Source organism: Pararge aegeria, chromosome 23 (assembly GCF_905163445.1).
Source record: "Pararge aegeria chromosome 23, ilParAegt1.1, whole genome shotgun sequence".
NCBI lineage: Eukaryota > Metazoa > Arthropoda > Insecta > Lepidoptera > Nymphalidae > Pararge > Pararge aegeria.
This window is the reverse complement of record NC_053202.1, coordinates 5,198,888-5,457,559: the sequence shown is the minus strand read 5'-3', so window position 1 is coordinate 5,457,559 and position 258,672 is coordinate 5,198,888. Positions and strand designations below refer to the sequence as shown.

General features: G+C 36.6%; 8 protein-coding genes and 4 non-coding genes across 15 annotated transcripts; 6 read left to right on the top strand and 6 right to left on the bottom strand.

The window, feature by feature from the left end:
* The first annotated feature begins 15,111 nt into the window (after positions 1 to 15,111).
* LOC120634398 (soluble guanylate cyclase 88E) lies at positions 15,112 to 96,023 on the top strand. The gene is made up of 17 exons (XM_039904930.1): positions 15,112 to 15,189; positions 74,806 to 74,981; positions 77,794 to 78,075; positions 80,799 to 81,004; positions 81,750 to 81,873; positions 82,466 to 82,607; positions 83,467 to 83,538; positions 86,067 to 86,193; positions 87,242 to 87,446; positions 88,694 to 88,840; positions 89,199 to 89,331; positions 89,894 to 90,121; positions 90,952 to 91,335; positions 91,840 to 91,954; positions 92,955 to 93,036; positions 94,070 to 94,217; positions 95,664 to 96,023. Exons 2-17 carry the CDS (start codon positions 74,814 to 74,816, stop codon positions 95,972 to 95,974), a joined length of 2,874 nt encoding a protein of 957 aa, XP_039760864.1. The 5' UTR covers positions 15,112 to 15,189; positions 74,806 to 74,813; the 3' UTR covers positions 95,975 to 96,023.
* Trnai-aau lies at positions 45,003 to 45,076 on the top strand. The gene has a single exon. It is a non-coding gene; the product is annotated as a tRNA-Ile (tRNA).
* Positions 77,181 to 77,254, top strand: Trnai-aau. The gene has a single exon. It is a non-coding gene; the product is annotated as a tRNA-Ile (tRNA).
* Positions 77,562 to 77,633, bottom strand: Trnaa-cgc. The gene has a single exon. It is a non-coding gene; the product is annotated as a tRNA-Ala (tRNA).
* On the bottom strand, positions 79,144 to 79,216 carry Trnaa-agc. The gene has a single exon. It is a non-coding gene; the product is annotated as a tRNA-Ala (tRNA).
* A 3,651-nt stretch (positions 96,024 to 99,674) lies between the features above and the next one.
* Positions 99,675 to 104,631, bottom strand: LOC120634403 (luciferin sulfotransferase). The gene is made up of 5 exons (XM_039904935.1): positions 104,424 to 104,631; positions 103,579 to 103,655; positions 102,626 to 102,820; positions 101,276 to 101,429; positions 99,675 to 100,335 (listed from the first exon to the last, which is right to left on the bottom strand). Exons 1-5 carry the CDS (start codon positions 104,629 to 104,631, stop codon positions 99,974 to 99,976), a joined length of 996 nt encoding a protein of 331 aa, XP_039760869.1. The 3' UTR covers positions 99,675 to 99,973.
* Positions 104,632 to 108,717: 4,086 nt separating this feature from the next.
* LOC120634245 (transmembrane protein 216-like) lies at positions 108,718 to 110,603 on the top strand. The gene is made up of 2 exons (XM_039904721.1): positions 108,718 to 109,056; positions 109,701 to 110,603. Exons 1-2 carry the CDS (start codon positions 108,822 to 108,824, stop codon positions 109,892 to 109,894), a joined length of 429 nt encoding a protein of 142 aa, XP_039760655.1. The 5' UTR covers positions 108,718 to 108,821; the 3' UTR covers positions 109,895 to 110,603.
* An 83-nt stretch (positions 110,604 to 110,686) lies between these two features.
* Positions 110,687 to 112,404, bottom strand: LOC120634243 (28S ribosomal protein S10, mitochondrial). Of its 2 annotated transcripts, XM_039904719.1 has the most exons (4): positions 112,323 to 112,404; positions 111,966 to 112,255; positions 111,645 to 111,886; positions 110,687 to 111,008 (listed from the first exon to the last, which is right to left on the bottom strand). In XM_039904719.1, exons 2-4 carry the CDS (start codon positions 111,978 to 111,980, stop codon positions 110,753 to 110,755), a joined length of 513 nt encoding a protein of 170 aa, XP_039760653.1. In that variant the 5' UTR covers positions 111,981 to 112,255; positions 112,323 to 112,404; the 3' UTR covers positions 110,687 to 110,752. The 2 variants fall into 2 exon arrangements, with proteins under 2 accessions (XP_039760653.1, XP_039760652.1); XM_039904718.1 differs by having other exon boundaries at positions 111,966 to 112,404.
* Positions 112,405 to 113,689: 1,285 nt separating this feature from the next.
* Positions 113,690 to 115,390, top strand: LOC120634241 (zinc finger protein 337-like). Its single transcript, XM_039904717.1, has one exon. It carries the CDS (start codon positions 113,815 to 113,817, stop codon positions 114,937 to 114,939), a length of 1,125 nt encoding a protein of 374 aa, XP_039760651.1. The 5' UTR covers positions 113,690 to 113,814; the 3' UTR covers positions 114,940 to 115,390.
* A 1,888-nt stretch (positions 115,391 to 117,278) lies between these two features.
* On the top strand, positions 117,279 to 118,009 carry LOC120634244 (dynein light chain roadblock-type 2). The gene has a single exon (XM_039904720.1). The coding sequence runs from the start codon at positions 117,303 to 117,305 to the stop codon at positions 117,594 to 117,596; it is 294 nt and encodes a 97-aa protein (XP_039760654.1). The 5' UTR covers positions 117,279 to 117,302; the 3' UTR covers positions 117,597 to 118,009.
* Positions 118,010 to 119,368: 1,359 nt separating this feature from the next.
* On the bottom strand, positions 119,369 to 150,214 carry LOC120634211 (dosage compensation regulator). The gene is made up of 24 exons (XM_039904679.1): positions 149,997 to 150,214; positions 148,609 to 148,868; positions 147,869 to 148,116; positions 141,896 to 142,069; positions 140,889 to 140,968; positions 139,783 to 139,965; positions 137,843 to 137,937; positions 136,883 to 137,005; positions 135,894 to 136,042; positions 135,603 to 135,729; positions 133,670 to 133,819; positions 132,699 to 132,846; positions 131,541 to 131,644; positions 130,049 to 130,282; positions 128,671 to 128,826; positions 127,311 to 127,441; positions 126,433 to 126,602; positions 125,264 to 125,457; positions 124,414 to 124,528; positions 123,290 to 123,441; positions 122,949 to 123,140; positions 121,336 to 121,494; positions 120,125 to 120,215; positions 119,369 to 119,853 (listed from the first exon to the last, which is right to left on the bottom strand). The coding sequence occupies exons 1-24, from the start codon at positions 150,070 to 150,072 to the stop codon at positions 119,477 to 119,479; spliced, it is 3,888 nt and encodes a 1,295-aa protein (XP_039760613.1). The 5' UTR covers positions 150,073 to 150,214; the 3' UTR covers positions 119,369 to 119,476.
* A 373-nt stretch (positions 150,215 to 150,587) lies between these two features.
* On the bottom strand, positions 150,588 to 170,803 carry LOC120634186 (vesicular integral-membrane protein VIP36). Of its 3 annotated transcripts, none has more exons than XM_039904634.1 (7): positions 170,602 to 170,803; positions 170,401 to 170,516; positions 166,364 to 166,561; positions 165,640 to 165,802; positions 154,471 to 154,637; positions 153,671 to 153,883; positions 150,588 to 151,666 (listed from the first exon to the last, which is right to left on the bottom strand). In XM_039904634.1, the coding sequence occupies exons 1-6, from the start codon at positions 170,726 to 170,728 to the stop codon at positions 153,671 to 153,673; spliced, it is 984 nt and encodes a 327-aa protein (XP_039760568.1). In that variant the 5' UTR covers positions 170,729 to 170,803; the 3' UTR covers positions 150,588 to 151,666. The 3 variants fall into 3 exon arrangements, with proteins under 3 accessions (XP_039760568.1, XP_039760569.1, XP_039760567.1); XM_039904635.1 differs by having other exon boundaries at positions 150,588 to 151,431; XM_039904633.1 differs by having other exon boundaries at positions 150,588 to 153,883.
* Positions 170,804 to 258,672: the final 87,869 nt, after the last annotated feature.

Here is a 258,672-nt window from a genome sequence, read left to right as displayed (position 1 = left end):
TTAAATAAACTAGGACAATACACACATCGCTATATAGCCCCAAAGTAAATGTAGCGAATGGGTACTATGATGACTTATGAAAATTTTAATGAATAATATGCATGAATATATATTCATATAAACACCCAGACACTGAAAAAATTCATGTTCATCACAAAAACACGACCTTGGACTCAGAAAGCAGGGTCGCTTCCCACTGCTCCAATCGGCCGACATTTGATTAGTATTCTTAAAAATGTGTCTTGTTGATTTCTTCCAGGCATGGTGCCTTTGCCGTTTCCCCATGAGGAAAAGTAAAGAAAAAATCATTAAAATTTGGCGCTGTTACACGAATGTCCAAGGAATTACAGTAAAATTTACTAATGCATATGCGTTTTATTGAAAATTTAAGCATTATGGAAATTTTATTACCTCTACAAGCCTTTCACTACAATCTTGGTAATAATGATTGCAGCGGGCTAACCTGTGATGATAAATCCTCTCTTATGCAAAGTCGCTTGGCGGGAGTCTTTGTTAGTACGTTAACGAGCCATGCCTCCCACTGGACCAGGCCAGGAAAAATTCAGAAATTATAAATTCCCAAATTACCGTCGCTGGGGATCGAACTACTCCACTTATAAACATTAGCGCTCATTACTGTTCCATGAAGCTCAAATGTTGAAAATAGTAGCGTTTATATTCTCTCAGTAAAATTGGGAGTTCGCCCACCATTTATACTCATAAAAAATATAGGAGCGTTAAATGGTTTTTAGCTAAAAGCGCGAATCTGTTGTTACTATGGGGTTAATTTTTTAAAGTATATTGAATACGTTTTGTTATTGCAGTTGCCATGAATATCCTGTTTCTTTTTTCAAAAATTAAGTTGTCGTTGATGGAGAGAAAACCAGTCAAGTCTGTATATCCCTTATAGAGTTCAGTGCTTGTCTATGAAAAAACGCAAACTATGGGCCTCATAATATGAAGGCTCAGATTCATTCAGGGAGCGATGGAGAGAGCAATTCTCGTATCTCTAAGTGATCAAATAAGAAATGAGTACATCTGTAGAAGATCTAGAGCTACTGACGTAGCTGAAACAGCATTGGTGGGACAAAACGGATAACCGATTGACGTTGAAGCCTCAAGATGCTGGAATGGCAACTTTGCACCGGTAAATGCAGGGTTTATCGACCGCCAACATGGTATACAGAGACAAAAGACCTATCAGACCGGAAAGACTATCATACGATCGTTTTCTTTATTTAAAAAGTTGTTTAGTTGTACAATAAGGCTTAATTTATATTAATTGTGAAACGGAGGCGCAGCTGTGAAAGTGTCTTGTGGTTATTTTATTGATGTCAGTATTAAAAAAAGAGAAAACAGATGTTCGTGTTGTTTAAGTATCAAAGAACAATTTCCCTCCAAAAGACTATCGATACTTTAACCTCCAAAACCTTATTTATTATTATGTTACGGTTGATGATTGTCAATAATTTTAAAGTTATTGTTAAAAATAGTTCGTATTGGTTTTTTTTTATAATTTATTTTCATTCATCAACGTAATAGACTTCTTTTAGTTCAAGGAATACTTTTGTGTGCGTGGCCTTAGTTAAGTTTTTACTGAGATAGTTTCATAGCAAAGGTTTATTTATATTTTCTAAACATATCTTAGCTTAATAGTCGTTAAAGCCCACCAACACGCATTACTGTTATATGGGTATAAATTTAAACCCGGTTTGAAGTTTGAATCTCAGAGGTATGTAGAGTCCACCAATCCACACTGGGTCAGCAGTGTGGACTACGGCCTTAACCCTTCCTCATTGTGGGAGGAGACCCGTGCTCTGTAGTGAATATTTTTATGAATTGTATACATAAAATATATATATTTATATATAAACACCCAGACACTAAAAAAAATTCATGTTCATCACACAAACATTTTCCAGTTGTGGGAATCGAACCCACGGGCTTGGACTCAGACAGCAGGGTTGCTGCCCACTGCGCCAATCGGCCGTCAAATATTATAGGTATTTGGTCGAATTTGCAAGCAACCGCTAGTCTAAAATAAAACGTTAAAGCCTCTTTTATTTACGAAAGTAATGAGTAATTATGGTAAATACGTCCTCGTTTTTGAGGACAGACAATTAAGCCGAGATCTATTAAAGTAAAGAGTCCCTACAGAGTTACTGCGTTTTAATAGCAGAGTTGTCACCGAAACGGGTTAGTCGGCACTTTCCCAAACCATCCGTATAATTCGGATAGATAGATACATAGCAACGTAGTGTATGTGACCTAGTTGGAGTAAATTATTAACACAGAGTAAAAATAGTCTTACTTAGATCCGACAAAGTTCAATTCAAATACAAAATTCATTTCTCTTCCCACTACATGGACCCTTAACTGAAATCACTTGCCTAGAGATTCGGTATCTCAGTTGTCACCAAATGTAGCTAGCCACTCTGAAAAGCTGCCACCAAATAACCCGATAAATCCATAAATTGCATTCTGAAACCTAAGTTTCCAACTGAATTCATAACAACTCGCTATTGATTTGGGCCTTATTTTATGTGTGGCCACAACGGCTAGCTAAGTTTGATGTCAACTGAGAAAAAGAATAGTCCCGCTGGTATGTGATCATGCAGTCTAAGATGGTAAAGGGCTAACCTGTTAGTGGGTGTGGTAGTAAATTTAAACACACACCTCTAATCAGTTCCTACGCGACATCTTGCCGTAACGCTAAATCGCTAGGTCTTTGTCGGTAGGGTAACAAGCCACGGCCGAAGCCTAGAGGGGAATTTTGTATGAAAATATGTCACAAAGTTTCCCGAACGATAAAGAATATTTAAAATGTAACATTCCGGTTCACGTAAATATTTCGTTTAGAAAGATTATTGCGCACGGTTTACGTTCGCTGCATTTCAGAACGGAATTCGTAAAATTTTTAATTTCCTTCATAAGTTCAGTTTAATACCACTCAGTTTTCCTTTTACAAATTTTTGGTGAAATTTAAAAAGTTTTAAGGAACGTGGTGATGTTTTTTTTTTAGTGGGTGATAATAAGGTAGAACTAAGAAGAACTATTTAGTTTGTTGGAATCAGAATATAATGTACATAAAGGAACATATACATAAATACTTTTGAGAGAATGAGATACATTACACATTTTGTTAAGAGTAAGCAGAGCAGTAATATTAAGAGTTTTTTTTTTTAATAAACCTTTCATTTATTCTACAGCCCACTACTCCTGATACCTACTCTATATCCATCGCAATTTTTCGTCGGCTACTTTTCAGAAGTCGCACTTCTGCCGTGGATTCACTTCTTCTGTTTAGATTGCAGATTTTTTTTTCTTTCACCACAACTGCGCGTTAGCGTAACGGCGCTGTGAATTTAGGTTGGTGGGTTCGATTCCCGACAGGGGAAATTTGGGAATTAAAATTTTCTGAATTTTCTCTGGTCTGGTCTGGTGAGAGGCTTTGGCTGTGGCTAGTTACCCTACCGACAAAGACGTGCCGCTAAGCGATTTAGTGTTCAGGTACGATGTCGCGTAGAAACCAATTAGTGGTATGAATTCCATACTCCCTCACAACTTAGCCTGCTACCATCTTAGACTGCATAATCACTTATTAACAAGGGAGATTGCAGTCACCTATTTTTAAGTCGAATAAAAAAACCATGTTTAAACCATGACAACATATCAAACAGTGCGTGTTGTTTTAAGAGTCTAAAAGGCAAGGCTAATATCACGTGATCAAATCAGGAATGAGAAGATCCGTAGAAGAACTAGACATACCGACGTAGTTCAAAAGTCTCGTACCTAAAGTGGCAGCAGTGGAATAAAAAAACTAAAAAAAAATCATATTCATACTGCTAAGGAAAGTGCCGATAAAAATCCTTATAACAATTATCGTTTAGAAAAACTAGGGTTGTTTTTTATTTAAACGATTCATAATGTTGGTCACGTTAGCAGTCACTTTCTCGCGATGGACTTTTCTTGTAGCGGCCACCATTTGCATCTTATTTTTTATACTTAGATACCTACTTGGTTTAATCACGTAATGCATTGACTTGAGACATTAATAGTACGGTAGCTGGAGCTTTTATAAAACAGCAGGTGTTGAAATACGAAAATACGATTCGAAAGCATTTTAAATGTATATATTCTATAGCAATATTATAAAGAGGATAGATTATTTTTGTTTATTTTTATACTTTAAAACTACTCGAACGATTTTAACTATTTTATACCAATAGAAGCTTAAATATCACGATGATAGAAAATAATATTTTTTTTTTTTTAAGAAAATTACAATGATGTAACTTCAAGCAAATTTTCAATAATTTTTGGCGTGCACTGTGAAAACTTTTGACGCAAAAACTATGATACATTAAAGTATTACATTGTCAAAGTACTACAATAAAATAATACAAAAAATCTCAGGTAAAATAATAGATTCTAAATAACTGGCGGGATTTTTAAAGAACAGCTCTTCCTTCAATCCTCAAATAGTGTAACAAATACGAAAGTGTCCTTTTTTTACGCCCAAACTCAGCAACCAATCAACTTGACTTTTGGCATAGAGTTAGTTGAAACGACGGAGAGAGTACCTCCAGAGTATGCTAATTTGTATCCAGAAAAATAAACGGTTCCCACAGGATTTGTAATAAAACGTAATAAACGCGAACGAAGAACAGAACCGGCTGCCATGTCAACATGCAACATGCTTTGTATGGCCTGATGAAAAGAGATTGATTAGGGGACGTCCATAAATTACGTGAGGTGTTTTTTTGAATTTTCTGTCTCTCCCTCCCCCCCTGGAGATGGCGTGAGATTTTATTCAATCCCCTCCCCATCCCCCAATCTCACGTGAGATTTTTCTAAATATGAATTTCTTACGTAAACGCGTTGGATTGTTATTGTAAAAAGAAAAATATAAATGCTTCGTGCTTTCACTTACAACTAGTTAAGACTAGTGATCAATACTGCTAAGAGTTGAATTATAAGTGTAATAAAAATTTAACAAAAAAATTGAATGATATTTACCTCGACCCCCTCCCCCCTTAAACATCTCACATATTTTACGAACGCCCCCTTACCTTTTGTGTCACGCTACAGGTTAGCCCTTGACTGCAATCTTACCTGGTAGTCGCGCATTTCATACATGCCCAAAAGCACTGCCTACCATAAATTTTTCATATAACTCATAAAGAAGGAGGCTTTCTCTATTTAACATAGAGATTTAAGATAGAGATAGTATGGCAGTTATATTAAACCTATATCCTAAGCCTTCTACGCGACATCGTACCGGAACGCTAAATCGGTTAGCGGCACGTCTTCTCGTTAGTTAGGTAACTAGCAACGGCCGAAGCCTCCCAACAGACAAAGACATTAAACGTATATATACGTATAAGACGTACTTTTATATAACATGAACATTAATTATTTATGTTATTTTCATACTCCGCGCGACTCGCTATAATTTTATATTATTGAGATGAAGATCTCAGTGAAATATAATTACGAAAAGCTTTTACTGCATGAATATATTTTCTTGGAAATTAAGGGTTATCAGCGTTTTTGATAGTTTGTATTTTAAATGTAATTTTTTTCATCTAAGATAAACCATTTTAAGATATAAAAACCTTATAAATTTTTGAACGTCAATATATTGAAGTTTAGAGTAGTAGTAGATATTCGATAGAATAAGCTTAACAATTATTCATTGTAAAGTCAACATCTCCTGAGGATGCTCCGGTTTGGAAGCGAAACGTGCGTAGAGTGTGGAGTACATTGCCGAAGATCTGTTTGGTGTGGAATATAAGGATTGAAGAAATTATAAATTACACCATACACCATACATACAGCAAATTAAGCTTAATTTTTAGAGTAGTAGTAGAGTAGTACTTTCTTAAGTAGAGCTTAGTAGCAATAGAGTTTTTTGTGGCAGAATTCATCCGGGGAAATACTACTGACTGCCACCAGGCACCAAGCAACCATTGTTGTGTTAGCTACGGTCTCTTTATAATTTCTTCAAACCTTATACTCCACACCAAACAGATCTTCGGCAATGTACCCTGCTCTACGTAATATTTAATAATGAATAAAAATATAAAAAAGTCAACATCTCCTGAGGATGCTCCAGTTTCGGAGCGAAACGTACGTAGAGGGTACATTGCCGAAGATCTGTTTTGTGTGGAGTATAATGATTGAAGAAATTATAAATTACACCATACAGATTCTCCTGCTTTTCGCGGAGTATAGCAAATTAGGCTTAATTTTCATGATTCATGGATTTCCGCAAAGTAACGCCTGCTTCTCTCCAATATTTAGTTTTAGTAGTTTAATCGTCAGCCGTGTATTAAGGTCTGGAAAGGCCTCCTTTGTGTTGTTAAGGGATTATTAGAAGTAAATAATTAAGAATGTCTCATAAAGCATTAAAGCTAATCTTTTAATATCTAAAGTTGGAACAACATCGCAGTCTCTGATGATTTAACTATCTTAACTGCGTAGTTTGTTGGAAGTAAGTAGTAAATCTCTAGCTGGTATAATCGCCTTATAAATACTTAACTGGAATTAAGGTAATAGCCCGTCAATCCGCAGTAGCTGCTTTGTGAATTAAAGCTCACGACACATCACATCCTCAGCCACATCCTCTTTAATAGGATAGAAGGTTTTTTTTTACGCCAATACACACATCGCCATCTAGCCCCAAAGTAAGCGTAGCTTGTGTTATGGCTGTAGTAGATGACTGATGAATATTTTTATAAATAAAATACATAAATACTTAGAATATATATATAAAGACCCAGACACTGAAAAACATTCATGCTCATCACACGAACATTTTCCAGTTGTGGGCATCGAACCCACGGCCTTGGACTCAGAAAGCAGGGTCGCTGCAAACTGCGCCAATCGGCCGTCAAAATCGGTTTAAAAGCATAGACCCACCACGCTCCCCAAACGCGGTTTGATGGGATTTAACGACTATTATAACCAGTTAGTGATAATAATCGATGGCTAAACGTGCTCCCTGAGGCACGGGGGTTGACATATACTAACTTTAAACTTAATCATCATCATCGTCATTAACGTCCCACTGCTGGGCACAGGCTCCTCTTTCCTATATATGTATAAGTGAATAGACCCACCATGCTGCTACAATGGGGGTTGGTGGGCTTTTAAGTCTATTATCTCAAGTTAGTGATAATAACCATAGGTGACCGCTAAACGTGCTCTCAGAGGCGCAACAACTCCAGACTGGTACTTTCAAGAGAAAATACACAAAACCTTTTTTTTTTGTTCCACTACAAGTTAATTCTTGGCTGCAATGTCACTGGTGGTAAGTGATGATGCAGTCTAAGATGGTAGCGGGCTTACCTGTTTACCCTCCTCATCGGTTTCTACGCGACATCGTACCAGAACGCTAAATCGCTTAGTGGCCCGTCTTTGTTGGTAGGTTGGGAACTAACCACGGCCGAAGCCTCCCACCAGATCAGAGAAAACTCAGAAATTGAAATTTCCCAAATTCCACCTGCCGGGAATACAACCCGGGACCTCAAACTTAAAACAGCGCTCACAACTGTGCCTGGGAGGTCGTCAGAACCGACCTGTAATAACTGAAACGACCCGGGATTCGAACCCAAGACCTCGTGAGCCGTAGTTGAACATGCTAACCACTACACTGAGAGGCAGTAGGTACTTAGCTATTAACTTGCCGTTACTTAATTATTAAAAATGGCGTAGCATCCCAGTTTTCGTAGCTATCGAAAGCTAAGAATCCCGGTCAGGCGTGACACTTGAATTATTAATGATATTTCATGCCATTTGGCTGAGAAAAAATATTAAAAGAAGTCTACCGGACTCGGAGTTAAGTCTGTAGGGTGCTTTAGGATTATGCAACTCCTGTATTATATTTTAATGCATTGTGCTCTCAATTAGCCCAGTGGTTAGGACTTCGGCTTCATTTTCGGGGGACCGGGATCGAATCCCGGCACGCACCTCTAACTTAAAATATCACTTGTTTAAGCGGTGAAGGGAAACAACGTGGGGAAATCTTTTTTTATATTTATAGACGAGCGCTTGACTGCAATCACACCTGATGGTAAGCGATGATGCCGCCTAAGTTGGAGCGCGCTTGCCTAGAAGATGCCGATTCACTCTTGATTTGAAGGTACTCATGTTGTAGGCACTGGGGAAAATGGAAGCTGAAAGTGCATTCCAGATCCTAGCGGTGCGAATCAGAAACGAAGATGCGAAGCGCTTCGTACGCGTCCGCGGTATATCGACCACGTAGGGATGCAGATCCTTACGGTGCCTCGCGGTTCGATGGTAAAAAGGCGAGGGGGGAACTAGATCAAATAGTTCTTGAGCACACCCTCCGAAATATATCCTATTGAATAACGAAAGGCAGGCAACCTTGCCACGATGTACCAAACTCTGAAGTTTTTTATTAACTAATAATAATCTTAAAATATTATTTCGATTCCCTTACAGCATCGAACGATTACCACTGACAGGTATATTACAACTTATTGACCTTATGTAGTGCTAATCGGTGGATCAGTGCGCCATGCAATAATTGTTTTGTTGATATTACTATTCCACATGACGATAATCTGGTGAAAGCTGAAAAGGAAAAAGTATCTAAATATTTGGACATTGCTCACGAGATTACCGACATGTGGAGTGTAGAGTCGAACTTTGTTGTTCCGATCATCGTTTCAGTGAATGGTCTTCTCGCGAAAAGCTTCCACCAACATCTTGGTTCTCTCGCTTGGTTGTTGGATTAAGGGTCGGATATAGAAGGCAGTAGTCCTTGAAACGGCGCGTATTGTGAGGAGATTCCTCAATCTAGAGCCCGGACCGCAGATGTTTGGCATTTAAAAGCCCCGCAAGCGAAGGGTGGATGTTTTTTTTTATAAATTTTTATTAGTTTTTTTTTAATCAAGCATTGTTTAGAATTAAAAAAACTTAAAATCAATCCCTATACCTATTATAAATGTGAATGTAAGTTTGTTTGTTACGCTTTCACGCAAAAACTACTGAACCGATCTTCATGAAACTTTTTATGCTTATTTTTGGAGGTATTAGAAGTAATATAGAATACTTTTTATCCCGACATTAAGCTCGGTTCCTTTGGGAGAGAGGATGAAAGTGTTTGACGATTTTACACCATAACTCCTACAAATTATATCCGATTTAAATAATTATTTTTGTACTATAGAGGTTATATGTGTTTAATTTTGCCCAAACTGTGGTTGGAGATAGAGGACAGAACTCCTCAGCGGACAGCAGCAAACTCCTGATTTAAGGCTAAGCGATACTGAATACTTTATTTTTTTTTAGAACTACAACTAAAGTTAATGCCACATCAAAAAACATAATCAAACCTAGTCGTGGGCAACAGCTAGTAAGTGATAAAAGTCGTTACAGCCCACGAAACCGCATTGGAGTAGCATGGTGGCTCTAAAACCCTTCTATGACTGAGAAGGCTCTGCCAGTAGTGAGACATAAATTAACTTGTAATGATAATGACGAGGTAAACAAGAGGCACGACAAATATTTCTAGTTATAATTCACTTTGCTTAGCTACTAAGCTAATATTTCGCCCATTGTCTCGACAGTATTCAGTATTCACCCAATTATAATAAACGACTTCCTTAATCGATCTAGGTGTCTTTATCTGTAAGTAACTCATACACACTTACTACATACTTATTTATTTAACTCTTTATTTGTACACCACAATGAAGTTAGGAAAATAAAAAAACAATCGCTTAGTAGCGATCTCTGCCAGGCAACCTTTGGATTAGGACAAGATGAGAGAGAGCGGACTGGTGGAGTAAAAATATTTTTAAACGTACACTACTACACTACTTATACTTATATATATATAACTATTATATATATATAACTATTATATTATATATATATATATATAGTTATAAGTTTTATATTATACCCCGAACCAAGGCGGCCCGTAGCCCACTTGGGTTACTAATATAATATTTGCTGGGCTGACGACTAGTCGAGTGGTATTACTTTATTTGCTAGGCTTTGATATAACCTTGCTAAAGAATTGGGCTAGCAAATACAAAAAAGAGTTCAATGCGTTCAAATTAAAAATATTTCATTTATTTACATTTTATTTTGACGAATTCTTAAGTGGCTAATCTTTCCGAACCTCGGAGATATTATAGAAAATAGGCAATATAAGATGTATAACTGCTAACTCAGAGAATTATTTTGTATATAGACTGTTATAGATTTTTGTTGCAAATTCTAAATTTATATAGAGTTAGGATTACTTAATTAATGTGGAACAGCTAAAATAAATTTGACTCTTTGGTCTTGCGACAGACCTTGTTAATCATGAGCAGGAAAAATTGGAGCACAGCTAGGGACTTATCTCTACAAGAAGTGATTTCTTGTAGAGCCAAGTCGGTTCAAATCATGACGGTTTGATAATAAACGATTTTTAATCACTATAAAACTAAAAAACTTCTAATATTACAGTTTAATAAAGCAAAAGTGAATTTTCTGTTGTCCTTCTTTAACACATCAACGTTTTTTTTTTGCGGAGGTTTTGTCGCGAGCCGCAAACGAAAACCTCAAAACTTTAGCCAAATCAGAAAAGTTCAGAATACCTTAATTGACTCAACCGTTGAAAGCTTTCCTTTTGTTTATAAGATGTACAGTAAAACAAGTTTTAATTACAATCAAACCTTATAAAGCCCCTTTTTAAAGTTTGTTTAGGTCAAATGATATTAGTAGGATTTCCTTAATGTTGTGACATCGGAACAGGTATCATTAGTAGTACGGTTTGATAAGCCTCGTCTCTAGTACAGATATCCGATTTATATTTTCATTTTCAAAGGAGAACGGGCAAGAGCGTCCTCTGTGCTACTACTACCATTTCTTCGATCCCCAACCCGTCTGCCCCGCGTGGTGATTATAGCCGAGCCCTCCCTTTGTAATGCATTAACATTTAATTACTACTTTTGTTTGGCCCTCTATTTGTTCACTGACATATGAAATGATAAATTTATTAAACTATAAGGTTTATTACTTAAGTAATAATCAGCCTCACGCATTCACACGCACGCACGCAAGCACAATCACACACATAGACGCACACACACACACACACACACACACACACACACATACACACACACACACACACACACACACACAAATAGACACCCACACTTTCACATACATGCGCGTACATATAACATAATCGCACTCACACTACATGTTTTACTCGCATGTCAGAAATAAATAAATGTATTATATAAATAATAAATTGAAATAATAATGTGTTTTGTAATGCAAGAGCGAGATCTACCGGCACAGGTTTTTAACTTAACAGAAGTTCTCCGCCTTATCTTATTTATTAGAACATACTTGTTATATCAACAATAGTCTATAAAAGTGCACTGTTGCTCAAAAGACCTCTACCAAAACCGGTTAACGGGATGGTAGTAGAATCGCACAAAACACCGCTGCCAGTTCTGTGTTACATTCCCTGAATCACATTGTACGACACTCGCGAAAAGAGGAGAGAAGGTGATAGCTGTATTGATCTGCTGTCACCACATAACACGATTAGAGGTATGATATATCATGAAAATTAAGCTTAATTTGCTATATTCCGCGAAAAGAAGAGAACCTGTATGGTGTAATTTATAATTTCTTCAATCTTTATACTATACACCAAACAGATTTTTGACAATGTACCCTCTAAGCACATTTTAACTTTACAATGAATAATTGTTAAGTTCTTAATATATCATGGAATCTGCAAAAATCTTCTATCCGATTGGAGGTAAGCTGAAGGATATATTATTATCTTTTAGAATTCCTATTGTATTGTGAACTCAAACTTATAGAAGCAGGCGGGTTGTTAAGCTAAATTGAATCGTCTCAATCTACTTGGATCGATGCAATAAATAAGCGCTCTGTACAGCTTTTATATCTTATAATTGTCCCTTTTTACTCGGTTTTTAATCAACTTAAAATATGAGAAGGTTCTCAATTCCAGATTGCATTCCTTTATACTTTTTACTGCATCATTTATAAACAATTTTTTTATGACGAGCGCGATTCTTTTATTACGAAAAATCTGAAAGTAGGTATAAGTACTTTCAGATTGGTCCCAATATAAATTGTATCGAATTCGTTTCAGTTGTTTGGTTACTTAATTAAAAAAACTGGTACTTCATTTTATAGATACATAATATACTCTAGGAAACGATGCTCGGAGAACCCATGTTGCTGGAATTATCCCCATATCAGATGGACGGACAACACACAAATAAAAGGGCTTGACTATTTCAAAAATGAACATTAAATTGAAAGTCATTTTTAATTTAAATTTAAATATTATACTATTAGCAATCTATAAACCTTTCGGGAGGCCGCGTTCGAATCCCAGCAAGCACCTCTAACTTTATAAGTTCTTTTCTAAGTTATGTGCGTTCTAAGTAATTGAAATATCACTTGCTTCAACGGTGAATGAAAATATCGTATGTAAACCTGCATGCTTGAAAGTTCTCCATCATCATCATCATCATCATCACCTCAACCAATTGACGTCCACTGCTGGACATAGGTCTTTTGTCGGGAGTTCCACAATACACGGTCCTGGGCCGCTTGCCTCCAGCGGCTCCCAGCGATTCGTCTGATATTTTCTCCATCCATACAAAGATTTGCCCGGTAATGACCACGCTGGGCAGGCGGGTTGGTCATCGCAGGACTAGACTGATCGTACCGGCGTCGCTGCTGCCCTACACCGATCTGTGCCATTTATTCAGTCTAGCCAATTTAAAGTGGTTACACCGCCACTTGTCGGTCGCCAGAGCCTCTTCGGTTAGACGGCAGGGTGCACCACGTGCAGGTGAGGTTGGCATTTTGGGAGGCTGACTGGTACTAGCCTCCGATGAGAGTTCATAATGTTCACAAATCCGAACTTAGCCAGCGTGGAAGTGGGCCAACTTCTCATTGTGGGAGGAGACCCGTGCCCTGTAGTGGACCGGTAACGGGTTGATATAATGATAATAATGATAACTCCTTATAGCCTAGCCCACTGTTATTTCAAATAGCCGCCCCTTATCACCGCTTAACACCAGATGAGATTGCAGTCGAGCGCTTTAAAAAAAAATGTAGAAGAGTTTGCACGCCAGTCTGCGCATTCTCTAAAGTTTGCGTGCGTACCTACGGTCAATTAATACGGGCCAAAAGTAAAACAATTGTATTGCATCCTTGTACGACAATAACGACCACCACAGAAGTACACCGACGAAGTTGTATAATGTCAGCATTAATGTACCTTTATTGTGCCTTGATGGTGTGATAAAAAACAATTATTGTCGTCGGAATTAACAGGTCACGTAGACACGAAAAATTGTTTTGCACACACACATATTCTTGCTACTAACTACCCGAGTATTTACAACGTGTAAATGAAAACTGATATATTCCTACACAGGCTTTAGAGATGCATTATGTACTGTCTCTGAGACTTATCTGAACCGGAAAATCTAATAGTTTTTGAGTAAACCTCTGCCATAGTTTCGACTGAAAGAAATCAGATGAAGCCCTAACATCACATGCTGAATTAAGATCATATGACTCCTGTCACTTTATCAGGTACACGACGCGTAGCGTAGGTACTATGTGCGTGTTGGTCTTTTATCTTCAATAGGGCTGTCATAACTTAGAATGTTTTGAATACGTTTGTATGAAAAAATAAAAATGCTTCGTTTGATTTCATATTTTTACAGGGTGATTCCTTATGGATTCCTTATGAAATATACTTATGCATCCTTCAATATTATTTCGTAATTCTGTTACACGTTGTATATTATTTCTTGGTTACTTCCTTTACAAGTTATCCTGTAACCAAAATCTAACATGCTGGTAAATGTTGCTACAGTATCAGTTGATAGCGGACTCATCTGTTAGGGGAGTGGCAGTTATATTAAATACCTATATCCCAGCCCTAACAACTGCGACACCGAGGTCTATATAAACCAATACAGCGAAATGAAATTAAAGTTTCCGTTTGTTATGTCAAATAACACCTTTTTACTTAATCCATAAGACAGTTAAGTCAAGAGCATTTATGATTAAAATCAAACAAATAAATTTGTCTGTCATGTCTGTTGTTTAAACTAATCTTAGAAATGGAAGACCAATTCTTACTGGGAAAGAGTTGATGCTATATGGAGTAAATAAGGCTAATTTTATTTAAGAAAAATAGTTATAATAACCCCTAAAATTGTAAACCAAATAAAATTTTGGTGAAATGATTCTTTACTGATAGTGATGATGACGGAAAAAAATGTTTAAAATTGCAACGGTTCAATTAATTATTTTAATTATACTGCTGCTGTATTAGATATTTCGTAGCAAAGAGGCAATTCCAATAATTAAAATAGGATTTAAAAAAATATATAATTAATATTTGTAACACGTAATTCAATTATGACCATCTCATGAAAAGTTTTTAAGTGCCACACCCTCAAAGTTCACAGTTATTTTTAACAAATACAACTATAGGTAAACAACTACCAAAAGAACTACATTTATGTATATTGCGAGTGTTACAAACAGTTGAAGTGAGAAACAAGAATTTATTTCAGGAATGGAAAATTTCAGATTTGTGTTGCTCGTAATTTAATTTAGACCGTCTCCAAAAAGGAATGAAAAGACAATCAGAGAACGTTTGTTCTTATGAGCCGCAACACTTTAAAGTTGCCAGTAACTATCCAACTTTAAATCCTACTCCATTTTGAAATTTCATCCCCTTTGAAGGCGCGCCTGCGGGTCCCTGGAGTGAGTAGACTGAGCTCTACATATTTGTGTTCGGGCTATGATGCCGACTTCAGTCGCGCGTTTGACTCGACCCGCGTCGCTTGGCGTGTGCAATGACGCGTTACAGATTATAAATACCTACTAGATTTTCCCGCGCGTAATTTGTGACGTTTGCGTTCGGAAACCATTTATTTTGGTTTATCATTGTGATGAAATATTTAAAAATTAAAATTTATATTATTTCTTAGCTAAATTATTAGCAGTCTAAAAAGATTTCTGTGCTATTTGTGAATACAGTCTAGGTTTTTTTTTTGTGTCAATGTGATTTGTTTAGTTTTGGTGTGGAAGTTTTCATCAATTTTAAGTTATTGATCACGGAAGTTTAAAATAAAGGTAAGTTATAGAACTTAATTTTGAATTGTAAAATTCACATTTACTTATTTTGAATACAAATTTTGTTTACCCCAGTATCTATTATATATATAAATAGGTACTGAAATAAAATTTTACAATGCGGTATATTTCGATTTAGGGATAAGTAGGTACCTATATTTCAGCAAAAAATATAGTTTAGTAATTATTGTTCAGTAAGATGTCGCATCTTATACTATACTACAAATGAAATAATGCTATAATGCTACAAATGAAATGTCTCGAAGGAGTTTTATGAGACGTAGCTAGCCGTCTGAATGTAAGTCTATCTTGAACAAACAAACAAAACTATAAACTTTCAGAATTCAGTTTCATTAGAAACTGTAGCTGATGCGGATTTGTTTGTTGTTTTCGCTCTAAATCTGTAAATATTTTGGTGAAATTATTAAAATAAAAAAAAACAAAAAACATCCGATAAACAAGAAAATTACGACACATGTACGGCCTTCTGGTGTATTACGGTACAATCATAATATTAGTTTTCGGTAGATAATACAGTACATAATATTGGGTTTCAGCTTGTCTAAACTTACTAGTACTTCTACTACTACTAATTGCCTAACTGATGAATCGGGTTTGTTGCGTCCATATCAATATGGTGTTGATTTCATACAAAAATCCTATTTCAAAAAGCTCTTTTATCTTCTGTTGTATTTTTAAATTATAGGACCACCACCATCTTAGGCTTGTAACGTCGCCACACAGCACACTCAGTGGTGATAACAGTTAAAGACCACCATCCCACATTACAATAGCTTGCTGGGTCTATGCTACTAAATTTTACGAGAAGACCCTTTCTAATAAAGTTAAGGTTGGTGTGCCTCATCTATTATCCTCACATGGTACGGCAAGAAGGACACCGACCTTTTCTTTCTTTAAGTTGATGCTGTTCGCTCCGCGTATATGTTCAACTTTTAAAAATCATTCAAATTAAGTTCACTCTATTTGTATAGTATCGTTTTTATTCGCAATCTGGTCTAGCCAATGGCAGAGCTCGCTTCCCGAGCCTACGGTTGTACACGAATGCTCATTGGCCCCAGCCGAAGGGAGTTGCAAAGTTACTATCGACGCAAACGTAGAAAAACCACGCTGCTGATTCGAAAATGACTAGAATTTGATCGCCTGTTATTCCCGCTATCGTGGTACAACATAATTCAAGTTAATTCGCCCCTGTGAAGTTGTTGTGCAGTGTGTGAGTGGAGTGTGGATCCAAATCATCAGATTCTCCAGGCAGCATTGCCACGTGCTGTCTTGTCTCCCATACAATCGAAATACGACCAAACAGATCTCGGTCTGGATCGCCACGGTACGACCGGTAAGTATCTGCTTGTTGCTTAGACCAGTGCCTAACATTTGAAGAGTAGAACCTGCCCGTTTTACATCGGTGGAACATCCAATCGAAATTCGCGTTCTAAACCCAGAGTGACGTCACCGGATCTCCACGGCAAGATTCGTGTCGTCACAGATGCTAAGAAATTTAGACAGAAAAATCCAATATCTAAAATCCTTGGCCCGACCCGGGAATCGAACCTAGGACCTCGCGATCCGTAGTTGAAAAAGCTAACCGCTAAAGTACAGAGGGACGTTTGAGTCCTAAGGTGCTAGAATGGCGACCCCGCATCGGAACACGCAGCGTTAGCCGGCCCCAACGAGGTGGACAGACGATATCAAAAGAGTCGCTAGGACCGTGGATTTTGGAACAACCTACAAAAGACCTATATCCAGCAGTGGACTTCAATCCAATCCAACAAAATGGGTATAATATAACTGCCATATCCCTAACAGATTAGTCCGCTCACCTTAGACTGCATTATCATTAACCCCCAGGTGAGATTGCAGTCACCTATCTTTTAGTCAAATAAAAAAAAAGAAAGTCGGTTATTTTCTTCAAACCTTGACTAAACATCGCATTACTTTTACGGAATCATGTCATAAAATCATATTCACGAAATACTTGCGCTTAAAATATTATACGTTCCTTCTTAGCCCGTCTTATTAGTTTGAATATTCTACAAAAATTCTTATACCAATTTCACAGGTTCTGAGCACATGAAGTAAACTTTTTTTGGTAAAATGTATTATAACGAAAATGTCTTACATTATTTTCGCCTGAGAAAGTCTTTCCAGAAAGGTTTATAATGAGGTTAGAAAGAAATTGAACGAAACATGAATCAAATTATGTACGTATCTATATAACTTTGCTTAGATACTTAGGTACAATGTTATCATACACGTTTGAATTCGTAAGCTTTTTTTTATAAAGAAGATATTATATTTCTTTAAAAGTTTCGTAGCTAAAATCTATACTCTATACTATTTTTTTAAGCGATTATAATAACGTTTGCTTCAACTGTCAAGGAAAACATCGTGAGGAAACCTGTATGCCTGAGAGTTCTCCATAATGTTCTCAAAGGCGTGTGGAGTCCACCCATACGCACTGGTCCAGCGTGGTCAGTGGCGTGCACAGGGTTTGTGACCAGGGTATGCATAAAGCAGGTGCATGGCAAATGTAAAAATTCGCCTCCAATACGAGTTATATAAGATAATTTGGGTATGCAGTGCTTTTGTGCATGTATGAAGTGCACGCCACTGAGCGTGGTCTACTACGGCCTAAGCCATTCTTATTGCGGGATCCGTGCCCTGTAGTGAGCCGGTAACAGGTCGATATGATGATCTACCTATCTATCTATCATTTGGTGGGGCCCGATTTAAGATGCAGGATCTTTTGTACAATGTTGATATGAAGATACTTAATAATATAAAGTGGAAAGATTTTTTTCTTTGCTTTCCAATAAACTCCGAAACTACCGGACTGATTTTAACCTTATTTTTACCAATACAAAGCTATCGCGAAATAACAAGGCAAAATTTTTTTTTTAATATCAGTTACTTAAGAAAATTGCAATAATGTAGCAAAATTTAGCCTATAAAATTGATTATTGGGCGTGAGCTAAGAAAACTATTAATCGTTCATAAAAGTTATGTACTACACGGTTAAAGTACTCATAACCTACAAACAATTCTGAGAAAAATTACATTATAAAGCTGTTATAAAGCTAAAATTAAAGAAGACGAAGTCGCGGGCAAAATCTAGTTAATAATAAATTGGCGAAAGTAATCATGGCTGCCTCATTGGTCTAATGGTTAGCAAGTTTGGCTACGAATCGCGAGTTACTGGGTTTTATATCCGTGTCGAGCCGAAAGACAAATTAAGTATCAATTGCGGATTTCTCTTAAAATATTTGACCCCTGAAAACCCTATAATTATGATTATAATTGAAGTTTCTGTAGGTAATCATATATGCTGTCATATAAGAGTTACTGTGATATAAAAAGGCCTACTTAACTTTACTGGGTTCATTATTGTATAAGTTATGAGCCCAGTAATATTAACACGCTCAACGAAACTAAATTTCCAACCAAGTGGCTCCGCCTAAGGAAAGTTAGTGGGTAATTTATGGGCAATGGTGTCCGATTTTACGGCAAAATTCCTTTAGAAGTTGTGAAATTATGAGAACGAGAGGTTCAATTCTTATGAAATAAACCTACATTCGTTAAATTTGAACAAAAGCTACGAGGGTTGCAAACGCGCCCTGTTCTGAGGAGAAGCTCACATCACTTTTCGTTATCTAGTGATTACTCACTTCGAGCAATTCACATCCGAGCTTTTTTGTTAGTTAAAATCCTGGATGTTATAATAATTACGCGTACTTTCATAAAAATAAACCTTTTTACATTTTGTCTGTAGAACAATCGTTTTTTTATAGTAAAATTAAAGTCTTGTGTTTATGTCGCATGTTGCTAACTTTTTCTGCCAAAAAAATCTTAAAAAAGAGCAGGTTCTGAATTCGACTAAATGTTTTTTTTATATATATATTCGTTACGCGATTACTACGGCATTACATCTAAATTGACACCGACTTAAAAATGTCATAGAAAATATTTATTTCTTGCTTTTTAGTTGTTTCTTGACGAAAAATTTTTTCACCGTTATGTTTCGAGGACTAATTTAAAGTCAAATTTGTAAAAAAAAAACGAAAGAAAAAAGAGAAACCAAGACGTAATCATCTTTCTTTAAATTTTCATGCCAAAAATAATAGAATCGGATCAGTTTCGAGTGAGAAAACAGAGGAATACGAAACGTCAATCTCGTAAAATTTTAATAGGTAAAATCGGTCTGAGCTAAAGCTGTCGCACTCTACGGGGGTAGAAAGACTCGACGACGACGACGACGAGCGCGACGGCAATAGTTTTTTTGCAATATTATTACTATTCATCAAATTTGTCCCAGCTTTTGTTAACAACTCATTGGTTCGCGTCACCAATGACGCCAGACTACCGACAAGTAATATACCCGCCTGTGTACATGTATAAGCATGTACACAGGCGGGTATGTAGTATATATATATATATATATATATATATACATACTAATCCATTGCATAAACTCGAGTGTATCTTATATGCGTGTTAGACTTTTTTTTAAGTGTTCGGGCGGTAAAATCCCGTGATTTCGCGATAAAGACATTTTTGGAAAGCAGTAAGAAAAGTTATGTTGACCACTTTGTGTGTACTGTGCATTGCTTTAGATATTTTCGATATGTTTTCGATAATTATTATAATATTTAATTGATTTGTTTTAATATCAGTGTGAAGTAAAATAGTGAGAACATACTAGGTACTTCTATATTTACTTAGAAATGACAAAAAGCAAGTTGTTATTGTCGAAATATCAACTTACACAGTCATTCCATTGTTTTCAATGTTCCCAATTTTGCGGCAGTCCTCATGACTGGCACTGTTTTTTGTTTTTTTTTTTAATATTCTTTATTTTTTATGAATGATGTTAAATTAAAACGCGGTCCATGAAGTTGTTTATCTACCCCTTGAATAACCACTTGAGAAAACACATTAGGTGGGAGATTGTTCCACAATTAAATACATAGAACCTCACGGGCGCTGCTGTGAAGAGATAAAAGGATTAGGTACTTTGTATGGCTCTTTGGGCTATCGTTGTATTTGACTACGGTTCACCGAGATCCTAACTACGATTCCCAAGTTGAGTGAAAGGTTTTTTTTGAGCTTTCCGGGCCTTTTTTTGGCTTGGTGGAAAAGCTCTATGGCTACACCCCACCTTTGGGCAGGAGGGAGGTGATGCGGGACTTCCTCTCTAAGGGAGGTGTAGCCAAAGAAAAACCACCACTGCATATATTGCTGTCTTTGTTGGTACTTTCCGGACGGCTGATTCCGTGCCTCAGGGAGCACGTAAAGCATGCTCCCAATTGAAGCGATAGATGGATAGCTTCGCTGATTATAATACCTAATGGTTGCTTAACTTAACCGGATGGGATAGCGGATTTCAGAAAGCCCTGCCAGGAGTAAGGGCTCCAAGAAGCTAAGGTATTGTCTGCCTAAGGACACTTCGTATAAGGCTGAACCTCTGATGGTTCTTGATCTACAGATCCTTTGTTATTTTTCTATTGAATTTGTTAATTAAAAATTCTGAATTTTCTCTGGTCTGGTGGAAGATTTTGCAAGTGGCTAGTACCATCGTACCGATAAAATGAAATAATATAAGTGTAATAATAAACGGGGGTAAACTTCTCAAATACAAGTACGTTACGAGTATGTGAGAGTATATTGCCGAAGATCTATTTGGGGTATAAAGATTGAATTGAACCGGTGATAGTCCAGGGGGTTCGAACTCAGCCCCCCGAAAGTGAGGCCGAGTTCGAATCCAAGCACGCACCTCTAACTTTTCTGAGTTATGTGCATTTTAAGTAATTAAATTTACTTGTTTCAACGGTGAAGGAAAACGTTGTGATGAAACCTGCACTCTGAGAGTTTTCGATAAAGTTCTCAAAGGTGTGTGGAGTCGCAGCACTGGGCCAGCGTGGTGGACTCCTTTCTCATTGCGGGAGGACACCCGTGCCCTGTAGTGGATTGGTAATGGGTTGATTTGATAATGATAATGATGCTAAGGATTGAAGAAATTATTAATTACACCATACAGATTCTCCTGCTTTTCGCGGAGTTTAGCAAATCAAGCTTAATTTTCATAATAGCAAAAATGGAGGCCGTAGCCCTAACCACGAGTCTATTACCAGTTTATAATCTGTTTGATTAAATAAAACTAAATAAAACTGTGAGTAGTTGATACGTAGACAGAGTTAATAACCGCGGGTAAGGGATTTTGGCCCTAAGCCTTTTATCCCAGCGCCACATTTGTAGGCTTTTCGCATTTACACGCCCGTCTGAGCCTTTACGACTCCACGGACTGTGGTAATACAGTTTATGCTCGCTGAACAAATATAATTATGACGGAGTGTTATTGTCAGTGTATCGTTTATCTTATTAAAATATTTTAAAAGTGAAATTTTGTGGTTTTGGTACATTAATAATTGACGGGCCAAGCAGATGGAAACATCCATTCAGAAACCGTATACACGAATAATATTTAAGCATTAAAAACCATTCCACTTTAGTAGTGTTTCTCGAACAGGCGGTTAGTCATTTCATTTCATTCAGCAGTTGACAGTAACTGTTTCACCACTAATTTACTAAACGTTTACCATAAAATTGGGAAAAGAAGAAAATTTTGTGAGCTAGTAACATGTCGCGGGTGTGAAGTTAGAAGTGCTCGGTGCGTTTTCAATGTTTTTGGACACAATGCACTGCACGCAATAATGGCTACATGTGTTTTTATTCTATTACAAGTTAGAACTTAACTGCAATCTCACCTGATGGTAAGTGATAATGCAGTCTAAGATGGTAGCGGGCTAACCTGTTAGCAGTGGTGTGCATAGAGGGTATGCACAGGGTATGCAGATGATATAAAATGAAGAAAATCTCCTGTACGAGTTATAAATACTTAAGGGTGGGCTTTTTATAATGACTACTTTGAAGTCTTAAATTGATCTTATTGTTCTTATCAGTGTTCCTACTCAGAGATACTGATGATGTTCACAGAAACTATGCCTTGTTAGCTGCTAAGTTCAGTTCAGAGCATTCCTTTGAATAAGCAAACTAAAGGAAAATTTCTAAAGGCGTTCAAGACGGAATGCAAAATATTTCTCTCTTTTAATTTTTTTGCTTCATCTCATAATGTAAGCGTTGAAAACTTTGGCCCATGAAGCAAACTGAAAAAGGCGAGTAGCTAAAGCATTATAAGCATATATTATAAACGAAAAGTGGATATAAACAATCGACTTATTAGAAACGGACATCAATTATGTTTTACGAAGTGATATATTTTTATTTTTATATTTGTAGGCATTCAATATTTGTGTATTTTTTATTTAAATTTAGTATGAATATTTAATTATGAAAGTTTATTTTATATCTATACTTTGTGTACCATCCATTGTCTGGCTGACTAGTAGCTTCTTACGCTTAGGTTGCCTGTAAAAGATCACTTTAAGATAAGGCCACCTTTGCACCACGTACCACTATGTACTCTTGTCTTTGTTTTTCTTTGTTTTTGGCTGCAATGAAGTTATTCCATCTATTTATCTATGTCTGTGAATACATACTTAGTTTGAGAAAAGTAAATAAATCGCTCGTAGCTATGATTTTAAAACATGATATCGAAGATAGATAGAATAATAGATTTATTTTTCTAATAAGTTTAAAGAATGTATTAATAACAAGGTAGCTTGGAAGCACGCAGACGCCAAAAATAATTGTTAAACTGTGATTTGAAGGAATCATCACTTACTACCAAGTGATATTGCAGTCAAAGGCTAAACTTTCACCTGTGACAAAATAAGCATTAAAGTTTTGTCAGTAAAAAAACTAATCTTATATATCAAACTAGCTTCAGAGGCTCTGAAATACGAAATAATATGAAACGCAAATACAATTAAGCACCAAAATAGATCTTAGCAATATATTTAGTTTGAACCTATAAGCACGTATATTAATGTCTAGAGACTAGATATACGGATTAAGTTCCAACGTGAAATTGGATAGTGATTTAAGCCACTTGCTCCTATTATATGAGACCCTGGTAGGTCTTCCCAACGAGAATTTCAGTGGTTGACACTTCTGAGATTCTAGAATTATCCATTTGAACCATTAAATTAAATCGTAAGGATCGTTAAATCATTAATTTTATCTAAATAATAAAATAAATTTAATTAAATTTTCTTCACTATACTATAATAATAGAAACTTTGTGGTATTTCATCCTCTGTGATTTTAGGTCCGCATTGATTATACGGACAATCTAGCTGCTTTTATACTAAAAAATTAAGTCGCACTGAACACTAGCAGCAAGGAAAGAAGACGTTGTTTATTTAAATTACGACAATGACAATGTAAACATCGTCGACAACTGACGATAATTTATCATATTGAATGAATAAACTATAGAGGAACGTTCATATATATGCATGAGAAAAATATTTGTCACGACCCACAGTTCAGTAAAAGCTCGATGCCTGTGCAAATATTAAGTTGAACACGTTATGTTACGTACCCAAGTTGAATATCTTTTGGGAAAGAACGAAAGGAAAATATGTTTATTAGACGATAAAATATATGTCACAAGTATTTGATAGTCTCTGAAGGGATGTACTGACGGCAACTACAGTTGTCACCTCTTGCCGCGGGTGTCGTACGATACGACTAAGGAAATTTGAAAGAGAACGGGCAGAAGCGTCATCTACTGCGATCACCAATCCGTCTGCCCAGCGTGGTGATTATGGGAAAACCCTCCCGTTGAGAGAGCCATTCCAGCACCTAAAGATCCCAATGTCAATCGGTTCTCCGAGCTATGTTTCCCGCCCATTGTCACTACAGCTACGCGACTCGCTGAGCTATACGCATATTGAAGTTTCATATAAAGACCTATGTCTAGCAGAGGCCGGCGGTCGGTTCTAATAAATAGCAGTACGTTGATATTGATCGATACATCCATCTGTTTGATCAAAACTTCATATTTTAGGCATCCGTACAGACTCTACGGCCCGTTACCCATCAATCATCTGAAAACCATATCTTACAGTATACCTCACGTCTGACCCAATAAAACTACATGAACAAATATAGAGTTACTTTGTGATGAAATGTTATTTACTTGCTGTCACTTTGTTTTTGTGTACAATTGATTGTCACCATTTTGGCGCTTTAAGTGTGACGCTGTAATACAAGTATCCAAAGAACTAAAATAAGTATGATTAAAATCCACTATAAAATTAGTTTTAGAGACACTTGTATGTCACAAGTAGCGCTTTACAAGGAGACAAATATTAAGTTGTTGTTTAATATTCTGACTCCAAGTGATTGACGCCATTTTAGCATATGTAATATTCTGGTTCCAATTGATTGATGCCATTATGGCGCTGTGAATGTCACACTGTAATTCACATTAATATTTATTCTAGATACACTTGTACGTCACATGTGGTACTTTAAACGGAAGACAAATATTATGCTGTTATTTGCATTCTCTCTCCAAGTGTTTGATGCCATTTTAGCACTGTAAGTCTGACACTGTAACACAAGTTTCCAAACAAATAAAATTAGAATTATTAAGAACCACTATTGTTAAAAGCCCTTCCAACTATAATATTACTTCTAGATACTCTTGCATGTCGCAATATGTGGTATGTGTATATATATAGGCAAAGATTAAGCTGATATTTGTGTTTTGTCACGATTGACGCCATTGGGGAGCTGTAAGTGTGACGCTTTAATACTTGTGTCCAAGGAACTAAAATTGGAATGATTAAAAACCAATATATTATTTTAGAACTGGTACTTTTTATGACGAGCTCGCTGAATCGGATATCTTGATGTTCTACGATAAAAAAAATCACTGTGGATATATTTTCAGGTTCCAACGTTATTTTTTTAATGGATTATTTTTTTATGTCTTGTATCTATACAGTTCAAGCAATATCCACCCTATTACAAGGTTGATAACAAAGTCATAAAATTGTGCAGTGAACGGTCGTTAGCAAACCTCTCTCCACACTGCAAGCACCTCCCTCTAATCTCAATTTAATATCGATGCAAAAGCCCCTAACGTTCCAACCCCCCTATTCTTCCTATTTTTATTTCTCCCATTCTCCTTTAGGTAAAATTTGAACTGAAATAAAAAATAAGTAAAATGGAGGCAAAAAGGAAGCGTTTATCTCACTTATGCAGAAACTATACTTGAAATACTTACTTTATCGTTAATTCGTTACAATATAAGATAAAGATATATGATGTACGAATGCTTCGGTGATAGGTTTGTACTTCGGCTTCATTTTCGGGAAGGTCGAGGTCGAACCCCAGCACGCACCTCTTCTCCTCCTCCTCTCTTATAATTACGTCCGTTTCAAGCAATCAAATAATAAAGGTTACCTGTAAGGGATTGCTTGAAGCAATAAGGCCGCCTTTGCATGGCTACAACTTTTCATTTTTTATATTACGTGTATTTTATAATTCTTCTTCTTGTAATTTATCAATTGCTTTGACGATAAAGGAAAACATAGTGAGGGTCAGCATGTCTCAGAGTTTACCAATAAGCACTTGGTGCGTGGTGCACCAGCGAGGTGCTACGCTATTAGCCCTTCCATTATAGGAGGAGACCGGAGACCTGCAGTAGTTTAGTAACGGATTGGTAATGATGTCAACCGACAGAGCAGTACAAAGTTTCAGTATATTCTTTTGATTAGCAATCGAAATCACTTCTACGTATTGTTATTTGTAGATCGATTGGCGTAGTGGGCAGCGAACTTTCTTTCTGAGTCCAAGGATGCGGGTTCGATTCCCACAACTGGAAAATGTTTGTGTGAGCATGAATGTTTTTCAGTATTTATTTATGTATAATATTCATAAAAATATTCATCAGTCATCTCAGTAACCCTAACTCAAGCTACGCTTGTATTGTCGTAGTATATTTATTATATATTTATTTATTCAAAAAGGGGACTGATCTAATGAAGATTGAATCCTGGCAACATATTATTAACGTAATCAAATAAGCATTGGTTACGCATTATATATTTTATCACAATAATAATGGTGAGTAGTTTTTTTATTCGAACGCGCCAATCGCTGAAACTATGAGATTTAGACACAGACATATTTTTATGAAATCGTCTATTCAGAGAAAACTTCTTCTAACAAATAGTTAAATTCAAACCAACTCTTTTATGAGAGAAGAATCCTGTGTCCAGTAGTGGCTGGCTGAGGCTGAGGAGGATGATGAGGATGAAGACATGAAGAATTAACCTCTAACGGCACGGAAAAACAACACCCTGTGTTAAAAGAACTCCGTAGTTTCTAACTGCTTTTCCGTTTAGCGCATGACCTTGTTCCCCCTTCACCTTTTTACTTGAATAGTAGGCGAAGCGTTCGCGAGGGTTCCACCCCCCCCCTTTTGTAACGTTCTAAAAGGAATGCGGACTCAGCGTTTCGCAAAGCAATGAAATTCCTCGCCGACTTCCCTTTGCTTTCTGACGTTTATACTAAGTTTAAGAACCAACTTTCAAGGCGAGAATGAAAATAAGTGTACCAACATGAAATTTATTCTTTTTTTATTTTTACTACTGTAAAACGTACTATGTGCTGTGATTTTATGGTCTACACATTCTTCAGTTCTACCAAAGTGTAAAGATAGTCGTATTTATTGTATTCTGAAGTCCATCAATCCACACTTAGCCAGCGTAGTAGACTGTGGCCCTTCTCTTTCTATACCCTTCTCATTCTGAGAGGAGACACGTGCCCGTGGGCAGCTAATGGTGTGATTCTAATGATGATGATGAATTAATTCATTTGTTCAGCCTTTCTATCAAAGCCGACTAAACACCATGATCAGGGGGGCCATGCATCCGGGAGCCCCAGCAATCGGTTGGTAGGTTGGTAGACGTCTGGGCACTAAGCAACCGGTTTCCCGGGCGTCTAAAAAAGTCAACAAAATGAGCATGCCGTGGTTGTTCTTAGTTTGGGTAAACCACTCTTTCGGTGATTGTGTATTGGGTAGGAGCTCGACTTCACTTTCGGGGGGCCGAGTTCGAAACCCAGCTCTAACTTTTCTAAGTTATGCGCGTTTTAAGTAACTAAAATATCACTTGATTCGACGGTGAAGGAAAACATCGTGAGGAGACCTGCATGCCTGAGAGTTCTACATAATGTTCTCAAAGGAGTGTGGAGTCCACGAATCCGCACTGGGCCAGCGTGGTGGATTTCGGCCTTAACCCCTTCTCATTGTGGGAGGAGACTCGTGCTCTTTAGTGGGTCGGTAATGGGTTGATGTGATGATGATGATAAGCTATTTGCATGTAACACCGATGCACAAAGGACGTGGCTCGCATGTTTATGGCAACTCCATCTTGGTCGAGATTAAATCGGAAGAAATTATTTGCAGTATCCCCGATGCTGTGAATATTGGCCGGTATACGTTGGAATACAAAGGTTGGATTCAACATATTTCATTTTTTGTCATAAAATAGCTGCTGCCCGCATTAATCATTATTCTTCATTAAAATATTACGTTTTGAATCCGTTGTTTTCAGGTTCGGTTCCAGTCTGAAAGGCGTGGTTGCTGGAGTAATTACTGACATCTGCGCCTCAGATAAATGGACACATGGAAAATATTTGTAGGACGTGTTCCTTTCTATATGTACACTTAGATCACGCGAATCCCTTTGTGCCAAATTTAAAGAAATAGGTATACTTACAATAGCCTCGCAATATAATTATAATATTATAATCTTTATTAAACAAAACATAAGTAATAATAAACAAAAAGTCGATATAAACAGTCGACTTACTAAAAACGGACATAAATTAGTGATATCTGCATATCGTCTGAGGAAAGTATAGAAATCCTTTGTGGGGATGGGTATATGCTTTTATAACATGATACCGAAGGTAATATTCGATCTACCTTAACCTAAGTTTAAACAATATATTAAAACTCATTTAACCAATCGTTACATGATTGGTGAATTCCTTAACGACAAGACTTGGACGCAGGCCATTCCGCTATCATCTTTCACATAACGGAAAAATTCTAAAGATTGTTAAACTATAAAATGATGTTGGAAAAGATCAATCTGCTGAGTTTTCACTCTTCTCAGTGGAATCTGCCTTCCGAACCGGTGGTATAAACAGACTGACTTGACGTTACAAAAGTGCTTATAAACTAGGCCTACTTGAAATAAATGAATTTTGAATTTGAATTTCAGGCCTTGGATTGAGTTTTCTCTGTTTATAGGTGATTTTTTTCCACTAACCATCAGGTGGTCCGACAATTATTGCTGTAAAAAAATACGGTTTCGCACTTCTAAATTAATGTGTCTTTAAGTATGGAAAAATAATGTCGATACGTAAAAAAAGACGCACCAACTGAACTAACAGTCTCAATTTTGTATTATAGTATAAGCAAACCATAAAAGTTTGATTAAGTTTTTATTGTTTACGTTTATTGCATCAAAGTTTTCACATTTCCCCGCTATCAAAAACATATTAATCATACGACGCGAAATAAACGAGAAAGATAAATTGCAAAGCAATGTAATTTGTGAAAGTTCTATTTACTTTACCTTATTTCATGTTTGCAGAAAGGGGAATTTGGAAAGATAGAATCAAACTTTAAATAACATTAAAATAATTCGTCTGCTACGATGTGCTACGAGTCAAGAACATAATATTTTATTAATTCTATGGCAACAGACTAAATAGTAGCGACGTAGCTCTACGGACACGCTACGACATGATACATGTTGGCCACGGGATAAGCTACAACGTTGCGTGAATTTTCGCGTGATGTAAAGCGCCGCACCGCTACTCGCTCCTACCTCATGTGAAGCTTAAAATTTTTAGGTATCTAAATTCATTAATTGTGTAGTAATCACAATTTAGTAAATAAAGTCCATTGTAATGTTTATGATTATGAGTGTTAGTTTCTTAGGAAAATTGAATTTAATAAATGCCTCAAACGAATTCTTTGGAGCGTCAAAGATAGTTGAAAGGTCATAAAAGGTTCACAAAATTCATAAGTTGTCTAGTAATCACAATTAAGTTAATAGACACCATATTAATGTTTGTGAATAAGTGTGTTTGTTTTTCAGGAAAATTGAATTGAAGTGAGCTCAAACCAATTCTTATTCTTGGAGTGAAAAGGTAGTTTAATGGTAATAAAAGGCTCTCGAAATTCATCAATTATGTAGTAATCATAATTAAGTAAATAAACTCCCTAGTAAGGTATATTAATACGTGTGTTAGTTTCTTGGGAAAATTGAATTGAAGTGAGCTCAAAGCAATTCTTATTCATGGAGCGTAAAAGGTAGTTTAATGGATATAAAAGGTACTCCCATGTACAATGTAAGTTTGTATCCCTTCGTTCCGACTCATTGCATATTATGTTAACAGCAATTGGCGTGACTTTGTATGAAAAGATGTATTCTTTTTAATCCCCAACGCAAAAACGACAGGATTTCAGAAGTTCAAAGTGTCTGTATGTATCTGTCGCATCGTAGCTCCCAAACGGAGGATCGTTATTGATCTTGACTATTTCAATCTTGCCAACTCTTAGTAAGGTCTTTGAAAAAATTATACTTTATCAACTTTTAAATCATTTTAATGTAAATAACTTACTTAATCCGGAGCAGTACGGCTTCACTAAAGGTCGTAGTACAACGGATGCAGGCGCAAGACTCATAAAGCATATTTACGATGCCTGGGAACGTTCGCAGAATGCCATTGGTGTTTTCTGTGATCTGTCCAAAGCATTCGATTGCGTTGAACACAAAACGTTGTTATTAAAACTAAGCCACTATGGCATCAAAAACGTTGCACTCAATTTAATTGCCTCTTATCTAAGTGATAGAGTTCAAAGGGTATGCGTAAAAGACATAAAGTCTAAGGGATCATCTGCCTTAATGGGTGTCCCACAAGGCTCAATTTTGGGTCCCTTATTGTTTCTGGTGTATATAAATGATCTGCCACACCATGTCAGGGGCACTTGTGAGATTGTACTGTTCGCAGATGATACATCTCTCATTTTTAAGACTGATAGAAACAAAGATAATTTTGACGACGTAAACCGTGCTTTGTCACATGTTTCAGACTGGTTTACTGTTAATAACTTACTTTTAAATGCAAAAAAAACCAAGTGTTTGGAATTTGTTTTGCCTAACGTAAAAAAAATTGATAAAAACATCATAATAAATGGAGAAACACTTGAAATAGAAAACTCCACTGTTTTTCTAGGAGTGACCTTAGATTGTAAGCTACAGTGGGGTACCCATATAGAAAGCCTAGCGAGTAAACTCAGCTCAGCTGCATATGCAATCAGGAAAATTAGACAGCTTACCGATGTTGAAACAGCTAGGCTTGTTTATTTCGCATACTTTCACAGTATTATGTCCTATGGGATCTTGCTGTGGGGAAAAGCTGCAGATATTAAAGTATATTTATACTACAGAAAAGAGCCGTACGATCAATATATAAACTTGGATCACGCGAATCGCTTCGTGAAAAATTTAAACAAATAGGTATTCTTACAGTAGCTTCGCAATACATTTATAATAATATAGTCTTTGTGAGGCAAAATATTACTCTTTATAAATCAAAAGCTGAAATTAACAATCGACTTACCAGAAACGGTCATAAGTTAGTGATATCTGCATATCGTCTGCGAAAGGTGCAGAACTCCTTTGTGGGGTTGAGTATACGCTTTTACAACATGATTCCTAAGGAAATTCTTGACCTACCAATGCATACATTTAAAAAATGTGTAAAAACGCATCTAGTACAGCGAGGTTACTATACATTTGATGAATTCCTCAATGACAAGGTAGAATGGAAGCAGCCAGCCTCGCTCTCATCTCCCGCAAGATAGCAAAATGATTGTAAATGTTGATGTTGGAAAAGAGCAACTACTGAGTTTCTTGCCGGCTCTTCTCGGTAGAATCTGCTTTCCGAACCGGTGGTAGAGTCACACAAACATGCATACTTGACGTTTCAAAAGTGCTTATAAAGTAGGCCTACTTGAAATAAATGAATTTGAATTTGAATTTGAATTTGTTTTTTTTTTTATTTGAAATGTGAATTAGACGCCAGTGCTCTTAGCTATATTTGATACATTCATTTTTCACAATAAGAATAAGGGTGTCAAATGAAAGGACTAGTAGAATAATGAACACTATATTGAAAGGGATTTTTCAATTTTTGACGGCCGACTGGCGCAATGGGCAGCGACCCTGCATTCTGAGTCTAAGGCTCGATTCCCACAGTTGGAAAATGTTTGTGTGATGAACATAAGTGTTTTTCAGTGTCTGGGTGTTTATCTGTATATTATAAGTATTTATGTATATTATTCATAAAAATATTCATCAGTCATCTTAGTACCCATAACACAAGCTACGCTTATTTCATTTCATTTCATTTCATTCATTTCAATTTCATTTCATTTCATTTCATTCATCAGTGGCGTGCACTTCATACATGCACAAAAGCTCTGCATACCCTAAAATTTCTGTATAAGTCATTAATGCGAAGGATTGTTCCATTTATGGCATCTGCCTTCTTTATACCTGCTCAAAAACCCTGTGCACGCCACTGATGGCGATGTGTGTATTGTTGTAGTATATTTATTTTTTTATTTATTTATTATTTAATTTATTTATTATGTAATTTTATAATTTAATAATCGGCAGCATATCGACCAATGGTCGTCCATTGCTGTACATAGATCTTTACGATAAATAAATAGAAATTATACGACACAAGGGTCTCAATTTATTTAATTATATCACTGTACTAATAGTACAGTGATATAATTAAATAAATATACTATGAATACACACACCGCAATCCAGCCCCAAAGTAAGCTTAGCTTGTGTTATGGGCACTAAGATAACTGATGAATATTTTTATGAATAACTAGCTGTCCCGGCGAACTTCGTACCGCAGATATTTTTTTTTTGATGAATGTTAAAATTTTTTTTTGTATAACATCTAGTTATCCGACTAAACAAAATAGTATTAAACATGTGAAGGACCAAAAAACATATTTTTCTTAACAAACATTTTTTATATAAAAAAAATGTTTTATATAACATATATATATATGTTATATAAAACATTTTTTTTAGTTAGATTTAAACCACTGAGTAATGTGAGAGTGTGCCAATTTTTTTTATTGATTTAATTATTTAGTACCACAAATTAAAAAAAATAACATCAAAAGAACAGGACGTGTATAAGGAAGGAATATGTGTCACAAAAAGACATTTTTGACGACCCTTTGGCAAATTGAGACTTGGTAAAATTAGCCCTAAGGCTGTCCTTTATCGTAAACATAATGAACTAATTTCAAAAGCACGACTTTTTACTGTTAGTCAATTACATCAAAATTCGTTCAAGTGAAAAGCTTTATCCTCCTAACTTTGAACTAAGAATAAAGAAGCATAAAAAAGCTTCTATAAGTAACTTTTTTAATCTGTTGGCACATTTTTCACATCACTGGAACGAACGAAGGCATTTATTTCTTGAGTAAAGTTGTGTTTTATATTTGGTTTAGCTATGTCGAGTTATTAGTTCTCAACAACTTGTTTGTTTTTAAAGTTTAATCAAATAATAGAACCTCGATGGTTTAATCATCATGATCATAAAATTCTTACATGTTAAAGTAAAAAGTTTTTTTGCACAACATGATCTGTTCTGTGCAATGTTTTCATAAAATATTACTGACAACCATACCATCCACTGTGCTCGCATTAATGAATCTAGATCATGGATTATCATCATCATCATCATCATATCGACCCATTACCGGCCCACTACAGGGCTCGGGTCTTCTCCCACAATGAGAAGGGGTTAAGGTCGTAGTCCACCACGCGAGAACATTATGTACAACTCTCAGGCATGCAGGTTTCCTCACGATGTTTTCCTCCACCGCCGAAACAAGTGTTATTTTTAAATACTTAAAGCGCACATAACTTAGAAAAGTGAGCGGTGCGTGCTGGGATTCGAACTTGACCCCCCGAAATTGAAGTCGAGCTCTTACCCAGCTTGCATTTCTTATAGTACAACACAAAGAAGATTAAAGTTTTAAATAATTTTACAACAATGATTAAAGCTGTATGAATCATTGCGATTTTATTTTTAACATGTAACTACGAGCTAGGGCTCGAGGATATGGAATAAGAACTCATGACTCTTGAACGACTTTAATCAGTTCCTCAGTCCAAGGTTCCACAACAGACTTCCAAACGCTGGTCAATCGTAGTGCAGAATGGTAGCCGATGTCATAAGAAATCTCTCCTACTAATTTAAAACATGTGATGTCCTACGCCTAAAGTTAATTATCAGTCTAATCTTCAGATGCCATATTTTATTTAATAACAGTGCCATCTCTATCTTCAGGGGGAAGAGTAGAAAAAGGATACTACTTAAATAAATTAGAGTGTAAACGTTAATCTATCATTTGCGACATTTTGTAGCATGGTTCAAGAGTAGTTTTAAATATAATTAAGATTAAATATTTTTTACGAGTATATGTATATATACACCCACCAACCTATTTTCTGTAATTGTTTTCTTCACCATAGGTTGCAAGGAATAGAACTGGAAGAAATCGCTATGAAGCGATAACGTCAATTTGTATACGTTGTTTTAAACTTTTCTTTTTTGTACTTTTGTGGTGTGCAATGAACGTATATTCATTCATTCATTCATTTATTAGGAATCCTGTTACAAGCCTCCCTTATTATATATTTTAGTTTTGATTCTTACGCAATATAGGTTATTGAATGTAAAAAATCAATAAAGGTTTTTTTTGCGGATTCTCCATTCAGTCTGCGAAAAGTAAAACCACTGTATCTCTCGACCTTCAAGGTACGAAATAGTGATTTTAATAAAAAGAAATGTCTGGACCTGAGTGGATTGAAAGAAATGCTTAAATGTATATAGAACAATCTCACAAATGCTTTACAATTTACATACCTGATAAGGATTCAATTATAAGAATAATACTTTTACTTCGACCGTGATTTTCGCCGTGCAAAAGTAAATTAATGTTGTGGTAATATTTCCTTAATAAAAATATTTCACGTGTCCATGAATGTCATTGTTTTCCAGTGCAGCTTCACAAAAATAACAAACATCTCCAAGCAATTATAAATCCATTATTCTCAGTAATGATCCACTGCTGAGCAAAGACCGTCTCTGGAGAGGTCTAAGAGCTTACCCTCCTTGCTAAAACAAAGCTGGTTGGTTTGCTTTAACAATTGTAGCGGTCTCCACTTTGCAGAACTAGATGGCGCTACAAAAATCCTGCATCGCGCTAGCGAAGTGTTCACGAAGAATGCCTATATATACAACTTCCAAAAACGACTGTTCGGACCTCGATCCCAAAGCACGATCAGCAGCTCGGAGGAAGATCTTCCTATTGTTACGGTCGAGCGTATCACCATAGCTCCCGTACACAATCATTATGGCATGTATGTGATAATACCCAGAACTGAAGGCTTAACAGATTTCCTTTATCATCATCATCATCATATCAACCCATTGCCGGCCCACTACAGGGCACGGGTCTCCTCCCACAGTGAGAAGGGACTAAGAACGGGTTCCACCACGCTGGCCACGTGCGGATTGGTGGACTTCACACACCTTTATGCAGGTTTCCTCACGATGTGTTCCTTCACCGTTGAACCGTGATATTTTAATTGCTTAAAACGGTCATAACTTAGAAAAGTTATAGGTGCGTGCCGGAATTCAAACTCGCTCCCCCGAAAGTGAAGTCGAAGTCCTACCCACTGGGTCGAAGTCCTACCACATCACCGCATCCTGATTTCCTTACTCCAAACAAAAAAATACTTTACATTATTTTACCATTGCCTAACAACTTTTGGCTTTTTGGTTTTGGGATTGAATCCGCTTAGGTTTCCAGACCATTATTCAGTTATGCTAGTCAGGTTTATTTTTATTGTTTGCATGGTTATTTAGTTTACTAAAATATATCAAATTTCATCAAACATTGGTATTTGAGTATGAAAACACAGTAATAGAATTCCGTATTAGATCTTCCCATACCGACTGTCAATGAATTCTCTTTTATTGTACACCACACAGAAAATGACACAAATGTAAACGCAATAAGGCCATTTACATACAGGGTGCAATTTCGAGGCCTTATCTCTACAGCTATCTCTTCCAACAAATGGCGTTTAAGGAAAACAGCTATATGCAAGGTGGTGCCCTAAAGCTAATAGAAAAATCATATTATGATATAAAGGTGCACGACTAATGCGGGAATAAATAAGGAAAATAAATAAAATGTACACAGAGAGGGTCACGTAAGCGAACTATTTCGAAAATTTAAAGAAGCGATATAATAGGAAAAGTTTCTTCGCATTTTTTAAGAAAATTCAAATTTTTTTTAATATAGTTTATTTACATTTAACTAATGTATGTGGATGCCATTTTGTTTGACAATTTTTTGCCATCTTGTAGGTAGGGACATAATCCCATTGCTATAGAAATTTTGGGCCTTCTGAACAGCGACAAGTCGTTTTTGAAGTCCTCATCTCTTAAGTCTTAATCTCTTAAGCTACCTTCAACAATTAGGGCTTAGTAAGCGATGAAAAAGCGTGCTCTAACTTCATATAACTAAGTTTCATGTGAGCTTCTTTGGCCATTGTGCGTTTGGAACCCTCCAACCTTTATATTTAAGTTAACGAATGTAATAATCACTATCGCCTCATAATAATGGAAAAAAATGAAGCAATGCTTCACAAGTGCCTGTTATTATATGTAGAATATATAAAGAATATAATAGTTCGGAGGACCGATGGACGTTGGGTCCTTAGGTGCTGGAATGGCGACTCCGGACCGGTAAACGTAGCGTAGGTCAACCCCCAACGAGGCGTACAGATGACATCAAGCGAGTCGGTGGGAGCCGCTGGAACAAGCGGCCAAGGACCGTGGATTGTAGAACTCTTTATAAAATAGTGGACTTCAATAGTTTGAATTGGCCGTATATAATAAATGCAATAACAATAGTAGTACCAACGACTTTGCTCGCGTGGTAATTTTTATGTGTATACCTATATTATTCTGAACTGCCACTATCCAAAAAAACATGTCGATCATTTTTCCGGAGTTAAAATTTATGTGCTATTCCAGACTGTAAATAAATAATCTATCCCTGTGGAAAATATCATCCAGATCCATCCAGCCGTTCTGGCGAGTAAGATTTTTTTTAAGTGAAAACTTCTTTTTGCGCTTCTCCCACGGTTTTTTCTCTTTTCTCCGAGGTGAAAAGGTCGATCGGGTAAACGCGGGACCACCGAGTGTTACCGAGCGAGAAAGATACAGTTAGCTGCTCTTCGCCGCGCCGTTGTGTCGTGTTTAGAATATTATTCAATTCATACCTAATAATTGTCTAATAATTTACAATTATTTGGCTAGTGTGTGTAGGTGCGATGCGGTTTTTCGTGCTAATATATATCTAAAAAACATTTGAACATTAAAGGTTATAAAAAACACACTTATTGTTTTCACTTCTGCCGTGCACAGCGCACACTACTTTTTTATATTATTACTAGATGTGCCCTGCGGCTTCGCTCGCGTAATTTTGGGAGGCAGCGTACTGCTACATAGTCTACATAGTCATATATGAGATGTTGAGAATTTTTCACAAACAGTTTTTTATCTTAAGTATTTTTTTTTTCAATGAAAAGTATACTATATTGTTTCTAATACCTCTAAGAATATGTATAAAAAGTTTCACGAAGATCGGTTAGTTTTCGCGTGAAAGCGTAACAAACAAACTTACATTCACATTTATAATATTAAGTAGGAATGATAGTTGACGGACCATCGCCGATAAAGAAGGCAACAATAAGCAGGGCATGCAAGGAACTCGTCCTGCAGCATGCCACCTTGTATGCAAAAACCGCCATAGGTGTTAAGCGTCATGTGCCTATAATTACAGCGGCAACCACGCCCTTCAGACCGGAACACAGCATTGCAACAATGAATGAATGAATGAATCAATACACTTTTATTGTACACCAAAGAAACAAAAAGTAGTTACAAAGATATAAATACAAATGCTGCTTAGCGGCAGAAATAAACATGGCGGCAGTTCATCTGCAGACGGGCTCAGTCACAAACTACTACTAAACTTTCGCACAAACATTTATCCAAACTTTCGCATTCATAACATTTGTATAGACATAAGACAGTCGAAGTCACTGGGCATATTTAAAAATGCTGTTAAGGCTCATTATCTCGCTCAGTAAAGACGACTATTATTATTTATTTATCTACTCAAACTCACATTGAAGTATTTATGGTATATTAAAATATGTTAGTATATTTATTTTTTAAATTGATCAATAGTATTATTGTATTTGTGTAGTCTGGTTTATGTATTAGTATGTAGATATCTATATGTATGTACTAAATAGAGTACCCCACCTGTCCTATTCATTTTGCTTTTTAGTTTTCCTAATACTAAGATTGCCTGGCAGAGATCGCTACTTAGCGATAAGGCCGCTTTTTGTATCCTGCTTCATTCTTCATGTGTTTTTTCTTTTTTTGTCATGTTTTTCTGAGTGGTGTACAAATAAAGAATAAAAAACAAAAATAGATTAGTACGGATATATGCTAAATTTTTGCTAGAAAAACATTTCGCACGCATTAAACAAGTATCATTATTACTTATAGAAACGGGGTCGAGGGCGTTCTATCACATAAACACTTCATGAATCTTGACTCCTGGCACTTGAGTTGATCTGAATGAGTGAGAGATCAATGCCTGTTAGATTTTGATAGCTATTTTTGATTTCATTAAAATAGATTCTTTGGTTTATATCATTTTAACATCAGTAGGTCTCGGTTATCGAATGATCTTGATATGAAATTTAACTCAAGACTCATTGAGCTATACGTACATGCACACATAGCATGTTTAAATACTGACCTTCTAATACCACACTGACATTGTTGTCACTTTTTTTGACATTATTTTGGTTCTGTACATGTCACGCTTTAAATAAATAAATATACTACGACAATACACACATCGCCATCTAGCCCCAAAGTAAGCGTAGCTTGTGTTAAGAGTACTAAGATGACTGATGAATATTTTGATAAATAATATACGTATATACTTATAATATACATATAAACACCCAGACACTGAAAAACATTTATGTTCATCACACAAACATTTTCCGGTCGTGGGAATCGAACCCACGGCCTCACAACGCTTCCTGCCAGCTGGCCACTCGGCGCCTTTCGTCGTGAAAGAAAAAGAAGTGGAGTTGACTCCACTTCTTCTTCTTTCACGACCAGGTTTCCTGTTAACACAAAAAGTATTTAACAATTAAAAAATTTAAACAAACCGACTCAGTTTTGCATTTGTTATATTGTATATGGGTAGACGTTAGACACGCGTATCTGACGCGTGTCAGATGCGAATTCAGTGGAAGCCTGTTTACCATAGCTTAAACCCCGTTTGCTGTGTATTTGATATACTCGTGAGAAGCACGTCCACTATAAATTATGCCCAAGATCTGTTTGGTTTGGAGTATAAAGATTGTAGACATTTTAAATTACACCATACAGATCCTCCTGCTTTTCGCGGAGTATAGCAAATTAAGCTTAATTTTCAATAAAACTTTATTATATACTTGAATAAGTCATGTATGAGATTTTTTGATTTTTTCACAAAAAAAAATTATCTCACATTTTTTTTTTTTTTCAATGAATAGTATGCTTTATTATTTCTAATACCTCCAGGAATAAAATAAAAGTTTCATGAAGATCGGTTCAGTAGTTTTCGCGTGAAAGCGTAACAAACAAACTTACATTCACATTTATAATATTAGTAGGAAAGTAGGGATAGGGATAGGGATAAAAGGCAAAGGTGACTGACTGACTGACTGATCTATCAACGTACAGCTCTAACCACTTGACGGATCAGGCTGAAATTTTGCACCCAGATAGTTATTACAATGTAGGCATCCGATAAGAAAGGATTTGTGAAAATTCTAACCCTGAGAGGGTTAAATGGGGGATGAAAGTTTGTATAAAATCCTTCATTTATGAATTTATTTTTAAGTTTATTCCATGAATCTTTGATTTTTGGTTTATGATTAAAAATAAAGAAGAGTAGTAAGTGTTTCAATATTTTAAAAATTTCAACTCAAGGGCATCAAATAGGGGATGAAAATTTGTATGAACTTTTCAGATTTTTTAAGTAGTTTACGTTAAAATGTTTCTATTAGCAGCAATACATTTTTTGTAACCTTTTTAGTAAAAATTTACCAGAACAAAAATTGAACTTAACCTGAGCAAAGCCGCGGGCAAAAGCTATTCTTAAATAAATACGATACAATACAATTATTGGTTGATAATTCAGCTGGGGTAATGGTAACGACCCGTATATATGAAGCTTTATATAACACCTTTCATTCGGCTTTCAGTCATGCATTAAAATTTTATTTGCAAATTTAAATGAGTAATTTAAATAACAAGTAAACACAAAAGCGTTCTCTCGTCTCTGAAAAGCCCACCGCGCGGCTGCGGGCAAATTTAAACTTTAGCCGCGCGGTTAATTATTGTCATAAATAGGGTGGAGAAAGCGGTGACAGCGCAATGGGTAAAGGCTCGACTTTACTTTCGGGGGACCGAGTTCGTATCCCAGTAGGTACGCACCTTCAACTTTTTTAAGTTACGTGCGTTTTAAATAATTAAAAACATCACTTGCTTCGACGGTGAAGTAAAACATCGGGAGGAAACCTGCATGCCTGAGAGTTCTAAATGTTCTCAAAGGTATGAATAAGACATATGTGACTTCGTCTTTGTTCGGATATTACTTGACGATAAATGAAATGAAATGAATAATTAATGACGATTAAGAAAGAGTAGGCCTATATCACATAAAACATGCGCATCTTTTAATTTGAACAAGGAACACTTAAGTAACAGCTTTTACGTTTGTAGTCAGTCACCTTTGCCTATATATAAGGCAAAGGTGACTGACTGACTGACTGTCTGACAGACTGATCTATCAACGTACAGCTCTAACCACTGGACGTATCGGGCTGAAATTTTGCACACAGATAGTTATTACAATTTAGGCATCCGCTTGTTGAGTCCCCCAATCCGCACGGGGCCAGAGTGGTGGACTACGGCCTTAACCCCTTCTTATTGTCTGAGGGGACCCGTGCCCTGTAGTGAGCAGATAATGGGTCGATATGATGAGGGTTGAAATGGTGGGATGAGACCAGTTGGAGTCATCGCACAGAAGTTTAGAAGAGCTTTTTGTCACAGACCTCCTTCGGGCAAGTGCTACCGCGATGCTTATTTCTGCCGCTCAGCAGCACTGTTGCAATGCTGTGTGATATGAAGGGCGTTGTTGCCGGTGTAATTACAGGCACAGGAGTTAACACCTAAGCCTTAAGATGATGGACACAGGGCGGCAAGTTGCAGGACATGTCCCTTGCATGCTCTGCGAAATTTTGCTTTGTTTATAAGAGATGTTTGCCTCCATACCATCTATAGGCCATCAGCATGGTCAATTAATTACGATAAAGAAAAAAAAACACTGGGACGATACTTCTGCCGTACTTCTGCCAATTGTGTTTTAAAGAAATTGCCTCCTCACCATCTATAGGCCACCAGCGTGGTCCATCAATTACGATAAAGAAAAAAAACACTGGAACGATACTTCTGCCGTACTTCTGCCAATTGTGTTTTAAAGACATTGCCTCCTCACCATCTATAGGCCATCAGCATGGTCTATCAATTACGATAAAGAAAAAAAATCACTGAGACGATACTTCTGCCGTGCCAATTGTGTTTTAAAGACATCACTTAATTTAAGAACTGACTTTCACTATTAAGTTTAGTTAAGATATTTGTGAACAAATTCCATGGTGCGTTATCGTTCTAAAATAATATTTTTGTTAATAATAATTATCTTTATTGAAAGGTATAAACCCAGTTATTAAAATATAAAGAGATAAATTTAAATAACAAGATAACAATGAAAATATTGTAAACGCACGTCCTTCATAATGATTACTCTTACACCTTCTAATAGCAAGTCATAGTTTATGGGTTATGTTATATCTAACATTTACAAAATCACTACAGATCATTTTCTATTCGCCTCATGGTGCACCGAAAGCCAGTGCTTGAAAATCGAGCAGTCCAGACCCTCTGCCAACGTGCTTAGGATTTCATAAACTGTCTATATTTCAAGAAAATGTTAACATTGAATGTTCATTGAATAAAGTCCATTTGACGGCCGACTGGCGCAGTGGGCAGCGACCCTGCTTTCTGAGTCCATGGCCGTTGGTTCAATTCCCACAACTGGAAAATGTTTGTGTGATGAGCATAAGTGTTTTTCAGTGTCTGGGTGTTTATATGTATTTTCTAAGTATTTATGTGTATATAATTCATAAAAATATTCATCAGTCATCTTAGTACCCATAACACAAGCTACGCTTACTTTGGGGCTAGGTGGCGATGTGTGTATTGTCGTAGTATATTTATTATTATTATTTTTTATTTCCTTCATTAATATTCGGAATTTACAACAACTCAACAAGCTGTAAAATAAATTACATGAGAAAAATATCTTAATATTGTTATTCTTACGAACAAGCTTCGCTCATTACTTATACGAAGTATATAACTAAGATGGAGGTTAAAAGCTTGTTCGTTTAAATCAGACTTTATTATCTATAAATTATTATATAAAGTAAATGTAACTTTGGCGCAACGGTGCGTGCCGTGAATTTAAGTAGGAGGTCCCGGGTTTGATTCCCGGCAGAGGCAATTTAGGAATTAAAAATTTTTGAATTTTCTCTGGTCTGGTCTCGTGGGTAGCTTTGGCCGTGGCTAGTTACCACCGTACCGGCAAAGATGAGCTGCTAAGCGATTTATGTGCCTATTAGTTCGACTGCTACTATCTTACACTGCATCATCACTTACGCCCAGGTGAGATTGCAGTCGACTTGTATAATAAAAAATTATCCCGCTCTTGAGAGAACGGGAACTGTGCCGAATTTCAAAATAAGAAGTATCTTATATCCTTTCTCTTTGTATGAACTTACATCGTGTCAAGTTTCATTACAACTCATACATTACTTTTGGCGTGATGCGCGGCCCAGACACCGAGTGACAGACAGACACGAATAAAAAAAATACAGTTCTGGGTTCAGTATCCCTACTTCCCTATCCCTACTAATATTATAAATGTCAATGTTAGTTTGTTTGTTCCGCTTCCACGCAAAAACTACTTAACCGATTCTCATGAAACTTTGTACACATATTCTTGGAAGTGTTAAAAGTAATATAGGATACTTTTTATCCCGACATTAAGCTCGGTTTCTTTGGGAGAGGGGATGAAAGTGTTTGATTATTTTACACCATAACTTTGACAAATTTAAATCTATTTAAATAATTATTTTTGTACTATAGAGATTATAATATGTGTTTAATTGGCCCAAACTGTGGTTGGAGATAGAGGACAGAAATCCTCAGCGGACAGTAGCAAACCCCTCATTTAAGGCTTAGCGATACTGAATACTTTAATTTTTTTTAGAACAAAAACTAAATTTAATTTCACATAAAAAACCAAATCAAACAAAATCAAACGCAGACAAAGTCGTGGGCAACAGCTAGTCAGTTATAAAGTGCCCTCAAAAAAAAAATTAAAAATAATAATAAAAAATATATTACGTCACCTAGCCCCAATGTAAGCTTAGCTTGTTTTATGGATACTAAGATGACTGATGAATATTTTTATATAGATATACAGATAAAGAGCCAGAACACTGAAAAACTATTTATTTTCATCACACAAACATTTTCCAGTTGCGGGAATCGAACCCACGGCCTTAGCCTAAGGAAGCAGGGTCGCTGTCCATGCGCTAATCTATCTCCAATGTACAGAATTCGACCCGTTACAGTTTTATTACAAGTTAAGATAACGATCTAGATCTTATCTCATATCTATATACTTATACATATAAGTACATAGATAAGTGATAATTAATTAGAAATATATAGATAAATAGGAATATTTCATTCGCGGCGTTTTTTTCACCGTGATATTTAATTCTAAGAACGCAACGTGCCGGGTTTCGAACTCTTCTCCCCTCGAAAGTGAAGCCCAAGTACTTCCCACTAGGCTAATGGCGCTAGGCACATACGAGAACATGTGTTAAGTAGTAGTGAGTATGCATAAAGCAGGGACATGGTATAAAATGGAAAAATCCTAATGCGAGCTATATCAAAAAAATTGGGTAGACAATGCTTTTGCCCACATATGAAGTATGCCACTGATAAATATATAACTAAATTAATGGCTAGAACTTTTGTATGTTAACTACATATTTCGCACGTGTCAAGAAGTCATGAGTTTCGACAACAAGAAAACAATAGGTATAAAGGGGTAATAAAAGAGGCAATAACGTCGAGACAACTCAATTAATCCGTAGTAATGGGAACAGTTAGTTAATTGACCGACGTTTCTCTATGATATGAAGATATCGATTTGTAGTTGTATAGTGTAAAGAGAGGATATATTTAGCTCTGAAGAAGCCTAAGAGTCACAAATAATGCGATGGAGATAATAGATAATATGCTCTGAGTATCTTATGATCAAATCATAAATGAAATCTGTCGAAGATCAGAATTACCGAGATAGCTCAACGAGTCGCGAAGCTTACGTGGCGAGGGGCGGGCACATAGCTCGGAGCACCGATGGATTTTGGGATCCCAAGGTATCGGAATGGCGACCCTGCACTGCCTTGGTAGAACTAGATGCAACGCAACTAGACATCGTCATGATTCCATTATGATGTCTAGTTGCGTACAGCATAAGCGCGTAGCAGTGTGCCGATACACGCAATAGTCACAAACCGTGTAATTTAAAACTCCCTACAAGTGACCTATGTCCAGTATAGCCGTCCATCAATTCAGTGCAATTATAAATAAATAAATAAACTACGACGATACACACATCGCCATCTAGTCCCAAAGTAAGCGTAGCTTGTGTTATGGGTACTAAAATAACCGATGAGTAATTTTATGAATAATATACCTACATAAATACTTATAACAAATAGATAAACACCCAGACACTGAGAAACATTAATGTTTATCATACAAACATTGTCCAGTTGTGGAAATCGAACCCACGGCCTTGGACTCAGGAAGCAGGGTCGATGCCCTGCTGCGCCAATCGGCCGTGAAATTATAGACAGATAGAAGAAAAGCCTAAATACAACAAAACGCAAAAAAAAAACAAAAGAAGGAGAACAGGAACACTACTTAGTTCTAGATTACAAAGGCGGCCTTATCAAATAAAGTGAACGTAGTAATCCAGCGAATTCAGAGCAAAAGAAGACAAAAAGAAATAATAATAGGCCAATCATAGAACAGCCTCAGATCAACATTGCGGAGAAAAGAAGATCGGAAAGCAACACACAAAACATATATACTTAGTCCATTGCCCAAAACTGGTGACACTAGAAAATTATTCATCGACGAAAAAGGTAAAAAAAAAAAATTTTAAAATATCAATAATTTCTATCGAGTTTTTAAACTTTTTATTGCCTGTTAAAGAAAAATAAGATTAATTTTATTGATTAATTTAATGGTCAGATTAATTTGTTTTTCTTTTAAGGAATACTTCGTCTGAACATGGATGTCGCTTGGCAAATGAAAAGAAACCCTTTAAAAACAGTCATCACGATATATAATAGTATCTAGTGCAGTGTTTTAATCTGATTCTCGTCGGCCCATTAGCTCAGTTGGTTAGAGCGTCGTGCTAATAACGCGAAGGTCGCGGGTTCGATCCCCTCATGGGCCATATACATCTTTTGGATTTTTGTAATGAAAATATTTTCATTATGTATTTATGTATTCTATAATTTTATGTATTCTATCTATATATGTATATATATATTATATTTTGTATCTAAGAGCGTCAAGAATTCAATTTAATAAGTCTATAGGTTAGGCATAAGTTTAAAGAATCTGTTAAAACACATTTATTACTTACTATAAAATTGATGAATTTCTTAAAGACAAGGTTGGAAGCATCCGGCTCCGCTTTCAGCTCTCACAAGATAGAAAAATTAATGTTAAAATGTAAAATTTAAATTGTTGGTGTTGGAAAAGAGCAACTGCTGAGTTTCTTGCCGGCTTCTTCTCGGTAGTATCTGCCTTCCGAACCGGTGGTAGAGTCACTAAAAACGGACAGACTTGACGTTTCAAAAGTGCTTATATTGGGCATACTTGAAATAAATGAATTTTGAATTTTTAAATTTTATAGATTAAAGATTTGAAACTAAGATTTTCGTGGTTAATCAACATTTCATAAATATAGTTCAACGGGTACATACCACGATAATAATATTGGATTTGTCTACGGGCCTTACACGGGACGGGACGGGGGTCGCAGTCGATATTTCAACCCAGTTGCATGGATCGTGGTCACGACGGGCCTTACACGGGACGGGACGGGGGTCGCAGTCGATATTTCAACCCAGTTGCATGGATCGTGGTCACGACGGGCCTTACACGGGACGGGACGGGGGTCGCAGTCGATATTTCAACCCAGTTGCATGGATCGTGGTCACGACGGGACGGGACCACGATCCATGCAACTGGCTCAGAATATCGACAAATCCAAAATCATTATCGTGGTATGTACCCGTTGAACTATATTTAAGAAGGTCTACAGATGTACAATTTTTAAGCTTAATATGCCATAATCCACGATTATATCCACGATATTATTCTTTACAGGCTTTTAATGTCTTTTCTTTTAAAAATCGGTGCTCTACTTCTCAAACGAGATCAGCCTCGTTTCGCAAATATGTGATTGAGATTTGAGACTAATTATTGTCATTTGTCGTCATCATCAATGGCCGGTCAATATTTACGATGGCAACGGTTGGAAGCGGCACCCGTGTGCCAATAAAAACAGATGTGACGGATGTTGGGAAATTATTTCCATCTCGTTCGTATTATACGGTTCGGTTCGTATTTTATTTGGTGGTTAAAGTAATTGTACTATTTTTTTATGGTAATTTTGAATTATTTAATTAATTTTTATTATTGATATACCGAGCAGATTGCGATTGCTATATCTCGGTCAGTAATAAAACCCATTTCTTAATGGGAAAAAAGTAATGATTAAACATTTATTATTATTAAAATATTATGTTTTGTAGTGATAATAATTGACAGACCGAGCAGACGACCTACCTCATGGTAAGTGGTAAACCATTGCCTATAGACAGATCAATAACTCACAGGGCATGCAAAGAGCACGTCCTGCAACATCAATTTGAGCTTTAACAGAGCAACTTCTTAATTTACAAGATAGCACTATCTTATTGTAGAGAAATGAGTCTATGTACGGACTGAAGCGATTGGCGAAACAACTATTAACTTTAGGACAGGGGATGTTAAGATCACGGAGTTTAAGCAAGCTCTTGTAATATCTTGATTTTATAACCAACTAGCTGTTGCCCGCGATTTCGTCTGTGTTTGATTTTGTTTTTTGATGTGGCATTAAAATTAATTGTAGTTCTAAAAAAAATTAAAGTATTCAGTATCGCTAAGCCTTAACTGAGTGGTTTGCTGCTGTCCGCTGAGGAGTTCTGTCCTCTATCTCTAACCACAGTTTGGGCAAAATTAAACACATTATATCCTATATAGTACAAAAATAATTATTTAAATCGGTTATAATTTGTCGGAGTTTTGGTGTAAAATCGTCAAACACTTTCATCCCCTCTCCCAAAGGAACCGAGCTTAATGTCAGGATAAAAAGTATCTTATATTACTTCTAACACTTACAAGAATATGTGTACAAAGTTTCATGAGGATCGGTTAAGTAGTGTTTGCGTGAAAGCGTAACAAACAAACTTACATTGACATTTATAATATTAAGTAGGGAAGTAGGGATTGGGATAGGGATATCCACTTTGTGCATCGATTAATTGCTATAAAAAAAAGAAGCACGAGGGTGGAAACCAGGCTAGTTTAATTAAAACCAGAACGTGTACACTTTGTCTACATTGTACACATATAAATAAACTCGTACCATTTATGGTTGCTTTTATGTGAAGTAGCAATTTTATTGACTCGTTTATTGTCTTCTAGAATTTAGTGAGCACATTACTCTCAAGCTATGTGACACTAACAAGGTGTGCGGATTTAACGAGACACAGATAATAAGAATAGGTGTGTGTCTAGGGCTCTTTCCCAATTTACTTGTTGAACCGGTGAGTAAATAGAATTATCTTCAACACCTAAAAGAAAGTATCTTTATATATATATATCTCTTGTGTGCGTGTGAATGTCACTGAACTCCTCCTAAACGGCTGGACCGATTTGAATGATTTTTTTGGTACGCGTTTGGGTGGCACCCTGGATGGTTTAGATTCACAAACCAGCCCGACAGATGGCGCTGGGGCTCCGCTTGTCTTATATATATATTTCTTGTGTGCGTGTGTCACTGAACTCCTCCTAAAGGGCTGGAACGATTTGAATTATTTTTTTGGTGTGCATTTGGGTGGCACCCTGGATGGTTTACATTCACAAACCAGCCCGACAGATGGCGCTGGGGCTCCGCTTGTCTTATATATATATTTCTTGTGTGCGTGTGTCACTGAACTCCTTCCTAAAGGGCTGGAACGATTTGAATTATTTTTTTGGTGTGCATTTGGGTGGCACCCTGGATGGTTTACATTCACAAATCAGCCCGACAGATGGCTGGGGTCAGCTATGTTAAGTTTACTGATCAGGAACTGATAAGATTCTTTTTTTATTAGGGTTTAATACATTGGTGGGAGGGTAAAATGGTTAATGTTTAGTATGTAGATTAATAAAATATAGTTTACTAGCTGTTGCCCGCGATTTCGTCTGCGTTTGATTTTGTTTTTTGATGTGGCATAAAATAAGTTGTAGTTCTAAAAAAAAAATAAAGTATTCAGTATCGCTTAGCCTTAAATGAGGGGTTTTCTGCTGTCCGCTGAAGAGATCTGTCCTCTATCTCCAACCACAGTTTGGGCAAAATTAAACACATTATAACCTATATAGTACAAAAATAATTATTTAAATCGGGTATAATTTGTCGGAGTTATGTTGTAAAATCGTCAAGCACTTTCATCCCCTCTCCCAAGGAACCGAGCTTATTGTCGTGATAAAAAGTATATTATATTACTTCTAACACTTTCAAGAATATTGGTACAAAGTTTCATGAGAATCGGTTAAGTAGTTTTTGCGTGAAAGCGTAACAAACAAACTTACATTGACATTTATAATATTAGTAGGGATAGGGATAGGGATAAAGATAGGGATTATGTCTGTAGATAGGTGCATCAGAATCCACGCTAGTGTATTAGGAAAATTCCTGTAATACTAATCGTAAGTTGAAAAAATTAATAAATAATAAATAACTGCCGTAACTCTTACAGGTTGGCATCTTAGATTGCATAATAACTTAAGTGGTAATTACCACCGGATATGAGGATGAATATTTGACTGTAGTTAAATAAAGAAGGTCCCGGGAATCGAATCCTGGATCTCTATCTTAAGACTGTAGGTGTATGTAAGGACCACGTTACCTTTGTCTTCAAAACACACTTCAGTAGCTTCAAAAGCCCAACAATGATCAGCATTCGTACCGACTTCAATAATCTTCTTCTTCTTTGTCGTTACACTCTTGGCAGAGTGGTCGTGGTCATCATAAAGCGTCTTTGAGGGCAGATGTCACACGCCCCACGAGCATCCGCCACTTCTCTCGGCTGGCCGAAAGCATGGTGCACTCGTGCAAAGGGCCACCCACAGCAGACTTAATCTGATCGGTCCATCGTATAGGTGACCTTCCTCGACCTCTAGTGCCCTCCACCTTGCCCTGCACGACAAGACGCTCTATGGAGTCACTCTCACGCCGGGAGACGTGCCCGACGTGACTTCAATAATATCCAAATATTTTTCGTATAAAACCCATACAAAATATGTCATTATATTCCCATTAGCGTCTCAAATGTTTTGTTTTACTTTCTCCTTTCATAATACTTATGTGAATTATACAAATGAGATAGATATACGTAACTGTAAGCTCAGTAAACAGATTTTTATTGATGGTTTGTTTATCGATGTATGTATGTCGCTGCTATTAATCGTTGATACTCGTGAATACGTGATATACGTTTATGACAAATTTACGCAAATTTGATTTTCTATGACATTTAAGTTGTGGTGTTAAATGTTGTAGCATAGAAATTGGGGAGTAGATTTCTGATGTAACTGTAGAGCTTTTTATTTTGTAGTAAGTACTAAATAAATAATAAATAAATATACTACGACAATACACACATCGCCACCTAGCCCCAAAGTAAGCGTAGCTTGTGTTATGGCTACTAAGATGACTGATGAATATTTTTATGAATTATATATACATAAATACTTAGAAAATACATATAAACACCCAGACACTGAAAAACACTTAATGCTCATCACACAAACATTTTCCAGTTGTGGGAATCGAACCCACGGCCTTGGACTCAGAAAGCAGGGTCGCTGCCAACTGCGCCAGTCGGCCGTCTAAATTAGAGAATTTTGTGACAGCGCTCGTTTCCGAGAATACTATCGCATGCTTATTTCTGCCGCTAAAATTGCGTCCTGCTAGTCATGACTTACGGTGCCGAAATGTGGACACTGACAGCGAGGCTGATTCACAAACTTCAAGTCGCTCAACGTGCTATAGAAAGAGCTATGCTGGGTATTTCTTTGAGGGATAAGATCAAGAGGTGATTCGCCAAATAACTAAAGTAACTGACATAGCCCTTCAGGCTAGCATACTAAAGTGGCAGTGGGCTGGTCACGTTTGTCGGAGGACCTATGGACAATGGAGTCTAAAGGTCCTCGAGTGGAGACCGCGTGTCGGTAAACGGAGTGTCGGGCGCCCGCATCGACTGGATGACGAAAGCCGAAATACCTATTTTCGGGTTTCGTCGTAAGTTGCCGTTGCTTGAAAGAGGCCTATGCCCATCAGTGGACGCAATTTGGGTGATGATGATGATGATGATGATGATAATGAGTAAAATTGAAATAGACTATTTTTTGCTTCATCTATCGTCTCACTTCTCTCACATAAACAAACACAAACGCACGCAAAGTAGCGGGCTACAGCTTGTATTATATATAGGTACACAGATTGCTAGGCTATTACAGAATTAATAATAATTATATTAATTTCAAAATATATGATAGTATTAAAAAGTACTAGCAAAGCGCTGGTCATAAATATGTCACAAAATTCATCAAGCTATTTTAATTATAATCGCGCATCTCACTTGCACTAGTGATGCGCAACTTTATTTTTCGTGACATCGTGCTTATAAAAGTTTTAAAGCCCAAAACACAGGTTATGTAAGTAAAACTATGCTACAAAAAGAAGTTCGAAGTTCGTGCTTCTTTACTTAGATTTTACTTTACTCGTGATCTTCGTGAGCCTCGTAGAGCTCACTAAGCCGTTTCGGTAAATATCACTTACTTGTAAAATAGTCGTATAAGCCCACCAACCTGCATTGGAGCAGCATGACACAACCGCCTCTTCTATAATAGAGATGGCCTGTGCCCAGAAGTGGGACTTTAATAGGCTTCGGATGTAATGACCGCCTAAGATTACTAAAAAAACCAAACTAACGTAAGGTTGTAACAGTGACAGTCAGAATAAAATGCGGTTTAAAAAAATCTCCAGGAGAGAGTCTGGTCTGGTGAGAGGCTTCGGCCGTGGCTAGTTGCCAATGACAAAGATTTGCCGCCAAGCGATTTATCATTCCGATGAAGCCGATTAGGGCTACGGTTTTGTATAAATCAAGTTAGCTCGCTACTACTGTGGATCGCTTACAACCAGTACATGCTCGCCACGGGAGGAATATTTCTACCCACTATCGTGTATAAGATAAAATACTATCTCTATAGAAAAAATAGCACGCTAGCACTACTGGGAAGATTGCAGTCGAAAACTAAGTTGTAGTGACATATTTTTCATCGATATTACAATAAAACCACACAATTTACATCACTAATCTCAAATCTGCAAAACGAGGACCCGGATAAACGAGACTGATAATTAAAACAAGGCTTAAAAGCGGTAATGCGAAATTAACGACCTCTTTTATATGAAGTTTTTTTAGACGTACGTATGCATATGAGATTGAACAAAAAGTTAGCCTGGTACGAACGTTACTAAGTATAATATAATTCAAATATATAATATACAGCTTTTTGTTTGAAGTTTTCTTATACGCGCTTGAAATGTTGTAGCTATGTTTTTCAAAGGGGCTTACTTTGCGGAATTCCATGATATATTATGAAAATTAAGTTTAATTTGCTATACTGCGCGAAAAGCAGGAGAATCTGTATGGTGTAATTTGAAATGTCTTCGATCCTTACACTCCACACCAACCAGAGCTTCGGCAATGTACCCTCTACGCACCTTTCGCTCCGAAAGCGGACCATCCTCAGGAGATGTTTACTTTACAATGAATAATTGACTTAACAATTAATAATAAATCTTTATTTGGAACAGTTACAATGGCACTTAAAATACTAGCAAGGGTGGCACTGCAATAGTAAAAACTGTGCTTATGTGTGTGTGTGGGTGTGTGTGTGTGTGTGTGTGTGTGTGTGTGTGGGTGTGTGTGTGTGTGTGTGTGTGTGTGTGTGTGTGTGTGTGCGTTATATTATAGATACTCGTACGTACTACAGGATGGCTAGGGATGTCATATATTTGATTTATTATTTCCAAATTAAGCTTAATTTTCATAATTCTATGTTTTTGGTCAACCTGCCGATGCCCGCAATTTTATCCGCTTTAAACTCATAATTACCCGTTTAACTGAATTCTTGCCATTCTTCTAGCACTCATTTCCATTAATTAAATGCTCTGTCACTTCATTTTCATCCCTGAGAGTGTTAAAGGTACCACAGGAGATGTGGCCTTTAAAACGAAAAACCGCTAAGTAATATTCAGAGATTAACAATTGTATATTGTAAAGTCAATATAGATTCTCCCGCTTTTCGTGGAGTATGGCTTAATGGTCAATGTAATTGTAAATCACGAAATTCCGCAAAGAAACGCCTTCTGCTATTCAATATTTAATGCTGAAAAGTTGGTTCTTTTATTTGCTTGGACGCACAAATCGATGGGCACTTCAATCGGATTTGAAAAATATTTTTTTGCATTTGATAGTCCAGTTCTTGAGGATGTTAGAGGGTATTATCGCTACGACCTTTACGATCTAAGCAGACTTCTTAATAGTAGCTCTATTACGGGTAGCCAACGGGTAAAAAAACGAAAGAATGTTTTTTTATCGGAAACTTATCAGAAGTTAAAGTCGCCGACAATCGCATGTTTAATAAATAAAATTCATGCATTACCAATCAACCAACCATCTCGATGTGAAATTCAATTTAGTGCGTTAATTAAAATGGAAAGGCCAAAATATCGGGGGATTTTATTTGGCATACATTATTTTATTGCTTAATATACAGATTGTTTTCAAATTGATTCATTCATTTCAAGTATGCCCTTTTGAAACAACAAGCCTGTCTTTTTGTTGTGGCTTTACCTGCTACCATCTGTTCCAAAAGCAGAGTCTACATAAACACTAATCTGTAGCTCTCCTTGTTTCGGATAAAAGCAGAGCAGCCTACTTCCTGCAAATATTTGTATACTATGCAACTAGTATGGTATCTTGTATTTTACAGCCGAGGCGTATTGAAGTGGAGATTTAAATATTAAAAACAGAAAATGGCTCAACGGTTTTTTTTCGCGTGCTAAGGAAAACCGACATGTATGTATGGCTGTAGCCAGCAAAGTTCGTTACATACAGCCTATCCTACTTTTATAAATGTTAAAGTGTTGTTTGATGAAATTTGGCATGCATGTAACCAAATATAGCCAGCAAAGTTCGTTACATACAGCCTATCCTACTATTATAAATGTTAAAGTGAAGTGTGGATGTTTGATGAAATTTGGCATGCGTGTAACCAAATAAAGGAAAGTAGTAAGTGACATAGAAAATAACAATTATGTTAAAGAATCATTTATTTCTCTTAAAGAATAATTTTACATATTCACTTGCAGAGAAATCAAATTGACTATTATTTGATTAGTAATCATATTAAACTTATTATTAGGTGTTCATATAAATTATTTAAAATCTACCCTCAGAATCTTCGATATCTGTAATCCGTAATTTGTTGTACTCTTACAAATTAAATGTAGGCTACCTTTTATACCGACTTCTTAAGTAGTTCCCGAGGGAAAACTGAATGTTGTTTTCGAGCAAAGCCGCGGGCAGACATTGAAATTTGATATGCATATCGCCCATGTTATGGAAAAGGACATGTACTTTCTATACTGATCTCTCAAATGGTTCCCGTGGTATGAATAAAAATTGTTAACGAGCAAAGCTTTAGACCCAATTGTGAGGTCGGGCAGAAGCTAGTATTAGAATATCTCGTTAAAAAGGCCGTGTGGTGACGGCATGCCAGAATACAGTTTTCAAAACCAATGATGGTGTGCATTAGAAAGAAACATCTACCCCCAAAAAGCGACGGGTTGTTATAATTGTGTGTGTGTGTGTGTCTGTGGCATCTTATTTCTCCAACGGGCGAATCAGTTTTAATTTCGTTTTCTTTGTTTTAATCCACCTTGTATTAGTCTGTAGTGTTTTTAGCTATGTTTCATGAAAATCAGCTCTCTCAATATAGGAATATAGGAATCAAACTAGTAGATTAATGTACACTATATTGCTTTAAAGGGCTTTTTAACAATTAAATTTATATATTATTTTCAGCGTTTATTTTCCTACTCTTAGTACTTACTCGCAATTTACAGCGTTCGACTCCTTTTACATATAAATGGAGAGAAAGTAGGGCGAGAACAAAATTTATTGTGTGCAGACCTCATTGAATGAAGCAAAAATCAATATCGGGTTCCGATAAGAGAAAAATCGCGGGAAATGGATGGATGACATATTTTATTGTGAAATACGTATTGACTATTGACAATAGTGACGGTTCTGTTGTAAGCAAATCTATATAAATTGATTGATCTGTAAACCGTCTGTGAAAAACACAGAGACCCTTTTTGAGGATGGATGTTATAATATGATACCGTAGATATATTTATTTTTAAAGCTTTTTTTTTAATTTGGTGTATAATAAAGTGTATTATTCATTTCACAAAAAGTACTTAAAAAAAGTAAAGTACAACAAAACAACGTACAATTTGGCGCGGCCTTAGCGATTTCTTCCAGTTTCGTCTATTGTTACTATAAAAAAAACCATTTCATAAGATTAAATCATATATTAAAACACATAGATTCATCAACGTCAAAAGTACATTACATGTAAAATATGACATAGAAGTTCGTTCATTATGGAGGTTACTATACAATTGATATATTCCTTGGGAGCTTAAATTTCACACAATATAGAAAAATGATCATTCACATAAATACATCGGTATGTGCACAATTTTATTAAAATTGATACAGTGGATTACGGCACTCGTGATACAGTCCGCCCTAGTACTAATGGCCAAGCACTCTTGTTGGTTTCATTTTTTTTGTGCACCTTGTAACCTATTTTTAAGGAGTTTGTAAATGGTGCACTTACTTTTTGTTGAATAAATAATTATTCTTATTATTATAAGTAACAAAAAAATAAACAGACAGACACGCATCATTTAGAATAATAAAATGGGAAGTCTGTGTGAGGAATAGAGAACCGCACTCTCAGGTTATTCGTAAAAGAATTAGGAGCTGAAATAAAAAAATTAACTTCTTATTACAGAATGAAAGGACGACATTAAAGATACACGGCCTCGGAATCCCTAAACATATTAGTCTAAGAGTCCGTTATAAGATTTTATACAAATACACTATACTAGTTTTTGCCTACGACTTCGTTTAGCGTGGACATTTTGTGTTGTATGTGTATGTTATTCTCGGACCCCTGAACAAAAAACACGTCGATCTCTTGCTCTGCGAAAAACCAACACAAATCTATCTCACATAAATTGTACCGGGAAAAAAATAATCTCTAGCATAAAGGTTACTTTTTATCCAGACTATTAGACTAGAGTTTCTCGTCGGCTCGTCTCGGTGGAATCTGCCTTTCGAACCGGTGGTAGAGTCACTAAAAACTGACTGACTGAAACTGGTCGTACCTACTAGAAATTAATGAATTTTGTGAATTCTTGCAATTTATCTCTGTGATTAATTTCATTTAGATCAGTTCAGCCAATGCGTCGCGTATTCTATATATTATAAGTATTTATGTATATTATTCATAAAAAATATTCATCAGTTATCTTAGTAGTAGTACCTACCCATAACACAAGCTACACTTACTTTATGACTAGATAGATATAGGCGATGCGTGTATTGTCGTAGTATATTTATTGTTTATTTATATTTTATTGGTATAGATAGAAGAACTTGTTTTATGGCTGTCGTCATCTTTTACAGGCTCTTGTGAACCAACTTCTTTCTTAACAGCATAAGAAACCTTTAAGACTCTCATCGTCTTGAGACTCGTCTCATTATTAGATCCTTATTATTAATAAGGTAACAAACTTTGGCTCTACCAGGACTTTGTGATCCGATATAGTTACTATATATAGATGCAGAAATAGCTACTTTTGCTAGTGTATATCCCAATATCCATCTAAAAATACATAGACGTAAATTTAAATGCATAAATGTATAGTTATTATAAATAATCATAGACTAAGTTGTATTTTAGTGTCCCTGTAGGAAAAATTATGATGTCTCTTGAACTATCAAAACATATGCTACAGGAGAATAGAGCTAATTCCCAAAACGAATAAGCGATGAGTCGCATAGTGACAAAATATAAGCAAACAGACATATTTAGGGATTTGAATTTGTAATTCTACTTACAAACGATGCCAATTAATACATAAAAAACTATATAAATATATTTGTGGCCTTCCAAGTCAGGTTATATAATAAATTCCAAAGAAATCCACTTACTAAAAACGTGGTTTCCTATACACTGAAGACTATTTATTTGATTGTGATTCCTGTTTCCCCCAGTAAAAGTCACCTTCTAAACCTCTTAATTAATTTATATCCCCCAATTAACTACATTTTAAAAGAAAAACTGTACTGCGGCTGGCAGATTTAATTTTGATTAACGAATTTTATAATTTTTACCTGAACTTGGAGGTAATATCAATTTTATACACATAAAATTAATATATATGTGTATTATTTGTATATATGAATTTTATACAGTCACTATAAGACTGATATTAATGCATACGTATACTAATTTCGGCATCGGCAGAAGTAGAGCCGTAGCTAAGTGGTCAAAGCGCTCAGGACGCAAATGCCAGAGTCACAGGTTCAAATCCTGTCGGTTCTGAAAAATCTGACTTTTTATAGGTATACTTTAATTATGTAAATATAATGTAATAATGATTACAATTAATTACTTAGAAAATATTTTTTATGTATCATGCATGCAAAAGTTTTCTCAGCGCAGGCTAGAGATCGCTACTTAGCGATAAGGCCGCCTTTTGTATCCTACTTTTTAAGTTTCCTCTTGTTGTGTCCATTGTTTTTTTTTTTTTTTTTTGCGGTGTACGAATAATGTGTATAAATAAAAATAAAATAAGTAATGAATAAAAAGGTTGCAACTTTGGCTTACATTATTGCAATTTTTATAATTTTTATTAGTGTTTTTTCCTACACTTGGAGGAATTATCAATTATATAAATTTAAAATGCATATAATTTTTTTTTCGGAACCGACAGGATTTGAACCTGCGACTCTCGGGCAATCGCAGCCTGAGCGCTTTTACCAATTAAGCTACGGTTCTCCTACCGTCGATGCCGAAATTAATATATGCCTTTCACATCAGTCGCTATAAGACTTGCCCGAGAGTCGCAGGTTCAAATCCTGTCGGTTCCGAAATTTTTAATATGCATTTTAAATTTATATAATAATTGCAATTTTTACGAGGTCCTCAAATTATTTGGAAAATAAATTATACCATTCATTCTTGTAGCGGAAAAATGGATAAAATCGGTCCAGTACTTTCGGAGCCTATTGGTTATAAAAAAAACAAATAAAGAAACGGACAAAAAAATCTTTCCTATTAATATATTCTATCTCTATAAATACATAACTATAACCTAAAATAAACTATTTAAAAACTAAATAAAATCTAAAACGTCCTCGAAACCACCGCAGCGAGGCACAGTTCCTAAGATGCTGGCAGCATTTCCCCTCTGGATGGCCAAACTAATTCGTTAACTATACATATGCAACGTGTAAAAGTAAACCGAAATATTACTTTACAGGCTTTAGAGGTACATTAAGTACTGTATCTGTGAAACCGAAAACCTAACATTTTTTGAGTAAATAGTCTGCCATAGTTTTAACTGAAAGAAATCAGATAAATCATCACATGCTAAATTAAAATCAAGTGACTCCTCCTATGCGCGTGTCAGTCTTTTATATTCAATAGGGTTGCCATAAGTAAACACTTAGAACGTTTTGAATTCGTTTGTATGGAATAATAAATATACTTCTTTTGATTTAATATTTTTACAGAGTCATTCCTTATGAAATAAACTTATGCATCATTCAATATTATTTCGTAATTCTGTTACACGTTGTATAAAACCAATTTGAAAAATTTATTTCGTTTATTAAATATCGGTAAACACATCATTAGGATCAGCCCTTGTTTTTCCGGCCCTTCATAATATATTCCAATAGCCACGCCACGTAAACAAAAAGGTTTATTTGCAATTCTAATAGATAGGCCATCCGTATCTTCTCGGCGTTTCTTTTGATCAGTCTAGTCTAGTGACGGCAAAGGTGCTGTTTTCTCTTTTTCATGATATTTATTGAGCTTAAATGTTTTAAGCTTTAAAGACATATATTAAGGCTATCGCCTTAAAAACATATCCTAAGGTTGCCTAGAAGAGATAGCTACAAAGCGATAAGGCCGCCTTTTGTATACTTCTTCTGTCTGTGTTTTTTTTTATTCTTCTTCTGTATTTTTATTTGTGCGCAAATAAATAAAACAATTCAGTATATTTTTAAATTAATCTGAATTTTTTTCAGATGTGTACAAAAACCCTTATTTTACAACACATCATTTGGAACGGCCATTTTTACAATTGGTAATATTTTAAAATGTATATAGATAGAATAGAATGATTCCACTTTTCAGTCATTTGCTCTCTTTGTGACGCCTTCTGAAAAGAGAGTTCGAAATAATATATATTTCGAACTCTCTTTTCAGAAGACGTCATTAGGAACATCGCCTGCTTTTTTGCGCAGTTTGTATCCTTCGCAATAAATTCCGATAGCCAGATATATAGGAAGTTTCCTTTACTTTTCTAATAACAATCGCTATTCTTGTCTCTCCGGGGTTTATTGTTCAGTTCTAAGTATTAGTGGTGGTGGTTTATTTTTTTCGTTCTATCATTATAAAAATGCTTATATTCTCTTACACCATATTTTATATCAATGTTATCTTTATAAAACACTTCATTAGGACCATCTCTTGATTTGTAACTTGCAATTTATTATCCTTCGTAATATTTTCAGATGTGTACAAAAATGTATTAAAAGGATCGTTCTATGTATACCTATCGCTCTAGTTACATATTTCGATGTATACTTACTCTCTTTCCGAAAACACATCTGTAGCACTTTTCTTTTATCTTGAGAGCTCTTTTTAAATTCATCAATAGGATTGTTCCTTGAAACAAGACTCTTAGTTACTTTTCATTATTCATTTTGAACTCTCTTTTTAGAACACGTCATAAGGATCATCCCTTGTTTTTAGAGTTTGTACCTTTTGTAATATATTCTGATAGCTACGTAAACAAAAAGGCTTCTTTGCATTCCTAATAACAAAAGCCATCCGTATCTTGTCGGAGTTTCGGTTTCGCGGTTCACTCTTCTTAATTTATTTTATTCACGACTAAGTTACCAATTACTTAAATACCAAGGAGGTTATCAATTTGACACATCCCTATCCCTACTAATATTATAAATGTGAATGTAAGTTTGTTTGTTACGCTTTCAAGTGAAAACTACTGAACCGATCTTCATGAAACTTTTTATACATATTCTTGAAGGTATAAGAAATAATATAGGATAAATTTTATCTCAACATTAAGCTTAGTTCCTTTGGGAGAAGGGATGAAAGTGTTTAACGATTTTACGCCATAACTCCGACAAATTATAACCGATTTAAATAATTATTTTTGTACTTTAGAGGTTATAATATGTGTTTAATTTTGCCCAAACTGTGGTTTGAGATAGAGGACAGAACATGCTTAGCGATACTGAATACTTTAAATTTTTTAGAACTACAACTAAATTTAATGCCACATCAAAAAACAAAATCAAACGCAGACGTAGTCGCGGGCAACAGCTAGTATTTTATATGTGAGAATATTAGAATTATTATGGATTCAGTAATAATAATAATATAATATAATAATGCCTGAAATTTTCCAAAAGAAATATACAATTATTTTTTGTTTGTGTCCATTCCCAATTAGCTTACATTTACTTCAATTTCACGAATAGTGTAAGTATTTAATCGGTTCTTTAGTTCTCAAGATATTCTGGGTGTTGGTCCTTAGAACTTTATGAGTAGTGAAGCTTTTTGTGACAGATCTGGTTTGGGAAGTACTAACGCCATGATTATTTCTTTCGCCAAGCAGCATTGCTTCTGGCCTGGTGTGCGTGATATCCAGTGTATTTACCGGAACGTGAGGCTTAACAACTAAGCCTCAGGTTAATGGACCAAGGACGTCACTTTTTAGGACATGTTTCTTGCATGCCCTGCGAAGTGTTACTCTTTTAATAGACGATGGTTCTCCATACCATAAGATGGGCCATCTACTTTGTCCGTCTATTCGTATAAAAGAAAAAAACTGTTTAATTTAACTCAGAATTCTTACTACCCTCCCTAATTTAAGCACCCCTTGGGCCTTACGTTGAAAAAGTGATTCAGTGTTTAGTTACACCTTAACTGAAAGCTTTCATAAGTCTCATTGTATACCTATTTCAACGTTATGCCACGTTTATAAATAACTTTTATATTTAACATAGCAACTAATCACAATCAACTATCAAAGGACTTGGAATTTTGGACGGATTACACTACCTATATTCAGTCATCCTCTTGGACACCTAAAGAATCCAAAAGTAGCCGACTATTATTAATATGTAAAAAGTAAAATGGCGATTGTGCAACGCCGAAAACAAAACATCAATTACATTGCATTAGAGAATAACTTATCCGGTGTCCCCGAATTATATTTAGATTCAACCTCCAAACCCTGTTTATTATTCCGCAACACTTTCGCTATTGTCTCAAAAAGGGACTCAGTGCGTGACGCTTTTGTTTGATAGAAAATAACCATACCTCAGATTTTTGGGAGCCGCGATTTATTATTCGCAACAGATGTCGTATTGACGATTCGGTAATGCTTTTAGAAAATGTATGACAGCTTCATAATTTTAAACAGGTATTCTTGCTTTTGCTTTTTTTATATAGCAAGATGGTATGTGGAGAATCATCGCGTACTAATAGGGCACGCAAGGCACTTACAATTAACCTGAAGCGTAAGTAGGTGTCATTCAAGGCAGTAAGACTACTAAAAATTCTTCTATCTAAAGGCTACTGTTTAGCGAAAGATCACCTCCTTGTGTGTTTCAAAATGGTCTCGGATCAGCAAGATGGTGTGTTAGACATTGTGGTTTCACATTTTCTGTATGTTCTTAATTCTGTGATTGCAACGCTGATCTTAGACTGAATAACTAACCTAGGTGATAATTCGCTTTATACCGCGAAAAGCAGGAGAATCTGTATGGTGTAATTTATAATTTCTTCAATCCTCTTCCTATCCTATATTCCTCACCAAACAGATCTTCGGCAATGTCTACGCACGTTTCGCTCCGAAACCGGAGCATCCTCAGGAGATGTAGACTTTACAGTGAATAATTGTTAACTCAAAAAAATTAAGCTTAATTCTATAGCAAAATTAAGTAACTAAGTCTATAGCAAATTAAGCTTAATTTTCATAATATATCATGGATTTCCGCAAAGTAACGCCTGCTTCTATCCAAGGATTTACTTGTAATGGAGCAAAAAAAAGTATTGAATGGTCTAAACACAACATAACTATGATCCCATAACGATAACGCATCCTATGAATTAATTTTAGTGACGCGGAACCGAACAATTACTTATTAATTTTTACGATCTCCATTCGCAGCACGTTTGTTTTTGGAGTGTACAGCGTAATGGCCACAATGTGGCTATTGTGTCGCTAATTTTAGATCTAGTAGGGCTGTCATATTTATTTTAATAATAATTTATTTATTTATTTATTATGAGCACTAACAACATGCATATTATACGTTTTCAAATATAGCACACAGACAAAAACATGGACTGATATGCACGTCAATTACAAGTGCACATAGCGCAACATTGACAAAGCGTCATGTAAAATTAATTTAATTAATTAGTAAATTAATTAATTTTTTATTAATAAAATAATTAATTTAATAATTATTAATTCAATTAATTAAATAATGAATCAAACCTAAATGCTATGTGGATGTTGTAGAACTATGCACCACCTACAGACTATTTTTCTCATACTTATATTTGTAATTCTGAAGTTGCCGGCAGAGATCCTTTTTAACCCTCGACGCAAAGCGACAGACATAAATATTATATGTCAGACATATAAATATGATATGTCTGTGTCTGTCTGTGGCATTGTATTTACCGAACGGATGAACCGATTTGGATTTCGTTTTTTTTGTTTGAAAGGTGAATTATTTCAAAGTGATCTTTGCTATGTTTTTTGAAAAACGTTCCAAATTTTTGACCACTTTCGAATCCAAGATGGCCACCACAAAATAAGGAATTATATTTGTTTAACAACTCCTATATGGGTATCAAATGAAAGGGATTGTCTAGTTGAATAATTTACACTATTCAACTAGAAATGCCCCACATTGAAAGTCTTTGGGGTCTTTGGCTTCTTAAATTTTATAATTTATATGATTTGCCTGTTCTTGTAATTTATGGGGTTTGCCTGACACATATAAGTACATACATGACACATACACATGTAGACGTACATAATGCATACATGAAACCTGAAAATAATACATACTTTTATTTGGTACTCGTGTAAAATAGAAATCCAGTTTCGCTGACAAATTTCAGCCACGTGGTGTTTTATCACTAGAAAACAAGAGCTACATGCAGGAGATTTATATATATACAGTACACACGCAAACACAGCTGCACTCTATCTTCTATCACTGGTAAGACATACAATTTAGCGTGCTCTCTGAGACACGAGCTCCAAACTTCCAAACTCCGGGCTGGTCTTAACAATATCTTACTTATTTATTATAGCCTTTAAACCAATGAGGTAGTTACAAAACGGAAATAATGTAGCGTGCTATGATATGACAGCCCTACATTATAATAATTGTATTTGATAAATATAGTTATGGGGTCCCTGGTCGTTGCTATTTGCCTTGTCCTCTTGGCTGTTAAATATATCTTCAACCATATATAGAGCGAAGATATCTTGTGGCCAGGTCCTACAGGCTATGGAAAGGTAGGCTGTTTGCAAGATGGTTAGATGATATTGGAACCGTTTTGTTTCCGGCACGTTTCCTCACGACGTTTTCCTTCACCGTTGAAGCAAGTGATATTTTAATTGTTTAAAACGCACATAATATAGAAAAGTTAGAGATGCGTTCTGGGATTCGAACTCGGCCCCCCGAAAGTGAAGTCGAAGTCCGAACCACCGTGTATAACCGCTCACATCTAATACTTGTTACAGCGTACAAATGAAGAGCAACAGAAAATAAATAGTTATGTTTTTTAATATCACATTATGTAAATAAAAAGCTGTAGAATATCGGGTGTCTCATCGTATTTTTAGCACCTCATAAATCTCCGGGCTAGCAGGTCGCTGGAATTATTGGAAAAACGAGAGAAACTCGTTAGCCGGGGCAGACGCCCGATCCATACACTGGGCTTATTATAGTTAACTTCGAAACTACGCGATTTTATATATACTTTCGTCCAACGTCATTTTAGTTTATTTTTTAGTCTTTCTGTTGTCGTATTTTTGTTTCTTTTTTTGGTTTGTCACAATGCTTCCTCCCACAATGAGAAGGGATTAAGGCCGTAGTCCACTACGCTGGCCCAGTGCGGATTGGTAGACTCGTCACACCACATACCTTTGAGAACATTAAGTAGAACTCTCAGGCATGCAGGTTTCCTCACGATGTTTTCCCTCACCGTTGAACCAGGTGATATTTTTAATTACTCAAAAAATACATAACTTACAAAAGTTCGAGGTGCGTGCTGGGATTCGAACTCGGCCCGCCTAAAATGGAGTCGAGCTCCTACCCACTGCGCTATCACCGCTTCAATCAAAATCATATATAGGACAGTTATTACGAGTACCTACGGAAATTTTGCCTGTAACAACATTTCCTAACGTGAATTCACCAATGTATCTTAATTTGAAGAATATTGCCAATTTGGTTTAAATGACCTCAATAGCGGTACTTCTTCAGTCTTGTCAAATTTCCCCTTGGTAAGTTCATATTGGAATTCTGAATCCGAAATTCCTTTATTCGTACATGGATACAAACAAAATCGATGCATCACATACAATCCGAACGTGACAATATATGTAAAAAAAATCGGCATTATTATTGGCATGACTGATGACCTTCCTGACGCAGTGGTGAGTGCTATGATTTTAAACGTTGGAGGTCCGGGGTTCGATCTCGGAAGGGGATTTTTCAGATCCCTTCTTGTTTGTTGGGCTTAGGCCGTGGCTAGTTACTATCCTACCGACACAGACCATTTTTTTATTCCACTACAAGTTAGCCCTTGACTGCAATCTCATCTAGTGATAAGGGATAATATCATTCTAAGATGGAAGCGGGTTAGCCTGTTAGGGATTATAACAGTTTAATAAAACCCATATCCCTTATTGCGGTTATACGCGATATCGTACCTGAACGCTTAATCGCTTAGAGGCACATCTTTATCGGTAGGGCGGTAACTAGCCACGACCGACGCTTCCAACCAGAAAACACCAGAGAAAATTAAGAAATTATATCCCTTATAGCGGTTATACGCGGCATCGTACCTGAACGCTAAATCGCTTAGAGTCACGTCTTTATCGGTAGGGCGGTAACTAGCCACGACCGAAGCCTTCAACCAGAACAGACCAGCGAAAATTATGAAATTATATCCTTTATAGCGGTTATACGCGGCATAGCACCTGAACGCTAACTCGCTTAGAGGCATGTCTTTATCAGTAGGGTGGTAACTAGCCTTGACCGAAGCCTCCAAACAGAACAGTTCAGAGTCGATTCAGAAACTATTAATTCCCTAATTGTCTCTGTCGGGAATCGAAACCGGGATCTCCAACTTAAAACCGACGACCTCCTAAGTCATGGTGCAGTCTAAGACGGTTGCGGGCAAATCTGAACCCAAAATCGCTTAGCGGCACTTTTTAACATTATGGACCCAGCCATGTAGATTTGCTCACGAAATTTTCCTTCACCGTTGAAGAAAGTGATATTTTAATTGCTTAAAACGCATATAACTTAAAAGAGGTACGTTCTGGGATTCGAATTCGGCCCCCTATAAGTTAAGTTTTACCCACTGGGCTATCACAGCAACAAAAATAACATAAAAATATTCAATATTACAATAATAGCAATCTCTTCAAGGCGATCAAACGCAATGGTTTTATGACTTTACTAGCTGTTGCCCGCGACTTCGTCTGCGTTTGATTTTGTTTTTTAAGGTGGCATTAAATTTAGTTGTAGATCTACAAAAAACTAAAGTATTCAGTATCGCTAAGCCTTAAATGAGGGGTTTGCTGCTGTCCTCTGAGGAGTTCTGTCCTCTACCTCCAACCACAGTTTGGGCAAATTTAAACACATACTATAACCTCTATAGTACAAAAACAATTATTTAAACCGGTTATGAGTCGGTCGGAGTTATGGTGTAAAATCGTCAAACACTCATCCCCTCTCCCAAAGGAACCGAACTTAATGTCGGGATATCCTATATTACTTCTAACACTTCCATGAATATGTGTACAAAGTTTCATGAGGATCGGTTAAGTAGATTTGCGTGAAAGCGTAACAAACAAACTTACATTGACTTTTATAATATTAGTAGGGATAGGGATTTCATGAATCAAAAGAGTATGCGCATACATACCCTCCTAAATCGAATGATGGATGGCTGTTTTACGTCACTAGTGCCGTAAAAGGCCACGGTAACGTGGTAAGAGTTATTATTACCTCATTACGGAATACTTACATGCCTTGTCACGAGGGGTAATACACCTACATAGTCGTAATACCAACTCGTATGAAGAGATGAATAAATCATGTTTAAATTCAAATTCAAATTCAAATTCATTTATTTCAAGTAGGCCTACTTTATAAGCACTTTTGAAACGTCAAGTATGTATGTTTGTAGTGACTCTACCACCGGTTCGGAAAGCAGATTCTACCGAGAAGAGCCGGCAAGAAACTCAGTAGTTGCTCTTTTCCAACATCAACATTTACAATCATTTTTCTATCTTGCGGGAGATGAGAGCGAGGCTGGCTGCTTCCAATCTACCTTGTCATTGAGGAATTCATCAAATGTATAGTAACCTCGCTGTACTAGATGCGTTATTACACATTTTTTAAATGTATGCATTGGTAGGTCAAGAATTTCCTAGTTTAAGGAGGGCTTTGTGAATACGTGAAATAATACTTTATTTCTTTTCTTTTCGTTGTCTTTTAACTATACATGAAGACGAAATTCGGAGGTCACTGCAACCTGAACTATGGACAAAGCAGCTCTGAAAAGTGACCGACGGTTTATTTTTATTTGACGGCAAATTGGCGCAGTGGGCAGCGACCCTGCTTTCAGAGTCCAAGGCTGTGGGTTCGATTCCCATAAATGTAAAATGTTTGTGTGATGAGCATTAATGGTTTTCAGTGTCTTGGTGTTTATCTTCAAATTATAAGTAAGTAGTAGTATTACATAACACAAGCTACGCTTATTTTGGGGCTAGATGGCGATGTGTGTATTGTCGTAGTATTTTAGATTTTTGAAAATAAATCGAAAATTTGTGCATTTAAATTAATATTCATAAATTAATACCAATATTTAAATTTCATTAAAGTATAGCGTACGTATACATTTATATTAAGTTAACTTCTTAGTAGTGTACAAATAAAGAATACTATAAACAAAGAAATAGAGTTGTATAAACTAAAGTCCGATTTAGTTAGCGTATGTATAGTTAATAGAGGATCAACATACAGGGTAGGGAAAGCCAATAAACCGGCGGAGATTTCAATAGAATAGTTACATTCTATTGCCTTCGGCGCCTTAAACTCAGCGGCTTTGCGATATAGGGATGTCAGCATGTTTCGATATCTATACTGTCTAAAGCAGGGGTTCCCCACCCCAACCTTATCACGTAAGCGGCACGCTTACAAGTCAAAAAATTCGTAGGTACTCTTTAGTAAGGCAGATATGCGCAAAAGATAAAACATCCCAATTATGAAACTAATAAAACCATAATTAATAATCTTATATTTTCAAACGAGCAATTCTTGTATATATATATATATATATAATTGGAATCTCGGAATCGGCTCCAACGATTTTCATGAAATTTAGTATAGGGGGTTTCGGTGACGATAAATCGATCTAGGTCTAGCTAGGATACATTTTTAGAAAATGTCATTTTATTCGTGTTTTCCGGTAATAACCGATTTGGTGCAGACGAAGTTGCACGGGTCAGCTAGTAAATTTGAACAATAAATTAAGAAAAATAAAACTAACCCAAAAATGGAATTTCAGAGTTTGGTGATCGCCTCACAATTTTGGAAAGTGAGGGACAGCAGTATTTTCTTGATTTTTTTTTAAGTACAGAAGAAGTGCCTCGTGGTGCACCTCTGTTCTTTCTACGGCACCCAGGTTTGGTAGGGAAGCTATATACTTATATTAATGAAAAGCTGAAGCGTTTGTTTGTTTAAACGCGCTAATTGAAGAAACTACTGTTTCAAATTGAACTGCTGTTGGATAGTATATTTAATTAGTAAAACTATAGGCTATAAAACATCACGCTGCGACCTAAAGGAGTGCATCAATGGAAAATGTTGTAAAAAAGGGGAAAAATATTCCTAATGAAAGCCTCCATGGCGTCCCCGCGTAAATGCTTAAAGTTATGCAATGACAGAATTGGTCTCATTTAAAAATTCTGAAAGAAAGCTAGGGATGTTAAGTATATGTTCATCTTTTAAGGTAGACTTACTGTAACTTTTTTTATTGTTATAACATTTGCATGATATTGATCACTATACAAATTGTAAGGAAAACCTCTCCACCTCTTTTAATTGCTTTTCTTTTTCGTCACCACGACACTCAACCGTTCTTGATGCCCGCGCTGACTCAAACCCCCTTTTACCTTTTGTTTTTCAACCACCCACTTTTCATTTCCTTTTAAATTATTCCTTTTAAATAAACGAAGGTGGATTGCTTTTAATCTCACGCAAAATACAACCTAACAAAATAAATATGTTTTATATTTATTAATCATGATTTATGAAACAGACGCGAAAGAAGTAACGAGCAATAGCTACATTCATTAGTAGTAGAGCTTTTGGGAACTACTACCGCCATACTTATTTCTGCCGCTAAGCAGCACTGTTGCAACTTGAAATGCTGATGGTTTTCCAGCTAACATCAATGCGCCATTTTCTTAGTCCGTCATGTATTAGTATAAAATACGGATTAAGTATAAAAATTGTATAAAAAATAATATAATTGATGCCTTTAACGATGTGCTGGGAGCTCTGACGGCTTTCAGAAGTGGCTCCGCCGCGGTACTTGATGGTTTGTCTCCACAACATTTTAAATATTTAGTTTGTGGTACGAACGTGGATACGGATGGAGCCCTCCTGAAACAGGAAGAAGTCTTTATGGTACCAATATCTCATTTTGAAATAATAAAATCATGAAATAGTTTAAATTGTCGAATAGAATATCAATATCATTAAATTATTCGATATTTGTATTAATCGTCAGCACATCAATATTCCTGAGATGAGTACGGGACGATGCAAATAGACCAAAATGTAGAACAAATAACAAAACACATAACAACATGCTACGAAAAAGCATGCCCACTAAGAATACAAAAAACAAAACATGCACCAAAACACAGTTGGTGGGGCCCCGACCTGGAGAGAAAAAGACAAAGGTTAAGGCACCTTTTCAACAGAGCAAAAAACACCAGGAAAGACGCAGATTGGGACAAGTTCAAAGAGGCTCAATCTCAATACAAAAAACTTGTGCAACAGAAAACTGTCAAATCCTGGCAACATTTCTGCACGAGCATAGAAAACTACGATAATGCAAACCGCATAAGGAAAATCCTGTCAAGGGACAACATCCGCACCATCGGATCTTTAAAGAAACAAGACGGGAACTACACTAAAAACGACAAAGAAGTGAGTGAGACACTTATCGAAACCCACTTCCCAGGCTGTAAGATTGTCGACAAACCAGTGTGGGAAGAAAACAACACGACACCAACAAAAGCAGACTGGGAAATAGCAAACAACATTGTGACATATGAAAGGGTCTGTTGGGCTATCGAATCCTTTCACCCTTTCAAATCTGCAGGTACAGATCACATTTTTCCGCCCTCCTACAATGGGGCAAAGAACAACTCATACCATGGCTAGCAGAAATCTTTAGAGCATGCTTAGCACATAGATACATACCGCTAACATGGAGGGAGGTAAAAGTAGTATTCTTACCCAAACCAGGTAAAAGCGACTACACACAACCCAAATCATTCAGACCTATTAGCCTAACATCTTTTCTACTAAAAACCCTAGAAAGACTCGGAGATAGATATCTCCGGGACGGAACACTGAAGCACATACCTATAAACCAAAATCAACACGCTTACTGCACGGGTAAATCAACAGAAACAGCTCTGCACTCTGTTGTAAGCAAAATAGAACACGACCTGGAAAACAAACTCTCGACTCTCGGGGCTTTTATAGACATAGAAGGAGCTTTCGACAAAACAACATTCAAGAGCATAGACTTAGCTCTTGCGAGACATAAAGTACCGGACACACTAAGAGCTTGGATTAGAGCCCTACTAGAATTTAGGGTCATCCAACTAGACTTTAATGGAACAACCAAGGGTATTGTAGCTAAAGGGTGCCCACAAGGAGGGGTCCTTTCCCCCATCCTATGGAACCTGGTAGTTGACGACCTAATAACAAAAATGAACAAAAACGGTTTCCTCACCATAGGATATGCCGATGACATCACTATCCTCATAAGTGGAAAGCAAGAAAACACCCTGAATTCAATAATGCAAAACGCACTGAAACTGCTAGAACAGTGGTGCAGGGAAAATGAACTTACGGTTAACCCGAAAAAGACAGAACTCGTATTATTTACCAACAAAAGGAAGCCACAATTTCCAAAAACACCAACACTGTTTAAAACAAGCCTAAAACTATCAACCGAGGTAAAGTACCTCGGAGTAACGATGGACTCCAAACTAAACTGGAAGACACATATAGATACAAAAATCCAAAAATCAACGATCATCCTCAGCCAATGCAAACGCATGGCAGGAAAAACCTGGGGGCTTAAACCATACATCATGAAATGGTTGTACTTAGCAGTCGTCAGGAGCTCACTAAACTACGCCTCACTGATATGGTGGCCGAGAACACTCCTTGCGACAACCCAACTAGAACTACAAAAATTCCAACGTCAAGCGTGCCTAGCTATCACAGGCTGCATGAGCACAACACCAACAACTGCGCTGGAAGCTATACTATGCATACCACCACTACACCTACACATTAAAGAGGAAGCCACACTTGCAGCCCTTAGACTGAGGGCTTACGGGCTGTGGAAGGATACAAACATAGGACATACAAGGATACTATCAAAAGAAATTAATAAATGCCCACAACTAGACTGGATATGTGACAAGACGCGGAAACACTATGTGCTAGACAGGCACTATAAAGTAGCCGCTGAAGGAGGAAAAACAGACAAAGCTGACACCGTCGTAATAGAGGTCTACACCGACGGATCAAAGACAAACTCAGGCACTGGAGCAGGGATATACTGCCCGGAGCTTAACATAAACATTGCCCAGCCGCTTGGTAAGAACAACTCCGTCTTCCAAGCGGAGTGCGTGGGCATAACAACAGCAGTCATAGCCATGCTAAACAGAAAGGTAAAAGGCTTCAGCATCAACATAAACAGTGACAGTCAAGCTGTACTAAAAGCCTTAACCAAACACACAACAACATCAAAACTCATACTTGACTGTCACAAGGCCCTACAAGCCCTATCAAAATCCAACAGAGTAACCCTAAAATGGATACGAGGTCACAACGGAAACAGAGGAAACGACGCAGCCGACGAATTAGCGCGTCAGGCAGCATCACTAAGGGTAGCTGGACCGGAACCCATCATACCCATACCCTTCACTGAATACAAAACATGGCTCCACAACCAGACGCAAACATCACACTCGGTACTATGGTCTAAAACAAAAGAGTGCAAACACACGAAGGAGGCCGTACCAGTTCTCAACCCACGACTAACAACAAAATTACTGCAACTGAATCGACCTAAACTAAGGACAGTTGTAGGTATGATAACAGGGCACTGCCCACTAAACAAACACCTTTCCATTTTAGGTATAACTGACAGCCCTCTCTGCAGAGCATGCATGGAGGCGGAGGAAACACCGATACACGTAATGCTCCAATGCAACGGAGTAGCAGAACAACGCGCAGCACACCTTGGCTCCTCAGCAACACTCCATGAAGCACTCGGCGACCTGGGCGGCCTGCTAAGCTTTTGGAGCGAGCTCGGCTGGCTGGAGTGATCCAGCGGGGAGCCGCATCAGTGGCCATACGTACAACGGACGGTCCCAGACCAACCAAGTGCGGAAAAGGCCCAGGAACAGAAGAAGAAGAAGAAGAAGAGTACGGGACTTCTCACTCATAGAACGTGAGGAATTAGATAATTTTTTTTGTAAACGTGATAAAATTTTTGCGTATATTTTGAATGAATTTTCGCCATTTCTATAATAGGTATCCCTTTCGGGGGACCGAGTTCAATCCTAGGCACGCACCTCGAATCTATGTACGTCTTTTAATTAGCACTTGCTTTACAGATGAAGAAAAACATCGTGAAAAATCCTGCATGCCTGGAAGGTGTCTACAATATTCTCAAAAAGCGTGGGAAGCACTTGGCCAAAGTAGTAGACGACCTGACCTTTCGAATTCTGACGCGTGCCTAGTACCTAGTAGGCTGGTATTTCTATAGTAGCAATCCGTAATTAGTTAAGACCGCTTCATTAGTATATGAATAGTTCCTTGCAACATACATGATACTAGATATGTAAAGCAAATAAATAGTCGGAGATTTCCATAGAATAGTTACATTCTATTGCCTTCAGCTCCTCGCATAAGCGGCTTAGCGATGTAGGCATGTGGCATAAAGGTATCGATATGTTTTCTTCAATTTTTCTATTGCCTATTGTACTGTCTCGATGTGTAACAAATCTACCCTACTCGCTGAAAACAATATTTTTAAAGAACGTAATACCGAGAGGAAATCGGACCTCATATTTTTATTTCGTAACCAAATCCGATCAAACCTGGCTCAATAATTAAGTTTAGAGACGTACTAAAACACAGCATTATAAAATAAATTCATTTTTCATATATGCATTAGGCCTGCCTCGCCCTGCGACTACTATAAGGGGCGATACGATCGACGTTCAGCACTCCGAAGCCGGTGTGCTAGTATTGTGTCCATATGAAATGTAGTGCGGATTATGCGTAAAGGCATTGTGGAGGCAAACGTTTGAGAGATAAAATACATACTACTGATAATTTGAACTTTTAAATAAGTGGAATTTGACAATCGACTTGTTTCTAGTCCGAGCTCGGTAGGAGTCCACCGTTGCGATTCGTGGGTTGGGGCTTGCAGTTACCATTTTTTCAAAATGAGATATTGGTACCATAAAGACTTCTTCCTATTTCAGGAGGGCTCCATCCGTATCCACGTTCGTACCACAAACTAAATCTTTAAAATGTTGTGGAGACAAAACGTCAAGTACCGCGGCGGAGCCACTTCTGAAAGCCGTCAGAGCTCCCAGCACATCGTATGTAGTGGCCTGAAAATATAAAGTGCTTAACGGTGCGTTCGGAAAGGATAAATAAGAAGATGGGGGTGAATGTTTCGAGCGCAGTGCTTCCAGACTCTCCGGTGTATCAGGGGCAATAGTGTCACTTGAAAACAAAAGACACGAGCCGCTCACTTAAGGTCTCCATCGCCTATTTTATTTTCAATCAGTTTGTTTAAATTAAAATTGTGGTTTAAAGTGAAATGGGATGGTATACTCAATAATTCGAAGCTACCACTAGTGTATATTGGACGATTGCGAGTTACTTGAAAGGACAGGAGTTGCTGAAGAATCGGATGATTTAAGAACTCTACCTATGTGAATGTTTAGACCTTTTCTGTTTTTAAAATAACAGAACACCGGTCACAGCGTACGTTTTCAAGTGGCAAATACCCCGGCAACTAACTCAATCTGGGACAGTTCGCATGGCGCCTCGGTAGCTAAATAATACAAATGATACCTACTAAAAATACAAATTATAGTAAAAAAATCACTAGCATATTTCACAAAACAACAATCACAAACACACAAAATCAGCGCAGATTGATAAAATTGTAGACGCCTTCGGATCCAGTTCTCCTTACTGCTGACTGGGAATTTACTGGATTGGGAAGGTAATAAACATAACCCCGGAATCACTTGATTACAAATTGAAAATCTGATCTCCGTTAAATCTAAAAGCTCCAAATATCGGCTCGGCTGTGAAATGCAATATATAACCATATTGATGCGTAATCCAATATTTTAATATAGATCTTCTATGAACTTCGACGGTATTACAAAACTCTTCTATGATTTTTATAGCTTTTTAAAATATTAAAATTAAATAATAAATTTGCAGAAAATTTTATAAATTTTTCATGACAAGTTCATATAAATTAATGCGGTTTTTTCAGACTACATCTTATGGGAGAGCAGCGCAAAGATTACTGATAAATTATTACTAATTTATATCATTGCTGGAGTTCCTTTGCGACTACGTTCGCTTATATGTCAATCTTAAAAAATGGACGTATGCTTTTGACTATTTTTTTTTAATTTTTAAAGGGAATCACCTTTGTAATGCCTAATTTTATCGAAACTGTAACCGTTTACGAAGCGCACGCAGCGGAAGCTATCAGAAGGAAAAAAGAAACCCGATTTTGAAACATTCTTCACTGGTGCTATGCTCCTATTGATCCTAGCGTTATGGCATATAGCCTTCGTAGATAATGCGCTACGCAACACTGAAAGAATTTTTCATAATAGTTTTCCAGTAGTTCCTGAGACATACGGTGATCTCAGACAAACTCAAATCTCAGACAACTAAAAACAAACTCTTCAGCTTTATATATCATTATAGGATATAAGATATACTGATCTATAAAAATACCAATATATTTAGGTATAGAAGCCTATTTTGATGCTATTATTGACATAAAATATTCCAAGAAAGAGAAAACCTTTTTCCTGCGTACAACCAAGCTAACTTTATGGTGAACTCTCAGGCATGCAGTCTTTCTCACGATGTTTACCATCACTGTTAAAACAAGTGATATTTAATTTCTAGAAACGCGCGTGGGATCGAACTTTGTCCCTCCGAAAGGGCGGCCGAAGCCCAAAAAACATATTGCGTTAAAACTCTTTACCCCATTTGACCCATTTTAGTCGCACTCTGTTACACTGTCGGGTCAAATGAATGGCCGTTTGGGTCAGACCGTAAGTCCATTACATGTAATTAATAGATACAGGGGTCAGATTAAATAATAAATCTTATGTCACCAAGCCCAATAGATGCAGGGATATCAGAGGCATTATCGTGTAGCTCGGCTAGTAAGCAAAACCAAAATCCAAAATGATTTATTTCATCCCCTGATTATATCTATAAAGAAATCTACTTTCGAACAAAAGTGCAACTAGCCGTGTGCTAGTCACGAATATTCTCTCAAAATGCTGTCACGTGTAGGTTTACGTTTCCGATAAGCCGACTTAATACGCTTTTGAGAACATTATGGAGAAATTCTCATTCAATTCTTATTGCTTAAATTAAAACGCACGTAACTCCGAAAAGTTGTGAAGCGTGCCTTCGATCCCAGGAATCGAACTAGGTCCGCCATAAAGGAAGTTCGAAGTGTTCACCGCACATCAAACACCGACAATAAACTGAAATGTATTTACTTTCATTCCAGATATCACAATGTACGGCCTTCTACTTGAGAATATGGCTGAGTACATAAGACAGACCTACGGTGAGGAGAGATGGGAGGACATAAGGAGGCAGGCTGGAGTAGAACAGCCATCTTTCTCCGTGCACCAAGTTTACCCAGAGAACCTGATCACACGACTCGCGAAAAAAGCACAAGAGGCAAGTAAGAAATATTTAGTGATGCCAAAGAGCAAGCTCAGTCTCATGACGGTATCCTCTCGGTAGATTCTGTCTTCCGAAAAGCTGGTAGAGTCACAACTAACTGACAGATTTGACGTTTCAAAAGTGCTCGTAATGTAGGCCTATTTATTAATAATTAATTTACCTACTTAATATTATAAATGTCGATGTAAGTTTGTTTGTTACGCTTTCACGCAAAAACTGCTTAACCGATCCTCATGATACTTTGTACACATATTCTTGGAAGTGTTAGAAGTAATATAGGATACTTTTTATCCCGATATTAAGCTCGGTTCCTTTGGGAGAGGGGATGAGTGTTTGACGATTTTATACCATAACGCCGACAAATTATAACCGATTAAAATATTTTTTTTTGTACTATAGAGGTTATAATATGCGTTTAATTTTGCCCTTACTGTGGTTGGAGATAGAGGACAGAACTCCTCAGCGGACAGCGGCATTTAAGGCTTAGCGATACTGAATACTTTAATTTTTTTTTGATCTACAACTAAATTTAATGCCACATCAAAAAACAAAATCAAACGCAGACGAAGTTGCAGCCAACAGCTAGTATTAAATATTATGTAACGACCCCTAACGTGGGTAAAACCGCGGGGAACAGCTAGTTAATAATAAATATACTACGACATTACACACATCGCCATCTAGCCCCAAAGTAAGCCTAGCTTGTGTTATGGGTACTAAGATAGCTGATGAATATTTTTATATTTATAATACACAAAAATACAGATAAACACGCAGACACTGAAAAACATTCATTTTCATGTCACAAACATTTTATAGTTGTGGGAATCAAACCCTAGGCCACGACCCAGAAAGCAGGGTCGCTGCCCACTGCGCCAATCGGCCGTTAAGAACTTGAAACAATTGAATTTTGAATTTTAATTTGTAAGCAGAAAAACCGCCGAAAGAGCTGAATTTACACTCAAAGGTAAAGGACATCTTCTTCTCGTTTTGGTGCAGCGGTTAGCGGTGTGGTTTTAAGTTAGATGTCCCGGGTTCGATTCCCGGCAATGGCAATTTGGGAATTTATAATTTCTGATACCGACAAAGACGTGCCGCTAAGCGATTGAGCGTTCCGGCACGATGTCACTAACAAGTTAGCGCACTACCTATATCATCATCATTCATCATCACTTACCAGGCCTGCAGCATAGGCAGGAGACAAAAATTAAATCCCCCGACGGTGAGATTGGAGCCAAGGGCTAACTTGTAGGGTCATAAAAAAAGGTTACATTTTCGATATTCGACCTTTTAGGAAGACCTTAACACGGATTCGGCGTAGACGTAAAAAAAATTAAAGCAACCTCACATCAAAGCAGCGAATTTATTTGCGAATCATAAATAGGTATTATAAACACGTCAACACTCTAAAGTTTTACCGCGTGGTTATTAATAACGGGCTAATTTCAGAGATAGAATTGCTAAGAGTAGGTATTTGATAGCTGACCCATTAACTTATACTATGACCTCTGCTACGTGACGCGTAAAGTTTACGTATCCCACTTACCGAATGGGACTATAGACATGTTCTATAACTAAACTCTACTTTTTCTTACCTGACTCTTTAAACGAAGGTCTCGGGAATATTTCTGAGTAGGAACAATAACATGTTGTATTTGCCACATTAGTTTTATAGTAAGTTTTATTTTAATAATTAAGTTTTGTTATCTAAGTTATGTTAAGTAGCTGGCATATCCGTGTTCGATTAAAGTCTCGTGCAGTGATATTATAATCCTATAGAAACTAGTATCAAAAGACTGTGTTTAACAATAGTAACTGTGTACGGTTTATATTGAATACACATGAGCTTTATTATAAATATACTAGTTTAGCAAAAAACCTGAAGCCAAAAAATACAGCATAAATAAAAGTTCCTAATTAAAACTGTGCAAAAATACCAATAATCTAAAAATAATTTCGCAAAACGTACATTGATATATAAAACTTTGACATTCAGAACCTAAATAAGACCATTCATCAGTTACCAACGCCATCTAGTGATCAATTTGATTTGGTTTAGTTGGCTGGTTTCGGTTATGCTAAATCGGCGGTAAAGGCTCGATATCTTGTAGCAGAAAAGGTTAGTGACGTAAACCACACGCACGATGAATATGTACCTAGATAAAATTACAGTATTTCGTCAACACATACATCGGCCCATTAGCTCAGTTGGTTAGAGCGTCGTGCTAATAACGCGAAGGTCGCGGGTTCGATCCCCTCATGGGCCATGAATTATTTTTTATTGATTTCGGGATTTTTCTTTGGTATTTTAATGGAGAAACATGCTGCTAGAATGATGGTTTTAAAACAATAATCCGATCTTTGATACTGTATTTTCTTTCCAAACAGTATATTTCGCCTTCATATAATTAACCTAGTGAGATATTATTTAAAGTCGAAAGATCTTTTTGTAGCTTTGATTGAGTATAATTTTGGTCCAAAGGTAATTTTTTTTCTTCATGAAAATATTTATAGACAGCATTATAATATCTTGCCGAATGCATAAAAAAAAAAGTAAAGAAATAAAAAGCTATTTGGAGATGCTGGGATTTGAACCCAGGACTTTCAGCATGCGAAGCAGACACTCTACCACTGAGTTACATCCCCGATATATGGTGGAGTGAAATTATAGATCCAATAGTAAAATTTTAACATTTTAATGTTTTAAATTAAAATTTTCTTTTGTTCCGATGTTACACAAAATTAATATGCTATTACTTTCTAAGAGGCGCTTCAAATAATAATATTAATTTAACTTTACTTCCAGGTTTTAGGCATATCAGAAAGGGAATTTATGGATCAGATGGGTGTTTACTTCGTCGGCTTCGTTTCTCAATACGGCTACGACAGAGTTCTATCAGTTTTGGGCCGGCATATGAGGGATTTCCTAAACGGGCTGGACAATTTGCACGAGTATCTGAAATTCAGTTATCCAAGAATGAGAGCGCCGAGTTTCATCTGCGAGAATGAAACGAGACAAGGGTTGACGTTGCATTACAGATCGAAGCGGCGAGGGTTTGTGTATTACGCTATGGGGCAAATAAGAGAGGTAATTTTTTATTATTCTTTATAATAAAAATAAGTTAAAAACTTATTTGTTTCAATAAAAAACTTTTATTTTACTTAAAATAGAATAGAAAATAATATAGGTACAATAGAATAGAATTTTATTGCACACCGTTGACGCAAAGACAGTTGGGAAAGCCTAGAGAGCATTCTAAACAATATACCGGGGGGTACAACTTATTATGCAATGAGCATAAAAATCTAAGTAGGTATAATAACAATGTAGAATTTAAGTCAGATGTAAAAAGAGAACTTTGGGATTGGTAAGGAGGTAAGTTAACAAAAAAATTATTTAACCGGGATATTATTTACGTAGCTTTTAGGTGACTCGTGGCACTGGTTTTGATTGCCGAGTCGGGTCAAATTATTATTATACATATGTAATAATTATTATTATTAAATTTAGATAATTAAAAAGTGGCCCCACCACCTTTTAAGTTGTCTCGTAGACAACTTACTAAATACATATATATTTTCGCTTTGGGTGGACCCGCTTACATTTATCGGAGCAACTTGGCGGGCCCATGCTCTATATACCTCTCACCTGTGAGAGAGGCAGCCGATTAGTGTGGTAATAAACTGGAGTAAAAGCTATTTTCATAATTATGAAACTATGAAATATCTATCTAATAGCTTTTACTCCAGTTACTAAAATGGTATAGGTGGGTATGAGAGACTTTGAGAGGGTTTTGGCGCGGCATACCTAACTATGTTATATTAATATTATGATTAATATAAGTTACTTTCGAATATCTATTGTTCGTAGTTAGATAATTTATCAACCTCAATGTTGGAAAGTTTAAATTACATAATGTGTTTTGAAATTGTCTATAGGCAAAATAACTCTTACAACTTAGCTACGTACTACCTATAGTAGTTTATAACAAACTTTTGTCAGTGATAAATTGTTTTGATTGAATTAGGTTTAGATTTCGGCTTAGTTCTAAATTTTACACATAATGGAATTTCGAACTGAAGTTTAAGTATAATGAAGACTAAATAATGTGATGACAAATATAAAAAAATAACGAAACCAAAATAGAACTACATTTGGAGGCGCCGGGTATCGATCCCGGTACCTCTCGCATGCTAAGCGAGCGCTCTACCATCTGAGCTACGCCCCCGGTTGTTGAAACCAGTGAAATTATTGTACATAAACACAAGCAATCTTGGGAGTAGTTATGTGTTACTAAAATTTTCCACTAGATGGCACTTCATGGTCTTAGTTCTAGTTTCACAAGTTTACACTAGGTGTCACTGTAATTTTAAAATGTTTTACTCAATAAACTTTAAGAGACATCTAGTATTTAAATGGTGATGAAAAGTAATTTTAAAAATTCTCGAGCTTGTTAGATTTGTCTGGTTATTAAATTGGACCAAGTTACATATGGGTTCATATTAACCATACAATATGAACAAAACAGTAATCTATCTACACAATCTAAACCCATATTCTGGGATATTTATTTTTGCGCCGCGGATTCACTCACTAGGTATAACATTTTTAATAAATCGGATAATTAGTTACAAGCAGCCTTCGGCTCCCCACCCACCGCATCTTCGTGTTCGGCCCCGCGGCGTTGCGTTGCCACTGTTACTTTTGTAACATTATACGTTATTTTTGATGTTACATGTTACTTTTATGTTACTGAAAATGACTTGAAAAATATTGCACGCCTCATAGTCATAAGCGAAGCGTTGAGGTGGGTATTACTATCAGTTAACGCACACCGAGTAATGCTCCAACTTAAAATGTCACTTTTTTTATTCTTTATTGCTTTTATAAATGAAAATAAATAGACAAATGTTGAGAAAAAACACTATTTTTAACTCTCTTTTTATTATTTAAACTAATTAAAAAATTGTTTTAAAAAGTTCTGTCTTGGAGGTCCGTGTGTCTGTAAGTGCGTATCCCGTGTCTTGTGGTCACGATAACATTTACAAATAATCTCAATTTTATTGTAATGAATGAGGTTATGAGGCGTGCACTTTTGGATTTTCCAACTAGTTAAATTTTTTCCAGCAAAAGCGAAATAATCATGAAAGTCATTGTTGTGTTGATTGGCGCACTTGATTTTGCCGTATCAGACATTCACTCACTGGCGTACCTCTTTCTAAATCTTCTGGCTATTGTCTTTTTGTGTCTCGGTTGTCAGAATTAAGTTTGTATTTATGTTGTTCGTATACATAATCCATGTGATTCCGGATTTCGAGATATTTCCCTTTTGTATAAGTTGTCCTTGTGCACGAACTGGTATTTCTTATGTTCAATGTTCATGGTACCTAGGTACTACTTAATTATATACCATATATATACCATATATACCATATATATACCATATATATACCATATATACCATGTATATACCATACAGTGTGTCCAGACATGAACATGCTTTGTTTTGTAATGTAGATGTGTAAAGTTACTAAGGTTACTTGAATTTTGGCCACGATAGGAAGTATTGTTGTTGTTGTTGTAAGATTTATCTTAGTAAGACAAAAACTTTGAGAGATATGATTTTTTTCATAGGTACACGTATAAGAATTTTTCACCAAAAAAAACAAAATGGCTGCCACACAGGTAGGAAGTGGATTGTGCCCAAGTTAAGAGTGTAGATATACCTATAAATAGTTGTTAGGTATATAAGTGTTTAAATCATCGCTAATTCATGTCCAGACACACTGTATAAATAAAAATTATTCCAGGTAGCCCGACATTTTTACCACAAAGAAATGCGAATAGAGTTACTACGTGAGGAACTGCTCTTCGACACGGTGCACGTGACCTTCCAGCTGACCTTCGACAATCGAGCCTTCACGCTGGCGTCCTTGGCGATGACAAGGGAAGAAAAACACCTGCCCATAAGCGCTTCTGTGTTGTTCGAAATATTTCCCTTTTGTATTGTTTTCGGGTAAGGACTGCCATTAAGATATATATCGATATTTTGCAGCGATTTTTATTTTCACGATACGTTGATGTAAAAGTATCGAAAATATATCAAATGCGATATGTGGGGGTCTGGGCTGTACAAACATCCACGATTCTTCGTATAGCGCGGTGCTCCCTATCAAGGTTACTGGAGATTAAATAAGGCTAAAACAGTGACTTTAAATATTTAATAACTTTAAAATTAAACCAACGTACAAGGTGGACTAGTGTGAGCGGCGGGCGAGGGATAACTGAATGAAAACGTTCCTACAAGCCTTTGGGCGAAACCGCTGCGCCAACAGGCCCGCTGCACTATAGCAACGCCTTTGTATGCCACTGAAATAAATTGCTTGAATTCAGAGTAGAAAAATAGCTTTAAAAAGTAGCCTTTTTTATTATCGTAATCAATTTATGTTTGCGTAGGTATCGATACGGTGTATTTATATTAAATATATCAATACTTTTGGCTCTTGCTTACCAAATTTTCACAATAGATAAAATTCCAAGTTCCAAATGCTGGAACTTGGAATTTTTATTATGTACCTACTAAACAATTCTCATTACTATAAATTAATGAAAAGTGCTTACCTACTTAGGTTTCAAAAATCGAATCCGGTTATGTCATTCACTACCGACACTGTCACACACTAAACTAGCTCAAACAAAAATAATATAGGACCTACGATCTACCTAGGATTTCCAGGTTAAACTTTAGGTTCTCCTTTCAGCTCCGACATGGTCGTTCGAAGCATCGGCAACTCCTTGATGGTCATTCTACCGGACTTAGTTGGCAAGAAAATAACAAATTGGTTCGATTTAGTCCGACCGCTCATCGCATTCAAGTTTCAAACTGTAAGAATATTTTCAATTTATATTTTTTTGAAAGCACGAAACATATGGTCTATTTTTCTATGAATTTATAGTGTTTTTATTTTTGAAAGCGTCTGAACCTTCCGACTAGTAACGTAGTATATTTTTGGTGAAATTGTTATTCTGTCTTTAAGGCATATTGCAACCAACACCTCTGATACCGAAGCAAGTCTTAGGTTCGTGTGACGTTTCCCAAGTCTGGCTAGAATTGTTATAGCAATACAATTCTTGGACTATTGGGTATTTCTGTTACGAAAGTTTTGATACCCACCCCCCTACACCCCTATATACTAGCAGGTACCCCTTTAAGGTTAATAGTTAATGGACATACAGTTATTACAAATATTCATGTATCGAAAAGCATGTTAAAACTCGCCAACCCGCATTAGAGCAGCATAGTGGATGTAAACTCTTAAGCCCTGTCTATAAAAGAGTCCAGTGCCCATCTGTGGGACATTACTTAATAGGACGACGATAAAAATGATGATAATATTAAGCCATTAAATAAGAGATTAATATACCTACCTGATTTGGAAAAGTAATGTTTTTAACATTTGTAATTTTCTTTTATCAGATCTTAAACCGCACCAACAACATATTCGAACTAGTCACCGTAGAAGCCGTTATGCACGAAAAGGCCCCTGACAAGAGAAACGAGCTGATTCGACTGTCCGATGAGTCCGACACCACTACGGAGAAAAACTTAAGGCTGAAAGGTATCCATCTATTACTTTCATTTATCTACAGCAAAGAATAATTTTGAAACAATTGCTAATCCTTCCCGGCAGGAGTGATTTATTAACTTTGATGTAATTTGCGTTCGAGAGAAATGCACACAAATACTAATTTTATTTCTTAAGATAATAGGGTCAAAACATGTTTATGTTTGAAAAATTATATATTTTTGTGACGTCAAATAATCTATCTTTAGAAGGCTATCTATCTTCAGAACTGGGTTCAAATAGTTTCCATCAACTGCAACAAAACTGCAACTTGCAGTTTGTAAAATACGACGACGTGAAACAGAAAATTACAAGTGTGGCTTTATCTCTTAAGATACTTCTAAATGACTGTTACCATATCTCTAAATTATGATCTGAGCAACGTCTTATTCCTGTAATGCTAGCACGCGCACTTCGAGTAAATTATGCCTACCCATTAAATCGTCTATCTCTATAGAAAAACACGAGTAACGGGTAGAGATAATTATGTCGTGATCTCGTGGTATATCTATGCTGGCCCTCATAGCTATCAAAGTATTAATTGAAATAACACACTCTTAGCCACTTTGTGTTATGTAATAAACATTGGCTTAGTTAAAAACCGTTCCGAGGTATGGGTGCCAGAACCCTGACAGGTTAGCCTGCTAAATTCTAACATCTTAGACTGCATCATCACTTATCAGGTGAGATAAGGATTAACTTGTAGTGAAATTAAAAATCACGCTTAAAAATTGGACGTTGTGAAGTCAACATCTCCTGACTCCTGAGGATGCTCCGAGCGTATTTAAAGCGAATGTTGCGTATTTATTTCTAGAGATATCTGCTAGGGGATAAAAGTGAATGATTTTTTCAGGAGTCATCTCAAAGGAGCGTTATGCGTACGATGGAAGGCGTTTGCCTGATGTTATAAATTTACATCTGAAAGGTATTCTGTGTTACCCTAGTCACCCTAGGCACAGGTACAAGTGTACTGGAATTCGGTTCTTGCACTATTATAAGCTCAGAGACGAATAGGCAGATTTCCTAGAAAACGATTATAAACCTATAAAGATTTATTACACATGGGTCATTAGGAGAGATTGTGTAAGATTGTCAATGGATCGTTTATTAATACTTAGTGATCGAGATAGCGGTGATAGCCCGGTGGTGAGGACTACGGTTTCACTTTCGGGGGACTAAGTTCTAATTTAGCAATAAACTCAATTTTTTTTCTAAGCTACGTTATATGTGTATTTATTTAATCAATCCCTATCCCTACTAATATTATAAATGTCAATGTAAGTTTGTTTGTTACGCTTTCACGCAAAAACTACTTAACCGATCCTCATGAAACTTTGTACACATATTCTTGGAAGTAATATAGGATACTTTTTATCCCGACATTAAGCTCGGTTCCTTTGGGAGAGGGAATGAAATTGTTTGACACTTTTACACCATAACTCCGACAAATTATAACCGATTTATATATATAGAGGTTATAATATGTGTTTAATTTTGCCCAAACTGTTGTTGGAGATAGAGGACAGAAGTCCTCAGCGGACAGCAGCAAACTGCTCATTTAAGGCTAAGCGATACATTTTTTTTAGAACTACAACTAAATTTAATGTCACATCTAAAACCTAAAATCAAACGCAGACGAAGTCGCGGGCAACAGCTAGTGATAAATACTTATCACTTGCTTCAACGGTAAAAGGAGGATCGTGAGGAAACCTGCATGCCTGAGAGTACTCCATAATGACGTTCTAAAGGGGGTGTGAAGTCTACCAATCCGCACTGAGCCAGCGTGGACCATGGTCTAAACTTTTATTCTTTTATTCTGAGAAGAATGAGCAAAACCCGTGCCCTGTTGATGATGATGATGATTATAGATGGAGGCAAATAAATTGTTCATAAAACCCATAAAGTACTCTAATGGCTTACTTAAAAAACAATACTAAACAATAATTTAAAATATTAATTACGTATAACAAAAGTGATATTATAAGTAACCAAACATGTCTTCACTGGTAATATTCTCGAACGTTTATGCATCTATGAACTCCAGACACAGTTAAAATTATATGTTTGAAATGAAAACGATGTTCTTACACAATCGCCACGCCAATACCTATTGTCATAAAATCTTTCTATCGTCTCTAGAATTGCAGCTGAATAGTTTTCACAATAATTACGAGCATTTATTCATAGCTTCACATGTTCTGAGCATTTTGTTTAATGCTCTCAAAAATGAGGAAAATGAGGTTTTCTCTTTTTATATCGAACTTAAATATTGTTCTATTTCATCGTATTTCCCTATTCCTAAACTTTTTTGCCGGCTCACTTCAATAAAGTAGATTGGGATTCTGATTTACTGGAATCGATTTAGTGTACATACACTGTAATTGAATTTATGTTTTTTTTTAAATTAATAAGCACCCAAAAATGTAACAATAAAAGCCTTTAGTCTGCAGGTTATTTCTTTATGCACATTTATAAATTGCATTTTATATACAAAATCAGTGCAATATATTATGTCCGACACTCATAAACTGAGATACTTATATGAAAATAAAATATGAAATATGTAAATTTGACGGCCGACTGGCGCAGTGGGCAGCGACCCTGCTTACTGAGTCCAAGGCCGTGGGTTCGACTATCACAACTGGAAAATGTTTCTGTGATGAACATGAATGTTTTTCAGTGTCTGGGTGTTTATATGTATATTATAACTATTTATATTATTCATAAAAACAAAAAAAATATTCATCAGTTATCTTAGTACCCATAACACAAGCTACGCTTACTTTGGTACTAGATGGCGGTGTGTGTATTGTCGTAGTATATTTATTTATTTATTTATATATATTTTTAAATAATATTTATTTTATTTGTTTATAAAACAAATGCAACAAATGTTAAAATTTTACACAAACGAGCAACAATGAAGATGGTTTTTCTTTCTTTCAAATACCAATGCACTGTTTTGATGGATGCTATTTTTTTTTTAAAGTAATAATTGACGGACCAAGAATATGGCCCACCTGATGATAGGTGGAAAACCATCGCGGGCCCTGTGTCCATTAATTTGAGGTATAGGCAGTGGCGTGCATAAAGGGTATGCACAGGGTATGCAGATGATATAAAATGAAGACAATCTGCAGTACGAGTTATAAACACTTAAGAGTAGGCTTTTTATACCTCTTACAATGCCTATCCTTAAGTTTTTTATAGTCTGTACTGCAGATTTTCTTCATTTTATATCATCTGCATACCCTGTGCATACCCTCTATGCACGCCACTGGGTATAGGTGTTAAGCGTCAAGTGTCTGTATAATGTATTGAAACCGGTAACCACGCCTTTCAGACCGGAACACAGCATTGCAAACTCCTTAGTGGCAGAAATAAGCCCGGTACTTCCCCGGCCGAGCTCGGTCACAAAAAGCTTGACTACTACTAAAATGATGTTATTCATAGGTCAAATGATCTACATGGACAACTGGCGGATGATGATGTACCTGGGCACGCCAGTGATGCCAGATCTTGCTGCTCTCGTGTCCACAGGCCTTTACATCAATGATTTGTCTATGCACGACTTTAGCAGGTATTTTAACTATAATAATATAAATAATAATAAATTTATTTAATTCATAATGGTGAAAACATTACAAATACCAATTTTACATAATTTATCTAAGATAACAGTTTTCTTTATCAAATGATGCAAAAAATATTAAAATAATTTTAAATGGTTGAACAAAAGAACTTAGCTAAAATCTTGCGGTTATGTGGGATAGCTTTTTTTTTATCTCTTCCTGATAGAAGGTATCAGCTATTGCACATAATAATTTATAACTATTGAGTGTTACAATGTCGAACTATATAAACTATTATATTTATTTAATCAATTTAATTTTTTATTTGAGATAGGAGAATTGACATATAATATATAGATTATTTAATAACTATGCTATGATATATCCGAATAATTTAATTAATCTATATATATACTACTTAATATTGTAAATACGAAAGTGTGTTTCTTTGTCTATTTGTTTGTCTTGACTATACGCCCTAGCTAAGCAACAGACTTGATTTTTTGGATAGAGGGCTACTTGAAACAAGATAGAGCATACTTTTATTTCAGAAAAACAAACGGTTCGTACTTCCACGGACGAGCTTTGCCACTACAAGCTCTGCTCTACTTAAAGACATCACACAAATCATCTTTTATTTGTAGTTATTATTGAAGTAGATTTGTGATAACTTTCATGGAAGACTGGGAGTCATTGTAGAATACTTATCCCACATCAGTAAAATTTTCGCTTAACTTTCTCACTTCCTCCTTTTGGGCGAACAGTACCCACAGTATGAGATTTTCAAGTTCACAATCAACAGGCATCAATGTATAGTGGCCCTCTTGTTAATCGAATCGCTAATTTTGCAAGTTAAGCCTAAAAATGTTGCTAAAAGTACTATGTCTAAATATCAGCTTTAATTCAATGTTAATAAGTTCCATTTTACTCTGTCTTGATATTTTTTCGATACTCGAAAACGATGCTACGATTGCGAGCCGATTAATCTTATTGTATGGATACAGGTTTAATTGTAAAGCTTCAGATTTTAGCTCTTCAATAAAATTATCTTTTTAGAGATCTAATGTTGGCCGGTACGCAGCAATCCGTGGAATTGAAACTAGCTTTAGACCAGGAACAGCAGAAGAGCAAGAAATTAGAAGAATCCATGAGGAAACTAGACGAAGAGATGAAGAGGACAGACGAACTGCTGTATCAGATGATACCCAAGCAAGTCGCAGATAGGTTGCGAAATGGAGAGAATCCGATCGATACGTGTGAGGTAATAAAAAGTTAATGGAACTGAACCCAGCAACCAACCTGAATATATATCAGCATCATCATATCAACTGATAGATGTACACTGCTGGACATATGTCTTTTGTAGGGAGTTCCAAATTCCACGGTTCTGTGCCGCATGGATCCAGCAGCTCCCTGCAACGAGCTTAATGTCGTCTGTCCACCTCGTTGGGGGTATACAAACGCTGCGCTTACCAGTGCGGGCCTGCCAATCCAGTACCTTGGGATCCCAACGTCGCGACTCGTTGAGCCATGTCGGTAACTCTGGTTCTTCTACGAATCCACACATTACTGATTTGATCACGTAGAGATACTCCGAGCATAGCTGAGTGACTCTGAGCCTTCTTATGAGGCCCATAGTTAGCGACCATGTTTCTGAACCATAGGTCATCACTGGCAACACGCACTGTTCTGCTTCTTTGGTCTTCAGGCACTGAGGGATTTTTGACGAAAATATGTCACGAAGTTTCCCGAACGCTGCCCATCCATCAATGAACAGTTGGATTCGGCGGTTCACTTCCTTCTCTAATATAAATGTCATCCGTTAATATGTTAGGGCCTATTATGTTCTATAACTTCTTATTACATCAAACTTATAATCTTAGTTATGGATCACATGCGTATGTATATATGTACATCTATATAAGCTTCAACAGTTTTATGATCTTGAACCGGTATTGCAGGTTGAAGGTAACTACGCAAGGTTTCTTTAAATTGTGCTTTTTCAAATTCCGTAAAATATACCACTGAAACGTGGTCTTGTACTATTGGTCTCATGAGAAGGCTCAGTCTCTCAGCGGATGGAGAGAGCGTTGCTTGGAGTATCTTTACGTGATTAAATCAGGAATGAGGAGATCCGTAGAAGAACCAGATTCACCGAATTGAAATTAGAATGATTAATAATCATTCTAATTCCAATTCGGTAAATTAGATATGCCGATAGGCACAGTGGGTCCAAGGCCGTGGGTTCGATGCCCACAACTGGAAAATGTTTCTGTTATAAACATGAATGCTTTTCAGTGGCTAGGTATATATATGTATATTATAAGTATTTATGTATATTATTCATTATATATAAATGTTCATCAGCCATCTTAATACCCACAACACAAACTACGCTTACTTTGGGGCCAGATGGTGATGTGTGTATTGTCGTAAGTAGTATATTTATGTATTAAAAAAAAAACTTTAAAAAATATTTGGGTGTTAGATTATTTAATTCTATTTCAGATGTTCAACAGCGTGTCGATTTTGTTTTCTGACGTGGTTACTTTTACGGAGATTTGCTCACGGATCACGCCAATGGAAGTAGTGTCCATGCTTAACGCCATGTACTCCATCTTCGACACCCTCACTGAAAAGAACCGCGTTTATAAGGTAGGCTTACTTTATGCGTAAAAACAATTCTATGCTTTATGGTTTTACACGATTTGCCGTTTTAATAATTTTATATCATTTACAAATCATTAAAAATTTATCCTTTTTAGATAACTTTGTATGACATTCCGATGTAAACATTTTATTTTTATTTAAATAAACAACGATATCCGTCCATGATAATAAATTCTACTTACTTCTTTTTAAGTAGCTGCAAAAAGTAGGAGAGTTTTAATTCGGTTTTTTTTTTGTACTTCGGTTCTTTATAACTGGATAAATTATGTCACTCAAGTGCTTAGAGACGAATTAATTTTATTTATTCATATTTCTTCTAAATCCTATATTATTTTTATTTTAGGTAGAAACTATAGGTGACGCGTACATGGTGGTGTCGGGTGCGCCAGAAAAAGAAGATAACCACGCTGAGAAAGTCTGTGACATGGCACTTGATATGGTAGATGCGATCACCGATCTTAAGGATCCAAGCACTGGTAAGGTCGCAGGAGTCAGAGCGAAAAACGTATTTTCAGTATTTAAAATGCTACTCATAGAGGACTTATCTCTATCCATTGAATTAAGAACATGCCATCCTCATTCAGCCATTATTGCATGCAGTGCATTGTGTGCAAAAACAGTGAAAACACCCCTCGCACGTCTCACTTTACACCCGCGGAATGTTGCTACCTAACAAAAGTGACAGGAGTAACATGATTCTAATTTTGCATGTGATGTTTGCATAGATAGTTTTTACTGAAGAAATACTGAAGAAATCAGATACAACTCTAGGTGTATCTGAATTCTGATCTGATTTCTTGCAATAAAAACGATGGCAGTGGTTTACTTAAAAACTATTAGGTTTTCTGTTTCACAGATAGCTCTCAGAGATTATGTACGTCTAAAGTAAAGTATTATTTCAATTTACATTTACACGTTGTATATCTGAATGGGTTCTGCTGATTTTCCTTGCCGGCACCCTCGATATTACAAAGATATACGAAACTGAGTGAGCATCAGATCTCAATCCTTCAATTTAGTTCCTCTATTTTTATCCAGGATCACATCTATCAATCCGAGTGGGAGTCCATTCGGGAGCAGTAGTGGCCGGAATCGTGGGCCTCAAGATGCCCCGCTACTGCCTCTTCGGGGACTCCGTCAACACAGCGTCCCGCATGGAGTCCACCTCTGAGGCCATGAGGATCCATATCTCGCAGACCACACAGGAATTGCTGTCACCCTGCTACAAAGTTACTGAACGGGGGGAGATTCAGGTCAAAGGGAAAGGTAATTCGCCAAAGCGAAGAGGTAAAAATTGTGAACAGTGGTTTATTTTTTTAGTTATAAGATAACAACACGCAACTTTATCGCTAACCGAGCTTATTTTTTCTGTATCTAGTTTCGAGAAACGTTTTTTACCTGAATAAATCTCCGTATAAGCTCGTGCGAAACGTAATAATTTACGTTATAGGCCCTTAGCCTTCAAGTATTTGTATGACAACGGTTAATAGGCATACGAGTAGCTAGAGGATGGCACATAAATTTTGGTTAACACGACATTCTATTAACCTAATAATACCCTATGAAAATTTAAATCTTAATACTACACTACAATTTAAAATTCCAATTTGGTTGATCCACAAAGTACATTCACGGACTTCTGACATTTCAAACGTTGGAACTCAAATCACACTCCATCGGTTCTCCGAGCTATGTTCCCCACCCGTTTCCACTTCAGCTTTATGACTCGCTGAGCTATGTCAGTAACTCTGGTTCTTGTACGGATATACTTCCAACATTACTCTCTCCATAGCCCGCTGAGTGATTCTGAGGCCCATAGTAAGCGATCACGTTTGGGATTGTGCATAGTTCCAACAATAAACCTTTTACTTGAAAAAAGATATGTTTTTGTAGACAGTTAAAATCTAATTAATTTGACTAGTAAACCGGTCACATAGTTTCATAGTTTAGCTATAACTGACTTCTGCTTATTCACATCGCTCTGAAGGGAAGGCACCCTAAGAGATCAATAAAAATTTTCAAGCGATATAACTCTTTCTTTAAGAGACCATAATGCTCAAAAATATTGATCTTATCAATGAATCCTGTATCCACAGGCGCTATGAAGACCTACTGGCTGGAGGGTTGCGAATCAAGACCAGCTCTAACGAAGATTATTTCAACGCAAATCGAGCCTATCTCCCAACTTGAATGGGAAAGAGCCGCTGACGCCAGGGACAGTATTGCAGAACATTCTGCCCAACAGTACAACAATAAGGAAACCAATTCATTCCTCTTTGCAAGCGCCAACTCCGAACCTAATTCCCTTTTAAATAGCCCTTGTAATCCCTTTGCATTCCAACCATCGGCTCCAACTCTAAAGCAGACTCCGACTGTGACGTCACCCGTGGAAGAGAGAAGAATGTATTCTCCTGTCACATTCCAAGATGTTGCCAGACGGAGTATAGCGAATTCACCAAATAGGACTGATAAAGATAAAGGTATATTTGATAGAAGCAGACGTGGATTTGCTAAATTCCATGATATACAATGAACTCAAAAAGCGAAAAGCAGGAAAATCGGTGCAATTTACAATTGCTCCAATCTTAACACCTACTTCTCTACCCACGATTTATTAAAATTGAACAAAATATAAATGACATAGTACAGATTTTCCATCTTTTTACGGATTTAGCAAATTAAGATTAAATGTGTATTGCCTAAAAAAATAAGTATCAATCTTGATACTTATTGAATATTTTTATGAATTATGTATATAATTCATAAAAATATTCATCAGGCATGTCAGTACCAATAACACTAGCTACGCTTACTTTGGGGCTAGATGGCGATGGGTGTATTGTCGTAGTATATTTATTTATTTATTTAACTAGCTACAAGCCCAGCGTCCCAAACCGTCTCAATGGGATATACCTTTAGTCTAGCAGTGGACTATTGTAGATTGATGAAGTTATACAGGACTTTCAATCATAACTTGTTTACAGATTTCCGCGCCTTACCAGAATCAAGATCGACATCTACAAGCGTGGGCGGTCCGTGGACTGACGCGGAGTCACTGGACCCACAAAGAACCTTGGACAGCTTGAACTCTTCATTTTGGTACTTACATACTAGCTGTTTCCAACGAAAGATTAGCGCGTAATGTTATTTTCGCCACGAGAATATTTAAGTCATAGTAAATTCGTCCAGTAATTCTAATTTTATATTCTCTCCTTTACTACGGAGATGGGGCAGCGGCGGGATCTGTGCTAGTACTACCATCTGCTGCGATCACCAATCCGTCTGCCCAGCTTGCTGATTATAGTTGGGAGAGACCTTTAGTCCAGCCGTAGACTGGCGATATAGGCTTTTAACTAATTTTATTTAGATAATGGACGGACTATATTTTGTAAAGATAAATATTAACCTTATCACCAAAGGCCGCCTTTTGCATATAATTTACGTTAATGTAAGTGTTCCTGTGTGTTTTTACTTTATCATGCAATAAAGTTGTTTAAATAAATAAATAAAAAATAAAATATTTGCTGCCTAAAAATCATTACCCGGCTAAGTTTTATGTGGGCTCTTCTTAGACCAGGGTGCGTTTAAACCCTCGTAGCTTTAGGTTTAAATAGGCGAACGAAGTTATCACCATCCCCTTAAAATTATGTAAACATATACGAGTATGTATGAACGCTTTATAAGTGCCTGTGATAGGCCTACATGAATGAAGAAATTTTGAATTTTAATTTATTTTCATAATACTTACACAAAGTGCATTTTAGTGGCTTATTTATAAGAGATACGGTTTCGCGAGTATTATTCTTTGAATCTACTAAAGACGAATATTTTTTTAGATCAAATGTCGGTACTATGACTGGCCAATAAGAATTTCCGGCTGAAATCTTATTATTAATGTATTATTCTATAGGTGTAGTAGTTAGTAATTTATTAATACATACAAACATACAGAAAATGCAATCAATTCGCTTTGATATAGATAGTATATACCTAGGCTTTTTTATGTTTCTGATAGATTTTAAATGTGAATATTGGTAAGTTAGTTTGAGATAATTTATTGTTTTTAATAGACTGTTTGCATGAAACATGTTGTTCTTAGTTACAGTTCCACGTCCCCTTGCAGAGTAGGAACTGCGCCGATAACAAAAGAACGTGATAGTGATGTATTTACAGACAATGTGGTGAGTTTAACTTTTTGAAATAAATTAACTTACCTTTGGAGAAAACTATAGATCCACTATACGAGTTGGGCCAAAACTTTTTATTTTCTTCCCTCTGTTTTCAATTTCTTTAAAAGTCACAAAAAAATAAATATGTATGCTACGTTTTTACCTCGACGACGGACGGGAATTTCCATGGCAGGGACAAAAGAATGAAGGACTCGTTCGAAACTCAAATTAATCAACGATTGTACAACGCGTCCTTAATGTAGGATTTGTTTCAAAATTCCGTTTGTTATTGCATTGAAATTAAAAAGTTACATACGCAAAGAACAGAAAATGATGGTGTCTACTGTCAAATGACTTAGTCATATAAAATTTCCTACTTAAAGTAATAGACAATAGTGTTAAAAACTCAGTTAGGGGTTTCTTCTCCGGTTGCCTATAAAACACAAAAAATGTTGAAAAACAAAAAAAATCCTTACCATGTTATCCTTTACCGCACCAGAGTGCCAAGTGTACGATTTTCCACCTACATTTACTTGTTTCATCGCGTAAAAGTTAACTATGATTTATATGATATCGAAAGATGGCGATCTTTGACGGCTGAGTGGCGCAGTGGGTAGCGACCCTGCTTTCTGAGTCCAAGGTCGTGGGTTCGATTCCCACAACTGGAAAATGTTTGTGTGATGAACATGAATGTTTTTCAGTGTCTGGGTGTTTATCTGTATATTATAAGTATTTATGTGTATTATATTCATAACAAATATTCATCAGCTATCTTAGTTCCCATAACACAAGCTACGCTTACCTTGAGGCTAGATGGCGACGTGTGTGTTGTCGTAGTATATTATTTATTAAATATACTTATCTAGTTACAAATAGTGGGAATATTTGCGCGATCGTATAACTAAACCTAGGTAAAAGATCTGCGATAGAGTAGCGTTCCGGGGATCGAACTCAATACTTCCGAGTGGAGGCCGAAGCTCTAACCACTAGGCTATCACTGCTAACTACTAAGACCACAGAAATCAAAAGAGGTTTTCTTTCTCAGTGTACAGTGCGCAAATCACCTGCGCACTCTGCACCAGTGGGCGTGACCAAAACCCTGAATTTTGGTGCCGCGGCAGTTTCCGAGTCACAGCCTCGCACTGCTTCCCCATCGCCTATCCCCGCGCCGCAGCATAGCATCGACGATATCGGTCAGTATAATACAATTATATAATATTTATTACCTTTATATAATACAATTCAAGATCCTTGGTAGAAGTAGAGCTTATTTAGTCATCGTTATCAGCCCATTACAGAGCAAGGGATCTCAGAAAGATAAACCTAGAGGCCTTAGTCGAAACGTTATCCAGATGCAGATTTGCAGACATAAAACGCCTTTAAGAACATTGTAGAAGACTCTCGGACATGCAGATTTCCTAGCGACGGGTTCCTTCACAGATGATACAAGTGATATTTTTATCATCAACACTCAACCGATAGATGTCCACAGCTGGACATAGGGAGGATCTTTTGTAGGGAGTTCCAATATCCACTCTCCAGCAACTCCCAGCGACTCGCTTAATTTAATTTAAATTAGTTCGAGGTCGCAATTCTAGAACTTTGGGACACAACTGCCTTTGGTTCCCCCAGTTATGTGCCCCGCCCATTGCAACAGCTTCTTGACTCGCTGAGCTATGTCTGTAGCTCTAGTTCTTTTACGGGTCTCCTCATTTCTGACTGGATCAAATAAATAAGCTCCGAGCATATAGCTCTCCATCGCCTTCTGAGACGCTGAGCTTTCATATGGTCCAGAAGAAAGCTCCCATGGCCATAATAAATTACTAGTTACAGCAACTGATGACTTCTTCCCGGTAGAATCTGCCTGCTGAATCGGTGGAAAAGACACTAGAAACAGACAGGCTTGACGTTTTAAGTGCTTAGAGAGTGCTACTTGAAATAAAAGAGATCTGAATATATTGAACTTGTATTTGTTACTAGCTGATGCCCGTGACATTGTACCCATTATGCCCATCATTTTTCTCCGGATAAAAGGTATCCCTTATCCAGAATTGAGGATTATCTCTTTCGAAGCCCTGCATATGAACATACAAAGTCTTTTTTTTTTTTTATTTCCGGGAACGACTTAGCCAATTGCTTTTCCGGGATATAAGGAAATAAAATATCCTCTATGTCCATCTACAGAACGTAAGCTATCATCATCATATCAACCCATTAACGGTCCACTACTGGGAACGGGTCTCCTCCCACAATGAGAAAGGTTTAGGCTGTAGTCTACCACGCTGGCCCAGTGCGGATTGTTAGTCTCCAAACGCCTTTAAGAACATTATGAAGAACTCTCAGGCATGCAGGTTTCCTCACGATGATTTCCTTCGCCGTTGAAGCCAGTGATATGTTAATTGCTTAAAACGCACATAACTTACAAAAGATAAAGGTGCATGGGATTCAAACTCGGTCCCCTAAAAGTGAAGCCGGAGTCCTGACCACTAGGCTATCCCCGCTCCTACATAAGCTATATATATATACTATACCTAGTACTAAATTTCATCAAGGTCAGTGCGATAGTTGAGCCAGGTAACGAAAAAATAACTAACAAATTCACTGTCACGTCCATAAAATATTAGTTTGGATGTTTGCAGAAACCGATACAGAATACCAAGACGCGCATGGAGATGGAAACCACATTTGCGCGGCAACGGAAAACGCCGAGCTCCCGAAACAAAGCAAAGTCGGCAGGTTCCGAACACGGATATCTCTTCACCATAGAGTTTACAACTCAATACATCCAAATAAAGAATCTGTTAAAGACAAACTTGTACCGCTGTCGGCAAATATACAGCCCCATGGTCACCACCACACGAAAAATGTAAATCACCATCAATGCTGTGGCGCTTTCGGCAATCCCCATGTACGGCATAAATCAAGTAATTCCAGTTGTCGTTTAATATAATTTAATTATCTGTAGTTAGCAATCAATACCATAGACGTGTATTGGACTGTATGATAGTAAAATGAGATCAAAGAAATGAGATTAATAATATAAGCACTTTATTGATAATTGCTAGCGAAGGAAAATTACATTTTATGCCCGTTTTCACTAAACCTAGGAAACGCTTAAATCGTATGCCTCATGATTTAGGCGTCGAGAAAAGAAACATTTCACTAACTCTTAAGATAATGACTAAGGACGTAAGGCGCCATCTAAAGTTACGATATCGTATCGCTGTGGCGAAATGCTTAAGGAACTTGTAAACTGACTCTTAACAGATGAAATAGTAAACAAAATGGTTTTTTTTAATAACCTTAAATCCATACGAAAAATTAAAAATATGAGAATACAAACACAAAATAAGGCAAGAATCGTAGACAAGTTAGGTTAAATGAGTTGCCTAGTGAAATCGATGGGCGAAAGGTAAAAGTAGATTTAGGAATCTTTTTAGATTAAGACTTACCGTTCGTGAACTAATGCCCGATTATTATCTCTGTTTATTTACATTTGTAGCATCTTCGCGACTTTCTTTGCTTTAACAGAGGCATTCAAAACTGGGAGAAGGGATTGAAACGATTACTATTTACAAAGTACTAGTGTATGTCTCTATAAATATACACCTTAGGAAGCGAAGCAAACTGAGCGAAAGACGAACCCAGAAGTTTTTTCCCTACCAAAATTCGCTCAACACGGTTCAAGAAGTTTCGGAATCGTGACAGTTTTTGACCGAAAACTTTACTACTGGGATGCGATCGTGTAATTAAATCGTTCACAGAAAAAGTATTGTTCCATTTGTCACTCGTTATTTAATTCGAACTGTTTGAGGGATCATAGATGCTTTACGATTTGAATCGTTATCTAAGCCTGAGTGAAGATACTTTTTGCTTGACCAATCTCCGTTTTCAGTACCGACGAACAAGGAAATGCCTATCTTAGGAAATTCCTGGGCATACAACAACCGTTCACCATAACTTATTACCTAAGAGTTGGTGAAACGTTTTTCATCTATAGACATCGCCTAAATCATTACGCACTTAGGCAAGCATTTGAGTGAAAACGGACATAAGTTGCTTAAGTTAATGAACTTAGTCTTTAACTTAAGCAACGAGGGATCGTTGCTTAAGTTACAAAATTAATGAATTGTGAACGTTTGATCTACTACGAAAAAGGTAAAGACGTCAGAGTCTTGAATGTGATATTTTCTTGAATGTGAGGGTTGGAACCAGTCAACTAAAAGTCTCTGCAAGTTAATTCATAGTTCATTCATTCATTTGCTTTATTTGCCGAATGAGTTTTTACTGAGTTGGTACCTACTGGTAGTATTTTATTTCAAATAGATAAAAAGAATATGCAGCCCAAAAACGTCTATGCAAAAAATATCATAAAGACACAAATAATAATTTATTGTGTGATGTTTTCGGCCTAAAATTTATATTTATTTCTTAATTTGATGTTGTATTTTCTTAATCATACACAAGATATTTTTGTATTTTACAAACTTCCATCTTGACTTAGGTACCTACTTACTTTCACAGAATTAAGAACACACAGAAAACGTGTAAATGACTAATATTGAAGCATCACAAACCACTCCACTTTAGAAGTGTTACTCGACAGGCGGTTAGTAACTTCATTCCATTTAGCAGTTGACAGTAATTATTTCCCTATAATGTTCTAAATAAAATGTTAAAGTTTGAGAAGCAACATTATGTGTGTGAAGTGAGAAGTGCGCGGTGCGTTTTCACTTTTTGGATCACATGCAATAATGGCTGTATATTCTTAATTCTGTGCCTACTTATTATTAAAAACAAAACTGGAATGAATGTTGTAGAATTAAACGCATCAATTTTTTTGTGTATTTATATTATGGAGGGTAGAGGTAAGGAGAGTCATCTGTATATATGAAAAAGTGTCGTCAAATGTATTAAATTAGGATGGCGCCACATTTGCATCAGGGTAACTCTTAAAAGAAGCGCCAAATATAAATATTGTTAGAGTAGGCTTGAAAAATAAACAAGGAAGTATGGAGATACAAGGAAGTAAGGTTATATTTACCACAATATTTTGTACAACGTAAGTTGTTGAAATTCTCAATAATTAACTACTTTAGTCGATAATGACATGAAATTTTTTAACTCGGCATACTTCAATTCATCTACGATTGCTACATTCATACCATACCCTGTGCATCCACCAGCGCCATTGTGGAGGATTTTTGAACTGTTATTTAGCGCATACACTGGACACTTTTTCAACTTTTCTCCCATATAAGATGACTCTCCTTACCTCTACCCTCCATAATTTATATCATGTAATTACTAAGGGTTAGGATGTAGGTCCACATGCACAACATAAAAAAAAAAAAAAATAATTATAATAAGTAACTTGACATATTTTTATGCTAAATTAAATGTGATCTTTATAAACAACACTAGTCTCTTCTACAAGTATTTCGTTAGTTCAGAATGTTAATAAATTTATTAAATGATTTATTTTTGTTATTACATAAAAAATATTTTTTTAGCATTTAAGGCAATATTTTATTTTATCTTCTATATTCCAAAGATTTTTTCCAAAGAAGCTGTATATATTATAAACCAATATACCTATGTCGAGCAAGTTTTACGAATCTTAGAAAAGTTTAACAACTGTTAGGTTTTTTTTTAATAGTTTATCATACAAGTGTATCCACTTTATAGACAATAACTTTTTGCGAAACAAAACTTCGTTTTTCGACTTTGGTATTGAATTGAATACCCTGCTCTGTGAAAATTATTGCTTTCGAAATGAGCTTTACATTTGACAATAGTTATTAGATCTATCTATAAATATCTAAGCTGTTAAACAGCGTTTTATACCATTTCAAAGGCAATGTCTATTAACATTTCATTAGGTGTTAAATTACAATTCATAAAAATATTTTAAAATCGTTATCATCTTACTTATGCAGTTGCTATGTTTAGCTGACCCTTTTATTTTTATTAATTATATATTTTTGTATTAATTTTAATAATATATCTTTAGGATGTTCAATATAAATGAACGGCTTAAAATACTTATAAAGGCTTACCCTGGTGGCGTTTATATTAAGATAAAAAAATAACAAGACTGCTTGTCTTTGTTTGTTATTTTTTTATCTGTCTAATATTTTACCTCTTTACCTCCGGTCTCTATGTTTTAGAACGTTCATTGAGATAGAGTAGCAATTCTTTCTAATAAACACCTAATACTCTTATTGAATAACGTTAAAAGTATACTTACCAGCTATTAAGTGGAACTATTTAGCTTTTAAGTAAAAATGGGTTAGATTCACCAAAATCCCATTTAACCTCATCAAGAAATATATAGTCTGTCAACTAAGAATGTTCTAGTCGTTTTGAGATTATCAATGTATTAAAATTAATTATTATCTACAGGTATTTTACGCGTAGGTACAGACGTTGGTTTTACATAAGTTGAAAAGGTACATCATCATTTTATGAATAATGTTTCCCTAAACGAAATATTATAATATGTATTAAGTCCAACAGCTAAGTAAGCGTTTAAGATGAAATACTTAATAATTTTAAGCTCTCCAGTATAAAAATATACGATTATGTGAATTATATGTTTTAAATAAAAAATGTCACTGTCACTATTGTGAAAATAAAACACGTTAAAGCTCATTTCCTAAATTTTATTTCCTCTGATTCACCACTTTTTGTCACTTGATAACACATTAGATGTCGTACTATTCTATATAGCATCTATTTAATAAACAATGAAAAATAAACAAAAACATAATTTTAAAAGATTGTGTAAAATGGTACCAATCCATACCTAAACCTCCATTATTTTACATAAAAATTCACCTCAATACATTTTATTAATTGTTATTTGAGAATTAATTTAAAACTTTTCATTAAAGCTACCATAAAAATAATTTCCATTAATATTAAAATTATATGAAAAAAACAACATTTACTCAAAACTTAGTTCGGTTCCTTTCATATTCTGCTCAGCCCAATCGTCAAAACGTCGGGACAAATCATCCGACATATAATTCTTCCAATCTCCTATTTCTCCTTTTCTTATAAACCTCAAAGGAGTCTGTTCCAAGAAAGATTTTCCAAAAGACTTCTCCAAAATGGCCTCCAAATTCACAGCGCGATTTGTCTTCATGTTTTGGAAAGATAAATGGTCGCAAAGTTTGAAAATTTCCTCATCACTGAGATTTTTGCCGAGGAATTGGGCAGTTTTCCTGACGACGTTTGGCAAATCCCGCTTCATCTCTTCAAACTTGATGAATAGAACATGAGGATCGTCGCGCCTTTTCCAGAAACCTATAACATAAAGTAAAAAATAAGGGCTATCATTCGAGAGAGGAACAGTTTTTTGCTTGCGGTATAAAACTGTTTTTAGAAAGTGGCAAGTATTAAATGCATTAGATAGTTAAAAGAAATATACTTGGCGATTCAAAAGGTAAGTCCTAGGCGATCCTTTGATTCTTAGATAAACATGTTTGGATTGATAGTTATAAGAACTGTATAATTTGACACTGGATGATATCAATTCAATCTGAAACGTCAATTGAAACAAATACTGATCCGTAACTGCGAGTAAAGTGAACGTAACCTCATAAATCTAAAACCACCATAATTTTCTGTACGATTGTGTAAAAAAGTATAGGTATAATTGATAGTTTAAATCGAATTTGTTACATTTAAAAAAAAGGAAATTCTTATAGTACGCTTTAAAATGTGGACCACTAAAATTAAAGTGGCTTGAAAAGTTGATCAATAAGTTGCATATTATTATGAAAGTTAATATTTATTTTGATTTAATTTTTTTGTAGTAGGTTATTTTTGTTGTACATATTTTTATTCTTCTGTAATTATTATTATATTTATTTAACACCATACAAATCAATATTCTCTGTTGGTAGAGTCACTAAATACAGACTTTAATGAATTTCAATATAAAAATAAACTTTCAGTACTCGTAAATTGTTTTCTTTTAGTAAGTACCTAAGCTAAAGTTTCTTTAGTAAGTACCTAAGTTTTAATCACAGAGAGACCGGAAAAGAAGAGAGAGAAGGTATAAAGAGAAGAAGATATGTAAATTCCGTAGTTTTAATATAGCAAAAGTACTGTTATCATTTATAACTTATCACAATCACTGAAATGTTGTAAGTACTTACGTATCAATAGTGCTTTCAAAGCTTTTTTGAATACGGAAATTTCAACCTTGAATCAGAAAGCACAAGTATATACCAATATTTACCATGAATATGATTCCAAACGGGACCAAAAGGCGCACGGTCCCTGATGAAGAGGTCACAGAAGTCCTCGAACGTGCCCTTGAGCCCGTGCACCAATGAGCAGTAATGATAGTAGGACACTACCATGTCCTTCGGGTTACGAGATGTGTATATCACCTGGTGGATAGATGGATATTATAACTTTTTACCTAGCCACACGTTCATGATGCACAATTTTCATCTCCATCATAAATAACGTGTAAATGAAAGCCGAAATAATACTTAACAGGCTTTAGAGGTATATTATGTACTGTCTCTGAGACATATCTGTGAAACCGAAAACCAAATAGTTTTTAGTAAACCAGTAATACAGCCCTAAAAATCAAGTGACTCCTGTCACTTTATTAGGTACGTGTCGCGTAGTGTAGGTACTATGCGCGTGTCGGTCTTTAGTCTTCAATAGCGTTGTGTGAAATTAACACTTACGAATGTATTGAATTGGTTTGTATGGAAAAATAAATATGCTTCTTTAAATTTAATTTTTTTCAAGTTTATTCCTTATGAAATATACTACTTATACACCCTTCAACATTATTTCGTAATTCGGTTACACGTGATGTAAAGTATTTAGTTACATTATAATTTTTTTTTTCTTACGTGTCGTTACTTTTAGTTTTGTTTATTTGAGAAAATAATAGAAACACATCTCATCAGAAAATCTCATTCTATTGTGTTGGTTTTTATTTATTTTATCTCATTTGTTTTTTTATATTTTTAAGTCATATTTAACACTAAAAAGTAATGAAAATATTGTTTACTGTATGAGACAAGTTTGAAAACATGGCGTTCATTTATAAGTAACTGTCAAATTTGACTACCTTAAATTGTTGGATAGAAGCAGGCGTTACTTTGCAGAAATCCATAATATATTATGAAAATTAAGCTTTATTTGCTATACACCGCGAACAGCAGGAGAATCTGTATTTCGTAATTTATAATTTCTTCAATGTGTAATGTGTATACTCCACACCAAACAGCTTCTCGGCAATGCACCCAATGAAAATGTAGACTTTACAATGAATGAATGAATGACTAAACAATTATTCATTGTAAAGTCAACATCTGAGGATGCTCCGGTTTCGGAGCGAAACGTGCGTATAGGGTGCATTGCCGAGGAGCTGTTTGGTGTGGAGTATACGGATTGAAGAAATTATAATTTACACCATACAGATTCTCCTGCTGTTCGCGGAGTAGGTACTTATAGCAAATTAAGCTTCATTTTCATAATACCTTAGATTAAAATTATTATTTATCAACTAAGAGAAAACAGAACTTTCGCTGTTGGATATGTTGGTTAGATACTTCCTACATACCTTAGGTTTAACGGATCCATCTTCGTTCAATATATCGGTAGGCAGCAGGTCCCAGGGAAGGTGGCTGCGGATGTAGCGGGGATGGGCTAAGCGGTACTTGACGAGGTCCACGGAAGTTCCCTTCACAGACTCGTCATGCCATTCTGCGTGCCCGTCCACCATTATACACGAGAGCTCTACTAGAGGGCAGCGTATCTAAGAAATGTCATTATCATCAATCTATTACGTGTGATGGTGATTGCGTACCTGTCTGACAAGAGGCTTACGACAGGCGTAAATCTCACTAAGATAGTTGCTGTCAAAAGTCACTGCTGATTAAGAATACAGGATAATTTATTTTTCAGTGAGGATATTTATTTCATACATGAACCAAATTAATGGACATATATTTTTTTTATTTTTGCGTTTTACGTAACGATACAGAAATTAACGGTTACAAAAGATTAGTCCCTGGAATAGATAATTATGGGCAACTAGCTCTCAGCTGTTAACTTGCGATCGACGTTCTCGCATTCGGTCTTATCGTCACAGCGGTAATTCCATAAAATAAGTCATAATAATAACTTAAACAATTAAAATTGAAAAACCCATTACTTACCTATGCATGCCACACATTACGTTTTTTTTTTTTTTAATTTACTACAAGTTAGCCCACGACTGCAATCTCACCTGGTGGTAAGTTATGATGCAGCCCAAGATGGTAGGGGGCTATTATTTATTTAGATAGATACCTATTACAAGTAGCCATTTGCTTATTTTATGCTCGGCATGGTAAAAAAAAAATGAAAAATTTAGTGGAAATATGTTCCATTACCGATATACAAAAGGATAGACATGTTATACGGAAGATTAGTTTACCAAATGTATTGAGATGAACCCAGCGCAGAGCACAGGAAAAACGTAAACATACACGTTAAAAAATGCATCAAAGTATTTTAAAACAATAATAGTACCTGTTGCAGCGACTTTGCACCTTCGTAATCTAAGTCGTGGCCAATGAGCCAAACCATTTCTTGAGCCCAAGTTGAACCTGCACACAACGATTTTTTACAAAAAAAAAGATATTACACGAGATAAAAAGGCATTAGGAATAAAATATTAGGTATATTGTGAATATTTTATAGATTCATTAATGTTTTGTATTCATACATATAAGCACGTTTGAAACTTAAGAGCAACTGCTGATTTGAGTTCCAAGCTATATTTATGAAGTAAGTACATATTACTAAAAGTCCTTCAGAACGAACAAAGAAAATATTATTATTGATCATATTTCTTAGTAATGATAATTACATCATTTTCAGACAGAAAACAAAGTTAGTTAGCTTTTGGGATAATATAAAATACATCATTTTACCCCAAACTTGATTATGTTTTTGTGTTCAATTTTATTCATGCAACTGAAAATTGCAGTAAAAAAGTGTAAATGGAAAAGTGCACGGAGTGTTTTAGCAGATCATTGTCGCGTTTTAGTTTTAAATCGATTCCGATCATGACACCCTCTTAAAAAGTGGATAGGTATCATTAAAACTAACGGTGGCCTCCACGAATCTTTAAGAACTTTATGAAGAACTCTCAGGAATGCAGGTATCCTCCTGATGTTTTTCTTCACCGTTGAAGTAAGTGATATTTTAATTGCTTAAAACGCACATAACTTACAAAAGATACGGGTTGGGATTGGAACTCGGCCACCGGAAAATGAAGCCGAAGTCCTGATCACTGAGCTACCACCGCTTCCGCTTATTTAAGTATAATACTGTATAGTTCCACAAAATAAACAAAATAAAAAAAAACTCACCAGTTCGAGGATATGAGCACATCCAAACATCATCTTCCAACACCTCCATGTCCAGTATATCTTGACCTATCGTCATATAGTCAGCCGGCAGTATAACGCGTCCGGGATTAATTTCCACCATACAATCCACCTTATCGAACATACGGTCTATTTTATCACCCGTTTCCTTATCTAGTTTAGAAAAAGTCAAATTGGGTTTCGTCTTCATTTTGACAGGTTTTTTAACAGTTTTAAAAATTTACAGTAATAATAATAGCTAAGGCAGGTTCAAGAACACATTTGAATGTTTTTTTTCGTAGAAAAGAAAAACGCGTCTATCTCGAGCCGCTAAGGAAAGTGAATTGCTCGCGTGCAGTTTCAATGCATCGACCATTTTCCTCAAAACACTCTCTCTATATTGGAGTGTTCTTTAGTTTTCCATATGCACGATAAACATATCACGCACAGCCGAATATGACTAACAGATATAAAAAGATATTATTTCACTTTATGTAAGTTATTATTTTATTACCTATTCCTACTTAATAATTATTCCAACTTTCCCCTTTTCCAAAAAGTATTTAGCTACATCCTACTTGCTTATATAGATTGTGATTCTATATATAATACTAGGTGTTCCGCGGAACTTCGTCTGCATCAAATCGGTTATTATCGGTATTAATATCTTAAAAAACCAAGAACCTTCCAAACAATATACCTAGTTAGGAAGGTTACGCTGCCGGCTGCTGGGCGGCCCTCGGCTATCCTGTAGGAGCTGTTTGCTTTTCTGGGATAAAAAGAAGCCTACGAGCTATTCCAGACTACCTATATTGTATGTCTGTGCCAAATTTCAGCCAAATCAGTTCATTCGTTGTGGCGTTAAAGTGTTACAAACATCCATCCATCCATCTATCCATCCTCACAAACTAACACATTTATTAGTCGGATGGTACGCATGCATTCGATCGCTGTCCCATATGCCTTGCGACCAGGTGGACATCCGACATCGAACGAGTGGATGTGAATCGTTGAGTTTGAAACAAAAGACCTATGTCCAGCTGTGGACGTCAATCGGTTGATTTTTTGATGATGATGATGTATAAACGACTACAGTTCCTGTAACATTTAACGTCAGTTCCCTTTAAAATAGTTCCATTGCGATGGACTTTTTAAATTTAAGTAGGTCTTAAGCGGTGATGGTCTAGCGGTTACGACTTCAGTCTACCTTTTAGGGAGACCAAATTCGATCCCTGGCAAGCACCTCTAACATTTCGAAGCTATGTAGGTTTTAAAATATCACTTGCTTGTTGTAAAACATTTTGAGGAAACGTGCATGCCTCTTTGCGTTTTCTCCACAACATTCTCAAAGGTGTGGGAAGTCTCCGCACTTGGCCAGCATGGTGGACTGAGGCCTAAACCGTTCTCGTTTTGAAAGGAGGCCAAAAGCCTATAGTATTGATAACGATCATGATACTTTCAGGAGAGACCTCAGCATCAAACTTCAGTACACATCACTTACCTACTAACTGAACACTAAGGTATGTTTGCTCTCAAATAATTGTGAGTCTCACAGGACCAGAGATCTGGGACGATTTATCTTTAGCCCAACTTAAGCACTTTATGTATTACAGTTTTCTTTTCATTACACGTTAGCCCTTGAATGGAATCTGACCTTATGGTAAGTGATGCAATCCAGGGAGATCGACGAAATATAATACGTAAAGAAAATAAAACTATTACAATCACCCTGTATAATACGTAGCATTTGCTTCCTTAGCTATTTTATTTCCTGTCCGGCTAGTTGTAGTTATGCAACATTATTTATATGTTTCAAATGTCTGTATTCTGTACTTACCTAATTACTAGCAAAATTTTCCGCGTTTGTTTGTTGCAGTTTGTAGGTACCTACAGTAAAGAAAGATGATTGCATAAAATGAATCATTCCCCTTTATGATACGAGATTATATAAAAAATTAGGATAGTCAGTGAATTTGTGCATGTATGAAGTGCACGCCACTGGGTACCTATTCTATTGTCTTTGGTATACCTATCTACTGTTGAACTGCATTAACTGATTTAGTACCTATCAATTTTAATTGTATGGTCACGAAACACTGATAAGCTGAGTAACGTTGGTACCCATATTATCGTCGAGAGTGAGAAGTTCGTTAAAATGGCATTTTTGCTCAACTTGGTAGAATGTATTAAGACTTTCGGACCATCGCCCAAGTTTTTACACGGGGCCGTAACTGAACTGAACATCTTTGTTGGTAGGTCCGAAGCCATGGTTGGTAACTAACCATGTCTGAAGCCAGACCTGACCAGAGAAAATATTAAAAATTATAAATATCAAAGTTGCCTCCGCAGGGAATCGAACACTCTCACTTACTCTGCAGGCACTCTCCGTACACTACAGGGTACGCCGTACGGGTAGCCAAACAAGAAGGGGTTAAGGCCATAGTCCACAACGCTGGCCCTGTGCGGATTGGTGGACTCCACCCACCTTTAAGAACATTATGTACAATTTTCGGGCACGCAGTTTTCGTCACAATATTTTCATTAACATTTGAAACAAGTAATATTTTATTTTGCTTAAAACACACATAACTTGGAGCTGGGATTCAATTACTTAAAACACGCATAATTCAAAAAAGTATGATCTGCGTGCTGGAATTCGAACTCGGCCCCCAGAAAGTTATGTCAAAGTTCTACCCACTGGGCTATCAGCGCTACTTACTTACCAGCTTACTTTACCAGGGAAAGTTACTTTTATAAGCAGCTTTTTCGGGATAAATATTATCCTTGCTCTATCTCCGGGCTACCAGCCACATGTGTACCAAATGTTATTGAGATTGGTTTATCTATAGATCTGAACATAAGTAGCAAACAACCAAAAAGATAGATAGGTACACTTTTTACACAGATTAACTAGATACACTTTCGAATTAACAGTGTCCAGGATCAAACTAGGTATTGCTAAAGAGAGTCTTCGATATCCCGGGACGGTCATTTCCTTTTGGTGTGCCTTTTTTTCTGTATCTGCAAATGGCGATCACTTGAAAGACATTTGCTGTACGGTGATATCGGTGATACCTTTGCCTTATCCCTACGGGAAAGAATAAATAAAAAAAAAAGTCTATTGTTTAACGGGTTCCCATATCGTCTTATTCGATTCGATACAATATTCTCCATCACTGGGCACCTTAAATTAATATAAAACGGTTAAATAGTTCCAAAAAAATACCTCGAAATAGTAGGCTTAAGTTTATTGTATGTAAGCACCTACTATGTTTCTAGGTATAAAATTGAAATGAGTACCTAAGCTCGCTTGTCTTATGCAAACCTATTTTCTGTACAAGAACTTTCCCTGGGTAGAAATTCAACCGCAAAACTAGAATCGTAGATAATTCGCGAGGATACAAGCTTTCTAAATGGCCCTGACGCAAATATACTTAGTAAGCTTTAAAGCTCTTAGAAACATGAGATATCCGTTGCCGTGTACTTCGTCCATATTTATTACGTTATTTTAAACTAACCGTTACGTTATTTACTATTACCTTAAGGGAAAAACTAAGTTGATTGGTTTCCTAGTTAGGGCGTTACGAACGGACAAACAATCAAAAACATTTGTAATATTAAGTAGCTAAATGTTCCCCGCAGTTTCACCTGCGTGAACTAAAGATCGTAACGTAATGTTATATTGGCTATCAAAGTTGCTATTGTGGCTTCTCGTTGATAGTTAGATATTATATTTGATAGCGGTTTTTTTTAATTTAAGCTAAAATGTGCATTTTTTATTTTGGGAAAGAGATTCGTAAAGGCTTCTTCTTGGTGGAATCTGCCTTCCGATCAGGTGGTAGAGTCACTACATACCTCTACAAACAGATAGACATGACGTTTCGAAAGTACGTACTAAAGTAAGCTTGCTTGTGATAATAATAATTGAAAAATGAAAATTTGGTCATAAATCGAATACAATACGACAGACAAAAAGAGGTTAATAAGAAAAATAAATCGAACCAACTTAAATTTTTACAAATTAAAGAAATGTAGTTTCCGGATGAAAAAAAAAAAACATGAACAATAGTACTCAGTCAATTGGTTTTTTAGAGTCGGATTTTAGTTCGTAAAGTTAAATAGGTAGGATAACTTTAAATTCCAAGCATTCAACTCCGGCTCTCAAAATACTTACGGGTAGGTTTTGTTTACTCGTTCAAAAAAAAAAATTAATCGATATATGCGAGCCGCGCATGAGCCTAGACGATCGGTTGACCTTAATCGAGTTTTCGCGCCGTTCAACCCCAAGGCACATTCCCCGCCCCCACCCCTCATCAATTCCCTTCTGCCGTCCCGTAACCACGTCCACGAAACGTCACATATAAATAAAAAAAACGTAAACAAATATTAAAATTGTAACCAATGTCCAAAATGGCCAATGTAAACTCTAGTTTGGCGTACGAAATACTGCTTTACCTAAATTCCTTCTATTTGGGAATGTTTTTCGTTTGTGAAATCGCTATGGGTATTTTGAAGGCGATAAATGTTTCGTATCCTGAGAATGCATTACTGACTGAAGCTGGTATATTTTGTGTGCTGTGTCTAGCTGAACTGATACGAATTTTTTTGGGAAGACGTGGCAATTTAGCCAGCAAAAGTAAGTTAAACTAATTATTTTTTAATTTATTATTTACATTATTTTTATGATATTTTTTGGCCAACAAATTTTGGCGTGATGTGGTTTGTAAAAAATACTTACACTACCTGAATGTTGTTTAGTCACAAGGTTATTTTTGGTAAGATTTTCTTGATACTATAAATGGTAAAAAATACCATCACTAATTTAGCTTGTTACATAATTGGGTGATAAAAATATAAGTTACTATTAACTGGCCAGCTAGAAGTTTCAAAATTGCTTAATGAGCAATTGAGACTACTAAAAAAAGAAGGCCAGTAGAGACAGGCCAATCTCCTTGGAAATATAAAGCTTATATACTATACTCCTTTGCTTCTTATCGGGTTTGCAGAATTTGTTAGATATAATGTGAAATTCGTCTTACAAATGTTATTATAAGCCAAACTAATCAATAACATATATTTATTGTACCAGACTTAGCAACACAGCAGCCCTTTGAGCTTCCTTGGGACATGAATTTATGTCTGTTATGCATATTGCAAACAACCAAGTCTTAGCCTTTAGTACATTATTGAGTGGCACCTTACCATAATTCCTAGTAAGGACAGTATTTCTAGTTTTATTAGAATATAAAACTATTATTAAATCTGTTTTTTATTTTGCAGAAGTACCTGTGTTTTTCTCCGTGCTGTTAACTATACCTTGTGCGGTTGGTGTATGCTATTTTCTCATATATCAAACATATATCCTAAGATTAGAATACATTTGGTGTGCAGTGATGCTAATGTTCCATGCTCTAGAGCTGACTTTTGCAATTCTCTTCATTTTCACAGTGTGCAAGAATCATCAGTATGAATAGAATAGGTATAAAAGTACCCCCCTGCCAAATAAATACTGATGCCAAATTATTTTGATTTTAACAAAATATGCTGTACACAAAACTACCTAGATATAATAATACATATTTCTTATATTTTGTTTAAAGACTAATGTTTTATTCATTATCTTAAGACTAAAAATATACAATATACCTAATATAATATATAACATGGCTTACATTATAATGTAATACCATCTAAAACTATGCTTCATGTAAATGCCCCTAGAAAACTAGCTTTCAATATAGATGCTGATTTCCTGTCCATATAGGCTAATTACTTGTCCAAGATAGAAATAAGTAGTTGAGTTTTGTGTACAATTGTATTTTTCTAATTTTTCATTCTTGTTTAAGGGAGTGTACTTTTCTAAAGACTTTATAAACTAAGTTACTAGAATACCTACTTGCTTTGTCTATTTACTAGATAAACACACTAAATAGTGTAAGAATTTATACTCTAGTCAGTGCCTACACTTGATTTCTGTCCGAGAAGTTAGGTCCATTAGAAAATAAGCTTATATGTATAGAAAAAAAATATATTTTCTGCATGGATTTTTTATTGTTTGTGATATTAAAATTCGGCTCAATAATATTGTTATTCTATTATGAACAACAATTTTATATTTTTGTACTTTTTCATAATCATTTTACAGCTAAAGTAGTAACTGATGTTTTGCATTTTTATAAATGAAGCATATTTGTTAATAGAAATTGATGTTCAATAACCATTGGCTGTTAATGCTATAAAATTAAGTAGTAAAAATAAAACTTAGATACAGTTAAAATTGGTTTTATTCTATTACTACAAATTACAATACATAAATTTATTCTATTTTACACTTATTTTTCCTTGATGGGTGGTGTTATGTGATCAGGTATTCTTAGACACTCAATCTTTGTAACTTTCAAGGCACAGCCTTCTGGAAGATTCCGTTGAATGTATTCTAAATATGTTTCGCAGGTTGAACCAGTTAGCCTCTGTAGATGTATGAATCTGAAGTATGATCGAATTTCATATTGAACCCTGTGCTTCTTGTAGATGTGGACACATCTTAGTAAAGTATGCCTCTCTTTTTCTGCTTTTCTCAGCGCCCAGCTGTAACATATATTTCTTGGGTTGCACAGGTGGTTTTAACTTGCAATTAGGTATATCACTAAATCTGCCTGGCAATACCTTAAATTCACAAGTGCCCTATATCAATAAAGATGCTAGCAAAACTAGAGAAAACCAATTCACTTTCTCATTTAACTTTAGGAAACCTTTGGGAAAAATTTATAAAGCTCTAAGCAAAACCTTCACTAAAAGACATTCTATTGGTGAAATGTTAACTTATATTCATTCCTCACTTTGGAGAATGGAACAATTACAATAGATTTCATGAGGAATATTTCACTATATAAAATTTACTGTATTCTGTAGCATTGATTTAATATGTTCATTTTTGACAGTGTGACATAGTTTACACATTTTAAAGAGGCAAAGAATTACTGAATATTTAGATGACCTTTTGAGATTAGTGTACGCAAACCTGTAGACTAGTTTTCAAAATACTAGGACTAGCTTCTAAGCAAAATCTTCTTGTTTTAAAGTTGTACTACAGACTACTAATATTTATTTTACAATCATTCTGCTGGGAATCCTGGTTGTAGTACACCCTTAAAGCTTTAAAACCAGGTATATAAAGTAAATTAGATTTTTTAGTACATATCTATTTAATGATGTTATTTATACCTTTTTGTAACATCAATGCACAAATGTGATGCAGCAGCGATGCAGAACCATGAGTAGCTCAGAAGCACAGCGGGGTCAATGCCCCGCATTTCTAGTTCAACCCTCTTGTACAATTTGTCGAGTTCTACCGGAGAAGGCGGTTCTTGTATGCGTTGTATGGGTGTTATAGTAGCAGCCGAGACCAATCGAGTTACATTATAATTCAATAAAATGCTGCGGCTTGGCGCCGAACGCCAAAATTGCTAAAAAGACAAGCAAAAATAATTGTTACCAGCGTAAATACGTGCGATTTATAGGTTATACTTGAATTCAATTACCTACCTTGACAACGTTCATGTTACCAATTACACGTTTTATGAATTAAATTATGTTCAAAATCGAAGAAAAACAATAATTTACCGAAATATATGATCTAATGTTAATTTTTATCAACAATTTCTCAAAACTTCTTTTGTCATTGTTGACATATGTCATACACAGTCACATTCATTGATTATACCTATGTACTGGAATCCAACACTAGTATGCATAAATGATGCCTTTTCTGCTGTGCACAAATCTCTAAATTAAATTAATAGGTCTTCTTTTAACTCTGTATTCCCTGAAAATTACTAGACCTGCCAGTTTAGTTTTGTTTCGAGATTTAAGTGAAGAATAAAAATTATTAACATCGTGTACCAAAAATTGGTTCTAACGCCTGGTGATGAAAGAGCTGGCGCTTATTTAGCCCAACGGCTTAGTCTTGCAATTAAAAGGGGCAATAGCGCCAGCAATTTGGGTACCATGACCATAAGTGAACAGTTAGACGGCTTATATTTGTTGTAAATATCAATTTTAGTTTGTAATTATTATTTCGTTTAACCTCTGATCTGTGACTATATTTTTTATTAATACAAGTATTTTATCTGTAGATTTAAGTAAAGAAAGGAAAAACTTGAACCCATAAGCGTAAAAAATAATTAAAAATCTAACAATGATGTTGCAAGCATATCGGTTATTGCATCAATGTAGACATCGATTCTAAAAATCGACGTTTATTTTTGCCATAAATTGCAATCCAGCTGGTTTCTTGGTAAAAAAATATATAATTTTATGATTTCCGTAATTTGGCTGTAAATTAATTATAATTGAAAATTTTAAAATATTTGACCTGTTTCAAAGATTTCTCATGCGTTTTAATTCAGCGTATTTACAAGTTCTTCACTGCAATGAGATTCTTCGAGATTGAACGAGATGAGAGAGATGAACTTATCAAAACCTAAAGCGCAAGAGAAAAGATCTAACGTATAAGAGATCTAAACGCAGCCCCCCTTACAACTTTATGCACCAATTTTTCAAACATAGGTACTTATATTTTGACGAAAAATATTAATTATAACCATATTCACGAAAAGCTATAAACGGCATCATAATATATAGAGGTCTTCAAGTCTTGCCCGTTTTTATTGCAGATGTCCGTCGACTTCACCAAGATGTTTAGCTTCAGTCTTCCGAAGAAAGTCGTGACTCGTGACATCGATTTTCGATGTTATTGATAGCTCCAAACATCGATTTTTTATCTTGTTGATTATCGAATTTATTTGTCATATGGAGGGTAGAGGTAAGGAGAGTCATCTTATATGGGAGAAAAGTTGAAAAAGTGTCCAGTGTATGCGCTAAATAACAGTTCAAAAATCCTCCACAATGGCGCTGGTGGATGCACAGGGTATGGTATGAATGTAGCAATCGTAGATGAATTGAAGTATGCCGAGTTAAAAAATTTAATGTCATTATCGACTAAAGTAGTTAATTATTGAGAATTTCAACAACTTACGTTGTACAAAATATTGTGGTAAATATAACCTTACTTCCTTGTATCTCCATACTTCCTTGTTTGTTTTTCAAGCCTACTCTAATAATATTTATATTTGGCGCTTCTTTTAAGAGTTACCCTGATGCAAATGTGGCGCCATCCTAATTTAATACATTTTGACGACACTTTTTCATATACACAGATGACTCTCCTACCTCTACCCTCCATAATTTGTCACAATTGTCACCAATTTTCCAAACAATATCTATAATAAGTTGTTACTTTTTGAAGTTTTGCGAAATTTGCTATTTTAAAGTTACGTATTGAAACTATTAAATTGAATTATTGTTAACAAAACACACTTAAAGAACATCCAAAATGGTAGGCTACCTAATGCTACTAAAGATGTTGCATTGCAATAACAATTTAAGTCTAAGAAGACGAAAAACGAACAAAGCAAACTATACCCTCAAAAATCCCCGGAAAGGCGACGTTCCGAGAACTATTAAGAAAGAACAGTACGACGCCGAAGCACAAACTACGTGCCGGGTCTGTCTACGAGAAGGTAATATACCAATTTTCGGAAACGAAAGCATTGAAGATGTATCAGAAGCACTTTGTAGCTTCGGAGATATCACTGTAAGGTCCGATGACGATTATCCCAAATTACTCTGTAATTCTTGCTACGAATTTCTTCAGAGGGCTATAATTTTTAGGCAGAAGGCAAAGCAGTCTGACCAGACTTTGCATTGGCAAAAACCTGAAATCTTATTAGAGAACGATGACACTGCGGATCATCGAGACGACTCCAGCGATTATGAAGATACTAGTTCTAAAGAAGTTGCTAATTATTTTTGCAGGCAATGTGTGAAAAGTTTTAAGACATTCAAAGAGTATAGTGAACACAGATTGAGTGCTGAACACGAAAATGTCCGACATAAATGTCCAATTTGCAATAAATTATATACAGCAAAGTATATTAAAAAACATTTGTTGTTACACAAATTAGAGAGGCAGTACATGTGCGATATATGCGGCAAAAAGTTTCCCCTACAAGCTCCGTTTAAAAGGCACAGATTAACACATTTCTACAGTCTACCATTCCAGTGCACTTTATGCCCGTACAGAGGAAGATTTAGCGAGTCTTTGAAAATGCACATGAGGTCACATACTGGGGAAAAGCCTTATCAATGCACCCAATGCCCATCAAGGTTTGTAAATGCAAGCAATCTCAATAAACACATGCTAACTCATAGCCGTAACCATGATTTTAAATGTGATATGTGCGGCCGGGGTTTTTACACCAAAAGAGACTTGGGGTCGCACTTCAAAGTTGATCATTCCGGTATTAAGGAGCATGTCTGTAACATTTGTGGCAAAGCGTTTGGTTACCGGAAGCAAATGATGAAACACCAGCTTATTGTACATAAGAGAGAGAAATTAAGGAGTGGCAGAATGCCACTGTATTTGCAAGTGGAGAGTCATAAAGATACTAGAGATTAGTTTAAGTCAACATTGTCACTTCAGCCTGCTAGCTTCCCGCTAGTGAGCACAAGCTTCCTCTATCATGATCATATGTTAAGTTGAATGTTACCAGGCAATGATAACATAATGAAGTTCTGTACTCAAAAATAGCCATTGGTAAAAAGCAACATTAAAATTCAATAGTATTTGTACTGAACCAGACTATACCAAACCACTTGCAAGGATGGGGATTTTTCCTTATATACTAATTTCTACCAGTTAACTCATATTATTGCACGCGGTGTCTAGGAACTGGCTCTAAAACTGTGAGCCCTGCTATGACAAGGTCGAAATCTATATTACATTTTGTAACTGCATTCAAGATTTCAGTGCCATAGAGAATAAGTTAACTGTTATGTGTATGTAATTTATGTGTGTAATTTATTTTACGTTAATTAAGATAAATAAACTACAGAATTAATTACATTTATTTAAAATGTTTTTTTTTTAAATTGGGACTATATTGGGAAATCTTAAAACTTACAACTGTAATATATCCGTTTTTTATCTCTGCTTTGGTTTCAAGTTTTCCTGTTTAGTCTCAGTTAAATGAAATGCTTATGTCACCACTATCTTGGTTATCCCACTGTCTGCACTATATGGAAGAATTTTTAAACGAATATTATATCATTAGTCCCGCGACTTCGTTTGCGTGAGAGTTTTGTAGTATGCCTATGTGTGAAAAACAAAACAAATCTAGCCCAAATTTGCTTAATGCCAAATTAACTTATTACGCCGCGCACACGCAGGCAAGCAAGCACACCCCGACAGCGGACTCGTAGAAAGTCTCGACCAGGAGCGGCGGTAAGTATTTAGCAGTCAATTTGTTGAATATTCTATCACTCGAAGTATGGCAGTTATGTAGGGCTATGAAGCCTCGGTTCAAGAATTATGTCTTTTTCGACCGTCTAAAACGTGCGTAATTCGCGTGCGTTAGATATACGCGACAAGGATCGAACTTGGTCCCCCCATAGCGAATCCGAAGCCATAGCCACTTTGTTATTACTGCTGCCCAAAGGAGTATTAAAACTAAAAGCTACAGCACTGGTTTTCAACCAGCCCCCTACAACTGTACCTAAACCTAAATATAAATAATTTAAAGCATTCTCAGCGGCATTGAAGCAACTTGATGCCTTGATTTTCTATTAAATAAGAGAAAAGGTGGCTTCTTTAAAACAAGGTGGGTTATGGTATATTCGTATATTTATGTAATTCTTCAATGTAGGCGTAATCAAGCGCTTATGAGTGTCAGACTTTTCCAAAAACATAAAGGTATAAAGTTGATCTTCAAAAATACGAAGTGTAGGTAGACAACTAATATAATAAGGTTTGGGATAAAACCACAATGGCAATCGCAATCGCAATCGCAATCGCAATCGCAATCGCAATCACAATCGCAATCGCAATCACAATCACAATCACAATCATAATCAAAATCCCAATCGCTATCGCAGTCGCAGTCTCAGTCTCAGTCGCAATCGTTATAGCAATCGCAATCACAATTACAATCCTAATCCCAATCGCTGTCGCAGTCGTAGTCGCAATCGCAATCACTATCACAATCCCAATCCATTTTTTGTCATGTTGACGACCCACCAAAATTATGTATATATTAACACATTTACATTAAACCTAGTTGCTAGAAGCTGTTATAAGCACCATTGTGACCAAATAATAATAACGGTTAAAGTTTAGGCATGATAATTAAACTTTATAAAACTTCTATTTCTTAGGGTGCCGTCTCCTTACGAATCATTAGAGCACCTCTACTTTGGACACCGCTGCTCTAAATAATGATTTGGTGCTCTTTCCAAACCATTGTCATAGATTTTTGAGCCATGATATTCTTCTCCGGCCAGGCCTTCTTCTGCCTGCCACTTTACCTTTATACAACTATTCAAACCTATTTAGTCGGCAGGTATTATGATAAATTATAAGGACCTGCTTTAAATAAATCAAAAGTAAAGGTTAACTAAAATAAATTTTGAGGTACTAAGTAAATAAATTACTTCTAAATATGTGCACTGTGTGTGTTTAACCCAATATTTCTAACACGACCTCGAAAGTTTTGTTTTGGCTCTAATACTTAATTGATATGTTTACCTTAAGAGCGTCAAGGGTCTAATGTCATGTAAAGAAAAAGTAAAAACCAATAATCTGTTAACCTGAGCAAAGGCTAGAGAAAAAAAGGCTTTTATAAATTGTTACAACCTCAAAAGATCTGAAGATTATTATTATCTGTATTAAAAAATTTTACATAATTTGATTTAAGAATATCTAATGTCATGTAAAAAAAAGCTTTCAACAATAGACTCAAACGACGGCATTAAAAATTATTGAAGATGGCAAACGAGGCGGAGGAAACCGTACGTAAACTCGCAATGCATAAGGGCGTGGTTGGTGTTATAATTGTTAATGGCGAAGGAATACCAATTAAAACAACTCTGGAGAATCATGTGTCAGTCCAATACGCTGGACTTATGAGTGCTTTAGTTGACAAGGCCAAATCCGTTGTGAGAGACCTGGATCCATCGAACGATTTGACTTTCCTGCGCATTAGAAGCAAGAAGAGCGAAGTCATGGTCGCTCCGGACAAGGATTTCATCCTGATAGTTGTTCAAAACCCGGTCGAATAATGAATGCTTACGGCTTTGCACTTTGGAGCCGTATTTGTTTTTAATGTGACATACCCGTATTGAATTATTGATATACCGAATCCATTATCTTCGAATGTCAGATTGAATTTAGTAGTGCTACACTTTTCCCTCTAGAAAGGGAACTTAAATCTGCTAAATTAATGTCCATTTTCTATCCAAAATCTATTCCGAAAATCGCGCGGGCTAGCTTTTGAATAATAATAAAAAAAAATGTTAAATTTAATTCAGGCAATTCGATTAAGTAGGTAAGCATGCAGAAAAAATATTGATTGATGCGAGTATTTATTACACAAATTACAGAGGAAAAACAAATTATGCAAGAATAAATAACTTAACGAGAATTCAAAAAATGTGCTAAGGGACCTCATGCAGAATGTGCTAAGGCACCTTGACGAAAGAGTAAAGTAAGGAAAAATGGGATTTATAATAATGGGATAAATAACATGAAGATGGAACTGTTTGGCACTTCTTGCATCTTAAAATTTACTTAGATTTCAGTCTCGCGCGGTATTTGCCTCAGTTTGAAGAGCTTTAAGTTTATTTGAATGGCTTTAATAGTTTATACTTATTTAGTTTGAATATAAAGGTTTAGATTGCAAAACGATTATTATAATTGTTGAAAAGAAATTCTATATCTATTATTAACAATATTAGTTGATAACGTGTTTTGAAAATCTTAAAATGCACGCGACACCTCGACTGGGTGTGCATTTTTTCATAAAAAAAAATTTGACCTACTTTCCGGACGAAACTAAAAAAAAATACTTAATATAAATACATATTACTTTAACTTATTATAAACAAAATGCATCTTTTAATAATTTAATTATAAATCATAATAGGATATATTTAGAGCTTAACTTTGTTAGATTGAATATATTTCCATACAAATTTTACATAGCGACTAAGAACTATAAGCATATATATAATACATATAACTATAGCATAAGAAAACTTTGAACATTTAATGGACGGGGAATATTAGGAGGAAGGACGTCGTAAAGCTTATGAAAGAGTTTCGGACCGGAAAATACGTATTTCACAACGGGCTTGTGACAGATGTAAATCTCGCGATCTTTGCTATCAAACGTCACTTTTGCATACAAAAAAAAAATACAAAAGTGACATTTGACAACGGATTGAATGTAACTTTTTCAGAATAAGACTACTAGATGTAGCGTAGGTACTATGCGCGAGTTGGTATTCTATCTTCAATAGTAAACATAAGTAAACACTTAGAATATTTTGAATTCTTTCGTATGGTAAAATAAATATGCTTCTTTTGTTTAATATTTTCACATGGTGAAATATACTTATGCATACTTCAACATCATTTCGTAATTCGGTTACACGTTGTATATTTAAAAAGTTTTGTACGCCGTTAAGATGTCATTCAATAATTTGACGTCAGCTTGGCGGTACACTGTTTTAGGTCTATTTTTGTTATGTTTAACTACCAAATATTTTTGCATAGGTATCAAATACTACTAAAAAATAGATCGTTTCATTTGATTTCATCCGCGGTTCTAAAGCACACGACACCTGGTTAAGAGAAAACTTGCGCAATCCTCCAGCCAGCGATGAAACTTAACACAAATGTGTGTTGAAAACTGTTAATGCTTCTACAGAATGCAACTTTTCCAACCTTATTTTCTCATAGATCTTGCATTAAGTGTTTATTGCTTTTATTTGCCGATATCTCATTATTAAGTTTTTTTGGTATACATAAAAGAAAAAAATAAATGTTTTACACAGGAAAGAATTTATTTATTTGATACTTACTTTACAATCACAATAAATAACACAGTATACCATACTATGTCAAAATTAATATTAACTTATACAATGGAATGAACATATTAATTATACCACCCACTTTGGTAACCGGAGCCCCGTTGAGCGAATCCGCCCCTGTTGCCGAAGCCCCCCCTGTTACCGAATCCACCTCGGTTACCGAATCCACCTCGGTTACCGAAACCGCGTCCTCGGTTACCGTAACCGCCGCCCCCACCATTACCGAAACCACCGTTGTTGTTGCCGAAACCGCCTTGGTTGCCGTAGTTTCCCTGGTTGCTGTAGTTTCCCTGGTTGCCGTAGTTTCCTTGGTTACCGAAACCGCCTTGGTTGCCGAAACCACCTTGATTACCACCGAAACCGCCTCTACCAAAGCCGCTGCCGCCACCACGGGGTCCATTTGTACCCCAGCCGCGTTGAGGAGGCCCGCCGCGCCTTATACCTAAGAAAGAAATAAAGTGTTTGTTAAAGATAAATAATTATAAACAAGCTTTATATATTCTTCCTACGATATTTGAATACCCATTTAATGGGGTGCCAATTAAAAATACTATTGCCTGTTTCGTCTTTTTATTACTGTTTCTTTCTGCGGTCTCCACATTACCATACTAGATGGCGCCACAATGATCCTGCATCGCGCTAACGAAGTGCTCATAAATGTTGATGAAACCGGAAATGGATGTTTCAAACAAGCAAAGAAAATAAGTACCTACCTTCGGGCCTAAAGGAAACGGATGGCGCATCGCGTTTTATATTGTAGTCGCCGGCGTTCATTGTGCATAACTTTTTCACGCAGTTCACTACCTGAAATGGAAGATTCTTAATAGTATTGAGTTGTCGTTAGTTAGTAGTAGTACAACTTTGTAGTAGTTAGTATAAGTAATAGTGGTGGTAATAGCAGTAATAGTAGTAGTAGTCGTAGTGTTAGTAGTAGTAGTGTTAGTAGTAGTAGTGTTAGTAGTAGTAGTAGTGTTAGTAGTAGTAGTAGTGTTAGTAGTAGTAGTAGTATTAATAGTGGTAGACGTAGTAATGGCAGTAATAGTAGTAGATTTAATTGTAGTGTAGTAGTAGTTATAGTAGAAGTGGTAGTAGTAGTAGAAGTGGTAGTAGTAGTAGTAGTAGTAGTAGAAGTGGTAGTAGTAGTAGAAGTAGTAGTAGTAGCACAGTGCGTTTACACTGTTATATATGTTGCCAGTGTAACGGTCTTATTTTGCGCTAAAATGCTACTGGAATAATGAACTGGGACTTCTCCATGTCGTGTGATAATGTTTCAGTAGCAGTAGACATTTACGTGATACGAGCTCGTCCAGGAATATGCTTATGCCATGCTTATCTCTGCCGCAAAGCAGCATTGCTGATTTCCGGTGCTATGGATATCACGCTGTATGCTGTATATATATATATATATATATATATATATATATACACCTACGCCTAAAGCTGATGGACGGACACAGTGCGGCATGTGACAGGATGTCTTCCTGTCACATGCTCAGTTTAGTTGTTGCTCAGTTTATTAGCGATTCCACTAACCATCATATGCACGCACCTCTAACGTTTCTAAGTTATGTGCGTTTTAAGTAATTAAAATATCCACTCCCTTTTAAGGTGAAGGAAAAAATCGTAAAGACATCTGCATGCCTGAGAGTTCATAAGCTTCTCAAAGGCGTGTGAAGTCTGGTAATCCGCACTGGGAGAGCCTGGATTACATACCCTTCTCATTGTGGCCGGAAATTGGGTGAATGAATGAATGAATACACTTTTATTGTACACCAAAGAAAAAAAGTAGTTAGAGATATAAATACATATCAAGAGAGTACAATTTGGTGGCCTTATCGCTACATAGCGATTTCTTCCAGGCAACCAATGGCGTAAAAGGAAAAAACATAGAAAAGAGGTGATGTGATGAAGATAATAAAGTTACCTTCAGTTCTTCATTCGTGAAACTCAAAGCGGCGTCCGGCTCGGAAGCAGCCCTCTCCACCAACTTCTCAACGGCTGGTCTCAATGCCGTCACTAGGGAGGCCGATTTCGCTGACATGTCGAAGTTCAACCAGTTGTCCATACGGACCATGTTGTCGATCTATAACATGAAAACATAAAGAGTGCTAGGCGTTAGATTTACGTTTCACATGATATCGAAAGTTTCTAGTTTAAAATAGTTTGCAATACTGGGAACTATAATTCTATTGGGAATGAGCCGGAATGCTTAATAGCAGTGGCTTGCACTTTATACATGCACAAAGGCACTGCATACCCACATTATTTTATGTAACTCGTATTGAAGGGCTTTATGCATACCCTGTTTAAAAACCCTGTGAACGCCACTGCTGAATCGTTTGGCGGTGCGACACTAACCTGCTGCGGATGAGGGCTCCAGACCATCAGATAAGTAAACGTAGATGGAAAATCTCAGACTTTGCCCTGTGAGTGCCATCGTGTGATCTTTGTTATTGTCACTAGATCGCAAGATGGGTATCTAGTGGCAAACCTGATTCAGAGTATTGTCAATAGAAGGCGCTTTTTCGATTCCATACAAATCGTAGTTAACTGTCACGCGATCGAATAACTAAACATAGGTAGAAAATTACACAATATGCTTCCAGGTTATTTTTAGAAATTATGTATGTCCTTCCTTTTAAAAAAATCAATACTATGGTGATAACTCATTCTCAACAAACAAACTGACAAACTCTCACTAACTAACAAAAGGCCTAGTGAGAGATTTTCTGCCTTCTCCAAATACTGTGGTAATAACTCACTCTCCTCAAAAACGCCTAATCTGTCGCTGACAAACAGAGTTCGCGATGTATACGAAGAAACAGCGCCATCTAGTTACTATACTGGCATAACAGTAACGATAAAACGGCGCTATCTAGTTTCTATACTGGAGATCAGGACCGACGTCTTAGACACGACCGCCAGTTATTTTACTGGGAAACAGTAACGACGAAAGAACGTCAACAAGTTGCTATATTGAGTCAAAGTAATGATGAAACATCGCCATCTAGTTACGATACTGGAGAACAGTATTGTCTAGATGGCGCTGTGTCGAGTTACATTACTGGGAGACACTTATGACGAAACATGTCCATCTTGTTACTATACTGAAAAACTAACAATTAAATGACGAAACATGTGCATCTTGTTACTATACTGAAAAACTAACAATGAAATGACGAAACATGTGCATCTTGTTACTATACTGAAAAACTAACAATGAAACAATCGAAAGAGCGCCATCTACTTTTCCCGGTATTGCCACTAGATAGCGCTATTTCGAGTTACTAAACTGGGTTAAAGTAACGATGAAACAGCGCCATTTAGTTACTATACTGGAAAATAGTAACGACGAAGCAGCGCAGTCTAGTTACTATACTGGCAAATAGTAACGTCGAAACAGCGCAATGTAGTAAAAACGTAGTTAACTTTTACGTATTTGAATAAAAGGGTGGAAAAATTCTCACTAGGAACTCGTGTGTGTAAGTAAAAGCTTAGTACAGTAAAAAAAAATGCCCCCATATAGTGAAAACTCACCCATTCGACTTTCCTGCTACCAAACAGCAGTATATGCAGCGGCGCCACCATAGTGGTCTGCTTGCAGCTTATAGCTCGTGTCCTAACTTTCTCACCGAACACGAACAGGGGTGAAGCAAACTTCTGCTCCATATTACTGCAGTTTACTGACGTCTTGTGTATCAAAGCTGGTTTGCCTTCTGTTGTTAGCACCTGGAAAAATATAGAAATGTTAATACAACACGCAATAATAGTTTTTTAGTAATTTGGTTGAAGTTATACTTCTTTTGGCGCGTTAGGGAAAAATTATGAGAGCAATTTTTTCCCAGAAATTTAACTAAATTCTTTCTTGAACACCTTACCTTCCTCTTTCCTTGATGCAGGCACACGTTAGGGTAAAGTCCCATACATAGCAGTGCTATAACCAGGTCTAACACCGGGTCCTCCACATTGGGGTTCCATCTTTGGGCTATACAACACTCTTCCGAGAAACCAATACTTGTTGTTAATATGTCTGGAAATAAAATTATTTTAAGTCTCGCAACACAGAAAACTGTTAGGTCTTAATCAGACACTTCTTTTTAGGTAGTTATTATGCAATAAGTTTTAACCTTTTGTATAATCGATAGTCTTCGAGATTTTTCGACTTTGACGTATTTTCATGAATCACCTAAAATTTGAGATTTAAGTCCAAAAAAAACAATATATTAATTGAATTGATTTCATTAAAATTTGTTTTCGTAGCTGATACTTTATCTCATCAAATATCAGCCCTAAAGTATCAAAATAAGTATCCAAGTTATCGATATATATAAAAATGTTATGTTGGTTTGTGTACACTTCAAAAACTCAAAAAGTTCTGCACCGATCGAGCTGAAATTTTAGCATGATACGCATCAAGGATTGTTTTTATCTATTTATCTCAACCATTTAATCACAATGTGTCACAGCAAAGCGTGGCAGGGTACAGCCAGTATTATATAAAAATAAATTATGCGCCATTACAAATTTATTTATATTTTAAATTAACATGCTATGTCCAAAAGATATTGGTTTACTCAAAAAACTACTATGACACTAAGTACACACAAAATTTGTTGCTTTGCTTTTTAGCTCCCCTATGTCCCGGAAGGAATACGTCGAGTTACCAGTAACCCTGTATATTGCTGGAGTAGCGTCCTCTAAGCTTCCACTACCATCTACTGCGTTGGTAGAGGCCTTTCGTCCAGCAGTGGACTGTTTACGGCTATTCATGATGATGATTATATATATGATGATATGATGGATTTATGGGTGACCGCATTTGACATTAAATGTAAACACAGCTGACGTTATGGTTGTAACGGTGTAATGTTTGATAAAAGCATTGTAAAGTTATTTCTCACGTAATTTCCTTTCATTTTAAATCAAGTGAGACTTAATTGCTTAAAATAACTCGGTCGCTGTGAAGGGGGGGTGGGGGGGGGGGGGGGGGGGTACAACTTACTTATGAGCTGGTATTTGGCTTCAGAAGTTACCCGTAGAGTGGTCTGTTGCACACCTTTCCAGTCGCACCACTGGGTCTCCGCATCATTACCTTTAGCGCATTCTCGCTCCCACATCTATTATAATTATTTTTTATTGCACACACAAAAACAAAATAGAAAAAGAAACGCAATAGATAAATTATAATAAAAAAAGTAGTTTAGGTGTGCAAAGGCAGTCTTATCGCTAAAGCGGACTCTCCCGGACAACCTTTGGCGATAGAAGTTGTAATAAGGAACGGGTTGGTGCGGCAATCTATAAAATATTTTTATATATTATATTTGAATTTTTTTTTTCGTTTTTTCAGTGTTCCCGAAATATATAGTCCCCTATGTCCGTTTCCAGGATGTAAGGTTTTTACAACCAAGGAGGTCTTCAAAACCTAGCATGCTGGAAGCGCAACGGTGAGCGCTGTGAATTTAAGTAGAAGGTGCAAGGTTCGATTCCCGGCAGGGGATATTTGGGAATTCATTATTTCTGAATTATCTCTTCGTCTGGTCTGGTGGGAGGCTTTAACCGTGGCTAGTTACCACCGTAGAAACCAATTAGGGGTATAAATACCATACTCCCTAACAGGTTAGCCCGCTACCATCTTAGACTGCATCCTTACCACCAGGTGAGATTGCAGTCACGGGCTAACTCGTAGTGGAAAATAAAAAAAAAGCTGTCTATATGTGAAATATCATCACGGGCGGTTCATCTGTAATGCCGTGAATAGGTAACAAACAATGAACTTATTGATGTACGATAGTCCCGGAACCTTTGGACGATAATTCCGAACCCTCGAACTCTAGCGCGTGACAATTTGATACCTGGAAAGCGTTCAGCATAGCCACGTGGTCAGAGGCCCGATCTCCAGCGAGAGCACGTTGATGTCCACTCAGCCTGCGGCGCCCCTCCACTGTGAATATTTCTGGGAAGGTGGTGGAATGGGCTGCCATAGTTGTCAACGCATCGCCGACCCCGAGCACGAAACCTAGCACCATCATCTTGCCTAGACGAGGTTCTGGAATGGAGAAGAATGCGTCATTCAACGGCTCACTATTTCCCAAACTTTTGTCGACATCCCAGACGCAATGGCAAGTTGTCTAGTCACAGCACTACAGTTAAAGACGCGTCGATTGATATAATATCATTCCTAAGGTAATTTGGGACCTTTTTTTTTGTTATCGGGGGAAAATCTTCAAAGATACGTCGGGTATCTTTGAAGATTTCCCGGGAAAGATCAAAGGGAAGATCGGGTTATGTGGGATTTTTACTCACTAAAATCCCCTCGGTGGCCATCCTCATATTTAGGAGGCTCCGGGAAAGGTAGTTTTACAATAAAAAAAAAGGTAATTTTGGACCAGAGTTTTAAGAATATCTTAAAACATTTATTACAGCGAGATTACAATTATTTAAATGCAATTGATGAATTTCTTAATGACAAGGATGCTTAGAAGCATCTGGCTCCGCTTTCATCTCTCACAAGATAGAATAAATAATATTAAAATGTAATTAGTTGATGTTAGAAAATAGCAACTCCTGAGTTTCTTGCCGGCTTCTTCTCGGCAGAATCTGCTTTCCGAACCGGTGTGAGAGTCACTATAAGCAAACACAATTCGGTTGTTGTTTCAAGTTTCGGTAGAGCTTATATGAGGCCTACTTGAAATGAATGAATTTTGAATTTTAGTACAAGGCCGTGAAGAAACCACTCAGGGATATTGGTTAAATATCCCTTAGCCATCAGTTTAGTCCACTAATATCTTAAACTGCATTATGTATTTATAACTATAAATAATAAGTGTAAAGAAAAAACGCTCTCTTGAAACCCACAACAAACTAAACACCTCACCTCACGATCAAGAATTTTAACTTCAAAGTAAATAGCTAGTAAGAATAACAAATTTCTGATTATTGTAAACAACCAAATAATCGTACATTATTGTGAACAACCAAATAATCGTACAATCCTTAACAACAATCCTAAACAAGAACTTACCAATAGGCAATTTGGCAAGGATGGTCCCTAACGGGGTGAGCGCATCCTGGGCATCCAAGCATCCCAATTCACGCAGCAACGCCTCCGCTTCAATGACAGCGTCGAGCGGCGGCGGTTCCGGAGCTTTGGATAGGAAGTGCCCGATAGCACCCAGACGGAGCAGTTTAATGCTGGAAATTATATTAATGGATTTATTTCTCACTGAAGCGTGCGATTGTCGATACGATCAAATCAGCAATGAATTAATGAATCCGGGGGCCCGAGACATAGCTCAACGAGTAATACAGCTAGATAGGCAATTGACGGAGCACATAAGTCGGAATACGGACGGTGGGATCGTAAGGTGCTGGAGTTGCGAGCCCGCACTTGTAAAAGCAACATCGGTAGACCTTAGACGGACGTGGTGGACGGACGACATAATTTTCTTGCGCCATGATATCATCCGTCCACCGCTGGATGCAAGCGGCAAAAGACCGTGAAATTAAAAACTCCGTATATAACCTCAATGCCCAGCTGCGGACGTCGGTCGGTTCGTTTAGATCGGTTAATGCAATGACGATGAGAACTGGTGCCTAAAACAAACCCTTCAATCCAAGACTGTATCGAAACCTTTCGTAAAAGTAAAGGAGATCTAACAGCCAATTATTTAAAATGCGATTGTATGAATGGATGGATTTTTGTTACTCTTTCACGCAAAAGCTACTGAACCAATTTGACAGAATTTCGGAATGGAGATAAAATTATATCCTGGATTAACGCATCAGCTACCATTTATCCCAGAAAAATATTCGGTTCCCGCAGGATTTATGAAAAACCAAAAACCGCGTACGAAGCCGTGGGCAACAGTTGGTCGGTTGTATTTTGAAAACTAGTAATACCTGAGCGCCAATTCGTGAAGTGGAGTTCTGAACATTTCAGCAGTTAGATGCTCTTCTAGGCGTTGAAATCGTGTACTTGTGCAAAGAGTAAAGCAAACACCGGGACGGACTCTACCAGCTCTGCCCTTTCGCTGAAAGAAAAATTATAAAATGAGGTCATGTATTAACTTTTTTTTTTTTGTAATTTTTTTAATAAATGCAAATACATATAACATAATATATACCTTGATATAACCTACAATTCTCCAGTGTATGATATAAAAAGAATCAAGTAAATTTTTTGAACCATTCTACATTAACTAAAACTACATATCGGTCTAACCAGGTTGCTCATTGCTCTGACCAGGTTGCTTCTTTAATAGTTTAAATGACAATGTGAGATGGTGATAACAAAAAAAATAAGAACCGGCTAAGTTTGTTGTGGGCTTCTTCTTAGAGCAGGACGCATTTGGAACCCTCGTAGCTTTAGTTTAAAGTAGACGAATTTAGTTATCGCCATCAACTCACTTCTATGTCATATTTTACATGTAATGTACATCAAAAGTGCCATCTATGTGCCTATTTGAATAAAGAAATATTTGACTATATACACTATCAAGAGCACGAAATATAAATTTTGGATAGAAGCAGGCGTTCCTTTGCGGAATTCCATGACATATTGCGAAAATTAAAATTAATTTGCTATACTTTAGATTAATTTTCATAATACACAAAATAAAAATGAAAACTGGGCCTTTGGTCTTAAGGACCTCGTGTTTTGCAAGATGTAGCAATAACTTCTTCTTTTATTTTCTTTGAGTTTAATTTTATTTTATGTAATAATAACAATTAAGTAAAATTTTCTCGGCAGAAAAAAAGGCCAAAATTACCCCTAACGCAAAATTTGCATCTTAAGTTATTTAACTAGAATTGCAAAAAAAAGTAAAGTGGTAAATGCCCAGCAAGGCTAGAACGCGCGGGAGATAAAAAGTATATCCCCCGATTATATCCCCTGAAAAGGGATATAAATAACGTGCCCACCTGCTAAATCAATGGAACATGGAAGTTTACCCCCGTCTATTATTACACATATATAATTTGGATATTATTTCCACTTGTACGCTGGTGCTCTGAGAGTTGATAAAACTGTGAGAGAACATAAACTTATATCCTTTCCCCGGGGATATAATTGTCTCTTGCCCATTTGTAACATTTTAGGTCGCATTAAAGTTTGCAAAAGTTCTGAAAACGATTCTTGTTATGACACTCTCTTAACTAAGATGTAGGCATTGTGTAGACGTCTTTAGATAGATACTGACTTCACCATTAACATATCATTCGGTCTTTTGTAGGGAGTTTCAAAGTCTTGACACTGACTTACCTGTTCAAGATTAGTCCGGCTGGCCCACACGGTGGCGTATGACGTCATATTGTTGTGTGACGTGAACAACTTCATCCTGGCCTTGCACGAGTCTATCACGTACACCACATCGTTGATCGTAACTGAAGTTTCTGCTATGTTTGTTGACAAAATCACCTGCAATAAATTATCTAATTTTTTTTTGCACGTTTCTCTAATTTTCCCCAGGCCATAAAAGATTTTAAACGAAGATTTTCGTGGTTACTCAACATTTCTTAAATATAGTTCAACGCGTACATACCACGATAATATTTTTGGATTTGTCGATATTTCGACCCAGTTGCATGGATCGTGGTCACGACGGGACTGCGTAGGTACGAGATGTCAAGTTGGATGTCACGGGCAGAATCTGACTACCTGTATTCTGTATCCAAAAATATTATCCTTTGAACTATATTTAAAAAAAAAATTCAGGTTATTATTGTTGTTCATAGATTTGTATGTAAGAGTGCGCTGTGTGGCGACGGCGAATCAGAAAACAACTGTCACCACCTCTCTTGTCATAAGAGGCGAGGGTAAACTCTCTCGTTCTGGAGAGGCCTTTAGTCCAGCGGTGAACTATAACCTGTCCTCAATCGCCGTTATGAGCCTATGACGGCTATTGAGGGCAGTTCTGTGTCGCTTGTATCCAGCGGCCAATCGACTTCTTTCACTGTCCAACTTTAAGAAAACTTTGTATAATATAAAACAATGTTATTGAGCTTTAAGAAAACTCAATAACATTGTATTATAATCGAGTTTACTCATTCCGAATTAAGGAATTGGTTAAAAAGTTACATGCCAGATATGACCTTGAAAGTTAGTTAAAGCTATATAGAATACCCTTTAGAACACCTATACGAAGAAATCGAATGCATCAGCTTTTTGCTACTACTATGTGTCGCACCAATGCAGGCAAGCGTTCTCCATTATTTAGATTGACACAATCATATAACGAGAACATTAATAATATCGACATTTTTCCTACGCGAGTAGGCGCCTTAGAGAAGTTGGCCATAGATAGTTTCAAATAGTCTTAAAATTAAATTTATATACTAGTATTCCGGGATAATCAATTACTGTTACGGACAAAGTTTTGCATCACAATGTATTGATAAATAATTATAGATTTCCTTCTAACATTTTTTTTGTTTGTATTTTTGTAGAAACTGTTGCAACAATAATGTTTTATTAGGTTTTGAATAAGACCCATTAACAAATATTTCTTGTAATATGTGGTTTACGCAGTTGACGCAGCAGTGAGTAATTATTTGTACTATGTATACCATTGTGTAATTTGATACTGTGTTGTTGTTTGTGAACCCAAATAAATAAATAAATAAAAGCTTTAAAAAAATACCTTAGTCATCCCAGGTGGTGGAGTAATAAACACTTTCTTCTGATCATCACGTGGAATCTGGCTGTGCAGTGGTAAGATCACGAATTTCGAAGTGTCCCCGAAGATTTTGTTTTGCATCAAATGCTTCATCAGAGCGAAGATCAGGTTCCAGCCTGGAAGGAATACTAGCACTGCGCCTTCTGCTCCAAGCTTTGTGATGTAGAGAAGTAGAGCTTCTATAAGTTCGAAACTTAGCTGGAAAAAAAAAAAGAGTTTTAGTTATCACACTTCTGTTGCACATGCTTGCCTTATATCGCAACTATCCATTAGTTAATTCAAACGATTTATAAGATATTTGGAGCTACCATCACGTTCTTGTATACTCAATCATTTCTTGTAATTAAAAGAAACTTTTCATTTTTTTTTATTATTGTTAATTAATTCTTTTTTTCTTTTTTATTATTGGTACCATACATTCATTGTTGGGGGTGGGCATTAATTATTGCGACACAGTCTATACCATTGCAACAGTTATCGTGGAACCGTGTTTATTGTGTCAATTCTGTACCCTTACCAATATTCTAGATAAATAAATAATAAAAAAAAATATGGACCAAGCAGAAATCATCCTACATGATAGTAGGTGGAAAACTGTGGCCTATAAACACAGCAACACTTCCCAAGGAAGCAATCTAAGGAATGCAGGAAACACATCCCGCAAAGTGTTACCCTGTGATACCCTGTGTCCAACCCCGCCCTTCGGCTGGAACACAGAATTGCGACATTGCTACTTAGGGGCAGAAACAACCATAGCGGCAGTACTTCTCCGTACGACCTCTGTCAAAAGCTGTACAACCATTTAAAAGCATTAATTTTTTTAAGGGTGAGATAAAAATCATGTGATCCAAAATTATTTATATTAGATTTTTAAAATGTAAAATGTAAATTGTTGATATTTTAAAAGAGCAACTGCTGAGTTTCTTGCCGGCTTCATCTCGGTAGAATCTGCTTTCCGAACCGGTGGTAGAGTCACTACACACAGACAGACTTGACGTTTCAAAAGTGCTTATATTAGGCCTAATTGAAAAAAATGTATTTTGAATTTTGATTTTTATTAATAAAGACAATTATAATAACATTTTGTTCATGTTTCATATTTTCAAAATATGCTTTAAGTTTAAAAGTATTTACATAAGAAAAGGATAAGTATGAGATATTAATTTTGGGTCGATTTAACTTCGACTTATTCAATATTTCATAATTCAATAAAGTGTATGCCAAAATTATGAGGAAATTTTGGAAATATTTCTCCTACAAAATTTTCAAATACATAGTTACATTTACACACATGTAGCGAATGTTTTTATCTCTCTGGCAATCTGAATGCTTTACCAATTCAGCCAATGTTAAAATCTTATTTACAAAAACTTCTATACCTTTTTCAGGTTAACCTGCTTCAAAGAAAGAGAGAAAAAAAAGTTAAGACTAAAAGTTAAGAAAGAACAAAACTTACATCTTTTTCAGAGAGTTTTGATAGTGCTTCTGTTGTTTGTGGTGAATAGTTAGAATCCAGTTTACAAGTCTTGTTCAAGTCTTCCTCTTCTTCGACACCAAGACCTAATAAAGAATAAATAATATAAATAAATAATAAAAATAATTTGATCATGTAATTCAGGGATTATGATATAAAATTAGCAATAATTTTTATTGTTGATTTTATTCATAATAATACCATTATAAAGTATAGAACTGTATCAACTAAAATTAATGTAAAATTTGATGAGAGATTTATTTTTTAATTTTAGTTTATTAATAAACCGACGAAAAATATATTTTTGTAGGGAAATAATAATTACGAACTAAACTTAATATCTACAATACTGTTCATACTGATTTTTCTTATATGATTTTTTTTTTATTCTGTCGTCAGTCAGGCAGTGAATTTAATACCATCATGTCATTTGTTAAAATAATTAAGTTAGAATTTGTACTACCCATGGAGTGATACTAATATTATTATTAGATTTGGCACTTTGTAAGTTTATAAAATTATATTTTCAATGGAAAAATTATTAAATATCGTAATGCCGAAAGTTACATCGGCCATACAATCCGGATTTGTCATAAACGAATTATTTAAACACTGTAGGTTATGTCCACTGTTTGAAAAAGAGCAATCTGCTGAGATTGCCGGCTGTTCTCAGTGGAATCTGCCTTCCGGTGGTAAAGTCACTACAAACAGACTAACTTGACGTTTCAAAAGTGCTTATAAATTAGGCCTACTTGAAATAAATGAATTTTGAATTAGAATTTGTTCATGACGTATTCTATTAGCGGCCGTATAATAATTTCTAAAACCATTTGCTCGAACTAAAATCGGTTTATCATTAACATTTTCATTTTTGACGACCTCCCTGGAGCAACGGTGAGCGAGATTTAAGTAGGAGGTCCCGGTTCGATTCCCGGCCGGGTCAATTTGGAATTTAATAATTTCTGATTGTTCTGTCTAGTGGGTCGCTTTGGCCGTGGCTAGTTACCACCCCACCGACAAAACCAATTAGGGGTATGACTACCATACTCCCTAACAGTTTAGCCCGCTACCATTTTAGACGGCATCATCACTTACCACCAGGTGAAAAAAAAAAAATTTGTAAAACAAGGTCAAATGTACCTTCCTCATCATCTTCCTCGTCGTCTTTGTTGTTGGCCTTTTTCCCGGAAGACTTGCGTTTCCTGGTGTCCGGTGGAGGCATAAACTTCGTCAGCTCTATACAGTCTTCTAAGTAATATTGTTTCACGGGATATGTACGACCGGGGACCTACGAAGTGGGAATAATAATTATCTAGCGTATATGTGTGTAACAATTTCTCTCTATAAAAACAATTAACAAAAAAAAAAAAAACGACTTCCAAACGAAAAAAATCCATTTTTGTATAAATCAAGCTGGATTATCTTTTACTAATAGGAAGATAAAGCTGAAGAGTTTGTTTGTTTACTTGAACGCGATGATTTCAGGAACTACTCGTCCGATTTTAATGATTATTTTAGTGTTGGATAGCCAATTTATCGAGGAAGGCTATAGGATATATATTATCACGCTAAGACCAATAGAATCATATAATTATTTAAAAATCATTTTTTTTTTTCCTTTTGAGAGCTTCCGCTGCGTGCGCTACGTAAACGGTTAAAGTTAGTAAAAAATCATATACGACAATATATGTTTCCCTTTAAAATTTATAAAAAAAAAGTCCGCGTCAGTTCTTTTAAGGTTGACTTATACGCGGACAATGTCGCGGGGGACGGCTAGTGAAACATAAAACTTGATCATCATCGTCATCATATCAATCCATTACCTGCCCGCTACATCGCACTGTTCTCCTGCCAAAATGAGAAGGGTAAAACTTGAAAGTAGCTAAAAAATATTCTTATAAAGGAAATTTTTATAAGATATAAAAAAATCAAAATTTTTACTCAAAAATAAAATTTTGATTTTCTTCAGTAATACTGCTGTAGTATTATTTTTCTTATTACTTTTAAAAAAGTGAAATGAAACCAGCATGATTTAGGGGCACGTCTGCGTCGGTTGGGTGGTACCCAGCCACGGCCGAAGCCTCCGTTCAGACAAAATCTCGTACACTTACCTCAATGACGGGGCAGTTGCCGAAGTAGGAGGTAAATAGTGTAGTATCCACGGTGGCCGACATTAGAATTATGCGGAGGTCGGGATAAGTATGGGCCATATCTCTTAGCAAGATCAGACCGAAATCTGTATCGGCATCGCGTTCATGGACCTAGTACAAAATATAACAAATCTAAACATTTACAATACTAACTACAGACTCACTCACTAATAAATAAAATAAATATACTACGACAATACACACATCGCCACCTAGCCCCAAAGTAAGCGTAGCTTGAGTTATGGGTACTAAGATAACTGATGAATGTTTTTATGGATGCTATACATAAATACTTATAATATACAGATAAACACCTAGGCATTTAAAAACATTAATGTTCATCACACAAACATTTTACAGTTGTGGGAATCGAACAAACATCCTTGGACTCAGAAAGCAGGATCTCTGCCCACTGCGCCAACCGGCCATTAAAAAATATTGAGGTTTTCGGGATTGTCCAATTGTAAAAGCAGACTAAGGAAGCAGACTAAAGTTTTGTGTGCCCCTAAAATTCTATTTTATGGGGCTGGCATGTCTTCGAGGATAAGTCTCCAAAAAAATAAAGATTAAAAAAAAAAAAAACTATTATTCTACGAGGTATCGTGTTTTCGAGTGCTATGTCTGGTCTACTCTTTTGTACGGATGCGAAACGAGAATTTTAAAGAAGGAAAGTTGTAGACGGTTGCAAGCATTTAATATGTGGTCATTACGACAATTGTTTAAAAGGAGAATGCCGGATGTAGTATGGGATTTGGTTTTACATAGTACTTATAAGGTGCCTTTAGGCACCGTTGCCTAAGGTGAATTTATCTCATTTTGAAGGGTTTAATAATTACAATACATTACCAAAAACATTAAAACTCTAGTTCGCCGGATTTCAGAGTTACATGCAAATGAAGTTCGTGAATTAAGGTTATTTTTGACACATGCGATCATTGTACCTACCTATTGATGGTACTGTTCACAATATATTAGAGCCACTAATCTATTTCATTAAGAGATTTTTTACCCGTCGAAGTTAAGGCTTTGGATTTGAGAGGTTTTTTTTTAAAAATAAAAACTTAATTTTTGATACCAGTTTAAATGAGGCACCAAACGAAACCGTGTACCGGCATTCTCCTTTAATGGAAACAATTAATCTCAAACGCTCAAGTATTACGCCAAGGGCCAAATACAACCGTCATACATAGGAAGGTTTCGTTTTTCTGTCACCTACAGAGTTAGCCTGTTCGAGTTTCCAAGGTTAATCCTTGAAGCGAAAATTACCGGGAAAAGAGCACCTGGGAGACCGAAGAAGAAGTGGTTCGACGTTATACACTTACGACATATTTGAAAATTTAATTTATGTCCATAAAAATATAACAAAATTTAAAAAAATAAATTTACTGTAACAGTATAAATATTAGAAGCAGAAATAAACTCGTTGTGCAGTTTACGAGGCTACACAAAATTACAAATTCATTCAAGGCCAATGGTATATTATTTTATAACAAATTACCAAATGAAATCTTTGAGATGTCTCTTAATAAGTTCAGAGGTTATATAAAACGTAAGCTTACAGAAAAATCCTATTATAATATTAAGGATTACTTAAACGATAAAAAAGCTTGGGTGTGAATTTCTCTAGCTTCATAGCTTAATATAAATTTACTGCGAGATGGTGATTACAAAAAATAATTTACCCGGCTAAGTTTGTTTGAACGCTTCATTAGTGCTTGTGATAGGCCTACATGAATAAAGAAATTTTGAATTTGAATTTGTTATAAGAGAGTGGACAGGACATACCTATTCGGAATTGAAAAAGATGGCACATCTGACCTCCGAACTTCAATATGAAGATGGCTCCTAATGATGTTGAGATTAAGGAGTAAGAAGTAAGGAGTTCCGTACTAACCTCATCAACCAAAACATGGCTGACACCTCTCAAACCTCCCTCGAGTTTCCTCAGCAGCACACCCACAGTGCAAAACATTATAGATCCATACGGGCGTGGGAGGACCGACTCGAAACGTACACAGTACCTGGAAATGAAAATAGTATTTATTCAAGAGCCGCAACGCTACTCCAGTTCGTATTAATTGGGGTATTTAACAAATCCTGTGTGAACTAAGTCTATACAAATAATTTTGATGGGCAAACAAACAGAATTTCGCATTTATAAGATGGGTACGGATGAATTCTTTACCCAGTGCTGTTGCCAAGTTCTTCACAACGTTCAGCAGCGACCCTCTCTGCAACACTAACAGCTGATATTCTTCGCGGTTGAGTGACGCAAATATTGGCCCAAGCGCCTTGCCCACTGGCTATATAATCGTCCAATATGAATTGACACACCTGAGAATGAACGAACGAATAAACGAATGAATGAATGAATAAGTTAATTAATTAATTAATGAATATACTTTTATTGTACACAAAAGAAAAAAGTAGTTACAAAGATATAAACATAGAGCAAGGGAGTCCAATTTAGTAGCCTTATCGCTACATAGCCATTTAAGACCAGGCAACTAAAGAATAAATTATTTACGTTGATCTCACATCAATGATTAACAAAATCATTTATTTTCAAAGAACATTTGAAATTATATCAATATATATAAAAGAGAAAGTGTGTGGGTATGTTCCGTATAGGCTACGAAACGGCTTGACCGATTTCAATGAAACTTTCAGGGAATCTCCGGATTGACCTGGCGAGTAATCCTGTAAAGTTTGGTGACGATCGGAGAACTCCTATTTTTGAACTGTCAAACAGTCAAATACAGCTTTTATTTACTATAATGATATTGTTGGGTGTACATGGGTGTAAATAATGTTCTTCACCCGCTCGAGAAGAGAATAGAAGAGAATGAATACGGAGATAAATAAATTATTTAATATATTATGTTTATTTTTTAAATAAAATAAAGCAAAATCTAGCCCGGCGAAGCGGGCTGGGTACGCTAGTATATTATATATTAGCCCATTAAAAGGGCATAATGTATCAGCCCATTTAAAGGCATGAAAATTTTAACTTAAAAATTTATAAATAATCAAAAACATTCAGATTTGGATAACGTCAATTACATAAATTAATTAAATTACAATGTGAATTTTATGTCCGTTGCTATATAATTATTATAGTGAATTTAATTTAGCCAATACAATACAATAGTAATGGGACTTATTTAAACGTACCTGAGTGGTTTTCCCGCACCCGGTGTTACCTCTGATTATGATAACGGGATTCTCGTTGATAGCCTCCATTATTTGCGACCGCATCGCATAAACAGGCAACTGCTGCCTCTCCCTAATGGATTCCTGTGGGACAATAAATTATCATCATTGCAGGGCCCAGGTTTTTTGGTAGTAGTAAAGCTATTTCAATTAATTTATTTCAAGTAGGCCTACTTTATAAGCATTTTTGAAACGTCAAGTATGTACGTTTGTAGTGACTCTACCACCGGTTCGGAAAGCAGATTCTACCGAGAAGAGCCGGAAAGAAATTCAGTAGTTGCTATTTTCCAACATCAAAATTTACAATCATTTTTCTATCTTGCGGGAGATGAGAGCGAGGCTTGCTGCTTCCAATCTACCTTGTCATTAAGGAATACATCAAATGTATAGTAACCTTTTTAAATGTATGTATTGGTAGGTCAGGAATCTTCTAATCCGGGAATATTTCTAGTTTTAAGGAAAGCTCAAAAAAATTGTTTAAAAGGTCCCTTAGAATTTTTTATTGAAACTTTCAGGAACTTAATTTTTTTGGTCTATAAAAATATACCATTACGAGAAAAACAATAAAAAAAAAATTAGATTTTTGATGATTTTTGAAATTTATTTTGTCTCCTGCCCTTGCTAGCCGTACAGGCATGAATGTTCCGGACGGGTGTTATGGTTGACGGGTGTTATGGTTGACGGGTGTTATGTTTGACGTGTGTGTGTGTGTGCGTGATTAATTAGTCGGGCGTGTTCTTAGCTATGTTTAATGGTCGGTCCAAGATGGCCGCTGCCACAAAATGGTGGTTTACATATTTTTACACAACTCCCATAATATGTATCAACAAATTAAAGGGCTTTACTAGTAGTGTACACGATGTTGAAAATCAGTTATTTAATTTTTGATTTTATACAAAATTGTTATTAAATAAAACTTACATTATAAAGTTCGCTGTTCTGATTAACATCGCGATGTTGCTTTTCCAAATCGGCGCTTATTTCGTCCAAGCTTGTAGTAGCCAACGGTCCCTCATCTAGAAAAAAATACGCAGATTTGAGTGTATTTCAGTATTGAACATTTCCAATAGAGACATTAATATTATTTATGGCAATGTTCTCGAAAAGTGACGAGGTGGGCAGACGACATTAAGCGAGTCGCTAGAAACAAGCTGCCAAGGATCGTGCATTTTGAAACTCTATACAGAGGACCTATTTATTGATTCAAAGCACCACTAACAGAATCACATGTAATATATTGACATATAATATAATGGTAGTAATCAAATGTCTTCAAGGACACTAGGCCTCTCAAACATTACTTACACACAGTAAACGCGGCAGTCACCAAGCGGAATAAATAGATCTTACCCAAATCATACACAGACTCATCACAATAGACGACGAGGGAGTGGCAGAGGGAGAAGAAGAAGAAGTACAGTACACCATAATATAGATACATAAATAAATATACTACGACAATACACACATCGCGACCTAGTCTCAAAGTAAGCGTAGCCTGTGTTATGGGTACTAAGATAACTGATGAATAATTTTTATGAATTATATACATAAATACTTATAATATATAGATAAACACCCAGACACTCAAAACATTCATGTTCATCACACAAATATTGTCCAGTTGTGGGAATCGAGCCCACGGCCCTGGACTCAGAAAGCAGGGTCGCTGCCCACTGCGCCAAACGGCCGTCAGTACATAGAATAGGGGTGTAGATATCTTTTTTCCTGTGAGTTGCGGGACGGGCTATTTATAACAGCCGACACAGGAAGTGAAAAAAAAAATGTAACAATAAATATATATCTTTATTGTGCACTGTATTATGAACCCAAAAAGCACAAAAAAGTAAATAAATAATTAAACATTAAAAACATTTATATTTAAGAATTAAGAATAAATAAATAAATATTCTAATAAATAGATGAATGTATCAAATTACTTTTTATTTGGATATGTGATAGCCTAAGGTATTTATATGTGTACTGAATGCTTAATATTTATTCAATTCGACGCCAAATGAAGATGGGCACTATATAAAACGAGAAGAAGATATAAAAATAAATAAAAGAGAAACTTACAAAATAAATAAACTAATTCTAATTAATAAACTAAACAAACAAAATCTGACTAGCCAAGTATTTTTAGTAGCTTATTTTTTAATATAGACAGTTTGTCTTTCAATATATCGATTGAACTATCCTTTGCTATAACATATTTGTATGAACCGCTTAATCTGGGGATCAAAGTCCTATGACATATGTCCAGCAGTGGGCGTCAATCGGTTGAACTGATGAAGATGGTGAATATTGTACGCGTAACCGTTTAATATAACATGTAACCATAATTCGGTTTCGGTTTCGGTTTTATATACATACAACGCGTAACCGTTTAATATAACATGTAACCATAATTCGGTTTCGGTTTCGGTTTTATATACATACAACGTGTAACCGAATTACAAAATAATGTTGAAGGATGCACAAGTATATTTCGTAGGGAATCAACCTGTAAAATATTAAATCAAAAGAAGCATATTTATTTTTCCATAGAAAAGAATTTACAACTGTTTACTTATGACAACCCAATTGAAGATAAAAGACCGACACGCGCATAGTACCTACGCTAAGCGAAGCGTACCTAATAAAGTGACCGGAGCCATGTGATTTTAATTTTGCATGTGATGTTAGGGCTGTATCTGATTTCTTTCAGTAAAAACTATAGCAGTGGTTTACTCAAAAAATATTAGGTTTTAGTGGCACAGTTAAATCTCAAAGACAGTACATAATGTTCCTCTCAAGCCTGTGAAATATGATTTCGGTTCTTATTTACCCGTTGTATGTATTTTTTTTAACTTTCTTACCAATGTTACACCCAGTCCAAGCATTCCAGTTACTTTGGGGTGGACTCCAGGACACGACACCGGAGGGCATGGGGCGCGCCTCCCTCATAGCTTTGAGCCTATTCACTTGCAGCAACGTAACACCCTCTGAACCCCCCTCCTGCGGTGGAGGGGCGTCTACGTCGATCGGATCTATGTCTAACGCTGTAACATAAGAGTTAATCAATTTATTTATTTGTACTCTTTATTTGCACGCTACAAGTTAAAAAAAAACAGAAGAAGAATAATAAAACAAACAGACAGAAGCAGCAGTGGCGTGCATTGGGTTCCTTACCAGGGTATGCATACTGTAGGGAAATTGAATACAATGCTGCAATAAAATTGCAGCAATAAAATTGCTGAAATTCTCGTCCTATACGGGTTATATATCAATTTTAGGGTATGCAGTGCTTTTGTGCATATATGAAGTGCACGCCACTGAGAAGCAGTATTCAAAAGGCGGCATTATCGCTTAGTAGCGATATCTGCCAGGCAACCCTAATCTATACTATTATAAAGCTGAAGAGTTCGTTTGGTTGAACGCGCCAATCTCAGGCACTACTGTTTGGTTGGTTGGTTTAATTGTCCATTTAAAACCGATTAGAGATGCAACACTTCAAACAGGTAAGCGTCGTTACCATCTTGTCTATATCAACAATTACCACCTGTTTTTTTTAATGTTGATAGACGAGCGCTTGACTGCAATCACACCTAATGGTAAGCGATGATGCAGCCTAAGGTGGAGCGCACTTGCATAGAAGATGTCTATTCACTCTTGATTTGAAGGTACCCATATTGTAGGAACTGGGGATAATGGAAACTGGAAGAGCATTCCAGAAACTAGCGGTACGGATCAGAAACGAAGATGCGAAGCGCTTCGTACGCGTCCGTGGTCTATCGACCACGTAGGGATGCAGATCCTTACGGTGCCTCGCGGTTCGATGGTAAAAAGGCGAGGGGGGAACTAGATCAAATAGTTCTTGAGCACACTTTCCGAAATATATCCTGCAGAAAACGTGGTGAGGTTAACTCAAGTGTTGTCTTGTGTTGAATATAAGGTGCAGGAAAATAATTATCAGGATAAGTACCTTTTAGGGCGTCTATAATTTGTTCTTCGAGTTCTGGACTGATAGCCACGGGGTAAGGTTTCATGACTCCATCAGCCGATCTGAGAGTAAATTTTCAAATAATAGGTATTTTTGTTTGTCCATATTATTACTTTCTGTAATTACATATATACAACGTGTAAAGGAATTACGAAATAATATTGAAGGATGCATAAGAACATTTCATAAGGAATCACCATGTAAAAATATTAAATTAGAAGAAGAATATTTATTTTTCCATATAAACGAATTCAAAACATTCTAAGTTTTTACTTATGACAACCCTATCGAAGATAAAAGACCGACACGCGCATAGTACCTAATACAGTGACAGAAGTCACATTATTCACAGATAAGTCTCAGAGACAGTACATAAAACACCTCTGAAGCCTGTGAAGTATTATTTCGGTTTTCGTAACACTTTGTATATATGTATATATATATATATATATATCTTTTTTTTCCTTTTTTAATAGTTATTATTGACGGACCAAGCATATGGCCCACCAGCAGAGCTAGCACGGACTCCTAGGAGATAAAAATTATATACCCTGACAGGGGATATAATTAACGTGTCCACCTGCTAAATCCCTGGCACATGGAATAGGAGAAGTTTACCCCCGTTTATTAATACACATATATTATTTGGACTTGTGGGCCAGTGCTCTGAGAGTTGATAAGGCTGTTGGAGAAGATACATTTTTCTCTTTTCCCCGGGGATATAATTGTCTCCGGCTCTTGCTAGCCGTGCTGAACAGAGAAACACTTCGCAGGGCATGCATGGAACACGTCCTCCAACGTAACGCCCTGTGTCCATCAACCTGAGGCGTGGGTGCTAAGCCTCAAGTACCTGTAAATACACCTGCAACCTCGCCTTACAGACCGGAATACAGCAATGCTGTTATGCGGCAGAGAAAAGCATGGTAGTACTTCCCCAGATGAACTCTGTCACAAAAAAATTAAAACTTACTTTAAGACTCTGTACTTACTTGTCTTTTTTCAGGGTTCCGCTGAAAGCCTCAATCACACCGAGATGGTAAAGCTGTCTCACTAGAGACAATGCGCAAGATTTGCTCGCTGTTTGCTTGTTCGATGCTGTTTCTCGGCCGGTGACATTGCGGCCAAGTTGTCGTACGAATATCGTGATCTCACAACAGAAACTCCTGTAATATAGAAGCATTGACAGTCTCATAAACCCAGTTCTAAACCATAATTTACAAACAAAGATCTAATATTGAACAAAAAGGCGTAGTCGGTGGCCAACGTGATCGATGTTTATTGACACAGTAACTTTTAAACACTGCAAATTTTGACCTTGTAAAACTCGTTGGAAATAAGTGAAATATATTATGACGTTATAAAAAAAACTCATAATATCTAAAGATTATGTGTTTACCTAAAAAAAACTAACACTGACTGACTCGCACACAACAATGTGTGTTGACTGCGAGTCAGTGTTAGTTTTTTAGCTAAACCGTTCGTCTATGTTCTTAGTATATATCCTTTTGTAACATAAGCAAGCATAGCATAGGATAACTGAATAAAAAAAACACGTGAAAACTGTTATAAACAACTACTTATTACACACAGTGATTCTTTTATCGTCTAACATCACCTCTTTAATGTATCCGATCTACAGCAACTCAAAGCAATAGTAGAAATGATTGAAGTAGAATTAAGACTTCTGCATTACGAGATTTGGAAGCTGCTAAGTACCGTTTCTAATATCTTTTCTGGTGCTTGAAAAATGATTGATATCGCCGCCGCTGCCGCACCGCACCGCCATCACTCGATATAGGATGTTTCGTATACACCAGACTATTCAATTAATTTTATAATTTTTATTTTACTTCATTATTTCATTACATATTAGAAAGAGGACTGATCAACTATGTCATAGTTATACGACGAAAAAGAAGTCACAGTGTATAAATAATAAAAGAAAAATGTGCAACTTACCTCAAAAATTAATTGAAGATACGTGCATTATCTCTAGGAGTGTAGCCCAATAATGTATGGTATACATACAATGTAGATTACAAGTGCTGTAGCCTGCACCCAAAACAATGAAAGACAATAATTATTTTATTTCCATTTTCGTTTTTATTTTATTTTACAAAAATCAAGTGCTCTTAATGATTTTCTGTAAAACAGTTTGAAATGGCATGTTATATATGTAAACATTGCCTGAAACTTATCGGGGTATGTTTTGTCTTAAATTTGTTTTGTGTGCAGGTCTTTTAGCGTTGATAACTGATTGCATATTTAATTTGAAGCAATATTTGCTCATACATAGCAAATGTCGCTTCAGTTTGTTGCTACATAATCACCTTTTTTAGCTAGGGCGCATAAAAGATTTTTTTTCAGGTGCTAGACAATTTCTAGAAAACTGAAGATAAGAAAAAAAATTATATTTTTCTTTAATCGAAATCTTTCCTAGATTGTTTAGTCATTCTTAACATTAATGAATCTCGATAATTTGCATAGGTTTAGATTAAAATAACCATAATTATGAATGAAATCAAACTCTAAGAAAAATTATTAATTTTAAGCTTAATGTTTCAAAAACAGATTTATAAATCCAAAAATGAAATCTATTCAACGATAAGCTAATTTAGCCAACCTATGAGTGGGACGAGAAATAAATATAATTTCTTAGTGGTATATTTACAAAGTTGGGAAGTATTTTTTATTTTCAATTTTCTAGTATAATATGTATATGGTACCTCCTCCTAAAATACACCATCCAAAGTCAGGGACTTTTGATACCCGTTTAATTAATTCAAAATTCATTTATTTCAAGTAGGCCTAATATAAGCACTTTTGAAACGTCAAGTCTGTCTGTGTGTAGTGACTCTACCACCGGTTCGGAAGGCAGATTCTACCGAGAAGAAGCCGGCAAGAAACTCAGGAGTTGCTCTTTTCCAACATTAACAATTTACATTTAACATTTCAAAATTCATTTTTCTATCTTGTGAGATATGAAAGCGGAGCCGGATGCTTCCAAGCAACCTTGTCATTAAGAAATTCATCAATTGTATAATAACCTCGCTGTAATAAATGTGTTTTAACACATTCTTTAAACTTATGCATTGGTAGGTAGTAATCTAAAACGAAGCGATAAGGCACCTGTTGTATACCACTTCTTTAAATTTCTGCTTTTCCTTTTGAAATACTTGACATTTGAATTTGTACATAATATAAAGATGTAAAAAACAACATAATAACATCGAACATATAAAATTGGCTACACTCCCAGAGTTACTACAAATATATTTATCTACTAGGACAAGCTAAGTGCTCCAGAATCTTTCATTTATGCTACTGTTGATAATTAGGTATTAAAAAACTTACGTGCTACTAAACCCACATTCGTGTTTGGATACCCATTATTATACAACTGTTGCATAAATAACTATTAAACCATTGCTGCTAATTCGGTTGGACAGAAATCCTAAACTGATGCACCTATTGTTGCGATCTCTTTCTGCAAGTTTGAAAAGGATGGCACTATTTTTGTTATGCCGGCTTGTCCTAGTTTCTGTTGCTTTTGCTATTATAAAATTCTAATTAATCATAGGTGTAAATTTATTCATCATCATCATCAGTACCCTACTAATATTATAAATCCCTACTTAATAATATATATAATATAATCCCTACTAATATTATAAATGCCAATGTAAGTTTGTTTGTTACGCTTTCACGCAAAAACGACTTCACCGATCCTAATGAAACTTTGCACATATATTCTTGGAAGTGTTAGAAGTAATATAGGATACATTTTAAGTAATATATGTGTTTCATTTGTTATATGTGTTTCAAATTTTGTGATAGCTCATTGGGTAGGAGCTCGACTTCACTTTCGGGGGGCCGAGTTCGAATGCCAGCACGCACCCTTGACTTTTGTAAGTTATGTGCGTTTTAAGTAGTTAAATTGTCAACTTGCTTGCGTGCTTCAACAGTGAAGGAAAACATCGAGAGGAAACCTGTATGCCTGAGTTCTATATAATGTTCTCAAAGGTGTGTGGCGTGGTGGACTACGGCCTTAACCCCTTCTCAATGGGGAGGCGACCCATGCTTTATAGTGGGCCGGTAATGGGTTGATGTGATGATTTTGATGAACAAAGAACTTAGCAACTGTCAGTTTCATACAAAATACTAACGCAGAGATTTGAAGAATAATAATATACGTAAAGAGAGTTGAACCAGTACAAAATTATGTTTATGGAGACGTGACGTCATAATTTTGAATTCGGTGTTCCACCTGTCATGGCGAATCGCTAGATTTTTATTTATTAGAAATCAACACCAATCTCACTTAATATGAATATAATATTTTTTTTTTTATTACATTATATCTATATGCCATCGGCTTTTCCAGCCATAATCAGATTGTATGTTTACATGCTGTTTGATTTTGAGGGGTATTCCAGTGAATATCCTCCCCTATAGAGTTAATTATGGTCTGGTAAGTAAAGCTTCATCTTTCGTCCAAGTCTAGTATATGCCATCTCTTCAGACGTTTAGTATTTGTGTCTGTAAGCAGTCTCTGTGCCAAGATATTGGGATGTTTCTCGAGTCTGAGTTTGTGTTTCTTGGAGTATTTGTTCACTTCCTCTTTGATGGTTGGTATTTCCAAATATTTGTGAATTTCGTCATTCCGTGTGAACCAAGGTGCACCAGAGATTGCTCTAAGGACAATGTTTTGGAACCTCTGGAGTATCTCAAGGTTGGAGTTGCTAGTTGATCCCCAGAGCTCTATGCCATAGGTCCAAATAGGTTTTATTACGCAACAATATACTAGTAACTTGTTGTTCAGGGATAAGGGTGACTGATGCCCTATTAGCCAGTTCCAGCTATGGTATTGAAAGTTCAGTTCTTTACGCCTATTTTTGACATGGTGTGCCCAGGTCAGTCTCCTGTCCAAATGTAGTTCCAGATATTTAACAGTTGTTTCACTCGGTAACTCTTTGCCACCCATTGTAACTGTTGGACAATTGTCTTTGCGCAACGTAAAGGTGATGTGCTTTGATTTTGAAACACTGTATTTAATCCGCCACTCTGAGAGCCACTGATCGATTTTATCTAGCTGACTTTGCAATTTTTGAGATGCTCTGTCAGGGTAAATGTCACTTGCTAGACATGCTGTATTATCAGCGTACGTTGCTGTTTCTACCTCTGAAGTGGACGGCATAATATATGAATATAAATAAATAAACGTTTTTCATACTAAATTAATCGTACAACATTAGATAAAGACAATATTTTAGCGATTCTTGGATTGGTTACTGTGTCACTGTGCCCATGCTTACAGAATTAGCCCAAGTACTATTGAGTTAAGGTTAGTTTTGTGTCCATCCGAACTAGCAACATTGATTTTTCAAAACTACACATTGCAGAAATTTTTAAAGGCAAAAATACGAAATGAACATGTTGATTCACGTCGATTGATTCTTATAGATATAATATGAATAAGAGCAAGATTCTAAAAGTCTTCACACTATCTAATCAGATGTGAGATTGGATAGTTTGAAATAGCTCTTACGCCCGGTTTACATAGGAGTGACAAGTGGCGGAGCCGTACGGTGCGTTAAAACTTGTATTGTTTTCATTCTCTCTTCCTCTCGAAAGGATATTTGAGACATGTTTCTCGACCACTCGCCTCTTCTATATAAACCGTGCTTTATGCATTGTAACAGTCATTTTCAGTTCTACTTTCATAAAAATTGGCCTATAAGCACTCAAATTTTTTGCATTCCGAGAGAGTAATTTAGAGCGTTCTAAAATACGCTCCCTATTAGTGGTTTGGCTTGCTATAAACTTTCTTAAAACTGTCTTAGAAAGTTTATAGTATGCCAGTTACAAAAACATATTGCTCTCTCGCTCGCACAGAGTCACTTGCACTCTTAAGATAAAACCACACGCTTTGCAGGCGTCGATGATTTGTTGGTTAGCTATATTTTATATTGGAACTATAACATCAAAGGTAAAATGAATTTAATGCTTCATGATTTTTACATTATTTTATACATTTCTGCTTTGTGTGCTGTAAGAAATCAAACTTTAAAACAAGGCACTTCAGGTCCATTTTAGCTTGACGTCGTCGTAGTGTTTGGACGCTTATAAACCAACAACGCTTGCGAGGTGTAAAATCTCTTTGGACTCTTTGCGAGCGAATTTAATATGCATACAATGGAGCTAAAAACTGGCCTAGACACTGAAATTCTCTGCATTTCGAGAGCGTATTTTAGAAGGTTCTAAAATACGCTCCCTATTAATGTTTCGCGTACTATAAACTTTCTTATAATTATCTAAGAAAATTGATAGTATGCTAGAAAGTACTTTGGTGGAAGAACTAATGGTAGCAATCATACAGTTCAGAATATTTTCATCGTCAAAATTATTAAATTAATACTGGCCTACTACAGCCATGGGTATCCTCTCGAAATGAGAAGGGTTTAGGCCGTCGCGCATGCTGGCCCAGTGGCAGTGGCGTGCACTTCATGCATGCACAAAAGCACTGCATACACTAAAAATTTTGTATTACTTGTAAAGGGGAAGGATTTTTCCATTTCATGCCATTTTCCTTCTTTATGCATACCCTGGTCAAAACCACTGCGGGCAGTGGCGTGGTGGTTTTGAGCTTTGCGTTCTAATTTCCCAGAAGATAATTTCTCAATAGTGAGACATTAATTTATATGATTATAATGAAGAACAGTACTCTTAGGTGAATCTCTGACGCTCTCACATATGAAAAACCACACACTGCAACTATTTATTTTGTGCTGCAGCATAGTAGTGGAATTTTCATTTAGCTTAGCCTTACAGAAATCTTTTTTCCCAAACTGTATTATGGCTAAACTGTGCTTACAACAAAATTATGGATTCAATGGAAAAAATATAGATACAATATTGATGCATCTGATTTGCTTTGCTTCTTCAATAATAAAGATACTTGCCTAGTATGATCAGGTCCGACAGCCTTATAAACGTAATCAGCATTAATCTTGTTAATCTGCATGAACTGGTGTAACTTAGACTTAGCATTTTCCATTGTCCAGTTGCCGTGAAGACTGGCATTCACATCAAGGTCTTCCGCGTCTTCCACATTCTTCTGTTGTTGAAGACGATCCATGTATGTGAAGTTTTGTCTTTCCCCGCCGTATGCTTGGTAAGCTTGACCCATCATATCAGGTCCCATACCATCCTGTAAATCACATATTTTAACATCTATTAGTCAACACTAAAAGTATAAAAAAATCATTATAAATCAAATTATACCAAAATTATATAGAGAAAAGATTAGATTTTTGAAAACTTAACCAATGATATCTTTTATTAATAATAATAACATTTCAGTCTGAAATAATGTAGTAAAGCAAACCAGAAGACCAAGCAAACAAACATTGATGCATTAAAATACAATATCATTTATTTTTGTGAAGCAAGCTTTACTTCACATATTTATTACAATGCAATGCGATACAATGCGATTGCCCGCACTTATAGTATTAGTATAGGTTATTTAAAATCCTGTGGGAACAGTTTGTTTTCCTGGGCTAATAAGTAGCCTTTGTTACTCAATGTCCTAACTCTATGCCAACAACTAAGTTTGTTGTTTATTTGCAGCATCAGGGTGTAAAGGAACTAAAAACTAACAAACACACTTTTGCATTGACAATATTAGTGAGGATCTCACCTGAAAAACAGCTTTCTGTTGAGGTGTGGTTTGCTCCATCATCATCATGTTTGTAGCACCTGAATTTTCATTCTCAGCTTTAACTTTAACATCTTCTGGCACATCTGAGGCAGGGACCTCTCCAATTCGCACAAGAAAGTTAATGAAGTCACGGGAAGCATTCTTTTGTGCTTCTTTCTTAGTGACAGAATTACCAGCTCCAACATAGTTGTAGCCTTCCAGGCGCAGTTCACAGAGGAATCGCTGACGATGTTTCGGCCCTAGAAATTTTGACAAAAAGTGAGTCTTTGTTGTTGATTTTAAAATAAGTTGGCCTGTATTAAATAGGATATATAACATTAATCAAGTAGTTTCACAAACTTTGGTTTGCAAAAGTGGTCTTACCAAAACCTATGCAGTAGCAATATTTCTTAGTGTGGTAGGAGCTCAATAAAACCAGGATGAATTGCCCAGTACCATCAACAGAAAGGTTGATGACACATTGAGAGGGATCAGTAACATTATGCCATTTGTTTGTGGCTCTCTTCGTATTTCAATTTAATAGGGCTTTTTATCATTGTAAATTAACTTTTATGCTATTTGAAAGCTCATGTGAATGCAAACACAACACGGTTTATTCTAACTCTGGCTGGAATGGTTTATTTACTTGTAAACAATGGTTTTAGAGTAATATTAAGAAAGTCCTATTAATGTTTGAACTACCTACACCTTCTGTCCTAGTGATGAGGTTCTTGCAAACAATAGAAATACCACATTGTCTGCTTACAACATCATTAGTTTCAACCAGTCAGCATTTGAGATCAACTAACTTGGCTCAAAATAAAGTTATTTTAATAATATTCTTTTAGGATTACACCAGTACAAGCAATATTTTTAATACTGTCAATTGCCCTATTGACACCAGAGTGAAATACCACATAGTAATATTAGCTACTTTTTTTTTACAAAAATAACAAATACTTAAATTCTATAGGATTCACCCAGGAGCTGAAGCAACCATGTTATAATTATTGAATAATTAGTGAATAATTACTGAATGCTAAATGCGAAAATTATCATTTTTAAGTTTATATAACCTATAAAATTTGAGTACAGTTCACAAATTCTCATTCTCAAGGCTTGTTGCATTCCTGTTTCTTTGGTATTTGTTAAAATAACTTGTATTTTCTAGTTTTTGTTACGACTGTAGAACTTAGAGTAGGTAGGTATGCATGAGAACGTTTGATAGCTACTTCAGCCAGTAGATTCTGTTCGAGCCGCTATAGTCTCGTACGCCATTAAGACCGTGAAAGATTAATTAGACGATATATGCTTCTTCGCGTGAGGTTATGCAGGAAAAAGTAGTCTAAAGACTAACTATTACAGTTTAAAATCTCAAAAGTACTTACCGGTACCCCTAATATCCAGTGATGGAGTCAGCCCCTTCTTTGCTGCCCATGAAAATAAGTATGATTTTACATCCATTGTTATGGGTGTTGAAGGTTAACACATTAGTATCGTGGAAAATAACGAACGAATTCGGAAAACAACAGTAGTATTTGGCTATTCAATTGACGTCAAAATAATGAATCTAAGCCTTTTTCGATCGCCGAAGATGAACGATGGATGCAAATGTCACAGCAGACAGCTGTCACAGAGAAAGCAGATTGGTTGTCTTTGTTATATTTTTTAACTATGACTAAAACTTGCTAGAGCAAAATCACTCAACGCTTGAAGAGCAATCAACACTGTTACGGTCACTGTCATTCTACGACGATGAACATAAATTAGATGAATCCCGTTTTTGTCTCCTTAGGACTTTGATAACAAAACGTTTAAATTTAATGTCGCCGTTGTCAAAATAACTTTTCCCCCAAAACCACAACAGTGCTTTTAATCTTTATTTGCGAATTAATAATTATTAATATTTTTATTTTAAATTGATGACTTTGGTTTAATTATTAGTCTCCAAGTAAGGAAGGTAAAATAAACGGTCGATGTAAAATATTATAAATCACTTTATTTAAAACACTCATAGGTCATAACATACAACACGCATACACAATAAAAATAATTACTTTACATTGTTCTTATATAAAACCATCTAGAAGAGATTGGAAGGCACGCACTTCATTCTTCAATCACCGAAAGTGTGCACCCATTCTACAACCCAAGGATCTAGTACAAATAATAAAAATATTTTGAACTCACAAAGTTTATTGCTTCAAAAGTGGTGTCTTTATTAAATATCTTAAACTTTTAATAGGTATATTATTAAACTGTATGTCAGGGTTGTCATATAAATATTGTAATTATTATACTATGTATCATATCTGTTTTATATTTAACTTTTCTACTTCTACTCATTAAATAAAAATTGTTATAATAAAAAAGTCTACAGGTTTGTACACACGAAGGAAGTGAAACTTCTTTAGGTACTTTGCTCGTGGAAAAATACATACGCCTCTTATATATAGTGATTCCGCCGTTGTAGCGGAGGGATGCGCTCACAAAATTTTGACAATATGAACCGTAGGCTCGATGGTGAAACATGTGATGAATGCATTGCAAGTAGAGATATGGTACTCCCGCTCTAATCGAATAGTGTTTGCCAATAAGAAATCATTGCCACTGTCATTCTAGGATAGTAGCACATGTACTATTGATGAAATAGATTCCAAAGTTAAACGTTGTTTTAAAGCTGATTTTGTTCTCTGACTCTGAATTAGATAAAAAGGGCAGATAGTCTTAAGTGCACTTACTACCCATTTTCAATAAAATCAAAATTTCCTTTTAAACTTTTGCTTCCGCCTTGATATGTTTCACTTCAACAAAAACTACTACCTAAAAATACAAAAAAAGGATACAAATCATAGTTGAGAAAATATTATGGAATAAGGTGAAAATAATAAATGTCTGAAAAGTAGTAAATAATTTCGAGAGCAAAAATACATAAATAATACCTGTAATGTTTATCTTGAGTTTGCAAATATTTTAATTTAGTTATTATATATTACTGTGTCCCGCGGTCTCACTCACATTCAATTTGGTGTTATGCCTCTTTGGTTTAGCGTATAACCTGTTTTCAATAAACAGTATAATTAATACAATTATTTTATCAAAACGTGAGTGATTACCGCGTTCAAAAATACAAACTCTTAAGATATAATATACTTAGTGGTTAGACAACGAAACAGGTCTTCGGTATAATCATAAACAATTATTTGAAAATAAAAGTTACAACGCTTAATATTGTGATGTTCTAAATCTAGATCTAATTTTTCCCCTTAAATATATCTTTTTTTTAATAGAGCAATATTTTTAAAAGATATAAATTATAATGGCTGTCAAAGATGCTTCTCTACTGAATAAGACACGAAAGGAGCTAAGGAAACGTGTAAAAATTAATCAACCATCTGGTGTAAGAAATACATATCTCAATTAGTATAGAAACAAACTATAAAATTATTGAGATCTATCAGTATTTCTGAAAGGTTTATGAGATGCTGAGACCACTAATGCTTTTGGCATCTCATAATATGGTCTCATACGCATTTCCAGGCAACAATAGGGGTTGTCTTGAAATGCGTCTGTACCTTTGGTGTCCTGGAAATGCGTTTCTATTGGCATGGACATTTTAATTACTAATAATGGTTTGAATTAGCGAGATCATCTTCTCAACCTAAAAAAGAATATGCACCTCTTAATATTAAAAGAAAACACAGTCTTCAAATTATTCATAGGTCTAAATAAACAAACATAATATATCAAAATATATGACCAGCACGCATCATCCAATTTATTTTCTAAAATAATTCAGGACTTCGCCATTTTGTTATACTTTCAATTAGTGTTATGAAATCTAATAAACTAACTGTTTTTTACAAAAGTGTTTTAAATAATCGTTACTAAAATAGTTAATAAGTGTATAATTAATGTTGACTTGTCATTTTATATTTTGCCTTACATTTGGCATTTTTAATATAGGGCAACATTAAACTCCCCACATTACTTTAATAATTCCCACTGGCAGCACGGTACTCCAAATTAAAGAATAATATGTTATCTGTACTATTATTAACAAATCAACATTGTTTGCACATAGGAAAAGTTGTGTTTTTATTCGTATGTGCAACGAAAAAATTTACGTTTTGTCATTGATTTTATTGTTGTGCAAAGCTTAATGGTGCATTGTAGATAATACCAGGCACAGATTGAGTTACTACATATTGAAAATGTGTACTGTGTGTATATTCTTTTGATGCCCCTTTTGGCAAGACAATGGTAAAGTGAAACAAATATATTCTCACGGCAATGAAAAAAAAAAAAAATGCGATAAATTACCAATAATATCGGGCTAAGGCACTACTTAAAAGTGTTTAAATGGCTATTGTCAACTGTATGATTGCTATACGGTGTCTATGCTATTGTGATTCTCAGATATAAAATCCCTTTTGGCAACATAGAAGTCACATGAAATACAGATGTTCTGGAAAAAAAGAAACTTTCCAAAGTGGACGTTTAGGTTAGGTTAGTTAAAAATTTGATGGTCTAACATCTGTTACAGTGACACTGACCTTTTATCAGATATTCAAGTTGTACCATCAAAAAGAGTGATTCGTTAGTGCCTTCTTATAAATGAAAATAAATTTGATTTTAAGTTTAAGTTCGATTGGATTATATTTCATCGTTTCAATCTTGGGCCAGAGTGACATAATAGCCTTGTAACAAAAAGGCTGAAAATCAAGCCACTACAATTGCTTAAACCAGTATAACTTTAATATTGTTGATATTTTGTTTGAATTATAACCCTTATTTTTAGGACATTAAGATCCATTAAATAACCTTAACACCTTTTAGCGCGCAGTTTTACTGAGCCAGCCTTCTAATACTGATGCACAAATCTTTGAATTCTACACAAATGTGCGGCAATAAAGATGATTTTTCTTTCTTTCTTTCAAACTATCAACGCAAAAAACTGGACAAACCATATCCTCATATGATAACGCACATCCTCATTCATAATATCAGTAGGGAATTGGGGATACCAAAAGGGAGTTCCTATGGGGGAAAGTATATTAACCTAATACAGCCTCTTTCTGGAGTTCTCCTGCCGTTTCTGGTACCACATGATGCCCATCACGACCAACACTATCACTATTATTGCTATGCACATCATCCAGAGGAAGGTTTTGATTCCGGACATGGATGGCTTCTCATCTTCGATCCTCTCTCTGGGAGCTTCGAAGGATGCCGCCGACGGTATAATGTGCGAACGGTCTTCATCTTTGTTTTGCTGAAACGGAAAATATTGGATAGTACATTTATTTCTAAGTAGGCCTAGTTTATAAGCACTTTTGAAAAGTCACGTCAGGCTGTTTGTAGTGACTCTACCACCGGTTGGCAGTGGCGTGCATAGTGGGTATGCACAGGGTATGTAGATTGTATAAAATAAAGAAAATCTCCCGTACGAGTTATAATAATTTAAGTGTAGGTCTTTTATGACTCTTACAATGCCTACCCTGAAGTATTTTATAACTCGTACGGGAGATTTTTTCATTATATCATCTTGCTGCTTTGTGCATAACCTGCATGTACGCAACTGCCGGTTGGGAAGGCAGATTCCACTGAGAAGAGCCGGCAAGAAAATCAGCAGATTGCTCTTTTCTTCATTTTATAGTTTAACAATCTTTAGAATTTTTCAGTTTTGTGAGAGATGAGAGCGGAGTGGCCCGCTTCCAAGCAGCCTAGTCGTTAAGGAATTCACCAATCGAGTAGTAACCACGGATAGAAGCAAAGCGTCAGTAGGTTTTAGTAGTTCATGCAATGCAAAAATAAGCATGTCCCGGGGTAATTGCAGGTCAGTAAATTAAAATATCTCACCGTCTCAAGCAGATCTAATTCGTACATCTTGATGGCTATGATGTCGTGGTTGTCGCTGAGATCGCCAGTAGTAGCTGACGCTCCGTAATAGTATCCAGTGGGTAGTAGCACTTTTTCCACCCGCAAGCATTCTTTCCAAGCGTTCTTGCCTTCCAAGTCCGTCGACACTGCAAAGTGAAGTGCATTATCTTTAGCATAAAAGACAACATAAGGTGATTTAATTTTAAGGAGATTTGACGGCCGATTAGCGCAGTTTGCAGCGACCCTGCTTTCTGAGCCCAAGGCCGTGGGTTCGATTCCCACTACTGGAAAGTGTTTGTGTGATGAACAGGAATGTTTTTCAGTGTCTGGGTGTTTATATGTATTTTATAAGTATTAACGAGTATCTATATTATTCATAATAAAAAAAATATTCATAAGTCAGCTTAGCACCCATAACACATCTACGCTTACTTTGGGGCTAGATGGCGGTGTTTGTATTGTCGTAGTAGTGTATATTTAGATATGCGTATTGTGGTTGCAGTTGCGGAACTTGGCCTTGCAGTCGGCGGTACATAAGCGCTAATAAGTGTGAGCGAGAAAGATTGATAAAAACAGAACTGTAGGTATTGTCTCACCTATAAGCGTGTCGTCCTTGTACATGATGGAGATATGCATGTAGTGGTTGCAGTTGCGGAACTTAGCCTTGCAGTCGGCGGTACATAAGCGCTAATGAGTGTGAGCGAGAAAGATTGATAAAAACAGTACTGTAGGTATTGTCTCACCTATAAGCGTGTCGTCCTTGTACATGATGGAGGTATGCGTGTCGTGGTTGCATTTGCGGAACTTGGCCTAGCAGTCGGCGGTACATTAGCGCTAATGAGTGTAAGCGAGAAAGATTGATAAAAACAGTACTGTAGGTATTGTCTCACCTATAAGCGTGTCGTCCTTGTACATGATGGAGATATGCATGTAGTGGTTGCAGTTGCGGAACTTAGCCTTGCAGTCGGCGGTACATAAGCGCTAATGAGTGTGAGCGAGAAAGATTGATAAAAACAGTACTGTAGGTATTGTCTCACCTATAAGCGTGTCGTCCTTGTACATGATGGAGGTATGCGTGTCGTGGTTGCATTTGCGGAACTTGGCCTTGCAGTCGGCGGTACATTAGCGCTAATGAGTGTAAGCGAGAAAGATTGATAAAAACAGTACTGTAGGTATTGTCTCACCTATAAGCGTGTCGTCCTTGTACATGATGGAGATATGCATGTAGTGGTTGCAGTTGCGGAACTTAGCCTTGCAGTCGGCGGTACATAAGCGCTAATGAGTGTGAGCGAGAAAGATTGATAAAAACAGTACTGTAGGTATTCTCACCTATAAGCGTGTCGTCCTTGTACATGATGGAGATATGCGTGTCGTGGTTGCATTTGCGGAACTTGGCCTTGCAGTCGGCGGTACATTAGCGCTAATGAGTGTAAGCGAGAAAGATTGATAAAAACAGTACTGTAGGTATTGTCTCACCTATAAGCGTGTCGTCCTTGTACATGATGGAGATATGCATGTAGTGGTTGCAGTTGCGGAACTCAGCCTTGCAGTCGGCGGTACATAAGCGCTAATGAGTGTGAGCGAGAAAGATTGATAAAAACAGTACTGTAGGTATTGTCTCACCTATAAGCGTGTCGTCCTTGTACATGATGGAGGTATGCGTGTCGTGGTTGCATTTGCGGAACTTGGCCTTGCAGTCGGCGGTACATTAGCGCTAATGAGTGTAAGCGAGAAAGATTGATAAAAACAGTACTGTAGGTATTGTCTCACCTATAAGCGTGTCGTCCTTGTACATGATGGAGATATGCATGTAGTGGTTGCAGTTGCGGAACTTAGCCTTGCAGTCGGCGGTACATAAGCGCTAATGAGTGTGAGCGAGAAAGATTGATAAAAACAGTACTGTAGGTATTCTCACCTATAAGCGTGTCGTCCTTGTACATGATGGAGATATGCGTGTCGTGGTTGCAGTTGCGGAACTTGGCCTTGCAGTCGGCGGTACATAAGCGCTAATGAGTGTGAGCGAGAAAGAATGATAAAAACAGTACTGTAGGTATTGTCTCACCTATAAGCGTGTCGTCCTTGTACATGATGGAGGTATGCGTGTCGTGGTTGCAGTTGCGGAACTTGGCCTTGCAGTCGGCGGTACATTAGCGCTAATGAGTGTAAGCGAGAAAGATTGATAAAAACAGTACTGTAGGTATTGTCTCACCTATAAGCGTGTCGTCCTTGTACATGATGAAGATATGCATGTAGTGGTTGCAGTTGCGGAACTTAGCCTTGCAGTCGGCGGTACATAAGCGCTAATGAGTGTGAGCGAGAAAGATTGATAAAAACAGTACTGTAGGTATTCTCACCTATAAGCGTGTCGTCCTTGTACATGATGGAGATATGCGTGTCGTGGTTGCAGTTGCGGAACTTGGCCTTGCAGTCGGCGGTACATAAGCGCTAATGAGTGTGAGCGAGAAAGAATGATAAAAACCGTACTGTAGGTATTGTATCACCTATAAGCGTGTCGTCCTTGTACATGATGGAGATATGCGTGTCGTGGTTGCAGTTGCGGAACTTGGCCTTGCAGTCGGCGGTACATTAGCGCTAATGAGTGTAAGCGAGAAAGATTGATAAAAACAGTACTGTAGGTATTGTCTCACCTATAAGCGTGTCGTCCTTGTACATGATGGAGATATGCATGTAGTGGTTGCAGTTGCGGAACTTAGCCTTGCAGTCGGCGGTACATAAGCGCTAATGAGTGTGAGCGAGAAAGATTGATAAAAACAGTACTGTAGGTATTGTCTCACCTATAAGCGTGTCGTCCTTGTACATGATGGAGGTATGCGTGTCGTGGTTGCATTTGCGGAACTTGGCCTTGCAGTCGGCGGTACATTAGCGCTAATGAGTGTAAGCGAGAAAGATTGATAAAAACAGTACTGTAGGTATTGTCTCACCTATAAGCGTGTCGTCCTTGTACATGATGGAGATATGCATGTAGTGGTTGCAGTTGCGGAACTTAGCCTTGCAGTCGGCGGTACATAAGCGCTAATGAGTGTGAGCGAGAAAGATTGATAAAAACAGTACTGTAGGTATTCTCACCTATAAGCGTGTCGTCCTTGTACATGATGGAGATATGCGTGTCGTGGTTGCAGTTGCGGAACTTGGCCTTGCAGTCGGCGGTACATAAGCGCTAATGAGTGTGAGCGAGAAAGAATGATAAAAACAGTACTGTAGGTATTGTCTCACCTATAAGCGTGTCGTCCTTGTACATGATGGAGGTATGCGTGTCGTGGTTGCAGTTGCGGAACTTGGCCTTGCAGTCGGCGGTACATTAGCGCTAATGAGTGTAAGCGAGAAAGATTGATAAAAACAGTACTGTAGGTATTGTCTCACCTATAAGCGTGTCGTCCTTGTACATGATGGAGATATGCATGTAGTGGTTGCAGTTGCGGAACTTAGCCTTGCAGTCGGCGGTACATAAGCGCTAATGAGTGTGAGCGAGAAAGATTGATAAAAACAGTACTGTAGGTATTCTCACCTATAAGCGTGTCGTCCTTGTACATGATGGAGATATGCGTGTCGTGGTTGCAGTTGCGGAACTTGGCCTTGCAGTCGGCGGTACATAAGCGCTAATGAGTGTGAGCGAGAAAGAATGATAAAAACCGTACTGTAGGTATTGTCTCACTTATAAGCGTGTCGTCCTTGTACATGATGGAGATATGCGTGTCGTGGTTGCAGTTGCGGAACTTGGCCTTGCAGTCGGCGGTACATAAGCGCTAATGAGTGTGAGCGAGAAAGATTGATAAAAACAGTACTGTAGGTATTGTCTCACCTATAAGCGTGTCGTCCTTGTACATGATGGAGGTATGCGTGTCGTGGTTGCATTTGCGGAACTTGGCCTTGCAGTCGGCGGTACATTAGCGCTAATGAGTGTAAGCGAGAAAGATTGATAAAAACAGTACTGTAGGTATTGTCTCACCTATAAGCGTGTCGTCCTTGTACATGATGGAGATATGCATGTAGTGGTTGCAGTTGCGGAACTTAGCCTTGCAGTCGGCGGTACATAAGCGCTAATGAGTGTGAGCGAGAAAGAATGATAAAAACAGTACTGTAGGTATTGTCTCACCTATAAGCGTGTCGTCCTTGTACATGATGGAGGTATGCGTGTCGTGGTTGCAGTTGCGGAACTTGGCCTTGCAGTAGGCGGTACATTAGCGCTAATGAGTGTAAGCGAGAAAGATTGATAAAAACAGTACTGTAGGTATTGTCTCGCCTATAAGCGTGTCGTCCTTGTACATGATGGAGATATGCATGTAGTGGTTGCAGTTGCGGAACTTAGCCTTGCAGTCGGCGGTACATAAGCGCTAATGAGTGTGAGCGAGAAAGATTGATAAAAACAGTACTGTAGGTATTCTCACCTATAAGCGTGTCGTCCTTGTACATGATGGAGATATGCGTGTCGTGGTTGCAGTTGCGGAACTTGGCCTTGCAGTCGGCGGTACATAAGCGCTAATGAGTGTGAGCGAGAAAGAATGATAAAAACCGTACTGTAGGTATTGTCTCACCTATAAGCGTGTCGTCCTTGTACATGATGGAGATATGCGTGTCGTGGTTGCAGTTGCGGAACTTGGCCTTGCAGTCGGCGGTACATAAGCGCTAATGAGTGTGAGCGAGAAAGAATGATAAAAACAGTACTGTAGGTATTGTCTCACCTATAAGCGTGTCGTCCTTGTACATGATGGAGATATGCGTGTCGTGGTTGCAGTTGCGGAACTTGGCCTTGCAGTCGGCGGTACATTAGCGCTAATGAGTGTAAGCGAGAAAGATTGATAAAAACAGTACTGTAGGTATTGTCTCACCTATAAGCGTGTCGTCCTTGTACATGATGGAGATATGCATGTAGTGGTTGCAGTTGCGGAACTTAGCCTTGCAGTCGGCGGTACATAAGCGCTAATGAGTGTGAGCGAGAAAGATTGATAAAAACAGTACTGTAGGTATTCTCACCTATAAGCGTGTCGTCCTTGTACATGATGGAGATATGCGTGTCGTGGTTGCAGTTGCGGAACTTGGCCTTGCAGTCGGCGGTACATAAGCGCTAATGAGTGTGAGCGAGAAAGATTGATAAAAACCGTACTGTAGGTATTGTATCACCTATAAGCGTGTCGTCCTTGTACATGATGGAGATATGCGTGTCGTGGTTGCAGTTGCGGAACTTGGCCTTGCAGTCGGCGGTACATTAGCGCTAATGAGTGTAAGCGAGAAAGATTGATAAAAACAGTACTGTAGGTATTGTCTCACCTATAAGCGTGTCGTCCTTGTACATGATGGAGATATGCATGTAGTGGTTGCAGTTGCGGAACTTAGCCTTGCAGTCGGCGGTACATAAGCGCTAATGAGTGTGAGCGAGAAAGATTGATAAAAACAGTACTGTAGGTATTGTCTCACCTATAAGCGTGTCGTCCTTGTACATGATGGAGGTATGCGTGTCGTGGTTGCATTTGCGGAACTTGGCCTTGCAGTCGGCGGTACATTAGCGCTAATGAGTGTAAGCGAGAAAGATTGATAAAAACAGTACTGTAGGTTTTGTCTCACCTATAAGCGTGTCGTCCTTGTACATGATGGAGATATGCATGTAGTGGTTGCAGTTGCGGAACTTAGCCTTGCAGTCGGCGGTACATAAGCGCTAATGAGTGTGAGCGAGAAAGATTGATAAAAACAGTACTGTAGGTATTCTCACCTATAAGCGTGTCGTCCTTGTACATGATGGAGATATGCGTGTCGTGGTTGCAGTTGCGGAACTTGGCCTTGCAGTCGGCGGTACATAAGCGCTAATGAGTGTGAGCGAGAAAGAATGATAAAAACAGTACTGTAGGTATTGTCTCACCTATAAGCGTGTCGTCCTTGTACATGATGGAGGTATGCGTGTCGTGGTTGCAGTTGCGGAACTTGGCCTTGCAGTCGGCGGTACATTAGCGCTAATGAGTGTAAGCGAGAAAGATTGATAAAAACAGTACTGTAGGTATTGTCTCACCTATAAGCGTGTCGTCCTTGTACATGATGGAGATATGCATGTAGTGGTTGCAGTTGCGGAACTTAGCCTTGCAGTCGGCGGTACATAAGCGCTAATGAGTGTGAGCGAGAAAGATTGATAAAAACAGTACTGTAGGTATTCTCACCTATAAGCGTGTCGTCCTTGTACATGATGGAGATATGCGTGTCGTGGTTGCAGTTGCGGAACTTGGCCTTGCAGTCGGCGGTACATAAGCGCTAATGAGTGTGAGCGAGAAAGAATGATAAAAACCGTACTGTAGGTATTGTATCACCTATAAGCGTGTCGTCCTTGTACATGATGGAGATATGCGTGTCGTGGTTGCAGTTGCGGAACTTGGCCTTGCAGTCGGCGGTACATAAGCGCTAATGAGTGTGAGCGAGAAAGAATGATAAAAACCGTACTGTAGGTATTGTCTCACCTATAAGCGTGTCGTCCTTGTACATGATGGAGATATGCGTGTCGTGGTTGCAGTTGCGGAACTTGGCCTTGCAGTCGGCGGTACATAAGCGCTAATGAGTGTGAGCGAGAAAGAATGATAAAAACAGTACTGTAGGTATTGTCTCACCTATAAGCGTGTCGTCCTTGTACATGATGGAGGTATGCGTGTCGTGGTTGCAGTTGCGGAACTTGGCCTTGCAGTCGGCGGTACATTAGCGCTAATGAGTGTAAGCGAGAAAGATTGATAAAAACAGTACTGTAGGTATTGTCTCACCTATAAGCGTGTCGTCCTTGTACATGATGGAGATATGCATGTAGTGGTTGCAGTTGCGGAACTTAGCCTTGCAGTCGGCGGTACATAAGCGCTAATGAGTGTGAGCGAGAAAGATTGATAAAAACAGTACTGTAGGTATTCTCACCTGTAAGCGTGTCGTCCTTGTACATGATGGAGATATGCGTGTCGTGGTTGCAGTTGCGGAACTTGGCCTTGCAGTCGGCGGTACATAAGCGCTAATGAGTGTGAGCGAGAAAGAATGATAAAAACCGTACTGTAGGTATTGTCTCACTTATAAGCGTGTCGTCCTTGTACATGATGGAGATATGCGTGTCGTGGTTGCAGTTGCGGAACTTGGCCTTGCAGTCGGCGGTTCATAAGCGCTAATGAGTGTGAGCGAGAAAGATTGATAAAAACAGTACTGTAGGTATTGTCTCACCTATAAGCGTGTCGTCCTTGTACATGATGGAGGTATGCGTGTCGTGGTTGCATTTGCGGAACTTGGCCTTGCAGTCGGCGGTACATTAGCGCTAATGAGTGTAAGCGAGAAAGATTGATAAAAACAGTACTGTAGGTATTGTCTCACCTATAAGCGTGTCGTCCTTGTACATGATGGAGATATGCATGTAGTGGTTGCAGTTGCGGAACTTAGCCTTGCAGTCGGCGGTACATAAGCGCTAATGAGTGTGAGCGAGAAAGATTGATAAAAACAGTACTGTAGGTATTCTCACCTATAAGCGTGTCGTCCTTGTACATGATGGAGATATGCGTGTCGTGGTTGCAGTTGCGGAACTTGGCCTTGCAGTCGGCGGTACATAAGCGCTAATGAGTGTGAGCGAGAAAGAATGATAAAAACAGTACTGTAGGTATTGTCTCACCTATAAGCGTGTCGTCCTTGTACATGATGGAGGTATGCGTGTCGTGGTTGCAGTTGCGGAACTTGGCCTTGCAGTAGGCGGTACATTAGCGCTAATGAGTGTAAGCGAGAAAGATTGATAAAAACAGTACTGTAGGTATTGTCTCACCTATAAGCGTGTCGTCCTTGTACATGATGGAGATATGCATGTAGTGGTTGCAGTTGCGGAACTTAGCCTTGCAGTCGGCGGTACATAAGCGCTAATGAGTGTGAGCGAGAAAGATTGATAAAAACAGTACTGTAGGTATTCTCACCTATAAGCGTGTCGTCCTTGTACATGATGGAGATATGCGTGTCGTGGTTGCAGTTGCGGAACTTGGCCTTGCAGTCGGCGGTACATAAGCGCTAATGAGTGTGAGCGAGAAAGAATGATAAAAACCGTACTGTAGGTATTGTCTCACCTATAAGCGTGTCGTCCTTGTACATGATGGAGATATGCGTGTCGTGGTTGCAGTTGCGGAACTTGGCCTTGCAGTCGGCGGTACATAAGCGCTAATGAGTGTGAGCGAGAAAGAATGATAAAAACAGTACTGTAGGTATTGTCTCACCTATAAGCGTGTCGTCCTTGTACATGATGGAGATATGCGTGTCGTGGTTGCAGTTGCGGAACTTGGCCTTGCAGTCGGCGGTACATTAGCGCTAATGAGTGTAAGCGAGAAAGATTGATAAAAACAGTACTGTAGGTATTGTCTCACCTATAAGCGTGTCGTCCTTGTACATGATGGAGATATGCGTGTCGTGGTTGCAGTTGCGGAACTTAGCCTTGCAGTCGGCGGTACATAAGCGCTAATGAGTGTGAGCGAGAAAGATTGATAAAAACAGTACTGTAGGTATTCTCACCTATAAGCGTGTCGTCCTTGTACATGATGGAGATATGCGTGTCGTGGTTGCAGTTGCGGAACTTGGCCTTGCAGTCGGCGGTACATAAGCGCTAATGAGTGTGAGCGAGAAAGAATGATAAAAACCGTACTGTAGGTATTGTATCACCTATAAGCGTGTCGTCCTTGTACATGATGGAGATATGCGTGTCGTGGTTGCAGTTGCGGAACTTGGCCTTGCAGTCGGCGGTACATTAGCGCTAATGAGTGTAAGCGAGAAAGATTGATAAAAACAGTACTGTAGGTATTGTCTCACCTATAAGCGTGTCGTCCTTGTACATGATGAAGATATGCATGTAGTGGTTGCAGTTGCGGAACTTAGCCTTGCAGTCGGCGGTACATAAGCGCTAATGAGTGTGAGCGAGAAAGATTGATAAAAACAGTACTGTAGGTATTGTCTCACCTATAAGCGTGTCGTCCTTGTACATGATGGAGGTATGCGTGTCGTGGTTGCATTTGCGGAACTTGGCCTTGCAGTCGGCGGTACATTAGCGCTAATGAGTGTAAGCGAGAAAGATTGATAAAAACAGTACTGTAGGTATTGTCTCACCTATAAGCGTGTCGTCCTTGTACATGATGGAGATATGCGTGTAGTGGTTGCAGTTGCGGAACTTAGCCTTGCAGTCGGCGGTACATAAGCGCTAATGAGTGTGAGCGAGAAAGATTGATAAAAACAGTACTGTAGGTATTCTCACCTATAAGCGTGTCGTCCTTGTACATGATGGAGATATGCGTGTCGTGGTTGCAGTTGCGGAACTTGGCCTTGCAGTCGGCGGTACATAAGCGCTAATGAGTGTGAGCGAGAAAGAATGATAAAAACAGTACTGTAGGTATTGTCTCACCTATAAGCGTGTCGTCCTTGTACATGATGGAGGTATGCGTGTCGTGGTTGCAGTTGCGGAACTTGGCCTTGCAGTCGGCGGTACATTAGCGCTAATGAGTGTAAGCGAGAAAGATTGATAAAAACAGTACTGTAGGTATTGTCTCACCTATAAGCGTGTCGTCCTTGTACATGATGGAGATATGCATGTAGTGGTTGCAGTTGCGGAACTTAGCCTTGCAGTCGGCGGTACATAAGCGCTAATGAGTGTGAGCGAGAAAGATTGATAAAAACAGTACTGTAGGTATTGTCTCACCTATAAGCGTGTCGTCCTTGTACATGATGGAGATATGCATGTAGTGGTTGCAGTTGCGGAACTTAGCCTTGCAGTCGGCGGTACATAAGCGCTAATGAGTGTGAGCGAGAAAGATTGATAAAAACAGTACTGTAGGTATTGTCTCACCTATAAGCGTGTCGTCCTTGTACATGATGGAGATATGCGTGTCGTGGTTGCAGTTGCGGAACTTGGCCTTGCAGTCGGCGGTACATAAGCGCTAATGAGTGTGAGCGAGAAAGAATGATAAAAACAGTACTGTAGGTATTGTCTCACCTATAAGCGTGTCGTCCTTGTACATGATGGAGGTATGCGTGTCGTGGTTGCAGTTGCGGAACTTGGCCTTGCAGTCGGCGGTACATTAGCGCTAATGAGTGTAAGCGAGAAAGATTGATAAAAACAGTACTGTAGGTATTGTCTCACCTATAAGCGTGTCGTCCTTGTACATGATGGAGATATGCATGTAGTGGTTGCAGTTGCGGAACTTAGCCTTGCAGTCGGCGGTACATAAGCGCTAATGAGTGTGAGCGAGAAAGATTGATAAAAACAGTACTGTAGGTATTCTCACCTATAAGCGTGTCGTCCTTGTACATGATGGAGATATGCGTGTCGTGGTTGCAGTTGCGGAACTTGGCCTTGCAGTCGGCGGTACATAAGCGCTAATGAGTGTGAGCGAGAAAGAATGATAAAAACCGTACTGTAGGTATTGTCTCACCTATAAGCGTGTCGTCCTTGTACATGATGGAGATATGCGTGTCGTGGTTGCAGTTGCGGAACTTGGCCTTGCAGTCGGCGGTACATAAGCGCTAATGAGTGTGAGCGAGAAAGATTGATAAAAACAGTACTGTAGGTATTGTCTCACCTATAAGCGTGTCGTCCTTGTACATGATGGAGGTATGCGTGTCGTGGTTGCAGTTGCGGAACTTGGCCTTGCAGTCGGCGGTACATTAGCGCTAATGAGTGTAAGCGAGAAAGATTGATAAAAACAGTACTGTAGGTATTGTCTCACCTATAAGCGTGTCGTCCTTGTACATGATGGAGATATGCATGTAGTGGTTGCAGTTGCGGAACTTAGCCTTGCAGTCGGCGGTACATAAGCGCTAATGAGTGTGAGCGAGAAAGATTGATAAAAACAGTACTGTAGGTATTCTCACCTATAAGCGTGTCGTCCTTGTACATGATGGAGATATGCGTGTCGTGGTTGCAGTTGCGGAACTTGGCCTTGCAGTCGGCGGTACATAAGCGCTAATGAGTGTGAGCGAGAAAGAATGATAAAAACCGTACTGTAGGTATTGTCTCACCTATAAGCGTGTCGTCCTTGTACATGATGGAGATATGCGTGTCGTGGTTGCAGTTGCGGAACTTGGCCTTGCAGTCGGCGGTACATAAGCGCTAATGAGTGTGAGCGAGAAAGATTGATAAAAACAGTACTGTAGGTATTGTCTCACCTATAAGCGTGTCGTCCTTGTACATGATGGAGATATGCGTGTCGTGGTTGTAGTTGCGGAACTTGGCCTCGCAGCCGGCGATCTGTGTGTGCGTACCGTCGCGATCGTGGTCGTAGTGCAGCGTACCATTGTTGATCATCGCCGATATGTATGGATGTTGGTGCTGCAGACAATATTATTGGGGTTTTAGTATCGAAATTTGACCATCCAGAATCGGATCAAACGATTGTAAGTTTTATTGGTATAATAACAAGGTGCATTATAGTGTGCTATCACGTGAACAAACGGTGATAGCCGAGCAGTAAGGGCTTCGCTTTCACTTTCGGGGTGCCAAATACAAATCCCAGCAGACACCTCTAACTTTTCTAAGTTATGTGCGTTTTAAGCAATTAAAATACCACTTGCTTCAATGGTGAAGGAAAACATTGTGAGAAAACCTGAAAGCCTGAGTTATTGATGAATATAATTGACTGGTATTAGATAATTACTGCCTGTGAGTTTTCCATAATGTTCTCAAAGGCGTGTGGAGTATGAGAGTATACATAAATAAATAGCAATATACATATAACACCCAGACACTGAAAAACATTCATGCTCATCACACAAACATTTTCCAGTTGTGGGAATCGAACCCACGGCCTTGGACTTAGAAAGCAGGGTCGCTGCAAACTGCGCCAATCGGCCGTCACATAAATGTTATGTGATATGTTAAGATAATACTTACATTATGTGCACCATTATGATTACTGTATGTATCAAATATAATCGCAAGTCCCTGGTAGTAGTCCTTGCTACCGAACACGGGGCCCGACTGCATACGATCACGGACATACCAGATCGCGAACCCGTCACCGAACAAGTCCTTCCCTCGACCATGCACCTTGAATTGCACTTGAAGCTCCCAGTTTCTAGTGTGACAAGGCTGAAGATAAAATTAGAAGTTAATATAAATAGTTAATGCTGCTGCTGTGGTTTGGTTTTTTTTTTTTCTCTGCTGCCAGCATCTTAGGAACTATGCCTCGCTGCGGTGGTTTCGAGGTCGTTTTAGATTTAATTTAGTTTTAAATAGTTTATTTTAGATTATATTTATATTTTAAAGAAACAATATTACTATATTTAAACTAATTATAAATCCCTAATAAAAAATTTCAAAAAAAAAAAAAATAAGGCAACACCAAAAAGGTATTATAGGTATTTATATATATATATATATATATATACATATTTATTAACCACCTACCTCTTTTCTATGTTTTTTCCTTTTACGCATTGTAGCGCTATGTAGCGATAAGGCCACCAAATTGTACTCTCTTGCTATGTTTTTATATCTCTGTAACTACTTTTTTTCTTTGGTGTACAATAAAAGTGTATTCATTCATTCAAAAAGAAATCGATTAATTAATTGTGTAATTTTAAGTTAGGCTATAAGGACAATGTATCCATGGCCGTTAAACAAATAAAAAAAAAAATAAAAAACGATTAATTTTAAATTTTTTAATACTAACTCAAATGTTACAGTTGGTTACTAATAATAGTAACCAACTGCACAAACTTAATAGCCACATACCAATCCAATAAAATAAGTCTTTATATTATTCAAATTCATTATGTATATCTAGGCCTCAAAAAGCAGATGAACCAATTTATTATGTATTAAGATAAACTAAGAGGAAACATTAAAAAATCGGATAGAAGCGGAATGTTTATGGTTTTACATATTTAAGTATCTCTTTTAGTTTTTTTTTAAACTAACGCAGACAAAGTTGCAGGCTGCAAAGAGTGATGATAAAGAATGATCATCTGGCACTGTTACTTCTATATATCAGTATAGGCTACACCTTTTTACGAACAACACTACAAATAATGATCATTATTCCAACTTATTTATCCAAATAAGCCTATTTCTCTATTGAAGTGTTTGTAAGGTTGTTTATTAAAAGTATAGATATATACTATCCTATCATTAAATACATGACAAAATGAGATAATATGAAACACAAAATGGCTCCATAATTACATTTATTGCCCTCATTACCTAGCAAGCTGTAATAAAAGTAGAACTTGGCATAATATAACACACTGTTTGGAAACTATACCTTATTTGCATAACTTAAGAACCAAAATTGTATTCCTTTAAAATAACATTGTTTAACATTCTACATTGTAAAGTTAATGAACTGTTAAATTGACCTTGTCATTGTTGATATAAGTGTGATATTTAATTTGTCACTGCGGGCCTATAAATGGACTGGGTTTCTAATAATAAAAATAATATATATAAGATATTGGTTAAGTTGACATTGTTGGATTTTTCTGCCTAGAAATTCTCAATACAATCACAGAGCAATACTTTTAAGAAACACACACACTTTCACATTAATAAAATTAAGTAGTACTCATAAATTTTATTTAATGTAAATTTTAGGCTTTTATTATAAAGACATCAAGCTAAGAACAGATTCCTACGGCTGACCTTAAATGGAGATACTTGGCTGTTCTTAGTGTCACATCTGTATTAATAAGTGTCTTAGAATTACACAAAAACAGTCCAATATTCTACTTAAGTTACATGCAGAAAGTTGGTAGCCTTCTTTATTTGCTTTGATTGACAAGGTTAGTTGTAAAATAATACTGCCTGGCTTTTTTTTAGTGAATATGAGTGAATATACACTTAATGAAATATAAAATAATGGGCTCTGGTTTTGTAACTTTTCAGTTCTGTATTTCTATAGTCTTCTTGAAATACTTAAACAGGTTACCAATACTCTGCGGTTTTTTCGCATTGTAATTATAGACTAAGCAGATGGCCCACCTGTTTGTTAGTGGACAACCAGTATATAAACAGCAAAACTTTACAGGAACACATCCTGCGATTCCCACAACTAGAAAACTATTAATGTTTTTCAGTGTATAAACACCCAGTTTATATGTATATTATTCAATAAAATATTCATCACTCATCTTAGTACCCTTAACACAAGCTACGCTTACCTTGGGGCTGGATGGCAATGTCTGGCATAGTATATATATATATATGTATAATTTATAATAGGTTGGGGAAAAAGTCTTTTCAAATTATAGTATGTATGAACTTGTAATAAAATCTCTTTGGCTATAATATTTGTATCTGGCTGGTTTTGGTATCATTAAAAGTTTAAATTTAAGATAATTCAAATTAGGAAAATGTGTGATTTTTATTTGTTTTTGGTACTGTGAAGTGAATCTAATAAAGAAATTAGATACATTTTAAAATTTTACTACAAAAAAGGTAAAAATGCAACGCATGCCGCGAAAAAAATTTGCGGTTTATGGACCTTGTGCAGCGTCTGCGAGAGTAGCACAAATTTGGTTTAAGCGTTTTCAATAGGGAAATTTTGATGTCAAAGATGCACCTCGCCCTGGTCGCCCGTTACAACCTAGCTGAAGAACTGGAAATTGACTACAAAACAGTTTTGGTGCATTTGAAAAAAACTGGGTACACAAAAAAGGTGGATATTTGGGTACCTCACAAGCTCACTGGAAGAAACTTAATAAGCCGGGTACTTATTTGTGTTTCTTTATTACGACGTAATGAAACCGAACCATTTTTGAAGAAGCTGATAACTGGTGAGAAGTGGATAATCTACGACAACAATGTGAGAAAAAGGTTGTGGTCAAAGGCCGGTCAGGCTACACAGACTGTGGTGTAACCCAGGTGAACTCGCAACAAGGTGATGCTGTGTGTGTGTGGTGGGATTGGAAGGGCATTATTCATTATGAGCTGTTTCCACCAGTCAGGATCATTGATTCTGAACTCTTATGCAAACAACTGATGAGATTAAAGCAAGAAGTTGAGAGAAAGCGGCTGGAATTAATCAACAGAAGGGTTGTGGTTTTTCATCATGATAACGCTAGACCTCACACATCTTTGCCACTCAGCAAAAATTAAGAGATTTTGGCTGGGAGGTGTCAATGCATCTGCCGTATAGTCCTGACCTTGCACCTTCAGATTTCCACCTCTTTCCGTCTCTTCTGAATTCTTTAGGCATTGTCAGGTTAACATCACAAGAGGGCTGCCAAAACTACTTGTTGCGGTTTTTTGATCAGAAGCCCCAAAACTTCTATAGCAATGGAATTATGTCCCTACCTACAAGAAGGCAAAAAGTTATCGAACAAAATGGTACCTACATACTCTAGTTAAATGTAAATAAACTAGATAAAAAAATGTTTTGAATGTTCTTAAAAATTGCAAAGAAACTTTTTCCCCAACTTAATATTATACATCATGTGCACTTTCAATACTTTACTATGTTTGTGTACTGAGGCTGTAACACAATAACAAATTCAGTACTGTAAGGTTACAGTACTGAATTTCTATCTAGAAAGAACCTAAAGATCTATAGGTTTAAGATAGGATCATACTGAACTTGCCTACAGTGGCTCTAGTTGGTGATCTAGTAACTCCATTAATTACTTCATTTGTTTACTTAAAGATTAGCTTAATTTGGATTATTTATACAGTTTATCACAAATACAGTGTCTGACAATATATAATACATAGTAGTATAACTATTATTTTATAATTAGTTGACAATGAAAACAATGTATCAGACATATGAATCCACTTGTCTACAATAAAAATATTAATAGTAAACTATTTTTAAATGTTGTTACCTCATTAAGTTGCTCCATAATTAAATTATATAGCTTAGGTGTATAAAGCAAATTTTCGCTTATAGCATAGTGCTTATTACTAAAAGCATAAAGAACATAATAGCTTACCGCTGTATTCCAAATTGCACCGGCCTTTGACTGCAAGTCCGGAGTTAAACGGACATAATTTGTGGTAACTATTGTGCTACCTAAGAAGTCCCAATAAGGCACCGACATCCCACTCCCTGAAATTTACCAATTCAGTTATAATCACCAAAAACTCTCGTAATAAAATAACCAAGTGACAAAGTCTATCTACAGTTCACTCACCTTGATAGGGTTTTGTGAGGGAATGCTCCCGTCTGATATAATCTCTCGTATTCCATTCTGCTAGAATAGGAGTTATAAGTAACAATAAGAATATAAATTTATGCGGAATACTTTTCTGGTTACACATTTTTTAGAAAATTACTTCGTGTTGGAACTTAAATGACAATTATTGACAAGACAAACGCCAAATCATGGCAGCAGACAGCAGTCGTGTACAGTGTTACAAGCTAATAAATTTATTTACCCTCGTAATTATTATTTAACTTATGTAGATACCTACTAAGTAACTTCAAGTTATATAACGAAGTATAAATAAATAGCAGTGGCTGGCCAACTCATGTGATAAGAAACTTTTAAAAGGAAAAAAATACGTTTTATATATTTATATACGTTTTATGTATTATATACGTGTTATATATTTCTGTTTAATATTAGAATCCGCAATTTGTCGTTATCTATAAAAACATATGACTGACTTTATACATAAGTTAGGATTGAAGAAAAAGATTGAAGACTCTGGGATATCCTCTTAAATAATTGTACATATTATAGTACTTCTTTAATAGTCAGAGAAAAAGATTTTTCAGCTATATAAATATGGTTTTATAATACACACCACAATAAGATAAGGCCGCCCATTGAACCTGTGTTTTATTTAGTGTTGTTATTGTTTATAATTTCATTTCTGTTAGGTCTACAATAGAGAGAATTTTCATTTAATTTTCAATATACTTCTTTAAAAGTTACTAAGTTCAAAGTCTCAAATCAGAAACCGTGGGAGGTAAATGATTTTGGTTGAGTAAAACATAAACACAACACTGTTACAAATTTATTAAAATTATCCTGAGAACAGTGAAAATGCGTATAGTCTGGCAACATATTATTGTCAAATCGAATATACTAGAGTCTATAATAAAATCCAAGATGACGACTTAAAAAAAAGTAGCAGTTCAATATGCCATCTAGTGGATACGTAATAAACCATCTTTTGTACTAGTTCTACTACACGACAATAGATGGCAGTTTCATTGAATTGCTTTGAAACCAATACACTGCCACCTAGTGAGGAATAGTTCATTTTAGCTTTAAGTAAATTTATGTGCGCCTTGTTCAGGAAGTCGTGACATTTAAAAATATTATTCTTTTATTGAGATGAGATGAGATGTTGGCATTCAGATTTATGTTGGCCACTCGCAAAGTATTCAATGAGGAAGTTCTGCGACGCGTCAACCAACGGCGCGAACTTTTGCACACCATCAAGATCAGAAAAGTTGCATATCTGGGGCACCTGCTAAGTCACGAGAAATATGAGCTCCTTCAACTTATTATGATCGGAAAAGTTGCAGGAGGAAGAGGCGTTGGTCGCAGAAAAATTATTATTTCGCCTCACGAGAAATAGACAAGAATTTACGAAACTGACTGCCGACCTTCGCTAGTCGGTGAGGTTTTTTATTTTGTTGTTCAGATTTTCCTGCTTAACGTGGAGTATGGTAAATTAAGCTTTATAAATAAATTGTACCCCAAATTCAAATTAATAAAAGTACACTGAAGCGGAAGAACCGTTTGGTGTTGAGGAAATTATAAACTGCACCGTTCAGATTTTCCTGCTTTTCGCGGAGTACCTAGGTATAGCAAATTTATCCGCGAATAACGCCTGCTTCTATCTATTATTTGAATTTGGGGTCTCTGGATACCTATTCTATTATTTCTTTTTATATCGATCGTGAAGAAAAAGAATGCTAAAGAAAAAATAAAAAATATTTTCTAAAATAGATGTCACTTTTTTTTCCATCGCGCCACTTATGTATGACAATATTCTTTGTTTTCTGACTTGTCCCCTTCAAGCTTCAGGTTATGCAAAGATTATGGACCATACAGCCTATTCAGTCGTACTAATAACAATAATTGTTCGTGTTTAGTTTTTAGGTAGGCATAGAGTTTATGTTTCGGTGGGTAAGTCACAAAGTGCCATACTTCTTCTTCTTTCGATTTTTGCCGAAAAGCCATAAATCAAAAGAAGAAGAAGAAGAGTCTTAAACACTGACGTTTGAAACTAAACTAGTACCTATGTCCTATATATTAATTTTACTATGTTATTTAATCTCAAAATTCACGGAGATCGATTGATTACATAATATGAATAAAAATATACGAAGCTTTAATCAAAAGGGAATATGATTGCGTCGTATTGCATTATAGTGGAAGTTGGAATATGGTCTGTGAATTTTTTTCACGAATTTGGAACCATACATATTTTCCAACCATTTTAAAGTAATAAATTAATTTCTACTCTTTCTTGCGAAGTTTTTTTTAATCAGCTAAAAAAACCAACTGAATAGCAGCATAGGTCATGATCTTTGCCTGGTGAACGGAATAACTAAAAAAAACAACAAAATAAAAAAAGTTTGAGATGAGAGTGGTTGAGAGGCTGTTCCGACTTCTCTTTTGAATTACTTTACTACCAGTAATAAGGTGTTTTGCACCCGCTTTTTATATAAAGAACACCAATTTTCCGAAGGTGAGATATAAAAATAATAAAACCTATGATTACTTATATAATAACTAACTTGATCAAAGTCAGATACTTTATTGAATAGGTTACACCTAATAATCCAAATTATATTCGTATTATTTTTATAATTGACAAGCTATTTATTGGTTGTATGCAAAAAGTATTTTGTGTATAAACCCGCACAAGTTAAAATAATGTCTAAATACGAGTACGATACATAACGGGGGTAAAATTATTTTCAATGTTGCCGTGCTTTGGAAGGTGGACAAGTAAATTTTGTTCTTCGTTAATGGATAACATCGGTGGATAAAAATTTTGCCTCCTGCCTATGCTAAGCCATGTAGCTTTATTATTAGTAGTATATCACAGAATTAAGAAAATACAGAACCCTCATATATCTATTATTAAATGCAGTGCAATGTGTGCAAAAACAGCGAAAACGCCCCGCGCATGTCTCACTTCAAACCCGCGTAATGTTACGCGGGTGTGAAGTGAGCTCACAAACTTTTCCCATTTTCCCCACTTTATGGTAAACGCTTAGAACATTAGAGGTAAAATAATTACTGTCAACTGCTAAATAGAATGTGACTAACCGTCTGTTCGAGAAACAACTATTATGGACCACTCTACGTTTAGTTGCTTGAATATTAGTCGTATACATGGTTTCTGTATGTTATTAATTCTTATTAGATGTTAGTAACGATAACCGGCTAGCTTTAACTCTCCATGGTCGCTGCTGAGTTCCGTATCAGTTTTTTTTTTATAACAAAACACAGGCAAGGCATAGGCATGCAATCCTGGGACCTCGGATTCCACGGTTGAACATGCTAACCAAGAGGGCTGACATAGAACGAGGCAGTTAACAAATAGAATTAGCGTGTGTTAATGCGCTAGCGTGGGCAGTTGGTAAAAGTTTGCCGGTGTCATTGACCGCGGCTCGCGATTTTGACCTTCCCGCGGTCCATATCTCCGAGTGAAAGTCAGAGAAAGCCCCGCCGCACCCTTTGACGCGGTTTTGTGGAAATCGACGTCAAATCAGACGTCGCTCGGCTAGCCGGAGAGCTGCTGGGAAGTACTGATAAGGTACTTTGAGGGTTCATTTATGACCTACAGCAGTTCCTTTATCATCATCATCACATCAACATTCTATTTTTTTAATATTTTTTTTCTTTTCTTGTATTGTGCAATAATGTATTCTAAGCTAAAACTAAATCAACCCATTATCAGCCCACTACTGAGCAAGGTGCTCCTTCCACAATGAGAAGGGGTTAATGCCGTCCACCACGCTGGCCTAGTGCGGATTGGTGGAATCCACACACCTTCGAGAACGGTTTTGTAGAGCTCTCAGGCTTGTCGGTTTCTTCACGATGTATTCCTTCACTGTTGCAAGTGATATTTTCAATTACTTAAAAGAAATTATGCTCTGGAACAATCTGCCTGCTGAAATCCGTGGAAGTAGTTCCCTTCCGATATTTAAGAGTCGTCTGAAGGACTACTACCTCTCTTTGAGTGATGAAATTTGAAGTACGTTCTTTATATTCTTTTTTTTTTAACTGTGTGTTAAAATATACTTATATATATTATGTTTGTTATATATTTATATATATTATGTATATTTTCTATTTATATATCATGTATATTTTATATATTACGTATATTTATTTAAATTATATATGTATTTGTATCTTTACATTTTGGTATTTATGTATATCTATCAACACTCTTGGCACTATCCCGTTCTCTTGCTGTAAGTCCTATCTACAAAGGTTGCCTGTAAGAGATTGCTGGCAGCAATAAGGCCGCCTTTGCATGTCTACATTGTGTACTGTATACTCCTTACTGTTTCTTTTCCTGTATGTTATACGTGCAATAAAGTGTTTCTTCTTCTTCTTACTTAAATGGCAAATAACTTAGACAAGTTAGAGGTGCGTGCTGGGATTCCAACTGGGTCCCCCGAATGTGAAGTCGAAGTCCTACCCACTGGGCTATCACCGCTTACACAATTTAGGTCAATTTTAGAGTAATTTTTCGTCCTTTAGCTGCACAGCCACAAATTACATCGTTCGGAAAGTCAGTGAGAAGAAGCCCAAAGAAAATCAGCAGTTGCTATTTCAAAAGACCTCGTTTTTCAATTTTAAAACAACTTTCTTCTATTTTCTGTGGAGATGGTAGCAGTTAATTTATGAATCTCTTTAATAAAATTTATCAATTTAATAATACCCTGATCTGTAGGGCTAGGATGCGCGCCACGAGAGAGATATGTCATTATCTCGTCAATCCCTATAGAAAAAATACGAGTAACGGGTAGAGATAATTATCTCGTGGTTCGCCTCCTAGCCCTTCCAGTTATATAAGCAGTATCAGACAAGGACTGCGGAAATCCTTGCAAGAGATTTTGATTATTGTAGTAATCTTGACTTAATACATTTATGCAATGGCGTCCCTTAAAAGCAGTTGAAAAGTCCATGACCTATTTACGGCCTCCCGACTACGTCATCGGTCGTATAACTTCACCGACGTAGATTAATGAAAGTGACAGATAAAACTAAAAGTGCCCTTGAAGGCCAACCACTCGACCTATACCATCCAGGTTACGGAAACCAGGTCAGAGAAAGCAGTGAAAGTCTCTATTGGGGTATTATCTGTGCTCTTGACATTCACTTAGACATTTTTTTGGATGTAAACGCATCGGAATTCCAACTCTATTTCAAATGAAATATCAATCATAATCATTCGTAGAATTTATAGGTCAGTAGAAGTACAATAGTTATTTTGTTCTGATGATGATTTCTTTTTAATAAAAACAATTTGTGTCAATCTGTGACAACAATGATTATTTATTCGGATGGTTTTCATTTTTTTTCTTTAAAATGAAAGTACCTAGTCAGTGGGAATTGGGTCGAATTAAACTAAAAATTACTGAAGACTGAAGAGTAATTTAATTTAATTTGAATGTGTGTCGCGTTATTTGTTTGAGAATTGTTATTAAGTTTCTATTAGCGATAAAAGTCATGAGCCCAGTGGTTAGAGCTTCGGCCTTACACTCGGGGGGACCGAGTTCGATCTTCTTAAGTATTTTTTTTATTTAAGCATATAAACATAGTTTAAATGAATGAATGAATACACTTTTATTGCACACCGACCAAAACTAATACAGAAAAAACAGCGTATACAATTTGGCGGCCTTATCGCTGCATTGCGATCTCACCAATGCCGTAGTAAACCCAAGTACAGAAAAGGTTATGTACTTATCTATATGCACCGTATATAAACATAAAAGCATAAAAAAATAATAAATAAAAATATATATACACAAAATACTGTATACTAATAACATCAACTAAATACATATGATAACACTTGCTTTATTTGCGAAGGAAAACATTTTGAGGAACTTGCATGCCTGTGAGTGCCTCATGTTCTCAAGGGCGTGTGAAGTCCACCAATCAGCACAAGGCCAGTGTGGTGGACTAAAGCCTAAGCCCTTTTAAATATTGGAGGAGACCCGTGACCTGTAGCGGGCCGCTAATGGGTTGATATGATGAAGATATCAAAGAAAATGAGGAAATTATAAATTCCCAAATTGCCACTGCTGGGAATCGAACCCGGGACCTCCTGCTTAAATTCACAACGCTCACCATTGCGACAGGGAGGTCAACATTTTGACAAAAATTTTCCAGTTGTGGGAATCGAACCCACGGCCTTGGAGTCAGAAAGCAGGGTCGCTGCAAACTGCGCCAATCGGAAAAAAAAAAAAAAATTAGTCAAAATTCTTCTTAGATTCTTAATTCCACCAGATTTTGAAAACTTGGGGTGATTCACCCCCGTGCCTCGGAGACCACTTTGATCTCTTTCGGAGATGCGGTCCCATCAGACTACGAGAGTAAGGGAGTAGAGAGTAGGTCTGTGTCCGCACACGTACTTGTTCACTATATCTTCAACGTAGTTGGAAAACCTCTCTGGAGATTGACCACCGTGGCCTAAAACGGTCAGGAAAACTGTGTGTTTGGTAACGACTCCAGGAGGTACGAGTATCTTTGCATCGTCCGAGTCATATCTTTGTATCGATAATGCCGTCGTATTTATAACGAAATACCCACCAACTAAATGTCATGATCATTGGTTGCTAATTAAATATAATTTTAATTGTTTCTTGAAGAATATTGATTCATCCTACTAATGTTATAAATGTGAAAGTGTGGATGATTGTTACTCAATCACGCAAACACGGCTGGACGGATTCGGATAAAATTTGGCATGCATGCAGCCTTTGACTTCTATTTTACCAAGTGCCTACAATATGAGTACCTTCAAATCAAGAGTGAATAGGCATCTTCTAGGCAAGCGCGCTCCACCTTAGGCTGCATCAACGCTTACCATCAGGTGTGATTGCAGTCAAGCGCTCGTCTATGAACATAAAAAAAGGACATACCTACCTACCATGGCTACCTTTTATACTGGGAAATAAAAAACCTTAATCCACGCGAACGAAGTCGCGGGTATCAACTAGTTAAATAATAATGATTAGCGTATTTGTAAAAAAACTTCAATATAATAAAATATCTGGCCAATATGAGTTTAAGATTAATTATTTACCCACTTAAAAAAATTACTGTAACAGTAGGTATATAAGTTTATTATTACTGCCATTTCTGCTGCTTTATGACACTCTCGTCTGAGACAGCATCACTACTTTTCAGCAGGGCAAGGGCTAACTTGTAGTGGTATAAAAAGTCCTAGAATGTATGAATGAATACACTTTTATTGTACACTACATAAACGTATGGAAAAACTGCCATCTGTCGACTGCCGAGTGGTGCAGTGGGCAGCGACCCTTCTTTCCGAGTCCAAGGCCGTGGGTTCGATTCCCACAGCTGGAAAATGTTTGTGTGATGAGCATGAATGATCTTCAGTGTCTGGGTGTTTATATGTATTTATGTATATTATTCATAAAAATATTCATCAGTCATCTTAGTACTCATAACACAAGCTACGCTTACTTTGGGGCTAGATGGCGATGTGTGCATTGTCGTAGAGTATATTTATCTGTCGGGCTGATTTGTGAATCTAAACCATCCAGGGTGCCACCCAAACGCATACCGAAAAATTCATTGAAATCGGTCCAGCCGTTCTAGGAGGAGTTCAGTGACATACACACGCACACAAGAAATATATACATATATAAAGATAAGTTGTTTTATGAGCCAACTAAACAACCAACGACACCGTATCAGCATGGCTAGCTCAGGCAGGAGGCAAAATTTTTATCCCTCGATTATATCCCCTGACAGGGGATATAATTAACGTGTCCACCTTAGCAGCTGGACACGTTAATTATATCACGGGAACATGGTATAGGAGAAGTTTACCAACGTTTATAATTAAACAAATATTATTTGGATATTATTTCCACATTTGCACCAGTGCTCTGAGAGTTGATAAAGCTGTGGGTGCAGATACATTTTTATCCTTTCCCCGGGGAAATATTTTGATATATCTTCTCCCACAGCTTTATCAACTCTCAGAGCATTGGCGCTCATGTGGAAATAATATCCAAATAATATATGTGTAATATTAAACGGAGGTAAACTTCTTCTATTCCATGTTTTCGTGATTTAGCAGATGGGTACGATAATTATATCCCCTGTCAGGGGATATAATCTGGGGATAAAATATTTTTCTCCTGCCCGTGCTAGCCCTGCTGCGGGCTTAACATAACTCCAATGCCCCTAGAAGGTTGGGTCGCTACCACCTTCTACTGGATCACTCTTACCAGCAAGTAAGTAAGATAAGTAATAGATCATAAAAAAATATTCTTGCTTGCGTAGAAGTGTATTGTGCGTAGACGTGTATTGTGCGAATGGTTTTATGTGCCAAGTAATAGAGTGTTGTATGGTGTCCAAGACTAAAAGGAAAATGGTGTCTATGTCTAGAGCGTTAGAAATTTGTAAACATTGAGTCAGCATCGCCGCACTGGTGGTTCGGTATCAGTGAAAGTGCTGTAGAAAGTAGAAAACGTCTGCTCATGTGGACTGCAGCTATGCAGTTCCTATGTCCGATTATTGTGGTTTTACGTTCTATACACAAAGAAATAATATATTATATTCGGTGACCTTTGTTTCGTCGTACAACAGTGTCCAAGTTACTCCGTCCAATAGTCTAGACAAAAATTTAGAAAACGTGTTAATTCTGAGCTCCTAAAAATATGAGCGATATTCGACGCGAAATACCGTCTAGAAAAATATATCGAGTGTATTTATTAACAGGAAAAAAATGTCAATTGTTAATAAGAAATTAAGAAAAAAAAAGATGGCATTTAGTTTTTTGGTTAAAGCTAAAAAAATATTAATGTGTAAGCATTTTGAAAAAAGAACTTTAAACGGGAGGAAATTATCCAGTAAAAAAGTTCCACCAATCGGTATTCTGTCTTCATTATTTATAATTTTTATTCTCCGCGCGGCTGTTACGGTAAGGGCAACGCCGCGCCGCGCCAAAAATATTTTTTTTTGTAGTATTAAATATTATTTAAAGCATTTGTAAAAGTATGATGTCATCTAAACATATGTAACAATTAAATGCCTCGTGGGGAAAAACCAATATATAGATTTTTCATAAAGTTATACGATTGATAATAATTTTCCTTTTTTACCAATTTCTGTTGTTACAAAAGTTGAAGTTGAAGTTAAAATATAAATGTATATCCTATATTTATTTTTTCAACTTTATCATATAAACACATTACCGACTCTCTACAATGCACGGGTCCCACCCCCCACAATGAGAAGGGTTTAGGCCGTACTCTCTATACTTATTAATTTTATATTATAAAGAGGAAATTTTTTGAGGAAAACTTATGACTAGAAGTTAAGGCATCCATTGGTCGTTATGATGATAGTGATGAAGCAGAAAAAAGAAGTGGTAATAGACTATTGGTTAGGACTTCGTCTTCACTTTTGGGGGGCTGAGTTCGAATCCCAGCATGCGCCTCTAACTTTTATAAGTTATGTGAAGCTGAAGTGAAGGGTGTAGGAAAACATTGTGAGGAAACCTGCATGCCTGAAAGTTCTCCATAATGTTCTCAATGGCGAGTCAACTGAGCAATTCACACTGAGCAAGGTGGTGGCCCCTATCCCACTGGCATTATGCAAGCGTTGGCGTTTTTTCAACGTCTGCGCAACATTGACACGACGTTAACGTTGCGCATACGCACATACTGCGATTTCAGGCGTACAATCAGAACAGGCGGTGCTACTTAAACGAAAATTACGCAAAAGAAGACGAAATAATCATTGTCAATTTTGGGTAAATCCTTGATGGTCAAATCGATTACAAGAAAGAAAGTGAATATTTTACCCTGTACTATTAAATCATATTTCCTTTCTATGTCTAGGGTAATTCCGGGGTAGATGGGGCTTTAAGGAAGAGATGGCCTATCGAAACAAATCATAGAATTCCTGTCTAGATGTCACTAGATATTGTTTTATCTGCTTCACTTTGTGGGTAGGAACAAAAGTACGGTATATGAAGGCCATATATGGTTATTATATACCGATGGTACATAAATCATGTATCGTCTGAACAATTGTTAATTTTCATATTTGTTTTAGATAAATAGTAAATAAAAAAGAAAGGCAATAGCTTTGAGAGGTAATTAGTCACAAGAATGACTAAAAACAGTTATTAGTGCTGTGAAAAATGTACTTTACTCCGAGAAAATCATCGGAAAGAATTTAAATAACAAATAATAGTAAAATAGGAACTATGGGCCATCTACTTTGTTTGAAGAGAAAAATTGATTGCTCACATCAAAACAATACAAGCCAAAAACTTACTAATGACTACGAATTCAATGTTAAGAAAATCGAAAACAAATTATAAAAAGGTTGATTTAAAACTTGCCGGGAAAACGATGTAAAAAAAGTAAATTCGTATACTCTTAGATCTGTAAACAAAAGTAAAGCTACCTGGTGACTAACTGATAGTAGTGACGATGTCCAATTGTTAAATAATAATGTTATAGGGTAAAAAAAAACAAGTTAAGCTAAATTATATCCGGAATATAACGAACACTGCTATGAAACACCTCTCATCGAAGACTGGCTCGACTGCACAGTAGGTATGACCGTTTTGAGTACACGATAATTGCATTAAATTTAAAAACATTTGCTCTAAATATTTTCAAGAGAAACAAGGTGTTAAGAAACATAAAATAATCCTAAAAAATCTATACTAAAGCTAGATTAAGTTATGGCCATCTTAACACTATTGCTATGGCCAACACAAAGGACACCTCGGAAGAGATGGCCAGTAGTGTTTTTAAACCACAACATAGTGGGCTCGTACTGAGTAACGATGAAAAAGCTTTGTATCAAAAAATGTAGTAGTATTTTACTCTATAACAAGAAAATTAAAAATAAATGAACTAATAAAATAAAGTCATAAATAAGTCTGCGTAAAATGTTATTAAAGGCAAAGCATTTTGCTTTCATAGGACTTTGAAATTAAAACTTCGAAAAAAAAAACAATATAGCAACAAGATTAACTTACTATAAATCAGGAAAGCATTTTACTGTCGCCGAGAAGGAAACGTGGTGGCTTCATTAAAACTTAAATCCACGATTGATTGGTCTTGAATTAGCAAGTTTAATGGCTTCGGGAGTCGACGAACCCTCTGCTGTTAATTATTGTTGTATTATGAAGACGATATCCGTATGCCTATACTTAAAGTTACATAGCGGATATAGCGGTGATAGTAAAGTGGTTAGGACTGGAGCCTTCCTTTCGCATCCAGTTAATTTATTTTTTCCTTTAGGTCTGTTGGAATGGGCAGCAGCTTCTTAAGTTGAAAACCATCGGCTATAGGCAGAGCAGTCTCGGCCACCTCCCTGGCGCAATGCTGAGCGCCGCCGATTTAAGTAGGAGGTCCCCAGTGGGGTGCACTTAATGCATGCACAAAAGCACTGCCTACCCTAAGATTTCTACCATTTTATGCAATTTTCCTGCTGGTAAAAAAACCAGTGGAGGTCCCGGGTTCGATTCCCGGCAGGGGCAATTTTGGGAGTTTATAATTTCGGAATTTTCTCTGGTCTGGATTTTTTTTTTTGGCGTGGTGGAAAAGCTTTATTGCTACCTCCGACCCTTGGGCAGGACGGAGGTTATGTGGGACTCCCCCATCTACAGGGGTATACCCAAACTAAAAACCGCCACGGCATGTCCCTCTTGTTGGCTTTGGTAGACGCCCGGGGAACCTTTTGTATACTTTCCGGACGTATACCGACCACCCCAACCGATTGTTGGCTAATTATCACACTACCGACAAAAACAGGCCGCTAAGCGATTTAGTGTTCCGGTGCGAAGTCGCGTGTATAACGATTAGACCATAAGTCAAAGTCAAAGTCAAAAATATCTTTATTCAAGTAGGCCCCTAGCTGGCACTTTTGTTGCGTACATAAGAATTACACGATAGTGAGATGATGGCGATAACCACTTTCGTAAACTTAAAGCTACGAGGGCTCCAAACGACTCCTGGTCTAAGAAGAAGCCCACAACAAACTTAGCCGGGCGTTTTATTTTTGTTATCACCATCTCACAATGTCATTTAAAATTATTAGAAGAGTTATAGGTTAGAGCAATAATTCACACCCAAGCTTTTTATCGATTACGTAGTCCTTTTTACTATAATAGGACTTTTCTATAAGCTTACGTTTAATACGAACTTGGAACTTTTTAAGAGACATCTCCAAGATGTCAATGGGAAGTTTAATGTAGAATTGTATGCAATTTCCTTAAAACGAATTATGAATTTTATGTAACCTAGTATATTGCACGGTTAGTTTATTCTTACTTCTAATTTTTAAATTACCATACTACCTAACAGGTTAGCCCGCTACCATGAGATTGCAAGGTCAGTCAAGGGCTAACTTGTAGAGGAAAAAAGCAACACTTCACAGGGCATGCGAGGACCTCCTGCAACGGGTCTCTGTGTCCATCAACCTGGGGCCTGGGGGGTCTTTAATTAGAGCCTTCCACCCACAGATCCCACACCCTTCAGATCGGAACACTGTATTGAAGAACCAGTGGTGTGCATAGAGGGTATGCACAGGGTATGCAGATGATATAAAATGAAGAAAATCTTCGATAAAAGATACAAAAAACTTAAGGATAGGCACTGTAAGAGTTATAGAAAGCCTACCCTTAAGTATTTATAGCTCATACTGGGGATTTTCTTCATTTTATATCATCTGCATACTCTTTGCATACCCTCTATGCCCGTCACTGGGTAGAACCCCTAGTCGGATTTTACGCCATTCCTCGAATCCAATATTATCTGATCGTTTACTAGCTAATAATAGGTTTTAATAAATAACTAATTACTTTTATTTATGTATATACATGGGCGGTGATCATAAAATTCATAATTTGACGACGTAAGCAAACTTTCTCAATAAAAGCCATGGATCCGGTCAATGACCCTATTGTTTGTAAAATCGCATTCATATTATGATTATAAGTAGTGTTGCCATAATTAAATTATAAAAAGCAGGACTCGAAACAGAAACAACCATACATAAAAATACTGCAGTTATTTAGATAAGTACTTGTATTTATTCATATACTTTTAACACAAAATATATGTTTCGATATTGATGAGATCACAAACTAATAGTGTAACAACTGTTCCAAACCACGATACTTTACAAAAAGAGTTTAAAATTATCGTATTCGATTTTAGAACGTTGAAAACTATAACCTCCATGCACTTTTACATTTCGATTTATTTTTGATTTTTAAAATAATCGTTAATCCGCATTTTGATATAATTTTTAATAACTAACTTACTGCAAATTGCATTACGGATAATTTTGTAATTTTTTCCTGTAGAAAAATAAACAGCGTACCTTTGATGGATAGATGGACTTATTCAGAAATATTGTGAAAAATTCATATATTGTAAATATTTCATGGAATGCATATTTTCTATGAATCCTTCGACCAGTCTTGAAAATTTTGCGTTGCATTCTGTAAATCGATTTTTTTTTTAGATCGGTCTATAAAAGAAATATCGATTTAGATCGAAACAATTATTTTATCCTGGAAAAGCGCAAAAACATGGTACCACTTCGCGTAAATAATAAATTCATAACATAATAAAGAAATAGCTCGTAAAATAGTTTACTTTATTCGTCTATACACAACTAATTTTATTTATAATACCAATCGATTCTAAAGGTCTGCGAAAGATATAAAAAAATATTAATATCTTATACATTCACTCAAATATTTTTTCTATCGTCATCGTCATCAACATATCAACCCATGACCGGCCCACTACAGAGCACCCACGATGAGAAGGGGTTAAGGCCGTAGTCCACCACGCTGGCCCAGTGTGGATTTGTGGACTCCACACACCTTTGAGAAAACATTCAGAACCCACATTCAGCCATTGTTGCATCAGTCATTGCGTCCAAAAACGGTGAAAACAACCCGCGCACTTCTTACTTCACACCAGCGGAATGTTGCTATGTCACAAACTTTTCTCATTTTCCCCATTTCATGGTAAACGTTTAGAACATCAAAGGTAAAATAATTACTGCCAACTGCTAAATGGAATGAAGTGACCAAACGCCTGTTCGAGAAATACTACTAAAGTGGAGTAGTTTATGATAGCTTCAATATAAGTAAGTCGTGTACACGATTTCTGTATATTCTTACATTTGTACAGGGACACGAAATTAAAAATATTAAACTTATCAATTTATATTTTTGTAAAAAATATATTGCAAAACCAGTTAAAATCTATTGCTGCTCAATAGTTTTGAATTCATGATCAGCATTATCAGAAGGTCATACAAAAATATCAGAATTTATCAACATTTATTCGCGGTTATTTTAAACAGGAAGTAGGTATAAATGTCTTCTAATTGTCAATTAGGAATGTGAGATTGCTATTATCACATAGTCGCTTGACGGCCTTATATGTATATGTGTATATATGTAGATATGTTACATAGTACTGCGCATAGATATAAATAACCAGGCGTTCAACAGAGGCAGGTGGTACAGGTTATGTGAACCCACCGGCGCGGTGTGACCGCGAAATTATTTTCAAGACTACACCAACCTCAAGCAGACGCACACATGCAAACGTCTATCTGCACAGATGTCTCACTACAGCTCTACGGCTGTAGGCGTAGTCGTGAGAAACTTGACGAAGCATTCCAAAACGACACAAAATCATAACCGAGACAGATAAATATAAGCTTTACGCGCAACGCATGCCGTTTATAATCGAGGCAAACTTTCGAGGTGTTTATAACGACAGCAATGATTTCAGTGTATGGTAAAGTTGCTATCTTGTTCGTAATGTCCGCGAACGGAGGTACATTCAACTTTTAGCCCAGTAAACTCTCAAAGTTCGTTCACCCACTGCTTGTCAACTGACGTATAGCGAGAGAGAGGGTCCGTAAAACAGATAGTCGTGTCCCTCTCCGGCTTTATATTGAAGATTAGAAGTTTTTATTGAGTGTTTGGCAGCCGAAATAGTCTACTTTTGTTCTGTTTATGATCGCCTAGTACTTTTGACGGCATACGTTGACTATATCGACGAATAACTTTGTCGACATACGTTTTCACGTAGGCACCAGCCGATTGGTTTTATCGATAAACAATTAATTAGGATTTTGTTCTTTATTTATCAATTCTAAAATTATGGTAGTATACAGTACAGTTGGATATTATATAGTATTATGGTCGCTGATATGGACCTTTAATAATTATAGACAATTACATAAAAGGTTAAATGAAGTTCGTTTATAAAAATAAAAAAAACCGATTATGTTAAGTGCGTGGGAACACTATTTACGAGTATATCTACATAATATCTTTCCATCGTAATGTTTGCTGTGTTTGCTGTGTTTGTTTGTGTATCCTATTATTTCATTAATAAAAGATAAAAGCTTTAGCTTAAAATTTGCACCAGTATAGTAAAATATGGAAATTTTCTAAAATTACTTATATTGAATAAGTACACATTACACATACAAATGTATGTTTGTTTTACCGTCTTATTTTTTAGTATAGGAAGGCCTTAAGGTTTATAAGGATGTCACTCATGTATTTATAGCCTTATGTCAATGCACTTTGCTTAGGAAAAAAAGTCGAATTAGAAAAAAAATGAAAGCACTATTGCCAATGGACAGGACACGTACAATTACGAAATAGGAACGCGTTCTCCATTCAAATTCGAATTTAAGTATTCACTAGAAAAACGAACATGGCGCCCACGTCAAAAGCGGTCGTCAATTTTAATGTCGACATTATGACCTGTGGAGTCTACTTACACAATAAAGTAACATATTTGTTTTGCATAGAATTTAGCTTTCATCACCACGATAATCTACAGTCCAACCAACAAACAACCTCCCTGAATAAGAACTTTGGAGGTTCTTTGAATAGCTGTGACGTCTAGGTATACCAGATACGTACATGAGTTAAGATTGTTGTTTTCTGGTTGTTTGCTGTTGTCATTGTGTTCAAGCTGCGTTGGTGCCCCCGGTTATTATGGTTGTCCATTAGGTTCGCGTCGATATTCGATTTTTGACTGTCTATAAATTTTTTTGTTATAAGGTGATTACATGATTACATGATAAAAAGTAACTTGATGTGTTTACATGGAGGTATATACAGCTGAAATATCATATTTACATGTAAGTTTATGAAGCTGATAAATAGGTTGTGCTTCTCTAATGTCTCATAGGAGAGAGGGTTTTACAAAAAAAAAGAAAAGCTAATGACAAACTCCCTAGAAATAGAAATCTAGAAAGATTGAACTTTTATAAAGCTAAGACCTATTTAAAAAGCTGATATAGCCCAAACTGAGCGACGGGGATGGTGAAGCATTTTAGGAGGGATGAATACCTCGTTCCTGTCAGAGAGAAGGCCTGTATCCTAGAAAAATTAACGATGGTATTACATATTGTTTGCAAACCATAGCCTACCAATTCTTGATAAAAATGGACGTTCGAATAAAAGATCTAAACATTTATCACATAATTGCAAAACAAAAGCGAAAAAAAATATTCCCCAAATAAAGAATATCTACTTTGTTCTACGATCTATGTTTACTTTTTATTTGATAGCCCTATCTTCCATTAGTGATGTGAACGAAATAGTTTCGTAAGATTACTCTCATCGATCTATGGACTCCTAGTATCTTGCTGACTCGTGTTAGTTTCTCATTGCTTTCATATTCTAACTTTGGCGAATATTTGTATAATTAACGGATAAACACCCAGACACTGAAAAACATTTATGTTCATCACACAAACATTTTACAGTTGCGGGAATCGAACACGCAGCCTTGTACTCAGAAAGCAGGGCTGCTGCCCACTGCGTCAATCGGCCTTATATGGCATAATATGTTATGAAAATTAAGCTTATAAACCACACGCGGAGTATAGCAAGTTAAGTTTATTTTCATAGTATATCATGGAGTTCCGCAAAGTAACGCTTTGCTGCTTCTATCCAACATTCTACGGCTAAGTTTGAATTTAGTACCTCAAGCCGTGTCTACAAAGAAAGACAGAGAGACAACATAGCTTCAATGTTTATTCGGTACGCTATAAAGATGTGGAACCATCTTTATAGTCAAAGTAGATATTCTTTATTTAAAAGTTACCATTAAAAAATATTGTGACGGCAGGTGATGCTACGGATAATTTATATTTTTATCATTTACTTATTTATCCCATAAACACAGCCATGTCGCGGATGCTCACTTCATTAAAAATAAATACGGCAACTTAACTTTAAATGTAAATAATTATTAAGTACATGTTATGGTAATAAAATAGGAAATTTACAGAACCGATAAATTATTAGATAAAGCGTATCACCTTTAGAGGCTTGGTCGTTGATCTTTTAGCCCAGTGCGGGCAGACGAGCCTGCGGAGACGTGTTTCTTAGCTATGCTATCCTGGTAGGCGGTATACCTACCGTAAAATATTGTGACATTCCTAGTATACATGTATTTATCTATATCTAAATATTTATAGGCTTTGACTTCTTTGCGGCTTTGGCTATAAGGCAACATTCAGTTATGTTAATCTTTTAATAATAATCTGTTTTGTATAAATTGCCCGATGAACCTAAAATTTAAGCACAGTGAAATATGATAAATATTTGACATAAATATGTATGTATAATTAAGAAAATTAGGAGTTGTTTAAGTTAAACTTTTTGTAGCTATAAACGTCAAATTGTAAGTTTTCTGGAATGCAGTTGAAATATTTTAGTCACTCAGTTCTTCATATTTATTTGCTTAAATAAAATAGTTTGGACGTTTAAGTGGGTGAAAATAAATTTTCATATTATTTGGTAGTTATTCCATAAATTATATTTCTTATCATAAAGCATAGGTATTGTTAACAACAATTATTAAGCCGATACTGTAGTTAATATTAGAAACGTGAAAGTGTGTTTTTATTCGTTTGTTACCTTTGTCGGCCACGGCTCTGATCCTACCACTGGTATAGCTCTCATTTCAGGCGATGAACATAGGATACGTTTTGTGCTAGAAAACCCCAAGTAAATCAAAGTAGGTCCTATGATACTAAAATTGTATCCGACCGGTATCTCTAGCTGTCTTTAGGCTATTTTACACTTTACACCAGTTCTGGTCCCGATAAAGCAAACTTAGAGAACTGACAGTCAATAACTACGAGGACGGCGAAAGGTAATAACTTAGGATATACTGCCATCGATAACTAAAATACTAGACATGCCGTTTCTTTCAAAAACTAGCAGAAATACTGTCCGATTTTTGTTCGTCCAGTGCACCCACCGTCTTTTCCCACCAGTAGGTGCGAGGGGAATTAGAATTTACCCGTACACCCCACTGCGTTAAGGCAGGAATTAAATATAAAAGTATGTCCACGCATCTTATCGATAAATAAATACGAAATAGTTCGAGGGTCGCTTCTCTTTAAGAAACTTCCTAAATGAACTATATTTTCTTACAGGGGAGCGTATATATAGATATATAAGTCCTTAGATAGATATAATAAGATATTTCTCTTTCATTATTAAACTAACAAAAAATAGCATTGAAATCTTATTTTTTACAGACGCATTTAGATGACTGACAGGACATCTAAATATAAATATTAAAAAATGAGTCATTGGCTGTCTGATCAATTAAGACACAGCTCAACTCACTGGATACATCTTAACATACACTTGGACACATTTTATTACGTGGGCATCCGCTAGGAAAGGATTTTACGAATATCCCCCGAACGGAATATAAGTCATAAAACATTGAACTGATCCTGTGGAATTCATTTTAATCTAGCTTGCTCTCTGGAGACGGGCGTAGGCTACCGGGGCAAAATTTCTGAATCTCACAGTAAATCGCAAATAATACACGCTAGTCTAATATACTATTGATCGAAGCATTTTGCACGATTTTCCGGTGTGCTGGTGGAATTTAAATGCAAAATAATCGTCCAATGAAAGTAATTTTTAGATAATTCCAAGTTCAAATTCTTTACTTCGAAATTTAATGTGGAAAAACGCAGCGTTGTTGGCCCCCAACGGGGTGGGCAGACGACACAAGCGTCGATGATGAGCTGCTGAAAGCAAGCGTCCCGGAACGTGGATTTTGAAATTACCTACAAAGTACCCAAGCCCAGCGGTGGATGTTTATCGGTTGAAGTGATGATGAAAAGTTCGAATTTGGGTCATTACTTATCGTATTTTACCATGGAGACAAAAATGACGTACGTTTACAATATTTTCATCGTTTAATTGATAAATTTAGACCGTCTAAGACCACTTATTCAAACTAAAAGTTATGATTATAATTTCGGACATAGTCGCTACAAGGACCTACATATAATGTGTACATAGCTTTTACACACAGGCGTCTTTTCAAAGTTTTTTTTTTATAATCAAGTTATTTATCAGAAAAGGATTTAATCGATTTCTCAAGCTATATCGTTCTCCGTCCACCTAGCCATGTAATCGAGATAGTAAATAGATACTTTAATTGGACTGGAATATATAGATATTTGCATTTTGCTTCGATTCACCTTGTTAGTAACGATTGATCAAATTTATTTTTAGAGTTATAGTTTCACACGTTTTTTGTAATCCTCAACCGTCCTTGCTTCAGAACCAGAGAGGAAGATAATCTAATGTTCTAACTGGTCTTTTTATGGTGTGGGAAACGTTCCTGTTTTTTTTTTGTATAAATTGACGGACCAAGCGCAGATGGCCCACCTGATGGTAAGGAATGGAAATCTAATTACACTGGCAACTAAACAACACGGTTTTGCAACAAAGCTCCTTAGCGGCAGAAATAAGCATGGCGAAAGTACTTCCCCGGACGAAATTTGTCACAAAAAAAACTCTGCTACTACTGCTGTTTTGCAAAGTTCTTGTTAATTTTCTCATAGCACATTTGGCTATTTGGATTCGTCTTCTAATGCCCCTGAGTATATTTGAGTATTATTTTGAGATTTGAATGGTCAGTGTAGAGTTCGAAACAAAGAAACAGTTATGTTAGTTGTGTTTTAAAGTTAGTAGTAATATATATAATACAAGCGGACCCTAACGCCATCTGTCGGGCTGATTTGTGAATCTAAACCATCCAGGGTGCCACCCAAACGCATACCAAAAAATTCATTCAAATCGGTCCAGCCGTTTAGGAGGAGTTCAGTGACATACACACGCACACAAGAAATATATATATAAAGATATATGTATAAAGAATTAAATAATAAAATTTAAAAAACCCCCGACTTTTAATAGAGTGAAAATGAAAATGAATTTCTGTAATCCGCCATTTGTGGCGCCATTTTCATCAAACATAGCCAAGCACACTCCCGACTAATTCACTCATCAAACAAAAAAAAAACAATCAATATCGGTTCATCCGCTCGGGAGCTAGGATGCCACAAACACACATACACATAAACACACACATAACACGCAAATTATAAACTCCCAACTACGGGGAGTTACGTTATTACGTCGGGGTTTTAAACCAAAAAAGGTTTAAACGGATATTTTATCCAGCATTTTACCATACTACTACGACTCGTCTATTTTGAGTTAACGCCCGGTTGTAATATTCCCAATAAGCGTATCTTTAAGCATATGGCAATCGATGTTTATACCAACTTGCGTATACTAGTTAGCTTCCAATCATTTCCACCTGTTTGTATGCATATTAAGATTCTTGATTTCACCAAGCTGAGATTTCTTTTGCTGACTAGAATTGTAAATCTAGATAGAATGCGAAAGCCAAACCAAGACAGACCGAGTAGTAAAAAAAAATCAAATAAATTAACTACGACAATACACACATCGCAATCTAGCCCCAAAGTAAGGCTTGTGTCATGGGTACTAATGTAGCTGATGAATATTTGTATGAATATAATACACATAAATACGTATAATCTATATATATAAAATAATGTTGTGTTAGTCACACCATTTATAACTCAAGAACGGCTGGACTAATTTTTATCATATTTGATTTTTTGGATTCCTCTTAGACCGGAATAGGATAATACTTATTAAAATATAACATTCATCAAAAAAAAAAAAATATCCGCGGTACGAAGTTTGCCGGGACAGCTAGTATACAGATAAACACCCAGACAAAACAAAACCCACTGAAAAACATTCGTGTTCATCACAGAAACATTTTCCAGTTGTGGGAATCGAACCGACGGCCTTGGAGTAGTAGAGTTTTCGACTACAGAGCACTGCCGGAAGTCCAACTACTGCTTATTTCTGCCGCTAAGCAGCATAAATTACAGGCACATGTGTCTTAACACCTACGCCTCATGTTGATGGACACAGGATGGCACGTTGCAGGACGTGTTCTGTCCATTTACTATCAATTGGACCATCTCTCCTAGGAGAAAGAAAAAAGTACCTTGAAAATAAGACGTGATTTTTGGGCAGTATGAGTGTGGAACCCTCCTAGCTTTTTCTTTAAGTAAACGAAGGTAGTTATCACTATTACCTCACAATAATGAAATCGTAAGTATGAAGGCTTTATTAGTGTCTGAAATTTTAGAATTTTTTTTGCTAAGACTTTCTCTAAAATGTCTTCGTTATAAAAAAAAGGGAACGAATCGTCAGTCAATCATTTTCCGTACGCTAAAAAGCCAGCAGACAGTCTAGGGTTCAGCGAGGTATTTTTTTATTTAACAGCCTGTACCTTTTTTCAAAAGTTAATTAAATAAAATACGAATTCCAATTTTTTTTTAGATTTTATTTAAATGTAACCCTCGTTTTTTAATTTGTATATAGTTTACTCGCAAATAAGTGTAAAGTACTCATACAAGTTTTGCTCTTGGATGCAAAAGCATTAAATGATCTCGTTTCGTTAAAGAGGATAATAAAAATAAATCAATTGGTTAAAAAGGATCATAAAAAGATATCAATTGCTTTATTAAAGGTCCAGACTGTAACGTACTATTTGTATACCGTCTATATGTTTTCATCTAAATTTGATGAAGAACTGGTGAAGATTTTCGGATTTACAGATTAGGATGAATTTCTTAACTCACAACATCAAATCACTCAACGAATTATACTGCATTAGTAAAATACACTATACCTTCAACTTCAATTGTAATCAACTAACCAATTAACGTCCATAGAGATTTCTATCTTCCTTCTTCTTTTCTTGTGCTGCCTGCATTTCAGTGATTTCCTACAACATGCTTACAAGTCGTCTTTCCATCAAATAAGCACGGTTCATGCCGAGAGGACGCTATCCTCGAGACTCCAAGGTCCATTTTATCCTATGGTTCGCGCCCGTTCGACTATGACGTGACTTATTTCATGACGTCACCCATAGAGATACTCGTTAAAAGTGGAGTTCTCTCCATCGTAAGCTGAATGAGTCAGAAAGCTATAGCATTCCAGTACCAAATTTTTAAAATAAGTAAATATTAAGCGACAAAGAGTGCATTTGTTTTCAACCAAAGCAATTTTAAGGCGCGAATGACCTTTTTTACTTTTCTCCATGCGGAAATGCAAAGATTTAAGAAATGGCCCCGTCAAGCCGGTTAGGCTGTGTTTATTTTAAAACAGCAGTAAAAAACTTGTAGTAAAATGTATGCGCAAACGAGATTTCAAGTACCAGGCGCGCATATAATAAAGAAGCGCGCCTAGTTCAACCGATTCCAGCTACAACAAAGCTAACACGTATCGCACGCACACATCTAAACCTATTAATTGTTATCCTATCTCTTTCTAATTACCTTTATGACCTCCAATTTCTTGTAACATTGACTGCTTTCAGCAAAAAAGACCTTAATCATTCCTCGCAAAGAAATGGTTAAATAATTTCTGTATCAAATGAATTGTTTACTTTTTATGTACATTGTATTAAAGGGAAATTTATTTACGTATTTAATCCTTGTAAATGCTTCATATCTAAGCAAGTCGGAAGTGACGATTGAGCTCACTAACGCAAGTGAGTTATCAACATTTCTCACGCTCGGTTTCCATTAGTGTGTGTGAGGCTGTGTGAGTGTTATCTCTTCGGCGGTGTGTGTGTGAGCTGAGACGAGCTCGGGTTCGTTCAACTTATGGCCTAGTAAACTCAGATATATAATATCTCTACAACATTGTATGACACTCCCTGATTCTAATTAATCTTTTGCTTTTAATTATATCCGTTTCTTCATATGCTATAGTAACGTAATAGTAAGCAACGTAGACTAGAGATTTGCAGTTGTAAATGTTGTATAATAAAAAATTCCATAGTTATGTTCTCTTCTTTTTTTTCCGTAAATAATTAAAATTGTATGTGGCCATTGACTGAATCTCGAACTTCTAATCTTGAACTACCCTTGCAAATTTGATGTTTTTCCAGAGCCAAAAGAAGCCTATGTTACTCTCCGTTTTTTCAACTGACTCTATGCCAAAAATCATGTCGATTGGTTCTTTGGTTAGGGCGGGAAGTAAAGGCAAACAAACAGACACACCTTCGCATTTATCCTATTAAATAATTAGTAAATTAGTATGGAAGTACAGTAGATAACTCACCAATTTCCTAACTACTGTTTTACTGTTTGGTCATTGACCTCTGTTACTTCTAAATATTTGAAATCTTTTTCTTCTTCTTTGTCTCCTCCAACTCTTGGTGGTGCGTAGGGCCGCGACTTTTTATTTAATCCAGACCTATCCCGAGCTGCAGACCTCAGCGTGGTCCAAGATAAATTGGAAGCTTCCATTTACAAATTGCAAATCTTTGAAATAGGAACGTTAATACATTTACAATCTCGTCAAATCAAATAAATCAGTAAACTTGAATTCAAAGATAAAATATGTTATGATTTAAAACTACCTAACATTCTGTGTAGGTGTTGGAGTTTCCGAGAACCCGATGCGACGACCGTCACGTAAGCTTTTTGGGTGTTCATTTGTTATTTTTTTTTGTGTAAGTACGAATTTTTAAGGAAGTGCGCCGTTTAAAGTGTTTGAAAAATGTCTTAACACGTCAAGTTTACAGAGTACCTTCTTAGGTGTTTTTACGTAGGCAGATACAAAGTACACTTTAAAGAATTAAATTCTGTAAAAGCTTCTCTTTTGGTGTTACAACAGACAAGCAAGTAATCTAAATTACTCTTTGCCTTTTTTTAAATTCCACTAGCACTACAAGTTACTTAGTTCTAAGTGATGATACAGTCTTAGATGGTAGCGGGATATCCTGTTAGGGAGTACGGCAGTTATTTTAATCTCATACCCTTAATCGGTTTCATGGCATTTTTTTTGACGGTAGAGCCACGGCAGAAGCCGGGGGTATTCAGACCAGACGACAGAAAATTCAGAAATTATAAATTCTACGTCGTTAACCCCTTCACATTGTGGGAGGAGACCCGTGCCCTGTAGTGGGCCGGTAGTGAGTTGATATGATGATGACGCAGACGCAATATATACTTTATAGCTGTAGTTTAGAGTAAACAGCATTTATATATAATATCCTTAGAAGAACCTCTATCTCTTAGAAGAAGTAGAGATTTTTGTTATAGAGCTCGTCCGGGAAAGTGCTGGTCACATTCCGGCCAATCACGGCTTGTCCCGTGCTGTAGACACACAGTAGAACCAATCATGTTGCGATTGAATTAATGGTGCGTTATATACACGCAGATCTGTCTGCGTGTATATAACGCACCATGGTACCCATTTCGAATGTCAATTTATTAGAAAGGGCGACTTCTATGTTTTTTTCTTTCGTTGCCGCTAAGCAGCATTGCAATCCGGTCTGTCTGAGCGGGACTGCAAAATCTAATTAATTTTAGAACAGAAAAGCCGCTAATGTGATTTAACTATGTTAGTTATATTTATTTCTTGCGGTTATTTTTATGTAGATATACATCCATAATGAGTTATTTAGCCATGTCCAATTTTTTTATGCATCACTAAGAGTTTTCTCAGCGCACGCCAAATAATGAATTTTACTGACAAAATTTTGCTAGGACTATGATTTCGGTATGTACATTATTCCAATCATTTTGAAAATAAATTATAGCCTTTGTTACTTTTTCTTAAATAAGCTTTTTATTTGAGAAGAAATAGCTAATGTCAGGTACAAACAAACATAAATATTTGTCTCTATATAATATAAAAAATCATAGGGAATTTTTTTACTGCCATCTATCCGCGAGTAGTGGCAACGGAATGTCAATAACTTCGTCCAAACACCCAAACACTGTTTTGTCATAATAAAGCAATTAAACTTCTTGACTTAAGAGGAGGGCGATATCTCGGACATTTTATTGGCTGCCCGAGATTCGCATTATAAGTTTGACAACCTTATTCTGGATGCCTGACGAGTTCTTTTGTGAGCGCGCTTTTTAAAAATGTAGTTTTTTGAAACGTGTCTTATTCAAAAATGTACGCAAAATACGGGTCAAATACTTTCAGAACCTAGGTAGAAGTTTATATAAACGCATTTTTTTTAAATTACCTATTTACGGGCGTTATATATTTCAGCAAGATTGACTCATCATTTTAACTTGGAAATTTTTCCCTTTAATCGGGATAAAAATAGTAAACTCTGTTTTCGAACAATGATCAAACTTTAGGTAAGTAGGTATCTATCTATTCATATTTCAAATTCCTAATCATTAAAAAACTTAAAATGTCAAGCTGTTATGACAGACTGATGCAGAATTATTAATTCTTGAAACTTTCATTTTAAATTTATTTTTCAAACAGATAATCCGTCACAAAAAGCTCTAGGTACTACTACTCTCAATTTTATTCCTGGAAAATTAAGTTTTCCTTCGGGATATTTAAATACCGAAAATGAACGCGTACGAAGTCGCAGGAAACAGCTAGCGAAAATTGAAGTGCACAAAGACACGTTACCAAAAATGGTCCTACGATAAGCGAATGCGAATGAATTTCAGAATAGGGGTGTTGGGTTCAATGACATTAGTTTTCGGCGGGCACGACGTTAGAATTGATAATTGGTGTCTAGAAAAATAAATCAGTAACCAAACGTAGGTATATTACAATATATGCACAGCGTATTGACTTTCTCGAATGATTTGAGTGGTCGTTGAGATTAGATTAGATTATAACAAATTACCAAATGAAATCTTTGAGATGTCTCTCAATAAGTTCAAAGTTTATATAAAACGTAAGCTTACAGAAGGATTATTGAAACGATAAAAAAGTTTGGGTGTGAATTGCTCTAGCTTCATAGCTTAATATAAATTTACTGGAAGATGGTTATAACAAAAAAACAAATTTACCCGGCTAAGTTTGTTGTGGGCTCTTCTTAGACCAGGGCGCGTTTGGAACCCTCGTAGCTTTAGATTTAAGTTGGCGAACGAAGTTATCACCATCCCGTTACAATTATGTAAACAAATATGTATGAACGCTTCATAAGTGCCTGTGATAGGCCCACATGAATAAAGAAATTTTGAATTTGAATTAGATATATATAAGAATAAATATAGAGTAGTAGTTGAGCCTTTTTGTGACAGAACTCGTCCAATCACTATCTATCGGCAATCACGTCCTTCCGGTCTGAAGGACGTGGTTGCCGAACCTACACCTCTGGTTAATGGACACAGTGCGGTAATTTGTATGACGTGTTCCTTAAATGCCCTGTTAGTTCATTACTAGAGTTATTTAGATTTGATACAGAGTGCCTACATAATAAGGTATATTTTTGTTCTAATCGAAATATACGAATTAGGTTAATTAGTCCAGAAAGATAAATAAACAGGTCCTTACATAGGTACTCCATATTTCCTATATTTTTGTATAATTTAATAGGTCTGCCTTGCAAAGAGATGCCATGGTTACCTTTCCAGCCAGTCAATTAGGACTATTAAAATTGAAAAAAGTAAAAACAGTTGTTCTTCAACAATTAAATCACCCCTGTCCTTTAAGATGGACATATTTTATTTAGATTCTTCCATCTCTATTATAAACAAAATGCCTCTGTTTTCCCCACGATGTTTTCTTTCACCGTTTAAGCAAAGTATATTTAAATTGTTTACATTAAAAGCGTTCTTAACTCCGTAAAGTTAGAGGGGAATGAAGAGATGCGTGTCGGGGATCTTAACATAATGTTTTTTAAATAAGTAGGTAATAATTAAAAATATACGATGAGTATACATACAACTTGCGCTGACAAATTATGCGTTTCGTAGGAAAGCGGACGGTTGGCCACCTGTCAGAAAAGCTACAGAATACGGCAGCTGGCTTACGGACCCGGATTAAACATTCTTGATTAGTAACTAAAATACGAAATATTTACGATAACGGAAACTCATATTCTTCATCTCTTGTTATTTTTGGAAATGCATATCGATAACTAGTAAGTAGTTATCAGCGTTTTTTCGAATTTTTGAAAATCCCGTAGAAAGCGATAGGTTTTCCGGGCTAAGAAGTATGTATATCTCCAGGATGAGGATTCAAGCTTGGTCAACATCGGATTTTTGCGACTAAGCTAACCAATGGCCTATTACAGTTCACTAAAGGCCTCTCCCAACGGGGGACTGGGCACGCAGGCTGATCGATGTAAATCGTAGTAGCAGCCAAGGATGCCACTGCCCGTTCTTCGTTATATCCCCTTCGACCGTGAGAAGAGGTCAAGAGGAGTTCGGTTGTGACACGTGTATTCTGACCTGCCGTTCCCACAAAGTCGTACAATATGTATGTAACAATTTTTTTAAATCCATTTATATATTTTTAAAAATATAAATTTAATAGATATTTTGTAACAGGTCTAAGTCGTAGTTTATAGCGGATAACAAATGTTGTCAGTCACACGGGTCACGAAAAACGTATATTTTTTTCGTTGTAAAAAACTACATGTATTCCTTATTTGTACTACTCGAGATCTTGAGGCGGTTTATACCCTTGCCCATCCAATCCGGCATTTGAACCCAGGTATTGGTGATCTTTAATCAAGTATGTTAGATGTAGACATTATCTATCTTCTTTTTTACAATTAAATAGGTATAAAACATCGTGAGGAAATGATCAATGATTATAATTAAATAACTGCATGCTTAAGGATTTTCATTATGTTCTCAAAGGCGTATGAAGTTTACCGATCCGCATTTGGTCAGATTGAGAACAATCTGAGAGAAGATTCGTGGCCAGTTGGTAATTGGATGATAATGAATATCTTAAGCCAATCTAGACTATGTTAAAGATATAACTCGTCTCCCGCGACCGCGAGGCTTTGATAACAATACATTAAATGATTATAATTAAAGAAAATCTAGCTTCTGTGAGAAAATCCGCAGGGTTGACCACGAGTTGGGAAAAAACATAATCAGCTAAATGTCGTTCCACAATCTAGCCTATGTCAACAAAACATCGGTGGATGATTGACGATACGAAGCAAAAAGAGGACGGCCCCAATTACTTAGGTGTTTGTCGAAGAAAAAACTTACGGACATTTCAGCCAACTAACTAGCTCTGATTGTTTCCTTTAACGTGGTGCACTTTATAATTACAGTTTTTATCACTAATTACCAAAAGCAGTCGTCGCTTGGCAGGTGCCTAAGAGGGGGCTAGGACGGGCGTCGAACTTTGCGAGACCGTCAAACTTTGCAACGAAATGACAAATCAACCGGCGCCCCAGCCAAAAGAATTGAGACTCTATGCTAATGCAATAAAATTGCAAGTCGAATTATTGCGGAAGTGGGATCATTGAGCTTGGAGCAATTTAATACTTGGAAGGAACAACGCCGCAACTAGATGTAAACTCCCCATTTGAAATTATACTCTATTATGTTTATTGTGGGTACAGTTTGAGCTGTGCGTTGTGTAGACATGGTTAAGCGGCAGATACTTCCTGGTCGGTCTGATATCAATTAGGCGATTGGTCTGCTAATTTGTTAGGAAATGGGGGCAGCTCACTCACGCGCGTCGTAACCTTAATGATTCGTGATAAAATCTGTATCGGGTGCAAGGTTTGGTATTGGCGACCTTTATCTTTAGCGGGTTTATTGGCGAAAAACTGTTATGTACCTATGTTCGAATTTTTGTCGGCTCAGTGGTCAGCGCAGTGGCTTTACATATTACGGTAGGTTCCGTTGGAAATTTATAACTCCTGATTTCTCTCTGAGTCTCTCACAAGACTAGACCTCTGGTCTTGAGGCTTCGGTCGTGGCAAGCTACCACGGCAAAACGTGCCGCTAAGCCATTTTAAGTTTTAGTACAATGCTGCGTAGTAAACGATTAGAGTATAATATAACTGAGTAAATCAACTGTCAGTCCAAGACAGGGTTCGAATCCCACAACTGGAAAATGTTTGTGTGATGAACATGAATGTTGTTTCAGTGTCTGGGTGTTTATTTGTATACTATAACTATTATAAGTATTTAACTACATATATATTATTATAAGTATTTATGTATATTATTCATAGAAATATACATCAGTCATCTTAGTACCCATAACACAAGCTATGCTTACTTTGGGGCTAGATGGGACGTAGAAGGAAGGGTTAACGAGTCTATCGGTGATCCTACAGTGGGCAGTTAGTTTGGCCATTCAAAGGGGCAATGCCGCCAGCATCTTAGAAACTGTACCTCGCTGCGGTGGAATCGAAGACGTTTTAGATTTTGTTCAGTTTTATTTTGGTACAAAGGTTATCTTTAATCTAATTAAATTAACATGCGAAAGTGTGTTTGTTTATTGTAATTGTTAACTTTTTATCACACCATAACAAATAGTTAAAACGGGATTTGTAAAAAAACCGTAATAGGGTAATATAAAACACTAACAAGCAGTTCTGGAATCGCTTACTGTTTTCCCTAAAGTGCCTCCAAACAACCTTCGTTTGAGCCATGTTCTGCACTCCAACGCGAAAATTTTCTAAACAAACAATGGTCTCCACGTGAGATTTATAATAAATAGATGCCCGCATTGCCTAAAATCTCCGCGCTAAGCATGGCCATGTCAGTTTAGTATCGAAAACTAACTATATCATTAATGCGAAAGCGTGCTTGTTTGTCCTTACTTCACGCCTTAATTAAGCAAGCAATCAACTTAAATTTTTGCAAAGAGTTGGTTAAAAGGGCGGAGATTAAGTAATTTATCACAGGATAACAAACGGTTACTGCAGAATTATAAAAAATCACAATAAACGCGGACAAGATAGCGGGCAAAAGCTAGTCTAAATATAAAACACTAACATCATCATCATCATATCAACCCATTGAAGAGATCATGGGGATCAATGAGAAGGGGTTAAGGCCGTAGTCCACCAGGCTGGCCCAGTGCGGGTAGGTGAACTCCACACACCTCTGAGAACATTATCGAGAACTCTCAAGCATGCCGGTTATCCTCACGATATTTTCCTTCACCGTTAAAGCAAGCGATATCTTTATTACTTAAAACGCACATAACTTTGAAAAGTTAGAAGTGCGTGCTAGGATTCGAAAGTGAAGTTGAGCTCCGGCTATCACCGCTAAAAAAACTAACATACAACTAAATTGCCTCCAAACAACCTTCGTTTGAACAATTTTCTGCAATCCAACTTTTCTAAACGCACATTGGTCTCAACGTGAGTTCTAGAACAACTAGATGCTGGCATTGCCTAAAATCACCACGCTCAGCATGGCCATGTCAGTTTAGTATGGAAAATTTCGTCACCCTTTCATGCAAGCACATTAAGGGCCACGTGACGATGCATGCAAATAAAACCGTTGTAAAATCAGGGAACAGTTCGACTTCATTCTGTTGCAATACAGCCATTTGAATTTATATATTCAGCAACTGCAACACATAATATAGGGTTACTGCTTTTGGGAATAGAATATTTTTTGGAAAATTCATGGAAGTAGATAACCGGGAGATATTTTAGTGGGTGGGATTCCCTCTGTACTAAATATAGCCAGTAAAATATTATTAAACATAGCATTTAGAACGTTTCTGGTTTTATTCCTTAAGAGTGAACTTAAATTTTATGTCTCGCCAAACTGGACACTCAGTTTCACGACGATGTATTCATGGGACGCGCAACACAGATAGATTCTACTTCCTGTTTAGCTAAACCATGTATTGCGGTCTATGGTTTTCGAATGAAATGTAATTTGTTTTATAACTGATAGGCTTGCCACCTGAAGAAAATTATGACCTATGGAAGGCATTATAGAATTAAAATCCCATAAGTAAGATATATCACCGTTATCATCCCATTACCGGCCTACTTAACAGGTCATGGGTCTCCGTCCAAAATGAGAAGGGTTTAGGCCGTAGTCCACCATGCTGGTAGTAGCCAAGTGCTTGGTAGACTGTACACGCCATTGAGATCATTATAGAAAACTCACGCAAACTCACACCTCAACTCACGAGGTACTCACGATGTTGTCCTTCACCGTTAAAGCCAGTGAAACGCACGTAACTCCGAAAGGTTAGAGGTGCGTTGCAGGGCTCAAACTCGGTCCTCCCGTAAGAGAAGCTGAAGCCCTAACCACTAGGCTATCGCCACTACTATATATATATCTTGGACATACTATGTCGCTGCGGACGATTTTATATAAGGAATTGTTTATTTTCTTTAAATCTGGACTCGTTTTACCGCAGTAGCCCTGTTATTTTAGAACAGAATTCATTACCATAATAGTTTTAGGGCGTATGCATAACAAAACCAGAAAACTCTAGAAATTATCTCCAACCCAATATCCTGACAATATTTTCTCATCTCACGATGAACAGTTTTGTTTGTGGCAGACCCATAGAACACCTAGCAAGCAAACATTTGTAATTTTGTACTTACTTTAAATCCGATATTCTGATAAGTAGTGGAAATATTTTCTTTGATTTCTTTTAGTATCTAACCGCTGTAGAAATTATGTTTTCTAAAACGATTGAATAATAATAATTATCGGCTTATATTATAGCGCACTGCGAACATTCATTATAGCGACAATCCGGAAAATGTGTACTGTTTATTCTACATGTTTAAGCATTCTCAGTAGTTCCATTCTTTAAAACCTACAATTGCAAAGTCATATTGAATACACACAAATTGCAAAGACAACATTGTGAGAATCGCGACGTTTAAGAAAAACTTTTACTTTAATAGGTTGCTATACATCTTTTTGTGACAGAGCTCGTCCACAGAAGTACCTACTATCGCCATGCTTATTTCTTCCACCAAGCAGCATTGCAGTCTGTTCTGAAGACCTTGTGAGGAAGGCTTGTGTAATAATAGTCACATAAGGCTTAACACCTACGCCACAGGATGACGCACTTTGCAGGACGTGTTCGTTGCATGCCCTGAGAAGTGTTACTCTGTTTATCGGTAACCAGCTGTTGCCCGCGGTTTTTTGGTTTTTTATGAATCCTGCAGGAACCGTACTTTTTACCGGAATAAAAAGCAGCTTATGTGTTAATCCAGGGTATAATGTACCTCCATTCATAAATTCAGTCACATTGGTTCCGTAGTTATTGCGTGAAAAAGTAACAAACATCCATAAATCCATCCATCCATACATCCATCCATCCATACATCCATCCATCCCTACAAACTTTCGCATTTATATTATTAAGTAGGGATAGTTGGCCCACCATTGGCTTGGTCCGTGAATAATCACTAAAAACAATACTTAAACGTCGATTGTGGGTTACGGTAGGCCAATGCTCTCCAATTAGGGAGACACTATTACTCTAGTTTTGCTTAAATGTTTAGCGCCTTTTATAAATAGGGCGGGCTTATTTGCGCGGAGTATTGACCTGTCACGTTTCACATCGCGTTCTGCACACAAGGTACCGTCGCGCAGTGCAGCGTTCCCCAACTTTATTGTCCAGTAAAAAGAATTCTCTGTCGACCATCAATTACCATCATTTGAGTACGACGAGTCGCTAAGCTAAAATGGCTATGGGCAGGCCATATGTCAGAGAACCGATGGACGTTGGTTGGAGGTGCTGTAATGGCGACCTCGCACCGGTAAACGCAGCGTTGGTAGCCCGACGAGGTTGACAGATGACTTCGAGCGAGTCGCAAGGAGCTGCTGGACTCACGCGGCTCAAGGCTGTGGTATTTGGAACTGTCTACAAAAGACCTTTTTCAAGCATTCGACGCCCATTGGTTGACATGATGATGACGATGAGTACTTAGGATCCTGGAAGACATGTCAAAATGAGAGGGCCGAAACAAGAGCTTAAGTTAAGAAAAAGGAAAGTATGCATTTTGCATTTGCATTTCAAATTAATGTTTTTTTTAAAATGAAATAGACAAGTGCCAGTGGCGTGCATAGAGGGTACGCGCAGGGTATACAGATGATACAAATTAAAGAAAATCTCCAGTACGAGTTATAAATACTTAAGGGTAGGCTTTTACGTATCTCTAACAATGCCTATCCTTCAGTTTTTTATAACTCGTACTGGAGATTTTTTTCATTTTATATCATCGGCATACTCTGTGCATACCCTCTATGCACGCCACAGACAAGTGCTTAACTGCAATCACACCTGATGGATGGTTGATGGTCTTGATGCAGCCTAAGATGGGGCACGCTTGCCTAGAAGATGCCTATTCACTCTTGATTTGAAGGTACCCAGGTTATAGGTATCGGGGAAAACGGAAGATGGGAGGGCATTCCAGGCCTTAGCGGGGCGGATCATAAAGGAAGAAACAAAACGTTTCGTACGTGTTGATGATATTTCAACAAGGTAACGGTGTATATTCTTTCAGTTTAATCAAATGGAATAGCTCCTGAGCACACTCTTCGAAATATATGTGGAGAGTGAGCCCACTGCTGGAATAAAGGCACTCCCGACTCCCGATATTTCATTTTCGAACATCAGGATGTTATGTTATGTGTTATGTGCTTAACAGTCTTCGTATGTACTCGTATGTATAGATGTGCCAATTTTACAATAAAGGTTTAAACGCAGTTAGAGTAAAGAAAATTTGGGAAGCGCTGAATCAGATTTTAGCGATGTACAATTTAAATTGTCCGTCTCATATTTTAATTGGTTTATTCATACGGTCCTTGTGACGGACAGTTTTTGAAAAAGGACCTCTTTTACCGTGATTAATATTTAATAATCCACGCATACATAACTAATAAGAATATAAGAAAAATACGTTTATTTCTAACTTTATATATTATGCGATACTTTCAGATATATAATTATAATCATCAAATCGTAAATACCCGTATAAAAGGTTAGTTGTGGTTTTCTTCTAAATCTTTATTACAGTGTTCTGTAGTCCACCACGCTTATTTCTGCCTGAACGTGACGCTTAACACCTACGCCTCAGTTTGATGGACTCAAAGCGGCTATTTTCTAGGGCGTGTTCCCTGCATACCCTTTTTTTTTTATCGGTTAATGGGGGGGGAGGGAAATCTTCAAAGATACCCGAGCTCAGGGAAGATCGGGTTATGTGGGATTTTTACTCACTAAAACCCCCTCGTTGGCCATGCTTGGCCCATAATTGGGAGGCTCCGGGATCTGTTGGGAGGCTCCGGGATCTATTGGGAGGCTCCGGGATCTGTTGGGAGGCTCCGAGATCTATTGGGAGGCTCCGGAATCTGTTGGGAGGCTCTGGGCACTATTGGGAGTCTCTGGGATCTATTGGGAGGCTCCGGGATCTATTGGGATGCTCCGGGATCTATTGGGAGGCTCCAGGATCTATTGGGAGGCTCCGCGATCCTTGCATACCCAGCAAAGTGTTGCTCTGTTCATAGGCGATGGTGTTCCAAATATGAAATTACCTAGGAACCTAGAAATTTGATTTCTGATATTTCTCTACTACCAGATCTAATAGTTTTTTTTTTATATTTGCAGTTTAAGCATATTTGCAATTTCAAACAAATATAAATAGCTCAAAGTAGGTATATGTAGTACTGGGTAATAATCTATTACAGTCATCATCATATCAACCGATAGACGTCCACTGCTGGACATACGACTTTTGTAGGGAGTTCCAAATTCCACGGTTCTGTGCCGCTTGGATCCAGCGGCTACCTGCAACGCGCCTATTGTCGTCTGTCCACGTCATTGGGGGTCGACCAACGCTGCGCTTACCAGTTTGGGGCTGCCATTCCAGCACCTTGGGACCCCAACGTCCACCAACTCCAATATCCTCAAACAAATGTTGCGTGACTTTCGATCAACTGACTTAAAATTACTTAATTAGTATACGGAGTTACAATAACGATCAAGCGATTTATGCAACCGCATAGTTCTTGAAATGGGCCATTCGTGATGAATTATTGTAATATCTACAGTATTAAGAACATACGGAAACCGTGCACACGACTAATATTGAAGCATCAAAAACCACTCCAATTTCAATATAAATTTTCAATTTTTAATTTCAATTTATTCAGCACAATATCTAATGTAACATTTATAATATAATCCCTATCCCTATGCCTACTATACATACTATACTATACTATACTTTACTATACTATACTATCCCTACTAATATTATAAATGTCAATGTAAGTTTGTTTGTTACGCTTTTACGCAAAAACTACTTAACCGATCCTCGTGAAACTTTGTACACATATTCTTGGAAGTGTTAGAAGTAATATAGGATACTTTTTATCCCGACATTAAGCTCGGTTCCTTTGGGATAGGGGATGAAAGTGTTTGACGATTTTACACCATAACTCCGACAAATTATAACCGATTTAAATAATTATTTTTGTACGATAGAGGTATTTTGTGTAAGTCTGAATGTGGTTGGAGATAGAGGATAGAAATCCTCAGCGGACAGCAGCAAACCCCTCCTTTAAGGCTTAGCGATACGGAATACTTTAATTTTTTTTAGAACTTCAACTAAATTGAATGTCACATGAAAAACCAAATCAAACGCAGACGAAGTCGTGGGCAACATTGCTCTATGAGGTAGTTTTATAATATGTTATTACATTAATTGTAATTTTTAGTGTTCCTCATAAAATCTGGCAGATTTGATTGGCTCTTCTTAGCCAAGAGCGCGTATGGAACATAGCTATAGTTCAAAGTTAACGAATGTAGCCATAACCCCCTAACTTATATTATTGGTAACATAATATTATATGTTTGAACGCTTTATATACTTGCAGTGAAATATAAAAAAGAATTGGATAGGTATAGATGATTTCCATACAGGATGTTCTTTACGCGTCAGTAGCAAATTTGTGAAGGAAATTCATTTCGTACATACAGACGGCAATAAAGTCCTTAAGACTTAAAATAATAATAAAGTCAAATTTCAGTTTGTGTGCATACCTTTTTATTTGTCTCCCTTGAAATTGCTTTTGACTGGAGGTAAGTGATGATGCAATCTAAGATGGTTGCGGACTAACCTGTAAGGGGTTCGCTATTTTATTATACCCCTCATTGGTTTCTACGCGGTACCGCATCGCTAAATCGCTTGGCGGCACGGCTATGTCGGTAGAGTGGTAACTAACCTCGGCCGGAGGCTTCCCACCAGACTGATATGACATTTTATTTTGTTATTTTTAAAAATATACCAGGCGCGCATATCGCCAAGGATATAGGTACATAGATGACATAGATAAGATCAAGATATGCAATTTGTGTGCAGTGTACCACGATCCTTATCCTAATGTAATGCATCCTGATATTGCACAATTGATACATAATGTATCGTCTAACGCCGTGACAAACGAAGCGCTTTGCTACGCACACGAATAGCTTAAAAGGTTATTGGCAGCCATATTTTATGAAACAACTCCTATCGATTGTATTTTCAGTGGCTGGTTACTATTCAAGATGGATTTGTTTTTGTGTTCCTATTTCATTATTTTTATACACTGGTACATTTATGAATAAGATGTACCTACTTTTCTTGTTTTTTACACGGTTTTATTAGCATATCATGTATGGAATTGATACCCGCATCCAGAACGCCTTAAGATGCTTGGTTCATGAGGTATTGTCGACCAGGTGTATCGGCTAACCAAGTTCTGCATCTACGAATCTGCGATAAGGACGGTCTTGATGAACGGCAGTGAAACCATAACTCAGAAAGCGGAGAAGAATATCTTGTGTATCAGAGAGTGGCAGAGAGGAAGATATTCCCGTAAATCCTGGGGCCAACCTGGCGTGATGACTGTGGCTGTACGGAAGAATCCAGAGATTGAAGATGTAGTGGCCGCTCCCAACATTATTGGGGAAAAAAAATCGGCGCGACTCCTTTGTCTTATGCACCTAGATGGTGGAAGGTCGTGCAGTAAAGATGGCATGCTTGGGGCGTCCATTTGAAAAACTTCATATTGGATGTCCTAGGTAAACGATTGATGAAGCCTGCAAGGACTTCACGTTTTGTCTCGTGGGCGGCTTTGACCGTGGCTAGTTACCACCTTAGCGACAAAGACGTGCCGCTAAGAGATTTAGTGTTCCGGTGCGAGGCTGATTAAGGGTATGACTACCATACTCCCTTACAGGTTAGCCCTCTACCATCTTAGACTGCATCATCACTTACTAACAGGGGGGATTGCAGTCTAACATGTAGTGGAAAAAAAATTACACGTCCTCGGCGGGAAGTGGCGGAGAATTTTACTGATTGTGGTAGGTATGTATGGATGTATGTATGGAGCGGAATCTTTGAACATGATTTTCACCCCCTTCAAGATGTTGGATTAATTTGAAGTTGCGCACAACTATCAAAGACCTTGACAATGCAATAATTCAAATAGTTTGGCCCATTATCTTGCTCTTTACGATAAGCTGTATTGGATAGAAGCAGGCGTAACTTTGCGGAAATCCATAATTCCATGAAAATTAAGCTTAATTTTCATAATATGATAAGCTATATGTTAGCTGTATGTTTGTAAATAAATTGCGTACGCCAGGGACTTCTTACGTATAAAACCACGTAAACGTGTCACAGAAATAAAAAAAAAATTTTGACAAAAAAATACAAGTTAGTAAAAATTCATTATACAAACCTCCACCTTTTTCGAAGTCGTTTAAAAATTCCCAGCTGAAGCCGCAGGTTGGATTTATTTATCTGGATCACGTGCCGATATCCTTGGACCTTTCAAAATGACCTCTACCATGATCCTGAATATTTCCATGTCTGGCGTCTCGGCTTTTTTGTGTAAAAAATCGGATCACGTGAATTCCATTACAGTTATTTTTTTGTTCGACAAACCATTGACGCCGGTTTTCTGGCAACAGAGATCTTCAGTATAGTGCAATATACTTTGTGCATATCTGCCAAAACTATATTATTTACATAGTTTATTTCAATCAAGTATTGTTCCATGAACATATTATATAAGCGATCTGCCTTTACTACGGTTTTTTACAAATCCCGTAGGAATCGTTAGTTTTCCTTAGATAAAAGCAGCCTGTGTTACTTTCCGTTCTTTAAACTAACTCTATGCCAAATATCAAGTTGATTTGTTGCTTAGTTAAAGCGTGAAGCAAAGACAAACAAACACACTTTAGCATTTATAGTATTAGTATGGAAGTTATTAATAACATACTATAAATTGGCACTACAACGATACCTATTTTTTTTAACAGCTTTATAAAATAAATAATAATATATAAATAAATATACTAAGACAATACACACATCGTTATGGGTAATACCCATAACGCAAGCTGATGAATAGTTTTTATGAATATTTTTTATGAATAGTATACATAAATACTTATAATAAACACCCAGACACTGAAAAACATTTATGTTTATCACACAAATATTGTCCAGTTGTGGGAATCGAACCCACGGCCTTGGACTCAGAAAGCAGGGTCGCTGCCCACTGCGCCAATCGGCCGTCCACAGCTAATAAATTAAAAACAGCTTTATAAGGTATTTTTTGATAATCAAGATATTCCACTCCATTGTATTCTTCAGTTATGACGTGAGTTCGGAAAAATTATTATTTCCGAATTTTTTTTATATCATCATTTTCATATCAACCCGTTACCTGTCAACTCCAGGGCACAGATCTCCTCCCACAACGTGAAGGGTTTAGGCCGTAGTCCACCACGCTGGCCCAGTCCGGGTTGGTGGACTCCACATAAACTTTACACACATTACACTTAAAGAACATTATGGTGAAGGCTCAGGCATGCAAGTTTCCTCACGATGTTTTCCTTATGTTTCACCCTTGAAGAAAAGCTCAAAAAATTTAGGTTAGGTGGGTGCTGGGATTCGCACACGGCCCCCTGCACGGCTAGCATGGGCAGGAGACAATTATATCCCCCGGGAAAGGATATAAATTTATCTTCTCCCACAGCTTTATCAACTCTCAGAGCACTGGCGCACAAGTGGGAATAATATCCATATAAGACATGTAAACTTCTCCTAATAATAAACGGGGGTAAACTTCTCCTATTCCATGTTCCAGTGATTTAGCAGGTGGGCACGTTCATTATATCCCTTGTCAGGGGATATAATCGGGGGATAAATTTTTTATCTCCCTGCTGGAAGTGAAGCCGAAGTTCTAACCACCGATATCACCGCTTATATTAATCCCTACCAATATTATAAATGTCAATGTAAGTTTGTTTGTTACGCTTTCACGCAAAAACTACATAACCGATCCTCGTGAAACTTTGTATACATATTCTTGGAAGTGTTAGACGTAATATAGGATAATTTTTATCCCGACATTAAGCTCGGTTCTTTTGGGAGAGGGGATGAGTGTTTGACGATTTTACACCATAACTACCACAAATTATAACCGATTTAAATAATTATATTTGTACTATAGAGGTTATAATATGTGTTTAATTTTGCCCAAACTGTGGTTGGAGATAGAGGACAGAAGACAGAACTCCTCAGCGGGCGGCACCAAACCCCTCATTTAAGGCTTAGCGATATTGAATACTTTTAATTTTTTTAGATCTACAACTAAATTTAATGCCATATAAAAAAACAAAATCAAACGCAGACGAAGTCGCGGGAAAAAGCTAGTATTAAATATTTATTTTATTTCTGTTAATTTCTCTCTTTAAGTTTCTTAAACGGATATAGTTCACGTTGTCGCTGCCGCAGCTACGACTATTTCATGCAATAAAATAGAAATGAAGTCATAATCTCAGATAAGTAATACGCTCTTCGTAAGAGGATGTCCAGGCCATTGCCTCTGACAGTGCAATGTAGGTAATATTCTCATTATAATGTATAATACTCGAGTTTCTCCCGCACGTGACTAAATCTTATTTTCAGTTCATATTGATTCAAGCTTTAAGATATTCCTTAAAGTTATCTTTTTGCGGTCCGATTAGGTGCTTGGGATGGTTATGCTTGTGTGATCTAATCAGTATTTCATTCTAGTAACTTCTCTTATGTTGACTGTGTTTTAAAAATAGTTTAGCCTCAGAGTTCGATAACAGATATGTAAAGAAAGAAAAATCGTGTTTATTGTCACACATTTGTGTAAAATGTTACATAAAGTTGATAAAGAATAAAAAAAAATGTGTGACAAAGGAGCTGGCTAAGTTTAGCTGCATACTAAAAAGCGCAGCACTGGTTTTCAGCCAGCCCCATTATCTTCGACGTCCTCGCGACTAAACAATAACAAAATAATCATAAAAATGGACAATAACATAGAATATAATATATAAACAGATAGTTTTTACATTAACACAAGCTTATTAACCCCTGAAGGACATCATGAAATACAAAATCATCAAATTGGTAAAAAATAAACAAAATCAAAAATAATGAAACTAATAAACATGAAAAACTAAAATCTAAAATCAAATGTAATGTGAGTGTCGTTAGTGTGCATAAAGGAAAAATTATATAAAAGTAGGTATTAAAAGGTGTGAAAAGTAATAATTTGTAATTTATTAATTTTATTTATTTATTTGTAATTTATAACTCTTTATTTGTACACCACTATGAAGGTAGGAAAATAAAAGAACAATAGAAATACAAAGACAGAAATAGAATACAAAAGGCGGCCTTATCGCTTAGTAGCGATTTCTGCAAGGCAACCTTTGGATTATTATTGTTTAGTAACGTTCAATGATTTAACTCGTAATTAATTCGAAGCTAGGTCTATTTTAAACCCCGTCGCTTCGGCTTCAAAAGAAAACTTAAAGCTTATTAGAAAGCAGGTATTTTAATTCGACTGCAATCAATGAGTGTAAAAAAATTACAATTTCTAAACCCTAATTTCACTCCCTTATTTCTTACAAAATACACAATTTGTGACAATTAAAAAAAAATTACATTCATACAAGTATATTTTAGATGATTCCTTGTTAGTTCTTATGAGAACCTCGATCATTTTTTTTTTCTTTTTTTCCGAAAATCTTGAATCCATCCCAGATGAAGTGATGATGCAGTCAAAGATGGTAGCGGGCTAACCTGTTAGGGAATATTTATACCCCTAATAGGTTTCTACGCGAAATCGCACATGAACACTAAATCGCTTAGCGGCACGTCTTTTTCGGCCTCCCACCATAGCAGACCAGAGAAATATCAGAAATGATAAATTGCCGAATTTCCGGTACCTCCTATTTAAATTCACCGTTGCGCCATAGAGATCGTCAAATCTCTTTCACAAATTAGCTTATAAACTTTTACATTCAATATTGTTGCTAACTCAAACTAAAGCTAGTCATATAAACAATATGTCCATGATATGCCATAAGCCCATAACACGCCAAATTTATTCATACTTAAATACAGTCCTTCATCTATAAAAACAAACAGAACAAGGTTTATGTAAAAACTCTAGCCAGGTTATACTTATACTTATACTTCTAGATAAATACGATGACACGTCTATTTTATATTTTATTTGACGGCCGATTGGCGCAGTGGGCAGCGACCCTGCTTTCTGAGTCCAAGGTCGTGGGTTCGATTGCCACAACTTAAAAATGTTTGTGTGATGAACATGAATGTTTATCAGTGTCTGGGTGAATTTATGTATATTATAAGTATTTATGTATATTATTCATTAGACAACTTAGTACCCATAACACAAGCTAACGCTTACTTTGGGGCTAGCTGACAGACATAGACATTAAAACAGAAAACACTGCGCTCGCGCCTGAATCTATCCCCAAAAACAACTTTTCTTTGCGCCCGCGCACTCTTGACTACAGCGCCGCGCCGGCGTCGCGAGGCGCCGCTTCCGTCATCGGTGTTGCTAACACGAAGGATATGAGGTCTTTATAATATGTATCAAGTTTGAGTCATTACTTTTAAAGTAATGCATAACTATGAATATACACTAACTATAATATATAACAATAGCATTTCTGACATAGCCGACCTGAATTCAAAATTCATTAATTTCAGGTTTCCTAATAAAATCACTTTTAGAAGATCAATATTGCCAGTCCGTAATGACTCAACATTCTCCAATTTTACAATCATTATTCTGTCTTGACAGGCAAGTGGAGCGTTTTTGGGGGGGCGAGTCCAAGCACGCACCTCTTTTCTAAGTTATGTTCGTTTTAGGCAATTAAAATATCACTTGCTTAAAATTGAAAATTCAAATTTAAAATGTATTTATATCAAGTCGGCCTAATATGAGCACTTTTGAAACGTCAAGTCTGTCCGTTTGTAGTGACTCTACCACTGGTTTGGAAGGCAGATTCTACCGAGAAGAAGAAGGCAAGAAACTCAGCAGTATCTCTTTTCCAACATCAAAAATTTAGTTTGACGCTCTTCAAACTGTCTGATTTCGTTTCTTACTTTGTAGATATAGTAAGGATCGATGACAATAGACCAATTTGAAAAGATTTTATTTTTCAATTTGCAAAATAAGATTTTTGTTAATTTATTTATAACTAGCCGTTATCCGCCCGCTTCGCGTGGCATAAAATATATGCCAAGTGAAAGACATATTAAATTGTGTTATCTAGCTGCCTAATTATTTATCCTTAACTACTTAGTCTTATTGATTGGCAGGAGTTGAAACAATAAATACCGCAGATTTCCACATCACCATGGAGGTACTGTGTCGTACGATGCCTTCCCATTATTTTACATGGCGGGATCCCCAGTAGGCCTTCACCATGAATCAACGTGAATATCAATGCCATCAGGTTTAGAATTTGTTATGCATATCAAATCCATATAAATATAGATTGGATATGTTGTGTTGTGTATTGCTTTGCTGTGCTTTGCTTTGCTTTGCCTTGCTGTGCTGTGCTGTGCTTTGCTTTGCTTTGCTGTGCTGTGCTGTGCTGTGCTGTGCTGTGCTGTGCTGTGCGGTGCTGTGCTGAGCAGTGCTGTGCTGTGCGGTGCTGTGCTGAGCTGTGCTGTGCGGTGCTGTGCTGTGCTGTGCTGTGCTGTGCGGTGCGGTTCTGTACTGTGCTGTGCTTTGCTTTGCTTTGCTTTGCTATGCTATGCTGTGCTGTGCTGTGCTGTGCTGTGCTGAGCTGTGCTGTGCTGTGCTGTGCGGTGCTGTGCTGTGCTGTGCTGTGCCGTGCCGTGCTGTGCTGTGCTGTGCGGTGCGGTGCTGTGCTGTGCTTTGCTTTGCTTTGCTTTGCTTTGCTTTGTTTTGCTTTGCTTTGCTTCGCTGTGCTTTGCTTTTCTTTGCTTTTCTTTGCTTCGCTTCGCTATGTTCTTTCTTCGCATGCCCTGCGAAGTGTTGCTCTGTTTATAGGCGATGATTTTTCGAAATTGAAAATTCAAATTTAAAATGTATTTATTTCAAGTCGGCTTAATATAAGCACTTTTGAAACGTCAAGTCTGTCCGTTTGTAGTGACTCTACCACTGGTTTGGAAGGCAGATTCTACCGAGAAGAAGAAGGCAAGAAACTCAGCAGTATCTCTTTTCCAACATCAAAAATTTAGTTTGACGCTCTTCAAACTGTCTGATTTTGTTTCTTACTTTGTAGATATAGTAAGGACCGATGACAATAGACCAATTTGAAAAGATTCCATTTTTCAATTTGCAAAATAAGATTTTTGTTAATTTATTTATAACTAGCCGTTACCCGCCCGCTTCTCGTGGTATAAAATATATGCCAACTGAAAGACATATTAAATTGTGTTATCTAGCTGCCTAATTATTTATCATGAACCGATTTTACGAAATTAACACACCCTTAACTACTTAGTCTTATTGATTGGCAGGAGTTGAAACAATAAATAACGCAGATTTCTACATCACCATGGAGGTACTGTGTCGTACGATGCCTTCCCATTATTTTACATGGCGGGATCCCCAGTAGGCCTACACCATGAATCGACGTGAATATCAATGCCATCAGGTTTAGAATTTGTTATGCATATCAAATCCATATAAATATAGATTGGATATGTTGTGTTGTGTATTGCTTTGCTGTGCTTTGCTTTGCTTTGCCTTGCTGTGCTGTGCTGTGCTTTGCTTTGCTTTGCTTTGCTGTGCTGTGCTGTGGGGTGCTGTGCTGAGCAGTGCTGTGCTGTGCGGTGCTGTGCGTAGCTGTGCGGTGCTGTGCTGTGCTGTGCTGTGCTGTGCTGTGCGGTGCGGTGCTGTGCTGTGCTGTGCTTTGCTTTGCTTTGCTTTGCTATGCTGTGCTGTGCTGTGCTGTGCTGTGCTGAGCTGTGCTGTGCTGTGCTGTGCTGTGCTGTGCTGTGCGGTGCTGTGCTGTGCTGTGCTGTGCCGTGCCGTGCCGTGCCGTGCTGTGCGGTGCGGTGCGGTGCTGTGCTGTGCTTTGCTTTGCTTTGCTTTGCTTTGCTTTGCTTTGCTTTGCTTTGCTTTGCTTTGCTTTGCTTTGCTTTGCTTTGCTTTGCTTTGCTTTTGTTTGTTTTGCTTTGCTTTGCTTCGTTGTGCTTTGCTTTTCTTTGCTTTTCTTTGCTTCGCTTCGCTATGTTCTTTCTTCGCATGCCCTGCGAAGTGTTGCTCTGTTTATATATAGGCGATGATTTTTCAAAATTGAAAATTCAAATTTAAAATGTATTTATTTCAAGTCGGCTTAATATAAGCACTTTTGAAACGTCAAGTCTGTCCGTTTGTAGTGACTCTACCACTGGTTTGGAAGGCAGATTCTACCGAGAAGAAGAAGGCAAGAAACTCAGCAGTATCTCTTTTCCAACATCAAAAATTTAGTTTGACGCTCTTCAAACTGTCTGATTTCGTTTCTAACTTTGTAGATATAGTAAGGACCGATGACAATAGACCAATTTGAAAAGATTCCATTTTTCAATTTGCAAAATAAGATTTTTGTTAATTTATTTATAACTAGCCGTTACCCGCCCGCTTCGCGTGGTATAAAATATATGCCAAGTGAAAGACATATTAAATTGTGTTATCTAGCTGCCTAATTATTTATCATGAACCGATTTTACGAAATTAACACACCCTTAACTACTTAGTCTTATTGATTGGCAGGAGTTGAAACAATAAATAACGCAGATTTCCACATCACCATGGAGGTACTGTGTTGTACGATGCCTTCCCATTATTTTACATGGCGGGATCCCCAGTAGGCCTACACCATGAATCGACGTGAATATCAATGCCATCAGGTTTAGAATTTGTTATGCATATCAAATCCATATAAATATAGATTGGATATGTTGTGTTGTGTATTGCTTTGCTTTGCCTTGCTGTGCTGTGCTGTGCTGTGCTGTGCTGTGCTGTGCTGTGCTTTGCTGTGCTTTGCTTTGCTTTGCTTTGCTTTGCTTTGCTTTGCTTTGCTTTGCTTTGCTTTGCTTTGCTTTGCTTTGTTTTGCTGTGCTTTGCTTTGCTTTGCTTTGCTTTGCTTTTCTTTGCTTTTTTTTGCTTCGCTTCGCTTTGCTTCGCTTCGTTTCGCTCTGCTTCGCTTTGCCTTGCTTTGCCTTGCCTTGCCTTGCCTTTATTATTAGGTAATGAATACTTTTTAAAATAATGCATTTTTTTCGAAGGTGTTTTTCATAACAATCATTATTAACAATATCCTGATAAATACGTTTTCATCATGGATGTTTTAAAATCCATGTTATTCATCATGGATTTTAATTTGAATACCTATCTATTTTGTTTCCAGATTTCATTAATACTGGATGCAAACGACTCTGACCTGCTGCTGCTGTTTCGGGACACTGGGTTCAATGCCAATTGGAGGTAACAGTCAAAGCGTTAAATATACAGTTATACAACATTACATTTGACAATTTTATTTCACTCTACGCCTGTGCACTTAATGAAGAATCTCATCATCATCATCATTATGACTTTTTCTGCCGCTAAGCAGCTAGGTTGATGGACACAGGGCGGCAATTTTTAGGGCTAATTCTTCCCATGCCCTGCGAAGTGTTGCTCTGTTTATAGGCGATGATTTTTTAAACGGAGAAGGAAAACATCGTGAGGAGATCTGCATGCCTGTGTGTGCAGTCCACCAATCCGCCATGGGGCCAGCGTGGCGGGCTACGGCCTTAACCCCTTCTCATTGTGGGTCTATGTGATGGTTCTGTCTTACTGTGGCGTGATGCAGCGTTCCGATGACTTTGAACGAAATTGAAGTGGTTTTTTGGTGGAAGAGTGGAAGAGCTTTTGGTGACAGAGTTTGGAAGTGCTGCCATTCTTATTTCTGCCACCAAACAACATTTCCGGTGAACCGGTGTTCCGGACTGAAGAGCGTGGTTGCCGGTGTTATTGCAACGACACGAGGCTTAACACCTATGCCTTGGTTGATAGCACTTAAACTTTCTGCCGACCTCCCTGGCGCAACGGTGAGCGCTGCGAATTTAAGTTGGGGGTCCCGGGTTCTATTATATTATATCAATAGCATTGTAGCAAACAGTAGAACTTTCAGGGGGTTGTTTACTTGACTATAAACAAAGGAGTTAAATACATGTATGACATGATCAGAGCGTATGCGTAGTTGCCAAAGGGGTCACTTAGAGATAAATCTCAATAAATCAACACAATTCAATACATTGACGCGTTGTGAAATGATCCTTCGAATTATACTATTTATATTGAAATTCTGCACGGTGTTGATGAACTCTGAAAATATTTGTGCATTTAGCTTTATTGAGATACAGGATGGCCTATTTACGCTGTTCATGCAACTCAAATTCAAAACTTCTTGATACAAATCTGGACTATCACAGGCGCATATAATTTTTCGACCTAATCGAATGAAATCAAAACTTCTTTATTCAAACAGATCTATTAAAGACGCCTATAAATCGCTTAAATCAAATAGAAGTATTAAATAATATACTTTTTAGACCCTAGACACAACTGGGCTGCAAAACTGGTAGTGTAAAAGTTTTTTTTAATACATAAATTATAATTTTGCCCTAAACCTTAATTAACCTAAACCTTAATTCGTAATTGTAAAATTCAAAATCCCTGACTTTTAATAGAGTGTACTTTATTGAACTAGTCTAACTCTTTCATTTATTACCCATATTGAAGGTACACACAGTAGACACACACACACACACACACACACACAAACACACACACTCTCTCTCACACACACACACACTCTCTCTCTCTCACACACACACACACACACAAAAGGTGCTTACTAATCGTACAAATAAAAAAATAAAAAATAAAAACAAAACTTGAATATTGAAATACCTAGTATTCAATATGAAAGGGTTTTACTGAGGGTTGAAAGATTGAATAAAAACTATATGTTTTTGAAGAGCAGTAAAGAGTGTGTTACTTTATTCTGCAGTGAGATTGATAATTAAAAAAAAAAACTTGTGTTTAAACTAAACAGGGGATGAAATAACGCAGACGAAGGGCAACTGGCAGTCATTAATAGTAATCAGAAAAAATGTTGCTATATTGACAAATAATAAGCAATAAATTGCGGTGTGTTACTTATGCATCATTAATAATTCCAAACGATGTTGCCATATTGCAAAGTACATTGATCATGTAATTCTATTGTGAGTGACCAATGATATAATAATATGGAATGGGCAGCCTGCGTTCAAGACAAGGTGTAAAAAAATGTACAACTTGAATGACCGATCAGTGTACATGGTGTTCTTATTTTTACTATTTTTTTACAACAACGTTTTATAAACTCGCTTTCGATTCTTGTCAATCTGTCTGTAAATACTCAATGCTAAAATTATTAATAATAGATAAAATAAAATTGAAAAAATGAAAATTAATTTATTTCAAACAGGAACTTTTGAAACGTCAAGTTTGTCTGTTTGTAGTGACTCTACCACCGGTATGGAAGGCAGCTTCTACCGAGAAGAAGCCGGCAAGAAACTCAGCAGTTGCTCTTTTCCAACATTAACAATTTACATTTTACATTGTGATTGTGAGAGATTAAAGCGGATTGGATAATCTGGGTTGGTATATTGACAAAATAAATAATGGAGAGTAATAAGGTGCTGGAATGGCGACCCCGCACCGGTAAACGCAGCGTAGGTTTGCCCCCAACGAGGTGGATAGATGACATCAGGCGTGTAGCTGGGAGCCGTTGGAGGCAAGCGGCCCAGGACCGTGCATTGTGGAACTCCCTACAAAAGACCTATGTCCAGCAGTGGACGTCAATTGGTTGAGATGATGATGATGATGATGAATAAAGAACATTGATCGAGTTGTTCTTTTGTGAGTGACAATTATATCATAACACGGACTTGAGCAGACTGCGTTCAAGTCAAGATAAAAAATCAAATTCAAATTCAAATTCAAAATTAATTTATTTCAAGTAGGCATATAAGCACTTTTGAAACGTCAAGTCTGTCTGTTTGTAGTGATTCTACCACCGGTTCGGAAGGCAGATTCTACCGAGAAGAAGCCGGCAAGAAACTCAGCAGTTGCTCTTTTCCAACATCAACAATTTACATTTTGCATTTTAACATTCATTTTACTATCTGGTGAGAGATGAAAGCGGAGTGGATAATCTGCAAGAAGGTTGGTATATTGAAAAAATAAATAATGGAGAGTAATAAAGAATATTGATCGAGTTGTTCTTTTGTGAGTGACCAATTATACTCGTACATGGACTTGAGCAGACTGCGTTCATGACAAGATATAAAAAAATCTACAACATTGACTGACAACACCATGTACTCTCAGTACATGGTGTTATTTTATATTCTTCTGTTTTCTTTATCTTCTCTCACAGCTTTATCAACTCCTCGAGCATTGGCGCACAAGTGGAAATACTATCCTGATAATATAATTTTAATAACTCACGGAGGTAAACTTCCCAAATTCTCTGTTGCCGTGCTATGGCAACTGGACATGTTAGTTTTATATTAAGTGATATAATTTTCGTCTGAGCTTATGCCAGCTGTGCTGGTATTTATTAAATCATTAATAATTCTCGGTTAATAATTAATGTTTCTTTATTGACAAATAATAAGTAATAAAGTGCGGTGTGCTACTAACACATCATTAATAATTCTCAAACGATGTTGCCATATTGTAAAGTACATTGATCGTGTAATGCTATTGTAAGTGACCAATGATATAATAATAAGGACTAGGGCAGCCTGCCATCAAGACAAGGTGGAAAAAAAGTACAACATGAATGACCGATGAGTGCACAGGATGTTCTTATTAATTTATTGTTTTATCACGTGTACTCGCTATTGTGTTTTTTTAATTAAATTAGAATAATTGGCCGGATCTACTAATTATTTTAAAAGTTAGTTTAAGTTTAGTTTAAGATTGTCTAGAAAAGCTAAATAGGTTTTACGAAATCGCATCATTAAACTTTTTTGTCACTTTTATAAGTTATGTAACTTTTCCGCGGGTAATAAGACGCAATTTTTTTTTTGTGTACAATTTGTAAGCAATACAAATTTGACAGGTCTAAAAATAGTGGGGTCGTATTTGTAACGTTCCTAATAGACAATGGTAGCGATGCTTATCTACCTTTTATTTATTTAAGTAATAGTGTGTAATTAGTACGACATATTTTTATAACTGTAATTTCAGTTTAGGAGCTAAGTATACCTTGATTACATTCATAATATTGTAATATTGATTACCTAAATGACAAAAAAGCTTGGGGTTGAATGATTGCTCTAACCAGGTTGCTTTTTAAGTAGTTTTAAATGACAATGTGGATGGTGGTAACAAAAAATACCAGGCTAAGTTTGTTGCGAGCTTCTTGTTAGACCAGGAAACGTTTGGAACCCTAGTAGCTTTGGTATAACTTAACGAATGTAGTTATCACCATCATCTCATTAGCATGTACACATGAAACGTATGCTTCAAAAGTGCCACCTTTGGGCCTATTTGAATAAAGAAATAACTAACTTTGACTTTGGCATTGTTTTGTTACCTGCTACTTTATTGCACATTTTCCTAACCTATTTTCCTTCTTCCTACGAACTGTTGTTTAGAATTTTGTGTTGCTATTAATTCATGTAAATAATAAAATAAAATTAGATTGTAATGTTACTATTACACCACCAGATACTCTAGCAAAAGAATGATGTCAAACATTTGGTGCTGCAAACTATGCAAACCGTGGCAGAATTAATTGGTCAAGACATAGGCTGAGATAGTCAACATAATCGATTTCGCAATTCTTATTCCGATATTAGAATATATATATATATTTTTTTTTTTTTGCCATGAAACATCCTGTATACATACAACTTTTGTGTGGCAAGGCGGCTCGGCGGCGCTGAAGCAGGCTGTGGACAATAAGTACAAGAGATTATAATTCGCAAATCGACACGAGCATAGCACGGGCGGTAGAGCAAGCAGGAAAGTTTTGGGATTCAGATTAAAAAATTATTTATGTGCCTAAATAATAATGTTTATTCACGCACATAGAAACCAAATTGATCTCATAAATAACAATTGATAAAAAATTATATAAGAGAAATTAGGTTTACAAATTAATATTCAAAAATTCACTCTGAGAATCTTCAATGTAATTTTTATATTTGGACGTATAGCTTGGTTCTGTTTTGCTTGCTTTTATAACAGAGCAGTGAGATTGGCCCTTAGGATTAGATTAAATCTGCGTTCCAAACCGGTGAAGGCACTTCAAATAGACACACTTGCATACTGCCTATTTTATACTGCCCAAATAAATTATTTTCAAATTTTGAAAGGTTACTCTTTGAAAAATACATTTATGCATTTGCTCATAAAGTTGGATTTTTTAAAATAGTGGTTTTTTATTCCATTTTTTTCATATTCTTTGCTCTTGTTTCTATTACGAGGTTGAAACTATTAAATAGTTTGAAAAGTTCCTAATATATTTTGTTGGCTGAACGAATTATACTAGTTATTATACCAGAACGCAAGCTAAAATAGCTAAATTAGAGAGAGAGACCGTCTAATTATACCCAATCGGGTATTCTCCCTCAATACTCTTTTAGTCAACTACCGTTCATAATATTTCCTTGTTTTTTTAAGCAAATTAATCAAAAAACGTAGTTCAATACACGCTAGCATTTTGTCAATTTAAATACTTTCTACAATAGCATCAAAATGTATCATTTTAACATGCTTTCAATTCTAAGAGTTTAAACCAATAATTACATAACTAGTAATAATTCTATTCAATAGCATAAGATCTACTGCACGAATGCGGACTTGTCGGAGGAACAGAGTTGTTTGGAAACTCTTCTCAAAATCGGTTAAAGTGCGCATAACTTTCGCACACCCGTACCGCATACGCCTGTCCGTCACGCATCCTCAATATGGTCAAGCACATTGTCCATCTTAGAAAAAAATACGGGATTAAGCCTCCTAACCCATTCTGTTCAGTTGTCGCGAACAAGATTTTTTTTCTCCCAAAATTAGTTATGAATAAGTAGGCTTGAGTGTCCGTAAAGGGATGGGTGTTATATAAAATGAAGGGTATCGATATCGATATTTTGAATCAATACTCATAAAAAATTTAAAGATTTCTGAATGCGTTTATACGTAGAACTTCCAGTTGTATTTGATGTATCCAATTCTGCAAACTTATTAAATTTTCACCTCTAAAGGGATTAAGTAGGGGAAGTAGGTTATTAATGTTTCTATGAATTCCCATTTAGAAATTCAGAAACCTTATAGGGTGGTATATAACATCATGCTTAGGAGCTGAGAAAGTGTAATAATAAAAAAATTGCAATGGCAATGCCAATTAAGTAAAAAAGAATGATGTATAATAAACACATTCTGGTTATCTATATGTCAGTGCCTCATTCACTTCACGAACGATAATTAGGTGTTTAAAGTAACACCATACATTTCCTTTTCAGCTGTTCTTTTGATTCCTCGATTGATAGGTTTTAAGTTTCCTTAAAACTATAAAATGTATACTGCAAATGAAATAAAATAAATAAATATGACAATACACTCATTGCCCCAAAAAAGGCGTAGCTTGTGTTATGGGTACTAAGATAACTGATTAATATTTTCATAAATAATATACATAAAGACATAGAATATTCATATAAACACCGAGACACTGACAAACATTCTCCAGTAGTGGGAATCGAACCCACGGCCTTGGACTCAGAAAGCAGGGTCGCTGCCCACTGCGCCAGTCGGCAGTAAGTCAATTACAAGTAGTTAGTAAAAAAATAAATGCCACAGCAATATATCAATGAAATAAAATCTATTTACTTTACTATTTAATCACGAAAAACCTCGGAAATATAGAAATATAAAAAAAAACACGCTAATACATACAGATGAGGAAAAAATTGCCGTGAATTTAAATAGATTTCGCGTCTACAAAAAGTTATCGATAATAGATAAAAAATATACATCACGTACGTCAATCGAGCATCACTAAATATTCGGAACACCGAACAAGCAAGGTGCTTAAATGACCACCGGGTATTTCGGACAAAAAGACGGCCAAAAATGGACAACACAACATTTACAATTGCATCTAGTACATATGATGGATTGCCAATATGGGCTTTGGGACTGTTGAGTGTCTGACGACAATGTAAATGCTATGGTATTATGGAAAGATGTTAAGGTTTTTATTAGTGGACAAGCTTTCATACCCAGTTCCACCCCTTCAGTTTAGTGCTCACTAACCCTACTCTCCTTCTTAGGTAGGTATTTTATTCATCATCCTGTTAACATGCTTCTGGGCCTCGTCTCTCATAGAATATACTGTTTTAAAGCATAGACCAACCACGCTGCTCCAATACGGGTTGGTGGGCTACGACTATTACCACAATTAAGTGCTAATCGAAGCACGAGAGCTGATAACCGCTGACCGCCAACTTCCTAATCTCGGGCTGGTACCGAAAATTCTTTCATACAAAATACACAATACCTTACATAATTTGTTTCGAACCTAAGACGTCGTGATTCAAAGGTGTGTGAAGTCTACCAATCCGCACTTGGCCAGCGTGGTGGACTACGACCTTACCTAAATGGGAAAATCCCTGTATGAAGCACTAGTTTGGTACACACTCATACACCAAGTGCTCAAGAGGGTACTTACCTTATTAATTAGGAATAATAATAATCCTTTATTGCCATACACTATTGTTAACACAAGATTTTTAACTATCTATCTTGTAATGAGGCCCGCTTCAGCGGATGCACTTTGACCCTCCAGGATCTTTTGTCCTTAAAGATTTTTAACTAAATATTTATCAATTAATATTAACAAAATGGCAAATGGCCGCAAACACAGCCTTATGCTGAACATTAGCAACAATGCTCAGTGCTGATTTTCAGTCCGCTCCCAGTATCATACTGAGTTATTTGCCGCGTCTATTACTATAACTAGAGTTAATTTTTATTAAAAAACTGAAATAAATTGTAAAAAAAGAACAAATGAAACTTACACAAACAGTACATATTTAACAGTATAAAGTAAACAATTAGGAGATATGTTGGACCAATTTTAATTAATAAAAGAGTTCACAAGGTAGTGCGGATTGGTTGAATAAGGGTGAATTATTGTGAGTAAATAACATAGGGTTGTAAATATCGACTACCCTCAAAATATTATCATGGTATGCACCTTTTAACTATTTTGGCCACCTTCCGACTCTATCGTCAGATCAGCAGCATTTCATAATAATATCGAATTGTCTACAGATTAACATAGGCATGCAAAATTTTAAGAGACCATCTTTGTTGTGATGCTTATCTGAATAATATTATGTACTAGCATTTTTGTGTCGAGCAGTGGGTAATAAACTCAATCGCCTTGACAAAATTATAAGAAATACCACCCAAAACTGTGACCCGGATTATTTATGGGTATTAAACGACAAAATTGACGTATTCTAAACCCATTGAACAGCAGTAGCGCAAAACTAAGTTAGAGCATTAGTTAAGTAGCGAATTCTATTAAAATACTTTCTTGGGTGGCGGGCTATTACGGAAGAAACCTTTCAAGTGGTATTTAGTGTATTTATTTAAAGGATTACACGGATTACTTTGGGCTTTGAGTTACCATTTACTCGCTCTCGAGTGTTTTCTTAAGCTGTAAAGGTTTATTTAGCTCTATTATTACTTCTATGCAATTTTATTTCGAAAAGTTTTGTTAGGTAAAAGTTGCACTCCAGACATATTGCCAAGCTTGTAAAAAAAACTATTTCTCTACAAGTTAGCTCTTGACTGCAATCGTAGTGGGCTGACTGGTAAGGGGTGTGGCAGTTAATAAACAAAATATCCCTTATTGGTTTCGATAAGGCATCGTACCGCAACGCAAAATCGCTTGGCAGCACATATTTGTCGGTAAGGTGGAATCAATGCATGGCCCAAGCCTCCCATCAGACCAGAACAGAGAAAATATAGAAATTAAAAATTATAATAATAAACTTAACCTAACCTTGTTAAGTCCTCTACAAGTTAGCTCTTGACTGCAATCGTAGCGGGCTAACTGTTAAGTTGTGTGGCAGTTAATAAGCAAAATATCCATTATTGGTTTCTATAAGGCATCGTACCGCAACGCAAAATCTTTGTTGGTTTATGGTGACTCTACTATCGGTTGGGAATTCAGATTTCAGAGATCATTTCTAGACCTTATTTTCAAGTAACTAAAATTTGTAAATAGTGACTGAGTGAATGAGTTAATGTGAGGTTATTAAGTTTATTTTCCTGCAAAACTGAATGATTTAATAAAATTACAGTTTAATTAAATTATTTTGATAACTGTACGAAAATTTTGTTAATTTTAAACATGGGTACTACCTTCGTTTTGCTATTGTTCATTCGGTAAATAAGAACTTTGACAGCCAAATCGTCACAGAAATAATTTATGTTCAATGTTCAGGAAAAAAATCTAAAGGATGCGGCGCTAAATTCTAGCAACAAATAATCCCGACGGAATTGCAACCCTTTGCCAAAATAAAAAAAATGTCTCTAGCATTTTTTTTCCAAATATTCCTTCAATGGACAGCATTATGCGTGTTTAATGTACAGGAAGCTATCGAGTTCAATTGTCTACGCTTCGGCGGTCATTCTCTATGTATTAACATAAGAAAGTACCAACTGACCATGTTTTGTACGTATTTAGTTCAAATGGTTTGTTGTTTAATTTTGAACCGAAATTGTTAAGACTTACGTTATAGTTCCCTTAAATGTGTAACAGATAAACCTACCTACTAGCTGACGCCCGCAACTGAGAACAACGATCCTGCAGAATAAATTGTTTTTCCGGATACAAAAATTTCCTTCGGTCGTAATCAGGATGCATCGTTGAAGTGGTATTTTATTTACTTAAAACGCACATAACTTAGAAAAGTTAGAGATGTGCGTGGGGTTCGAATTCCCGGCTCGAAAGTAAAGCCAAAGTCCGTGAGGAAACCTGCATACCTTTTTTTTTTGTCGTGGTGGAAAAGCTTTATGGCTACCTCTGTCCTTTTGGGCAGGACAGAGGTTATGTGGGACTCGTTTACCCGAACTAAAAACCACCACGGCATGTCCATCTCGTTGGCTATATTGGACGTCCGGGGAACCCGTTGTATACTTCCCAGACAAACCTGCATACCTGAGAGTTCTCAATAATGTTCTCTAAGGTGTGTGAAGTCCACCAAACCGCACTGGGCCAGCGTTGTGGACTACGGCCTTAACCCCCTCTCATCGTAGGAGGAGACCCGTGCTCTGTAGTGGGCCGGTGAGGGAGGGGTTGATATGATGATGTACTAGGGAACGATAGGTCTGATATGCAAGAAAATGAGTTGTTTTGCAGAAGCCCTACACTAAGACCTTTCATTTGGTATAAGACACCGTGGACCGCCGAATCACAGTTCGTCGGCACACTTAAAATTTCACGTTTCCTTGTGAGTCACTCAGCACAGTGCTAATACGCGACTTTATGATGCAAATTAACGAATTCGACTTATTCCGCCTAAACGAATTTAAGTGTGTCAGTCAGACAAAGAATTTCTGTTTGTGCAAAATTTTGGGCTCTTTTCGAAAACCGGGTCAGAGCGATTGTTGGAATTGCTAATAAAAGGTCGTTGTCTTTTGACAAAGATGGCAGCGGTGCTAGAGAAACGTGACACACAATTCAAAATTCATTTATTTTAAGTAGGCCTAATATAAGCACCTTTGAAACGTCAAGTCTGTCTGTTTGTAGTGACTACCACCGGTTCGGCAGGCAGATTCTACCAAGAAAAAGCCGGCAAGAAACTCAGCAGTTGCTCTTTTCCAACGTACTCGCGGGTGTTATACGATAAACTAAGGGAATATAATAGAGAACGAGCAGCAGCGTCCTCTGTGCTACTAATAATATAATAAAATATATAATATAAATACTAATACACACATCGCCATCTAAAGTAAGCGTAGCTTGTGTTATGGGAACTAAGATGACTGATGAATATTTTTTTGAATAATATACATAAATACTTATAATAAACAGATAAACACACAGACACGGAAAAACATTCATGTTCATCACACAAACATTTTCCAGTTGTTGGAATCGAACCCACGGCCTTGGACTCAGAAAGCAGATTCGCTGCCCACTGCCATGCCATCACGAACCCGTCATTTTGGGCAAACCCTCCCCTGGGGAGGAATTTAACCCGGCAGTGTTGTTGTGGGCTACTGGTGAGAAGTCTTCTTCATATCTTTGCCCCTTTAAGTCTTCAAAATATATATTTGTTGTTTGGGTTTATTTTTTACACCAACCGCCTGTCCGACTTCAACCTTCCCCGACAATGCTTTTGTAAATGGTATAACCCCACTACGCTGATGGTCAGTAGCACAGGAGACGCTGCTTAACGTTCTCTGTTTTCCTTTATACCCTTATTCGCTTCATACGACACCAGCAGCCGTCACCACACTGCACTAAATTTAGAAGACTACTAGTTATAATTAAATTGCTAACGAAGCACGATCATATATATAATGTTAAGTGCATTATATTAGTCTGGAAGGTATCGTATTTCCAAAGTAATCCAGCCTCAAGTTCCGGTATGGCTTTCACTTGCGTAAACACGTAGAAAACTATTTTCCTCAACTAACTCGCTTTTCTAGTCATTACCAATAATTCTATCGTCATTAAGTATGTATAGAAGTTTGTTCCTATATGTAACCTGTTTTGCTTAATGTACGGTGTACTTTATTTACTTACACATGCTGTTGTCCGTGACTTAGAAATCCTACAGGAACCCTTTTAATTTTTCCGGGATAATACCAGGATAGCATATTATTTCTTTGCCTAATTTCACAAAAATAAGATAAGTGGTCGAGTCATGCATGTGTTGCAAATGCATTTTTTTAAATCTCGCATTTTAAAGTCAAAGTCATAGTCAAAAATATCTTTATTCAAGTAGGCCGATAGGTGGCACTTTTGATGCGTACATAACATGAAAATTACATCGTTACCTTAAAACTAAAGCTACGAGAGTTCAAAACGCGTTCTGGTGTTAGAATAAGCCCACAACAAACTTAGCCGGGTGTTTTTTTTTGTTATCACCATCTCACATTGTCATTTAAAACTGTTAGAAGAGCAACCTGGTTAGAGCAATAATTCACACCCAAGCTTTTTTGTCTATAGAAAAAAAAAAACTTTATATTAGTATGCATTTCAATTAAGCACACTCACAGCACACTCACAGCACACTCACAGCATCTCAGTGGGGAGTACTTCGACTTCACTTTCGGGGAGCCGCGTTCGAATCCCAGCACGCACCCCTAACTTTTCTAATTTATGTGCGTTTTAAGCATTAAGAATATCACTTGCTTCAACGGTGAAGGAAAACATCGTGAGAAAACCTGCATGCCTGTTCTCCATAATGTTCTCAAAGTTTGATGGAGCCCACCAAACCGCACTAGGCTAGCGTGGTGGACTATGGCCATAATCCCTTCTCATTATGGGAGGGGACCTGACTTTGAGCAATATTCAAAAATGAACGTTCACTACATCAGTGTTTAAAATGTAAACATTGATTTCTGCATTTAGAAATTCTGAAGCAGCTGATCAATTTAATTATTTACCTTTTAGAATATTTTATTAATTGATTGAATTGATACGGCCGCCGCACCGCGACGCTTACACCCAATATAGGAATCCTCTTTTACATCGAACTATAAAAAATTAAAAAAAACTTGTGTTTATCGTTTTTTAGGAATGACTAGTAGTCACCGTCACAGTACATTTAAAGAATTACTTGTAAATAATTTCCTATTTACAAACGACATTTCTGATGTTGAATTGTATGAATTTACCGATCGCTTTAAATAGTAGCCCCTTAAAAACATGAAGTACATCGTTAAACATTCATAACCTTAGGTTAGGTACACGCTTTGTCTACCTGCATCTAGAATCTAGATACGCACCTACATCCTGTCCTACTTTCTATTTATATACGAGTCGGGAACACAGTTAAGACGTTCAGTCCGCCGTGGTCGACGGTCGTGATTCACTATTGTGCTTTCTCTTCGGCATAATATATAATGAATTGAATATTTTGGCTGGGGCCTTTAAGAAGACCTGCATAAAAAGACACCGCATAACGAGAAATAAATTTTAAAAAGGAGGGTGGGTGGCTATGCGAACACTTATACTTTAATTATATGTGATTATATATATAATAATAGAAATGCTGCACAGAAAAAAACTAGTTAAATAAAAATATAAATTAAAAATCAAAAGTAGGTAATTGTTATAATCATCATACGTCCAACACAGCCTATTAACTCTTTTGGGAGCAGGTCTCCTCTCTCATAGGGGAGACAGTTTTAGAGCACAACCACGCTGCTTCAATACAGGTTGGTGGGCTTTGCGGCTTTGACAGCCGACTGGCGCAGTCGGCAGTGACCCTGCTTTCTGAGTCCAAGGCCGTGGGCCCACAACTGGAAAATGTTTATGTAATGAACATGGATGTTTTTCAGTGTCTGGGTGTCTATCTGTATATTATAAGTATTTATATCTTAGTACCCATAACACAAGCTACGCTTACTTTGGGGCTAGATGGCGATGTGTGTATAGACGTTGTATTTTTATTTATTCATTATTATTATAAACAGCCTATAATAAAAGAATAGACTGTTGTCACTAATAAGTGATAATAAGCGGGATCGACAGCTTAACGTCCTTAAGGCACAGGAGTTCACGGCGCCAATATCCAACTCCAGCCTGCCATTACCGGCCCACTACACTATACTTTCTCTGGCACCTTTTTTTATAATTAGGAGGGGAAAATCCTCATGGACATCCCTATGGATAGTGCCGGACTCCTACCGACTAAAAACCCCTCCTGCCTTCTAAACGTTAGTGTACTTGCCATGATTTTGATTTACAACAAATTGCCTATAGCTATTAAAGATTTGACATTTTTGAAATTCAAGGCAAAATTACGTGACTGGTTGGTTGATAAATGCTCGGTAAGGGAGTTCTTCTATAGTAAAATATAATTATTAGTTTACATTATATTTTTAATTGACATTCCATTTTTATTATTCCATACAGTAAAATTAATGAAATTTTACTATACTCAGCCGATTATTTTGATTATTTTGATTATGTCTATTTTGACGTTTTTTTAATTATTACATAAATGAATTTGTTTAAATTAAGATTTGCATGTCATATATTATGACTAATCATGTATACCTACAATGTTTTATGCAAATAAAAGGATTTGATTTGATTTGATTTGGCCTACCACTAATTTCGTTGTCCTTTTACCTTCCTTCTCTCTCGTCCCTTTCCTTTCCTTTTATTACCTCTTCCATGTATTTTTTTATAGATTCCCATTTCTCTGATGCCTGTAGTATTATGGAGGTTAGGTTTTCTGAATTTATTTCACTTCCTATTTCCTTCTTTCCAATTCCCTGGCACCTAACACCTAACTTTTCGGAGTTACGCGCGTTATTTTAAATTAAAGCAATAAAAACATCACTTACTTTAACCCGTTGAGGTTTCCATAAAGTTCTCAAATGAATGTGAACTACAACCGCCGCTTCTAACAACCGCACTTGGCCAGCGTGGTGGACTACCCTTCCAAAGCCTAAGTCCTGGAGAGAGAGTCCTTCCTGGGAGGAAACCTGTGCCCCGTATTGTAATTGGTTAAATCGGAAAAACACAATACCTAAAATTTTTTGCCCTGACCCAGGATTCGAACCCAGAGCCGTTGTTAAGCATGCTAACAGACCAACGAAGCAGTTGGCAATAACACAATAAATAATCCTTTACCATTTCTATTCTCACGCAGCGAATATGGTTATTCGAACCACGCGTTTGACATCCGTTTTGATGTAACTTTTAATTAGCGATGTTTCCGAGCTTGCTGCCTCATAAATGAGTCAGGGACGAAAGTCTGTTACTTACTCATGTTATGAGATGTATTACTAAGAAGCCGGCTAAAAACAGCATTTGCCTTTCAATACTTATTTATGAGGCCCATATGGCCTCATAAGAAGGCTCAGAGTCACTCAGCGGGCGATGGAAAGAGCTATGTTAGGAGTATCTCTACGTGATCAAATAGGTAAAGTTACCGACATAGCTCAGCGAGTCTCGAAGCTCTTAAGGTGCTGGAATAGCGTCCCCGCACCGGTAAACGCAGCGTAGGTCGCCCCCAACGAGGTGGACAGATGAATACAGGCAAGTAGCTGGGAGCCGCTGGAGGCAAGCAGCCCAGAACCGTGTATTATGAAACTCCCTACAAAAGACCTATGTCCAGCAGTGGACGTCAATTGGTTGAGGTGATGATGACGATGATGACTGGCGCAGTGGGCAGCGACCCTGCTTTCTGAGTCAAAGGCCCACAACGATTCGAATTCGATTCCCACAACTTTAAAATGTTGGTGTGATGAACATGAATGTTTTTCAGTGTCTGGGTGTTTATCCGTATATTACCTATAAGTATTTATGTATATTTTATTCATAAAAATATATATCAGTCGTCTCAGTACCCATAACACAAGCTATGCTTATTTTGGGGCTAGATGGCAACGTGTGTATATAGTTCATATATATTTATTTATTAAAATATATTTATATACATATGTATCGTCATCATCATATTAATCCATTACCGACCTACGACCTACGTCCTCTCACAGTGAGAAGGGGTTAAAGCCGTCCACCAATCCGCACTGGACCAGCGTGGTGGACACCACGCTGGTCCAGTGCGGATTGGTGGACTCCACACACCTTTGAGGACCTGTTGACCTGTTGTATACAAATTTTTAAAAGTCAATTAAATTGGCAAGTCTAAATAGAGCTTTAATTCTCTTTAGAGAACATTGAGAACAGGATAGAACTACTTTTAAATTAAGATCTTTCCATTCTTTATTATGATTATTATTACTATATAATTTTACACCACATTAAGTTAACATAAAGAAAAAAGTAGAATACTAAAGGTGGCCTTATGAGTTAAGACCACTCTCTGCCAGGCAACCTTATGTAATTAGGAAAACAAAAGGAAAATGGACTGAAGGTGTTACAATTTTTTTAAAGTATATACATCCGAACAACAACATACTAATACAGAAAATAATTAACAATAATAAATGTAATAATACATATAATTATTTAATTTATTATATATATTATTACATTAAATTAATATATATAAATTTGTGTACTGAAGAATTTTCACCGATCGATATATCACTGACATTACTTCCTTAGTGAATGAATGATTAATTGGTATACCACAGAGAAAAGTCACAATAAATTAAACCAGTAAAACAAAGCGGTCAGAAAACAATACACAACACAAAACAAACAACATAATAAAGAGGAGAATGGACTGCAGGTGTTACAATTTTTTAAAAGTATATACATCCAATTGACGACATACTAATATATAAAATAATTAACACTTTCAATGTGATAAATATGTATTAAAATTGGGTTAAATAAGGATCTGTCTACAGAAGAATTTACGCCGATATATCACTATTGAATGAATGAATACACTTTATTGGTACTAATGATACAATGCGGTAAAACAACACACAACACAACTAGTGCGTCAAAACAAACAACATAATAAAGAGGAGAATGGACTGCAGGTGTTATTTTTTTTTAAATTATATAAATACATCCGATTAAATACATACTTATACATAAAATAATTTACACCAATAAATGTAATAAATATACATATATAAAAATTGGGTTAGTAGAGTTTTGTGTACATTTGCACTTATATATCACTAACATTATAGATACGTCCATACTCCATAGTGAATGAACGATTGAATGAATGAATACACTATATTGGAATACCACAGAGAAAAATCACAATAAATTTAACTAATGAAACAATGCGGTAACACAACTAGTGCGTCAAAACAAACAACATAATAAATAAAAAAATAATGTAGATTATGTCATGGGATTACTAGAACTTGAATAATGGCTGCCACAGTCGGTCATCTCATTGTCTAGGCGTAACGCGCCTCGCCTAGGAACGTCGCCCAATAGTTAGGCAACCTAGGCACGTTCCTAGATCATTCTCTATGCTATGCACTTTCCTTGGCCCTGCACGCTTCCAACCTTGCTTATTAGTAGGTGCAGTATGATTTTTGGCTAGATTTGTTCTCCCTGCGTTTAATCAAAAATAAACAAAAAATAAAACGAACTGACAAAAAAATTTTTGGATTCACCCTTCGAGCATAGGTCTGTACAAGCAATTTTTTTTATAGCAATTCCGTGAAAATATTCGTTCGTAGCGAGGGCCGCGGGGTGCTTTTAGTATCAATCTATATCTAATCATTTTTTATTTTATTTTTTATTTTGTAGTTTAGTTGTTCACAGATTGCGAGGGAACCATTGATCTTCTCCGTGGTAAAAAGTAGCCTATAAGTTAATCCAGGTTAAAATCTATCTTGAATCGCGGTTGTGTGCGAAAGCGATCCCGTGGCCCTGCCACCAGGCGACTTGTTGGCACACCGTGGTGTTTTAGCCGGTACGAGTTTGACATAACCACTGTGACTCCCCGTGGTGCGGTGGTATCCATGAGGATTAAAACGAAAAAACAAGGATAAAATCTATCACTATTGCAAATTTCAGTAATGCAGTAAAAAAAGTAAGCAGTTAGTAAAAAAGTAAAAAGTAAAATCGTTCAGTTATTTTGCATGAAAGAGAAGCAAATGTCAATATTATATCAGTAGTATACACAGTAGTATATTAGTACGATACTCTTTATCTTTAATTGCATACGACTATGAGTTTTGGGAATCTTAGGATTAGGAAAATACGAGGAAACAAACTGCAGGCGTTGCATAATAAAATATATTTACTTACGATTGACTACTAAGTACATGTTAATACGCAAACTGGACTGCAACAATATTATGAAGGTTAATTTTATGATCACTTGAAGAAGTCAATCTTTTGGTTAGGCGATTCTGTCCTGAAGAAGCCGAAAAAAAACTGTGCAGTTGCTCTTTTTCAATATCAGGATTTACATATCTGAAGTCTACTAGAGCGAAGAAATGCGAGCCTGCTTACACAATACACATACTCTCTAACTAACATATTTATATATATAAATTTATATATTTATTTATTATACCCTACCTCAATGTATATATCTAATTGTATCTTGGTATCTATAAAATATAAATATTTAAATCATAAAAGGAAGTCTCCTAGTCCTATGTTAATCTAAAAGAGAAGTCTTTCATGGTCTCCACGATACAGGCTACCTAGAGTGGAGACCACTAGCAATTGATTTTTGTAATCTTTTTGAAAATAAAGATATTTTATTTTATTTTTTATTTAACTCAAAATGGATATATGTAGGTAGGTACACGTCGTTAATTTTCGCTTTGTGTTGGGCAAAATGTTTAAAGGAAAAATCTTTATTAAGGAAAACTTAACTATGAAGGATTAGGTAATATAACAACAATGTTTTCCTTAAGATTTTAAAGTGTTACTTTTCCCTTCACAAATTTTGGTTTTATTAATTAATGCACTGCACTGTTCATATAAGGATATAGACATTAATTTTGTTAATTTATTAGATGTACACCGCGGTTTTCCCTGCGTCAAATATGGACTTTTGTGTATGCTGTAATTCAATCTAACTCAATGAACTGTCAATTTAACGCAAAAGATTTTAGGGAGATTTTAGAGCTTAGGGCTTAGCTTAGCTTAGCTTTAATTTTTTGTACCTAGGAATATAAATTAAACCATTACGAGTGTTTTTTTGGATCAATGTATAAACAAATTGTATCAAAATCCAGCCACGGGTCTCCTTCCACAATTGGCAGGATTTAGGCCGTAGTTCACCACGCTGGTCCATTGCGGATTGGTGGATTTCAGACGCCTTTGAGAACATTATGGTTTCAGATTGATGTTGGGCTTACCACGTTTTTGTAGCGCATCTAAAATGTTCGGGAGGGCTCATGCTGATGACTTTTTTGCCAATAGAAAAAAACGAATAGCATCCTTGATTTAAGGAATGTGGGTAAGCAGTAACGGCGTTCTAACTCTCCAATTTACAAGCTATGTATTAAAAACTCCATGTAAGGCTGCCTGGAGGCAGAAATTCTAATTTGTAACTTTTTTTTTATATTTAATTTTACGTATATATTGAAGGTTATTAATTTTTTTTTATCTGTTAAATTTAAAGTCACTTTGCGAGCTCCTTAAACAGTAAGCACCGGCGAATCGGTGTCGTAACTTTAGATGGCGCCTAACGTCGTTAGCCATTATTTAAGAGTTGTTGAAACGATTTTTTTTCTCCAAGCAACACTTAAATCATTAGGGCCTCCGATTTAAGCATTTCCCATATTTAACATTAGGTAATATCTCATGTATTTTTTTTTCGTGTAGATGTGTCATAGTTAAAATAATAAGTTCAAAGTTTGTATTAAACGTAAGCTTATAGAAAAGTCCTATGATAGTATAAAGGACTACGTTATCGATAAAAATGCTTGGGTGTAAATTATTGCTCTAACCAGGTTGCTCTTCTAAAAATTTAAAATGACATTGTGAGATGGTGATAACAAATAAAAAAAACACCCGGCTAAGTTTGTTGTGGGCTTCTTCTTAGACCAGGACGCGTTTGGAACCCTCGTTGCTATAGTTTTAAGTTTACGAATGTAGTTATCGCCATCATCTCACTACCGTGTAATTCTTATGTGAGCATCAAAAGTGCCACCTATGGGCCTACTTGAATAAATATATTTTTGACTTTGACTTTGACTTTGTTACTAAATAGAGAATTATTATTATTATATTGAATTATTATATTATGAAAAAGTACTTTCTCTCAGGCAAAGCAGGTTTCCCCACCATGTTTTCCTTCACCGTTAGATAAATTGATATTTTAAATGCTTAAAAGGTTAATTACTGAGAAAAGTTAGAAGTGTGTGCTGGGATTCCATCTCGGACCCCCGAAAGTGAAGCCGAATTTTAACCACTAGGCTATAACCGCTTAATTTAAACTACTTGCTAATTAGTTTAACAAAACTAATTACAAATTTAATGAGGTAAACCGACAATAAACTACAAAATTCTACAAAATTCCAATTGTTCTATATATAAGGAAAACTTTTAGAGTTTAAGGATAAATATGATATATAAAAGACATTCTCTACTTTTACTCCCGGGTTAGTACTTTTAAAATAACTTCTTTATTGTTCCATAAAAATTACAACATTTATAGTAATAATAAATAAATAAATAATAAATAAATATACTACGACAATACACACATCGCCATCTAGCCCCAAAGTAAGCGTAGCTTGTGTTATGGGTACTAAGATGCCTGATGAATATTTTTATGAATTATATACATAAATACTTAGAATATACATATAAACAACACCCAGACACTGAAAAACATTCATGCTCAATCACACAAACGTTTTCCAGTAGTGGGAATCGAACCCACGGCCTTGGACTCAGAAAGCAGGGTCGCTGCAAACTGCGCCAATCGGCCGTCAAAGGTCAAGTAGGTTTGACCACTGACGCCTAAACTTAGTATTAATATAAACTCACTGAAAAAATTACCGGAATCAATTTTGGTCAAAAGCCTTAGTCCACCACGCTGGCCAAGTGCGATTGGGGCACCTTTGAGTACATTATGAAGAACTGCTCTCTCAGCCATGCATGTATCTTTGATGTGCCCCTTCACGGTAAAAGTAGGTTATATTTAATTGCATAATACCAACATAGTATAAAACAGAGTCGTGTTCCCGTCTGTCTTTTTATCATCTAATTATTAACCACGCAATAGATTTTGATGCGGTATTTAGCATCGTTTCGATTATCTATTTTTCTTCAGAGAAACTTGACTTTGGGACCGTAAGAACCGTGGGCTCGAGCTCTTTTTAAAGATTTGTCAAAAAGGGTTAACGAGTCTACCGATGATCCTAGAGCGGGCAAGTTAGTTTGGCCATTCAAAGGCGCAACGCTGCCAGCATATTAGGTACTGTGCCTCGCTGCGGTGGTGTCGAAGACGTTCTGGTTTTTATTTAGTTTTGTTTTTGAACATAGGTTATTTTTGGGGGTTTTAAGGTTTGGCGACCGTAAATAATGTGCCTCTAAAGCCTGTAAAGTAATATTTCGGTTTGCATTTAAACTAAAATCTTCTAAATATATAAAAGAAGTGTGTGGGTATGTTCCGTATAGGCTCCGAAACGGCTGGACCGATTTCAATGAAACTTTCAGGGAATCTCCGGATTGACGTGGCGAGTAATCTTGTAAAGTTTGGTGACGATCGGGGCACTCCTACTTTTGAACTGTCAAACTGTCAAATACAGCTTTTATTTACTATGATGATATTCTATTTTTCTGTGTACATGGGTGTATATAATGATCTTCACCCGCTCGAGAAGAGAATAGAAGAGAATGAATACGGAGAGAAATAAATGATATAATATATTATGAGACTTAAATTCAAAATTTAATGATGTAAGTTTATTGTTTAAATAAAATAAAGCATAATCTAGCTCGGCGAAGCGGGCTGGGTACGCTAGTGTGTAATAAATTAATAACAAAATAAAGTAATAATGAATTCAGCATTGTGGTGTCATTGATCGAGTACTTAAACACAATTATTGTAACAGCAGGCGTGGGGCCCTGGTGTAGTAGGATCATAGCTACCCTACTCGGTGCGGGTCAATGGTGCAGTGGACTAGGCGACGTCCGCCCGCGGGCACCGCGCCAACTATTAATTTGCACACCACAGCACATGCGCGCCCAGAGAAAGCTGTATAAGGAAGGTTTAAAACCGCATATAAATAAAGCCTATACGAAAATAATTTTTTTTACTTCTTCCACTTGGTGCAATGGCGTGCACAGGGTTTCTGACCAGGGTATGCAACCAGTCATAAAATCCTTATGCTCTTTAAAGTGGTTCTGATGTCCCAGCATCATTAATATATACATGCTTGAAATACCTCGAGCAGGTTCGTCTGTTAAATGTTTCTTTTAGTTAGGTTTTGGCTTTTTCAGCTTAAACAGTGGTTCGGTTTTTTTTAATGTCCATCCGCCATGTGTAACATAAAAATTTGTTTTTACTTAAAAACCATATAGCTACGCATAAGAATTATATTGTAAGATCGACGATAGTACAAGTTATAAGTATTGTACAATTTATCTGTCAATAATGTGCTTGCGATCGAGTACGATTATATAAGGAAAAATAGTATAACATAAGTTTTAACTATTGTTAATTTTATATTACAGCAATATTTTTACATTTGTTACATTTTATTGACAAAATAAAGAAATTTTTAAATCAAGCAGTGGTTCGGTGTTAGTGTTACATAGATATAAAGGAACCAAAAATACACAAACATACGCACCTTCGTGGAAGACAATACTGGGAAACAGACTTGTCATTAGATTCCGAGCTCTTTCTTTACCATATAAATCGTAGGTAGGTAGGAAATCTCTAGGAAATCTCACACAGAACTTTAGACTTTTGCACTTTTTAGACGGGTCGCAGGCAAAAAAAGGTTGGGAAACCCTGCACTAGATGGACAGACATAAAACTTGCCACAGAGATTCACAAGCAGCCCAAGATGTCATGCAAAAAAAAAAATACCAAATCCGGCAGTGTCCATTAAACGACTTAAAAGATACAACGAAATATATATGTTAATGTCGAAAGTTTGAATAAAAAAGGTTTACCCGGCTTAACTTTACCGAAAACGTTTGGGTAATACTCAATAAAACCTAACATATATATCACTACGTTTTAGATAAATGCAATAAGTAACAAATGATAATGGCTATAATATACTTACGCATATGATCCGATCTCTAACTCATTATGTGGTTATTTTCCCTCATAAATAACGTTAATTTTAACAATAATTTTACCTTGGAATTATGTAGAATTGAGGCAAAATTGTTATGAATCAAGTACGGCATTGACCCAGGACGGCCGATAAATTAATTATTATTTAACGCAATCGTAAAAATAAATATGCAAATCTCAATTTAATGCTCACAAACTCACTAATGCTATTAATGCGAGAGTGTGTCTGTTTGTTTACTTAATTTGTTATCTATGCTCGGCACAATTTTTGCACTGACGATGACGATCATTCTCGAAACGGATATGGAAATCTTTTTATGCCGGGGAAAGTAATCTAATGCCCTTTTTATTATCGACAAACAAGGCAAGGCCTAAATAAGTAACGCCTAATCTAAGGAGCTTCTTAGGTATACATCGACCGTTTTTTCACCAATATATATCACCCAAGAGTTGGTGAAACGTTAACGTCCATACACATGGCCTAAATCCTTAGGCATTCGATTAAAGCAATGCCTAGTTTTAAGGAAAACGGGCATAATTAATTTATTTAAAGTAGGCCTAATATGAGATTCCACCGAGAAGAAACCAGCGAGAAACTCAGCAGTTGTTTTTTCCAGCATTATAGTTTAAAACAATAATTATTCTGTCTTGCGTCAGATGAAAGCGGAGCGATGAGCTTCCATACAAAACTACAGGAATACTAGCTTCGTCTGCGTGGACTTTAGAATTGGGCCTAGAGCTTTTCTAGTTAATAATTTTTAATCTTACCACAGGAACTATTTGAGAGATTGGCATGGACTCCAAATTTGAATACCAAATTTCAAAGCTGTCTGCCCGCGGCTTAGCTCGTAAACAATTTCCAATTTTCCCTCGGGAACTACTTCAGAAATCGGAATAAAGGGTAGCCTATGTTCTTTTCCATGTCAAAGGCTACATGCGTGCCAAATTTCATCCAAATCCGTTCAGCCGCTTTTGCGTGATTATGTAACAAATATCCAGACTTTCACATTTATAATATTAGTAGGATAGCAGGATTTAAAAAACCGAAACGAAAGCGGACGAAGTCGCGTTGACAGATAAATAATAATTATTTAACGCGATCGTCATAATGAATATGCAAATCTAAATTAAATGCTCATAAATAGTTAAATTGTTAGATTAGGCTACTCCCACGTGGGACATAGGACAATTAGAGGTGGTATAGGAAAAGGTTTGCACTTTTTTTAGTTCGTTTTATCAACTTCAATTGAATATTATAGGTCGAATACAAAAAAAGGATCAAATCCAAAACTTATTTATTCATGTAGCTCTATCATACATAAAGGTTTCCATTATAGTAAGGTGGGGATAATATAACCACATTCGTTAACTTAAAACGGAAGTTAGGACGGTTCTAAATCGTTCGAAAATTTGCTCTCTATAGGGTCGTTTTCGAGTATTACTCACAAAACTAACTAACCCTCGAAGATCTGTTTTACTCCGATGTTAAAACATCGAAATATCGGTATTGCGTTAAAGCTCAAATTTACCTATAATTTTTTAAATCGAGCTTTTGTGCGAATTTGTGTAAAACAAAAATAGGAAGTACCAGTAGGATTTGGCATAAGGTCCATTTTACTTGACGATAAAGTTTAGTAACGTTCGTTTTCTTTATTCAATCTGCAATCTGTTAAAAAGTTGCTAAGAAAAGTATGCATTTGTTAAAAATTGGATGGGTTTTTTTTGACAATAACAACGTAATGTATCTTTATAGTAGCGGACCCTGGCGACTTCGTCCGCGTGTGAGTCAATCCAGAAGCTAGAATAGATCTGATGCTAACATAATAATCATCGTGGCTATGTGCCCATTATTATTTTACGTATTAGTTGATACATACATACATACATTCATTCATCCTCACAAACTTTCGCATTTATATTATTAGTAGGACGGTATGCATGCATTCATCGCTTTCCCATATTACCTTGCGACTTGCTGTTATTTGTGAAGAGTTACTTATTTCCTTTATATCCGACAATATTTATCAGATCTTCATTAAAATTAGACAACACATGCTCGATAGTATTGTTAGGTTCGGTTAAATACAGATTTTAAATCACCGTCATCCCACATAAATTATTATTATTTAAAAATGTTTAGAACTTGTTACTTTTATTGATTTTAACTACGTCAAGAATATTTATTAGATTATTAGATGTTTAGTTGGCTGATTTTAATGAAACCAGCCAATGACATCGATGGAGAAAAACATCGACCAATCACAACCCGCGGTGGCGGTGGGGTGATTTGACCGACAAAAAGACACTGTTGGGACAAAAAGTATTCTATATGTGACCCGAAATATCAGCCACCATTATACAAAATTTTATTCAAATCCGTGCAGTAGTTTTCACGTGATGCCCGGACAGACAGACGGACAAAAATTAAAAAAAAATCTGTTTTTGCCTCAGTATCGATTATAAAGCTTATTTTCAAAATATATTACATGTACAGAAATCTTCCAGTTAAAGTTTTATTTTAAGTATAGATTACGGGTAGATTGAATAATAAAAACGCACGTTAGTATAGTTTAGTTTAAAACTCGAAAACGACTTCTCGATTCTCGAAAATCTAATATTAACGGTCCTAGAAGAGTCCACAACAGACCGGGCATAAATATAAATCGCTTTTGTCCCGTGTGTCTGAAGCCTTAATGTAAATTTCTGAAATAAATTCTTTATTTACATTTATCACAAAACAATAGATAGACATGAAAACATTTCAAAGGTCTGACTGATTTTATAAACGGTAATTAAAAGATATTTCAATTTGTGTTATTTCTTTTAAATTCAGTAAAAAACTGATTGTTTAAGGATAACTGCTCAATTCTTTTGTTTTATTTAGCTTCTTTAAGAATAAGGGCAAATAATTGGATCGTTTAGATTCTGGAGGTCATGTTATTATTTTTTTATAATAAAAAAAAGTGTCCGAGAGGCCATCCGGCAAAAAGAAATGATTATGAATACTCAGTTCTACCTTCAAAATAACCTTCGATTTTCCTGTATTTACCCAAGATTTCATTAAAAATATTGATAATTGATTATATCTTAACTTAAAACTGGATTTAGAAAAATCCAGTTTTAAGTTTTATATTGTTATTACAAGTATTTTGAAGTTGTTTGATCTCCCGATCTGTGTTTATATTCCCACTCGACTTCAATATGACGAAGATATAGAGTTCTCTACAAGAAATAACATATAAATATAAAAAAAGAAAAATGTCGACTTCAGAATATCAATCTCCATGCATACTCATAGGAAAACTGATATTTGGAGAACGTAATTTGAATTTAGAACATGTGTACATGTTTGGGAGTCAGGTAAAAAATATTACGCACCCATTATTGTATATAAAAACAGTTGTTCATATAAAATTTCAATGAGTTTAATATTAATAACAGTGAGGATGTTAGTTCTGTGGGTAGGATTCAGGGACCGAGTTCGAATCCTAGAACGCACCTCTAACTTTTATAAGTTACGTGCGTTTTAAGCAATTAAAAATATCACTTGCTTCAACGGTGAAGGAATACTTCGTGAGGAAACCTACATGCCTGAGGGTTCCCAGATGATGATGAATGTTTATAACATATCAGTTTTTACATAGATGGAATGGATTGATGAATAGATGGATGGATGGATGGAATCTATTTTCCACTAATATCATAGTTTTGCAAAGATCCCCATTTTGTAGAATTGATCTACCTATGGTATCCAGATGGCGAGGATGAACTTTGCTTTTGCGATTTGATGTGCTATCTAAGAGCTGGAAAGGTGTTTAATACAAACAAATATTCAAAATATAAAATTATAAATTCATTTATTTCAAGAAGGCCTTATTAATAAACACTACTAAAATGTCCGTCTGTTTGTTCTCTATCACCTTAAAAGGACTCAAAGATGAATGTCTACTATCCTCCTTTTATTGCTATGAATGCGATTGTTGAGCTTATTTTGTTGGTTTTGCTCCAACTGCGTATTTAAGCCAATAGCAGAATAGCCCCTGCCAATAAAAATGGTTTGCTTAACAAATGATATTAAAGGGAAATTGTTTAATTTTATCTTATATAATTTATTTTTATTCTTCTACATGTTTGTGTGACTGCAATCTTACCTGGTGAGTTACAGTCTAAGATGGTAACTGTTGTAATGTGTGTCTGATGTAGATGATACACATTTCAATACAACTTCTTCGTCTTTTTGTTAAAATCTCTCACTATTTGTTCGTTGTGTAATTTTTCCTGTATAATTGAGGAATGATGTCAATGAACAATTGATTATTATTATAGGATTGTTTTACAATTACACACAGGTATTTGCGATGTAAAATGCACCTACCTAATAACTATAACCGATATATATATATATATTATACATCTAAATAATTTGTGAAGTTTTGTACATAGTTGTAGTTGCTATGCGTTATGTAAATTATTTAAATAAATAAATAAAAAACTACATCAAAGTACCAGGAGCTAAGAACTAGGAGGAGTAAAAAAATAAACAATCAAAACATTGTATTCTCTACACAACAGCGAGTCTACGCGAAATGTGATATCCTAATCACGCGTTCGCACAGTAAAAGTACTTTCGTTCGGGGTCGCATTGTCATTCACTGGCTATCCTATCCCCTGTCCACCTTACATCATTGCCTAGTGCATTTTATGGGAAATTCATAGATTGTTGTTTTGTTTTCATCACAACAACGCGTTTTAAAGACGGTTTAAAACATTCGTGTGTGACTTTTAATCGGTGAAATATTCAACATTTTAGCTTCTAGTGCTTTTGTACTAATAAACTGTAAAGCTCAGTATAGCACATTTTAGTTGATCAATGATATTTATGTCGATACGTTACTAGCAGACCAGAATGTCGAAGCGTTGAAAAATTTTCAATTAGCTATTCCGGGCCCCAGTCGTTTTCAGATAAGTAAAATGTGCACACGTGCTTCCTTGTTTTTCCAGATGTTTTTGTTGCTTTGACGACCTCCTTGGCGCAACGGTGAGCGCTGTGTGTTTATAAGTTCCTACTTATAAATACGCACAAAAGTCCCGGATTCGATTCCCGGCAGAGCCAATTTGGGAATATATAATTTCTGAATATTCACTGGTCTGGTCTGGGGGCCTTTGGCCGTGGCTAGTTACCACCCTAGCAACAAAAACGTGCCGCTATTAGTTGTCCGGTGCGGTAGAAACATATTAGGGGTATGACTGCCATACTCCCTAACAGGTTAGCCCGCTACCATCCGAGACTGGATCACTTACCACCCGGAGAGTCTGCCCTTTTAGTACATATCCTGTATGCACGCCACTCATAGGAACATATTATTTGAGTTTTTTTGTTGTTGACACAATAAAAATTAATATAAGTCCACATGTTGAAGCATGTGAGGGAATCACGTGGCGGCGAAATAAATGCATTAAACGGCCCCAAAGCTTATATTCAAATATTCACCGAATAAGGAATTCATATTGACGCAAGAATTTTGCATTTCATATTTTTTGTTAGGTTCTCGAATTCAGATGGAATGACAGAATAGACAAATTCACATCCGTATTTGTCCTCGACTGCCTCGTTGGTGCAGTGGTTAGCATGTTCGACTGCAGATCACGAGGTTTTTAATTTGAATCCCGGATATGGCCAAGAATGAAAGAGAAAGAAAAGAATTATCTGTAAAATAATTTAAAGTAGGGGAGACAGGGGCTTGTTGTAACGTGGGTAAGTAGTAACAGCCAGTGGCGTGAACTTCATATATGCACAAAAATCATAACCGCCAAGGATTGTTCCATTTTATGGCATCTTCCTTCTTTATGCATACCCTGGTCAAAAACCCTGTGCCGGCTGTGTTATTAAACTGTTACCAGTGGCGTCACTGGTAACAGCTTAATAACACAGCCGGTTTAAAAAGAAATGTTATGATTTTGAAGTAAACGTACTCTTTAAGATACCGCCTACGACGCCGCCGTGACCGATTTTCAGCAGGAGTACTATTTTTTTCCTGTCAACCTAAAAAATATATGTTCGTAAAATTTGATTTCAAGGCCATACTGAGACTAATTGAAAAATCCATTAATTTTTGTTATGCATTTATTAAACTATTGCTAGGTAGTATTAATAGTATTAACCATATTTGTAATAAATTAAAATGTTAGTAAATTCGATTTGGGGCTTGTTGTAACAAAATTTGGGGCAAGAAATAACTTGTTATAAAAACAAAAGGCTGCATTGTATGAGCTCTGTAATGTGACATTGTTAAGATACGAAAGAAGAAGAACAATTTGCTCTTACTGTTGGTAATATTGGTATTACCACCAGTAAGAGTGGCGGTGTGCACCAAATTGTTGTTGTTGTTTTAATTTTTTCCTCTTGCTCTTAGAGAAAATTACCACTTGCCTCTTGAAATGTGAGACATGTACTTTGACGAGATTGCTTCTATCCAAAGTAAATAACTAGCTAACCAGTGTGCAATTGCATTCGACGTTAAAAACATTCATACATACAGAGATCGCTACTAAGCAATGAGGCAAATGAGGCAATCATTTATTTCAAGTAGGCCTAATATAAGCACTTTTGAAATGTCAAGTCTGTCTGTTTGTAGTGACTCTACACCGGTATATAAAAAAACACTGTGTTTTTTATATCCTTCTTCTGTTTTTTGAACTTGTAATGTTCAAATAAAGAGTGTAAATAAATAAATAAGTAGAAATTCTTTTATGGAACAATAAATGTTTTAAACCACAATCGCAAATATTCCTTTTTGTATATTGAATATTATTATTTCTCGTAATTTTTTGATTTAGTTTATTTTTTAATTATTCTTTTCTGTAATAGTGTAAATGGGTCATGGTTACTAAATAAAAATTATTATTATTACTACATATATATTATCGTGTATTGATGGTACACGCTAAAGCTAGTTTTCTTAGTTAAATTGTATAAGTACCTTAGTCGTGGAGGAGATGGCATCTAAATTATGGAATAATTTTCCTTCCTCATTAAATTAGGCATAGTAACGTATTACAACAACTTTCCGCTTATATATTGGCGCGTTATCAATATATATAAGGAAATGTCCGGATTTATCTACAGGGAAAAGACAGTAAATACTTTCAACATTTACTTACATCTAATTTTCCATGCATGTTATCACTGACGCATTTTAAACACGCAGCTTAAAAAGTGCTTCAAAAAGTACCACTTTTTAACTTATCAAAAAAGGAGGTGGTGTGGTGTGTGGGTGTCTGTTGTGTTTCTTTTTTAATATTTGTTACCATAGAACACCGTCATTTAACATTAACCGAATTGGAACAATAAATATTTTCTGCGACAATTTTAAATCGGTCCAAGAAAAATGTAAAAATTGCTGCACACTTTGTATACCTACCATTCACTACAGTAACTATTCATATATGTAATTTTTATATTTTATTTGACACAGACTCCACAATGTTGTAGAAAATATTTATTTTTGGTATTTTACTTGGTATAAACATTTAGATGAGAGTCAGTGATAGCACAGTGAGTAGAACTCCGACTTCACTTTCGGAGAGCCGAATTCGAGTCATAGCACGCCTAAAACTTTTCCAAGTTATGGGCGTTTTAAGCAATTAAAAAATCACTTGCTACAACGGTGAAGGAAAACGTGAGGAAACCTGCATACCTGAGAGTTCTACTTAAGGTTCTGAAAGGCGTGTGAAGTCCACTAATCCGCACTTGGTCAGCGTGGTGAATTACGGCCTTAACCCCTTCTCATTGTGGGAAGGGGACCCGTGCTCGGTAGTGTGCCGGTAATGGGTTTTTAAGATGAATCAATAGCCTTAAACCGTCCATTGCCGCACTAAAGGCGTCTCTCAACGGGAGAGTTTACCTCGTACGACATCCGCAGGCAAAAGAGGGGTGGGGTTGTTGAGGAGACCCATGCCTTGTAGTGGGCTGCTAATGGGTTTGTATGATGAAACATTTATTTCCTAAGTCGGTTTCTTTTCGTAAACCAATAAACTGCAACTGTTTTTGATGTGAAACATCTATAGGCGGAGTAAACCTGATTTTTGACGTGGCGACACAGGCCGTGGCGACGCATCGCACGCTTTATGATTGAATTTTCGTATTTCGTATGTTATAATAAAAATGAATATTAATTTTGTAATAAAACAGTCATTATTACTTACCGACTTACAAAAAGCAGTGGTTATCCATTTGGTTGTATTTTTTTTTATTTGTGAAACAAATTTGAAATGCTTTATATTTTCATTATGCACTATCTGCAATAACTTACATTGAACAATTTCGATGTTTCACATCTGCCAGGCCTTCGGTGACGGCTCACACGTTTCTTTTTTAAATTAAGACACGTTTTAATATTGAGGATAAAAATCTGAGCCTGATGATGGAGCCACTAGTTCATCACTCATCACGGGATTTATTAAAAGCTTTTAAACAATAACATTATTCCACCATTGTTATGAAATAGGAAATCCCTTGTTCACAAAACTATCATGCGAAGCTTCAGTAAAAGCTTTTAATAAAACGTAAACAATGCTTCCAGATCAATATGTATGATTCGCTCCCAGTTTTTTGCCGGCCGAGGCAGTGAGATGTTATTACTGCTAGAGGGGTAGACTCCAGCAGGCGCGGGTTAAAATAACATCCGTCGCAAACGACGGATGTTATTTTAACCCGCAATCACAAATGATTTATTGGTGAAATGATTTATTGGTGAAATGTACGAATCATACGAATTTAGTTTTTTGCCAGCCGAGGCAGAGAATGAAGTTTATCGTCATTGTCTTACTAAGTTCCAAGTACCCAGCTTCTGGTCACGGCGACTAAGGTAACAGTAAGATTTTTTTAAGTCAGAGTGACTCTGGAGTTAAATTATGAACTACAAAAAGTTACTACAGCCTAAGAAAAGTTAATTTTTGAGATACCTCTCGAAAGTAATATAATAGTTCGATTTTTCAGTTTAATTCAGTTGATTTTTCACTTTAATTCAGTAAATTTTTCTAAATTTTATTTAGTGAATTCAGCGAGTATTCCTACCTAATATTATGAATGCGTATGGGCGTCTGGTCGCTTGTTTGTTCGGCTCAACCATTGCACTGATTTTGATGATATTTCACCCACATATACAGCGTGTAAATGAAAACCGAAATAATATATCAGAGGCTTTAGAGGTACATAAAATATCTGAGACATAACTGTGAAACCGAACGTTTCTTTGAGTTTTTGTTTAAGTAAACCATTGTCATAGTTTTTCTGAAATAAATCAGATACAGCCCTAATACACATGTGTTTTAAACATGCAAAAGTAAAATCAAGTGACTCCTATCACTTTATTAGGTACTCGACCTATCATAGGTACTATGCGTGATTTCTTATGAAATATACTCATGCACCCTTCAACTTTGAGCATGCCGTTCAACAAAACGAAGTTTTATAAGCATTCGTTCACTGTCAAAGCTACTGAATTGTGGAATGCACTCCCATTGAACATAAGACAGTCGAAGTCATTGGGCATATTTAAAAATGCTGTTAAGGCTCATTATCTCGCTCAGTAAAGACGACTATTATTATTTATTTATCTACTCAAACTCATATTTAAGTATTTATGGTATATTAAGATATGTATTAGTATATTTATTTTTTATATTTATCAATAGTATTTTTGTATTTGTGTAGTCTGGTTTATGTATTAGTATGTAGATATTCGTATGTATGTATTAAATAGTGTACCCCACCTATTCGTTTTTTTTAGTTTTCTTAAGCCTAAGGTTGCCTGGCAGAGATCGCTACTTAGCGATAAGGCCGCCTTTTGTATCCTGCTTCATTCTTCATGTGTTTGTTCTTTTTTTTTGTCTCGTTTTTCTGAGTGGTGTACAAATAAAGAGTATAAAAAAAAACAGTATTTCGTTATTCCGTTACACGTTGTATAGCTTGCATCTTAGGGATGAAAATAAGATACTTTTTCCTAAGCAATTGAAAATTTGAAATTGGAATTTAATCCATGGGATTTGAAAATAGCAATCATCATTATCATCATCATCATGTCCACCAATCGACGTCCACTGCTGGACATAGGTCTTTTTTAGGGAGTTCCACAATACACGGTCCTGGGCCGCTTGCCTCCAGCGACTCCCAGCGACTCGTCTGATGTCATTTGTCCACCTCGTTGGGAGCTGACCTACGTTGCTTTTACCGGTGCGTAGTCGCCATTCCAGCACCTTAAGACTCCAACGACCATCGGTTGTTTAATCCTCGTTTTAAAAATAGCAATACACGGATTAAACCCAATTTCACCAATCTAAACTCTTAAACCTGACTTTGCTTGTTCAAAGAGACTAGGGCTAGGACTGGTTTTATTGTAACAGTATGTAATATAGACTCTATAAGTAATACATTACTGGGCCGAGGGTGTTGCTCGCGCCACGTGCTCTGCCCGGGCGTCGAACCCGCACCTAAAGGAGTACATCGTGTCTGACTTGATCGGTAAGTGCATTGTATTGTACTAGCACGCCTCACTAACAGAATACTTCTATTACCAAACTTTGACTCGCTGGTGTAGAAGCTAGCATATAAGATTACGGAACAAGAGGTTTTGGGTTCTACTCTGGGGTCGGTTCTTCTTCTTCTATTCCTGGGCTTTTGGTATCAATTCATCAAATATAGAGCAAGTAATAAATAGCCACCAATCCACACTGGGCAAGCCTGGTGGACTACTGCCTAAACTCTACTTATTGTGGCGTCATGAGAAGATGGTGTGCGTAGCTTGTTACTAAAATGACTGATGAATATTTTTATGAATAATATACATAAATACTTATAGTTTACAAATAAACACCCAGACACTGAAAAACATTTATGTTCATACCACGAACATCTTGAAGTTGTGGGAAACGAAGCCACTGCCTCGGACGCACATAACATTCATAAAATTAAGTACAGAAGTACTTCTGTATTCCAAAGTCTTCAGCATCAGAAAAACAGACAAACTAGCAACCGCCTTTTTCCGCGGATTGAAAACAGCGATTGGGATTGCTTTGTGCAATAAATCCTCGGTTTAAAATCGGAATATCGTTAGTTAAGCGGTTGCTAAATAGTAATTTACTAGTTATTTATATAAGGGAATTTTGTGGTGTCGTCTCTGCAATTTGATTTCTTATTATTTTGCTTTGCGGCTTTCCGTTGTCGGCAATTTGTCAACCGTGATATAAAAGGTATCCATACACGGTGCAATCCGTCGCAAGCGAAATCGCAAGCGACGGATTGCACGTGTATATTGTTCAAACCTTTTTTTTTTAAACATTGACTCACCAAGCAGATAGCCCACCTCATGATAAGTGGAAACCGTCGCCTATAAACAGAGCAACTCTTCGCTGGGCACGCATGGACCTGATGCGTAGGTGTTAAGCCTTATGTGCGTGTAATTACACCGGCAACCACGCCTTTAACCAGACCAGACCAAACCAGAGAAAATGAAAAAAATTAAAAATTTCCTTAATTTCCGCCGGGAATCGAAACTGGGACCTCCCATATCTAAGACAACAGCGCCCCCACTGCGCCTGGGAGGTCGTCACAACAACAAAGATTGCATGTTTAGAACGAACGAAAACGATTGGAAATCTACTTTTATATATCATGTATATATATTATATATTTATAAATATTATGTATGTTTTATACTTATATTTTACGAATATTTCGTTGAATTATCTATGTATTAGTATCTAAACATTTTGGTATTTATTCTCTTGCTCTAAGTCCTTTCTACAAAGGTTGCCTTTAAGAGATTGCTTGCAGCAATGAGGCTGCATGTCTACATTGTTTATTGATTCATTAATGTTTCTTTTCCTATATAGAAGAAGAAGAAACACTTTATTGCACTATAACTGCAACAAAGTGTTTCTTCTTCTTCTTCTTCGATAGCTTCAACCACTGAAAAGTTGAATAACACTTTTATTATAAAACTTGCACCCTAGCACTAAGTATTACTACTGTTTTCCTTGTATTTTCCTTTTTTTTGTTGTGTTGCAATAAAGTTTTTCTATTCTATTCTATTCCGTTTTGTGGCTGCGACAGATTGGCTGTGAATGGCGATCTTAACATCAAGTATGCTAACTAACTTACTTAGAGTTAATAATACTATACTAGGTAAAGTCTTTACCAATATCATAAATACGATGTTGGATTTGTTGGGTTGTCCTTATAGCAACAGATTATAGTATATTTTTTTTTATATTTATATTTTTTGCCGCCAAACAGTACTGTTTCAATGCAGCAAAAATTAAAAAATCATTCATTTCAGTAGGTACCTAGTATAAACTATCTTTGAAACGACAAGTCGGTCTGTTTCAGAAGAGCTGGAAAGAAACTGCAGATTGTTTTTTTATACCATCATTTTACAGTTACAACAATCTTAATTATTTTTCTATACCTGCTTCCAAGCAGCCTTGTCGTTAAGGAATTCATCAATTGTGTAGTAAACACGATTAATTAAATGTGTTAACATTTTCAATAATAAATATAGTGAGACGGACATTTTTCGCGTCAAAATTAGCACTTTCAGGATATGCTTAGGCACAATAGTGTGATAAGGTCTTTGAAGTTTTTATTTTTTTTATTTTCGCTTGGTAGTTGATCTCTGAAACGAATTTCCTGGCGACGGTTCCCTCAACGGTGAGCGCTGTGAATTTAAGTAGGAGGTCCTGGTTCGATTCCCAGCAGTGGCAACTTGGGTATTTATAATTTCTGAATTTTCTCTGGTCTGATGGGACGCTTTGGCCATGGCTAGTTACCACCCTACCGACAAAGACGTGCCGCTAATCGATTTAGTGTTGGTGCGATGTCGCGTAGAAACTGATTAGGAGTATAACTACATCATCGCTTACCACCAGGTGAGATTACAGACAAGGCCTAACTTGTAGTAGAATAAAAAAAAACATTTTGTGGTCCATGCTAGCGTTTAATTATAACCAAATTGTAGAAACTATGATGTGTAATAGTACCTACCTACTGTTTGTTTCCATGGAAAAGCTAATCCCTTCCCTACTAATATTATAAATGTCAATGTAAGTTTGTTTCTTACGCTTTCACGCAAAAACTACTAAACCGATCCTCATGAAACTTTGTACACATATTCTTGGAAGTGTTAGAAGTAATATAGGATACTTTTTATCCTGACATTAAGCTCGGTTCCTTTGGGAGAGGGGATGAAAGTGTTTGACGATTTTACACCAAAACTCCGACAAATTATAACCGATTTAAATAATTATTTTGGTACTATAGAGGTTATAATATGTGTTTAACTTTGCCCAAACTTTGTGTAGATCTGATGAATGCGGTTGGAGATAGAGGACAGAACTCCTCAGCGGACAACACCAAAACCCTCATTTGAGGCTTAGCGTTAATTTTTTTCAGAACTACAACAAAATTGAATGTCACCTCAAAAACAAATTCAAACGCTAGCTATAAATAAATAAACTCTTGTTTTTCTCCATCATCATTATATGAACCCATTACATTGGTTTCCTCCCACAATGAGGCCTTAGTCCACCAAGCTGGCCCAGTGCGGATTCGTGGTCTTCACAGGCCTTTGAGGACATCATGAAGAACTCTCAGGCATGCAGGTTTCCTCACGATATTTCCTTACGTCACCGTTGTAGCGGTGCGTGTGATCGGAAATTTTAATTACTTAAAACGCACACAATTAGGTACGGTTACGTAGGATTCTAGTTCTTTTACGGATCTCCTCAATTCTGAATTGATCACGTAGAGATACTCCTGGCATAGCTCTACGAAATCGGTAACTTGAAGTAAAATACTCAAAATATATAAGAGAATACAAGCCGAACTGTAGGTACGTGTCTGTATACCACGTAGGCACTGCAATAAATAATAAAAATATGAGGCTTGGAATATGTTAAGTCATTTATACCGCGTCATATCATTTACTTAACACTCCATAATTGGTGTTAATCCGTAATATTTTCACAAGGCTAATATGTTATTATTCAATTTGTTATCTAATTCGGTAGTCACTTGTTTTCATTAATAAAGTAAAAATACCTATTTACGCAGATATTGGTCATTCATTTCTGAACTGTCATTGCTGTGACATGGCAAAAGGAAAAAGTTGGGAGTAAACAAGTAGCTTATTGCTGAATCTGCTATATACGTAGACAAACAGTCAAAAGCATATTTGGCGAGGAAATTTTTAAAATATTTTTTCTTCCACTAAGTATATAGGTGGGTGGTAAGTGATAGCCCAGTGGTTAAGACTTTGACTTTACTTGCGTGGGACATAGTTCGAATCCCAGCACGCACCTCACACACTTTTGTAAGTTATGCTAACCATTTTAATGTGATTGTTTTAATTTAACACATTAAAATGATTGGTATGAAAGCACCGAAAATGCCGTAGAGGTTTGTCCTCGATGCCTATCATCAACGATTACCTTAGGTGTTAATTAGAAGAATAAAACCAGCTGTGGGAAAAACATACTGCGACATTGTAGAAAGATAGGAACTAAGTAAGCGTGTAAATTTTAATATTTAATAGTAGTAAGTACCAAAATTAATGAATATAAACTATACGAGATACAAAAGAGTCAGCCAACTAACTTCTAAGCTTAAAATATCACTTGCGTCAACGGTGAAAGAAAACATGGCTAGGAAACCTACGTGCCTGGGAATTCGCAATAATTTTCTCAAAAGTGTGTGGTGTCCACCTATTCGCACTGGGCCAGCGTGGTGGACTACGGCCTACACCCTTCTTATCGTAGGAGGAGTCTGCACTGTAATAGGCTGGTAATTGATATGTTCCTGATGTAGAAAATGCTTTCTTATACAATTTAAAAAACGTACAAAACGCATACGAAATAGCTGGAAATAGATAATTAAAAATATTAAAAGAACAAGTTTAAAATATACAGTAGTAGTCTTTTACAATATTGCTCGCTCGCAATCGAGGAGTCGTTCCAGAGTACTAAACACTATATCGTTAAAGTAAATTGGACCTACTGTCACTCGTTTTAGAGTCGCAAATTCCGTATTACTGATTTTTGTTTTACAAAAGTCCTGTCTAATGTCCGGGCTAAATAATTGTAGGCAAATTAGATCTTTAACACAATGTAAATAAGGAAGGATTCTCCGATGTTCAAGTAGTTCCAATTCCAGTACTCGAAATCGATTCCTCGATTGCGAGCGAGCAAATCTTGTACTAAGGCTGTAGTTTTATAAACAAACCGCGCACCACGTGGTAGTGAACTTTTCGGCAGGTCATTGAACTATCGCAATTAAGAGTTCGAATACGAAATCGGATAGCCTGTTCGACTCCTAGTTCACACGCTTACTTATTCATGTACTAGCTGTTGCCCGCGACTTTGCACGCTTTCATATTGGGTTAATAAAAATCCCGCAGGAACCCTTTGTTTTCCTGGGATGAAATTTAATTAAAATTGATTAAAATTTGATTAAAATTAGTCCTGATATCCTAGTGCGTGAGACTTTGGTTTCCCTTCAGAGGCAAAGACTTCTTTTTTATTTAAATATTTAACGTAAGAGTTAGCGCTTTGGTAGCTTAGATTGTCTATGGACCTCTTTATTTAAATCCAAACTGCAGTTACACCTGATGGTAAGTGATGACGAAACCTAAGGCAAAGCTTGCTGGGCTACTCACTCTTGTTTTAATGGCACTCATATTTACATCACCAGTGTGGCGTGTGTGCTATGAGGTGACGGCTGATCAGAACGCATTCGTTGTCATTCCCCATTCGTTCCCATTCTCTCCTCGAGGATTGTACGAGTTGACTACGGGAGTTTAACGTAGAACGGACAGCAGCGTCTTCTGTGCTACTATTACAATCCTATGGTATCATCAACCCGCCGGCTCAGCGTGGTGATTAGGGGCAGAACCCAGTTATAGGCTTATTGATGATATTAACTTTCACAAGTAAAACCTCTTCATACAAAGCAAACATTGTATAGGCTAACAACGTGATCGTTAAAGTATACTATTCGGCAATCGCTCGATACGACAACACGTTTCACGTTGCGCCATTACGCACACTCGCGTCATTTTCGCACGCCCACGTAGGGGCGCCATGTTTAGAATTAGAAAGTCAGGACGTTGAGATTTTTAAGATTTCATTTTTATATCTCCATCATCATTAACAGGCTATTAATTTTTCATAGGCTTAGGCCTTCTTTCTTAGGATCAGAATAGGTGGTAGGGATTTTGTGCTTTGACCCACCTCGCTCCTACACCTTAAAATAAATAAATATATAATAAATATACTACGACAATACACACATCAGCATCTAGCCCAAAGTAAGCGCAGCTTGTGTTATGGTACTAAGATAACTGATGAATATTTTTATAAATAATATACATAAATACTTAGATTATACATATAAACACCCAGACACTGAAAAACATTCATGCTCATCACTCAACATTTTCCAGTAGTGGGAATTGAACCTACGGCCTTGGACTCAGAAAGCAGGTTCGTTGCCCACTGCGCCAGTCGGCCGTCAACGTTAAAACGTACTATTACTTATGAGTAATATTTACTGGGACCGAAGGCTTAACAAACTAGGTCTTCTGTACTGTGACCTGTAAATGTATAGTGCAATGACTAGATCACAATACATGTATAGGGTACGGCTCTTTTTTTTATTCCACCACAAGTTAGTCCTTGACTGCAATCTTACCTGTGGTAAGTGATGATGCCGTCTAAGATGGTAGCGGGCTAACCTCTTAGATAGTATTGTAGTCATACCCCCGGTTTCTGCGCGACATAGCACCGGAACACTTAATCGCTTAGCGGCACGTCTTTGTCAGTAGGGTGGTAACTAGCCACGGCCAAAGCCGACGCCAGACAAGACCAGATGAAATTCAAAAATTATAAATTCCCAAATTGTCCGGGAATCGAAACCGGGACCTCCTACTTAAATTCACAGCACTCAACGTCGCTCTCCTTTTAGAAAAAGTAAGGCTTTGGCCGTATCCCACCATGCTGCCCAAGAACCGACTTAGTAGACTTCATACAGCTTCGAGAAGTTATGCAGAACTCTCACGTAGTCCAGTTTTCCTCGTAGAGTTTTCCTTCACTATTAAAGCGAATGATATTTAAACGCAATGTGCACACTTTGAACTCGAACCCACCGAAAAGGAGACCGAAGTTTTACCCACTAAGCTATCACCACTTGATTGTCTGAACTTAAAAAAAAAACCAAATATTTATGTTTGTTTTAAATAATTAAATATCATGACACAGTAATACTGGTCAACTATGACGTAGTAACAATAAACTCGATACGTCATCCGACGGAAGAAACCGCGGACGGGTGGTTGCCCTACTCCGAATGACAGAGAAATCGTCGGGGCTAATGTACGATAAATTGGAGCAAAACACTAGGGGTCGGTGACCTGTGGATTTTTATTGGAATTTATGAATAGGGGGTTATCGCTAAAGGTAAACCACCTGCTAGTTCGTTCACCGGTGGTAACGCCTCCTAAGAATTTTATTTGATTTTAGCACTACGTTTGTCCGTGCGTTGTATCATAATTTCCAAAAAACTATTACCTATTACTTTTTGAGTAATCTTGCTGAGTTTCATTTACGAGATCGGTACGCAACACTATATATATACTTATATTATTAATGTGTTCTCCGCAATTACTGCAACGCTCTCGATTAATTAATTTATTTTATTTTTATTTATTGTTTATTAATTGCTACATGCACATACATAAGAGACATTCTTATATTATTACATTTATTTATTTACTAGCTGTTGCCCGCGACTTCGTCTGAGTTTGATTTTGTTTTTTGATGTGGTATTCAATTTAGTTGCAGTTCTAAAAAAAATTAAGTATTCAGTATCGCTAAGCATTAAATAAGGGGTTTGCTGCTGTCCGCAGAGGAGTTACGTCCTCTATCTCCAACCACATTCATCAGTTCTACACAAAGTTTGGGCTTAAATAAACACATATTATAACCTCTAAAGTACAAAAATAATTATTTAAATCGGCTATAATTTGTCGGAGTTATGGTGTAAAATCGTCAAACACTCATCCCCTCTCCCAAAGGAACCGAGCTTAATGTCGGGATAAAAAGTATCCTATATGACTTCTAACACTTCCAAGATCATGTGTACAAAGTTTCATGAGGATCGGTTTAGTAGTTTTTGCTTGAAAGCGTAACAAACAAACTTACATTGACATTTAAAATATTAGTAGCGTAGGGGTAGGGATTTGTGAACAGTAACATAACTTAACCGCTGAATGAATCGATGATCACTAATCACTATAAATGTAAGAAACTTTAAAGTGATCAAATTTAATTTGTTTTATATAAAGTTTACGTCCTAGAGATGGGCATACGATACTTTTTATTTCAGAAAAGCACCAATGTAACATTCCCGGAGTATTTAAAAATTTTGCTTTTATAATACGTTCGGTAGTCGTTTGAGAGGTAGGAATTCTTTCCATCCGGGGAAACACAGCGGTTCCCGCAGTATTTAAAAATACGATAAAAAAATGTTCTACAATAAGAAGTTCTTTATCATGATCATATCAACCCATTACTGCCCTGGGACTGGTCTCCTGCCAGAAGGGTTTAGGCTGTGTGTCCACCACGCTGGCCCAGTGCGGTATGGTGGACTCCACACACCTTTGAGAACATTATGGACAAATCTCAGCCATGCAGGTTTCCCACGATGTTTTCCTTCACCGTTGAAGCAAGTGATATTTTAATTGCTTAAAACGCACATAACTCAGAAAAGATAGAGGCGTGTGCTGGGTTTGGTTTCAAAAAGTACTAACCACTGAGCTATCACCGCTTATAAGTACTTAATAATATGGCTGAATTTAATGGATACCATGAGGAAACCAAGTATTGTATTATTATTTAAATTTTAAAAGACCATGCAAAATAACAGCACAAGGAACGCCGTGGGCGTATGTCATCTCATCAAATTACTTTATCCCCAAAAGCACAGCGCATGGACATGATGATAGCTCCCCCCAATTTTGACTTTAAATTGTGATTTATTTTCCAAAATTAAAATGGATAGAGTTTTTAACAATTCTCATTTTCTACCATTTTGTAAAACGAAGAGGTTTGGTCCATATATTTATTACTATTTCACCTAATTTTTTTTGAAAGAGTAAAGTCTCGAGGAAGTTTCGTATCATAATCAAATTACCTGACGAACGTCCACTGCTGGTCTTTTATAGAATATATATCCAATTTCCGCAACGTTTGTGACCAACGACTCTAATTTATTTTGATTTGATCCTTCCTGGTGGGGCGTATTCAAATAGAACGGTTACTAAGCAACGTCATCCTATTAAAGTCCCACATTTAAGATTTTAGACCCATTACACTGTTTCAATATGAGTTGTTGGGCTTTATAGTTACTATTCAATGTTAGTGATTACAACCGGGACGCGATGCAAGGTTTATAGGTCTATTAAAATCCCATAGCTGTGCACTGGAAAGAGGTGAGAGGGTTTTAGATTTTAGA

Excerpts from the sequence above, each read along its gene's own strand:
- LOC120634398 (XM_039904930.1), top strand. The coding sequence starts at position 74,814 with ATGTACGGCCTTCTACTTGAGAATATGGCTGAGTACATAAGACAGACC. Across the intron at positions 74,982-77,793 it reads TCGCGAAAAAAGCACAAGAG|GTTTTAGGCATATCAGAAAG; the intron begins GCAAGTAAGAAA and ends CTTTACTTCCAG. Across the intron at positions 90,122-90,951 it reads GATTCAGGTCAAAGGGAAAG|GCGCTATGAAGACCTACTGG; the intron begins GTAATTCGCCAA and ends CTGTATCCACAG.
- LOC120634403 (XM_039904935.1), bottom strand. The coding sequence starts at position 104,631 with ATGAAGACGAAACCCAATTTGACTTTTTCTAAACTAGATAAGGAAACG. Across the intron at positions 101,430-102,625 it reads ATGGATCCGTTAAACCTAAG|GTGATATACACATCTCGTAA; the intron begins GTATGTAGGAAG and ends TCTATCCACCAG. Across the intron at positions 100,336-101,275 it reads CGTTTGGAATCATATTCATG|GTTTCTGGAAAAGGCGCGAC; the intron begins GTAAATATTGGT and ends TTTATGTTATAG.
- LOC120634245 (XM_039904721.1), top strand. The coding sequence starts at position 108,822 with ATGTCCAAAATGGCCAATGTAAACTCTAGTTTGGCGTACGAAATACTG. Across the intron at positions 109,057-109,700 it reads TGGCAATTTAGCCAGCAAAA|AAGTACCTGTGTTTTTCTCC; the intron begins GTAAGTTAAACT and ends TTTATTTTGCAG.
- LOC120634243 (XM_039904718.1), bottom strand. Across the intron at positions 111,009-111,644 it reads TGCATTGATGTTACAAAAAG|CTGGGCGCTGAGAAAAGCAG; the intron begins GTATAAATAACA and ends TATATGTTACAG.
- LOC120634241 (XM_039904717.1), top strand. The coding sequence starts at position 113,815 with ATGGTAGGCTACCTAATGCTACTAAAGATGTTGCATTGCAATAACAAT.
- LOC120634244 (XM_039904720.1), top strand. The coding sequence starts at position 117,303 with ATGGCAAACGAGGCGGAGGAAACCGTACGTAAACTCGCAATGCATAAG.
- LOC120634211 (XM_039904679.1), bottom strand. The coding sequence starts at position 150,072 with ATGGATGTAAAATCATACTTATTTTCATGGGCAGCAAAGAAGGGGCTG. Across the intron at positions 135,730-135,893 it reads GAACTTGGCAACAGCACTGG|GTACTGTGTACGTTTCGAGT; the intron begins GTAAAGAATTCA and ends TTTCATTTCCAG. Across the intron at positions 133,820-135,602 it reads GCCATGTTTTGGTTGATGAG|GTCCATGAACGCGATGCCGA; the intron begins GTTAGTACGGAA and ends ATTTTGTACTAG.
- LOC120634186 (XM_039904633.1), bottom strand. The coding sequence starts at position 170,728 with ATGTGTAACCAGAAAAGTATTCCGCATAAATTTATATTCTTATTGTTA. Across the intron at positions 154,638-165,639 it reads CAAGGACGACACGCTTATAG|TGTCGACGGACTTGGAAGGC; the intron begins GTGAGACAATAC and ends TTCACTTTGCAG. Across the intron at positions 153,884-154,470 it reads AATTAGATCTGCTTGAGACG|CAAAACAAAGATGAAGACCG; the intron begins GTGAGATATTTT and ends TTTCCGTTTCAG.